General features: G+C 43.7%; 5 protein-coding genes, 1 long non-coding RNA gene and 1 pseudogene across 17 annotated transcripts; 5 read left to right on the top strand and 2 right to left on the bottom strand.

The window, feature by feature from the left end:
- The first annotated feature begins 22901 nt into the window (after positions 1-22901).
- Positions 22902-26238, top strand: LOC127301995 (uncharacterized). The gene is made up of 5 exons (XM_051332327.2): positions 22902-24425; positions 24600-24717; positions 24867-24972; positions 25058-25198; positions 25589-26238. The coding sequence occupies exons 1-5, from the start codon at positions 23024-23026 to the stop codon at positions 25835-25837; spliced, it is 2016 nt and encodes a 671-aa protein (XP_051188287.2). The 5' UTR covers positions 22902-23023; the 3' UTR covers positions 25838-26238.
- A 3825-nt stretch (positions 26239-30063) lies between these two features.
- On the bottom strand, positions 30064-36267 carry LOC127301986 (alpha-galactosidase). Its single transcript, XM_051332310.1, has 15 exons — positions 35985-36267; positions 34371-34429; positions 32623-32679; positions 32441-32475; positions 32092-32195; positions 31869-31944; positions 31721-31779; positions 31571-31636; positions 31402-31485; positions 31250-31314; positions 31081-31163; positions 30895-30989; positions 30767-30812; positions 30508-30648; positions 30064-30415 (listed from the first exon to the last, which is right to left on the bottom strand). The coding sequence occupies exons 1-15, from the start codon at positions 36167-36169 to the stop codon at positions 30332-30334; spliced, it is 1239 nt and encodes a 412-aa protein (XP_051188270.1). The 5' UTR covers positions 36170-36267; the 3' UTR covers positions 30064-30331.
- Positions 36268-45682: 9415 nt separating this feature from the next.
- LOC127301976 (alpha-galactosidase) lies at positions 45683-51983 on the bottom strand. Its single transcript, XM_071818494.1, has 15 exons — positions 51659-51983; positions 50143-50201; positions 48482-48538; positions 48334-48368; positions 47964-48067; positions 47744-47819; positions 47588-47646; positions 47432-47497; positions 47263-47346; positions 47121-47185; positions 46941-47023; positions 46759-46849; positions 46624-46673; positions 46094-46234; positions 45683-46002 (listed from the first exon to the last, which is right to left on the bottom strand). The coding sequence occupies exons 1-15, from the start codon at positions 51850-51852 to the stop codon at positions 45898-45900; spliced, it is 1269 nt and encodes a 422-aa protein (XP_071674595.1). The 5' UTR covers positions 51853-51983; the 3' UTR covers positions 45683-45897.
- A 26481-nt stretch (positions 51984-78464) lies between these two features.
- LOC139830447 (uncharacterized) lies at positions 78465-249682 on the top strand. Its single transcript, XM_071818493.1, has 2 exons — positions 78465-78882; positions 249518-249682. Exons 1-2 carry the CDS (start codon positions 78541-78543, stop codon positions 249644-249646), a joined length of 471 nt encoding a protein of 156 aa, XP_071674594.1. The 5' UTR covers positions 78465-78540; the 3' UTR covers positions 249647-249682.
- Positions 249683-250922: 1240 nt separating this feature from the next.
- Positions 250923-254868, top strand: LOC127301927 (uncharacterized; annotated as a pseudogene).
- Positions 254869-256650: 1782 nt separating this feature from the next.
- LOC127301941 (uncharacterized) lies at positions 256651-263249 on the top strand. 12 transcript variants are annotated; one of them, XR_007852536.2, is made up of 10 exons: positions 256651-257535; positions 257857-257917; positions 258143-258408; positions 258867-258939; positions 259140-259380; positions 259717-259933; positions 260029-260131; positions 260254-260378; positions 260567-260729; positions 261725-263249. It is a non-coding gene; the product is annotated as an uncharacterized lncRNA (long non-coding RNA). The 12 variants fall into 12 exon arrangements; XR_007852545.2 differs by having other exon boundaries at positions 256651-257917; positions 258143-258198; positions 258305-258408; XR_007852544.2 differs by having other exon boundaries at positions 256651-257917; positions 258143-258198; positions 258282-258408.
- A 1978-nt stretch (positions 263250-265227) lies between these two features.
- Positions 265228-269922, top strand: LOC127301935 (uncharacterized). Its single transcript, XM_051332236.2, has 5 exons — positions 265228-266054; positions 267177-267353; positions 268923-269024; positions 269147-269392; positions 269544-269922. The coding sequence occupies exons 1-5, from the start codon at positions 265977-265979 to the stop codon at positions 269772-269774; spliced, it is 834 nt and encodes a 277-aa protein (XP_051188196.1). The 5' UTR covers positions 265228-265976; the 3' UTR covers positions 269775-269922.
- The last annotated feature ends 18436 nt before the right edge of the window (positions 269923-288358 follow it).

The following is a 288358-nucleotide window of genomic DNA, read 5'->3' as shown; positions in this document are numbered from 1 at the left end:
TATCATGGATGTATTTATTTTTTGAGATGCTCATTTTGGATATCAACACTGTCTGTTTTTGTAAGTGAATCGTCAGGTGTTTTTATATATTTAGCAAGATCAGTTCAAACTATCTTACCTGACCAGGACATAAAGCTATATTAATCCCTCGACACTCGAATTTTCTGAACTAGCGGCGGCGGATTGATGCCACTACGAGTGGCAAACGGCGCTTGTTCGTGACATAGATTTGTCTCTCTGGAGCCATGGGTGACAGATCACGCAGAGAGACAGAAACAGGAAAAAAGAACATAAAACTAAAAATGCAGACAGGCCATTAAGCTGCAGGAAATGGAGCATTTCAGAGGAGTGTTGGCTTGATTTTTTTTTTTTTTTTGCGGGGAGTGTTGGCTTGATTTAATGGCATGTAACTGACAACACGGGGAACAATGATGTAACATGAATTGAATTGGACCCCAATTGACAAACAAAAATACTGTGGAATCAGTGTATTTGGTTTCATATGAAATGGAGCTCTAAAGACAAAACTCCATGGTATCTGCCAAAAGAAGCAGAGCACATATATCATCGTGAAGTCTGCAGCAATTAACCTGTCTGAACCAAAGTTCACATAGACTCGCTGATAACCAATGTGCAGCAACAGCATTGCATTTTCCACATGAATAGAGAAGACAAAACTGCTATGAGCTAGACACTACACTGAAAACACACACCAGAAGATTCAGAAGTGAGACCAATTACTACACAAGGTCAGTAAGCGATGGTTTCCAACCAATTCCATCATCAAGTGTAGTTTGCTAGGTCGAATCGGCTCGAGAATGGGGAACTGCCCAACTTCTTACTCTGCTTATGGACGGCCAGTGGTGCGCGCCTTGGATCCTCTCCGCTGGATTGATGGGCTCATGGACTGCCGAGATAGTCGGAGTCCTCAGAGTCAGCGGCGGGGTCCATGACCTCCGCCGACGCCACGGACTCATCGTCGCTGGGCAGTGGCTGCGCATCCGCCTCTGCGGGCTGGTCGACGTGATGACCTCCAGTGGCCTGTGCCGCCGCCGCCGCCGCAGCAAGCTGCTCCTCACTCCCGGACGGCGACGCGGGTGCGGAGGAGGTCACTTCTTCTTGCTCACTGGAAGACGAGCCGCCATCCGTGGACTCTGCTCTCGCCACTGTAGAGGGAAACGAATTGCAAGCAAATAAACGGTTTGCAAGCCAAGAAACGCACTGGGTGCCAAGAAACAATATGGAAAATGGAAGAAAATTTACCGCCACGGTTTGCAAGTGCCCTCCCCAACCGCAACAAGCCGATCGCAGCCTCGACCTGGGCCCTCGTGGCGTCTGCAAGAACCAAGAAACCAAATTCTTAGCACGCCAAAATCCAAGAAACCGCGGACATCAAGAAGAAGAACAGAGCCTGGTAACCCACCTCCTAGCTCCTCGTCGGTAAACATCCTCTCGTTGTTTTCAGCTTCGCTCCAAGGTGCAGGTGGCTGAGACGACCCGGGAGCGTCGCCGGAGGCCTCCAGCTCGTCATTGGGCAGTGGCTGCGGCGCCTCCGCCGCTTCGACGGGCTGATCGGACGGCGGTGGCGGTGGCTCCAGCTGTCCCGCCGCCGCAGCTAGCTCCTCCCCATTCCGCGACGGCGACGACGCTTCCTCGTCGACTGCTGCTTGATCAAACATATATGTCAGTCCAAGGAACGAACTGGAAGCCAAGAAACGAATTGGAAACAAAGAAACGAACTGGAAGCTAAGGAATTGGAATGGACATACAAACTTACCGCGAGCGGAGGAGTCGATCCGTCCTGAGCTGTCAGTCAGGTTGGCGTCCGTCCCTGCCATCGGCAGAGGCTGAGGCGTTGGCACCACCACCTCCACCCTCTTGCCCTCTCCGCCGCTCCCTAGGCCTGCAAGAAACCCAGAAACCAGAGTCAGACTAGTAACCAATTTGCTCGTAACATCATAATACAAGAAGCCAAGAAACCAAACTCGTAACATCAAAATCCAAGAAACCGCGGACACCAAGAAGAAGAAGAATATCGCGATTATTGCTGCAGAAATTTTCTTGGGAACGAACCTCCACCGTGGGAGACGTCATCGCCGTCGGTTGAGGCGGCCCTCATCCGTGCAGGTGGCTGCGACGTCCCGGGAATGAAGGAGTCGATCCGTCCTGAGCTGTCTGTTAGGTTGGCGTCCATCCCTGCCATCGGCAGAGGCTGAGGCAGTGGATCCACCTCCACCCTCCTGCGTTCTCCGCCGCTCCCGGGGTCTGCAAGAAACCAAGAAACCATGCCAGTAACATCAAAATCGAAATGCAAGGAGCCAAGAAATCAAACTCGTGACACCAAAATCCAAGAAACCACGGAGGGGCGGACACCAAGAAGACGAATAGCACACCTCCTCCGTGGGAGACGTCCTCGTCTTCGGTTGAGGCGGTCCGTATCCTTGCTGGTAGCGGCGACGTCCCGGGAGCGTCGCCGGAGGCCTTCCGCTTCTCTCCCATGTCGCTCGCCCCGGAAAGCACTGCACACCCAAGTAGTCGATTGAACGCCTCCGCAAGAACCGAACAGAGAGGTGGGGAGGATCGAGCTCGTGAAAGGAAGCTACGGGAGGGGGTGAAATTTCAGGGGAGGGAAGATGATCGCGCGGAGGAAGATGAGATAATATAGGCGGACCCTGACTGGGCTAGAGCCGCGAGTATATAAGAGAGTTTACGCCTCTGAGGGCCCATCAAAAAATTCGCCTATTCGATTTCCAATAAGCCCAACGTGAGGCCCATAAACCCATCGTCTGCTAGCACTCCACTCTTCACATTGTCTCAAAACAAAAAAAGAACTCCACTCTTCACATCGATGGATCTATAGATTTGCGATGCTAAAAAAATATTCAAATAGATTTAGATCTGCTCCAAAAAATCTACAGATTTACCAACTCCAGCGCACACTTTGTTGACAAAAAAAAAACAAGCGCACACGTGCCAGTATGAAATATTTCATTGTCTTGTAATGTGATTGCCACTTCCACCTAGTCCCCCAAATATATGATGAATTCAGTCTGACTAGCATGTCAAGACGGCAGCCCAGGATTAGCGCAATATTCGTGGTTTGCCAATGTTCGTCTCGTGATGCAATGGCTACAAGGTGTTTTTGATGTGCGACAATGTGGTCGAGCAGGAAGGTCGGAACATGCGACGATGCGGCTAGCCTACAAGCGGGAAAGGTTTGAGCAACGGATTTGAATATGAGTGTTTGGCGTGATGGTGGCCTAGCGTCATGTTTGATTCTTCAGATTTTTGACTCGGTGTTACTCACGAACATGATGGCTTTGTTCAGGTTTTCGAACTGGTATTTTATTATAAACTAGATCAACTTTGTAATGACCCAATTTGTTCCTAAGTAGTGTCAACAACGAGACCAGGTTGATGCGTCTAGAAGATGTGATCGCCGCCTCGAAAAGAAACAACCCAAACCATCTGCCTTGGCGGGCATAGTGACGCTGCACCAAGCAGAAGAACGGTGAGACAAGTCAAAGAGAGCCCCCACTGGACGAAATGAGATGCTACGAGTAGTGGGGTAACAAGGGACTCACCTGTAAGTGTGAGGTGACTGTTATATGGGAAGGCGTGTGCGATATGTGAGCTCTCTGGGATCAAATTATCGAAGGCCAACCCTGGTCGAGGTGTCTTGTGCTTCTCTCTGTCTCTCAAACTCTAAAATTCGGATCATCTCTCCGTAGTTGGATCTTAGTAGTGAAATTAAAGAGTAAATCCATAATCCATGTGTAAGGGTATTTTACTCTTAACCATTATTTTGATTAACAATGACACCAGAGCTATTGTGCGGACTAATGGTTTCTCTAAGTATATACACAGGTTTAGTCCGCATGTGGGATTGCAAGGTGGTGTGTGACCCCCCCCATTTGTTGTTCACAAGAAACAACAATGTTTTGGCTCTTTTCTCTCTTGCTTTATTCTTGATTCATAGGAAACACCGCACTCTTAAGAGGGGTGGTCTCGATGAGCTCTTTGTGGATGTTGCCTCTGCTATACATACACATCCTACCACCATATTGATCAATCACACTTTTCGGAGAAGGTTAGTTTTTGGAGATATCGCCATTTGAAAATAGACTGGCGAGTTCCGGCGCAGGTTCCAGCGGAACTGGCTCCACCGCCGGAAATTTCCGGACTGCCTGTTTCTTTACGATTTTCCCGGAAAGCAGTACTGGAAGCATTTCCGGCTATTCTGGGACTATTCCGGCGGGCCAGTCCGGAACCGACGCACGGTCTGGCTGACCGGTTTGGTCGCCGGAAATTCCGGCAGGAGAACCGGCAGTGTCGGTTCTGCTGTCGGTCTGGCTCGCAGGACTTTTTCCAAACGGCTCTTTTTCTCCTTGGACAATAAATACCTCTTCACCTACCTCAGAACAGCTAGGCACTACATTATACTCTGTTCTTGAGCTTTCTCTCTCTCATACTCAATTGTTGCAAACACCAAAAGCTCCAGATCTCCCTCCTTCTCTATCCAAACTCAAATCCCTCTGGGGAAAAGCTAGAGGAGGTCTTGATTTACAGTCTCACCGAGCTAAATCTTGTTCCCCCTTGTATTCTTCAAGATACCTGCTCTCTAGGGTTTCTTGGAAACCCTAGGTGGGCAGAATCGTCCGGAAGCATCCAGGCTGTGGATTTGCTCCTGACAAAGATTGTGAAGGTTTGGATGCTGCCTCAAAGTCTACCACAAGTGAAAGGGCTATTCCTTCGTGGGATAAGCTCGGAGAAGAAGGTGAGCCTTCGTGGCGCTTGGGAAATCATTCGTGGGACCCCACACCTCTCCAAACGTGACGTACCTTCTTGCAAAGAAAGAAAACACAGGAATACATCTTCGTCTCCTCATGCTTTCGGTTATCTCTAACCGAACTCTTTACTTGTGTTATTTATCCTGCGAGAACCTTCGTGCTTGAGCTACTTGCATTATCATCTAGGTTGTCTCACCTAGTTTGTATTAGGCTCACATTTCCGCAAATCCTAATACTGCAAAGAAAGAATTAAAATTTGTAGAAACCTATTCACCCTCCTCTAAGTTTACCATCTCTGAACTTTCAATTCGTATCAGAGTCTGGACACTTTTTAAGGGCCTTGCAATAAGCTGGATATTATATGTGTTTTTGCTACCACAGTTAGCCTGCACAATTTTCAGTCTGAGGTGATAAATTGATGTCCATCTACAATCTAATTAGTATCTTTGTTTCACAGGACCTAACAAACCGACTGATTGTTACTATTAAACATAAAATGATTATTTATTACTAGGAAGCAGTGGCGCGGCGTGGTGATAATGCAAGTAGCTCATCGAGCCTAATGCTAATTAAAAAAATTATGGTAGAGAAAGCGGAGGAAGATACTTTTTTTAGAAATAATGGAGGAAGATACTTACCATTAGGCTCGATTTGTCAGCCCTTGGTGTGGTGCATGTAGCCCATATATCAGCAGGGCCAATTGTTGATCAGCACGAATTTGTCAGCTAAATGGGCAGCGCTGGTGAATTAGGTCCATATGTGACCGGTCAATTCCAATGGCTTTATCCTGCACCATATTTTCTTTTGTAATAGTCATTATTTTCCTGTTGGTCAAGTGTTCTAAAAAAATATCTCAAAAAAGTGTTCTAAAATAGTAGGAAGAAAAGAGAGTCCAGGAGAGCGACCCCGGAATGGCGGAATGGAAGCACAAAACAGATGGAGATCTTCAGTGTGGGAGCTGTAAGAGGAGAGACTGTGGCAGTGGGGAGACAGTGGCAAGATTAGATTGGAGTGGAACATGAAGCAGTGGCAGATCTTGCTTGCGGGAGATGGGAGAGGAGCAGAGACTGGGGTAGCGAGGAGAGACTGGGTAGACTGCTGTCCTCCTCAATGGAATCCCTGGCAGATGGATTCAGTGCCGCCGCGGGCTTCGGCAAGGTGATCCCCTCTCTCCTTTCCTTTTCAACATCGTTGTGGATGTCCTGCAGCAAATGATCCTTCAGGCCTCTCGCGAAGGCCTCCTCCTCCACCCTCTTGTTGATGACCTAACATGTCCTGTCCTCCAGTACGCTGATGATACCCTCATCATTATTCGTGCCATCCCCAAGCATGTTGTCAACCTCAAAAAATTTCTCGATGATTTTTCCGCTGCCACTGGGGTGACCATAAACTACCATAAGAGTACTTTCATACCCATTAAAACCTCGTCGGCTGTGGCCCTCTCCATGGCCAACTCGTTTGGGTGTGAAGTCTCCTCCTTCCCGCAAACTTACCTTGGTCTTCCTCTCTCTACCCACAAACTCGGGGTGGCGCGGGAGGAGCCTCCCTATTGGGGGCCGCCTGATTCTGGTTAACTCTGTCCTCACTGCCATGCTTTCACATGCCATGGGGGGCGGTATGCTTCCTGCTAGAGTTGTTGAAGCTATTGATAAAAGACGTCGCGCTTTCCTTTGGACGGGAGAGGAATCCTGCAATGGTGGCAGCTGCAAAGTTGCCTGGGACGACGTTTGCTGCCCAAAAAACATGGGCGGCCTGGGAATCATCTCTATTCGAGCTCAAAACTCGGCCTTGCTTACCAAATTCCTCACTAAACTTCACTCTGACTCCTCTGCGCCTTGGGTCTCTTGGTTTCGCCGAAGATATGGCTAGCAAAGCTCCAGAGACTTGGGAGACACCCATCACCTTGACACCCCTATTTGGAAGGATATCGCTCTCAATTTGGATGCTTTCATCTCCGTTTCCAGAGTCGCTGTGGGAAATGGGGCCGCCACGGCTTCTTGGCTTGACCTTTGAATCGGTGACTCCCCCCTTCGAGATCGCTTTCCGAACCTCTTCTCACACTCTACCAGGCCCAATTTAGCTGTTGCCGCTGCCATGTCGTCTGACTTCAGCAACACCTTTGGACCGCGCCTATCGCTGACCGCCGAGGCCGACTTGCGTGACCTTGCGAACGTGCTCTGCTCTATGGTTCTGAGCCACAACACTCCGGACACTCGTGTTTGCCGCCTCACTAACGCTAAACTGTCAAACAAAAGCTTCTACTCCAATTCTTTCAGGCATCTGCAGATTGATGATGTTGGCTGCAAGGTTTGGAAGAGCGCTGCCCCCCTCAAGTGCAAGATCTTCTGTTGGTTAGCCAGGAAGAAACGCCTCCCCACCAATGAGCGGCGGTTTCGACACACCTCTGCACCAGCGCCGCCTATCTTTCATGCTCGCAGGACGAAGACGTCGCCCATCTCCTGTTTCAGTGCCCCCAGGCCCTTGATGTATGGAAGTTCTTCTACCCTGAATTCGACGAACAGGGACTCTCAAGCCTCACCGACTTCTAGACCTTACATTGTCAAAGCTACGTGACGACTACGATCACCACCGCCATCGCCTGGAGCATCTGGAAGAGAAGAAACGCCCGCGTCTTCCACGGGGTTGTCGAAGACCTCGCCTTAGTTTTGCAACGTTGTATTGAGGACATTAGGCTTTGGGCTCACCGATGCACCTCCCCCCTTCCTCCTCCTTCCTGAAAAATTGGTGTAATAACTATGATCCTCCCTGAGTCCCCCCCCCTTCCTTTCTCTCTCGCTTTCCTCCAAAACCCTTGTATATGGTCCCCAGGTTCTTTTTCCTTAAATAAAGTTGTTCAGGCTGGCGTAAGCCCGCTGTAGCCAGGGTCAAAAAAAAAAGGAGAGACTGGGGTAAGAGCAAATTGGAGCCGCGCAATTGGGAAGTGTAGGATAACGTTGCATAGAAAACAAAAAAAATTCCTACCGCGAACACGCAATCCAAGCCAAGATGCAATCTAGAAGACGGTAGCAACGAGGGGGTATCGAGTCGAACCCTTGAAGAGATTCCAAAGCCTACAAGAGGAGGCTCTTGTTGCTGCAGTAGACGTTCACTTGCCGCTTGCAAAAGCGCGTAGAAGATCTTGATCACGATCGGTTCCGGCGCCACGAACGGGCAGCACCTCCGTACTCGGTCACACGTTCGGTTGTTGATGAAGACGACGTCCACCTCCCCGTTCCAGCGGGCAGCGGAAGTAGTAGCTCCTCTTGAATCCGACAGCACGACGGCGTGGTGTCGGTGGTGGTGGAGAAGTCCGGCGGAGCTTCGCTAAAGCTACGCGGGAGTTATGGAGGAGAGGGGGGCGGCTAGGGTTTGGGAGGGGGTGGCCGGCCTCAAGGGGGTGCGGCCAACTTGTGGCTTTGTGGTTGCCGGCCCCCTCCCCTATGCCCCTCATTATATAGGTGGATCCCCAAGTGTTGGTGTTCAAGTCTTCGAATAAGACCCGAAACAAAAACCTTCCATATGGAGGGGAAACCTAGCCAAGCTAGGACTCCCACTAGAGGTGGGAGTTCCACCTCCCATATGGGGGGGGTGGCCGGCCCCCTAAGGGGGAGTCCACTTGGGACTCCTCCCCACCTAGGGTTGGCCGGCCATGGAGGTGGAGTCCCATGTGGACTCCACCTTCCTTGGTGGATTCTTCCGGACTTTTCTAGAACCTTCTAGAACCTTCCATAGAACCTTCCGTGACATTTTAATTCACATAAAATGACATCCTATATATGAATCTTATTCTTCGGACCATTCCGGAACTCCTCGTGATGTCCGGGATCTCATCCGGGACTCCGAACAAATATTCGAACTCCATTCCTTATTCAAGTACTACCATTTCAACATCCAACTTTAAGTGTGTCACCCTACGGTTCGTGAACTATGTGGACATGGTTGAGTACTCACTCCGACCAATAACCAATAGCGGGATCTGGAGATCCATAATGGCTCCCACATATTCAACGATGACTTTAGTGATCGAATGAACCATTCACATACAATACCAATTCCCTTTGTCACGCGATATTTTACTTGTCCGAGGTTTGATCTTCGGTATCACTCTATACCTTGTTCAACCTCGTCTCCTGACAAGTACTCTTTACTCGTACCGTGGTATGTGGTCTCTTATGAACTCATTCATATGCTTGCAAGACATTAGACGACATTCCACCGAGAGGGCCCAGAGTATATCTATCCGTCATCGGGATGGACAAATCCCACTGTTGATCCATATGCCTCAACTCATACTTTCCGGATACTTAATCCCACCTTTATAGCCACCCATTTACGCAGTGGTGTTTGGTGTAATCAAAGTACCTTTCCGGTACAAGTGATTTACATGATCTCATGGTCATAAGGACTAGGTAACTATGTATCGAAAGCTTATAGCAAATAACTTAATGACGAGATCTTATGCTACGCTTAATTGGGTGTGTCCATTACATCATTCATACAATGACATAACCTTGTTATTAATAACATCCAATGTTCATGATTATGAAACTAATCATCCATTAATCAACAAGCTAGTTAAGAGGCATACTAGGGACTTCTTTGTTTGTCTACATATCACACATGTACTAATGTTTCGGTTAATACAATTATAGCATGATATATAAACATTTATCATAAACATAAAGATATAAATAATAATCACTTTATTATTGCCTCTAGGGCATATCTCCTTCAGTCTCCCACTTGCACTAGAGTCAATAATCTAGTTTACATTTGTAAAGATATAACACCTTGGCCTTCTGGTGCTTTATCATGTATTGCTCACGGGAGAGGTTTTAGTCAACGGATCTGACATGCTCAGAAAGTTATGTATTTTGTAATTCATTTGCGTCTCAACGCATCACTCATTTCCAAATGAGTTGGCATTAAATATGTTTGGTCTTCTGGTGGAACCTTAATTCCGCGGTCTGAAATATGTCACTAATATTGTCACACACAATATAGTTTCAAAGTTCTGACTCTGTCGGAAATACACCAAGTTCTTAAAGAACCTCTTGACTTAACATACTTTGTCATTGTCAAAACAATGACATATTCTGCCTTCTTTTGTAGAATCCGTCATAATATTTAGAACTCTTCTAAATCTAGCATAGACAACTTCTAGCTCATTGTGCTACCTTTTAAAACAACACTTAGTCTAATTTGAGATTGAAATTTTATTTTTATATGTGACAAAACAAATATCGGTGTAATCACCTTACAATGATTTGTTTGTCATTTCTCCATATAAAACTATATATATATACTTGGTTCTTCTTAAGTACTCAAGAATATTCTTACTGTTTTTCAGTGATCATCACATGAATCATGCTCATAACACTCTTAGAGCATAGGATATCTGATTGTGTACATATTATTCGTGATCTATAATCACTCATGTGTTTTTACTCATTGAGTATCAGATACACTCAAGTCTTGTTAAAACTTCACATGACAAGAACATTTTCTTAATATTTCTATATTGAACTATTTCAATATCCATTCTATGTACTTTGACTTAAACTTATTTTGTGTTTCAATCTATCTTCATAGATCTTGACACTAGATATGTTTCAGTCCATATCCTTTCATTGAAATTAATTTCTCAATGAAACCTTTTAATCAAGTATATAATTACATCATTTATAACCAACTATATGTCACCTACATAAAGTATTATAAATATGTCTTAGCGCTCCCACTTAATTTCTTGCAAATGCAAGCCTCTTCATCGTCTCTGATGAAATCAAAAAACTCTTTGACTATTTCATCTGGTGAAGATTCTAACTCCGTGATACTTACTTCATCCAATTGAAGTTCGTATACTTATCTAGTATTCCACGGACCAGCAAAACTCTTGGTTGTATCTTGTATACACCTTTAATACACACTTCTGATAAGTAATGTATTTTGCCATCCTACTAACATATCTCATAAAAGAAATATGTAGTGGTTACTAGAATAATCCACATAGACTATAAGCATTGCTACGGAAGATCTAATCTTGTTGTAGTCAACTATTTGAACTTTGTCGTAAACAACTTTTCGACAAGTCAAGCTTCTTCAAGGATATTTCATCCAAGTCCATCAATTTTATAGATCCATTTACTTTCAAAAGTATTCATCTATCTTGGATTTCATGGCGTATAGCCATTTTAACGAGTCGTGGCCCATCATAGCTTCTTTGTTTGTAGTTGGTTTATCATTGTTCATAATCAATCCTTTGTCCACAAATCATTTATTTGATCACAAAGTAAACCATACCTACAAGGTTCAATATGTACTTCGATCTCCATGGCTAAAACACTTTGTAGTCATGGGAGCCATGATCGTCGTGGTCGCCTCCGGAACCAATTTCCGATGCTGCGCTACACTGATCATTATGCTCAGGTTCATAAACCTCATCAAATTATATTGTCCTCCCACTCAAATACTTCACTAGAAACAATTTCTTGGAAGTAAGAAACATTGACAAACACTTTTGTCTTTGTCTACATAGTGGGAAGAATTCCCAATCAATTCTCTCGGGATAACCAACAAAGACATTCATCCGATTTTGGTTGTAAACTTATTTACTTATGCTATGCATACCAAAATTTTAAGAAAAGACTATTAGGATTCATACCCATACCATAACTCGTATGGTGTCATTTCAACGGATCATGATGATGCTCTATTAAGTGTAAAAGCGGTAGTCACTAAAGCATAATCCACAAAAATATAATGGCGTCATAATATTTTATCTCATCATTAATCCAACAAGGTTTGGATACATCTCTGATACTTTATCATCACTATGATACTCCAAGAAACGTGAGTTGTAGAACAATTTCATAACTCTCTTAGATGTTCGCTAAAACTCGTAATTCAAATATTTCCACCATGATCCTATCATAGATATTTAACTTTTCTATTACGATGATTTCTACTTCATGCTGAAATTTATTTGAATCCATTCAAATGTTTCAAACTTCTTCCTTATTGAATATATCCACATATATATACTCAATTCATTGTTGGAAGTTTTCATGAAGTAGAAGAATCTCCCGCACACAACTATGCCCAGTGAACCATATACATCATCATGTATTTTTCACTAAGTTAGTTGCCCATTCAACTCTTGGCCTATGAACGGTATTTTAATCATTCTCTTTAGAAAAGATTTGCAAGCACCAAATGATTCAAAAATCAAATGACTCCGTAAATCCATTTGCATGGAGTTCCTTCATGTGTTCCTTTCTAACATGACCTAAATGGCGGTTCCACAAATAAGTGGAATTCAAATCATTTGCCTTATGGCATTTTAGCGTCATGTTATGTATGTGTGTCTCACCATTAAGATTTATAATAACTTATCCATCGTACATGGAGTAATGTCATAATTTAAACAACTCATTGTTTTTATTTGACCAGAGCAAAATAACAATTTATTAAGCTCTTTATTATAAATTCTAAGGGCTAGATAGAATGCCAATGACGAACATAATAACACTTTATTTTTGTTCCTGACGTGCATTCCTATTCATATTCCTTGTCAGTCACTTAGGCCATTGTATTCTTGTATTGCGTTGTTTTGTATGACACTTCATACCAACCAATATGGTACAAATACCCAAGAATTTCATTGTGAGACCTAACTAGGAATACAACCATAACATGTATATCATTTATATACACCTGAGCTAGACATTCTAGTCTTTTCTTTCTTTCGCCAATAATCTTTTGTAGTTTCTCTTTTAGCTTTCCTCATTATTCAGAAAAACACATCAACATCATTAACTTCTAGGTTTGTTGGTCAAATACCAATAACCTTGAGGTTCTTACTTTGAAGTTGATCATCATATGACAAGTGTTCCAGATTTCACTATTAGTAACTTTGTAATATGATGAACAGTTTCACTCATAATTTTATCCATCATATCATGACGACTTTCCGAGACCATGTCTCGTACATGCTAGGCTCGTAAAGTTTTAACCTTGGTATTTGCATGTGCAAATCTAGCTTGCACCCGTTTTATGCACACGTAGAATCTATCACACCCGATCATCACGTGATGCTTCAAACGACGAGTCTTAGTAACGGTGCATATTTAAGGATGGTCACTTCATGGATATGCGAATATCGTTAGTGCCCCAATAGTTGGAGGATTGTGACGCCTTGCGTCTTCAACCTTCGTACATTCCCATAAAACTTATGAGTTTATGTAGTCTCACCAAACTTTATTCTATCATCTTGCAATAAGGTCTTAGATATCACATATATCTCATACCTTGATTATTTCTGAAAACTAAATTTTCAGCTCCTTACTTTTCAAACAGATTTGAACTTCAAGTTTCACGGAGACAAGATAACTTTAGGTACTAATTGAAACCATAGCTCTTTGAATCAACAATGTGAGGTTTACTAAAAGTTTGCAATAGGACTTAATCAATTCTTGATTCTTTAACAATACGGTACCAATCCGTAAAGTTTCTTGTTAGATTTTAACAGTATTTCTATCTCAATTACAAGACTAGCGCATGGTAGAAAACGGATGCCAATACTACAAAATTAATTCAAAATACTACTCAGACTATGTTTATGATAATTAGTTCATGTTTTAATCTAATTACTAATGAACTCCCACTTAATACAACATCCCTCATAGTTGTTAAGTGGTACACGATCCAAATTCACTACACCAAAAACCGATCATCACGTGAGATGATGTAGCTTCAATGGTGAACATCAACATGTTGATCATATCATCCATATGACTCGTGTTCAACCTTTCGGTTTCCGTTGTCCCGAGGCCATGTCTGTACATGCTAGGCTCGTCAAGCAAACCCAAGTATTCCGCGTGTGCAACATGGCTTACACCCGTTGTATGTGAATCGTTGAATCTATCACATCCGATCATCACGAGATGCTTCGAAACGACGAACTGTTACAACGGTGCATACGAGGGAAGAACACTTTATTATCTTGATATTAATGTGAGGGATCATCTTATAATGCTACCGTCGCGATCTAAGCAAAATAAGATGCATAAAAGGATTAACATCACATGCAGTTCATATGTGATATGATATGGCCCTTTTGTCTTTGCGCCTTTGATCTTCATCTCCAAAGCACGGACATGATCTCCATCATCTTCGGGCATGATCTCCATCATCGTCGGCGTAGCGTCAAGGTCAATGGCGCCGTCTTCATGATTGTTCTCCATGTAGCAACTATTACAACTACTTTGAAATACTACTCAACATGAAAATTAAAGACAACCATAAGGCTCCTGCCGATTGCCACAATACAATAATGATCATCTCATACATATTCATCATCATATTATGGCCATATCACATCACCAAACCCTGCAAAAACAAGTTAGACGCCTCTAATTTGGTTTGCATATTTTACATGGTTTAGGGTTTTAGAGTAAGATCTAATCTACCTACGAACATGAACCACAACGGTGATACTACTGTTGTCAATAGAAGAGTAAGTTGAATCTTCACTATAGTAGGAGAGACAGACACCCGCAAAGCCTCTTATGCAATACAAGTTGCATGTCGAACGAGGAACAAGTCTCATGAACGCGGTCATGTAAAGTTAGTCCGAGCCGCTTCATCCTACTATGCCATAAAGATGCAAAGTACTCAAACTAAAGATAACAAGAGCATCAACGCCCACAAAAACATTGTGTTCTACTCGTGCAACCATCTATGCATAGACACGGCTCTGATACCACTGTAGGATAACGTTGCATAGAAAACAAAAAAAATTTCCTACCGCGAACACGCAATCCAAGCCAAGATGCAATCTAGAAGACGGTAGCAACGAGGGGGTATCGAGTCTCACCCTTGAAGAGATTCCAAAGCCTACAAGAGGAGGCTCTTGTTGCTGCGGTAGACGTTCACTTGCCGCTTGCAAAAGCGCGTAGAAGATCTTGATCACGATCGGTTCCGGCGCCACGAACGGGCAGCACCTCCGTACTCGGTCACACGTTCGGTTGTTGATGAAGACGACGTCCACCTCCCCGTTCCAGCGGGCAGCGGAAGTAGTAGCTCCTCTTGAATCCGACAGCACGACGGCGTGGTGTCAGTGGTGGTGGAGAAGTCCGGCGGAGCTTCGCTAAAGCTACGCGGGAGTTATGGAGGAGAGGGGGGCGGCTAGGGTTTGGGAGGGGGTGGCCGGCCTCAAGGGGGTGCGGCCAACTTGTGGCTTTGTGGTTGCCGGCCCCCTCCCCTATGCCCCTCATTATATAGGTGGATCCCCAAGTGTTGGTGTTCAAGTCTTCGAATAAGACCCGAAACAAAAACCTTCCATATGGAGGGGAAACCTAGCCAAGCTAGGACTCCCACTAGAGGTGGGAGTTCCACCTCCCATATGGGGGGGGTGGCCGGCCCCCTAAGGGGGAGTCCACTTGGGACTCCTCCCCACCTAGGGTTGGTCGGGCCATGGAGGTGGAGTCCCATGTGGACTCCACCTTCCTTGGTGGATTCTTCCGGACTTTTCTAGAACCTTCTAGAACCTTCCATAGAACCTTCCGTGACATTTTAATTCACATAAAATGACATCCTATATATGAATCTTATTCTTCGGACCATTCCGGAACTCCTCGTGATGTCCGGATCTCATCCGGACTCCGAACAAATATTCGAACTCCATTCCTTATTCAAGTACTACCATTTCAACATCCAACTTTAAGTGTGTCACCCTACGGTTCGTGAACTATGTGGACATGGTTGAGTACTCACTCCGACCAATAACCAATAGCGGGATCTGGAGATCCATAATGGCTTCCACATATTCAACGATGACTTTAGTGATCGAATGAACCATTCACATACAATACCAATTCCCTTTGTCACGCGATATTTTACTTGTCCGAGGTTTGATCTTCGGTATCACTCTATACCTTGTTCAACCTCGTCTCCTGACAAGTACTCTTTACTCGTACCGTGGTATGTGGTCTCTTATGAACTCATTCATATGCTTGCAAGACATTAGACGACATTCCACCGAGAGGGCCCAGAGTATATCTATCCGTCATCGGGATGGACAAATCCCACTGTTGATCCATATGCCTCAACTCATACTTTCCGGATACTTAATCCCACCTTTATAGCCACCCATTTACGCAGTGGTGTTTGGTGTAATCAAAGTACCTTTCCGGTACAAGTGATTTACATGATCTCATGGTCATAAGGACTAGGTAACTATGTATCGAAAGCTTATAGCAAATAACTTAATGACGAGATCTTATGCTACGCTTAATTGGGTGTGTCCATTACATCATTCATACAATGACATAACCTTGTTATTAATAACATCCAATGTTCATGATTATGAAACTAATCATCCATTAATCAACAAGCTAGTTAAGAGGCATACTAGGGACTTCTTTGTTTGTCTACATATCACACATGTACTAATGTTTCGGTTAATACAATTATAGCATGATATATAAACATTTATCATAAACATAAAGATATAAATAATAATCACTTTATTATTGCCTCTAGGGCATATCTCCTTCAGGAAGTGGATCGGATGCAAGGGCAATTGGAGGTTGACATCATGCTTCTCTCCATCGACGGTGCTATTGCCTTTATGCTTCTCGTTCGATGTTAGAGCTCATTCTGCTTCAGCAACACGGGGTATGGAGGAGATCAGGCACAAGAGGCCGGAGGTGTGCTAGAAAGGAGCGGCAGGAAAAAGTAGGCAGCAGTAGAGGGAGATAAAATGAAGGGGATCTAAAGATCTCGCATCGCTGATATTGTCGTTAAGCTTGACCAATTGGTAGGAGTACTGGAGCAAGTGCGGATCGAGTTGACAGGTATGTCATCCTTCTCTATGTGGTTGTTGTGATTAGTTCTTGTTGTAATTTATAACCATAGTTACACAATATCAAAAGTATTTTGTTTCTGGCTACTGCTGCTAGCAATTGAACCCTTATGCATCTATTAAAAGTGCAATATCGCATTATGAAAACTGAAGAGCAAAATTTACAGGAAAAGAGGAGTTATAATACCCTGAAACATACTTTCAGGTTGCTTAATGTAGTGAAGTTTTACTCTGGTAATCGGATGGATAAATGAAGACCGAGGAGTCATAGGTTGAAGAAATTTTACAGGCACAGTAGAACACTATAAAGTAGGAATTCTCGATAAAAAGCAATACAAAAAGAGGGAGTAACATTAACAGTCTATGATATATTCATTGATTGCAACTATACACAATAATACAGAGCGCATAGAACATAATTAAAGAAGATAGTTTTGAACCCGCTAGCTGAAAAAGTACAGAGAATAGAGTACTTCTACATGGTTTCTCTATCTAAACCAAGCCATCTAGGTGTGTGCTTGGACAATCTCTTATAGATTGTTTGGGTACTCAAAATCTGTAGCCATCAGTTTCAAAGTTTTCAAGCTGAGCTGTTGAAGATGGTACTGATCCTGCAATCAATTTGAGTATTTAATTTTTATTCTATGCATACCAATGGAAATCTCCAAAGTAAGTAGTGTATAAAAGCTTACCATAGCAGGTGTTTGAACAGGAAGTGCTCCATCTAGGATGACATCAGCATATGTGAATACATTGAGAAAGGAGTAATCTTGATCAAAGTATAACAGAATGCAATCGTCAAGAAGCAAAATGGGCACATCCAAAGCAAGATAACATGACCGTAACACCATGCAAAGCAATCGGACAAACCATGGGAACAACAACTGCGAACTCCCTTCACCCAAAGGAGATGCAAAATCAGAGCTCTGCATAGCAAGTAACTCGAAAAAATATCAACAATAGGAGGACCACCAACACCATGAGATCCAAAGAGAAACTTCTCCTCCGTCCAACCCACGACAACCACCACCTGCCAATCCATGAAGCAAAGTTCAGTAGCAAAGTTCTTGCAAAGATAATTAGAGGAAAATGTTATGCGAAAGGTTGATGAAAAAATGTATTCATGCAATAGTTTCAGTCAATCCGTATTCGTAAGAGGAATACACTGTCTAGAGCAACCAGCTTCTGTTATAGGATTATATTAAGCACCAATACAGACCCACTGTCACTTTTGCTAATGTACAGACAGAAAAAAGAGAGGAGCTGCTACAGATCTTGGCAATGAGGTGTAACCGACAAAGCAGTAGTTTCTTTGCTGAAATGGTACTCACCAATTTACTTTTCTATATTTACTAAATCCTAGACATATTAGATTTCTAAAGATGCATCATGTAAAAAACTTCCGTCCATTATAAATGTGTGAATGAATCTTTAGGAAGTTCTATATGGTATAAACTAAGTAATCAAACAAAGTGGTTAACCATGTCGATTTCCCCATCCTAGTTTAAACTCATAATTTAGCTAATGATCCCCTTCTATATAAAGAAAAAGAGTGGAGCTGCTACAGATATTGGCAATGTTGTGCAACCGAGAAAGCAGTAGTTTCTTTGCTGAAACGATACTTACCATTTTACCTGGACATATTAGATTTCTATAGCTGCACATGTAACAAAACTTCCACCCCTGATAAATATGTGACAGAAGCGTCATGAAGTCATATATGGTGTAAATTAAGTATTCAAACCATGCCGATTTTCTAGACGTGTGTGCATGTTTTGCCCATTTTACAGAAACTATTGCAGACTGATGTGCATGTTCTGCTCACTTTACAGAAAGAAGAGATGATACATGATTGATCAAGAGAACAGTCAAGAAGGAGAAAGCAACAATACCATGAGATGAATGAACAACCAGTTGCTTTCCCAACCAAATCTCATGCCTCAAAACATCCATCTCAGGCAAAACAACAGAAGCTGGAAGAAATCTCCAATCCACAGACGGAGAAGGACCACCAACCGTTGACAATGGAACAGTCAACCGTTGACAATGGAACGGTAGCAGCAGATGGTAGCACCCAGAAATTGAACAGTAGAGACGGCAGAAGAAATTTATCGGCCACGACCTAGATCATGGCGATGACCCGGAGGCCTACCCGGTCGCAGACGTACACATGCGGAAGAACCAACGCGGTGAGAAATCCGCAAAGGTACAACATCTTGAAGACCACGCCGCTGTCGCAGAACTGGAGAAGTGGTAAGAGGCCTACCTAGCCGACGGCCATCAGCGGCACACATAGTCATAGAAAACCTGCAAGAAGAGAGAACAGACACCACAAACCATGTGAAGTTAGAATCACACAATAAAAGAGAAAATCAGAAATAGAAGAAAGCCAAAACCCTAAACACCAAGCACATCAGGAGACCAATGAAAGAGAACGAAGATCATCGCAATGGGCAAACCTCGATCTGATGGCACAGACTGCTGCAGAGAAGCCGAAGCCCTTGAGTTCTCCGTAACCAAGACATGAAGAAAAGAAGGAAGGCAAGTGGAAAGGAAAGACTGGTCAATGACACATTAACCTGGGGAAAGTACAGGAGGGTGCCACGATAGTGAAGAGGGAAATAACGTGGCAAGCCACCGACTAAGATCTCCATCGCATTAACCCATTGCACAATTACCGGAAGGGTCTCAACAGTAAGAGCATGTACAATGGTGATATCTTAGCAGTGCCACGTAGGATAAATGCTGAGGTGGAGGAGAGAGAAAGTTGAAAAAAGGGTTTGCCTTCTCTTAGTTAAGAGATGATCTCTTAGCACAATCTCTCACCACAAATTTAGGATATCTGATTACTAGAGATAGGACTAAAAAATAACCCATTGTACATCATGTTTTGTTGTTATATCTAAATTACGTGGCGCCGCTATGATAAGACAGTCTTATCAACCACTGTACATGCCCTAAAAGGAAAGAGCACGTTCTAGCCGGTAGCCGGTAACCCCTGTCCGGAGAAAAAGGCAAAATGAAACTCACCAGCCACCAGATTTGACGACAGGGCAAAATAAAAGGCCACGTGCTGCCCTGTGTATGGAGAGAAGTAAATTCGCGCATGAACAGTACGAAAATCAATCTAGAGTGCGGCAAGTTGATTATCTTTTATATAGGGTATAATTCCTACTATTGATAGACTTCCAAAGTTTTGATACTTTTAATTGGATGAATAGCAATCGAAGCATTCATTCACAATCTGACCAACGATTTATGGTTGATCTACAATCTCTACTAGTAGCTTTGTTTCTCAAAACTTAAGGGACTGATAATTACTATTGGACATAATGTTTTAAATGATTTCCTATTATTGGTAAGCTCCCAAAGTTCTGATTCGTTTCTTTATATTGGTGGAAACGAAGTGTTTCTGAGCGATTGTATAGACGTGCACTTGCTCATGCATGTGTACTTAGTTATACATTTCTAATATTTCTTGCAAATAATATGAGTCTTCAACTTTCCATCTCCAATATTATACAAAGCAATACTATGGAGTCTACTAACACAACGGTTTAATATAAATATACTGATATGTAAAAAGTGAAAATGCTTACATGAAATCCGAATTTGAGATGCCCAGTTGCAATAATAGTTGATCATAGAAAGAATGAGTAATAAGATACTAAAGATTAGAAACTATAAAGAATATAAATTGAAGCCGAAGATGCTCCAGTAGATCTCAATTGCCAACAAAGGAAAGAAAGATTACTTAGAAACATATTTCATAAAATTGTACTAAATTGATAAGTTAAGACCATTACCTTTAGAATGGTTTGCAGCGTTCTTCCATGGCCTTAAAGCCCTCAATTACTACGTCATTAGTAACCTTTCTCATTTCGTCCTCCTTCACATAACAAATGAGTTTTCACAATTTTCATTGGTGAAAAAATCTCTCAGTTGTTGCAGTGGCAACCTGAATTCCCATCCCGTCAACTTAGAATCTTGGATCAAGTGATATATTTGCATGGATGGTAGAAAGATTAGTGGAGGCAGGGAAGGAGACAAGGGGGACGAGGGGGGCTGCGCCCCCAATGCTCGTGATTTTCCTTTGAACACAAGCCATGAAAGCTCCTTATTTCTGTGATTTTAGCTAGTTCTACCCCCGTCATACTAAAATTGCCCCCCTTATACTTTATTCCTGGCTCCTTCCCTGAATGGAGGGGCGGGGACAACTAACGTTCGAGAGATTGGTCAGCTGAGGGATGGGGCAGCGTTGATACATACCTCGTAGTAGTTCCTGTGAGCTCAATAGGCCAAGAAAATGCGAGAAATTGGTGTTGGTTGAAGCATGTACATGACGAGATAGATGAGCAACTAAAATATGATGTTTAAAAAGATTTCGTACTTTTTCATAGAATTTGAAGTAGGGAGTGTTTGTTTAGTAATTCATAATCTGCAATGGTGTTACTCTAATGTTCTAGCTTATTAGTTTTCTTTCACCAATTTTTGTCAGAGATTTCGAAATGGAAAGTAGCAATATATTTGACATAAAATGACGTGGACCGTTTTATTTGAAAAAAGTGTGGAAATATATGTATTTGATACGAACTGATCATCAACATGCACGTTTCTCCGTGATCTTGCAATTTAGCAAAAAAAATTAACTCTTTTATTATACTTTGAGACTTGAATTTACAAATGCATTCACGGCCGCCTCTCTAAAGGTATTATCTAGTTAATATAACTGAAGCACCAATTCTGAAAAAACTACTAGCAACATAATCACAAAAATTGGATGGTGAGCCCCTCTCTCTGGTGTAGCTGCGCCGAGCGGAGCCCAACTAGTACCACCGACTTTCCTTCATCAAGCTTAAGAGAGAGGTCCTGGCCCGAGCAGGGAGCTCATTTCCCGTTCCATTCTCTCTCCTAGCCCTCTCTTGAGAGTCATCCCCCCACCTTCCGACCCCTCTTCTCTCCTTCTATTCACCCTCTTCGGCGGCTTTGCCAGCCAGTGTAGAGGGGGGAGGGGGTGCGGCTCCTTATCCATAGTAGTTTTAGGTCTTGTAGTTTTCCCCCTAGTGGAGACTAGCAGTATGCTGAAGGATTTGTGGTCGTCGGAGCAACCGAGTTGCTTCTAGTGGTCGGCGGCGGTGCTTTCATCGTCCATGGTGCTCATGTGGTTGTAGCTGAAGGTGGAGGATCGATTCCCTCTAGGTCTACCCGGTAAATAAGCTTGAGATGGCCTTTGATATGTGGTTTTCTAGTGCTCTAGTTCACCCCTTCCTAGATCTCCAAGGTGGGGGAGAAGATGGGGTGTCCATGGCGGTGTTGTTTAATAGATTGAGAGCCCTCAAAGCTGCATCGATGGATATCTACTGGAGCCTATCATCAGCAGCTCATCACGGTTAGCCTTGGGCCTCCTAGCTGCCAACTTTCATGGCCGTAGGGCGGCCGCTCTGAGCTCTGGTATTGGGAGTATGCTGTTGTTATCTCACATACTTCCTCCTGGTCGGCGAGCCAAAGTAGAGGATCTTTCAAAGTTTCTTTGCAGTGCCCTACGCCTGTCTCATCCCAAGTGTTGTTGTCCCCCGCGACGATGACGGTGGTCATCTTTTCTTCAAGTTTAGTGCAGAAGGACTCGATGGTGTTATCCATAATCTTATTAGGGACTTTTATTTAAAAGTTGAGGACTATGTTGTACTTTCTCTTTTCAATGAGGTCCTCCTTGCAAAATATAACCCACAGCTCCAAGTTAATGCACTTTCTGGCCCTTCATGTCGTGCCCTTCTTAAAAAAAAAAAGAGGTTGTCATATTCCTAAATAAAAGAGAGAGTGGTGAAAGAGGGAGGAGATTGAAAAGTCACTTTGAAGGACGGGCTCTGTGTAGCCTTTTTTTTTTTTTTTTTTGCTTTTTTTGAAATTAACATTTTGAAGTTTTAGTACTCCCTCCACTTCATATTAATTGACTCTAATATGGATGTATCTAGACACATTTTAGTTCTAGATACATCCATATTAAAGTTATTTTAGTAGAAAAAAATCCAAAAAATCCTAGAGATTAGCAATGATCAAATTCTGTTGTCTTGCAAAATCTAAATATGAAATAGTTTGTATTCCAAGAAAATATCTAAACAAAATGATGTACGTGCAAGATTTTTCTCTAAATTTTCTTAAACTTCAAAAGGCCGATTTTTTTTTTTAAAAAAAAGGGTCCATAGAGCCCGTGCTCTTAAACGACGCGTTCCAGAGGCGATTGCTTACCGAATCCTTTCCTCGACCCCTTCCACCCCTCGATTGACTAACAAATCCGATCCTTGTTGTCAAACTCCCGATTCTTTCCTCAACAACAGATTCATCACGACCTAATCCCCAACTCCTATCGATGGGCGGCGCCGCCGACAACGCCCGCAATCGAGGCCGGCTGGCCTCGATTCTGCTCGCCCGGAAAGCACGCTTCACCGACGCCACCAACGGCACCACGGCCACTGCCAAATCCAAAGATGGCTACACCATGGCGCTCTCCTTCTGGGTGGCCGACCCGCCGCAGCTCTCCCTCTTCTCCGTCCACTGCTCCAATCCCCCTGGTTCGCGATACGCCATCGACCCCAGTTTCGTACATCCGCCACGCGTGGTCGGCGCGGACGGCCCTTTCGTCCTCCTCCGCGCCGGCTTCTACGCCGCCGCCGGCACCCGCGAGTATTTCCTCTACAAGGCCGCCACCGGTGACGCCTCCCCGTCGCTCGACCGGATTCCTTCTCCCGGCGAGTCGCGTTATGATCGTGGCGATGATCTGCGCGGGGTCAGGGAGTTTGGCATCCTCGGCCACGGGGGCGGCGGGCACTATCTCGTGGCCGCTCTCCGTGACGCACCGTCGTCCTCGTCCGACGACTACCAGCTTCGAATCTACTCGTCCGAGAGAAAATCATGGAGCACCAGGACGCTGCAGAATCCATGCCCTGGGGTCGACAGGGTTGTACCCGACAAGGTGATCACGCTTGGACAAGGTGGCTTGCTAGGCTGGGTCGACCTGTCGCACGGCATCCTGGCGTGCGACTTGCTTCGTCTTCAAGATCCCGATCCCGATCCCACTGCTGCTGCTGCTGGTGGTGGTGTAAGCTTCTTCATCCCGTTGCCTCAGCCGTTGCCTGGAAACAGGTACAAACAGAAACATCCCATCCCCCCCGCCAAAAAGATGAAGATGCACCCTCTAGCGGAGGAACCAACCCCCTCAGCAAGCTGGTTTCGGGACATCACATGCGTCAACGGCGTGCTCACCTTCATCGAGATGGAGAATCCTGCTCCTCCTGAAAACGAGGATAACACCGTCTCCGATTCAGACTTGATCACGTGGCTTAAGCGCAAGGCCGTGGATAGCAACTCCAAGCTGCAGCTGTCCTCCTTTAGGGATGACTGGAGGGCTGTGACGTGGACTCGCAAAGTTTCGCCGCCATCGTCGTCACCGGCGGCTAACTGTTGGCGCCAGACACGCGTTGCTCATGTTGCTGACGTAAAGGGGAGTGAACAGCTGGTGACATTCAGGGACCTCTACTCAGCGTTCCCCGTCCTGAGCCCTGCTGACGATGGTAACGATATCCTCTATCTCAAATCTCACGCGGAACCTGCTCATCAGGATGGATGGGTGGCTGCTCTTGACTTAGAAAACAAGGCACTCAACGCAATTGCACAGTATTATCTTCCGGATTTTTGGTACTTCAACCATAAGTTTGACCCTCACCATCCTTTCCGTGCATGTACATTGCCTAGACATATGGATATTACTCCAGGTGCATGCTCTTGACAATCCTTATGTTCTTGTTAGTTATCTTCTTGTGACTGCTCTCTTTGTTTGTGCGCTTGGAGCCATTTGGTGGTGCCTGCATATTTGTTTGTGTGCTTATTTGCCAGTTCCCTTAGAAAAACAGGATTGGTGTTGCTTATGGATTTAGCCGTTTCTGTAGGCATTCAAGTCTCAGCGTTTCGCAATACCACAAAGGCCAGCAGCTCCGCAGATCAGCCAAGCGACACCTCGGATAGTGGTTCGAAAGAACCAAGCTCTCCACGGAGCCAATTCCAAAGGCAAGTTTCTTTTTCTCCATGGAAACTCTCTTCTGCTATATGATCCGATTTAAGATCAATTCATTCTAATATTTGATATATCTACTAATTAGTTTTACCTGATGTTGCCATGTTGAGATCTTTTGTTTAATTGACTTTCTGCTGTTTAGGGTATTTGAACTGGCTGAGAAATTAAGGCGTGAAAAAAATCCACCTGAGAGTATTATACAGAATGATCATATTTCTTCCCAGGTCCATCCTGTTGCAAACAATCTGGTATGATGAATTCCATAAACCCTGTTTTCTATCCATTTTCTCATCATCGTTGAGCAAGATTAATTAGAATGTACCATTCCGCCAGCCACCGCAGAAATTCTTCAACAAGCCAGATGGCCCTGGGTATGCATCGTTGGCCCTTGTACATGGTTGTCACAACTACCAGCCACTGTGGCCACCATCAAAACAACAATCGACATCTAGCAGTCCATTTGGACCTCATGAGGTAAAAACATTGGTGTTGTTCTGCTATATCCTCTGTTGAACTGTAGCCCTTGAACGGACCATCTCCGCTTCTGGCAAGATACATGTCCTTAGTAGTAATTCTCTCACGTGTGATGTCCTGACCGATGGACTCAAGTTGTAATGTTTTTTGCATCCTTGTATTGTGTATTTTGAAAGTAAGAGTAAAAAATAAAAACTATGGGCACCAAGTTCAAAAATATGTGTACAAGCAACTAAACTGTGACAGTAATAAATTCATTATTTGAGGTCATTGTAAGTAACTAAGACGAAATTATCTATTTGTGCCATGCTCTGATGTGCTACTTTTTAAGTGTTGCCTAGGTGTCAGTTTTCCCGTCATCTTATTATAAGCTGTTGCCTATGATTTCAGGCACCTTCATCACGCATCAACAGTTTCAATGGAGGCAGCTACCATGGGTATTATTCACAACAACTTTCTGCCCCTAACTCATTTGCCTATGGCGCATACACAGGCTATGGCAACATCCAACAGCAGTGGCAACAGCTTACCCCTACTCTGGAGCAGCCTATTGGTGCATCTTGGCAACATCCACCTCCTCCGGTGCAGCGTCAGCCAACACCTCATGAGGTAAAAACCTGTGGTATGCTCCTCTTTTAGACAGTAGTCATGGAAATTAAGATTACTTGTTCAAGACAGTTGTTGTTGGTAGTAGTTACATATGCAAAAGCCTTTTGTGTTCCAAAATGAAATGTAGGCAGGTGTCAAGACTATATGTAAGGTAATATCCTCTACTCCCCCCGTTCCAAATTATGTTGTATACAATTTTTAGTTGAATTCATTTTTTTAAAGTTAGACCAAATATATATGAGAAAGTATCAACATCTACAATATCAAACTTACACAATAAGAGCGTGAATAGGGAATAAAATATTTAAAGATTTGGAAAAAGTGTGGTAGAGCTGGTGCGCTCCACGCACCCACCCTTTTTTGGACTTTTTATTTTTCATATCTTTCAAATTATATAATATTTTGATTAGATTTTTTTGCAAGTCACTCAAAAATAAAATAGTTTGGAATTTTTTGTGCAAGTTCGAATTTTAAATTATTTAACATTCAAAATAAATTCCTGATATATTTATATTTATATACATAATGACATAAAAAAATCCAAAATATTTTTTTCCATATTCTAGTTGTTATATTTAAGTGATCTGAAAAATTTCAAGTTCAAAATTTTTGTGGTGTGAGAGATATATATAAATGGGAAGTTGTTTCACTTGTTTGCGAGGGGGGAAAATAGCTAGCACGTACGGATCTTAATGCAGTATAGATGGCCTAGATACAGGTGCGCACCAAGCACCTGCTCTAAAAGTCCACTCTCTTAAAGATTTTGTTCTAGTTCGTGTTACACACTGGGATTTTAAAGCTAAAAAACCGTGACATGTACCAGAACAGAGGAGTAAAGTTCTAGTGACCGATGTTTTGGTAGTTAGAGGAAATTTCTTATTGCAAAATGTGATTCCCTAATTTGTCCGTTTATTTTTTTTTCTTCCCTATTTAACGCTAGCTCTAAATTTCTTTCATAACGTGTTAAATAGGGCCTGAAAATACACTTTTACCCCTGGTACATTTTGTGACCACATATTTTTACAGGACGAAACCACATATATTTGGTCATGGTTAAATGACCGAAGGAGACCCCCTACATTAGTTTCAAGCAACAAATTTTAGTTCAAAAGTTTCGGATTATAATTCAAAAAACCTAAAAAATTTGGGCAGATACCTTGTAATTTGATGCCATATCTCAGACAGTTCATACATATCTATGCAAAATGCATCACACAACATCTACAAGTGGCATAAACATCTAGGTTCACAGATACATCACATCCAAGTTCACATTCACTTGGAGATTGGATGTGTTTGCATCAATCACGAAAATGGCTACCATGGTAGATATGTTCTCATCAATCACGAAAATGGCTACCGTGGTGGTTGTGTTTCGTCAACCATCAAACACCGTTAACTAACCGGTCATGCCGTCATCTGTTCTTCCACGGTTGTAAATTTGCCGTAGATAAGAGGCCCACCTTTTTTGAGATGCCCACCTTTTTTGAGATGCCCACCTAAGGCCTACTAAAGTTTAAGTGGCCCGGCCAACCTTACTTGGCCAATATAAAGTTGGCATGTTATTGTTTGGCCTGCAGAAGGCCTAGTGTTCTTGTAGATAGCCAATCACCGTATAATCCATGTATTTAGGTCCATGTACGATCTGTTACCATTTCGGTCCATTATTATTTAGGTCATTTTTTATGCATGTTGTTTTTGTCTGACAGTCTACGTGCTTAGGCCCATCAGTGGTATAGTAGCGGTCAGGCAAATTAGAAGCCCACTACTCTGCTCCGTAAATAACCCAGCACTGTTTCTGCTATAAGTTGGCCCACTACAGATCGGTCCCAGCAGCAGCCTGTTAAAGCTTGCGGACATTACCAACCTGAGGCAGCTAAGACCTGTTAAGAAGCCTAATACTGTTCCGTGGCCTCGAGGAACCATTTCTGAAGCTTCTCTGTTGGCTTGTTCTTAAGCCATTGGGATGCGCATGCCGGAAGGACAGCCAGAGCCGGCATTGCCATTATCGCTTATGAAGCTCTACACCATTGCCCAGTTGTACAACAGCACGTTCAATCTTCTTCAATGAAGATTAATTATGGTAGTATGAGCAAATTGTGAATTCTTTGCCATACAAAAGATGTGAGGATACATGCAGTTATGCACATAGGTGGATAGGCCCCATAAGGTAATGCATGTGTAGCGTGGATTATGGGAATGCTCTGTCAAGGACTGCAGATAGCTAGATCAATAAACCTGGATATTCTGCATATTTCTGAAATTTCAGTAAGAAATTCATGTATAAGGTATGCAGTAGTTCTGACTTGGGGCAGTGATTAATTCTTCACGTGCATGAATGTGGAGAGATGGCACTGGGGGATTCCAGCTGCAAGGTTAGTGGCCTGATCCTTGATTAGTCCTGTTAGATTTTATATGGTTCTGAAGTAATAGCCTGAATTTAGACTTGTTTCTATTTACGTGTTGTGCCATATAACTTTCTTTCTACCTGGCAATTTTATACCCCTAGCTACATTTTAATCTTTGACAACTCACCAGAATGCACTTATCTATGTGATCTTGAATTATGTTTCCTTCTGCTATTTGTTTCTTTGCATGAAAATATGCTCGAAGTGTAAATGATTAATTTTTTGAATCATTTTTCGTGCGGCCTGACAGAATCCCACATCATCTGCCACCACATTCAGAGGTGGAGTAGAAGCGCTTGCTCGTAGCGAAGCGAGGGCTCCAAGTCCATGGCAATGTTGTTGCGCTCGCAGCTTGAGATGTACTTGCTCCAAATGATCATCATCGATTGGAAGGGTGAGTAGACGGTGCTCAATGACATAAATCTGCACTGATCTTTACAATGATGTCTCAATTTCAATTAAATTTTGCTGTATGTTATCCATGACGTAACTTGAGACTGGAAGCTCCAAAAAAAATTTACAGCACAAGGGGGATGGTCGCTAGTGGTATGCCACGCCAACATTATTTAATGTGGTCTATATGGTCGTCTCCCTAGCTTATATGAGTATAAACACCAAGCACAAACATGTCTGTTGCTTCGCTGTCCGTTTATGACATTTCAGAAGTTGTAGACTCAAGGAAACATATCTCCATTGTGAGTAGTGCTCTATTCTGCAGCTCTGAATTTTCTGATATGGTGAGAGCTGACGTTGTGATTCTTTGATATATTCAAGAAACAATTGGCATCTACAAGATAAAACTGAAGGGAGATAGTAGCTTGATGCAGTTGAAGCTTTGCCAAGCTGTTTCGTGCCATTCATTTTTTTTCTTCCTGTGCACTGTAAACAAAAATAAAATAGTGTGATGAATGTTGTTCAGTTGCTTCAGATGGTATTTAATATTTTGCAGAAGGGACAAAGGTGTACATAGTTAACAATATTGGTTATTTTGCAAATAGCAGATGTGAGGCAGAAGTAGTATTCCTACTCACACGCACTCCTTTAAACCTCCAATTTCCTCTTTGTGATTCAACATACTAGAAATGCCCTCGGAGCAAATCAGAAACAAATATGCGGATAGTGGATCCCCATGTCTTAGTTAAATATTACTTTGTAACTTAGTGAGGAAACGAACTCCATGATGAGATCTATCCAACCTTCCTAGGAATCCATTTTAGCCATCATCTTCCTGAGAAATTCGTCATAAGCTTTGTCCATATCCAGCTTAACTGCACATAATCCAGATCCACCTTTTGTTTTCTTTGTTCAACCAACCTCGCCTTGCTCAGACACCGATCAGTCAGCAAATTTTGGAAACCGAGTTTCCACGAAAACGAAGAACCGTACCAATCGGTTCAGCCTAACTGAATGACCGGGCTTGTTCGGCTAACGCCGGGGTAGTCGCCACCGTGCTAACATGGGCCATCGGGTGTAACATGAGCAGGCAAGGAGATGGCTGTCGCACAGTGCCTGGGTGAAGTTGGCTCCAGCCGGCGTGCTACCCACACTCTTTGCCTCTGGTTTAATTTCTCAGCAGCCTGATTCATGTTCTCTTCTGCACCCAACCTGTCGGATGCCAGTATGAACTTACCAACTAGATTTCTTCAGAGCTCTGTGCTGGCATTCAGTAGTACAGGTTTGGTTGGTTTGCTTAGGTTGAGCCCAACAATTTCAGGGAGAAACCCCAATGTACTTTCAGGGCCCAAATGTCTGACGAAGTACTGCTCAATGTTCTTATTCGTAACTTTTTTTGGCAAATTAAAAAAACAGCTCGTGAAAACATTTTATTTATATCATGGGACGGAGGGGTAGAAGAGAGCGGTATGAGATTCTTTTTTATTGCTGCAACTTTCGCTACAACTTGCAAACTTGTTCAGAAACAAATGCGCCGACATTTCGCAGCACATCGTATACACCTACAGTTTATTTCCAGCGGTACACAAATAACCAAATTGCATCTCTCAAATTTCATTTCAGCTCTACCGATCCTTCACTGCAAACCCTTTTCCTGAATCTTGGCCTGTAGATGACCGACTGTAACCCCCATTACGGACTTCGTCTATGCTTTCATCTACAATTACTTGGGTGTGAGGATGTACATCTTGCAGTCATGAGGCGCCACCGAGGCGGATATTTGCCCCTGAGCGGAGGATGACGAGTGCTGCACGGCAAGACAGAAATTGTTGTTATGAACTCTGGAACCTGCAGTGCATTGTTAAGAAAATCAAAGAGCTCTGAAGAAAGCGAGCTTACCGCCCATAGATCACGGGCAGTGACGGCGGCGGATGCAGGGAGCCCAACGCTTGACCAGTATGCAGTGATGGTTGCCTGGTACCCCTGCCTGTTCCATAGAACCACGGCTTTCCTGTTGCCACTGAGCGGACCGGCCCATACCTACAAACAATTACGCAATTACAGACTCCGAATCATGCTATTTTTTTTTTGTCTTGCTGTGATATGGCTCAAACTTCGTCGTGGAAGCCAGGACTAAGGGGTTTGAATTGAGGCATACCTCCAAACCATTACTAGATTGCACCTTCTTTCCCTGGACGCCTAGGCTGTCTGTTATGAAAATTGTTGTTTGAGTACACTGAAATCCCATATGAAGAAGGTATCTTTGGCAAGTAAGTAAGATAATACTTGCCTTGGTTGACGGCGATGACCTCCGAGTTGCTGATTATGTTCTTTGTCGCCTGGCTCATGGAGCGCACATCGCACCCTATCAGAAGTGGAGCCTACACAATTCGAACCAGCATTGCAGTTAGAAATGTCGAAAATTTCAGAACTGAAGCAACAGTGTTAAATGCATGTGGGAAAAATAAATACCTTGGCAAGTGCCCAGATGCTGAAGTGCGAGCGGTACTCAGCTTCAGTCATCCCACCATTCCCAACTTCAAGCATGTCAGGATCTGAGATTGGAGCAGAACATCAGTTTGAATATAACAAATGGCTTGTCAATCTCCAATACTGGCACAGACTTGTCTGAAACTCCTACCGTTCCATCCACCAGGTCCGGCGTAGGAGGCCCATTTATCATTCTGGTCCGCACGGGATGTCATGCTGAAGTAACAATGTAACTTACGATCAATCCTGCTAATTCCAGTAGCTACTTGACCAAAATTCTAGAGTTGATGAAATGAGCAGCACCTGTTCCAGTTGTCGGCGATGTCACCAGTTGTCCTCCAGCTATTACCCATGCCACCTGCCCATGTAGCAGGGTTGTTGTCTCCCCTAAACAGCGAACCGCAGTAGTGTGAATCAGCAATGAATGATGTTGCTACTGCCCATCCTAATATCTTATGAAGAGCAAACTCACCATTCACAGAGTGAGAAGAAGATGTTCTTCCCGTATTTCTTGATGGCGTTGCTCATCTTAGTATATCTGCATGAGCCATGACAATTTACTTCGCAATCTAACACATAAGACTCAATGCACTGGTACTGTTTGCAGTATTGTTCTCTTTACCTTTCCACCACATTCCTGCCACCATTATTGCAGTTGTCGTACTTCAGATAATCAACTCCCTGTATTTGAGAAAGCAAGAAGTACAAGAACATCAGGATTTATTGTGTCAGTTTGGCATATGGCATTCGGTTAGTTTTAAGGTGCATACCCAAGATGAGAAAGTTTTCACATCTTGCTCTTCATGATCTAGTGATCCTGGCATTCTGAGACTGCACGTTTGTGTCCTGCCATGCATGGTCCCGGTTAGTTTCAGGCACATTGCCAGTTTGTCATTATACAGATTCGAGTTCTCTTGGGCTAATGCAGAGTAGTTGCTACAGTATGCTAACAGATTAATGTGTTTGCTATGATAGATTGGATGGCTAGCATACCCAGCATCACTGTAAACACCAAGCTTCAGCCCTTTTGCGTGCACATAATCTGCAAGCGCCTTGATGCCAGAGGGGAATGTTTGCCTATGTGGAACCATGTTACCCTGACAGCGATAACATTATAAATGTTACTCACATGCATAATTCTCCGCTTTGAAGACGTCTTCAAACATAGTATACACACGTACATGATTTGTTTTGAAAAATAGCAATTAACAATAATCTCTTGATGTTCAAAACTAGATTAGAGGAATTTCTTGAATCTATAAAAATACACTTTCACAGTTGCACTGTACTGAAAATGATACAAGTGGTTAGCAATGCTTTTATGCCAAGTTTATCTCCATACCTGGTAATCCCTGTTTTGTTCTGCCCAGCAATCGTCTGAAACAAAAGACGGGAAACATATTTGAGTAAGATTAAGACACTGTAGAAAATATTGCAGTAATTACGTCCAACTTGTCATGTAAAGCATGGTTAAGAGAGGGTATTCTTGAAGAAAATAAACATGGTTCAGAGATCACCCCATACCTATGTTGACATATTTATAGCCCAACTTCGCCAGACCAGTGTTGATCAGTGCATCAGCTGAAGGAAAGGAAACCGGTTAATCTATAAGAAAAGAGCTTTGTGTATGACAATTATTTCAATTGTGTAATTTGACACCATGAAATTCATTGCATTACTGTTGTAGTAACACAACGAGATCATCACAATGACCCAACTAGTGACTCGGTGGTTCTAGTAGTGACCAACCATAGCTGCGTGTCAATGGGGTCAGTACAATAGGAGCAGGTGCATGCCTCCTCTTATTAGAACTGGGTAGTTAGGCTGCAACAGTTCCAAGTCCGAGCCAACTTGTTAGTTCAGAAGTCCCTATCCTGACATATCTATCTATGAGCAACGTCATAGATTCTGGAGAGACCATTGCGGTCTGTGAGACTGTGACACAATGGTCAATTGATTTATTTATTTAATCCATTGGACCACATATGTTTTTAGACTGGTGAGAGAATTAATATATCCAGGCATCCAGAGCCATAAAAAACCTGATCAAGATATGTTCAGAGCTCTGCGCTACACAGGCTGTCAACATAAGCGATTAAATTCATCCCAATCCTCATCTGACAAAACATGTAATATTTTAGAAAAAACAATGGGGTCCTTTTCGCAATTGATCGGTTGGCCTAAACTATGGTTATGGGTCCTCATCACCCCTCAACCCTCATGAACATGAGAATCGAAGTTATTCTGCACACGAGCCCGTTCACATTCAGGATGGCAAACCATCTTCATATCTTATCGGCTACCTACAGGATGGCATGTGGACGTGCTCCTCTCAATGGATATAGCTAAAGCGTAACATGCTTGGGATATTTCCGTTCTTGAGTAGATTGGACCGGTTAAGCTGCTACTGTTACAAAAGCTACTACGTACCAACACATGGTTCCACTTGCTTGTTTTCTTTATGCAGATTTCCGGGACAAATGACGGAAAAAAGGCATCTCCGAATCACTCAAAGGCTGAAAAGGCGTCTCCGGATGTATGGACGAATGATTCCCAGATCAGATCCGTCTGCTCGAGGAATAAAGATTAGGCATTTGATCTAAAATATAGAAGATCGGGCAGGGATTCTGGAGGAGAGAATATGGCAAATGTGCACGGGTTGTCGTAGTGTTTGTATTGTTCGTGGCTTCGTGCAACTTGCTGCTTGCAAGCTGTAAGCAACGACCAACAGCAACTCGCCGCTCGGCAGCGAGTGAACTGGAGTGGTAGCTAGCTAGCTTGTGCCGGCCGACAAGTGTGAGGCGAGGTCTATATATCTGGCTCTTGGGGGCAACGCCCAGCGCCGACGCCCTCGAGTCTGCACAAAAATCTCTTGGATGGCTCGCCGCACCGACGACCCACCGCACAAACGTCCGGCGTGCCCGTGGCTGGTTCGCTCGGACAAAAAGAATCTAAACATGTTTCTCGGCTGGCTGGTAGCGAAGCTAATTGATTAGGGCTGTGTGACTTGTGTCTATGGCCTTTTCGATGAATCTTATCTTGTTTTCTTAGGCCAACACAGGGTTAAGTCGCTCCAAGGTCAGCATCACCGACCGATGCCTCCTCGAATGTTTGCTAACCTACTGTTACAGGGTTCGGATCGAGTTCCGGGCATGTTAGCAGTGACAAGGACGTGATGAAGGGCACAACGGCTTCGCAAGCGATTGGGCCGCATGTGCATTGAAGAACTGAAAGTGGGACATGAGATGGGGATTGGAGCAAGTGTAGCGTACCTGTCTCCCTGATGATCTCCTCGTTGATCTGGCAGGCGAAATGGTTCCAGCTGTTCCACCTAACACACATTTCGTCAACAGGGTCAGATTAGATTACCAGATAAAATTGAGACCCATGACGACGCTTGTCGGAAGAAAAATCGTGACCTGTGACTGTGTGTTCATCAAAAAGAATGGTTGCCACCCAGGATGAATTATCGTCGACACAATGAAATTAAAATGTTTGCTTCTTCTAGTCTAGTATGGAGTACGTGCTACCCCTTTAGCGCGAGTCAGTTCCAAATTAATTATCGCAGATTTGTCTAGATTCACATGTATCTACGCACTAAAAGCGTCTGAATAATGTGTATCTATACAAATCTGCAACATTTAATTTCGGATGGAGGAAATAGTACTCGTTACAACGTGCCAGCATGTTCATCATCCACTGAAAAACACACGGCACCACCGACACACGGAATTCCCCCATCGATCCATGGTAATCAAAGAAGAGGCAAGTCGCCTCATATACCTACGCCATGATGAAAAATGATCGATGAAACGGAAGCACGTTTAGGTTGCACTCTATCTACAGTCAAATAGTATACGAAGCGGAATGACCTATGTCAAGGGACAGACACAAAGACCAAAAGAGTAAAGGGAAAGCGCATAGCTAGGCCGTCGCATCTTTTCCCTCTTCTATGGGCATGCTTTATTCTTCTGTTGATCCTCTTTTTTCCTTTTTGTTTAGAGAAAAACATAAGTTCCATGCTGATTTTTTATATCACTGAATTGACATGTATAGACGGTTAGACACTATCAAAAGGTGATAATAGGATGTACTACCTCCGTCCCATAATAAGTGATGCGGATTTGTTTATATTTATATGTATCTACGCACTAAATCATGTCCAGATATGTGTATCTGCATAAATATGTGACACTGTTATGTATCTACGCAATAAAGTACATCTAGATATATATGTATATAGATAAATGTACGATACTTATTATGAAATAAATGGAGTATGAAAAATACTCTAGAGCATGCTCAAGTATACAACTATGCCAATATGGAGGCTAGGGAAAAGAATCCGTTAGGTGCTGCGTGGATGATGGGGGCAGAAAAGAAAACACCAACCACATGCGTGCACGCGTGGTTGCCCAAGCATTTATCCCATCTTATCGAGCCCAAAGGAAAAGAAAATCTAGTAGGGAGACGAAAAATGAATAAAGGAAACGGAAATATTGCGTGGAGGAAGACAAGGAAGGAAAGGGGAGTTTGACGAAAGCGTCCAGGCCATGATGAAAGCAGAGCGACCCAGTCGGTGCTTTGCTGCAAAAGATTTGGCCATGCACCTTTCTCGCTTACGATGCAAGCCAGCGACATGCAGGCATCATACAGTACTAGAGTCGAGTGTCACTTTCCTCGCGCGAAAGCTACTACTCCTACCATCATCCACGGCGACGGCAGAATCTCGAAACCGTATTTCTGGAGCGCGTTAATTAAAACAAAAAAGTTTCTTGGTTCGTGCAGATTATTGGGCCGCAGCGTGGGGCGGAGGATACGAACGCACGGCCGCACAGGGTAAGAAAACGAAGAAGAAACGGTCAATGGCGGCGTAACGTACGTACCCCATCTGCGGCGTCCTGCCGAGCCCGTTCTCCGCCGCCCTCCGCCGCGCAACCGACGACGCGTTCCCCCCGTACGCCGCCAGGGGTGGGCCCGTCACCGTCCCGGGCGGGACGGGCACCCTTGCTCCGGCCACCGCCGTCGCCGCCACGGCGAGCAGCGCGAGCAGCAGCGAGGCGCGCGCCATGGCTCTCCGCTTCCGCCGCCGACTGGAGTCTGGAGCAGAGGAGGAGGTGGGGTGGGGGCCGGTGATGGCAGGAGGAGCGCCGGTGAGTGAGTGACTGCTGGGACGCGCTTGACCGGCGCCTTTATATAGGCCCGCGCCGGCCCCACCGGTTCCGAAATGATTTAATGCGGATTTATTCCCTCCCTTTTATTTCGAACTTCAGATTTATTTTCTGCTTATCGTTGTTTGATTAAAGAGATTATGGCAGTGTTGGCTGCATTTTCTTTGGAACCACGTACGTCGTGCTCACCCCTGTTGCCCTGTTGGCAAGTGCCTTGACGACCTATTGACTTGTGTCGTGGTGTTTATCCTCAGGATAGGTATTTCCGGAGTAGCAGTATATATCATTTAAAGATCACAATGAAAATAAATGATATGGTGTCATTCCTAATAATTAATTAAAACTATTTAAATTTCAGTAGAAAATTGCCTTGAGTAGGGAAGATAAATGGTACGGTAGGGAAAATAGTTTTCTCATATCTTTTAAGAGAGCGTCTCTTAGCTATAATAGCCAATCCTCTCTTCTCTTTATTCATTATCTCTTCTATATCCAAAGCAGGAACCAACGCACCAACTGTAAAGAAAGGCCAGCGTCACCTAATTATGCATCCCCTCATAAATAATATGTGCACTTTCGAGTTTTCTCTTAAGTCCTAGCTTTTTAAGTTTGACTCGCTTTATAGGAAGAACAAACAATACTTACAAAACCGAATTAGTAAAGTAGATGCATCTTGGAATGTAGTGTCGTAGTATTTCATCACATAAGTACTGCTAACGGTTTTCTATAAAGCTGGTAAAAAACTTATTAAAGTTTAACTTAGGACAAAACCTAAAAGTAGATTTAGTTATGGATACATATAGTACGTGCTTAATTTTGTACTCGCATGGCGGTACTCTCTCTCTGTTCGAAAATATGTTCCATATAATTTGTTTGACTAAATTTATGTGAATAGTACCGGGGTCTACAATATCAAACCAACATTACGAGAGCCACCATGACATATATTTTCATGATACATGCATTTGATATTGCAAGGTATACATGTTTTTTCTCTATAAATAGTCAAACTCTATAAAATTTGAATTTGACTGAAAGTTATATCCAAAAAAAAATCGAAGGAGCGAGTATTTGGTGGGCCCCTCTGGATAGGCTGGGTAGTATGTTAGTGAGATAGAGTGGGATGCCGTGCGAAGGAGGGAGTATTTGGTGGAACACGAGAGATATTCATCTCCATGGATGCACTAGTAGAAAATGGCCCATTGATGGTATTGCGAAATTGTCACTAAATCATCTAACAATTATCATCTAACATTGTACACTACTACAAAAATCATATAACATTTTACACTACTACAAAAATCATCTAACATTTTCACTAACAATAAGTCTTATAATTATCTATCTATCAATTTCACTAGCAATCATCTAATACTTAACTATTTAACAATTCACTACAAAGCATGTAGTGATTACAACCTAATTCATATATCAATATAACATAATTAAAAATTAATCATCTACAAAATCTACAATATATCATAATCCATCTATACAATCTAACATAATTACAAATTAATCACCTACAAAATCCACCATATTTCATCTCTAAATCTACCATAATTAAAATAAATCATCTACAAAATCTACCATAACTCATCTATAAATATATAAATATACATATACCGTAATCCGTCTATAAAATATACCATGATATCAAGATACCCATGTAATGATATGTCCTTGTGTTGCCTTGCCTATTAGCTTTTGTTGCCTAATTGATGTTGTTGCCAAATGATATGTCCTTGTTGCCTCTAATATAGAGCATGATCAAGTGATGATTATTTTTGTGGGTTTGAGATTTGATTTGAATTCACTTTCCAGGTTGCTGAAAAACAAAAACTCCCTAATTTTTAATTTCTTCCAGGAATTCTTCCTGGAATATTTCCTTTGAATTATATATCAAAATGGATTCACCAAAGCGTGTGTGCATGTAAAATAAAAGAAGAAGGTAATGTTGACCAAAAGAATAAGATGGAAATGGTGTTGATGGTGTGTTGAGCAAGAGATTATAGTGTAGATGGTGTGGATAGGCTAGTCAGGTTTTTAGCTTAGGGTTTTATTTTTATTTTTCATGTAGTTTGTATTAGGGTTTTCCAAGAATAGACATTAGTGGTTTATTCCAGTATGTAATTAACTTTCTAATTGTTAGAGAATGATAAAGACATTGAGTTTGTATTGTTGCGATTTGTATTATTCAGATATGAATTTTTGAATCCGGTACTTATTATTTATATTCAAATATGAATTTGAATATATGATGATATATATGATTTGAATTTTGTATCGATGTTATTCTAGATAGTTGGTGGGAATATTTGAATTCAAAGACTTTGGTTTTTTATTCAAATTATTTGAATTCAAGTTTTCCTTGGTTAAAATGTTTTCAATTGGTTTAAAGTTATTATCACACAGTGCTAAACAATAATTGCAAATAAGATTACGTTTTCAAGTTTTAGATTTGCCCCAAATTTTGAATTACTGAAAAGGTCATATCAAACTTTTAAGGAAAATGCTTGGGATGCGGCGACCGATTGCGTCGCGCGGATCGGTCGTCCGGTCTCGCTCCCGCATCGCTTAATGGGCCTGCTTTTTTCGGCCCAACAATTGTTTCGCTGCAAGACACATGGAGTGAGATGATGAACTATTTGTTGTAAACAACCTGTAATTTTTGTAGGATTTGTTGTTAACAATTGTTGTAAAGAGACAACATTTTTTATTTTTTTGTTGATGCTAATAACAAAGTGATTTTTTATTTTTTTTAACCATTTGTGACTTTGGATAAAATAGTAGGTGATTATTGTTGTAATTCAATCTGTAGCAAATTAAATGTCGCTTGACCACTTTGCATCATTTTGCAAACATATTGATTTTTTATTGTAATCGTTTGTGACTTTTTGTAAAAAAAGTTGGTGACTTTTGTTATAATTCAATATGTAACAAATTAATGTTTTCTTCTATTTTTTGCAAACATATGGATTTTTATTGTAATAGTGTCCGGTTTTTTGTTAATAATAATGGCTACTTTTGTTGTAAATTGATCTCCAACAAAACAATTTTTTGGTTTAACCACTTTTTATTGTGACATTAATTTTAAAAAATGTTGCGACTTTTTGTTGTAATAGTATTTTTTTTTTGTACGCGGAGAGATGACTTTTGTTGTAATACTCTTCACATTAGGAGGTACTGTAGGTTGGTTTCCAGAAAAAGGAGGGTGGCAAATGTAAAACTGCATTTAAACTATAATCTGAGAAATATAGTACTGCGGGTTGATTCTCCAGAAACCGGAGGCTATAATGTAAACTTCCTAATGCGATTGATTATGCCCATCGGATCGCCATCGGACGGTGCGGAGGACGACCGATTTTTGGCCCCATATCCGCCGCCCGACGCGTAGCTTTCGCCAATTTTAATGTCAACTCCCAATGCTCGACTTAGGTCAACTTCAACACTGAAGTTCAACTTTGATCACTTTGGTTTACAAATGATAAAGTCTCAAAATTTCCCCGTATTTTAGATATGAATGCGATGCAAATGCACATTTTCGATATATATCCTTTCGAGGTAATATTCTTCGGGGTTTTACAGATATGCACTTTGGTTTTTAGTGTATTTGGTGGAGAGAGAAAGAGATGTGTGAACGTGGGAGATGGAGTTTTCCTTTTCATTTTTGAGTCTGAATTTTCAAAACAAAATATTTTGAGAACTGTTTGCTCAAATTACCAACCGTTTTCACATTTGTACTCCATGCATCGAGATCTTTAAAACTATATCTCATGTTGATAGATTTCGATAATTTTATTTGATATTTACAAAACTACTACGTTTATAATTGGGTTTTAGTGCAACATATATTCGGGTTTCCATTGAATTAATTTGTACTTTTGGTATTAGTGTAATTTGTACTCTATTATTCATTGTACTCTCTTCAGTGTATTTCTACCTCGTGTTTTGTATAAATGTACTCGGTCTTATGTGTACATGTACTTTATATTGTGTTAACTTATACTCGGTCTTTTTGTACTTGTAATTTGTCAATTGTGTACTCGTACTTTCTATTATGCTAACTTGTACTCAGTCTTCTATGTACTTGTATTATGTTTCTTGTTTACTTTGTTTTCGGTGTACTAATCATCAAGTACTTTTGGACTTCGTAGATTAGGTAGCTGCATGTCACGAAGGATGAATCGATCACATCCGTACTCACGAGCGGAATGTGTGGGCGGTCGTACTCGCGTAGACATACATAGGAGTACGCAACCTTTTTTTAACTATCGTGCCACGTGTTGTCTTGTTGCTAGACTAGTTTCCCTTCGAGAAGGTCAACCTCTAGGGAGTCATACACGCGTAAAACCAAACAAGCAGAAAATTATTGGGAGCTTGTAACATCCTAGGTTTTAGGTCCAACAATTGGTAGATTTGGAAGGGTTTTGCATCTGCATCTAAAAACGTGGAAAAAAATTTGCACTTCACAAAACTAAAACCTAGACGAACCGATGTCTCTCTCTCTCGCTATGAATAGGATAGGATAGATTTCGACATGATCTCTTTGACATTAGGGTTTTGAGGAGGGATTTGAGTTGTTTTCATATACAAGTTATTGGAATTCAAATTTTAATTTCAAATAAGGAAATAATTTGAAATTAAACAATCATCTTGAAACTAAAATTCAAACCATAGATAAATTAAATATAACATTTTCAAAATTAGAGAAATTGCTTTATTGATAAACACATAATAAATTTTATTACAATATTCAATTCGATATTACAATAGTAAATTAAATAAATAAAGAAAATACAAGTTATAAAAATAGAAAATAGAAAAAATCAAAAAATCTAGCTATTGTTTCTTCTCATCTTCTTCTTGATGTTCTATTTATTTGCACTTGGACAGCCTTTAACATAAAGCAAAAACAAGCCAAGAAGTGTAAATGCCAAAGTGGCACTTAAAATCAAGTGCAAAGTAAGGATAAAGATCATATTGCCGAAGCTATCCTCGGTAGCTAAGCTGCGTGGGAAAGCACATAGGCTGCTCACACCAAAGGCAGAAGGGGAGTCATAGGGCACATGTCGACCACGCACATCAGTTTAACTGCTATAAATAGAAATCGACAGTCAACCAAGTTATCCATCGACTAACACCATCAAAAAATAGCATCCGAAGTTTTTTAAACATAGAACATTAGTTCTTCTAGGAACTACTAGTTCATATAGCTCATCCCATAAACTACCATACCAAGTAAAGAGCTAAGATGATCACATAAAAGCAGCAAGAATCGAAAACTAGGAGGATCAAGAAAGTGAAGAACCATCAAGCTTATCAACAACAATCAAGCTAGGAAATGGAAAGAGCTATACCATAATCATGAAGTAGATCTATTTCCAAGAGCATCACATAACTTGGAACACGTAGTTCATCAAACGGAAGCTGTAGTGGTGATTTTAACATCAATTGGCTACATAAAAGTTGAGCTGGCAACTATAATATCAGATAGTTAATAAATACCAAGCCTCTAGTTAGTGTTGTTGTGCAACCTTAGCAAAGGAATTAGCACATCAAGGAGTCAAGCCTTGCTAGCATCAGATTAACCAAAGCTATAAAATCCACCTAACTTAATCTAGCACATAAACACCATCAGTTATGATTTAGTAAAATAGGAACTTCATTACTGAATCCATTTCAATTATTTACATGATTTACCCAACAATATATATAGCAACAGTGGCAATCAAAAAATGGTCACCTACTACAAGGCCAAGCCATATTTAAATGCATGCATTTCTTCAAATGAAGAGCAATATACATCAGTATGAAATACCACTAACATTCACTTAATTCATATGTACATAGAGCCAACCAATAACAAATCTTCAAGCCAAAGTATTGTTTGAGAAATTTATTTTTTCTTCAAAATTTGAATGTTTTGTAAATCTGAACAAATTCAAAATTTGAACAATTTTCTCAATACACCCATTTTTAAAAAATAACATGCATTTCTTCAAGTGAACAACAATAGACAACAATATGAAATAATACTACTCCCTCCGTTCCTAGATATAGGGTGTATAGTTTTTGGCACGAAAATTAAAAAACACACATTGAGGGTAAGTTACACAAGTTTTGGGCTAGATTACCCTTAAATTATTGCTTTAAAAAAATAGGAGTTTGCATGAGCTAAGAAAATGCAATCAAATCCGTAAAATTTGTCAAAATGAGTGGTTCTACGCAATACACCTTATATTTTGAAGCTTTTTTCGAAAATTATACGCCTTATATTAAGGAACGGAGTGAGTAACATTCACTCAATTCATATGTACACGAGAAGCAACCAATAAGAAAATCTTCAAGCTAAAATATTTTTTGAGAAATTTCTTTTTTCAAAATTTGAACATTTTGTTTATTGACAAATTCAAATTTGAACAATTGTTAAAATACACACATTTTTAAAATGTGCACATTTTCAAAAATAAACATTTTTATGAAATTTAAACAAATTTGAAGTCTAACCAAATTTCAATTTGAAGAATTTCGAAATTATAAAAAATTCAATTTTTTTGGAAATTGGAATATTTTTAAATTATGAACACTTTTCCAACTTAGAAAAAATTATAATTAAATTATAAAATTAAATTAAAAAACTTGAAACCAAAAAGTAGTTAGAAAATTATCAAAATCAAACAATCCAAAAAAAACCCTAATAGAAAAGCAGCCAGAGAAACGAATTCACGATTATGGACTAGGCCCATACTAGCGCTAGTGTTTGGCCCGGTGTAACCACCGACCTGGTTGGTGTATAGGGTTTGCCTGGGCAGAGGCGAACCCTATATAGCGCCCACTGCGTATATCAATGTTGCACACCCATTTTTGTGAACATGTTTTCTCTTATTTTTCCCTGATTTTATTGGATGTTTTTTGTTTTCTCAGTTTTTCTGGTTCCAAATTTTGTTAGATTTAAAGTTTTTTATAGATATTTTTTCAAATCCTAAAATAAATCTAATTCAAAATTTGTTCAATAACGAAAAATTTGTATAGATTTTGGTTTCTTGTTCAAATTCGAAAATTGTTTCAATTTGAAATTTTTCATATTTGAAGTTTTCGGAAAACCATGATAACCAAACCCAGAAAAAAAAAAGGAACGAAAAATGGCAAAAAAGTACTGTGCCAGCAAATAGCAACGAAAAAAAGGAAGCAAATTTGGTGCTCATGAGCACTAGTGCTCTCAGTTTTTAAAATATTTAAAAATTAAATTTCTGTATTTCAAAAAATCATCACATTTATTCCATGAATACATACACATATTATGAATAATCATGCAAAGTTTCGGTAGAAATTACATTGTATTTTGAGCTACATGAAAATAACAAATTTGTGGCTACGTATACACGTATATGTTTGTCAGAAATTTGTCTTTTTTGTATAGCTAAAAATATAACATATTTTTCTTCAAAATTTCTACCGTACCTTCAGAATGTTTATATATATATGGGTATTTAATTTCATATTTTTTCAAATCCAAAAAAAATTGATTTTTAAAAATCAGGAGCACTGGTGCTCATGTGTCAAATACACTTTTCGCGAAAAAAACTAAAACCGGAGCCTAGGCAGGCCTACCCGGAAACGCTGCAGGGCGAGCGGCGGAGATCCGAGATGCCTGCCCAGAGGGCGAGCGGCGGAGACGCCGGTTTCGTGGCAGCCATCTCTGCATCTCACCGGCAGAGATTCCACGGCCGTCGCCGGGGCGGCCGGGTAAGCTTGCTCGGCGCCAGTGCCCGCTCCCGCCGGCGTACTGCACGCACCGCCCTCGCTAGCCTTTCGGTATGTAGCCTTCGTGTCCTTTCCGCGTATGCCATTATGCCGCACTGCGCTCCTTGCCTGGTTTAGGCCCTGTTTGTTTGGCCTGCAGCTTTTGAAAAGCAGCTGTAGCTGTTGAGCTGTGGAAAAGCAGCTGTAGGAAGCAGCTGTGAGAAGCTGAGATTTGATGTTTGGTAGGAGTACTGTGGATGGCTGCTGTTGCTGGTAAGAAGGATGAAATGTCTGAAATGCACCTGAATGCTGAAGTTGTATAAATACTAATTTGACACGAATTAGCTAATTCTAACTATTTTTTCATATTAAATATAAAACATCTCATATATTTAAAGATAATAAGAGAGTATCTTTGGTTAGGCTAGGCATTTGGCATTATCTTAAATACATTTCTTAGGCTAAAATAATTTTAAATACGTTTTTAACCAGAATATATTATCTTAAATTACATGTTTCTTGGGCTAAAATAATTTTAGAGGGAATACACAGATCTATACACACATATCTCAAATTTTGGAATCACACACAGATCTATACACACATATCTCAAATTTTGGAATCATCCATGTACAGAAAAAAAGGAGAAATGGTGGGACTGCCGGAGAAGAACTCGGGGATGATGGCCGATCTCGGGGATGGTGGCTCGGGGCGGCGTCCAGAGAACTGCGGTCAGGGAGCAACTGGCGCTGGCGGTCCTGATGGCCCGGTGGTGCACGCGGAACTCCTGGAGGTCGTCGAACCGGCTGGGGAGCGGGACCGGCGATGGGCGGAGCTCCAGCGGACTCGTCCTCTGCAGAGAGAAGAGTGTGGTGGCCGACGGGGACGAGCTCCGCCCGCCGTGGTGAGCGGCGGAGGAGAGACGGTGAGGCCGCACCGGCTCGAACACTTCCTGTTGCCGGCGTGCGCCCAGTCGATTCGCCGCGAGCTCGACAAGGTCGGGAACGGAGAGGAGGAGGAGCCCTTGTACGTCGGCGGCGGGATCTGTGTCGATGAGGCTGGGGAACGGCGGCGGCGGCCAGGGCGCTGCAACCCTAACCCTAGCCGGCCAAGGATAGGAGATGGGGATGAGGGGGGAAATGGGGTCGGGAAGGAGGAGGTGTCGGGCTGATTGGGGATTGCAAGGGCAGATGGAAATATATATATGAATGGCATTGTTTTCGTGATTATTGCGAAGTGTAGGGGGTATGTTGGTCCAGTGTATGTCGGGAAGCAGGACAAAGCTCGGGAAGCACCTCGCCCGGTGCTTTCGCTGCTTTTCAGCCTTGCAGTGCATTTGGCGAGAAGCGATTCTCCACCACGCTTTCCTATTTCTCGCTGTTTGTTTGGGCTTCCGCTTTTGCAGCCTAAAAGCAGAAGCAGAAGCCCAAACAAACGGAGCCTTAATCTCTCAGCGGCTTGATTGATGCTCGCTTCTGCATCCAACCTGCCGTCTGCCTGTATTTTCTCACGAACCAACTAGATTTTACCGCTAGATTCAGAACACAACTTGCCATTTGGCACTAGAGATTTCAATTGTTTGTTTAGGTTGAGCCCAATAATTTCAGGGAGAAGCCCCAATGTACAAAGATTAATCTCAGTGAAAAAACCAAGTGCAGAAGATAGTGGTATGACCGTATGAGATCCATTTTTATTGCTGCAACTTTTGGTTACAACCTGCAAACTCAAGAAACACACGCGCCGACGTTTCACGGCACGTTACATACACTTACATCTTATTTCTTCTACCGGTATATAAATAACCAAGCTGCATCTCTCAAATTTCATTTTAGCTCTATCGATCCTTCAGTGCAAACCCTTTTTCTGAATCTTGACCGTTAGACAATTACTTTGGTGTCAGGATGTACATCTTGCAGTCATGAGGCGCCACCGAGGCGGATATTTGCCCCTCCGATGAACCGGGTGCTTGCCCAGCGGAGGATGACGAGTGCTGTACAAGAACACAAAATTTGTTGTCTGAACCCGGGAATATGCAGTGGATTGTTAGAATAAGCACCGAGCTCTGAAGAAAGTGAGCTTACCGCCCATAGATCACGAACAGTGACGGTGGCGGATGCAGGAAGCCCAACGCTTGACCAGTATGCAGTGATGGTTGCCTGGTACCCCTGCCTGTTCCATAGAACCACAGCCTTCCTGTTGCCGCTGAGCGGACCAGCCCATACCTACAAATAATCACGGAAATTTCACTTTCAGAATCTTGCTAAAGCTTTGTATTGCTGTGCTATAGCTCAAACTTCGTCGTGGTCAGGGCCGGCTCTAGGATTTGGAGGGCTCCAGGGCGAACTTTATAAATGAGCCCTATTTAGGCTGCGTGCATGCTAGATGGGCCTAATTTTTTTTCTTCTACCTTTTCCTATATGCACTGTGCTAGAAATAATGGGCCCCCGTTTTGGTTGGGCCCCGGGCGGTCGCACTTCTTGCCCTGGGCCAGAGCCGGCCCTGGTCGTGGTACTTAGAGGTTTGAATTGGTTGTGTGCATCGACTAATGTAGAGGTCGGGGTTATACTCTCCATTTTCAAAAAAAAACTAGGAGGTTTGAATTGAGCAATACCTCCAAACCATTATCAGACTGCACCTTCTTTCCCTGGACGCCTAGGCTATCTGTTATGACAGTTGTAGTTTGAGTACACTGAAAATCCCATATTAAGAAGGTATCATGGGCAAGTAAGTGGAAGAGAATACTTGCCTTGGTTGACGGCGATGACCTCAGAGTTACTGATTATGTTTTTTGTCGCCTGGTTCATCGAGCGCACATCGCACCCGATCAGAAGTGGGGCCTACACAACTCGAACCAGTATTGCAGTGAGAAAATGCCGGAAAATTGAGAACTGAAGCGACAATGTTAAATGCATATGGGAAAATAAGTACCTTGGCAAGTGCCCAGATGCTGAAGTGCGAGCGGTACTCAGCTTCAGTCATCCCACCATTCCCAACCTCAAGCATGTCAGGATCTGAGATTGGAGCAGGACATCGTCAATTGATCAGTTCAATTCTGATAAATGTTTAGGCAATTGCCAATACTGGTACAGACTCGTCTGAAACTGTTACCGTTCCATCCACCAGGTCCAGCGTAGGCGGCCCACTTGTCATTCTGGTCCGCGCGGGATGTCATGCTGGAGTAACAAGGTAACTTATGATCAATCCTGCTAATTCTAGTACTCCAATGAACAGTTGATGCAATGAGCAGCACCTGACCCAGTTGTCGGCGATGTCGTCAGTTGTCCTCCAGCTATTACCCATGCTACCTGCCCATGTAGCAGGGTTTTCTTTCCCCCTAAACAGCAACCGCACAATAGAATGAAACAGTAATGTTTGATGTTGCTACTGTCCATCCTAAATGTTATGAAGAGCAAACTCACCATTCACAGAGCGAGAAGAAGATATTCTTTCCGTATTTCTTCATGGCATTGCTCATTTTAGTGTATCTGCATGAGCCATGGCAATTTACTTCGCAATGTAAAACATCAGACCCAATGTACTGGTCTTGCCGCAATCTGTGATATTGTTCTCCTTACCTGTCCATGACACTCCTGCCAGCAGGGTTGCAGTTGTCGTACTTCAGATAATCTACTCCCTGCGGTTGAGAAGGCAAGAATTAATACAGCATCAAGATTTATGGTGTCAGTGGGTGCCTGGCATAGCCATAGGGTAAGTAACTATTAGACACATACCCAAGACGTGAAGGTTTTCACATCTTGCTCTTCGTGATCAAGTGATCCTGGCATTCTGTTACTGCACGTTTGTGTCCTGCCATACACGGTCCCGGTTAGTTTCAGTTTCATTGCCGGTTTTCATTATACAAATTCCAGTTTTCTAGGCCTATGTTTTAGTTGCCTAGAGTGTGAGAACCGATTAGTCTTTTTGCTATGATGAATTGGATAGCTAGCATACCCAGCATCACTGTAAATACCAAGCTTCAACCCTTTTGCGTGCACATAATCTGCAAGCGCTTTGATGCCAGAGGGAAATGTTTGCTTATTCGGAACCATGTTACCCTGAGAGGTAGTGATACAACATTGTCAATACTGACATCAATAACATTAAATGATATTCATATGCATAATTCTCCGCTGCTAAAACGTCTTGAAACATAGTATGCACAAGCACATGATTTATTTTGCACAATAGCAGTTAACAATTATCCCTGGATGTCCATGGCTAGATTAGATGAATTTCTTGAATCCTATAAAAGTATACTTTCACCGTTGTGAAAATGGTATAAGTGGTTAGCTATGCTTTTCTGTCAATTTTATCTCTATACCTGGTAGTCCCTGTTCAGTTCTGCCCAGCAATCATCTGAAACAAGAGGCGGGAAACATATTTGAGTAAAATTAACATAATGTCAAAAAATATTGCAGTAATTATGCCTGACATGGCATGTGAGACATGGTTCAGAGAGCAGCCCATACCTATGTTAACATACTGATAGCCCAATTTCGCCAGACCAGTGTTGACCAGTGCATCAGCTGAAGAAAAGAAAAGCCAGTAAGCTATAAGAAAAGAGCCTAGCATATAACGGTAGTGCAATTTGACACCATGAAATCCATCGCACTATTGTTGTAATAGGACCAACAACCTAACTAGTGACTCGGTGGTCCGAGCACTAACTAAACCATAGTGATGTGTCAATGGGGTCAGCACAATAGGAGCAGGTGAATGGAGAATGCCTCCTCTTATTAGAACTGGGTAGTTAGGCTGCAATAGTTGGAAGTCTGACCCAACTTGTTAGCTCAAAAGTCCCTACCCTGTTATGCCCATCTATGACCAATTGAATTTATTTATCCATGGGACCGCAGATATTTGAGACTGATGAGATGATTATTATATCCAGGCATCCAGCCATGAAAACCTGATCTATATTTGCTCAGATATCTGACCTCCACATTCTGTGAAGTGTAAGATCCTTAGTGAAGTGTGAACCTAAACGATTCATTCATCCTAATCCTCATCTGACAAAATAGTTCCTTAGATAAAAATAATCAACTGGGTCCCTTTCGCTAATGATCGGTTGGCCTTAGATGTGGTTATGGGGTGTTCATCACCCCTCATAAACATGACAATCAATGTTAATTCCCATCAGAATTCTGCACGGGTAACGGGTCTATTCATATTTAGGATGATAAATCCTGTCCATATCTTGTCGCTACAGAATTATGTAGCACATGTGGCATGTGAGGTTGTTGGCGAAGAAACGCCTTTGTTTTAATGTAAGTTTAAAAGGCGGAAAAGAAGCAACTCTGAATCATCCAAAGGGAGAAAAAAGGTCCCCCGATTGATGGATGGTGGCATGATTCCTAGATCCGATCGAGCTGATGCTGCTTAAGGAATAAAGCTTGGACGGAGATTTTGGAAGAGAGAATATGGCAATGTGCTGCTCGACCAACTTGCTGCTTACAAAGCTGGAACAAACAACCAACAACTCGCCGCTCGGCAGCCAGTGAACTGGAGTGGTAGCTAGCTACGGAACAGCTTGTGCCAGCCGACAAGTGTGAGGCGAGGTCTTTGTCTCTTGGTGGTAACGCCCATGGCCGACACCTCCGACTCTATGCAAAAATCTCCGGTGTGTCCAGGCACCGATGACACGCCCCACAATAACCCGGTAGGTTGCATGCGGCGCCCGCGTTTCGTCCCGCAAAACAACTACGTAGTATTAGAGCAAAAGGAGATAGTCCTATTTCTAAATTAAAACTGAATTAAAACACGGTTAGACCAAACATCCAACCCGCCGCTTGCCACCTACTAGTGGCTTGAGGAGTCTTTGCCATGAATCATATCTTGTTTTTTTATGGAAAACACAAATAAATAGGTCCTTGGTCACCATCACGGATGCCTCAAATGGATGCTACCCTTCTGTTATAGGGTTCCGAGTTCCGAAAATGTTAGCAGTGATATACTATGAGATGTCGAAAAGCACAGCGGCTTAACAAGCGATTGGACATTCCAATGTGCATTGGACCGACTGAAAGTGGGATGGCACCATGGACGCAAAATTGCAGATAAAAAGAACCGCGAGAAAGCCAGTTCGGACAAAGAGATACACATAGTGGGAGTAGGAGCAAGTATTGCGTACCAGTCTCTCTGATGATATTTTCGTTGACGCCGCAGTAGAAGTGGTTCCAGCTGTTCCACCTAGCACACATTTTGAAACCAGGATTAGATTAAAATAAGGTAAAATTTCAAGAGAAAATCGTGACCCGTGACGAGGTTCGTCAAAAGAAAAATCTTGAAAAGTGACCAGGTTAGTCCAAGGAATAATTCCAACACATGCACACGAAGTATCATATTCATGAAACATCTTACACCATGAAAATATCATAATATGGAAACCTATATTTCTAATTAAAATGTTCAAATCAAAGTCAAAGAGCACAAGAAAGTATAATTAAAATTTTATTATGCCAATGGATTCGTCAGTCTTGTTCTTCCTGGGTAGAATTTCGAAAAGGAGATCCAGGTAGATTGGAAAATTCCTATGTTTTCTGTCCTTTGGAATTAAGGCCAAATTATTTTTTCTGAGTTTTTTCTTAACTTAATTTATTTGAACCTAACGGATGAATGGTGTGTCACCGTAGAAAATTTGCCTGGCATGTTATTCTCCATTTTCCACTTGAACCAAAGAAAAGAAGTGAGGAAAATGGCAGCAAATTATATAGAAATAAAAAAAGTTGCATGACACGTACATCATGATGAATTGATCGATGAAATGTCAGAACCGTACGGGCACGCAATCGAAAAAGATGTATGGTTGAGGTTGCATTTCACAGTTAAATACGGGGAAAGTGGAAAGGGATAGGGAAAGGGAAAGAGCATGGCTACGCGTCAAATCTTTTCTGTGTTCTTTGGGCTCGGTTCATGAACCCGCAGTTCTCTTTTCCCTTTACCTAAAACTATAATTAACACAAAGAAAGTCCCTGGCGCCCTAGGAAAGCTAGTAAGATACTTCTTCGGTCTCAAAATAAGCAAATCTACCCACTAAAATATGTCTAGAAATATCTATATCTAGACTAAATTTGATCAAAGTTCGAGTATGAAAGGAGGGAGTACCATATGTGAATATGGATGCTAGAAAAATAGCTCTTTACAGCTTGTTGCCGAGACTCTCACCACACGTGCGTGCCCAAGGCATTTATCTCACCTTACCGAGCCCAAATCTATCGATCTATGTCGACCTAGGAAGAAGAGGTGAAGAAAATGGGAACATGGTGTGCAGGAAGGGAAGGGACGAAAGGGACTTGAACCAAAGCGTCCAAAGCCAAGCGATGATGGAAGGAGCTGGTTGTGGAGTGGACTCAATCACTCGGTGGCATGGCCGCTGCAAAAGGCTTTTCGCTTCCGCTGCAGCCTGCAAGCCACACACATGCAGGCACACTAGTCTGTTTCCTCGCGCGAAAAGCTAGCTGCATGCCATCATCCGATGAGTTTTGAAAATTGAAACCGTATTATTTTTCAGGGCGTTTAAAGTACTTTGCTGGTTCGTGCAGATTGAGCCGTAGCTAGCTACCGTCGTCCGAATGCGCCGGGCGAGAGACGGAGAAGGGAAGATCGATGGCAGTGTAGCTAAGGCCTAAGATACGTAGTCTACGTACCCCATCTGCGGCGTCCTGCCGAGGCCGTTCTCGAACGCCCTCCGCCGCCGCGCCCGCAGGTAGACCGACGTCGCGTTCCCGTCCAGGGCCAGGCCTCTCCCGGTCCCAGACCCAGGCACCCGGGCTCCGGCCACCGCCGTCGCCGCCACGGCGAGCAGCAGGAGCAGCAGCGACGAGCTCGAGGCGCGCGCCATTGCCTTTCTCTTCTTCCTCCGCCGAGCAGGAGCAGAGGAGGTGGGGTGGGTGGGGCGGCGGCGGTAATGGCAGGCAGGAGGGCGCCGGTGAGGTGAGTGACTGCTCAGACGCGCTTGACAGGGGACCTTTTTATATAGGGCGCGCGCGCGCGCGGGCGGGGCATTCTCCGCTGATCTTGTTTGATCAAATCTTTGCTGTGTTGTGTTGGATCCCCCGACCACGTTCTGTTCACTCCTGTGCCTTGACTTGTGTCGCGGTGTTTAGCTATAGCCAATGAGCTGGCGCAACACTAGTAGCACGTACTACTTGTTTAATCTAGTGCTCGCGTGATGGCGTTTGGTGTCAGCGAGACAGAGCGGGATGCCGTGCGACTGGTGGAACTCCGGATGCCTTCGTCTCCATGGTTGTGGTCAAGACTACGAAGCAAAGCATCTACTGTTAATTTTACTACGCAAAAAAATAGATATGGACTACTTAAAATATACATATGGATAAACATTAATTTAGTAGAGACGTGCACATAAGCACAATATGGCACACATATACTCGCACATTCGCAGAGCTTCAATAGGCGAAGACACCATGCATGTCATCACTTGAGTCTCACTCTCGATGGTATAATGTCGTCTCATGCTCACACAAATAATCCGCTTTTGCATCCATGTTTGGTTGGGGGATACAACCATCTATCTTTCTAGCTACTAATCACCCACCCAATGGTTGGTTAATTAGCCCAAACATAAACTCTTTTTTGCTTTTAACAAAATTAATAGTCCCTCGGACTCATAATTATTGTGGTGCTCTTAGTTTAAAGTTGAACTAAAATCACAACACTTGCTATGAATTGGAGGGGGTAATATTGATGTTTTTTCTTTGAAACAAGACAAAAGATTAGACCCAAAAATACAACACCTACTTTCGCGGCATGATGTTACTAAGCGCTTTTGCCCCGGCGAGGCTCCATAAAGCCACCTCTTCTTTGATCTTCGCTAAAAGCATGTTGGTGGTTGAAGATTGGTTTCTAACAACCCAATCGTTCCTTTCCTTCGAAATTTCCCACGAAATGAGCATCGCAAGGGAAGCCACATCCTTCCTTAATTGCCCTCTTCTTTTGGATGACATCTACTCACCACTCCTTGACAGTTAGAATCCTGGTCCATTGGCTCGGTTGAATGTCAATGAACCCACACCATTCTTTTAAGCTTGTCCAAATTAGGGGAGGTAACGACATTGAAAGAGAATGTGAGCAGCCGATTCTTGAACTTGGTTACACAACTCACAAAGGCAACAATTTGGCAATCCCTTCTTATGGACCATATATGTGGTCCAAACTCATATTTGGAGCACTAGCCATGATAAGTTCTTGCATTAGGGAGGTGCCCAAGGTTTCCAAACCATTGAGGGAATCAGAGAGGTGGTGTGACCCATAAAAAATGCATCTTCTAGGCCGAATAAGCCGAATAGATTCCACTTTTTCTTTTTCCAAACTTCCATGCAATCGTATGCGGTGTGTCATGATAAATGTGGACACCTTGGAGTATCTCACAAAGCTTGTAGAATTGTGTAATTTTCTCCACCGAGAGGCCATTTTGGGTGTTGATGTGAGACACCAAAAGTTCATTGTCCAAAGCTTTCTTCACTGTGCACTTCTTTTCTGAAGCAATCTCATATATTTTGAGGGCAATATCTTTGGGCAACATTCCATTTAGCCAAGCGGAGCCCAAAAAAATTATCATTCTCTCCATTTCCAACGGTGAACACTGTGGACGTTGTGAAGATGTCATGATCTTTCAAAGTGCAAGGGTTACCAAGCCTCACCAATGGCTTGGCATCCTCCGCCCATGCATTCCATAGCCATCTCAATCTAAAATCGAACACAAATTTGGTGAGGTTGAGGATTCCAAGACCTCCACAATCCTTTAGCTTGCATACTTGCCCCCAATTAACTTTACACTTTCCTCCAGAGACCTTATCGCAAGCCACCCATAGAAAGGTCCTTCTAATGCTATCAATTTCAAGAGCACCTCAATAGGCACATCAAGCATGGTGATTTCATAGATAACAATGTTAGTAGAACCGTTTTGACAAGCATCATGCGGCCGATCATTGTGCATGCTTGCCAATCCAAGGGACAACCTTACCGGCCACTCTATCAACAAGTTGTTGAAAGTTTATACCTTTTAAGTGGGTGACAGACAATGGGAGGCCAAGATATTTCATTGGAAGGAGGTTCTTTTGGCCCGAACGGCTTGTAGATGTTCATCAAGATCAATGTCATCATAACGTATAGGTGCAACTTTCCTCTTTGAACAATTGATGACAAGGTCGATGGTGATTTCAAAAATTAGTCAAAGTGGTTGCAGGAAAGTTGATATCATCCTCAATGGGGGCCACAAAATTGCCGCGTCATCGGCATAGAGAGAGGTGTGGATTGTTGGAGTTCTTCCACCAATTGGATGAAGGCGGCCTTGCTTGGTAGTCCTTTGGGACAATGTAGTGGAGCCGGTCAATGGCCAAAAAAAAGAGGGGTGAGAGATCTCCTAGTCTAAGGCCCCCTTACATGCTTTATTGGGTCTCCGACGACCCCATGGAGGAGGAACCTAGAAGATGACGTGGAGAGAAGCGCCAAAATCCATTCTCTAAATCTTGGTGGTAAACCAAATTTTTGAAGAAAATATATCAAATAATCCCACCTCACGAGTTCAAAAGATTTCTTTATGTCAGGTTTGAAGAGGAGAGCCACCTTTTTTATTTGTGGAGTTTCCTTGCCAAATTCCTCACATAGTGGAAATTATCACGAATGCTTCTCTTATTTCTGAAATAATTTTCACTTTGGACACGATGGTGGACATGTGAGAGGATAGATGAGAAGCCATCATCTTGAGATTAACTCATCAATGGCATGTATGAGGCTAGTGGGCACACACTTAGAGATGTCCTCGACGCCATCTTCCTTCAGAATGAGAGCTATATTCATGGAGTTAAGAAAAAGCAAAAGAGGGTAGAAAATTGGTTGACCATGGCCATGATGTCATATTTTACAATGCTCCAACAATCCTTGAAGAAGGCACCCGTAAAGTCGCCCGAATCCGAAGCTTTACCACTAGGGGTACCATTGACCGCAGTCTTTATCTCTTCCTCCGTGAAAGCTACATCAAGACCATTACAGACATCTTGTGGCGTGTGGATCACGTTCCAATCGAAGTAGATAGATCAGGGCGAACCTTTTTTATGATATTCTTGATGTGTCGTTGAATGATTTCTTTCTTATGGTCGTGGTCCATGACCCATCCATTATTGTGTTTGAGGCGATGGATAAGGTTCTTTCATATTCTTGCATTGACGCGGAGGTGGAGATATCTAGTGTTTGCATCTCCCTCTTTAAGTTTTGTGTCCCTCGAACTTTACCTCTTTCTTGTTTTGTCAAGCTCTGCCAAGCCAGTGAATCTTCTCTTTAATCTCTCTCTCTCTCTTTAATATATATATATATATCTCTCTCTCTCTCGCACTAAGGGCTTTAGATTCTTGTGCAATGTCAAGCCTAAGGATGACCTCAAAATCCATGTGAAGCTCAACTTTGGCCTTAGAGAAGAGGGAATTGCTCTACTTGAAAAAACTCAACATGTTCGTAGTTTTCATTCCAAGAATTGGCGACCACTTCCATGAATCTGGGCATCTTGCCAAGAAATTCAAACCGGAATGACATCGCCGGGCAATGAGGCATGTATACTTGCGTAGATAATGCAGCCATCTCCTATTTCTTCCGCGTCATCTATATATATATATATAAGATTAAAATTTTGTAACGTTTAAAATGAAGTAAAATAGTTTCACACTAGAAGATGGTATCTAAGATATATCCTAGCTAATTAAAGCGCACAACGATTTTTTTCTTTATCCTGAACATTCTTTGAAGTCAAGAAAAAAACTATATAGCTCCATCGAAAGAAGGTTAACGATTGAACTATTGTGCACAGCCTAAAAATGATATATTGGAATCAATGCATGATGGTGCATCTATCACACGTAACAAATGTTTGAAGGTTGCTAATTATTTGTGCATAGAAGAAGAACATCAATTAGTTACACTAAAGATAGGAGAAGACAATCGATACTCGTAATATATCCTTTTCAATTTGAAACGAAAAAGATAAACAAAAAAATATGTTATGTCTTGTGTGCACGGAGACACTGGTTTATCTCAACTTGTGCGCACGTTTTGGGACCGGCCTAGTCCTCTTGAGTCCCTCCTTACTGGTTGATGCAATCCATGTATGTTTAATTTGGTTACACGCTGTTGTTGACAACCATGATAGGCATTTCATGAACACGAAGTTTCACTTGGAGTTTGATCTAAGGACAATTCAAGTCTATAAGGCTTGGATAGCAAAGTTTTGCGCATAAGATGTGAGTGACCAAAGGGATGAGAGACATCTAAACAGATCAACCCACCAGCCGAAGCTCGTTTCCATGCCGCGAGGAAAAGCAAGAACCACTCGTATTTTACCTTATTCCTTCTATAATTTCCTCTTGTTCTCTAGAAAAAATGACATGATTCCATTTTCGGTTATTTTCATGGCTCCCTCCCTGGTACCCTCTTCAAATATCTTTAGAGAATATTGATCAAACATATTTCGTAGTATAAATGAATTTGTGTACTGGAATAGGTAAAGAAATCCCGCTAGCAGTCCCTTGATAGTTGGTTAAATTCATTAGTGTTTTTATACTTGAAAGTTAATAAAATTAAGAGAGACCCGATTTAGCCATGCACGACTTTATTCAAAGTGGCATCATTGTTAGTTTGAACGAAAGTAGTTAAATAAAATGTTCAGTAAATGTCGAAAGCCAGGTAAGTACTTATCCAACATACAACACAATTCTTCTAGCCAATGCCTTGACGCATAGATGGTTGGCCGATGTTGCTCATATCTGCTAGTCTTTTGCAAATGAAAAATTCAGCCACTGTGTTTTTTCAGATAATGATAGGATACGATGTATGTGGTGGGTGCATGGGTGGGCTAGTGGCCAGGCAGAGAAATATCCCATACCACAAAGCTGGATTTTTTTTAACCTAAAAGCGGCGGGATAAATCCGTCGTTGTCTCCGTTCCAACGCCTCACAAATCACAATTAATTCAGAGATTTGCCAGTGTTTCGGCGGTAGAGCGTTCAGACAGCGTCATTGAGCTCAGTGGACAGCAGTAGTTAGTGGAGGATGTTACCATGCCATCATATCGCTTCGCTGCAATCCTCCATCAACAGCTCGAGCAGCCATGCCAAATCGGAGCCCTGCATATGATAGTGGTGCCTAGCAGCTGTAGTGGAGGTTCCAAACGATGAAATTGGAGGGAAAAAGTGAAGGAGCAAGCAGATGATAGCAAGTAGGAAGTTGGCCAACGACGTCGGGGGACCCTAGCATGCATGCATCAGCTGCGAGAGGTCAACGTCGGAGTTGACCTCTGCGTGCTCGATCGGCGTCGTGGATGTCCCATCTATCAGCCGCCATTTTTATTGTTTGATTTGAAGCTGATCGATCGATTATTGTGAATCAGATCTTATCGTGTCCGAGCACTAAATTGCGCCGTACGCGAGATGGTGATAGTCAACTGAATTAGCGATCTTTATCGTGTTTCTGTTTATGCACTTAATTTAAGTTTGTCGTGTCTATATTCGCCCCTGCAGCCTGCACAGGGTCGCAGAGAGTATCCATCCATAAAGAAACGAGACCCATGAAAACTAGTACCTAGGACATATTATTATAGAATAGAAGAAGCTAAATGAACTGTAAAACCTGCGTCGGGTGAGATTCGAATCTGGACTGCGGGTAGCTACCAACTCTACCATCTACCCGTCCGGTCATTCTCCAGGACATGCATCCAAATTTGCTAGGATCCGAGTAGAAATTGGAGGGCGATGGTCCACAATCAGTTTGTTTCGATCTTAGCCACGACCGCGACGGTTAGCATCGACCCATCACGTACGGATTCACTGTCGTAATCTACATTCTTGTTTTATTTTCGAACGGGCGGGCAGTGTCGTCGACGGCGCGCGAGCATAGGCAAAATCCTCGTCTGGCCAAAAATGGGCGCGTCAGCTTCTCGCCGGGTCGCTCTCGAGAGAGCCGAAACAGGACGAGTTTTTGCACTGGTAGCGGACCGCTGACAGCGGCTCGGCTGGGGAAGGAGACGAGTACGAGTTTAGCCTTGTCGACATCGACATGTCAGTCCTGAGTGACGCTCGAAAACTCGCTTGCACGGTACCGGCGATGCGACGCGACGCGCGCGGGTTCCAGACTCCAAAGTACTACTGCATTATCTTCTCTGATGAGTGGTGAGTGGTGACGGCACGGCAAGGTGGTGAGCGGCATCGTCAGAGCCATTCCTGCCGGCAGGTTCGCTCCTGAACAGGCAGGGTGTTCGAGTCTGCTTCGTGTTCACCTGCTCTCTTGTCAGAGGCCAACTACCCGCTGCAGCCTGACGTCCGACCATGCTGAACTGGGGACACGTACAGGAGAGGCGTGTCGCTAGACCAAGGAACGAGTTCGGACTCCGATCAGACCGACAATTCCATCCCTGCAACGAACAAGGCGCCGCTCCCGCTGGAGGAAACGAGCCGAGAATCGCTCCGATTCATCAGTCACTCGAGCTCGTGATTAGGGATTACCCAGTCCGTAATAAGCATGCATGCAGCCGGCGATCACGCTCTCGAGCCGTACGTCTCTGCGTAGTACTGTAGCAGATTGCTACTATACTGTATACTCCCCCAGTCCCCCTCCGGTCGAATCCAGCTTAATTAAATCCCCCCTTATCCATACATGCATCATCTCCTCCTGCCGTTGCCTACTTGCGCTGGAAAACATGTCGTGTACGTTCATCCACACACCGACCGCACGGCAACGTCGTACATCCATCCATCTATCCGCTACGTACCTAGTTGGCTACTAGTACATGCCACCAAGGCGTGAACGGATTGGATCGAATCAAAATTCGGAAAAATGGAATGCTGCAGATTGGAATGCAGATAGCTAGTATCGTATCGTGGTTTTCAATGGAAAACGGGGCAGGCTTGCGTTTTTTTTTTTTTGAAACGGAGGTAAAAGCTTTGCCTCATTCTATCAATTAAGGAGACATTTTACAAAGAAACAAGACGGATACTTTACAACACGACTACTCTCGCGGTATCAAAAGACTCACAAGCTTTGCCCCGCGGCAGGCAACCCATAGGTTTAGCTCATTTTTGATGTTACCAAAAACCACCAAAGGTGGCGCATGTTTGTGCGGAAGATCCTAGCATTCCGCTCGTTCCAAACTTCCCAAGAGGTGATAAAAACAACGGATGCAAACCCCTTCTGGTTCGGCGTGGACGCTCCGGTCATGAGGCTCCACCATTCTTGAAGAGACATGCATGCCATGCGTGGAGGTCAATGAAATATAAACCGAGCCATGCCTTGAGAAGGCCCCAAAGTCTTTGGGTGAACCAACAATGGAGAAGGAGGTGGTCGATGGATTCCGCATTCCTCGAACAAAGAGGACAATTGGTATTGTTGGGCCACCCTCTCTTTTGCAAGGGATCCGCCGTCCATAGCCTATTTTGAAGTGCAAGCCAAGCAAAGAACTTGACTTTGGGCGGCGCCCAAGTCTTCCACACGGACCTCCTAAAGTTGGAACTGGTGGCACCAAAAAATTGTGCTTTATAGGCCGATGCCGCCGTGTATTGACCATCCTCCGTGAGCGTCCAAGAGATAGTGTCCTCCAAGTTCTCATCAAAATTGTAGTCATATAGTTTAATCCAAAGATCGACGAATTGCTCAAAGTGAGCAATGGTGAAATCTCCGTCAATGTGGATCATGGCAATCCAAGCATCATCTTTCATAGCCTTGTTGACCGTGCACTTCTTTCTCTTGGACTCCGCAAAGATGAGGGGGGCGATGTCTTTAGGCTTATTACCATGGAGCCACGGCGCTTCCCAAAATTTAGTTTTCAAACCGTTTCCAACCACAAATTTTGTGGAAGCATAGAAAAGGTCCATGTCCACCTCCGTGCGGGGGGGGGGGGGGGGGAGTTTCCCCACCTGAATATATTGAAAAAAAGGGGCAGACCCCAGGGGAAAGCCGTTACAGCAGAGAAGAGCTGGGACAAGGGAAGAAAAAGGAGAAAGGAAGAAAGGAAAAAAAACATGGGGAGCGCGTGCAGCTAGGGTTCAGGCCGCAGGGTGCGGTGCCAATCTCTAACAGCAGCACGCAAGTCTAGAGGGAACCTGCCAGACCAAAGCACGGCATCGTCGCGGCACAATTTCAGAAGCAGCCGGAGCGACGGAGCGGAAGCGCGGAAGACCGACACAGTGCGCTGCTTCCACAGATGCCAGCAGCACAGGACGAACGCCGGCGCCGTCGCGGGATGGATGGAGCTAGGCATCGAGAGGAGATGTATCCCCCAGACATGAGCGTCAGCAGGGATGACGACGCCGATCGCGGCCAACCCAAATCTTGTTGGATCCGTCCACTCTAGCCAAAAAAAAAAAAAGGATGTTAGAGATAGAAATTTGGCGCTATAGATGTTAGAGTATCCTTTTACCCTTTTTATCCAAAAAAATAAACTAATTTGATAATGTCATAGATAAAAATTAGTTTATTTTTTTTGGATTAATTAGGGTACAGCCGTATAGCGGTATAGGGTACTCTAACGATGAACCACTTGTTGCATCACTACTTGGCGCACATAATAGCTAACTAGCCCATGACCCCATGATTGATTGGATATCCAACAATCTTTGTAGCTTCATCTCCAAGGAATCATCTATCTTGTCTACGAACGTGTGTGCACACTGCATGCGCTGATCGATCTCCGCGACATCTTTCATCGATGACGTGGTCCAGTTGAACTGTTCCTGCATATTTCAACTTTAGGTACCAGCACTAGATAGTGCCGGACAGAAAGTTCAGACCAATTTTAGGTATCATTTGCCTTTTATCTTTGTGCCATTCAGCTTCGACCAGATGGCAATTGTTGGCGTGACAGAAAAGTGGCAATCATCTTAGCATACAGATCAGTTATCCACAGCATCACAGCAATGTGGAAGTGTCATTCAAATTGGAACTCCTTTTTTTGTTTAGATATATAGCAGATGCAGAGTACACGGGATTTCTGGATGAGTGCGTAGCTGACAAGTTAACGAAGCTACTGACCGCTTTTCATCTATATAGCTCTCTCTCTCCCAGGCGACGGGCCGGTGCGCATGCTGATTCTATGCCCAGACCCCGCGAGGCTCGCCTGCACTCTTCCCCACGTCTTCTTTGGGAAGGTTGGCCGGGCCTTGACGGTTGAGGTGGAGGGGGACGAGGCCCAGGCGGGGTCCCGGTCTCCTCCCCTCGACCCTTCCCAGTCCCACCACGACGATGACGCTGACGATGACGACGCTTCCTCCGATGGAGACTCTGAGGATGACTTGGGAGGCGACGGCGGGGTCCCCTCCCCACGTCAGCCTCCTAACGCTGACGTGGGGGCAGGGTCTCCGGCAGTCCTGGACGCCAGGCCGGGGGCGCAGACTGCACTGCTGGGGTCGGCGTTGGCTCACTGGAGCGCGCCGGCCAAACTGGGGACGTCCTTCCCGCGCGCCACCCCTGCTGACACGGTGGCGTCCGGCGGGCTGCACATCATGGAGTATGGCTCCAACTTCCCACTGGAGTCGTCGTCTGCGAGCGTGGGGTTGGAGGTGTGCCCCCCACAGTCGCCGAGGTCGTCGGGCCTGGTCTGCTACACGCGCTCCACGGGCTCTACTCCCACCTCGCCCATGGGCCCTGCGACCCCGGGCCCTACCGTCCTGGAGCCTGCCTCGGTCTTCCCCGACACTCCCGTGGCTGGAGCCAAGGCGAGGGCTCCGCGGCGTCAGCGCCAGTCCACCCAGCCGTCCCGTCACAGCGCTAGGCTCGCTCGTTCCCGCTCCGGGGCCGAGGCGATGGAGCCGACTGTTGCTGCGCAGGCGGAGAGGCGGGCGGCGGCCCGCAACCTCGACTCAGCAGTGGTACCCGTTGTGTAGACAGCGGGACAAGGAGCGCTTGGACGGCATGCTGGAGGATCTTCTTGCGGCTGCCCGCCGCATTTCTACACCGTCCAGCCTCTGAGTACACCTCTTGTGTGGGGTGTTGTATCGTCTTCCGTCGAGTGTTTGGGCGTGTTGTGCTTGGCCCAGCAGACTCGTGATGTGGGGTGTGTGCTATGTGTGTTGTATGTGAACTTTGTATGGATTTGGTTGCTTTATTTATAAAGCGGGGCGAAAGCCTGTTTCGAGGAATAACTAGTGGAAAACATGGTTTTCGTGCAAGCCTTTTATCGCGTGCCGTCTGGAGTCGCGACAAATGGCCTGGCCACGTCGTTCCGAAACATTTTGGAGCGCTCCGTGTCTTTTGTCGCGGGCCGTACCACGACCCGCAACAAAAGGGGTCTGAGGCTGGCCGTGGCCTGCTGGCACCCCTTTTGTCGCGGGTCATGGTACGACCCGCGACAAAAGGTCCAGGCCTATATATACACAAAGCCAGCCCCCCACCTTCCTACATTTTTTTTCTTCATGTGCACAAGAGGTGTTTGATGAAATGTTTGTGAGAATGCCACTTGATTTTATTTGATAAGATTTCTCCTCTTTTTGATCCTAAAAGGTTAGCAACTAATTTCTCGTATACATAGTCCGTACAATACTAATTTTAGCAAGGTGATTGCATCTGATACATAATTGTACTTATGATGCAGATGAGTCATTCATGGATGTACGGTAACCGATGTGCTCCCGCTTTCAGAGAGGGCGTGAAATCTTTCATGCTTGTGGCCGAGGCCAACAAGTCGAAGCAAGGTTTTATGTGTTGTCCATGTCTGAAATGTAAGAATGAGAAGGATTACTTTTGCTCAAGAGACATTAAGAGCCACCTTCTTCGGTTCGGATTCATGTCCAACTATAATGTTTGGACCAAGCACGAAGAAGGGGTTATGATGGAAGACGGCGATGAAGAAGAAGAAGATAATGATGACCAGTACCGATCTATGTTCTCTGAATACGATGATACCGCAATGGAAGACAATGAAAAAGAAGGAGGTGAAGAACGGGCACCAGATGATCCTGTTGATGATGATCTTCATCGGGCTATTTCTGATGCAAGGAGAGACTGTTGCACAGATAAGAAGAGGTTGCAGTTCGACAAGATATTATAGGACCACCACAAATTGTTGTACCCAGGTTGTGAAGATGGGCAGAGAAAGCTGGGTAGCGTATTGGAATTGCTGAAATAGAAGGCAGAGGCCGGTGTGACTGACTCGGGATTTGAAAAATTGCTGATAATATTAAAGAAGCTTCTTCCAAGAAATAACGAATTGCCCGCCAGTACGTATGAAGCAAAGAAACTTCTCTACCCTCTAGGATTAGATGTGCAGAAGATACATGCATGCATTAATGATTGTATCCTCTACCGCAGTGAGAAATATGAGAATTTGAATAAATGCCTGATATGCGGTGCATTGTATAAGATTAGAAGAGATGACCCTGGTGATGTTGAGGGCGAGCCACCCAGGAAGAGGGTTCCTGCGAAGGTGATGTGGTATGCTCCCATAATACCACGGTTGAAACATTTGTTCAGAAACAAAGAGCATGCCAAGTTGTTGCGATGGCAGATGGAAGAACGTAAGAAAGACGCGATGTTGAGGCACCCCGCTAATGGTCTGCAGTGGAGAAACATCGGGAGAGAGTTCTCGGATTTTGCAGGTGAGGCAAGGAACTTATGGTTTGGTCTAAGTACAGATGGCATGAATCCTTTTGGGGAGGAGAGCTGCAGTCACAGCACCTGGCCCGTGACTCTATGTATCTACAATCTTCCTCCTTGGTTGTGCATGAAGTGGAAGTTTATTATGATGACAGTGCTTTTCCAAGGCCCAAAGCAACCCGGCAAAGACATTGATGTGTACCTAAGGCCATTAGTTGATGAACTTTTGGAGTTGTAGGCCGAACCAGGTGCACGTGTGTGGGATGAGCACACCGAGCAAGAATTTGACCTACGAGCCTTGCTATTCGTGACCATCAATGATTGGCCTGCTCTTAGTAACATTTCAGGACAGACGAACAAGGGATACAATGCATGCACACACTGTTTAGATGAGACTGAAAGTAAATATTTGGGAAAGAGTAGGAAAACGGTGTACCCGTACAATCGCCGTTTTTTTCTGCGCAAGCATGCCTTAAGGAAAAAAGGCAAGCATTTAAATGGCGAGGCAGAACACCGTCCGAAGCTTGTCCCCCGTAGTGGTGCTGATGTATTTGACATGGTCAAGGATTTAAATGTTATCTTTGGAAAGGGTCCAGGCAGTCGACCTGTTCCGAAAGACGCTAACGGACACGCGCCCATGTGGAAGAAGAAATCTATTTTTTGGGAGCTAGAATATTGGAAAGTCCTGGAAGTCCGCTCTGCAATCGACGTGATGCACCTGACCAAGAATCTTTGTGTGAATATTCTAGGTTTTCTGGGCGTGTATGGGAAGACAAAAGATACAACATAAGCACGGGAGGACCAGGAACGTCATAAAGGACGAGACAGCAATCATCCAGGGCAGTTTGAAGGGCCTGCCAGCTACGCTCTTACCAAATAAGAGAAGGAGATCTTTTTTGAAGCCATATTCAGTATCAAGGTTCCGTCTGGTTTCTCGTCGAATATAAGGGAATAGTAAATATGAAGGAGAAAAAATCCAGAACCTAAAGTCCCATGACTGCCACGTGCTTATGACACAATTACTTCCAGTTGCATTGAGGGGACTTCTACCAGAAAATGTTCGACTAGCCACTATGAAGATATGTGCATTCCTGAACGCAATTTCTCAGAAGGTAATGGATCTAGAAACTTTTTCAGGGTTACAGGTTGATGTGGTCGAATGTCTTGTCAGCTTCGAGTTGTTGTTCCCACCATCCTTCTTCAATATTATGACGCACCTCCTCGTTCACCTAGTTGATGAGATTAGAATTCTCGGTGATGTATTTCTACACAATATGTTCCCCTTCGAGAGGTTCATGGGAGTCTTAAGAAATATGTTCATAACCGCGCTAGGTCAGAAGGAAGTATCTCAAAGGGCTACGGAACAGAGGAGGTCATTGAGTTTTGTGTTGACTTTCTTCCTGACCTTAAGCCGATTGGTGTTCCTAATCTCGGTATGATGGGAGGCTAACTGGAAAAGACACACTAGGAAGGAAAGCAACGGTGTGCAGGGACAAGATTTCTTTCAATCAAGCACACTATACAGTTCTATACAATTCCAGCTTGGTGGCTCCGTACATTGAGAAACACAAGAATGTTGTGCGAGAAATAAACCCGGGCCAGCCCGAGTCCTTGATTACACGTCAACACATGAATACCTTTGGCAGTTGGTTGCAAAGACATCTCATGAGTGACACCACTGTTGATGAGCAGCTGCACTTGTTGGCCAGGTTACCGTCTTCAAACATATGTACATTCCAAGGGTACGAGATAAATGGGAATACATTTTACACGATCGCCCAAGATAAAAAGAGCACCAACCAAAACAGTGGTGTCTGCTTCGATGCAAAAGACGAGAATGGGCAGACCACCACATATTATGGGTACATAGAGAAGATATGGAAACTTGACTATGGACCCACTTTTAAGGTCCCTTTGTTTCGGTGCAAATGGGTGAAGCTCAGCGGTGTACAGGTAGACGATAAGTACGGTATGACAACAGTGAATCTCAACAATCTTGCGTACATGGACGAGTCATTCGTCCTAACCAACGAGGTGGCTCAAGTTTTCATTCAGACCATACGTGGCAGGTACAATTTATCTCACCCTTTATAAATTAAAATGGCAGTTATTATTTCAGTGAACTGCAGTTTTGGATCACATCATCAATCAGAATTACAAAAAAATCTGAAAAAAGTAAAATACAAGACCTGAAGCTACAAAATGAAAGATTCGAACCTGGAACTGTTGGAGATATGCCCAAGAGGCAATAATAAAAGTGGTTATTATATATCTTTATGTTTATGATAAATGTTTATATACCATGCTATAATTGTATTAACCGAAACATTGATACATGTGTGTTATGTAAACAAACAAATGAGTCCCTAGTAAGCCTCTTAACTAGCTTGTTGATTAATAGATGATTAGTTTCATAATCATGAACATTGAATGTTATTAATGAAAAGGTTATATCATTATATGAATGATGTAATGGACACACCCAATTAAGCGTAGCATAAGATCACGTCATTAAGTTATTTGCTATAAGCTTTCGATACATAGTTACCTAGTCCTTATGACCATGAGATCATGTAAATCACTTATGCCGGAAAGGTACTTTGATTACATCAAACGCCACTGCGTAAATGGGTGGTTATAAAGGTGGGATTAAGTATCCGGAAAGTATGAGTTGAGGCATATGGATCAACAGTGGGATTTGTCCATCCCGATGACGGATAGATATACTCTGGGCCCTCTCGGTGGAATGTCGTCTAATGTCTTGCAAGCATATGAATAAAGTTCATAAGAGACTACATACCACGGTACGAGTAAAGAGTACTTGTCAGGAGACGAGGTTGAACAAGGTATAGAGTGATACCGATGATCAAACCTCGGACAAGTAGAATATCGCGTGACAAAGGGAATTGGTATCGTATGTGAATGGTTCATTCGATCACTAAAGTCATCGTTGAATATGTGGGAGCCTTTATGGATCTCCAGATCCCGCTATTGGTTATTGGTCGGAGTGAGTACTCAACCATGTCCGCATAGTTCACGAACCGTAGGGTGACACACTTAAAGTTGGATGTTGAAATGGTAGAACTTGAATATGGAATGGAGTTCGAATATTTGTTCGAAGTCCCGGATGAGATCCCGGACATCACGAGGAGTTCCGGAATGGTCCGGAGAATAAGATTCATATATAGGATGTCATTTTATGTGTTTGAAAATGATCCGGTGCATTTATGGAAGGTTCTAGAAGGTTCTAAAAAAATCCGGAAGAAAGTCACTTTGGAAGGCGGAGTCCCGAAGGGACTCCACCACCATGGCCGGCCAACCCTAGGGGGTGGAGTCCCAGGTGGACTCCACCTAAGGTGGCCGGCCACCTCCTCCCAAGGGAAGGTGGGAATCCCACCTCTAGTGGGAGTCCTAGCTTGGGTAGGTTTCATGTGATATGGAAGGTTTTTGTTTGGGGTCTTATTCGAAGACTTGTAGACCAACTCTTGGGTGTTCCACCTATATAATGAGGGCCAAGGGGAGGGGGCCGGCCACCACAAAGCCACAAGCTGGCCGCACCCCATAGAGGCCGGCCACCCCCTCTCCCCAAACCCTAGCCGCCCCACTCCTCCTTCTTCCCCGCACGCTTAGCGAAGCTCCGCCGGGATTCTCCACCGCCACCGACACCACGCCGTCGTGCTGTCGGATTCAAGAGGAGCTACTACTTCCGCTGCCCGCTGGAACGGGGAGGTGGACGTCGCCTTCATCAACAACCGAACGTGTGACCGAGTACGGAGGTGCTGCCCGTTCGTGGCGCCGTGATCAAGATCTTCTATGCGCTTTTGCAAGCGGCAAGTAAACGTCTACCGCAGCAACAAGAGCCTCATCTTGTAGGCTTTGGAATCTCTTCAAGGGTGAGACTCGACAATCCCCTCGTTGCTACCGTCTTCTAGATTGCATCTTGGCTTGGATTTCGTGTTTGCGGTAGGAAATTTTTTTGTTTTCTATGCTACGTTATCCTACAGGAACCTCGTGGCCAACCACATTCTTTACGTGGAACCAACTGGGAAGTATTTGTTTCGTTTTTTACTTTCCGTATTTTTGCTATATAAAGAGCAACTTCAATATTTTGGGGCCCCAAAAAATTTTGGGCCCTGTGCGGCCGCACGGGCCGCACTCCCATGGGCCCGGGCCTGACTATTGGTATGTCTAAGGAGGGGGCTGAGAATGTTGGGCAGCACTTACTAATGCTTGGTGCGCCACTTCTAAGTGGTGCCCAACATTCCAACACCTCCCTCCCCCAGAATCACCTTTTATTTTAAAAATAAAAGAAAATAAAATGTTAGAAATTTCAAAATATAAAATCCCGCGAGATTACCATGTGTTATGTCATAAAGTTTTAGGGAAAATTAACAAACAATAATTTCGATATCTTATGCAAAATGGTATCATGTTTCGGTAAAACGACTTTTCTGATTGTATACAACCTCCAATGAGAACGCTTTTTATATGAAAATATATCTACGCAAAATTTTACATCCAACCTCAACCACATAGGTTCGTTTAGTGAATTTTTAGATTCCCAAAAATCGATAAGGAGGTAGGAGTTTTTTCAGTTTAAGATTTCAGGCAAAAAAATTCAAAAAAAGTAGTATTGACGTACCAAGCCTTGTGGTGCGATAACAAAGGGTTAACCTTGTCAATGCCCGTAATGATGGACTTGGGTTTCTACGAAGGAGAATGCTGGCGAATCGCCAAACCGGTCAGCTAAACTAGGCTGCCAACGAAAAGTATGATCAAGTGCAAATCGTCGAGATTGTAGTACTCAAGATCTAGGGTTACAAGGTGTATCGTGTAGTTAAATTTGTCCCCCTCGGTGGCTCCTCCTAAGTCTTTATATACTAGGCTAGGTCTCAGAGTCCACCTTGAGGAGTAATTACATCGTATAAGTCGTTCACCCGATATAGGCATAACTTTTACTATTCTGATATGTACTAGGCTTCGACTCCATGTCGGTTTCTTGATGGGTCTTCGCCTATTCCTTCGTGCACTTTGCACCAGGAATGGTAATACTGAGTACCCGATATGGTATACCCATGTCATGCGCCACTGCTAGTATTCCCACCCACGAATTCAAAATGGTCGGCGCCCACTACCCTTATCCATTATCCACCACCAGGGGCGGAGCTAGAAAAAATTACCCTCATGCATAACTTAGGCACCGAGGTTTAAATCTGGGATCTGGTGCACCAATACTTCTAGAACCTAATGCACACCAGCTAAATGTTTTTGACCACATGCTTCAGGGGTAGAGCTGAGCAGCTCCGCCCCTGTCAACCACCCACCTGCCTCCTCCCTCCACCATCCTCTTCTTTTTCTCTTCTCCTCCTTCCTCTCTGGCCGTCTCTCCTCCTCCTCCTTTCTCCATCCGGCCTCTTCCTCCTAGGAATGGCAACGGGTGTGCACCCGCGCGGGGATTGCCTTTTCTTCCCCGTCCCCGCGTTTGTGAAATTCCCCCATCCCCATCCCCATTCCCCACCTTGGGGACTATTTTTCCCCGTCCCCATCACCCACCGGGTATAGCAGACCCACGGGTTCCCCACCCCTATCGCAAATAATAGATAAATCATGAAAATATCTCAGAAATTCAAGCTCAAAAATAACTTAATACGTGCAGACTGCAAAGTCACACAACCACACACTGACACACATAAGACATAACGAGTACTTATGTTTGACTCACATTAGTGACGTGCGTAAATACGTGTTAGCTGACATTAAGCAGGACAAGGTAAATTTGTGGGATATTACCGATACGTGCGTGGCTCCGCGGGGTTCGGGTATGGGGACTGCTAGAACGCCCCCCGCCCCGCTTTCACCATCGGGGAGCATGTCTTTCCGTTAATACCCCCATGGGGATAAGTTAGATACCACACCCGGCCCCTAATAGAGGAAAACCCCATCGGGTTTCGGGTAAACGGTCCCCGTTGCCATCCCTAGTTCCTCCTCCTTTCACCATCCAGCCACCACCTCCTACTTCCTCTTCTCCTTCTCTGGCCACCGACCTCCTCCTCCTCCTTCCTTCTCCCACTCTTCTCCTCCATCCTCTTGTCTCCTCTATGCTCTCCTCCAACCTCCAACATCTCCCATGATCCATCTAATTCGGAGAATAAAAACGAGAAAAAAAGGGCTAGGTAAATAGGACAAATAATTCAGGAAAAAATGAGAAAAAAAATCGTGCTAGATCCAGATCTAGATCTAAAAATAGAAGTGTCACATCGATTTTAGTACCACTGGCGCACCATGGGGGCATAACACTAGTAATTGAATTACCAGTGGCGCACCACCTGATGCGCCATTGCTAACCCTTAGCAGTGGCGTGATAGTAGTGGCGCACCACGGTGCCGCCACTGCTAAGGAAAATAGGTGCGCGACTGCTAAGGTTTTTTCTAGTAGTGCTAGGGTGACTTACTATCGCCGGGGCCGGAGCAGGGGCTCCCTCGCCCCCCTACCACCCTTTTTTCACATGACAGCTCTCGCCGGCACTGCCTGAGCGACGTATCTGTCCCAACCTCTACTAGGACCGCGCTCGACCTTCATCGATCTAGCGGGGAAAAGGTCCGACTTGCAGATCTCTCGTTGCTTCTTTGGTGACGTGGTTGTATCACGGCGGGTGCTCCCGAATGTCGATGTCATCCCCACCCGCGGAGTGGTTGGTGTTGGGTTGTTGTCTACGGGTCGAGCGAAAGCCATGGCCGATCTTTCTAGAGCTGATGACGACAGTGACGCTCTTGGGAACCGTTCTCCTCCTTGGAGGCGTCTTCGTTGAGCCCCGGCTCTGCCTTCATCATGGTCAGATGTCTCTAGGTGAAAACATTAGCCCTTGATGAGTCGAGCAACGTCGTTACTTTGGTGTCGCTCCCCTTCCTGGATGCATTGCTTGTAAGACCTCGTCATTCTCTTCCTTCTCGTTCCGTGGTCACATGTGGCTAGCATTTGAACGTGTGTAGTCAGTTCGTGGGGATTCCGGTGATGGTCCGTCGACGACACCCTCTGTTCTTCATTTGTTCGAGACGAAGATCTCAAGGCTTCAAATTTATCTTTGTGTGTGGTAGTGATGTCTACGTTCCCCCTCCTTTCCTGTAGACAGTGTTGGGCCTCCAAGAGCAGAGGTTTGTAGAACAGCAATAAGTTTTCCCTTAAGTGGATACCCAAGGTTTATCGAACTCAGGGAGGAAGAGGTCAAAGATATCCCTCTCATGCAACCCTGCAACCACAAAGCAAGAAGTCTCTTGTGTCCCCAACACACCTAATAGGTGCACTAGTTCGGCGAAGAGATAGTGAAATACAGGTGGTATGAATATGTATGAGCAGTAGCAACGGTGCCAGGAAATAGCTTGCTGGCGTGTAGTTGATGGTGGTAGTATTGCAGCAGTAGTAACACAGTAAAACAGTAAACAAGCAGTAGTAACGCAGCAGTAGTAAACAAGTAGCGATAGCAGTATTTAGGAACAAGGCCTAGGGATTACACTTTCACTAGTGGACACTCTCAACATTGATCACATAACAGAATAGATAAATGCATACTCTACACTCTTGTTGGATGATGAACACATTGCGTAGGATTACACGAACCCTCAATGCTGGAGTTAACAAGCTCCACAATAATGCTCATATTTTAGTAACCTTTAGTGTAAGATAGATCAAAAGACTAAACCAAGAACTAACATAGCATGCACACTGTCACCTTCATGCATATGTAGGAGGAATAGATCACATCAATATTATCATAGCAATAGTTAACTTCGCAATCTACAAGAGATCATGATCATAGCATAAACCAAGTACTAACACGGTGCACACACTGTCACCTTTACACACGTGCAGGAGGAATAGAACTACTTTAATAACTTTGCTAGAGTAGCACATAGATAGTAGTGATACAAAACTCATATGAATCTCAATCATGTAAAGCAGCTCATGAGATCATTGTATTGAAGTACATGGAGAGAGATTAACCACATAGCTACCGGTACAGCCCCGAGCCTCGATGGAGAACTACTCCCTCCTCATGGGAGTAGCAGCGGTGATGAAGATGGCGGTGGAGATGGCAGCGGTGTCGATGGAGAAGCCTTCCGGGGGCACTTCCCCGCTCCGGCAGCGTGCCGGAACAGAGACTCCTGTCCCCCAGATCTTGGCGTCGCGATGGCGGCGGCTCTGGAAGGTTTCTGTGGTTTTCGCCGAACGTATCAGGGTTTTCGATCCAGGGGCTTTATAAAGGCGAAGAGGCGGCGCAGGAGGGCTTCTGGGGGGCCCACACCATAGGGCGGCGCGGCCCCCCCTCTGGCCGCGCCAGGGTGTGGTGTGGGGCCCCAGGGCTCCCCTCTGGCGGCTCTCGGGTGTTCTGGATGGTTCCGAGAAAAATAGGAACCTGGGCGTTGATTTCGTCCGATTCCGAGAAGATTTCGTTACTAGGATTTCTGAAACCAAAAACAGCAGAAAACAGAACGGCACTTCGGCATCTTGTTAATAGGTTAGTTCCGTAAAATGCACGAATATGACATAAAGTGTGCATAAAACATGTAGATAACATCAATAATGTGGCATGGAACATAAGAAATTATCGATACGTCGGAGACGTATCAGCATCCCCAAGCTTAGTTCTGCTCGTCCCGAGCAGGTAAAACGATAACACAGATAATTTCTGGAGTGACATGCCATCATAAACTTGATCATACTATTTGTAAAGCATATGTAGTGAATGCAGCGATCAAAACAATGTATATGACATGAGTAAACAAGTGAATCATAAAGCAAAGACTTTTCATGAATAGCACTTCAAGACAAGCATCAATAAGTCTTGCATAAGAGTTAACTCATAAAGCAATAATTCAAAGTAAAGGCATTGAAGCAACACAAAGGAAGATTAAGTTTCAGCGGTTGCTTTCAACTTGTAACATGTATATCTCATGGATATTGTCAACATAGAGTAACATAATAAGTGCAATAAGCAAGTATGTAGGAATCAATGCACAGTTCACACAAATGTTTGCTTCTTGAGGTGGAGAAAGATAGGTGAACTGACTCAACAATAAAAGTAAAAGAATGGTCCTTCAAAGAGGAAAGCATCGATTGCTATATTTGTGCTAGAGCTTTTATTTTGAAAACATGAAACAATTTTGTCAACGGTAGTAATAAAGCATATGTATCATGTAAATTATATCTTACAAGTTGCAAGCCTCATGCATAGTATACTAATAGTGCCCGCACCTTGTCCTAATTAGCTTGGACTACCGGATCATCACAATGCACATGTTTTAACCAAGTGTCACAAAGGGGTACCTCTATGCCGCCTGTACAAAGGTCTAAGGAGAAAGCTCGCATTGGATTTCTCGCTATTGATTATTCTCAACTTAGACATCCATACCGGGACAACATAGACAACAGATAATGGACTCCTCTTTTATGCATAAGCATGTAACAACAATTAATAATTTTCTCATATGAGATTGAGGATATATGTCCAAAACTGAAACTTCCACCATGGATCATGGCTTTAGTTAGCGGCCCAATGTTCTTCTCTAACAATATGCATGCTTAACCATAGGGTGGTAGATCTCTCTTACTTCAGACAAGACGGACATGCATAGCAACTCACATGAAATTCAACAATGAATAGTTGATGGCGTCCCCAGTGAACATGGTTATCGCACAACAAGCAACTTAATAAGAGATAAAGTGCATAATTACATATTCAATACCACAATAGTTTTTAAGCTATTTGTCCCATGAGCTATATATTGCAAAGGTGAATGATGGAATTTTAAAGGTAGCACTCAAGCAATTTACTTTAGAATGGCGGAAAATACCATGTAGTAGGTAGGTATGGTGGACACAAATGGCATAGTGTTGTTTGGCTCAAGGATTTGGATGCATGAGAAGTATTCCCTCTCGATACAAGGTTTAGGCTAGCAAGGTTGTTTGAAGCAAACACAAGCATGAACTAGTACAGCAAAACTCACATAGAAGACATATTACAAGCATTATAAAACTATACATCGTCTTCCTTGTTGTTCAAACATCTTACTAGAAAATATCTAGACTCTAGAGAAACCACTCATGCAAACCAAATTTTAACAAGCTCTATGTATTTCTTCACTAATGGGTGCAAAGTATATGATGCAAGAGCTTAAACAAGAGCACAACAATTGCCAAGTATCAAGTTATTCAAGACATCATACCAATTACTACATGTAGCATTTTCCAATTCCAACCATATAATAATTAACGAAGAAGTTTCAACCTTCGCCATGAATATTATGAGCTAAGAACACATGTGTTCATACGAACCAGCGGAGCGTGTCTCTCCCCCACACAAGCATTTATTCAAACAAAAACAAAAACAAGAAACATACAGACGCTCCAAGTAAAGTGCATAAGATGTGACCGAATAAAAATATAGTTTCAAGAGAAGGAACCTGATAATTTGTCGATGAAGAAGGGGATGCCTTGGGCATCCCCAAGCTTAGACGCTTGAGTCTTCTTGAAATATGCAGGGATGAACCACCGGGGCATCCCCAAGCTTAGAGCTTTCACTCTTCTTGATCATAGTATATCATCCTCCTTTCTTGACCCTTGAAAACTTCCTCCACACCAAACTCGAAACAACTCATTAGAGGGTTAGTGCACAATAAAAATTTACATATTCGGAGGTGACACAATCATTCTTAACACTTCTGGACATTGCATAATGCTACTGGACATTAGTGGATCAAAGAAATTCATCCAACATAGCAAAAGAGGCAATGCGAAATAAAAGGCAGAATCTGTCAAAACAGAACAGTTCGTATTGACGAATTTTAAAATGGCACCAGACTTGCTCAAATGAAAATGCTCAAATTGAATGAAAGTTGCATACATATCTGAGGATCATGCACGTAAATTGGCTTAATTTTCTGAGCTACCTACAGGGAGGTGGACCCAGATTCGTGACAGCAAAGAAATCTGGAACTGCGCAGTAATCCAAATCTAGTACTTACTTTACTATCAAAGACTTTACTTGGCACAACAAAACACTAAACTAAGATAAGGAGAGGTTGCTACAGTAGTAAACAACTTCCAAGACACAAAATAAAAACAAAGTACTGTAGGTAAAATAACACATGGGTTATCTCCCAAGAAGTTCTTTCTTTATAGCCATTAAGATGGGCTCAGCAGTTTTAATGATGCACTCATAAGAAATAGTATTTGAAGCAAAAGAGAACATCAAGAGGCAAATTCAAAACACATTTAAGTCTAACATGCTTCCTATGCATAGGAATCTTGTAAATAAACAAGTTCATGAAGAGCAAAGTAACAAGCATAGGAAGATAAAACAAGTGTAGCTTCAAAAATTTCAGCACATAGAGAGGTGTTTTAGTAACATGAAAATTTCTACAACCATATTTTCCTCTCTCATAATAACTTTCAGTAGTGTCATGAGCAAACTCAACAATATAACTATCACATAAAGCATTCTTATCATGAGTCTCATGCATAAAATTATTACTCTCCACATAAGCATAATCAATTTTATTAGATGTAGTGGGAGCAAATTCAACAAAGTAGCTATCATTATTATTCTCATCAAGTGTTGGAAGCATTGTATAATCACAACAAAATTTACTCTCCATAGTAGGTGCACCAAAAGACCACTATCATTATAATCATCATAAATAGGAGGCAAAGTATCATCAAAGAAAATTTTCTCCTCAATGCTTGGGGGACTAAAAATATCATGCTCATCAAAGCCAGCTTCCCCAAGCTTAGAATTTTCCATATCATTAGCAACAATGGTGTTCAAAGCGTTCATACTAATATCATTGCTACTAGCATGCAAATAAGATTCCATGGGTTTTTTAATTTTCGCATTAAACCATTCATGTCTTGACTCAGGAAATAGAATAAAAAGCTCACAGATGTTGTCCATTATGCCTTACTAGTGTAAACAAGAAACAAAAAGTTGCAATTGCAGGATCTAAAGGAAATAGCTTTGAGTACTTACAACGGCGGAAAATAGCTTGGTAGCCGAGGTCCGGAGTGTGAGTACCTTTTACCTTTCCTCCCCGGCAACGGCGCCAGAAAAGTGCTTGATGTCTACGTTCCCCCTCCTTTCCTGTAGACAGTGTTGGGCCTCCAAGAGCAGAGGTTTGTAGAACAGCAACAAGTTTTCCCTTAAGTGGATACCCAAGGTTTATCGAACTCAGGGAGGAAGAGGTCAAAGATATCCCTCTCATGCAACCCTGCAACCACAAAGCAAGAAGTCTCTTGTGTCCCCAACACACCTAATAGGTGCACTAGTTCGGCGAAGAGATAGTGAAATACAGGTGGTATGAATATGTATGAGCAGTAGCAACGGTGCCAGGAAATAGCTTGCTGGCGTGTAGTTGATGGTGGTAGTATTGCAGCAGTAGTAACACAGTAAAACAGTAAACAAGCAGTAGTAACGCAGCAGTAGTAAACAAGTAGCGATAGCAGTATTTAGGAACAAGGCCTAGGGATTACACTTTCACTAGTGGACACTCTCAACATTGATCACATAACAGAATAGATAAATGCATACTCTACACTCTTGTTGGATGATGAACACATTGCGTAGGATTACACGAACCCTCAATGCCGGAGTTAACAAGCTCCACAATAATGCTCATATTTTAGTAACCTTTAGTGTAAGATAGATCAAAAGACTAAACCAAGAACTAACATAGCATGCACACTGTCACCTTCATGCATATGTAGGAGGAATAGATCACATCAATATTATCATAGCAATAGTTAACTTCGCAATCTACAAGAGATCATGATCATAGCATAAACCAAGTACTAACACGGTGCACACACTGTCACCTTTACACACGTGCAGGAGGAATAGAACTACTTTAATAACTTTGCTAGAGTAGCACATAGATAGTAGTGATACAAAACTCATATGAATCTCAATCATGTAAAGCAGCTCATGAGATCATTGTATTGAAGTACATGGAGAGAGATTAACCACATAGCTACCGGTACAGCCCCGAGCCTCGATGGAGAACTACTCCCTCCTCATGGGAGTAGCAGCGGTGATGAAGATGGCGGTGGAGATGGCAGCGGTGTCGATGGAGAAGCCTTCCGGGGGCACTTCCCCGCTCCGGCAGCGTGCCGGAACAGAGACTCCTGTCCCCCAGATCTTGGCGTCGCGATGGCGGCGGCTCTGGAAGGTTTCTGTGGTTTTCGCCGAACGTATCAGGGTTTTCGATCCAGGGGCTTTATATAGGCGAAGAGGCGGCGCAGGAGGGCTTCTGGGGGGCCCACACCATAGGGCGGCGCGGCCCCCCCTCTGGCCGCGCCAGGGTGTGGTGTGGGGCCCCCAGGGCTCCCCTCTGGCGGCTCTCGGGTGTTCTGGATGGTTCCGAGAAAAATAGGAACCTGGGCGTTGATTTCGTCCGATTCCGAGAATATTTCGTTACTAGGATTTCTGAAACCAAAAACAGCAGAAAACAGGAACTGGCACTTCAGCATCTTGTTAATAGGTTAGTTCCAGAAAATGCACGAATATGACATAAAGTGTGCATAAAACATGTAGATAACATCAATAATGTGGCATGGAACATAAGAAATTATCGATACGTCGGAGACGTATCAGGTAGTCGTTCTCATGTTGTTTTGGGTGTTTTTTTTCTCTACTATGTGCTTGTATTGTAAGCCGATAACCCCAGCGCCGTCCGCGTGTGTGTTTGGGTTATGTTGTAATTCTAGCTGGTTGAGAGCTTTGCTAATTAAAAATCAGGCTTTTAAGCCTACTATTTTGAAAGAGGAAAAGATCAGAAGAAACGTGAGATCCGGTTGCTATATGTTTTCTTTGGAGGGAATTAGAACCACCCACTAAATCGAGAGAAAAATCCTAATTTTCAGTCTGTGTTGGTGTAAGCTAAGTAAGCCCAATGATATCTTTGGTTTCAAATGTGGGTTGGGCCGTTGGGGCATGCCGGCAGCGACAAGTTTCAGCTGAATCGGCCTCATTGGCACGGCCGTTTGGGAGTTAGTAACTTACTAGGAGGCTGAATGGTTGCAGTTCGTTATTTTCAGGGCAATGTCAGCTGAACTGAATGATGTATGTGTATTACGGAGACTGTTCAACTGGTCTATTGCAAGCTGTTGAACTATTGAATAGTGTGTTGCTTAGTGTAAGAGCTGAGTTCAGAAACCTAGGAAGTAGTGTGATCTTTAAGTGTTCCACGAGCCGATCAAGTCAACTACCAAGTTCATATTGTAGACAGAGAAACCTTAGTTGCCCAGAAAGAAATAATAGTATGGTTTGTCAACATGAGATTGTATCCAAGTTAAATAGATGGGGTCCACTTGTTCTGTTGTCACCACCTGATTTGAGGAAGCAATGGAGCAACCAGAAAATCAAAGTTAGGGAGAGAAATAGTTAAAATGGCTGGGGTCTGCTCATCGTCATGGCACCACCTGATTTGAGCAATGGAGCAACCCCATCTCTCTATTCATAGGGAGCTTAGATTTTGGAAGGATGGTGTTTCTGTGTGTACTGTTGCCCCTGACCTTATCTTTTACTTTTATGAGTCCACTTGACACATCAGTCCAATGTATGAGTTTAGCACAGATCTCTGTTACATGGATGTAATGCTCTATGTTAGCTTATCGTGTTTGATTATCACTAAAATTTGAGGTAATCTACTGCAAATGGAAAAGGAAAATGCTTTTTTTGGTCTCGCCTTTGATTATCATTTGCTAACTAATTACTGAATATATTTTTGGTTACAAGGGACATAGTTCCTTAGTGCTGCAGTCGCAACTAAAAAAGAATTTAAAACAACTGCACTTCTTATGGACACCACATCCAAGCTACATTCAAGCCTGTTATTTTTTCGCAGGTGTCCTTGTTTGTTCTGCCAGACTATAGGCCTCTTGTTGCTGCATGTGCTATGAATGAGATTTTAGCATTGATTTCTTCTGAAGCTCCCTCCGTCCAGCCAGTTCTAATTGTTCCATTCATCACAAGGCCATCAAGCTACTACCATGGAATGGTCCGTTCAACAAAAACTGGACAGTTAACTACACTCCACGCTTCTGAAATAGGGGCATCAAATGAGTTTACTCACTTGTTGGTTGACGGAACTACTAAACCTCCTCCATCATTGCAAATACGTAGTGAGCCAATACTGTGTTTGCTGGAAATGGTGCGTGTGTTGAAGATACCCACAGTTCTTCTTGTCACATCAGGTGGGCAGCGCCAAAGCAAAAGCTCTTCAGACTCTGACCTTGAGGTACAGCTTTACTGTCCTTTTATCATCTGTAACTTTCTTCATTATCTTCTGTGGAAGTTTCAGAGAAAGTAATGGTACGCGATAATGATACAGAATAATGGAATGGGAAATTGTTATGGGGTAATTTTAGGGGCAAACTCTAAAAATTCATTACTAACTGTCAATTATGAAAAGCTCAAGATGTGGCCTGGTACCTCGAAGCTGCTATTAGTGCTGAAACTGACTGATTTATATAGGAGTTGTATATTTGGGAGTAGGAGAAATCCTGGTATCTTCTTGTCAAATAGAAAGCAAGAGTGTGCCCATGTTTGTGAAGGATTTTTCCTATGGTGGCTAATGGTTTGTTTATTGGTTTTATATGCGACACTATAATATACAAGAACTTGCACTCACTGATATTCCACAAATAACAATGCAGCACCACTCATAATGAACAGAAAATTATATACTCCCTCCGATACATATTACTTGCCACTAGTATGGATGTACCTAGAACTAAAATAAGCCTAGATACATCCATATTTGTGGCAACTAATATGGGTCGGAGGAAGTACCAAAAAAACACTTGTTTACATTGGAAGAACTCATCGTAGGTCAATTTTGTGTGGTATGTTACTAGGCATGTGCTCCGGTACAACCCCCCCCCCCCCCCCCCAAACTCCCTCAAACTCAGTTTGGGCTTAAGCGGGCTCAAACACAAGGACGGCTAAGATCGCTCGATACCCCTTCGTTATTAGTATAAAATACCGATACGTGGCACCGTACAAAATTCGTATAGCCCAATTCAATTAGTCAATTATACGAGATACAAGTACGGCACAGTTGTGGGCCCCCCGGCGAGTTTGGCGGATCATCATGGCCTGTGCACCATCGTGGTGGGCGCCGGCCGGCCATGGCAGATCGGAGACACCGGACAGTCCGGTCGGGACCTAGCCGGACAGTCCGGGTTCGGCGGACATCCAGTTCATAGGGAAACGGACTGTCCGGGGCGCGGTTTACGTGATCGACCGGTCAGACTGTCCGGCATATATGCCAGACAGACCGGTAATGTTGTTCCGGAGGAACATAAAATTTCCAGAGGCATTTGCCAATTCTATCGGCCTGTCTGGCCAGACGAGCCAGCCTGTCCGGCCAAGGAGTTTTTGTACGCATCTTTTGTCGGCCTGACCGGCGTCGAGAACCAGCCAGGCCGGAAAATAATTAACGAATATTCAAAGGCTTTTGGCACTGCATTCCGGTCTGTCCGGCCACAACCACCAGCATGTCCGGGGAGAAGACTTACAGGCAGCAGCTTCTGTCAGCCTGACCGGAATCTTTCGCCGGTTTGTCCGGCAATGAATTAACACCACCATTTCTCATAGGACAGATGTAAGTTCTCTTTCAAGCTTGGGTTTTCCTGGTATGCAATGTCCAATTCCTTCCCCTATCTCTCTTGAAGGTTCATTGCAAGTGAAGAAAAATGCAGATGACAAGTACCAAACTTTTATCCATTGCGCCAAATGTCGAAACGCTTTTTGTGAACTCACTTTATGAGGCTAGTGTTATCCCTTTTGTACCAGTTCAGTAATTTGTTGACCTAAGCTATTAATAAGGCCTAATCTTTGGGTATTATTTTTCAGAAAGTCAATACACAATTGGTTTTGGGTAAATTCCTGCACCTGAAGTATTTCGAGATAAAGCTTTTCATACCAAGTTATTATCATCCGCAAAGGTGTTAACGGATTGTTTGCAAAAGTTTGACAACAAATTCTGCGCAATAAAGATTATAGTGATGTCCACGGACAATAGTGAGACTATCCGGCACTTGATGATTGCATACATATTCCACAAAGTATGGTATTCCATATGACGCAAATAGGTGTTGTAAAGTATAGTTTCCAAGTCATTACACAACTAACTGAAAATAGAAAATAAAATGAACTAAGTCTTGAACACCGCCGGGAAACCTTCTACGGGACGAAAACCCGACCATATCCACTAGACCTTGGACCTAAGCATCATCTTCCTCTCCATTGGGGTTGAGTAGTTTATCTTTGACCCTATCCAGCTCGTTACTAGGTGAAAAAATTATTTCACCGACCATAACTTCTCTGGTAGAGTCAACGAGTGTCTGCAAAAATAAATTAAGAGAACATGTTATGACATGTGCTGCTAGTTCATCATGTAAGAAGAATTTTGATTTACCTACCTGTGTAATAGTGGTTCTAAATTCATCTCCATCCCACTCTTTCATACATTTTAGGACCCAAAGTCCACATGAGTTTCTGTCATAATACAAGACAAGCAAAAGACAGTAAGTAACATTGCATTGTATATTAATATAGATGAAAATTAGTTGCGCCATGTGACATAGGCATCCCAAATGGGCCTGCCGAAGATAGTACCCGGGGTTTACTGAAGGCCCACTACCCGAAGAATAAGAAAATTCGGGAGCCCAAGATATATTAAGAAAAGTTAAGAGTTGTAATAGGGAGTGTTATTTGTAATCTGGCGGGATGAGTTAGAAACCGTCCCGGACTCTGTAACTTGTACAACACGAATCCCTCGGCTCCGTCTCCTATATAAAGGGGGAGTCGAGGGACGAAGAGATCATCGAATCATTGTTTAAAAACCCTAGTTTTCATAATCGTCGAGTACTTTCCGGCTGAAACCTTCGAGATCTACTTGCCCTCTACTTCCAACTAAACCCTAGCCTACAATCCATAGGCATTGACAAGTTGATACCTTGTCAATTGGCGCCGACCGTGGGGACTAGAGGCGTAAGGATCTGATCTCGATGGCACGTTCAAGATCTTCGACATCATCAACTACAAGCAACGCAATGGATCGAGGTAAACAGATCGCTGCTGGTCCTGTCGATTTTGTTCCTCACCCACCCTCCCGTTTGGATGCATATGCGTATCTAGCGGAGCCTATGGAGATGACGTTCGGAAGGTTTCGCTTTCGCGTCGAGAAGGACGGATCGTATCGTGTCAAAATTCCGATTTCGTCGGGATCGTCGGCGGTCGATTCCGATTTTTCAAGCTATACATCGTCGACCGAATCAGGAGAAGAAGAAACTTCGTCGACACGCTACGTCAGCACCAGAGCAAGAGAAAAACTCGCCAAGATCTTCAACGACATGTCGTTTGAGTCATCTGCGGACTCATATATAAGCGATGGCTCAAGCGATGTCGACAGTTACGACTTCATCGACAAATCTATCACAGTGGGCAAGGTCTCCATCAATCTCAACGATGATGGCACCAAACCCAACATAGATCTGAATATAAAATATCATCAGATCTATGCCATTGAAGATCAAGAGGAAACATCTGAGGCTTTCGACGATCTGGGAAATCCATACGTCGATCCCTCCAATCTGCGACAAGGCCTGGGCAATAAATACGTTGGGCCGCAGCCGCGAGACAGAGTTCAACTTTCGCAAGCAGCATGGGATAGAGCCGCGAGAGCTATGAACGGTTCAGAACCAATGGCCACCACAGCCACACCAGAGGAGTTGCAAGCATATCAATATAGGCTCGCACGAGCTGCAAGAGAATTGGAAAAACAGACAGCTGAGTTAAACAGAAGAAAGGAGGCAGCTTCTGCATCTAGCAGGAGAAGGGCAGATTTAAGTCGACAATCTAGAACTTCGGGTGATAGCCACAGGGAGGCGCGGAACAGAGCAAGATCAAGGTTGCAACATATACCCGAAGCAGAAAGAGAGCACTTGGTCCAAAACCTCGACATGTCCTTTATGTCGATAGATATAAGAGGAAACATCATCCCTAAGACACCAGAAGCTGGGTATATGGCGACACATGCTTTTATCCTTGCATCTAAACCACCTCCAGGTGATCCAAGGGAAACACTATACAATATGGCGGTAGCAGGAGTTGGAGCTATGGGGACAGCGTTTGTATCAACGCCTCCCGAAGGAGCGGCAAGGCAAAATAGTCCACGACCCTGCAAGAAGCAACGGCGGCGGCAAAGACTCGAAGGACCAAGTGGAGCAAGAGACACGGCAGCACAAGCAAGGGTCGACAGAGCGCGGCAAAGCAGAAGGGAACATCGGCAATCCCCAGAGCTTAACGACGAAGATATGTGTGGCTTGCCGTGTTTCACGAGGAGAGTCCGAAAAACTCGAGTCCCTTCAGGATTCAAGTTACCCGACAACTTCAAGAAATTCGACGGCCTTCAAGATCCAGAGGATTGGCTAGTTGATTATCTTGAGACAGTGAAGCTCACAGGAGGAACCAGGGCAACAGCTATGCAAAGCATCCAGGTGCATTTGAGTGGAGCCGCACGATCTTGGATAAAGAAACTTACTCCAGGATCTATCGACAGCTGGGAAAGCTTCGAGGACGTGTTCGTCAAGAACTTCAGATCCACGTGCAAAAAACCTGCGTCGTTAGAGGAGCTGAGAGCATGTCGACAAAAGCCAGATGAGCCAATGAGAAAATATATCCAAAGATGGAACATCATCAAAAACTCGGCAGAAAATATATCTGACGAGAGAGCAATAGATGCGTTTGTCGCAGGAATCAGGCGTGGAGATTTTGTTGAGGACTTGGGAAGGACCAATCCAAAGACAGTATCCGCGTTAATGGAGATAGCAAACAGATGGGCAGATGGAGAAGATGCTGTCCACAACAAACGGCACAGGTCGCCAGAGGAGGACCGCGGTCGAAATTATCAACCAAGGCGACGATTTCCTCGGCAGTACCCGAACTATGACGCTCCAGGACAAATTTCGGCAGGGTTTCGGGCAAACACAGGAGGAAACAACAGAGATGATTATCAGAGAAGCAGTGAACAGCGAGGTGATAACAGGGATGATTCTCGCAACAACAGGCAAAATAGCGGGCCTAGGTTCCCAAGGCCTTTCGTGTCCCCTGAAGAGATGATGAATGGGCCGTGTCAGATGCACTTTTTCCTCGACAGCAACGGTAAAAGACAGTCAGGGCACCTGCAGAAAGACTGTCGTAATTTTCAGGCAATGCTAAGGTATGCAGAGCACGCTAACGCGCGGGCAACACAGAGAAATCCTCGGGAACCCAGGAGTGAGATTCACTTGCCACCTCCTCCCGCGATAACAGACGACAATCGACATCAGCTCAGAATAGCGGCAGCACCTCCACCACCACCTTATGTTGATCCTAACTCCAACGGAGCGGTGTCGATGATTCAGAAAGGAAGGCCATCCAATAGAGCTCAGAAAGTAATCTCACGACAAGTGTTTATGGCAGAGAAAATGCCTCCACCAACAGTCGAGTATCTTAATTGGTCAGGGCAAGATATTGGCTTCACCATAGCAGATCATCCGCAGCAAGTTCCTCGACCAGGGCAGTCAGCACTTATTCTGCCAGCAGTTATCGCGGGATTTGATGTCTCTCGAGTGTTCATAGATGGCGGCAGCAGCCTAAACCTTATGTATGCAGATACATTGAGGAAGATGAACATATCCTTAGCAAACTTGAAGCCAACAGACACAAGGTTCCACGGCATCACACCGGAAAAACCAAGTTATCCATTGGGGAAGATCAATCTCGATGTTCAGTTTGGAACCCGAGAGAATTATAGAATCGAGAGGCTGGAATTTGAAGTCGTGGATTTTCCGTCGCAATACCATGCTCTGTTGGGACGACCAGCATACGCTAGATTTATGGCGGTACCACATTATACATACCTGTTGTGGAGGTTACCTGGACCAAAGGGACCAATCACAGTCAAGGGAAGCTTCGCCTTAGCCGATAAGTGCGATAAGGATTTTCATCGGATATCAGAAACCTTCGGGATGCAAGCTGAGTACCTGGCGTCAAGGAGTATGACTGACTACGACGTGCTGCCAGACGTCGGAAGGCCAAACAAAGAATCAACTTTCAACACCGAGAAAAATTCTAAGGAGGTGCAGATTCACCCGACAGACCCAAAAAAGACGACATCCATCGCAAACGACATGGACGTCGCATAGGAAAGCGCGCTCGTCGAGTTCCTCCGTGAGAACTGGAAGATCTTCGCATGGTGTCCAGCTGACATGCCAGGAGTACCCAGGGAACTTGCCGAGCACCACCTAAACTTGGATCCATTAGCGAGACCAATCAAACAACCTTTGCGGCGTTTTTCGGAACCAAACCGCAAGGCCATGTTGTCAGAAATCGATCGACTAAGAGAAGCTGGTTTTATCAAAGAGATATTTACAGAAGCCACATGGGTAGCAAATCCTGTGTTGGTGCCGAAGAAAAACACTAAGGTCCTTCGCATGTGCGTCGACTTTACGTGTCTCAATAAACATTGTCCAAAGGATCACTTTCCCCTCCCGAGGATCGATCAAATTATCGACTCCACGGCGGGATGTGAACGTCTTTCCTTCCTGGACGCATATTCTGGCTATAACCAGATCAGATTGAAAGAAGAAGATGAAGTAAAGACAACGTTTATTACACCTTACGGCGTGTTTTGCTACAAAACAATGCCCTTTGGTCTAAAAAATGCGGGAGCAACATATCAGAGGATGATGCAGAAGTGTTTGGCGACACAGATTGGGAAAAACGTGCAAGTATACATCGACGATGTCGTCATAACATCAAAAAAGGGGGCAACGCTGATCGAGGATCTCAAGGAAACCTTTGACAACCTTGACAAGTTCTGCCTCAAACTGAACCCGACAAAGTGTTCTTTTGGCGTCCCAGCAGGAGAACTTCTGGGGTTTCTAGTTTCAGCAAGAGGGATTGAAGCAAATCCCGATAAGATACAAGCTATCATAACAATGAGGAAGCCAACAAAATTGAAAGAAATACAGCAGCTAACTGGGCGAGTCGCAGCTTTGAGCAGATTCGTCGCCAGGCTAGGAGAAAAAGCATTACCATTTTACGCTCTCATAAAGCAAGGAGATAAATTCCAGTGGAACGAAGAGGCCGACAGAGCTTTCGAGGATTTGAAGCGCACAATCTCGACACCACCAATTTTGGTGGCGCCGAAGGAAAAGGAACCTCTCCTGCTGTATATTGCAGCCACGCCCCAAGTGGTGAGCACGGTGCTAGTTGTCGAAAGAGAAGAAGAAGGAAAACTCCATGGAGTGCAAAGGCCAGTATATTTCATCAGCGAAGTTCTATCGCCTTCTAAACAGCGGTACCCGCAGTACCAAAAACTAGCATATGGAGTAATTGCAACGGCAAGGAAGTTGCGCCACTATTTTTCGGCACACTCGATAATAGTAGTCAACGAAGCACCTCTCTCAAATATACTGAACAATCCAGAAGCTACAGGGCGTGTCTCCCTTTGGGGAATAGAACTTTCCCCTCGGGACATCACGTATGAAAAAAGAAAGGCAATCAAGTCGCAAGTTCTGCCAGATTTCATTGCAGAGTGGATGGAGTTACAAAACACGGGACCCCCAGATTTGTCAAGAACCTGGACCATGAACTTCGATGGGTCCAAGAGAGTAGATGGAGCTGGCGCAGGAGTAGTACTTATATCACCTGAAGGCGACAAGTTGAAGTATGTCCTTCGGATGACGTTCCCTAACGCATCCAACAATGAAGCAGAATATGAAGCCCTCATACACGGGATGAAGATGGCGAAAGCTTGCGGTGCAACTCGACTAAAAATCTTTGGCGACTCACAATTGGTGGCTCAGCAAGTCATGAACCAATGTGATGCAGTCAATGATAGCATGATGGCATACAAGGAGGTGTACAATGAGCTCGAGAAGCTGTTTGATGGGTGCGAGGTAAATCACATCAGTAGATTGAGCAATGATGAAGCCGACGTTCTCGCAAACATCGGGTCGCAGTGCCTCCCAATCCCGCCAGGAGTATTTTGGGAAGAAATAGCGGAGAGATCCACGAAGCCAAAAAAGGTGCAGAAAAAAGCAAAAGAAGAGAAAACTTCGGCACCCCTCAAAGAAACCACGGAGGATGAAGAGGACCAAGAGCTTGTGATGATGGTACAAATTCCTTGGATGCAAGCATATATATCATACATCCTCAGGAAAGAAATACCCGATGATCCAGTTGAGGCAAGGCGAGTTATTCGACGATCTAAAGCTTTTACAGTGATCAAAGGGGAATTATACAAGCGAAGTATATCAGGCGTCCTGCAAAGGTGCGTCACACCCGAAGAAGGAAGAATAATTCTGAAGGATGTACACGAAGGAATATGTGGCCACCACGCAAGTAGTCGAGCTATTGCAGCCAAGGTTTTTCGGGCAGGATTCTACTGGTTGACAGCAATCGAGGATGCCAAGGAAATAGTAAGAACTTGCGACGCGTGTCAAAGATTCGCCGCCAAACCTCACTCTCCGGCGGCGGAATTAACACCAATACCATTGTCATGGCCCTTTGCCCAATGGGGACTCGATATGGTGGGCAAGCTGCACAAAGCTTCGCCAGGAGGATATGAGTACTTGCTGGTTGCCGTCGACAAATTCACCAAGTGGATAGAAGCAAAGCCGATAAATTCACCAGATGCAGCATCAGCAATAAAATTCGTGAAGGGCATTGTTTTTCGATTTGGAGTACCGCATAGCATCGTCACAGACAATGGCAGCAACTTTACGTCAAAGGAGTTCAAGGCGTACTGTGCAGAGGTAGGCATCAAATTGCACTTTGCGTCAGTCGCACATCCTCAAACCAATGGTCAAGTCGAGAAAGCCAATGGCATCATCTGCAATGGCATCAAGAAACGCCTATTAGGACCACTGGAAAAAGCTCGACATACCTGGCCAGAAGAACTACCAAGTGTGTTATGGAGCATCCGAACAACACCAAATACAGCGACACAGGAGACCCCGTTTTTCCTTGTCCATGGAGCAGAGGCGATCGCCAATAGAAATAGAGCACGACTCCCCTAGAGTCACAGAGTATAATGAAGAAGCTTCCAGGAAGGCATTGGAAGACGACGTCGACGCACTCGACGAAGCTCGAGACGAAGTATTATCAAGGGTAACCAAATATCAGCAGGACCTGAAAAATTACCACAGTCGACGTTTGAGACCAAGATCTTTTCAAGTCGGAGACTTAGTTCTATGACTAAATCAAGAGCGAACTGAAAAACTCGAGTCGCCATGGTTGGGACCTTACGTTGTCACAGAAGTCATCGACGGAGGCGCATACAGGATCAAGGACAAGAAGACGGGGGTTCCCGAGAAAAACCCCTGGAACGTAGCACAGCTCAGGCGGTTCTACGCCTAGAGTCGAAATATAGTCTTCTTCTGTAAAAATACAATGTACTGAAACGCCCGCGAGTTTTCAGACGCACTCTTTTCCTTTTCGGGGCACCGAGTGGGGCCGGAAAGGTTTTTAATGAGGCGGGCTCGCGGTGCTGCAATATAATAAAGATAGTGGAGATATATTTCTTATTCTTCGACACGCTCGGGGGCTCAATGCCTTCAAGTTTTCAAAATACATACAATATAGATATATTAGACTTACCAAAATATTTCGCCTTGGTACACTAAATACCTCGCCAAATATCGGAAGCTAATAAAATTATAAATATAGTGTACGCGCCAAAAACTTATTGCTTTGGTCCAAGAACCTCGCAACAAAAATATAGAACTTTGACACCACGACACTCGGGGGCTTTCCACCCATCAATGGAAAATCAGAGATATCTTATTATGACGGGAGGAAAAATCTTCGAGATGGAAAAAACAATACAACTCTAGCCAGAAGGTTCGGGGGCTCCAACAATACAGAGCAGTTTACAATATACAACAAATTTCTTCGGGAATCAAAAAAGATACAGACATAATGTTGTTCAATATAGTACAAATCAGTCAAAACCTAGAATACTATCTATGGACAAGCCTCTGGTTGTTTTATGCTCAGCATAGGACCCCTTGATGAAGAATTCTGAGTCCATCCGAAGGAGTTCATCTATCATCGACTCAGCCACAGGAGTTACCATCTCATTGATCGAGTCAATGTCATTTTTTCGCCGCGATTTCTTGGCCAGGCAATCAGCAACAATCTTCGTCAGGTCTAATTTTGGATGGCAAATATTTATCATAATCATGGCGAACCTTGCTCCAACAGTCAACTGAGCTCGCACAAAATTATGAATGCGGGGAGCATCTCTGAAAACCTCCAGCAATTCAGGAAGAGTCTTTGGATTTTCATTCCGAGGAAACAGGGTTTTGTAAACAAGGGTTAATGTTGTCGTGCAAAAATTGAGAAATTCGCGCACTTGGCAAGCACGATCTTGAAACCTGACAATTTGCTGGGTTCGTTCAGGGGAGGCCCAGAATAAACAGCCATGGTTAAGAGAAAGATTGACGAGGAGATTTGTTCTCTCGATTACTCTTCGATCTTCGGCGGCAGCATCAAGAACTGAGCCTATTAAAGCGACACGGCAAAAATTTTTTTTGAAGGGGGCACAGTAAAATAAAGAGGAGGCATTGCGAGGTTGGAAAACATACCTAACATATCTGTGCTAGCCTCCAACATTAGCTCGAGCATGCTATTTTCTCGGGTAGTGGCTCCCTTTGCTTCCAATACAGCAGTATCCTTGGCAGCCATAGCTTCTTTGGCTTGTTGGAGAGCAAGTTTTTCTTGTTCAGATGCTTTTCGAGACTGTTCCATCATTGCGAGAGTTTGCTTCTTCATGGATTGAAGTTGCTGTCGAAGTTCTTGCAAATCTTCTGACGAATGTTTGCTTGAAGAACCTTCGAGAGGGTTATCAGCGATTGGCATTTTCTTCGAGAAGGAAGAAGCGGGAGAAGCATCGGCAGAGCAAGGATTGGTCGAATAGTTGTCAAATATTAACTGGAAAAGAAAGCGCCAGGATCAATGATAGTGCCAGAGGGAATTTCATTAATTTCTAGAAATATTTACATAGGCATTACAAAAGAAGTTTCTCCTAAAGGACTACCAGGATAATTGTCGCCAGCCTAAATTGGCGACAAGGGCAAAAGAAACAGAGAACGAAAAAACAAAGAGGCATGCAACTAGACCTCCGGCCTTGATGAGCTAGGAGTTGAAGCTGGTTTGATCCCAAGATAGGCCAGGATTTTCTTCGTGTTGGGCTTGGCTGCCTTAATCAACGACCTCCATCTTGACTGCTCTATCTGATCGGTGTCGCCAACCTTCATCCAATCAACAGTTTGTTGGCTGTCAGCGACCAGGGCAACAGTACTCTCGACAGCAATCTTCATGTTTTCCTGGCGCATCTTCAGTCCAAGGTCCTCTGATGAATTCAAGCTCTTGGCAAGGGCAAGGAAAGTCGGGGGTTCCTCTTTCTTCGGGAAGAAGTAGGGGAACAACGTCGACAGTCCCGCATTAGCATTCGCCACGCCTTCACGAATTTCGGATCCATGAAGCTCCAGATAAGAAAGTGCGTCAAGGAGAGGATCATTGTCGGGATTTTCCAGGTCAAACTCTTGGTTTGTTTGGTCTGCCACAGGAAACAAAACGTTGGTCAAAAAAAAAACAGCGGGTCTCATAAAAATAGAAGGGATCAATAATATTACTTTGAGTGCGTCAACTTTGTGATTTCAGGCGCTTGAGGATCCCCTGCTCACGAGTAGCCTGTGCAGCTTTATGCTCGTTTAAAGCAGTTTCAGCATCCTCAAGTCTTTTCTGCAGTTCCTCGACACTAGCAGCTTTTGCTTTGGCTTCATCAGCCTCTGCTTTGGCTTCGCTAGCAACAAGTTCGGCTTTCTTGCGGGCCGCTTCACTTTGCTCTAGTTTCTGAGCAAGTGCGTCGGCACGCTTGTTGGCCTCTGCAAGTTTCTCTGTCGAAATAAAAAAGAAAAACAAGAAAGGTCAAAAAAGTTGCGACAAATGACAGGAGCAAGAAGTCAAAAACAACGACAGCAAAAAAGTTATTACCTTCAGCTCTGTTGGCATACTCACGGTACCCAATAAATTGGGATCCGATGCGGATAAGCTCTTTGATCATGGGCTGTCAAAGAAGAACAAAGAAAGAGAAATATCGATATGAAAAAAGAGTGAAGGCGTGAAAAAGCAAAATAAAGGAAATATAGATAGTGGCAAGAAAATGAAAAAACTTACATCATCCAAGAGCAGGGTAGAAGAGCTGCCCAATTGAGGGGTAGGCTCAATAATTGTTTCAACCCTTGTCCTTTTTGGTGAAGGAGCAAGGGGGCTTGATGGCGGAGTAGTGGTGACGACGTTTCGTTGAGGAGGCGAGGATTCTTCTCCTTCAACTAGCGTGTCCGAGGCAAGTAACGTATGTGACGTGCTCGTCCAAGGAGCCACGTCAACAGTTGGTACTTCTTCCTCGTCATCACTGTGATTAAAAATCGATAGCATAAAAAAGCAGGACAAAGATAAAAATTTCGAGTACAGAAATAAGGAGAAGTAAAAATGACTTACGAGCTGACGAGGGATTCAAGATAAGGATCATAAGCTGCCTTCTGATGAGAAGGGTCAACTTCTTCGGCTTTAGAAGTGCCGGAATCTTCGACATCATTCCTTTTCCTTTTGCCTTTCGGGGAGACAGCGGGAGGAGGAGATTGTGCCGACGCAGTACCTTCGGAAGAACCCGCAGATTTTCGAGAATCCACGGGTTCATTCACAAAAGATGGAGCTTCCTGATTGTCATCAGTGACAATGGCCCTTTCTTTGACTTCTCCACCTTCAGGGAGAGGAGGAAGCGAGACAAGGTCTGGATGATTCTGTGCAAAACAAAACAGGGAGCAATATCAGAAATAAAGTTACAAAAAAGATAGCAAAGCAACAACAAAGACAATTAGACAAAGAGTACCTCGGGAAGTGGATTGGCGGCGCTGAATGGCGTCACTCGACAAGAAGAAGGGACAGCATCTTTTTTGTTGAGAGATGAAATTTTTCGGACAAGTCTTTCTAAGTCCTTGACCTCCAAATTCACCGACAGTCGATCTACGTCCTTGTCGCCGGCATATTTCCAGAGAGGATGCTTGCGAGCCTGAAGCGGCTGCACCCTGGCCCTAAGAAAGTATGCCGTGATTTGGATACCCGATAACTCCTTGCCGCGAGTATTTTGTAACTCGTGGATACGAGCCATCAAGGTTTCTGTCGACGCCCTTTCTTCTTCGATGGCCTCCGCGTCCCATGAGCGGCGGCGAAAGATTTTTTCGGCGCCATCAAAAGGAGGGATGTTGTCTTCCGCACATCCGTGGTTCTCCTCCTGAATGTACAACCACTTCTTGCGCCATCCTTGAACTAAGTCAGGAAGCTTGACGTCGAAGTAGTCGACAGTGGGACGAACAGAAATTACAACGCCGCCTATATTATAGGCGACATTGGGCGAGCCATTGCGGCGGCAGAAGAAAATGCGCTTCCATAGCGCCCAGTTAGGCTGGACGCCAAGGAAGGCCTCGCACAAAGTAATGAAAATGGAGATGTGGAGGATTGAATTCGGCGTGAGGTGGTGGAGTTGCAAACCATAGACAAAAAGAAGTCCACGGAGAAAAGGATGAATGGGAGCGGAGAGACCGCGGATGAGGTGGTCGACAAAGCTTACCCGGTACCCCATTGGAGGGGTTGGGTAGCTCTCCTCGCTGGGGAAGCGCAATGCCTGGGGTTTCTTGGTAATCCCCAGTTTCTTCAGCAGGTTGACGTCTTGAGTGGAAATTTTGGATCTTTCCCACTCCGCCGTTCCGAGATCCACGGCGGCCATGGAGGATTCCGGCGTGCTGTGCCTTGTCAAGTGACGAGGTGGCATCAACAATGGCGCAGGATTCGCAGTTTGGAGGTGAGGAGCTCAGAAGGTTGTGGATTGCAAGGGGAGATTTGCAGATGAGAGAAGGAAGACGGCGTGGGCGGAAGTGTCCAAGGAGGAAGAAGATGAATTTATATAGGGGTGCGGTGAAACGACGAACCGTTGGTGACGAGGGAATACCTCGGCAATGCCTACGTATTGTAGACTAGGGTTTTCGGGAAGAGCGACGATGGAGATTCCGGGGACGAGATTAGGCACACGACGTACCCAGCTTCGGGTCCCCTCGGTGGAGGATCCCTACGTGCTGCTAGCAATCCAGTATATGAGTATAATATGTTTACATGGTGTCGCCATAGGCGGATCTATGTTGTCTAGATTCTGTCTATCTGTTGTCCTCCTTATTTCGGGTGCCCTGGCTAGCTTTATATATGCAACCAGCCTAGGGTTTTACAAGAGTCCTAGTCGACTACTTCTTCGGGTTGCCTTGTTGGGCCTTCTCTCCATATTGGGTCTTCTCCATATTGGGCCGAGCCAGGTATACTAATAATGGGTATCCGAAGGGTATGCCCATGTCAGTAGCCCCCGAGTTTATAGGGAAGTCGAAGACTTGCGTAGAAACTCCAAGCATAACCATCTCTGAAGTCGAAGAAATACAAGGCGAGGTCCATGTCGTAGATCATGTGTAGCGTAGATGATGTCGACGATTCTTGAAATTATCGGGTGCGCGGCAGCGCTCCCGATGGGAGTAGCCCCCGAGTCTATGGGCAAGTGCTTGCACTTGGGCATAGACTCAAGTTGTACTACTCGATGAAGAACTTAACTATATTTCTGGAAGACTTGATGAAATCCATGTGCTCCCGATGGGAGTAGGCTCCACTCGAGTCATAGAATCGAGTTGAGTCTACAAACCTTGATCATTGTAGATGCTGTCGAAGTTACTTTTCTATCGGGTGCGCGACCAGCGCTCCCGATGGGAGTAGCCCCCGAGGCTACAGCCAAGTGTTTGCACTTGGGTGTAGGCTCAAATTGCTTTTAATCGACTCCACAATTTTTCTCTTTCTTGTATCTTATCGAGAGGGTAAACAATGCTCTCGATAAGAGTAGCCCCCGAGCCTATGAACAGGTGCTTGCACCTAGCATAGGCTCAAGTTGTACTACTCAATAAAGAACTTGGCGCAGCCCCTCTTTTTATCGACTCCAAGCCGTTGCTATTTTTATTTGACATCCATATCTATATTGTACAGGGATAATGGTAGTTGGGGCTAGTTCATCTGACGGATCAGGTACTAGTTAACTGCTCTAGTGGCAATCCGCAAAAACCTACTTCAAGATCACGTCCCCGGACATGATCTCGGGATACTGGTGTTAACTCGACAGGTGCCGCTTAAGGTCTTACCATTCTGTCGAGTCCCAGTCATGTTTTATCGGGTACCTAACGCGTCCGTTAGGATTTTTCTTCGTATCTGTTGATACGGAAAAAAGTAGCAGAGCGCAGTCTTCGGCGATGCCACGCCCAGCAGAACGGATCTGGGGTCTTACCTTCGCAAATTTGCGGCATTCAGAAATTGATCGCAACTTTGGCGTTCTGAGAATATATTGTCGAGTGCCTTGTTTGGCTGATGCAATGACCCATTTCGCGGGTTCTTCTATATTTTTCTCGGGTGTGATGAGACAGCCGAATATATTGGTTATTCTATATTGTCGGGTACATCACCGATGCTCTTGCTCGGAAGAATATGACGAGTCAATGGACCCGAAGATTTGCCTGTCCTCTTTTCTCTCTCTTTTTTTTTTTTTTTTTTTTTTTTTCTCCTCCTTTTTTTTTTTTTTTTTTTTGGTTTCTCCTTGATGATAATTTCGTCGAGTTCCTCCCTCAGGAAAATTTCTTCGGGTCCTCCTTGAGGACAATTCTTCGGGTCCTGCTTGAAGATAATTTTTCGGGACCTCCTTGAAGATAATTCTTCGTGACCTTGTTGAAGATAATTCTTCGGGACCTCCTTAAGGACAATTTCGTCGGGTTCTCTTTGAGTAAAATTTCGTCGGGTTCTCTTTTGAAGAAAATTCCATCGGGTGCTATTTTGATTTCGTCGGGTTCTGTCCTTTCTTGAAGACAATTTTGTCGAGTTCTCACTGTAGACAATTTCGTCGGGTTCTCTTTTATATACTTTGAAATTTGCTTTCTCCTGCACAAATGAACAAACTTTTTCTATCTTTTCCTTGACTCTCTTTTTCACATGCGGTGTCAGATGCTCAGATTCAATGATATGTAAAGTGAATATACGCCGCGCAGCCCCCGAGCATCAGGTGCGGCAAAAGTAAATGATAATCAACTTTGTGTAAGATAAAGGAACACTTAGCTTTATTGGGTACGATGGAGTCGACGCGCGATGAAATCTTCGACTGCATAGAGGAAGTCGAACCGAAGTAGAAACCACCAAATAGCGATAATAGATGCCGCCAAATTGTTGATGAAGAAATAGCCGAGCCTCCGAGCGCTGCTGGGGTGACGTTATGATTGTTACTTAGATGTTGTGTCGCAGTTGCGACCCGAGGCGAAGTCATGGTCGAGCCCCCGAGTGTTTAGCCATGATGTCGAAAGAATTTGACGGAGTTGCGACGTCATATATGGTGACGCCATTTAAGATGAAGCCATAGACAATAATATATGAAGATGAATCCCAGATGAAATATTTGAGATGAATCCATATTGAAGATTACGCCATTAAATATAGAGCATATATTGAAGATAAATCCATCTATATCACAGAGGATGAACCCATTGACCCGAAGAATCCAGTAATACCCATAGAAGATGAATTCGCTGATTATCATAGAAGATGAATCCATTGATCCGAAGAATCTAGTAATAACCATACAAGATGAATCCATTGACCCGAAGAAAATAGTTCCAGTAATAATCGTAGAAGATGACTCTCTTGACCCGGAAACGCATTGGATAGTATAATATTAGAAGAAACCAATGATAACTTTATAAGAGGAATCCGAAGTAGCCAAATCCAGTAAGCTGAAGAAAATAAATCCATTGAGCCGAAGAAGATAAATTCGCTAAGCCGAAGAAAAATAAATCCAATGAGCCGAGAAAGATGTATCCAGAGCCGAAGAAGATATATCCACTGAACCGAAGAATGATATATTCCACTGAGCCGAAGAATGATATATTCCGGAGAAGATAATTCCACTAAGCCGAAGAAAAGAAATTCACCAAGTACCCGAATATATTTGCGGTAAAGAAGTAATGGCACAGCCCCCAGGTATTTTGGGTGTAGCGAAAGTAAATAATAATTGACTCTTGAAAAAGGAACACTTAGCTTCGTTGATCAGGTGCGACGGAGTCGTTTGCTGAAGCAGGTCGTGCAACGAACAAAGTCGATGTAGGCACGCGACGTCTGGCTGACATTGTTGATGTAGTCGCGCGGATCCTAACCGACTTGGTCGATTTAGATGACGATGTCGAAATAATTGCGCAACAAAAAGACAGTCGATGTAGTCGCGCGGCGCCTGGCCGAAAGTATTCGATGAAGATGACACAGTCGAGGTGGCGGATCCATGACGGTGAACAGCCGAGTATGTCGAGTCCATGCTGTCGGGTCCGCGTAGCCGAGATAACTGGAGCTTGTTCCGATCTGAGCAATTTATATTGGGATTTCGTCGGCACATCTAGACTGCACCGTTTCATGCCATGAGTTCCATCTTGTTGACCGAGCATCTAGCTATATCTTTGCCTAAGTATAATGCAGACAAGTCAAAAGATCTACGCAGTAGTACTAGTCTAAATACATGTGAGAATACTTAGCTCTATTTTTCTTCACGAAGTGGTTGTTTGATGGTATTGATGCGGGTGCGCCAAACAAACTTCTCTCCTTTTCTTCTTATGTGGAGTGCTGTTTTGGCCACAGGTTGTCTTCACGTTTGATTGCCTTGTCCTTGAAGAACACGGACGGAACCAGCAGAGTTCCGATCAAGTTGCTGATTGCACCGTGGTGGTAGCTCGTTTTTTTTTTTTTTTTTTTTTTTCGTCTTCAATCTTGATGTCGATGAAGAACTTGATGATCCCGCCCGAATAACAAAATCCAAACGTCGCCAGTTCCCACAGACGGCGCCAATTGACGAGGGAATACCTCGGCAATGCCTACGTATTGTAGACTAGGGTTTTCGGGAAGAGCGACGATGGAGATTCCGGGGACGAGATTAGGCACACGACGTACCCAGCTTCGGGTCCCCTCGGTGGAGGATCCCTACGTGCTGCTAGCAATCCAGTATATGAGTATAATATGTTTACATGGTGTCGCCATAGGCGGATCTATGTTGTCTAGATTCTGTCTATCTGTTGTCCTCCTTATTTCGGGTGCCCTGGCTAGCTTTATATATGCAACCAGCCTAGGGTTTTACAAGAGTCCTAGTCGACTACTTCTTCGGGTTGCCTTGTTGGGCCTTCTCTCCATATTGGGTCTTCTCCATATTGGGCCGAGCCAGGTATACTAATAATGGGTATCCGAAGGGTATGCCCATGTCAGTTGGATAAGGAAATTGTGTGACAGATGATAGCCACGTGGCATCAAGGGTAAATAAGTAATTCAACGTCGCGGAAGTTACGGTGTGCATGCCAGAAAAAGCGGAGGACGTGTGTCCCCCACTTGCACGACGTGTCAAGATAGTGGATTAATTGGGCCCGCATGGCGGCGAGAAAAGGCTTGTCGCAAATTTTTGACAGGCAATCGTGGCTATCGTCAGCAACAACATCATCTTGACAGAAGGAAAAATTCGACTCAACAGTTTCATAAAAGGTGACACAAAAAAATAATGATTGAGCCTTTGATCAAATACAAGTTTCTGATCAAATGCTCGGGGGCTACTTTGGAAAAAAGAAAAAGATCTAGAAAGATAAAATAGAAGTGGCATGAGCCTATGACCAAATACAAATATTTGTTCATAGCCTCGGGGGCTACTCCCATCGGGAGTGCTGTTCGCGCACCCGAGAAATTGAAAAACTCCGGGAGATAAAAGGAGAATATATCGGCATGAGGCGTGGAGCCTACAACCAAGAACAAGTCCTTGGCTGTAGCCTCGGGGGCTACTCCCATCGGGAACGCTGTTCGCGTGCCCGATGAAATTATAAAAGAAATAAAGAAAGAGAAAAAAGAAAGATGGAAGAGCAAAAGAGTATATTTCGAGTTATAACTAACTCTACATATACTCCCATTGGGAGAGCAGTATAAGTCATCTTTGACTCGATAAAATGTGCCATTCCAACAGCCAGAAAAGCACTCGACAATATATTCTCAGAACGCCAAAGTTGCGATCAATTTCTGAATGCCGCAAATTTGCGAAGGTAAGACCCCAGAATCCGTTCTGCTGGGCGTGGCATCGCCGAAGACTGCGCTCTGCTACTTTTATCCGTATCAACAGATACGAAGAAAAATCCTAACGGACGCGTTAGGTACCCGATAAATTTTACTGGGACTCGACAGAATGGTAAGACCTTAAGCGGCGCCTGTCGAAGTTTACACCAGTATCCCGAGGTCATGTCCAGGGACGTGATCTTGAAGTAGGTTTTTGCGGATTGCCACGAGAGCAGTTAACTAGTACCTGATCCGTCAGATGAACTAGCCCCAACTACCATTATCCCTGTACAATATAGAATTTTATGTGAAGAAATATAGAAAAGATAAAGCTGTCGAATAAAAATAAACAGTGGAGATTTTCCCTGACTCTACGATTCAAGCAAAATCTCGGGGGCTACTGACATAGGCATCCCAAATGGGCCTGCCGAAGATAGTACCCGGGGTTTACTGAAGGCCCACTACCCGAAGAATAAGAAAATTCGGGAGCCCAAGATATATTAAGGAAAGTTAAGAGTTGTAATAGGGAGTGTTATTTGTAATCTGGCGGGATGAGTTAGAAACCGTCCCGGACTCTGTAACTTGTACAACACGAATACCTCGGCTCCGCCTCCTATATAAAGGGGGAGTCGAGGGACGAAGAGATCATCGAATCATTGTTTACAAACCCTAGTTTTCATAATCGTCGAGTACTTTCCGGCTGAAACCTTCGAGATCTACTTGCCCTCTACTTCCAACTAAACCCTAGCCTACAATCCATAGGCATTGACAAGTTGATACCTTGTCACCATGTACTCACCCATCCTTACTAGGATGTGAAACAATATTAGAAGCATCTTCACAGAAAATGATGTGACCGTCTTCTACATTTTCAGTCACAAGATCTTTAACTATTGCAATAGCAGGTTCAACATTTATTTGCACCTCATGTTCTATAGGTTTCTTTGCACTTTTATTAACCACACTAGTTATAACAGAATACTCCTTCATTTTAGCAGGGAAAGGAGTTTTTTCAATACAAGCTTCAGGAAGAATATGATCAACAGTTTTAATTTCAACACATTTACCTATAGGTGAATCAGTTTTATCTTTATAAGGTTCATGATACTTATTAAAGTTCTTCCTAGGCAATTCAAAATGAGAGGCAAAGGTTTTATAAAAAATTGCAACAACTTGAGAGTCAAGACCATAAGTAGCACTCATATTACGAAATTTATCAGTATCCATAAAAGTTTCAATGCATTCGTAATCATAATTTATACCTGACTCTCTGCCTTTGTCGTTCTCCCATCCTTCAGTATTCTCTTGGATCCGATCAAGAAGGTCCCATTTAAACTCTTCTTTGTTGCACGTGAATGATCCAGAACAAGCAGTATCCAGCAAGGTTTTATCTTGAAAAGAAAGTCTTGCATAGAAATTATCACTGATGATATTACCAGGAAGCTCATGAATGGGGAATTTGAGCATTAAAGACTTCAACCTCCCCCATGCTTGGGCAATACTCTCTCCATCAAGAGGCCAGAAATTATATATGCGGTTTCGGTCTTTGTGAATTTCACTTGGAGGATAAAATTTAGAATAAAATAGAGGCACAATATCCTTCCAATCAAGAGAATTCCCATTCTTCAGCAATTTATACCAATGCGCTGCTTTACCAGAAAGCGATATAGAGAATAGTTTCTTCCTAACTTCATCCATAGTAATACCTGCACACTTGAATAACCCGCATAATTCATGTAAAAACAGTAAATGATCTCCAGGATGGACAGTTCCATCCCCATCATAGCGGTTATCCACAACACGTTTAATAATTTTCATAGGTATTTTATATGGAACCTCTTTCTCACCTGGCGCCTCATCCACTACCGTTGCAGTAGTAGTAGATTTTCCAAATAGGAATTCAAGAGAAGATCTCTCCATAAATAAAGTACGAGTAAGTAAAATGCGAGAGAAATACTTGCAGCGAGTGGCCCAATCCTTTTTAGCACAAAGGACAAGCCGGTTTGTTTACTTATGATGACCAAACGTTCTTGAGGACACACGGGAATTTAGTCTAGTGCTTTCGCTTCATATAGTTGATTAATCTTCATTGTTTTGATAAGTGTTGTGTGGGTGAACCTATGCCAATGCACCGCCCTTCCTAGGACTAATACATACTTGTGATTAAACCCCTTGCAAGCATCCGCAAATACAAGAAAGTAATTAAGATAAATCTAACCACAACCTTAAACTCTGAGATTCTGCTATCCCTCATGCATCGATATACCAACGGGGGTTCAGGTTGCTGTCACTCCGGCAACCCCACAATTGGCAAACGAATACAAGATGCATTCCCCTAGGCCCATAAAGGTGAAGTATCATGTAGTCGACGTTCACATGACACCACTAGAAGAATAACACCACAACTTAAATATCAAACAATTAAATATTACTCAACATAGTTCACTACTAACATTTAGACTTCACCCATGTCCTCAAGAACTAAACGAACTACTCACAAGACATCATATGGAACATGATCAGAGGTGATATGATGATGAATAACAATCTGAACATAAACCTTGGTTCAATGGTTTCACTCAATAGCATCAATAACAAGGAGTAATCAATACCGGGAGAGTTTCCCCTATGAAATAATCAAGATTCAACCCTAGATGTTACAGCGGAGACGAGGTGCAGTGGTGGAGAAGATGGTGTCGGTGGTGGAGATGATGGTGATGATGATCCCAATGAAGTCCAGCTCGATGGCGGTGACGATGGCGACGATTTCCCCCTCCGGGAGGGAATTTCCCCGGCAGATTTCAGCCTGCCGGAGAGCTCTTTTCTCTCTAGTGTTTTCCGCCCCGCAGAGGCGGCTGTGTCTATTATCGATGCCTCCCTACACCTTAGGGTTTTCGGGAGATGAAGTACGCGAAGGAGAGATGGCCGAGGGGGGTCGTGGGCCCCCTCCCCACATGGCGGCGCGGCCAGGGTGGAGCCCACGCCGGCCTATGGGGGGCCCATGGCGGCCCTCCTCGGCCTCCCCTTTTGGCTGTGTCCGTCTTCTGGAATAATAAGAGCTTCGGTATATTTTCCGTCAATTATTGATCTTCAGAAATACTGTATCCTGACGGTGCTTTTTCTAGCAGAATCCTGACTCCGGTGAGTAATTCTCCAATAATCATGAAACATGCAAAATAGGTGAAATAACATAAGTATCATCTCTAAATATGAAATATATCAAGGAATAACAGTAAATTATGATACAAAATAGTGATGCAAAATGGACGTATCAACTCCCCCCAAGCTTAGACCTCGCTTGTCCCCAAGCGAAACTGAACTCGGTAAACAAGACCACATGTTTAGGGAGTGAAGAGTCGATAAATAAAATGCGGACAAGAAGCATCACATTTATTAATTCACAAAAGACATTCTAGTAAACAACTTCCTCATATAACTCAACTTGAAACAAGTAAAGGGAAATCACAAATAAAGGTACATAGGAAATCATAATTGGTGATGGCAAACTTCATTCTTGGTCAAAGATCAATTAACAGACTGTACTTATTTTTCGAGCATAGATAGCCTTCAAAGTCATATTTATTCAGATAAAATTTGTACTAAACAAGGAAGAATAAAAGACATGATTACATAGATCACAATATAAATGGTTGGATCACAACAATTTAATTGCTTGCTTGAGATAGAGGGAAATAGGTTTACTGACTCAACATAAAGGTAAAAGATAGGCCCTTCGCAGAGGGAAGCAGGGATTAAATCATGTGCTAGAGCTTTTCAAGTTTTGAAATCATATAGAGAGCATAAAAGTAAAGTTTTGAGAGGTGTTTGTTGTTGTCAACGAATGGTAGTGGGTACTCTAACCCCCTTGCCAAACAGACTTTCAAAGAGCGGCTCCCATGAAGGATGTTATCTCTACCAGCAAGGTAGATCATCCCTCTTCTCTTTTGTTTACACATGTACTTTAGTTTTATTTATGGATGACACTCCTCCCAACCTTTGCTTTCACAAGCCATGGCTAACCGAAACCTCGGGTGCCTTCCAATATTTCACATACCATGGAGGAGTGTCTATTGCAAAATTAAGTTGCTTACTGATAGATCAGGGCAAAACATGTGAAGAGAATTATTAATGAAAGTTATTTATTGGGGCTGGGAACCCCGTTGCCAGCTCTTTTTGCAAAATTATTGGATAAGCGGATGTATATGCCACTAGTCCATTGGTGAAAGTCTTCCCAACAAGATTGAAAGATAAAACACCACATACTTCCTCATGAGCTATAAAACTTTGACACAAATAAGAGATAGTAACTTTTTGAATTGCTTAAAGGTAGCACATGAAGTATTTACTTGGAGTGGCACAAAATACCACATAATAGGTAGTTATGGTGGACACAAATGGCATGGGTTTGGTTTAAGGTTTTGGATGCACGAGAAGCATTCCCTCTCAGTACAGGTCTTTGGCTAGCAAGGTTGATTAGCAAGCATAAGAGTTGAGGAAAACAAATAGGTATACATGTGATAGAAACAATCATGCATCTTCCTTGTAAGCACAAACAATTTTAGCTTCAGAATACTAAGCTCATTAGCTAACAAGAAAGAAAGATAATGAAATAATATATCTACATGTATTTCCCTCTTTTCTACTTAAGTCCCCAAGTAATGTTGTTATTGACCAATGCTAAGTTTGCCAAAACCAAATAGATTTACTTGATGCTCCCAAAGTGATACCAATACTAACAACAAGATCAATCATATAACAGAAATTGCAAACTAAAATAAGGTGTGCAAAAAATAAATGATAAAACTTCTCATTAATATTCCATAACGATAACTCACACCAAGGGATACATAGATAACCAACTAAAAGAGAGATACTTCCACACTGCAAACCATCTTATATGATAACTTCCCTACTCATGATATGACACTACTTGATAGTAAAAAGGTAAAAGATAGTGATGATGTGATACCGCGGCACTCCCCCAAGCTTGGAAGAAACCAAGGGGATGCCAATACCAATGATGAATTACTCCTTCGGTGGTGATGGTGGAACGACCCTGATGGGAGTGAGGAACCGCTCTAGCGTTCTGCGAAGTCGGTTGTTCTCCTCCTGAAGTATCTCCACTTCCCTTCTCAGAACACGGTATTGATCACAAAACTCATCGGTAACCCGTAATGCTTCCTCCACAGCAGGGAAAGAGTTGAGGCTAGGAGCAGGTGGTAAAGGTCCCTGCAAGTTCTGAGAAAAAGAACGTCCAGTGTTAACCGATCCCACCAAGATTGGCTTACTCCTCACAGTTTGTCGCTCTCTTTTTATTGATGACATCTCCTTCACTTCCTCCTTGACTTCTTTCAACTCGAGATCTTGAATATCTTCCTTAGAAAGCCCTTTGCCCTTGTTGTTGGAGACCATGGTGCTTCTAGATCAAAAACAGATCTGGCAGAAAACAGCTCGAAACAAAACACGACAAGAAGACGATATACGGACCTCTAGGGATCCGGGGGATTATATAGCAAAAAATTTCACGACAAAAGGAAAGTACCAGGTCGAAAACGAGTGGAAAGGGGACTCCGAGGAGCCGTCCCCATAGGGCGGCGCGGCCAGGGTGGGGCCCGCGCCCCCACGTGGGGACGTGCCCTCGTGCACCTCCTCCACTTCGATTCGATCTCGTAATTTTTTATATTTTCTAAAAACAGCAAAAATATTGTTCGGAAAGTTAAACGTGGACTTTTTACTACCAGAACTGTTACCTATTCAAAGTTGAACTCTGCAGAACTATCAATTTGATCTTTGATGAAAGTTTCTGGAGTCACCACTCGAATAACATCAACATCTTCATTATAAGAATCTCCAGAAATATAATGCTTGAGTCTTTGTCCATTCACCACTTGTGTGGCATCACCTTTCAGAGAACCAATTTTTATTGCCCCTGAACGATACACCTCCACAATGACATATGGTCCTTCCCATTTTGAGAGTAATTTCCCTGCAAAAAATCTGAGACGAGACCGATACAATAGGACTTTATCTCCAACATTAAATTCTCTTTTAATAATTCTTCTATCATGCCATTTCTTAACTTTCTCCTTAAAAAAATTAGCATTTTCATAAGCTTCACTTCTCCACTCATCTAGAGAACTAAATTGTAGCAACCTTTTCTTACCGGCAAGTTTAAAATCTTTATTAAGTTCTCTTACAGCCCAATAAGCTTTGTGCTCTAGTTCTAAAGGTAAATGACAAGCCTTTCCATAAACCATTTTATAAGGAGACATACCCATAGGATTTTTATAAGCAGTTCTATAAGCCCACAATGCTTCCTTTTGTTGGAGATATGCCCAAGAGGCAATAATAAAATGGTTATTATAATATATCTTTGTGTTTATGATAATGTTTGCATACCATGCTATAATTGTATCAATCGAAACATTGGTACATGTGTGTTATGTAAACAACAAGGAGTCCCTAGTAAGCCTCTTGTATAACTAGCTTGTTGATTAATGGATGATCATGGTTTCGTGATCATGAACATTGGGTGTCATTAATAAAAAGGTTATGTCATTAGGTGAATGATATAATGGACATACACCCAAATGAGCATAGCATAAGATCAAGTCATTAAGTTCAATTTGCTATAAGCTTTCGGTACATAGTTGCCTAAGTCCTTCGACCATGAGATCATGTAAATCACTTACACCGGAAGGGTACTTTGATTACATCAAATGCCATTGCGTAAATGGGTGGTTATAAAGATGGGATTAAGTATTCGGAAAATGTGAGTTGAAGCATATGGATCAATAGTGGGATTTGTCCATCCTGATGACGGATAGTTATACTCCGGGCCCTCTCGATGGAATGTAGTCTGATTAGCTTGCAAGCATATGATTGGATCATAAGAGATGACATACCGTGGTACGAGTAAAGAGTACTTGTCGGTAACGAGGTTGAACAAGGTATGGAGATACCGATGATCGAACCTCGGACAAGTAAAATATCGCGTGACAAAGGGAATCGGCATCGTATGTAATTGGTTCAATTGATCACTAAGTCATCGGTCAATATGTGGGAGCCATTATGGATCTCCAGATCCCGCTATTGGTTATTGCTCGGAGAGGAGTCTCGACCATGTCTGCATTGTTCACGAACCGTAGGGTGACGCGCTTAAGGTTCGATGTCGCATAGGTAGATTCGGAATATGAGATGGAGACCGAATGTTGTTCGGAGTCTCGGATGGGATCCAAGACATCACGAGGAGGACCGGAATTGTTCTGGAAGAATTCTGCTGTTTTGTATTTCAAGAAAAGTTGTTCTGGAAACATTCTCGGAATTGGACGAAATAAAAACAGAAGGTCTTATTTTTCTGTCACGTAGACGGAGTCCAAAGGGGAGAAGGAGAAAGGCCAGGGGTGGGCCACACAACACCTCGGCGCGCCCCCCCCAGGCCACGCCAGGGTATTGTGTGGGCCCACCAGGCACCGACACTAGATGGGTTTTGTGAAACCCTAACCCTAGTTCCCGACTATATATAGAGGGATAGTTTGGCCGGCCAAAGCTGCTCCGTACGCAACCCTAATTTGCCACCTCTCCTCCCTCCTAGTTTCTCCTGCTCCAGCTTGGGCGAAGCCCTGCAGGAATTCTTCTCCACCACCACCACCACGCCGTCGTGCTGCTGGGATTCCGTGGAGATCTACCACACCTCCGCTGCCCGCTGGAACGGGGAGAGGAAGGAGCTTCATCGACACCGTACGCGCGACCGAGTACGGAAGTGCTGCCGGATTGCAGCACTGGAGATGATCGTCTACACCAACAACGAGATCTAATCTCATAGGCTTTGGAAATCTTCGAGGGTTAGTCTCATATCAATCTCGTTGCTTCGATCTTGTAGATTAGATCTTGGATTTATTCGTCTTGCGGTAGGAAATTTTTTGTTTTCTATGCTACGAACCCCATCAGTGGTATCAGAGCCATGTCTATGCATAGATCTGTTGCACGACTAGAACACAATGGTTTTGTGGGCGTTGATGCTTTTGTTGCTTTAGTTTGTGTACTTTGCATCTTGCGGGATGGTGGGATGAAGCGGCCCGGGCTAACTTTACATGACCGCGTCTCATGAGACTTGCTCTACGCTTGACATGCAACTTGTATTGCATAAGTGGCTTTGCGGGTGTCTGTCTCTCCCACCATAGTGAAGATCCAATTTACTCTTTCTATTGACAACACTAGTATCACCGTTGTGGTTCATGTTCGTAGGTAGATTGGATCTTACTCGAAAACCCTAAACCACGTAAAATATGCAAACCAAATTAGAGGCGTCTAACTTGTTTTTGCAGGGTTTGGTGATGTGATATGGCCATGATGTGATGATTATTATATTTGATGTATGAGATGTTCATTATTGTATTATGGCAACCGGCAGGAGCCTAATGGTTGTCTTTAAATCTGTTAAGACCCGTGTGTCTATTCATCATGTAATAGCTTTATTTCAAGTAGTTGTTATAGTAGCTATAAGTGATGGACAACCATGAAGCGGTGCCATGGACCTTGGTGCAATGCTGGTGATGATGGAGATCATGCTCGTGTGTTTGGAGATGGAGATCAAAAGCACAAGAAGAAAGGCCATATCATATCACATATTATGAATTGCATGTGATGTTAATCCTTTATGCATCTTATCTTGCTTAGATCGCGACGGTAGCATTATGAGATGATCCCTCACATTAATATCAAGATAATAAAGTGTTCTCCCCTCGTATGCACCGTTGCTACAGTTCGTCGTTTTGAAGCATCTCGTGATGATCGGATGTGATAGATTCTACGTTCACATACAACGGGTGTAAGCCATGTTTGCACACGCGGAATACTTGGGTTTGCTTGGCGAGCATAGCATGTACAGACATGGCCTCGGGACACAGGAAACCGAAAGGTTGAACACGAGTCATATGGATGATATGATCAACATGTTGATGTTCACCATTGAAGCTACATCATCTCACGTGATGATCGGTTTTGGTGTAGTGGATTTGGATCGTGTACCACTTAACAACCATGAGGGATGTTGTATTAAGTGGGAGTTCATCAGTAATTAGATTAAAATATGAACTAATTATCATGAACATAGTCTGAATAGTATTTTGAATTAAAGTTTGTAGTATTGGCATCCGTTTTCTACCATACGCTAGTCTTGTAATTGAGATAGAAATACTGTTAAGTCTGACAAGTAACTTTACGGACTGGTACCGTATTGTTAAAGAATCAAGATATGATTAAGTCCTAATGCAAACTTTTAGTAAACCTCACATTGATGATTCAAAGAGCAATGGTTTCAATTAGTATAAAATCATCTTGTCTCCGTGAAACTTGAAGTTCAAATCCGTTTGAAAAGTAAGGAGCTGAAAATTTTGTTTTCAGAAATAAGCTAGGTATGTAATATATGTGATATCTAAGACCTTATTGCAAGATGATAGAATATAATCTAGTGAGACTACATAAACTCATAAGTTTTATGGGAATGTACGAAGGTTGAAGACGCTAGGCGTCCCGATCCTCCAACTAAGTTGGGCACTAACGATATTCGCATATCCATGAAGTAATCGTCCTTAGTATGTGATGGCGTGTAACTCACACGTTCGTTGGGAACCCCAAGAGGAAGGTAGTAAGTTTTCCCTCAGAAAGAAACCAAGGTTTATCGAACCAGGAGGAGCCAAGAAGCACGTTGAAGGTTGATGGCGGCGGGATGTAGTGCGGTGCAACACCAGGGATTCCGGCGCCAACGTGGAACCTGCACAACACAACCAAAGTACTTTGCCCCAACGAAACAGTGAGGTTGTCAATCTCACCGGCTTGCTGTAACAAAGGATTAACCGTATTGTGTGGAAGATGATTGTTTGCAGAAAACAGTAGAACAAGTATTGCAGTAGATTGTATTTCAGTAAAGAGAATTGGACCGGGGTCCACAGTTCACTAGAGGTGTCTCTCCCATAAGATAAACAGCATGTTGGGTGAACAAATTACAGTTGGGCAATTGACAAATAAAGAGAGCATGACCATGCACATACATATCATGATGAGTATAGTGAGATTTAATTGGGCATTACGACAAAGTACATAGACCGCCATCCTGTTGACGTCAGAAACCCACCGACGGGCAGCGACGGGTCAACACCGTAGAGCCGGGAAGAGCCTAGAGCTGCGGCTGGCTGAGACCCCTCCGAGCGACGGCCCGCAAAGCACTTCTGGTCACACGTCCGATGCTGGGTGCAAGGGCGTGCCACCTGACCTATACCTGGCCAGGAAGGTGATGGAGATGCCTCGCTTAGTTTCCTGCATGGCATACACGTAAACATTAAATACGAGCCTCGATCGGCTCTCAGGTTATCCTGTGAATCGGCTCAAGGAGCCGATCCACCCATGATTCGTACGGGGTGCACGAATATATGGTGGTCCTGCTTGATCAAGATAAAGCTAATGAGATCTACGACGATTTAGGGTTTTCACCGCATAATCGGATCATCCTACTCCAGGTTGGGCCTCGCGGCCACGCACGGTGCTCGTAAGCCGATCCTAAACAAGGCCTAAAAACCAACACGAAGTTGATCCCCGGAACATCCTGTTTAGGACTTGCGAACGCCACCCTACGTGCCGCTGGATCCTCCCCCCCTTTGTAAGGCCTAACTATTGCAGATATTAAACTAATCCTTGTAGAACAAGGAGCAATCGTAACGGATCAGATCTACTAAATAATGATCAAGCGGGGTGCCGCCCCCACACCTGAGATAGGTGTGAGGGCGGCTAGACATGCAAGGGTTGCACTACGTAAGCATGTTATACGAAGCACTATGCTAACCCTAACACATCTATGATAACTACGTTGCTCGCCATCAACAAGGCTTCGATGAGCAACGCATGAACAACGTGGAGCTTGTGCTGCCTAGATCGCAAGATGCGATCTAGGCAGCATGTCGCTTACCGGATAGAAACCCTCGAGACGAAGGAGTTGGCGATGCGCCGAGATTGGTTTGTTTGGGTGAACGTTGTGTTGTTGTTTATTTCATAAACCCTAGATACATATTTATAGTCCAGGGGACTTTCTAATTTAGGCGTACACCTAACCGTGCACGGGTAAAACTCTATTTTCTAATCTAAGATGCGATCTACTACAATTAAAGATACACGGGCAATCTAGCCCAAATTCTCCGCACAAGGCCGCTTTAGAGATATTCCACGTGTAATCTTCCAAGCCCATCTCTCTTACGGCCCACCTCCTGGTTTGGCCAAAATCTGGTGATAACACATGCCCCCCTGGTTTTGGAAATAACATTTCCAAAATCATTATGTTTTCCTTCGTCGGGTCATGTCATGGCAGAGCAGAGTCGTTGCAGCATCCGTCATCATTATGCCCTGTCTTCTCAGCTTCTCTGCAAAATTCGATAGCTCTGACATCATCCCCTCGGAAACTGTAGGGCAGTAATTCCCACCAGGCTTCTCATTACTTAACCGTGCCGACTGATTAGTTCTCTTTATCCCCTTCCTCTGTTCCAGCCATCGGCACCCCAAAAACCCTTCTGCGCACCATGTCTTCTTCTTCCTCCACCTCGTCGGGACTTTCCTTCGAGTCCTCTTCCTCCCACGAGCCGACGCCAGCACCGAGCCCACAAGAGGCCCATGCGGCCAACACCCGCCGCGCCATAGAGGCCAGGGAGGAGCCAGACCATGACTTCTCCATCTGGTCCGAGGACGACAAGTCCTCGACGGATGGGGAGAGCGACCTCTACTTCCTCGCAGACGGGGAATCGGAGGAGGAGAGCGATGACGATCGCTTCTCCTGGGATGACTTCACCTCCTCCGAGGGGGTGGAGGAGGAAGAAGAGGAGGAGGAGGACGACGACGACAGCCCCTCCGACGAGCCGCCGGCCAAGCGCCACTGCCCCTGGCCAGGGAATCTCAGTGATTACGACAGCGATGATGACGACGACGACGAGGAGGATGAGGACAACGAAGGTCCTGCCGGCGGCCGCTACAGCAGCGACGACGAGCCCGCCGGGAGCAGCGCTGAAGAAGATGACGACGAGGGCAGTGACGGCCCGTAGACAAGACCTCTAGTATAGGATCAGCAGCAGTAGACGGGGCAATGTATCCCCTTAGTACTCCCTTTTGAGAGCAATCAGCTCTTCTATGTAAGAAATCTGGTTTATGAATGAAGAAATTCCCCAATTTGATCTTGCCAATTCCTTTTATGCCAATTTAGCCGATTTCCCTTTATACTGATCCCGCCGATCGTCACTTAGCCAATGCCTAATGAGCCGATGACAACGCACCGGTCTCTCAATGACCCATTCTTCATCCCTTTGACGTTGGAGCGATCGTGAATTTGATCAATGCCCGACAGCTGATGTTAACATATCAATCCTTCACGATCTATCTTTTGCCTTTTCCAACTGACGACTTTGAGCTCTGGCGGACAACTAGGCAGATCACCGCTCTTACGCGAGCCCCCAGAACCACTGCTGAAGTCGGTACCTCTGGGTTTTCAGATATTCAGTGATACTCTTTGAACCTGCCCAATCCCCTTTTAAAAAGGTTATGATGGAGGGCCACCCGATGAAATCCCAATCGGCTTCTTAAGAACAGAAAATTCTACGCAATCAGTTGCCCCCCGAGCCTCTGTCAAGGCGAGCATATCAGTGGACTAACCAAACGTGTCGCCATCAGTTCCCAAGTCATGCAGAGCCAGCCGATTTCAACAAAATCGGCTCTCCAGAGCAGAGAACCTTTCGGGTGGGCTGCCCCCCGAGCTTCTTCAGTCCACTTCTCGCGCCTTGCAAGTCAGATCAGCTCCTTTCCTGCACTGAACGTCGATGTCGACGTGAACTTTGAGTATATAACCAGCAGGTCTTGGTCTTGTGTGACTGTACTAGAGTCGATGGCTGCGCATCGGCTTCGCTTCTTGCGAATTTTTTTTTATTTGGCCGATTTTTCTTAATCGGCCCCCACTGTTTCACTGCACGCATGTTTACACATATTTACCTGCACATGTTCTTCATCTGACTGTATGCCCCCCGAGCCGAATCTGCCAAATGACTACAGATATCGGCTTCTATGGTTAGTCAGGGCACTGCACTTGCACGTCGGCTCCGTAAGGATTCATGCTGACTTTCATCTGCCGACGTGGCCGCTGCCCAGTGGATCATCGCTGAACACAAGCAAAACATGTGCTGAATATGTGGTGAACATAATTTTGGCCGATTGCTGGAATCGGCCTCCATATCCATTAGAGTGCTGACTGAAGGTTCTGTGATATTCCTTCATAATTCATGGGGCCGATCACAAGGATCAGCCTCGCCTTGTTTGCTCATTGGTGTGTTCTTGTTACTCGGTCAGGCTGGATAAAACCAACCCAACCTCTGACTTGATTCGCCTGCTGTCGTCTACCTTGAGTGCATCGTAGACTCGTGGAGCACTAAGCTCCGTCGGAAGGACGAGCACCATGTTCGTGCCAGCCGATGTTTCATCATCGGCTTTCTTTTGCTTGGGACGCCACTCCATTCTCCGTGGACGACCCTCTTCATCCAGGGTTCGCTGAACCTTTGCAGCCAGATCAGGCCGTGCCTTCCTTAGCGTATGCAGGTATAACCTTTCGGCTTCCTCCAGGCCGCGCAATCGCTGAACCCTGCGCTTTTGTGAACGGCTGAGTCCGTCAGGGCACCACCTTGGACGGTGATACCTGCCTTCTTCTTCTTCTTGTCCCTCGTCTTCGGAATCCTCGAGATCTGTCCACCGAGGGGACTCAGCACGTTTGCTCTGTGGCGGGAGAGGCCCTAAGCGCTCGAACACAGACACGTTGGCCGCCTCCTTCTTCTTCTTGTTGCATTCTGGGCAATTGCCGATTGTGGGCAATCGGCTCATTCCTGAATCCCAGCAGTGTCTGAAGAAGGGGCAGTCCCAGTGCCTGGCGTTGTCATCTTGCTCCCTTGATCCTTCCGTGGTGCGGCGCTCGTGCTCCTCCTCATCGCGATCGTGCCGACGATGTCTTCTGGCTTCTCTAGCCAGACGATCTCCTTCATCATCATAACTGGACCGTCGGCGTTGGTCATACTGACTCACATATTTGTTGAGGAGGTGGTCAGAGAGGGGTCGCTGATATCTTATGTTCTTCACTTCTCCCTCTGTGACGTAGCGCTTGCCATCATGACGGAGCCGATCGCGTGGAGCGGCCTCCTCTGTGTCCTTGCTACGAGAGCAGCTGCCCTCGTCTCCATCTTTGCCAGAGTGGTTCCCAGGTCCTACCATGTTGATGCTGAACGAGGATCCTGGCTGGCAACCTTCAGGGTAGGTGAACTCTACCATGTTAACGGCGGGGAAGGGCTGGGTGTCGACCTTCATGGCGTACTGGTTGAAAATTAGACGCCCCTTCTCTATCGCCGCTTGGATGTGCTGACGCCATACCCTGCAGTCGTTGGTGGCATGGGAGAGCGAGTTGTGCCATTTGCAGTATGGCTTTCCGTTCAGCTCTTGCACCGTGGGGAATTTGAGACCTTCAGGAATCGTCAACTGTTTCTCCTTGAGCAGGAGGTCGAAGATTTGTTCAGTCTTGGTCACGTCAAAATCAAATCCCCTGGGTGGGCCTGGTGGCTTTACCCATTTGCGGGGGCACCGGGTTCCTCCCGAGTCCATTCAGCCACTGCTACCTCTTGGTCTCCCGCAGAACTTCGTCTTCCTCTCGCATCGACCAGGACCTACGCACGCTTGAACTTGTCTTGGTACGAGGTCCGGGTGGCGCTGTTCATATGCCGATAGTTTCGAACCATGTGCGCCAATGAGGGATAATCTGCTTGGGAGGCCATGTCCTTGAGCTGTGTTGCAAGGCCTGCTACGCCAACTCGATCGCTTCTTTGTCAGTTTTACGAACCGAATAACATCGGTTCCTAAGATTCCTGAAGCGGCTGGATGTATTCTGTCACGATTTCTCCGCGCTTCGACGTAGTTGTGCTAGATCGGCAATGCCAGACTCGGAAGCCTCTGAATGGTACTGCATATGGAACTGTTCTTCCAACTGCTTCCAAGTCTGGATGGAGTTTGATGGCAAAGAGGTATACCATCCAAAAGCCGATCCCGTGAGGGACTGTGAGAAGAGCCTCACGCGTAGCTGATCCGACACTGAAGCCGGTCCTAGTTGTGCCAAATATCGGCCGACGTGCTCGATGGAGCTGGAGCCATCTGATCCACTGAATTTGGAGAAATCAGGGAGCCGATACTTAGGTGGCAGCGGGATCATCTCGTACTCGTCGGGGTACGGCTTGGAATAGCCGATTGCCCTCCTTTTCGGCACCATGCCGAACTGGTCTCTCAGTATAGTACTGATCTGATCCGCTGTGCTGGCTGTAGGAGTTGAACTCTGAAGATTCGCCGGGGTGGCGTACTTAGCCAGCCATGTTTGCTTTTCCAGCTCTGAGCCAACTGCAGGAGCTGAGCTCTGGAGGTTCGTCGGGGTGGCGTACTTAGCTAGCCACGTCTGCTTCTCAAGCTCTGTTGCTGACGTTCCTCCTGTTTTCCCAGAAGTCCCTGATGTTGTGGCCTGGTTTGTGAGTGCCCAGTTGCCACAATCCGGCACATACGTGCACGCGTACCCGTGAGGGATCTCCTTAGGCGCCTCGGTCAAGAACTGGTAGTCACTAGGGTCACCACCGATCTTGTAGACGACGAATGCCGGTGTAGCCGGCACTTCTGGTGCTGCCAACGCATATGGCAGCGGTGGACGGGACTGGAGTGGCAACTCTCCTTGATGTGTCCCGAGAGCTGGTCCTGACGGCGAGTACTGGTGCCTCATGATCTCCTGGATCACGCGAAGAGCGACACGCTCCAACGTGTTGACCAGGTTCTCAGAGTGGCGGTGTAGCGAATGAGCCACCAAGTAGTTGATCTCCTGCCGCAGGCCCCTAGTGCGTTCCTCCGACGGGGCAGAGAGGTCTATCCCATCGAGTGCACCTTCTGGTGAGAATCCCTTCCATCTGATGCCATGGGAACGGGTTCTCTGAAAAGAGCCGATGAGGTCGGCTTCGAGGGTGGCCTTGATCTCGTCATATCTCTTCTTGAGTTCGTCAGGCAGCTCCTCGTAGGTGACTGGCGTGCCGTCCGCCATCTCGGATGTAGATGGCGATGTGGTTGATGTAGACGATAGTCCCACCGGGCGTGCCAGAATGTGTTGACGTCAGAAACCCACCGACGGGCAGCGACGGGTCAACACCGTAGAGCCGGGAAGAGCCTAGAGCTGCGGCTGGCTGAGACCCCTCCGAGCGACGGCCCGCAAAGCACTTCTGGTCACACGTCCGATGCTGGGTGCAAGGGCGTGCCACCTGACCTATACCTGGCCAGGAAGGTGATGGAGATGCCTCGCTTAGTTTCCTGCATGGCATACACGTAAACATTAAATACGAGCCTCGATCGGCTCTCAGGTTATCCTGTGAATCGGCTCAAGGAGCCGATCCACCCATGATTCGTACGGGGTGCACGAATATATGGTGGTCCTGCTTGATCAAGATAAAGCTAATGAGATCTACGACGATTTAGGGTTTTCACCGCATAATCGGATCATCCTACTCCAGGTTGGGCCTCGCGGCCACGCACGGTGCTCGTAAGCCGATCCTAAACAAGGCCTAAAAACCAACACGAAGTTGATCCCCGGAACATCCTGTTTAGGACTTGCGAACGCCACCCTACGTGCCGCTGGATCCTCCCCCCCTTTGTAAGGCCTAACTATTGCAGATATTAAACTAATCCTTGTAGAACAAGGAGCAATCGTAACGGATCAGATCTACTAAATAATGATCAAGCGGGGTGCCGCCCCCACACCTGAGATAGGTGTGAGGGCGGCTAGACATGCAAGGGTTGCACTACGTAAGCATGTTATACGAAGCACTATGCTAACCCTAACACATCTATGATAACTACGTTGCTCGCCATCAACAAGGATTCAGTACGAGCAACGCATGAACAACGTGGAGCTTGTGCTGCCTAGATCGCAAGATGCGATCTAGGCAGCATGTCGCTTACCGGATAGAAACCCTCGAGACGAAGGAGTTGGCGATGCGCCGAGATTGGTTTGTTTGGGTGAACGTTGTGTTGTTGTTTATTTCATAAACCCTAGATACATATTTATAGTCCAGGGGACTTTCTAATTTAGGCGTACACCTAACCGTGCACGGGTAAAACTCTATTTTCTAATCTAAGATGCGATCTACTACAATTAAAGATACACGGGCAATCTAGCCCAAATTCTCCGCACAAGGCCGCTTTAGAGATATTCCACGTGTAATCTTCCAAGCCCATCTCTCTTACGGCCCACCTCCTGGTTTGGCCAAAATCTGGTGATAACACATCCAGCATGCATCTATGCCTAAAAAGTCCACCTTCAGGTTATCATCCGAACCCCCTCCAGTTTTAAGTTGCTAACAACAGACAATTGCATTAAGTATTGCGCGTAATGTAACTAGTGACTACATCCTTGAACATAGCACCAATGTTTTATCCCTAGTGGCAACAGCACATCCATAACCTTAGAGGTTCTTGTCACCCCTCCAGATTCACGGAGACATGAACCCACTATCGAGCATAAATACTCCCTCTTGGAGTTACTAGCATCAACTTGGCCAGAGCATCTACTAATAACGGAGAGCATGCAAGATCATAAACAACACATAGACATAGCTTTGATAATCAACATAACAAGTATTCTCTATTCATCGGATCCCAACAAACGCAACATATAGAATTACAGATAGATGATCTTGATCATGTTAGGCAGCTCACAAGATCCGACAATGATAGCACAATGGGGAGAAGACAACCATCTAGCTACTGCTATGGACCCATAGTCCAGGGGTAGACTACTCACACATCACACCGGAGGCGACCATGGCGGCGTAGAGTCCTCCAGGAGATGATTGCCCTCTCCCGGCAGTGCGGAGGCGATCTCCTGGATCCCCGAGATGGGATCGGCGTTGGCGGCGTCTGCGGAAGGTTTTCCGTATCGTGGCTCTCGTGCTGGGGGTTTGGTCACGGAGGCTTTACGGCGGCGGACGGGCAAGTCCGGCGGGGGCACCGGGGCCCCAGATGACAGGGCGGCGCGGCCAAGGGGGGGGGCCGCGCCGCCCTAGGGTTTGGGCACCCTGTGGCCCCACTTCGTTTCGTCTTCGGACTTTTGGAAGCTTCGTGGAAAAATAGGCCCCTAGGCGTTGATTTCGTCCAATTCCGAGAATATTTCCTTACTAGGATTTCTGAAACCAAAAACAGCAGAAAACAGCAACTGGCACTTCGGCATCTTGTTAATAGGTTAGTTCCAGAAAATGCACGAATATGACATAAAGTGTGCATAAAACATGTAGATAACATCAATAATGTGGCATGGAACATAAGAAATTATCGATACGTCGGAGACGTATCAGCATCCCCAAGCTTAGTTCTGCTCGTCCTGAGCAGGTAAAACGATAACAAAGATAATTTCTGGAGTGACATGCCATCATAATCTTGATCATACTATTTGTAAAGCATATGTAGTGAATGCAGCGATCAAAACAATGTATATGACATGAGTAAACAAGTGAATCATAAAGCAAAGACTTTTCATGAATAGCACTTCAAGACAAGCATCAATAAGTCTTGCATAAGAGTTAACTCATAAAGCAATAATTCAAAGTAAAGGCATTGAAGCAACACAAAAGAAGATTAAGTTTCAGCGGTTGCTTTCAACTTGTAACATGTATATCTCATGGATATTGTCAACATAGAGTAATATAATAAGTGCAATAAGCAAGTATGTAGAAATCAATGCACAGTTCACACAAGTGTTTGCTTCTTGAGGTGGAGAGAAATAGGTGAACTGACTCAACATTGAAAGTAAAAGAATGGTCCTCCATAGAGGAAAAGCATCGATTGCTATATTTGTGCTAGAGCTTTGATTTTGAAAACATGAAACAATTTTGTCAACGGTAGTAATAAAGCATATGCATCATGTAAATTATATCTTATAAGTTGCAAGCCTCATGCATAGTGTACTAATAGTGCCCGCACCTTATCCTAATTAGCTTGGACTACCGGATCATCACAATGCACATGTTTTGACCAAGTGTCACAAAGGGGTACCTCTATGCCGCCTGTACAAAGGTCTAAGGAGAAAGCTCGCATTGGATTTCTCGCTATTGATTATTCTTCAACTTAGACATCCATACCGGGACAACATAGACAACAGATAATGGAATCCTCTTTTATGCATAAGCATGTAACAACAATTAATAATTTTCTCATTTGAGATTGAGGATATATGTCCAAAACTGAAACTTCCACCATGGATCATGGCTTTAGTTAGCGGCCCAATGTTCTTCTCTAACAATATGCATGCTTAACCATAAGGTGGTAGATCGCTCTTACTTCAGACAAGACGAACATGCATAGCAACTCACATGAAATTCAACAATGAATAGTTGATGGCGTCCCCAGTGAACATGGTTATCGCACAACAAGCAACTTAATAAGAGATAAAGTGCATAATTACATATTCAATACCACAATAGTTTTTAAGCTATTTGTCCCATGAGCTATATATTGCAAAGGTGAATGATGGAATTTTAAAGGTAGCACTCAAGCAATTTACTTTGGAATGGCGGAAAATACCATGTAGTAGGTAGGTATGGTGGACACAAATGGCATAGTGGTTGGCTCAAGTATTTTGGATGCATGAGAAGTATTCCCTCTCGATACAAGGTTTAGGCTAGCAAGGCTTATTTGAAACAAACACAAGGATGAACCGGTGCAGCAAAACTCACATAAAAGACATATTGAAAACATTATAAGACTCTACACCGTCTTCCTTGTTGTTCAAACTCAATACTAGAAATTATCTAGACCTTAGAGAAACCAAATATGCAAACCAAATTTTAGCATGCTCTATGTATTTCTTCATTAATGGGTGCAAAGTATATGATGCAAGAGCTTAAACATGAGCACAACAATTGCCAAGTATCACATTACCCAAGACATTAATAGCAATTACTACATGTATCATTTTCCAATTCCAACCATATAACAATTTAACGAAGGAGAAACTTCGCCATGAATACTATGAGTAGAAACCAAGGACATACTTGTCCATATGCTACAGCGGAGCATGTCTCTCTCCCATAAAGTGAATGCTAGGATCCATTTTATTCAAACAAAACAAAAACAAAAACAAACCGACGCTCCAAGAAAAAGCACATAAGATGTGATGGAATAAAAATATAGTTTCAGGGGAGGAACCTGATAATGTTGTCGATGAAGAAGGGGATGCCTTGGGCATCCCCAAGCTTAGACGCTTGAGTCTTCTTAATATATGCAGGGGTGAACCACCGGGGCATCCCCAAGCTTAGAGCTTTCACTCTCCTTGATCATGTTGCATCATACTCCTCTCTTGATCCTTGAAAACTTCCTCCACACCAAACTTAGAACAACTCATTAGAGGGTTAGTGCACAATAAAAATTAACATATTCAGAGGTGACACAATCATTCTTAACACTTCTGGACATTGCATAAAGCTACTGGACATTAGTGGATCAAAGAAATTCATCGAACATTGCAAAAGAGGCAATGCGAAATAAAAGGCAGAATCTGTCAAAACAGAACAGTTCGTATTTACGAATTTTAAAATGGCACCAGACTTGCTCAAATGAAAATGCTCAAATTTAATGAAAGTTGCGTACATATCTGAGGATCATGCACGTAAATTGGCTTAATTTTCTGAGCTACCTACAGGGAGGTGGACCCAGATTCGTGACAGCAAAGAAATCTGGAACTGCGCAGTAATCCAAATCTAGTACTTACTTTTCTATCAACGGCTTTACTTGGCATAACAAAACACTAAACTAAGATAAGGAGAGGTTGCTACAGTAGTAAACAACTTCCAAGACACAAAATAAAAACAAAGTACTGTAGGTAAAAACATGGGTTGTCTCCCATAAGCGCTTTTCTTTAACGCCTTTCAGCTAGGCGCAGAAAGTGTGTATCAAGTATTATCGAAGGGTGGTGCATTCTCAGCGGGGTGTGGAGTTTTCTCAACCAGGCATAGTATATTAGATACATAAGTTTTAGCATCTCCCTTTTCATTAGTCTTAGGCGTGCTACTCTCATCAAACAAATTTTCAGGAACAAGCCAAGCATAGTTATTTTCTAGTGCATCATTCATAGCTAGGAGTTTACATGGTATTGGTGCTTTGATCTCCTCTCCATCATCAATATTATTAGTGTATCTTATTCTATCCATGTCCATCTTTTCAAGGAGACTAACAAAATTAGTATGAGAACCAAGCATATTAAATTTAGCAAAGACCTTTCTAGCTTCTCTTGCTAGACCACCAAATTCTCTAAGAAGGGTTTCTAAAACAAAATCTTTCTTTTCCCCTTCTTCCATATCACCAAGTGTGAGAAACATGTGTTGGATTATAGGATTAAGATTAACAAATTTAGTCTCCAACAGGCGAACTAAATGCGCGGCAGCAATTTCATAAGTAGGCGCAAGGTCTACCAAGTGTCTATCTTCAAAATTTTCAATGGTACTAACATGATTGAAAAATTATTCTATATTATTTCTCCCAACTATAGACCCACGTCCTACCGGTATGTCTTTTGTGGTAAAATTAAAAGGAAACATGATGAAATAAGAAAAGTAAATGCAAGTAAACTAATTTTTTTGTGTTTTTGATATAGCAAACAAGATAGCAAATAAAGTAAAACTAGCAACTAATTTTTTTGTATTTTGATTTAGTGCAGCAAACAAAGTAGTAAATAAAACTAAGCAAGACAAAAACAAAGTAAAGAGATTGAGAAGTGGAGACTCCCCTTGCAGCGTGTCTTGATCTCCCCGGCAACGGCGCCAGAAATCTATGCTTGATGGCGTGTAACTCACACGTTCGTTGGGAACCCCAAGAGGAAGGTATGATGCGCACAGCAGCAAGTTTTCCCTCAGAAAGAAACCAAGGTTTATCGAACCAGGAGGAGCCAAGAAGCACGTTGAAGGTTGATGGCGGCGGGATGTAGTGCGGCGCAACACCAGGGATTCCGGCGCCAACGTGGAACCTGCACAACACAACCAAAGTACTTTGCCCCAACGAAACAGTGAGGTTGTCAATCTCACCGGCTTGCTGTAACAAAGGATTAACCGTATTGTGTGGAAGATGATTGTTTGCAGAAAACAGTAGAACAAGTATTGCAGTAGATTGTATTTCAGTAAAGAGAATTGGACCGGGGTCCACAGTTCACTAGAGGTGTCTCTCCCATAAGATAAACAACATGTTGGGTGAACAAATTACAGTTGGGCAATTGACAAATAAAGAGAGCATGACCATGCACATACATATCATGATGAGTATAGTGAGATTTAATTGGGCATTACGACAAAGTACATAGACCGCCATCCAGCATGCATCTATGCCTAAAAAGTCCACCTTCAGGTTATCATCCGAACCCCCTCCAGTATTAAGTTGCTAACAACAGACAATTGCATTAAGTATTGCGCGTAATGTAACTAGTGACTACATCCTTGAACATAGCACCAATGTTTTATCCCTAGTGGCAACAGCACATCCATAACCTTAGAGGTTCTTGTCACCCCTCCAGATTCACGGAGACATGAACCCACTATCGAGCATAAATACTCCCTCTTGGAGTTACTAGCATCAACTTGGCCAGAGCATCTACTAATAACGGAGAGCATGCAAGATCATAAACAACACATAGACATAGCTTTGATAATCAACATAACAAGTATTCTCTATTCATCGGATCCCAACAAACGCAACATATAGAATTACAGTTAGATGATCTTGATCATGTTAGGCAGCTCACAAGATCCGACAATGATAGCACGATGGGGAGAAGACAACCATCTAGCTACTGCTATGGACCCATAGTCCAGGGGTAGACTACTCACACATCACACCGGAGGCGACCATGGCGGCGTAGAGTCCTCCGGGAGATGATTCCCCTCTCCGGCAGGGTGCCGGAGGCGATCTCCTGGATCCCCCGAGATGGGATCGGCGTTGGCGGCGTCTCTGGAAGGTTTTCCGTATCGTGGCTCTCGGTACTGGGGGTTTCGTCACGGAGGCTTTAAGTAGGCGGAAGGGCAAGTCAGGAGGGGGCATAGGGGCCCCAGATGACAGGGCGGCGCGGCCAAGGGGGGGGGGCCGCGCCGCCCTAGGGTTTGGGCACCCTGTGGCCCCACTTCGTTTCGTCTTCGGACTTCTGGAAGCTTCGTGGAAAAATAGGCCCCTGGGCGTTGATTTCGTCCAATTCCGAGAATATTTCCTTACTAGGATTTCTGAAACCAAAAATAGCAGAAAACAGCAACTGGCATTTCGGCATCTTGTTAATAGGTTAGTTCCAGAAAATGCACGAATATGACATAAAGTGTGCATAAAACATGTAGATAACATCAATAATGTGGCATGGAACATAAGAAATTATCGATACGTCGGAGACGTATCAGTATGCACCGTTGCTAAGACTCGTCGTTTCGAAGCATCACGTGATGATCGGGTGTGATAGATTCTACGTGTGCATACAACGGGTGCAAGCCAGATTTGCACATGCGAATACTGAGGTTAAACTTTACGAGCCTAGCATGTACAGACATGGTCTCGGAAAGTCGTCATGATATGATGGATAAAATTATGAGTGAAATTGTTCATCATATTACAAAGTTACTAATAGTGAAGTCTGGAACACTTGTCATTTGATGATCAACTTCAAAGTAAGAACCTCAAGGTTATTGGTATTTGACCAATGGACCTAGAAGTTATTGAAGGTGAAGTGTTTTCTGAGAATGGGGAAAGCTAAAAGAGAAACCACAAAAGATATTTTGGCAAAAAGAAAGAAAGAGACTAGAAAGTCTAGCTCAGATGTATATAGATGATATACATGTTATGGATGTATTCCTTGTTTGGTCACATAATAGAATTCTTGGGTATTTGTACCAGATTGGTTGGTATGAGATGTCATACAATACAACGCAATACAAGAATACGATGGCCTAAGTGACTGATAAGGAATATGGTAATAATGCACGTCTGGAACATAATAAAGTGTTATTATGTTTGTCGTTGGCATTCTACCTAGCCCTTAGAATTTATAATAAAGAACTTAATAAATTGTTATTTTGCTCTGGTCAAATGAAAACAATGAGTTGTTCAAATTATGACATTGCTCCATGTACGATGGATAAGTTATTATAAATCTTAATGGTGAAACACACATACATAACACTGACGCTAAAATGCCATAAGGCAAATGATTTGAATTCCACTCATTAGTGGAACCGCCGTTTAGGTCGTGTTAGAAAGGAACGCATGAAGGAACTCCATTTGAATGGAATTTTGGAGTCATATGATTTTTTGAATCATTTGGCGCTTGCAAATCTCTTCTAAAAGGAAATGACTTAAATACCGTTCATAGGCCAAGAGTTGAACGGGCAACTAACTTAGTGGAAAAGTACATGATGATGTATGTGGTTCACTGGGCATAGTTGTGTGCGGGAGATTCTTTTACTTCATGAAAACTTCCAACAATGAATTGAGTATATATATGTGGATATATTCGATAAGGAAGAAGTTTGAAACTTTTGAATGGATTCAGATAAATTTCAGCATGAAGTGGAAATCATCGTAATAGAAAAGTCAATATCTATGATTAGATCATGGTGGAAATATTTGAATTACGAGTTTTAGCGAACATCTAAGAGAGTTATGAAATTGTTCTACAACTCACGTTTCTTGGAGTATCATAGAGATGATGAAGTATCCAAGATACGTATCCAAACCTTGTTGGATCAAAGATGAGATAATATATTGATGCCATTCAATTTTTAAGGATTATGCTTTAGAGACTACCGCTCTTACACTGAATAGAGCATCATCATGATCCGTTGAAATGACACCATACAAGTTATGGCATGGGTATAAACCCTAATAGTCCTTTCTTAAAATTTTGGTATAAGTAAATGAGTTTACAACCAAAACCGGATAAATGTCTTTGCTGGTTATCCCAAGAGAATGGACTGGAAATTCTTCCCACCATGAAGTAAAAGACAAAAGTGTTTGTTAATATTACTTGTTTATTTCCAAGAAATTGTTTTCTAGCGAAGTATTTGAGTGGGAGGACAATAGAACTTGATAAGGTTTATGAACCTGAGCATAATGATCAGAGTAGCGCAGCATCGGAAATGGTTCCGGAAGCGGCTACGACAATCATGGCTCCCATGACTACAAAGTGTTTTAGCCATGGAGATCGAAGTACATATTGAACCTTGTAGGTATGGTTTACTTTGTGATCAAATAAATGATTTGTGGACAAAGGATTGATTTTGAACAATGATAAACCAACTGCAAACAAAGAAGTTATGATGGGCCCTGACTCCGTTAAAATGGTTATGCGCCATAAAATCCAAGATAGATAAATACTTTGTGAAAGTAAATGGATCTATAAAATAGATGGACTTGGATGTAATATCATTGAAGAAGCTTGACTTGTCAAAAAGTTGTTTACGACAAAGTTCAAAGAGTTGACTGCGAAAAGATTGGATCTTCCGTAGCAATGCTTATAGTCTATGTGGATTATTCTAGTAATCGCTACATATTTCTTTTATGAGATATGCTAGTAGGATGGCAAAGTACATTACTTAACAGAAGTGTGTATTAAAGGTGTATACAAGATACAAACCAAGAGTTTTGCTGGTCCGTGGAATACTAGATAGGTATACGAACTTCAATTGGATGAAGTGAGTATCACGGAGTTGGAATCTTCACCGGATGAAGTAGTCAAAGAGTTTTTGATTTCATCAGAAACGATGAAGATGCTTGCATTTGCAAGAAATTAAGTGGGAGCGCTAAGACATATTTATAATACTTTATGTAGATGACATATCGTTGATTATAAATAATGTAATTATATAATTGATTAAAAAGGTTTCATTGAGAATTAACTTCAATGAAAGGATATGGACTGAAATATATTTAGTGTCAAGATCTATGAAGATAGATTGAAACACATAATAAGTTTAAGTCAAAGTACATAGAATGGATATTGAAGTAGTTCAATATAGAAATATTAAGAAAAATGTTCTTGTCATGTGAAGGTTTAACAACACTTGAGTGTATCTGACACTCAATGAGTAAAAACACATGAGTGACTTTAGATCACGAATAATATGTACAAAGTCAGATGTCCTGTGCTCTAAAAGGTTAAGAGCATATACCAGAATGATTCATGTGATGATCATTGGACAACAGTAAGAATATCCCTGAGTACTTTAGAAGAACCAAGGATATATATATATTTTATATGGGTAATGACAAACAAATCGTTGTAAAGTGTTGCACCGATATTGGTTTGGTCACATATAAAAGTAAAATTTCAAATCTCAATTAGGCTAAGTGTTATTTAAAAGGGTAGCACAATGAGCTAGAGTATGTCTATGCTAGATTTAGATGAGTTCTAAATATTGTGACGGATTCTACAAACGAAGGCAGAGTATGTCATTGTTTTGACAGTGACTGAGGATGTTTAAGTCGAGGAGTTCTTTGAGAACTTGGTGTAGTTCCGATAGTGTCAGAACTTTGAAGCTATATTGTATGTGACAATGTTAGTGACATATTTCAGACCGCGGAATTAAGGTTCCACCAGAAGACTGAACATATATTATTAATGCCGACTCATTTGGAAAATGAGTGATGCGTTGAGACGCAAATGAATTGCAAAATACATACGTTTCTGAACGAGTCGGATCCGTTGAATAAAACCTCTCCCGTGAGCAAAGCATGATAAGCACCATAAGGCCAAGGTGGTATATCTTTACAAATGTAAACTAGATTATTGACTCTAGTGCAAGTGGGAGACTGTTGGAGATATGCCCAAGAGGCAATAATAAAATGGTTATTATAATATATCTTTGTGTTTATGATAACGTTTGCATACCATGCTATAATTGTATCAACCGAAACATTGGTACATGTGTGTTATGTAAACAACAAGGAGTCCCTAGTAAGCCTCTTGTATAACTAGCTTGTTGATTAATGGATGATCATGGTTTCGTGATCATGAACATTGGATGTCATTAATAACAAGGTTATGTCATTAGGTGAATGATATAATGGACATACACCCAAATGAGCGTAGCATAAGATCAAGTCATTAAGTTCAATTTGCTATAAGCTTTCGGTACATAGTTGCCTAAGTCCTTCGACCATGAGATCATGTAAATCACTTACACCGGAAGGGTACTTTGATTACATCAAATGCCATTGCGTAAATGGGTGGTTATAAAGATGGGATTAAGTATTTGGAAAGTGTGAGTTGAAGCATATGGATCAATAGTGGGATTTGTCCATCCCGGTGACGGATAGATATACTCTGGGCCCTCTCGATGGAATGTCATCTGATTAGCTTGCAAGCATATGATTGGATCATAAGAGATGACATACCGTGGTACGAGTAAAGAGTACTTGTCGGTAACGAGGTTGAACAAGGTATGGAGATACCGATGATCGAACCTCGGACAAGTAAAATATCGCATGACAAAGGGAATCGGCATCGTATGTAATTGGTTCAATCGATCACTAAGTCATCGGTCAATATGTGGGAGCCATTATGGATCTCCAGATCCCGCTATTGGTTATTGCTCGGAGAGGAGTCTCGACCATGTCTGCATTGTTCACGAACCGTAGGGTGACGCGCTTAAGGTTCGATGTCGCATAGGTAGATTCGGAATATGAGATGGAGGCCGAATGTTGTTCGGAGTCACGGATGGGATCCAAGACATCACGAGGAGGACCGGAATTGTTCTGGAAGAATTCTGCTGTTTTGTATTTCAAGAAAAGTTGTTCTGGAAACATTCTCGGAATTGGACGAAATAAAAACAGAAGTTCTTATTTTTCTGTCACGTAGACGGAGTCCAAAGGGGAGAAGGAGAAAGGCCAGGGGTGGGCCACACAACACCTCGGCGCGGGCCCCCCAGGCCGCGCCAGGGTATTGTGTGGGCCCACCAGGCGCCGACACTAGATGGGTTTTGTGAAATCCTAACCCTAGTTCCCGACTATATATAGAGGGATAGTTTGGCCGGCCAAAGCTGCTCCGTACGCAACCCTAATTTGCCACCTCTCCTCCCTCCCAGTTTCTCCTGCTCCGGCTTGGGCGAAGCCCTGCAGGAATTCTTCTCCACCACCACCACCACGCCGTCGTGTTGCTGGGATTCCATGGAGATCTACCACACCTCCGCTGCCCGCTGGAACGGGGAGAGGAAGGAGCTTCATCGACACCGTACGCGCGACCGAGTATGGAAGTGCTGCCGGATTGCAGCACTGGAGATGATCGTCTACACCAACAACGAGATCTAATCTCGTAGGCTTTGGAAATCTTCGAGGGTTAGTCTCATATCAATCTCGTTGCTTCGATCTTGTAGATTAGATCTTGGGTGTTCCATAGATTAGATCTTGGATTTATTCGTCTTGCGGTAGGAATTTTTTTGTTTTCTATGCTACGAACCCCATCACCTTTATCTTACTAGACCAATTTTTCCTAGACTTATTAACAGTCTTTTGCAAGATAGATTTAATTTCTCTATTTGATAATTCTAATTGCCCACTAGTTTGAGGATGATAAGCGGAAGCAATCCTATGATTAATACCATATTTAGCAAGAGTTTTTCTAAAACCACCATGAATAAAATGAGAACCTCCATCAGTCATAACATATCTAGGTACTCCAAACCTAGGAAAAATAACATCTAAAAGCATTTTTAAAGAAGTCTCACCATCAGCACTTTTTGTGGGTATAGCTTCCACCCATTTAGTAACATAATCAACAGCAACAAGTATATGAGTATTACCTTCTGAAGAAGGGAAATGACCCATGAAGTCAAATCCCCAACAATCAAATGGTTCAATAACAAGAGTATAATTCATAGGAATTTCATTGCGCCTAGAGATATTACCAACCCTTTGACATTCATCACAAGATATAATAAACTTCCTTGCATCTTTAAAGAGAGTTGGCCAATAAAAACCTGACTGTAGAACCTTTTGTGCGGTTCTATCTACGGCGTGATGTCCTCCATAAACACTACCATGACACTTACTCAATATCTCTTGTTGTTCATATTCGGGGACACATCTTCGCATAATGCCATCCACTCCTTCTTTATATAAGTGTGGGTCATCCCAAAAATAATGCCTCAAGTCATAAAAGAATTTCCTCCTTTGCTGAGCTGAAAAGGTTGGAGGTAAATACTTGGAAACAATAAAGTTAGCATAATCAGCATACCAAGGACTATCTCGCGAGCTCACCTTTATTACAGCCAATTGTTCATTTGGAAAACTATCATTAATAGGGACAGGATCATAAGCAATATTTTCCAATCTAGATAAATTATCAGCAACAGGATTATCAGCACCTTTCCTATCTACAATATGTAAATCAAATTCTTGCAAAAGAAGCACCCATCTGATAAGCCTTGGCTTAGCATCTTTCTTTTCCATAAGGTACCTAATTGCAGCATGATCAGTATGAATTGTGACTTTTGAATCGACAATATAAGGTCTAAACTTGTCACAAGCAAAAACTACAGCTAATAATTCTTTTTCAGTTGTAGCACAATTTCTTTGAGTAGCATCAAGAGTCTTACTAGCATAATGAATAACATTCAATTTTTTATCTACTCGTTGTCCAAGAAGAGCACCAACAGCAAAATCACTAGCGTCACACATAATTTCAAAAGGTAAATTCCAATCAGGAGGTTCAACTACTGGAGCGGTTGTTAAGGCTTTTTTAGAGTTTCAAAAGCTTCCTTACAATCATCATCAAAAACAAAAGGTACATCTTTTTGAAGAAGATTAGTAAGAGGCTTTGAAATTTTAGAGAAATCTTTAATAAATCTCCTATAAAAACCAGCATGACCAAGAACACTACGAATACCTTTAACATCCCTAGGATAGGGCATCTTCTCAATTGCTTCAACTTTAGTTCTATCAACTTCAATACCTCTCTCAGAAATTTTATGTCCCAATACAATTCCTTCATTAACCATAAAGTGGCATTTCTCCCAATTAAGGACAAGGTTAGTTTCTTCACATCTCTGCAAAACTTTATCAAGGTTTCGCAAACAATTATCAAAAGAATTCCCATAGACAGAAAAATCATCCATGAATACCTCCACAATCTTTTCACAAAAGCCATGAAAAATAGCAGACATGCATCTTTGAAAAGTAGCAGGAGCATTACATAAACCAAAAGGCATACGCCTATAAGCATCAGGTCCATAGGGACAAGTGAAAGTGGTTTTCTCTTGATCTTTAGTTCTAACAGCAATTTGTGAAAACCCAGAATAACCATCAAGAAAGCAGAAATGAGTATTTTTAGATAACCTTTCTAGCATTTGATCAATAAAAGGTAAAGGGTAATGATCCTTCTTAGTAACTTTATTAACTTTTCGATAATCAATGCACATTCTATACCCTATGCTAGCGTGTAGTTGACGTGGGAGTTTAGAAATCTTTGCGGTGTAACTTTTCTTCAGTTCCCCGGCAACGGCGCTAGAAATTTAGCTTGATACGCGTACAGCACGCGTCCATTGGGAACCCCAAGTGGAAGGTGTGATGCATACAGCAGCAAGTTTCCCTCAGTAAGAAACCAAGGTTTATCGAACCAGTAGGAGCCAAGAAGCACGTTGAAGGTTGATGGCGGCGGGATGTAGTGCGGCGCAACACCAGGGATTCCGGCGCCAACGTGGAACCTGCACAACACAACCAAAGTACTTTGCCCCAACGAAACAGCGAGGTTGTCAATCTCACCGGCTTGCTGTAACAAAGGATTAGATGTATAGTGTGGATGATGATTGTTTGCAGAAAATAGTAAAACAAGTATTGCAGTAGATTGTATTCGATGTAAAGAATGGACCGGGGTCCACAGTTCACTAGAGGTGTCTCTCCCATAAAATAAATAGCATGTTGGGTGAACAAATTACAGTCGGGCAATTGACAAATAGAGAGGGCATGACCATGCACATACATGATATGATGAGTATTGTGAGATTTAATTGGGCATTACGACAAAGTACATAGACCGCTATCCAGCATGCATCTATGCCTAAAAAGTCCACCTTCAGGTTATCATCCGAACCCCTTCCAGTATTAAGTTGTAAACAACAGACAATTGCATTAAGTATGGTGCGTAATGTAATCAATAACTACATCCTCGGACATAGCATCAATGTTTTATCCCTAGTGGCAACAGCACATCCACAACCTTAGAACTTTCTCACACCGTCCTGCATTTAATGGAGGCATGAACCCACTATCGAGCATAAATACTCCCTCTTGGATTTAAGAGCAAAAACTTGGCCAGAGCCTCTACTAATAACGGAGAGCATGCAAGATCATAAACAACACATAGGTAATAGATTGATAATCAACATAACATAGTATTCTCTATCCATCGGATCCCGACAAACACAACATATAGAATTACAGATAGATGATCTTGATCATGTTAGGCAGCTCACAAGATCCGACAATGAAGCACATGAGGAGAAGACAACCATCTAGCTACTGCTATGGACCCATAGTCCAGGGGTGAACTACTCACTCATCACTCCAGAGGCGACCATGGCGGTGAAGAGTCCTCCGGGAGATGATTCCCCTCTCCGGCAGGGTGCCGGAGGCGATCTCCAGAATCCCCCGAGATGGGATTGGCGGCGGCGGCGGCGTCTCAGTAAGGTTTTCCGTATCGTGGCTCTCGCATCGGGGGTTTCGCGACGAAGGCTTTAAGTAGGCGGAAGGGCAACGCTGGGGGCCACACGAGGGCCCCACACGCCGGGGCCGCGCGGCCAAGGGCCAGGCCGCGCCGCGTTGTTGTGTCGGCGCCTCGTGGCCCCACTTCCTTTCCCCCTCGGTCTTCTGGAAGCTTCGTGCAAAAATAGGACCCTGGGCGTTGATTTCGTCCAATTCCGAGAATATTTCCTTACTAGGATTTCTGAAACCAAAAACAGCAGAAAACAGCAACTGGCTCTTCGGCATCTCGTTAATAGGTTAGTGCCGGAAAATGCATAAATACGACATATAATGTGTATAAAACATGTAGATATCATCAATAATGTGGCATGGAACATAAGAAATTATCGATACGTCGGAGACGTATCAGCATCCCCAAGCTTAGTTCCTGCTCGTCCCGAGCAGGTAAACGATAACAAAGATAATTTCTGGAGTGACATGCCATCATAACCTTGATCATACTATTGTAAGCATATGTAATGAATGCAGCGATCAAAACAATGGTAATGACATGAGTAAACAAATGAATCATAAAGCAAAGACTTTTCATGAATAGTACTTCAAGACAAGCATCAATAAGTCTTGCATAAGAGTTAACTCATAAAGCAATAAATCAAAGTAAAGGTATTGAAGCAACACAAAGGAAGATTAAGTTTCAGCGGTTGCTTTCAACTTATAACATGTATATCTCATGGATAATTGTCAACATAGAGTAATATAACAAGTGCAATATGCAAGTATGTAGGAATCAATGCACAGTTCACACAAGTGTTTGCTTCTTGAGGTGGAGAGAAATAGGTGAACTGACTCAACATAAAAGTAAAAGAATGGTCCTTCAAAGAGGAAAGCATCGATTGCTATATTTGTGCTAGAGCTTTGGTTTTGAAAACATGAAACAATTTTGTCAACGGTAGTAATAAAGCGTATGTATCATGTAAATTATATCTTACAAGTTGCAAGCCTCATGCATAGTATACTAATAGTGCCCGCACCTTGTCCTAATTAGCTTGGATCACCAGGATTATCATCGCAATACACATGTTTTAACCAAGTGTCACAAAGGGGTACCTCTATGCCGCCTGTACAAAGGTCTAAGGAGAAAGCTCGCATTTGGATTTCTCGCTTTTGATTATTCTCAACTTAGACATCCATACCGGGACAACATAGACAACAGATAATGGACTCCTCTTTTATGCATAAGCATGTAGCAACAATTAATGTTCTCATATGAGATTGAGGATATTTGTCCAAAACTGAAACTTCCACCATGATTCATGGCTTTAGTTAGCGGCCCAATGTTCTTCTCTAACAATATGCATGCTCTAACCATTAAATGAGTGGTAAATCTCCCTTACTTCAGACAAGACGGACATGCATAGCAACTCACATGATATTCAACAAAGAGTTGATGGCGTCCCCAGGAACATGGTTATCGCACAACAAGCAACTTGATAAGAGATAAAGTGCATAAGTACATATTCAATACCACAATAGTTTTTAAGGCTATTTTGTCCCATGAGCTATATATTGCAAAGGCGAATGATGGAAATTTTAAAGATAGCACTCAAGCAATTTACTTTGGAATGGCGGAGAAATACCATGTAGTAGGTAGGTATGGTGGACACAAATGGCATAGTGGTTGGCTCAAGGATTTTGGATGCATGAGAAGTATTCCCTCTCGATACAAGGTTTAGGCTAGCAAGGTTATTTGAAACAAACACAAGGATGAACCGGTGCAGCAAAACTCACATAAAAGACATATTGTAAACATTATAAGACTCTACACCGTCTTCCTTGTTGTTCAAAACTCAATACTAGAAATTATCTAGACTTTAGAGAGACCAAATATGCAAACCAAATTTTTAGCAAGCTCTATGTGTTTCTTCATTAATAGGTGCAAAGTATATGATGCAAGAGCTTAAACATGAGCACAACAATTGCCAAGTATCAAATTATTCAAGACATTTTAGAATTACTACATGTAGCATTTCCCGATTCCAACCATATAACAATTTAACGAAGAAGATTCAACCTTCGCCATGAATACTATGAGTAAAGCCTAAGGACATATTTGTCCATATGCAACAGCGGAGCGTGTCTCTCTCCCACACAATGAATGCTAGGATCCATTTATTCAAACAAAAACAAAAACAAAAACAAACCGACGCTCCAAGCAAAGTACATAAGATGTGATGGAATAAAAATATAGTTTCAGGGGAGGAACCTGATAATGTTGTCGATGAAGAAAGGGATGCCTTGGGCATCCCCAAGCTTAGACGCTTGAGTCTTCTTAAAATATGCAGGGGTGAACCACCGGGGCATCCCCAAGCTTAGAGCTTTCACTCTCCTTGATCATATTGCATCATTTCCCTCTCTTGATCCTTGAAAACTTCCTCCACACCAAACTCGAAACAACTCATTAGAGGGTTAGTGCATAATAAAAATTTATATGTTCAGAGGTGACATAATCATTCTTAACACTTCTGGACATTGCATAAAGCTACTGGACATTAATGGATCAAAGAAATTCATCCAACATAGCAAAAGAGGCAATGCGAAATAAAAGGCAGAATCTGTCAAAACAGAACAGTTCGTAAAGACGAATTTTAAAATGGCACCAGACTTGCTCAAATGAAAATGCCCAAATTGAATGAAAGTTGCGTACATATCTGAGGATCACGCACGTAAATTGGCATATTTTTCTGAGCTACCTACAGAGAGCCAGGTCGAAATTCGTGACAGCAAAGAAATCTGTTACTGCGCAGTAATCCAAATCTAGTATGAACCTTACTATCAAAGACTTTACTTGGCACAACAATGCACAAAACTAAGATAAGGAGAGGTTGCTACAGTAGTAAACAACTTCCAAGACTCAAATATAAAATAAAGTACTGTAGTAAAAACATGGGTTGTCTCCCATAAGCGCTTTTCTTTAACGCCTTTCAGCTAGGCGCAGAAAGTGTATATCAAGTGTTATCGAGAGATGCAGTATCGACAGCGGGGTTTGGAGTTTTCTCAACTTTAGGCCTATAATAATTCTTTGGTTTAGGCACCTTAGAGACATACATGAATTTTTGCTCTTTACCCACATAAGCTTTCTCCTTATATTTAAGAGAAGAAAAAGTTGAACCCAAATTTCCCATAGCTTTTTCAAGTTCGCCAATCCTATTAATTTGATTATCATGGACAACACAAGTTCCTATGACACTAATTCTTTCATAAATTCCTCCTAAGGATTTATCAAGTTCATCAGTTTTATCAAGTAACATTTCCAATTTAGTTTAAACACTTGGAGAGTTTTTCTCTATGGTTTCCAATTTTTTCATAACATCCTCAAGAGAGATTTCAATTTTAGTTTCATTAACATGTGGTATTCCAACTAGACTCTCAATGATGCAACTAGCTTCTAAAGCAGGAGTACCTAGGAAATTACCCCCCGAAAGAGTATCAAGAACATACCTATTCCAACTAGATATACCAACATAAAAGTTCCTAAGTAGGATAATAGTGGAGTGTTTCTTAGTGCACCTATGATGAGCATCACTAATTCTATACCAAGCATCTTTAAAACTTTCTCCACCTTGTTGTTTAAACGAACGAACTTCAACTTCAGGATTACTCATTTTAGCAGTAGTAAATAAAGCAAACTAAATAAAATAAATGCAAGTAACTAATTTTTTTGTGTTTTGATATGGAGTGCAAGACAGTAAATAAAGTAAAGCTAGAAACTAATTTTTTTGTGTTTTGATATAAGTGCAGCAAACAAAGTAGTAAATAAATAAATCAAGACAAAAACAAAGTAAAGAGATTGGATTGTGGAGACTCCCCTTGCAGCGTGTCTTGATCTCCCCGGCAACGGCGCCAGAAATTTACTTGCTGGCGTGTAGTTGACGTGGGAGTTTAGAAATCTTTGCGGTGTAACTTTTCTTCAGTTCCCCGGCAACGGCACTAGAAATTTAGCTTGATACGCGTACAGCACGCGTCCGTTGGGAACCCCAAGTGGAAGGTGTGATGCGTACAGCAGCAAGTTTCCCTCAGTAAGAAACCAAGGTTTATCGAACCAGTAGGAGCCAAGAAGCACGTTGAAGGTTGATGGCGGCGGGATGTAGTGCGGCGCAACACCAGGGATTCCGGCACCAACGTGGAACCTGCACAACACAACCAAAGTACTTTGCCCCAACGAAACAGCGAGGTTGTCAATCTCACCGGCTTGCTGTAACAAAGGATTAGATGTATAGTGTGGATGATGATTGTTTGTAGAAAATAGTAAAACAAGTATTGCAGTAGATTGTATTCGATGTAAAGAATGGACCGGGGTCCACAGTTCACTAGAGGTGTCTCTCCCATAAGATAAATAGCATGTTGGGTGAACAAATTACAGTCGGGCAATTGACAAATAGAGAGGGCATGACCATGCACATACATGATATGATGAGTATTGTGAGATTTAATTGGGCATTACGACAAAGTACATAGACCGCTATCCAGCATGCATCTATGCCTAAAAAGTCCACCTTCAGGTTATCATCCGAACCCCTTCCAGTATTAAGTTGTAAACAACAGACAATTGCATTAAGTATGGTGCGTAATGTAATCAATAACTACATCCTCGGACATAGCATCAATGTTTTATCCCTAGTGGCAATAGCACATCCACAACCTTAGAACTTTCTGTCACTGTCCCAGATTTAATGGAGGCATGAACCCACTATCGAGCATAAATACTCCCTCTTGGAATTAAGAGCAAAAACTTGGCCAGAGCCTCTACTAATAACGGAGAGCATGCAAGATCATAAACAACACATAGGTAATAGATTGATAATCAACATAACATAGTATTCTCTATCCATCGGATCCCGATAAACACAACATATAGAATTACAGATAGATGATCTTGATCATGTTAGGCAGCTCACAAGATCCGACAATGAAGCACATGAGGAGAAGACAACCATCTAGCTACTGCTATGGACCCATAGTCCAGGGGTGAACTACTCACTCATCACTCCAGAGGCGACCATGGCGGTGAAGAGTCCTCCGGGAGATGATTCCCCTCTCCGGCAGGGTGCCGGAGGCGATCTCCAGAATCCCCCGAGATGGGATTGGCGGCGGCGGCGGCGTCTCAGTAAGGTTTTCCGTATCGTGGCTCTCGGTACTGGGGGTTTCGCGACGAAGGCTTTAAGTAGGCGGAAGGGCAACGCGGGGGGCCACACGAGGGCCCCACACGCCAGGGCCGCGCGGCCAAGGGCCAGGCCGTGCCGCCCTGTTGTGTCGGCGCCTCGTGGCCCCACTTCCTTTCCCCCTCGGTCTTCTGGAAGCTTCGTGCAAAAATAGGACCCTGGGCGTTGATTTCGTCCAATTCCGAGAATATTTCCTTACTAGGATTTCTGAAACCAAAAACAGCAGAAAACAGCAACTGGCTCTTCGGCATCTCGTTAATAGGTTAGTGCCGGAAAATGCATAAATACGACATATAATGTGTATAAAACATGTAGATATCATCAATAATGTGGCATGGAACATAAGAAATTATCGATACGTCGGAGACGTATCACCCTACAACTACTCTTTGAGGGATAAGCTCATCATTATCATTAGGTACAACAGTTATTCCTCCTTTCTTAGGAACACAATGCACGGGACTAACCCATCTACTATCAGCAATAGGATATATAATACCAGCTTCAAGAAGTTTTAATACCTCATTCCTTACCACATCCTTCATCTTAGGAATTAAACGACGCTGATGTTCGACAACAGGCTTTGCATCATCTTCCATGTTGATGGCATGTTGGCAAATAGCGGGAGAAATCCCCTTCAAGTCATCAAGAGTGTAGCCAATAGCTCCTCGGTGTTTCTTCAATATTTCCAATAATCTTTCTTCCTCAAAATCTGAAAGCTTAGCACTAATAATAACAGGATATGTTTTCTTATCATCAATATAAGCATACTTAAGATTGTCAGGCAACGGTTTCAAATCAAAAACATGATCTTCCTTTGGTGGTGGTGTTGTACCTAGATCTTCAACCAGTAAGTCATGTTTAAGAATAGGTTGACGAAGGAAAATTTCATCAAGCTCATTCCTTTCTTCCCTAAAGACTTCACTCTCATGATCCTCCAAATATTGCTGCAAAGTATTACTAGGAGCAAGAATAGATGCAAGCTGTTCAACTCTAAAATCATTATTAGGCAATTCAGCTTTATAAGGAACTTTGGCAAATTTAGAGAAATTAAACTCATAAGATTCACCAGCAAATTCAGTCACAATTTTCTCTTTCTTGCAATCTATAATAGCTCCACACGTATTTAGAAAAGGTCTACCAAAAATGATAGGACAAGTCTTACTAGCAGCAGAACCAAGTACCAAAAAGTCAGCAGGATATTTAATCTTACCACATAGAACTTCCACATCTCGAACAATACCAATAGGAGAGATAGTTTCTCTATTAGCTAGCCGAATAACCACATCAATATCTTCAAGTTCACAAGAACCAATTTCATGCATGATTTCCTTGTAAAGCTCATAAGGAATGGCACTAATACTTGCACCAATATCGCATAAACCATAATAACAATGATCACCAATTCTAACAGAGAGCATAGGAACACTAGCTTTCCTAGACTTACTAGGATGTGAAACAATATTAGAAGGATCTTCACAGAAAATGTTGTGACCGTCTTCTACATTTTCAGTCACAAGATCTTTAACTATTGCAATAGCAGGTTCAACATTTATTTGCTCCTCAGGTTCTATAGGTTTCTTTGCACTTTTATTAACCACACTAGTTATAACAGAAGACTCCTTCATTTTAGCAGGGAAAGGAGTTTTTTCAATATAAACTTCAGGAAGAATATGATCAACAGTTTTAATTTCAACACATTTACCTATAGGTGAATCAGTTTTATCTTTATAAGGTTCATGATACTTATTAAAGTTCTTCCTAGGCAATTCAAAATGAGAGGCAAAGGCTTTATAAAAATTTGCAACAACTTGAGAGTCAAGACCATAAGTAGCACTCATATTACGAAATTTATCAGTATCCATAAAAGTTTCAATGCATTCGTAATCATAATTTATACCTGACTCTCTGCCTTTGTCGTTCTCCCATCCTTCAGTATTCTCTTGGATCCGATCAAGAAGGTCCCATTTAAACTCTTCTTTGTTGCGCGTGAATGATCCAGAACAAGCAGTATCCAGCAAGGTTTTATCTTAAAAAGAAAGTCTTGCATAGAAATTATCAATGATGATATTACCAGGAAGCTCATGAATGGGGCATTTGAGCATTAAAGACTTCAACCTCCCCCATACTTGGGCAATACTCTCTCCATCATGAGGCCAGAAATTATATATGCGGTTTCGGTCTTTGTGAATTTCACTTGGAGGATAAAATTTAGAATAAAATAGAGGCACAATATCCTTCCAATCAAGAGAATTCCCATTCTTCAGCAATTTATACCAATGCGCTGCTTTACCAGACAGCGATATAGAGAATAGTTTCTTCCTAACTTCATCCATAGTAATACCTGCACACTTGAATAACCCGCATAATTCATGTAAAAACAGTAAATGATCTCCAGGATGGACAGTTCCATCCCCTTCATAGCGGTTATCCACAACACGTTCAATAATTTTCATAGGTATTTTATATGGAACCTCTTTCTCACCTGGCGCCTCATCCACTACCGTTGCAGTAGTAGTAGATTTTCCAAATAGGAATCCAAGAGAAGATCTCTCCATAATGAATTATAGCAGCAGGCAGAAATAAAAACAGCACGTACAGTAAAAGTTTTCCTTACCAATTCCACTTACCAATAGCGCTTCACTCCCCGGCAACGGCGCCAGAAAATAGTCTTGATGACCCACAAGTATAGGGGGTGTATCGTAGTACTTTCGATAAATAAGAGTGTCGAACCCAACGTGGAGCAGAAGGTGTTGACAAGCAGTTTCGATGAAGGATTCACTGTAAATGCTCACAGACAAGTTTTCAGGGGGTTTTGATATAGCAGATAAATAAAGTACAAGTAAGTAAAATGCGAGAGTAATAATTGCAGCGAGTGGCCCAATCCTTTTTAGCACAAAGTACAAGCCGGTTTGTTTACTTATGATGACCAAACGTTCTTGAGGACACACGGGAATTTAGTCTAGTGCTTTCGCTCCATATAGTTGATTAATCTTCATTGTTTTGATAAGTGTTGTGTGGGTGAACCTATGCTAATGCACCGCCCTTCCTAGGACTAATACATACTTGTGATTAAACCCCTTGCAAGCATCCGCAAATACAAGAAAGTAATTAAGATAAATCTAACCACAGCCTTAAACTCTGAGATTCTGCTATCCCTCATGCATCGATATACCAACGGGGGTTCAGGTTGCTGTCACTCCGGCAACCCCACAATTGGCAAACGAATACAAGATGCATTCCCCTAGGCCCATAGAGGTGAAGTATCATGTAGTCGACGTTCACATGACACCACTAGAAGAATAACACCACAACTTAAATATCAAACCATTAAATATTACTCAACATAGTTCACTACTAACATTTAGACTTCACCCATGTCCTCAAGAACTAAACGAACTACTCACAAGACATCATATGGAACATGATCAGAGGTGATATGATGATGAATAACAATCTGAACATAAACCTTGGTTCAATGGTTTCACTCAATAGCATCAATAAAAGGGAGTAATCAATACCGGGAGAGTTTCCCCTATGAAATAATCAAGATTCAACCCTAGATGTTACATCGGAGATGAGGTGCAGCAGTGGAGAAGATGGTGTCGGCGGTGGAGATGATGGTGATGATGATCCCAATGAAGTCCAGCTCGATGGCGGTGATGATGGCGACGATTTCCCCCTCCGGGAGGGAATTTCCCCGGCAGATTTCAGCCTGCCGGAGAGCTCTTTTCTCTCTGGTGTTTTCCGCCCCGCAGAGGCGGCTGTGTCTATTCTCGATGCCTCCCTACACCTTAGGGTTTTCGGGAGATGAAGTACGCGAAGGAGAAATGGCCGAGGGGGTCGTGGGCCCCCTCCCCACATGGCGGCGCGGCCAGGGTGGAGCCCGCGCCGACCTATGGGGGGTGCCCATGGCGGCCCTCCTCGGCCTCCCCTTTTGGCTGTGTCCGTCTTCTGGAATAATAAGAAATAGTTGTGACCAAAAAACTGCAGTTAAATATTACCTGACTAAGAAATATTACGGTTTACCTGTAATGCCGCCATGTTTCCTTTTGGCCACTGCCTCATTACTCATACACCTTTACACTGCCTTATGCCCTCCAAGGTGCACTCCAGAGTGAATGGGTTCCAGTTTATCTTCCTAGCTCGATCGAGGTCTTCTACCAATGCATACATCGGCTTCGAAATTACCGTATTAGAGTACGGTGCAATTACTGTGGCGAGAAGCACCATCATGGCCTTGCGTACAAAATCGTCATCCGAGGCACCACCAAGCTCAACATCCAATATTAAATCATCAATTAAGAGATTCTCTGTTGATGGATCGAGCCACTCAGGTTCAAACCTTTGTCTTCTAAACCAAATAATGCGTAGATTTCTTTGCCTCCTAGGGAAATATGGTCCTTTCCCTCATTTAACCCAAATGTACTTGTTTCAAGATCAAAAGCTTGCACTAGAAACTTTAGCACAGACTGCCGCATCTTTATCCTTGGCATTTCGAGCATACAATGTACACCGGAGCCAAAAAATGCACCTCGTTGTTCGTTTGACATGTTCTCAACAAAGCTGCACCATTTTTCAACCGAGCAAGGAACTTCGTCAACTTCTTCCATCCTGTAGATAACATACATGATTATTTAGCAATTAGAAATTAGCAATTGTGTTTAAGGTGTCGATTTAACGAAAAGTTTTGTACTTTTTGGTAGTGATACTACGGGTGTAACAGGAAAAAAATTTATGGGACTAGAACAAGCTGATGCGAGAGCTGTGTATAATTAAATATAAGCATCCCTACTGATTCATGAATTTTAAGTACTGAAAACATGGAAATATAAGTAATACTGTCTCAATAGAATAATATCTTAGACTTATTAACTAAGGCAGGACTGGTAATACAACGCCATTACCGGACATGCCAGCCACAGCCCCGGACAGGCCGAAACAGCAACGGACAGGCTGGCTTAGAAAGTCCGGACTATCCGGCGTGCGCGCCGGACATGCCGGAGAGCTTGACGGACTGGCCGGCGTGTAGGGGAACGGACTGCCCTGTCGGGAGCTGATACGTCTCCAACGTATCTATAATTTCTGATGTTCCATGCTAGTTTTATGACAATACCTACATGTTTTGCTTACACTTTATAATGTTTTTATGCATTTTCCGGGACTAACCTATTAACAAGATGCCAAAGTGCCAGTTCCTGTTTTCTGTTGTTTTTGGTTCCAGAAAGGCTGTTCAGGCAATATTCTCGGAATTCGACGAAACAAAGACCAAATATCTTATTTTCCCCGGAAGGTTCCAGAGCACCGAAGGAGAGTCGGAGGCGGGCAGCAGGGGGCCCACACCATATGGCGGCGCGGGTGGCCCCCTGGCCGCGCCAGCCTATGGGGAGGGGGCCCCGTGGCCCCTCCGACTCCGCCTCTTCGCCTATAAAGTCCCTCGCGACCTAAAACCTCGATACCAATTGACGAAACTCTAGAAAGACTCCAGGGGCGCCGCCGCCATCGCGAAACTCCGTTTCGGGGGACAGAATCTCTGTTCCGGCACGCCGCCGGGACAGGGAAGTGCCCCCGGAAGTCATCTCCATCGATGCCACCGCCTCCATCATGCTCCGTGAGTAGTTCCCCCATGGACTACGGGTTCTAGCTGTAGCTAGTTGGTACTCTCTCTCCCATGTACTTCAATACAATGATCGCATGAGCTACCTTACATGATTGAGATCCATCTGATGTAATCAGTGTTGTGTTTGTTGGGATCCGATGGATTGTTACATTATGATTAGTCTATCTATATAAGTTTGTGAAGTTATTGTTGCTGCAATCTTGTTGTGTTTAATGCTTGTCACTAGTGCACGAGTGGCATGATCTTAGATTTAAGATCTATAATTATTGCTTAGATTGTATCTACAAGTTGTTTGCACATGTCTATGTCCAGAACCCGAGGCCCCGTGAGTGACAAAGAATCGGGATAACTGGAGGGGAAGGCGTAGGTATGAGGATCACATGTTTTCACCAAGTGTTAATGCTTTGCTCCGGTGCTCTATTAAAAGGAGTACCTTAATTGCCAGTAGATTCCCTTGAGGCCCGGCTGCCACCGGCTGGTAGGACAAAAGATGTTATGCAAGTTTCTCATTGCGAGCACGTATGACTATATATGGAAAACATGCCTACATGATTAATAATCTTGATGTTCTGTCTTAATGATATTTCAATCCTATCAATTGCCCAACTGTAATTTGTTCACCCAACACTTGTTACTTGTTATTGGAGAGTTACCACTAGTGTAGATAGCTGGGAACCCCGGTCCATCTCTTATCATCATATACTCGTTCTATATGACATTGGAAGTAGTATCAACTATTTTCTGGTGCCATTGCCTCTGTTATTCTTATCGCGTATTCTGTTATCAGCATTATTGCTCTCATATTACTGCTGCTTTCACATCACCCCTGTTACTAGTGCTTTTCCAGGTGCAGCTGAATTGACAACTCAGTTGTTAAGGTTTATAAGTATTCTTTACCTCCCCTTGTGTCGAATCAATAAATTTGGGTTTTACTTCCCTCGAAGACTGTTGCGATCCCCTATACTTGTGGGTTATCAAGACTATTTTCTGGCGCCGTTGCCGGGGAGGCATAGCTCTACTCATAAGTTCACCTGGGGAGTACACTCTACCTCTCTCTCTGTTTTTATTTTGTTTTGTTTTGTTTACTTTTGTCTAGTTTATTTGTGCTTAGTTTATTTCTGTCTAGTATTATTTTGCTTAGTTTACTTTTGTCTAGTTTCTTTTTGTTTTGTTTTATTTTTCTTATATACCCAAAAATCCATAAAAATTTGAAAAACCGAAAAATTAAAAATTGTTGTTATGGGAGAACCCACAACCTATTTGGAGCTTATTGAAATATATATGAATTATAGAGAATCAAGATCGGGTAAAGTCATGAGTGCTGTGATAGAAAAATTGAATACAATTGCTAAAATCTTGCTTAAACGCCATGATATAAACTGTTGCTCTAAACAGGATACTAAACATCTGAAATTCCAATGTGGCTTTAGTGAAGAAGTTTTAATTAAGAACTATAATTGGAATAGCTATATTCATTTTGGGTTCGAAGAGGTAGAACAATTTGTCTTATTTATGGGAGCTTCTGAGATCGAATCCTTCATGTCTAAAAATTATGAAACTTGTGTTGTTTGTAAGGACCTTAAAGATTATGTCTCTTCTATCCTTAATTTTTGCTTAGAAAGTTACAGTGATAATCCTTATATCATTGATTATAAAGAGAGACTCATTAATGCACAAGAATGCACTCACAATTTGCAGGAACCTGTGAAAGAAGAAATTGATGAACCTGAAAGCTCATTGGATGAAAAAGAAGAGGAAATTGATGTACCTGAAAGCTCATTGGATGAAAAAGAGGAGGAGAGTGATGAACAAAAGGAGGAAGAATGGATTAGCTACCCATGCCAACCTTCTAATGAGAGTAACTCTTTATCTCTTACACTATTTGATTGTCCTCCATGCTTACCAAAGGAGGATGAATGTTATGTTCCTGTGGATTCTCTTGAAATATTCCCTATGAGTAAAACTTGTGAAAATAATTATGCTACTGTTATCTATGATAATCCATGCTATTTTGATAAATCTTATGATAATGCTTTGTTTGTGCCTGATGTCGAAATGCATGGTACTAAAGAGTTTTGCTTAGCAAAAGTTTATGATAAAGCTCTAGATGATGGTCCCATGTTACTTGATAATATTAATTATACTACTAATGAAAATGGGATTGGAGAAGTCTTGACTTTATCTAGGAGTCCCATATCTTTTGAGAATGATCAATCATCTTGTTATATTATTGATAAAAGTGGGTTTGAAAGTTTTAATCCCATTATTTTTGAGCTTGATAAAAATTATGTGTTTGTAAATCATGAAAAGCATGCTTTATGTGATAGTTATATTGTTGAGTTTGTTCATGAAGCTACTGAAAATTATTATTAGAGAGGAAAATATGGTTGTAGAAATTTGCATGGTACTAAAATACCTCTCTATATGCTGAAACTTTTGAAGTTGCTCGTGTTTTATCTTCTTATGCTTGTCACTTTGTTCTTCATGAATTTATTTTTGTACAAGATTCATATGCATAGAAAGTGGGTTAGACTTAAATGTGTTTTGAACTTGCTTTTTGATGCTCTCTTTTGCTTCAACTCTCATCCTTATGTGAGCATCATTAAAATTGCTGAGTCCATCTTAATGGTTATAAAGAAAGCACTTCTTGGGAGATAACCCATGTCTTTATTTTGCTACTGTTTTGTTGTGTCTTGGAAGTTGTTACTACTGTAGCAACCTCTCCTTATCTTTACTTTATTGCATTGTTGTGCCAAGTAAAGTCTCTAATAGGAAGTTGATACTAGATTTGGATTTCTGCGCAGAAACAGATTTCTATCTATCACGAATTTGAGTAGGTCTCTCTGTAGGAAACTCAGAAAAATCTGCCAATTTACATGCGTGATCCTCAGATATGTACGCAACTTTCATTAGTTTTGAGTTTTCTGATTTGAGCAACGGAAGTACCTCTTAAAAAATCGTCTTTACTGGCTGTTCTGTTTTGACAGATTCTGTCTCTGTTTTTTGCATTGTCTCTTGTGGACTTTAAGTAAGACTTTCTAGACGTGGAGGGCTGTAGCTAATGTTTTATTGAGTTCTTGCAATGTTTCACTACAGGACTAAAGTGGATTAAAGTTTTTTGTGTACTAACCCCTCTAATGAAGTTTATGAGAAGTTTGGTGTGGCAGAAGTTTTCAAGGGTCAAGAGAGGAGGATGATATATGATCAAGAAGAGTGAAAAGTCTAAGCTTGGGGATGCCCCCGTGGTTCATCCCTGCATATTTCAAGAAGACTCAAGCGTCTAAGCTTGGGGATGCCCAAGGCATCCCCTTCTTCATCAACAACTTATCAGGTCACTTCTAGTGAAACTATATTTTTATTCAGTCACATTATATGTGCTTTACTTGGAGCGTCTGTTTGTTTTTATTTTTGTTTGTGTTTGAATAAATTAGGATCCTAGCAATCCTTGTATGGGAGATAGACACGCTCCACTTTTTCATATGAACACTGGTATTCTTTGTTTTATTTTTAATGTTCATGGCGGAGTTGAAAACCGTTGCACTTATCGATATTTGGTTGGAAACAGAAAATGCCTCATATTGTCTTGAATAATTTGATACTTGGCAATTGTTTTGAGCTCTCAAGTAGATCATGTTTAAGCTCTTGCATCATGTAGTTTAAACCTATTAGTGGAGAACTACCGTAGAGCTTGTTGAAATTTGGTTTGCATGATTGGTCTCTCTAAGTTCTAGATATTTTCTGGTAAAATGTTTGAGCAACAAGGAAGACAGTGTAGAGTCTTATAATGCTTGCAATATGTTCTTATGTAAGTTTTGCTGTACCGGTTCATACTTGTGTTTGCTTCAAAAACCCTTTCTAGCCAAAGCCTTGTACTGAGAGGGAATGCTTCTCGTGCATCCAAAACCTTGAGCCAAAACCTATGCCATTTGTGTCCACCATATCTACCTACTATGTGGTATTTTCTGCCATTCCAAGTAAGTACTTCATGTGCTACCTTTAAACAATTCAAAAGCTATTATCTCTTATTTGTGTCAATGTTTTATAGCTCATGAGGAAGTATGTGGTGTTTTATCTTTCGATCTTGTCATTTACTTCGGACAGACTTTCACCAATGGACTAGTGGCACATCCGCTTATCCAATAATTTTGCAAAAAGAGCTGGTAATGGGGTTCCCAGCCCCAATTAATTAACTTTCATTAATAATTCTCTTCACATGCTTTGCCCTGATCTATCAGTAAGCGACTTAATTTTGCAAATAGACACTCCTCCATGGTATGTGAATGTTGGAAGGCACCCGAGGATTCGGTTAGCCATGGCTTGTGTAAGCAAAAGGTTGGGAGGAGTGTCATCCATAAATAAAACTAAAGTACATGTGTAAACAAAAGAGAAGAGGGATGATCTACCTTGCTGGTAGAGATAACGTCCATCATGGGAGCCGCTCTTGAAAGTCTGGTTGATAAGGTAGTTAGAGTACCCACTACCATTCGTTGACAACAACAAACACCTCTCAAAAGTTTACTTTTATGCTCTCTATATGATTTCAAAACTTGAAAAGCTCTAGCACATGATTTAATCACTGCTTCCCTCTGCGAAGGGCCTTTCTTTTACTTTATGTTGAGTCAGTTTACCTACTTCTTTCCATCTTAGAAGCAAACACTTGTGTCAACTGTGCATTGATTCTTACATACTTGCTTATTGCACTCATTATACTACTTTGTGTTGACAATTATCCATGAGATATGCATGTTGAAAGTTGAAAGCAATTGCTGAAACTTAAATCTTCCTCTGTGTTGCTTCAAAACCTCTTATTAAGAATTTATTGCTTTATGAGTTAACTCTTATGCAAGACTTTTTGATGCTTGTCTTGAAAATACTATTCATGAAAAGTTTTGCTATATGTTATTTATTTGTTAGCTAACTATAGATCGTTGCCTTGAGTCACTTCGTTCATCTCATATGCTTTACAATAGTATGATCAAGATTATGTTGGTAGCATGTCACTACAGAAATTATTCTTTTTATCGTTTACCTACTCGAGGGCGAGTAGGAACTAAGCTTGGGGATGCTTGATACGTCTCCAACGTATCTATAATTTCTGATGTTCCATGCTAGTTTTATGACAATACCTACATGTTTTGCTTACACTTTATAATGTTTTTATGCATTTTCCGGGACTAACCTATTAACAAGATGCCAAAGTGCTAGTTCCTGTTTTCTGTTGTTTTTGGTTCCAGAAAGGCTGTTCGGGCAATATTCTCGGAATTCGACGAAACAAAGACCAAATATCTTATTTTCCCCGGAAGGTTCCAGAGCACCAAAGGAGAGTCGGAGGCGGGCAGCAGGGGGCCCACACCATATGGCGGCGCGGGTGGCCCCCTGGCCGCGCCAGCCTATGGGGAGGGGGCCCCGTGGCCCCTCCGACTCCGCCTCTTCGCCTATAAAGTCCCTCGCGACCTAAAACCTCGATACCAATTGACGAAACTCCAGAAAGACTCCAGGGGCGCCGCCGCCATCGCGAAACTCCGTTTCGGGGGACAGAATCTCTGTTCCGGCACGCCGCCGGGACGGGGAAGTGCCCCCGGAAGTCATCTCCATCGACGCCACCGCCTCCATCATGCTCCGTGAGTAGTTCCCCCATGGACTACAGGTTCTAGTTGTAGCTAGTTGGTACTCTCTCTCCCATGTACTTCAATACAATGATCTCATGAGCTGCCTTACATGATTGAGATCCATCTGATGTAATCGGTGTTGTGTTTGTTGGGATTCGATGGATTGTTACATTATGATTAGTCTATCTATATAAGTTTGTGAAGTTATTGTTGCTGCAATCTTGTTGTGTTTAATGCTTGTCACTAGTGCACGAGTGGCATGATCTTAGATTTAAGCTCTATAATTATTGCTTAGATTGTATCTACAAGTTGTTTGCACATGTCTATGTCCGGAACCCGAGGCCCCAGAGTGACAGCAACTGGGATAACTGGAGGGGAAGGCGTAGGTATGAGGATCACATGTTTTCACCAAGTGTTAATGCTTTGCTCCGGTGCTCTATTAAAAGGAGTACCTTAATTGCCAGTAGATTCCCTTGAGGCCCGGCTGCCACCGGCTGGTAGGACAAAAGATGTTATGCAAGTTTTTCATTGCGAGCACGTATGACTATATATGGAAAACATGCCTACATGATTAATAATCTTGATGTTCTGTCTTAATGCTATTTCAATCCTATCAATTGCCCAACTGTAATTTGTTCACCCAACACTTGTTACTTGGTATTGGAGAATTACCACTAGTGTAGATAGCTGGGAACCCCGGTCCATCTCTTATCATCATATACTCGTTCTATATGACATTGGAAGTAGTATCAACTATTTTCTGGTGCCATTGCCTCTGTGTTATTGTTACTGCTGCTGTGTTACTGTTACTATTGCTCTCATATTACTGCTGCTTTCACATCACCCCTGTTACTAGTGCTTTTCCAGGTGCAGCTGAATTGACAACTCAGTTGTTAAGGTTTATAAGTATTCTTTACCTCCCCTTGTGTCGAATCAATAAATTTGGGTTTTACTTCCCTCGAAGACTGTTGCGATCCCCTATACTTGTGGGTTATCAGGAGCTCAACGGACTGGCCGTCGTGGTGAGCAACGGTCAGGCTGGTCGTGCAGACCCGGACTGTCCGGTAGATCCGTATGACATTGATGAACCCTAGTCTGAACCCTAATATCCTATTTTCGCCATTGTTTACAGATTACTATGATCTACATACGCAAAGGATTGAAGAACTTCTACTATTGCAGAACCCTACCATTAATCTACCTGCCACATTGATGAACCTTAGGGTTGCTGTCGTGGTATCGTCACGGCATATGCCATAGGGTGGCTAATCGAAGTGGTTCCTAGTGGTCTCACGGCGGTATCCGGATGCGGGTATGGGCACGAGCGACACGGCGACGTACCCAGGTTCGAGGCCCTCCTGTGGAGGTAACACCTCTACTCCTGCTATGAGTGTATAAGATGATCACACAGTACAATGGTGCTCCTTGAGCTGTATACGGCCGCTCGGGGAGGCTAAGGTAGACGAAGGTCTCTCTCCCTGAGTAGCGCTAAGACTAGAGTGAAGTGAGAATGATTGATCGTCCCCCGCACGAGGGGGGTAGCCCAGCTTATATAGGCGCTGGCATTTTACATAGAAGTCCCTATAGCCTAGTGGCCGACTTGGCTGGCTCCGGCTTCCGCTCCTTCCCGAGGCGTTGACGTCATGGAGCCGTTGAGGCGTCATGGCCTGTCCCATCCGCCTACCGGAGTCAGCGGTATGGCGAGGAGGTGTCTCTATCGCCATCATGTCTTGTAGCCGGTACGGACCGACGTACGCCATGATGGCCTGTCCGCCGCGTGGCACTATTTCTCCACAGTGCCCCGTGCTTTACGGGAGATGAGGTCAGCGTGGACCTTTGAACCCGGACCACCTACCCAGTTCCTTCTCATGCAAGACTCGTCAGCCTCGAGTCGGTCTAGGGTATAAACCCCAGTCGGATATGGCTTGTAGAAGCCGGCCCGGCCACAGCGTTGAAGGCCGTAGCCAGGCCGACTAGGACTTAGAGCCAGCCGGCTTCCGGGTCAGCCGGCTGCTCCTCAGCCGGCCTTTGCCGCCAGCCGGCCAACCTCAGCCGGCTGCTCCGCGTCCATTGCCCTACCCGGGGTCTTCCCCCCGACATTAGCCCCCGAAGCTGGCAAGGTCCTGCGTTAAGAGGGACCTAGGCAGGTTTTCCTGGCTTTAGATATCTCTCGAATGTGTTTCAGCGGCACTCAAAGGGGCCGACTGAGAATTTTCATTCAGCCGGCTGCACCCTTATCCGGCTTGCTTTGTCCGGCTGCCTCTAGCCGGACGCTATTTTTGCTTCTACAACTTTTGCTTTTTCACAACTGTTGACGATGTCTCCGCCTTGCTGAGAGAGTTTGGGGCCGGATGGAATTTAATGTCCGGCTCCGGCTTGGGCGCGCCGGAGTCTCCGCCGCCTCGGGCCCTGCGCACGACTTGACCGGTCTGACGGCTGGCTCCTGCTGCCGTTTCGTCTGGTCACATCAATGTCTCCTCCGGATCCGGTGCGGTAGTGGGGGACATGGTGTGGCCGTTTTCGGTAACCGCTGTGGTCGTGGGCGGAGTTACGGCGCAATAAATCCGGGGACGTGGCCCACGTTCGCCACTTGGAGGCCAACCGCCCGTGGCAGGAGGCTATAAATGCCGCGGGGGAGGCACCGAGGCGGCTACTTGCCCCTTTCTCCCTCCTCGCGCTCCTGCTCCGCTCCTTCTCTTCGTTCGAGCTCTTCACTGCTCCGACACGGTTCCTCCACCGTTTCCCTGGCGAACTCCGGCGGGCAGCTGCCCCGATGTTCTTCCGCCGGGCCGCCGCCGCCAATCCGGTGCCACGGGGCCGCGCGTGTCAACGGTACGCTCGTCTCCACCGCGCTCTCCCCCGGCGAGGAGCGGTTCTTCCTCGCCGTTTCGTCTCTCTTGGTCTTCTTCTTCCTCCTCCTCGTCAATGGCCCAACCAAGCGGTTCTTGGAGGGGTTCGTACATGCGCGAGGACGACATCGCGCGTCTTGTGCGCCTCCGCCGGATTCCCGCGGAGGTGATCACGAGGGTGCCCGGCGAGGAGATCGAGCCTAGGCCGGAACCCGGCGAACGTGTGGTCTTCGGAGCACACTTCGATCGAGGATTGGGCCTGCCGGCTTCGCATTTCTTTCGCCGGTTTCTCGACTTCTTCGGCTTGCAGCCTCACCACCTGCCGGCCAACGCCTGCATCCTCCTCAGCTGCTACGTGGCCTTCATGGAAGGCTACGCCGGCTTGTGGCCGGATGTAGAGTTTTGGAGCCGGCTCTTCTACATCAAGGCGCAGACGACCGAAGGCCACCTGAGGACCTGTGGCGCCGCCTCGATATACTCCCACACGGGCACGCCATTTCCGAGGATCCCGACGGTGGATTCGGTGAAGAACTGGCAGATGTCTTTCTTCTACGTGCGGAACGACAACCCGGCCTTCGACCGGCTCAACTTGCCGGAGTACAACCCGGCGCCGCCAGTCGGCCGGCTCAACTGGGGCCACAACGCCAGGACAACGGACCCGGACGCAGAGGTAAATCTTCTGTGGGATTTTCTGGGGGCCAGCGTCGCAGAGGGCCGGCTGAGCGCCGAGGACCTCCTCTGCACCTACACCATGCGCCGGGTGCTGCCGCTTCAGATGCGTGTCCACAAAATCGGGCACATGTCTGGCCGGCTTGATCCAACCCGGACGTCCAAGCTCGAGCTCACCAAGGCCCAGGTCGCCCGCCGGGTGAACAACGTCACCAAGGCCAACATGCCGGAGAACTGGGATTGGGGGCTGCCGCCTTTCGACCGGGCATCGCCGCCTGAGCTGGTAGGTTTGTGTTTTGGCCGACTTCCGGCTTGCGGCTGCGTGGCCGACTTGATATTTACTGTGTTTTGTTTTGTTTTCAGCTTTTCGACCGCCAAGGCATCGAGGACGGCGATCTGGCGGAGAAGGTCTGGACGCCGGATCATGTTGATCCGGCTGACCAAGCCGGTGACCAAGCCGGCGACGACGATCTGCCGGAGGTGCCGGATGATGTCTACTTCCCCCTCCTTTTCCTGTAGACAGTGTTGGGCCTCCAAGAGCAGAGGTTTGTAGAACAGCAGCAAGTTTTCCCTTAAGTGGATCACCCAAGGTTTATCGAACTCAGGGAGGAAGAGGTCAAAGATATCCCTCTCATGCAACCCTGCAACCACAAAGCAAGAAGTCTCTTGTGTCCCCAATACACCAAATAGGTGCACTAGTTCGGCGAAGAGATAGTGAAATACAGGTGGTATGAATATATATGAGCAGTAGCAACGGCGCCAGAAAATAGCTTGCTGGCGTGTAGTTGATGGTGGTAGTATTGCAGCAGTAGTAACACAAGAAACAAGAAACAAGCAGCGATAGCAGTATTTAGGAACAAGGCCTAGGGATTACACTTTCACTAGTGGACACTCTCAACATTGATCACATAACAGAATAGATAAATGCATACTCTACACTCTTGTTGGATGATGAACACATTGCGTAGGATTACACGAACCCTCAATGCTGGAGTTAACAAGCTCCACAATTCCATGTTCATATTTAAGTAAGCTTAGAGTGTAAGATAGATCAAAAGACTAAACCAAGTACTAACATAGCATGCACACTGTCACCTTCATGCATATGTAGGAGGAATAGATCACATCAATACTATCATAGCAATAGTTAACTTCGCAATCTACAAGAGATCATGATCATAGCATAAACCAAGTACTAACACGGATGCACACACTGTCACCATTACACCGTGCAGGAGGAATAAAACTACTTTAATAACATTGCTAGAGTAGCACATAGATAAATTGTGATACAAAACACATTGCAATCATAAAGAGATATAAATAAGCACTTCACTATGCTCTTCATAACAGTGAATAAGTATTCTGTGAAATATAGCCTAAGAGACCCACACGGTGCACACACTGTCACCTTTACACACGTGGGACAAGGAGTCTCCGGAGATCACATAAGTAAAATTCACTTGACTAGCATAATGACATCTAGATTACAAGCATCATCATATGAATCTCAATCATGTAAGGCAGCTCATGAGATTATTGTATTGAAGTACATAGGAGAGAGATGAACCACATAGCTACCGGTACAGCCCCGAGCCTCGATGGAGAACTACTCCCTCCTCATGGGAGCAGCAGCGGTGATGAAGATGGCGGTGGAGATGGCAGCGGTGTCGATGGAGAAGCCTTCCGGGGGCACTTCCCCGTTCTGGCGGCGTGCCGGAACAGAGACTCCTGTCCCCCAGATCTTGGCCTCACGATGGCGGCGGCTCTGGAAGGTTTCTGTGGGTTTCGTCGAACGTATCAGGGTTTTCGCGACGGAGGCTTTAAATAGGCGAAGAGGCAGCGCATGAGGGTCGAAGGGGTGACGACACCATAGGGCGGCGCGGCCAGGGCCTGGGCCGCGCCGGCCTATGGTCTGGGGGCCCAGTGCCCCCCTCTGGTCCTTCCCGGGTGTTCTGGATGCTTCCGGTGAAAATAGGAACCTGGGCGTTGATTTCGTCCGATTCCGAGAATATTTCGTTACTAGGATTTCTGACCCCTAAATCAGCAGAAAACAGGACCTGGACGTTCGGCATCTTGTTAATAGGTTAGTTCCAGAAAATGCACGAATATGACATAAAGTGTGCATAAAACATGTAGATAACATCAATAATGTGGCATGGAACATAAGAAATTATCGATACGTCGGAGACGTATCAGCATCCCCAAGCTTAGTTCTGCTCGTCCCGAGCAGGTAAAACGATAACAAAGATAATTTCTGGAGTGACATGCCATCATAAACTTGATCATACTATTTGTAAAGCATATGTAGTGAATGCAGCGATCAAAACAATGTATATGACATGAGTAAACAAGTGAATCATATAGCAAAGACTTTTCATGAATAGCACTTCAAGACAAGCATCAATAAGTCTTGCATAAGAGTTAACTCATAAAGCAATAATTCAAAGTAAAGGTATTGAAGCAACACAAAGGAAGATGAAGTTTCAGCGGTTGCTTTCAACTTATAACATGTATATCTCATGGATAATTGTCAACATAGAGTAATATAACAAGTGCAATATGCAAGTATGTAGGAATCAATGCACAGTTCACACAAGTGTTTGCTTCTTGAGGTGGAGAGAAATAGGTGAACTGACTCAACAATAAAAGTAAAAGAATGGTCCTTCAAAGAGGAAAGCATCGATTGCTATATTTGTGCTAGAGCTTTTATTTTGAAAACATAAAGAGAGCATAAAAATAAAGTTTTGAGAGGTGTATGTTGTTGTCAACGAATGGTAGCGGGTACTCTAACCCCCTTGCCAGACAAACCTTCAAAGAGCGGCTCCCATTTTATTTTATTTTTGGGTGGCACTCCTTCCAACCTTTCTTTCACAAACCATGGCTAACCGAATCCTCGGGTGCCTGCCAACAATCTCATACCATGAAGGAGTGCCTTTTTATTTTAGTTTTATTATGATGACACTCCTCCCCACCTTTGCTTTCTCAAGCCATGGCTAACCGAATCCTTCGGGTGCCGTCCAACAATCACATACCATGGAGGAGTGTCTATTTTTGTTAATTAATTTGGGACTGGGAATCCCATTGCCAGCTCTTTTTGCAAAATTATTGGATAAGCGGATGAGGCCACTAGTCCATTGGTGAAAGTTGCCCAACAAGATTGAAAGATAAACACCACATACTTCCTCATGAGCTATAAAACATTGACACAAATCAGAGGTAATAAATTTTGAATTGTTTAAAGGTAGCACTCAAGCAATATACTTTGGAATGGCGGAAAATACCATGTAGTAGGTAGGTATGGTGGACACAAATGGCATAGTGGTTGGCTCAAGTATTTTGGATGCATGAGAAGTATTCCCTCTCGATACAAGGTTTAGGCTAGCAAGGCTTATTTGAAACAAACACAAGGATGAACCGGTGCAGCAAAACTCACATAAAAGACATATTGTAAACATTATAAGACTCTACACCGTCTTCCTTGTTGTTCAAACTCAATACTAGAAATTATCTAGACCTTAGAGAGACCAATTATGCAACCCAAATTTTAGCATGCTCTATGTATTTCTTCATTAATGGGTGCAAAGCATATGATGCAAGAGCTTAAACATGAGCACAAAAATTGCCAAGTATCACATTACCCAAGACATTTATAGCAATTACTACATGTATCATTTTCCAATTCCAACCATATAACAATTTAACGAAGAAGAAACTTCGCCATGAATACTATGAGTAGAAGCTAAGGACATACTTGTCCATATGATACAGCGGAGCGTGTCTCTCTCCCATAAAGTGAATGCTAGGATCCATTTTATTCAAACAAAACAAAAACAAGAACAAATCGACGCTCCAAGAAAAGCTCATAAGATGTGACCGAATAAAAATATAGTTTCAAGAGAAGGAACCTGATAATTTGTCGATGAAGAAGGGGATGCCTTGGGCATCCCCAAGCTTAGACGCTTGAGTCTTCTTGATATATGCAGGGGTGAACCACCGGGGCATCCCCAAGCTTAGAGCTTTCACTCTTCTTGATCACATTGTATCATCCTCCTCTCTTGACCCTTGAAAACTTCCTTCACACCAAACTTCTCATAAACTTCATTAGAGGGGTTAGTACATAATCAAAAATTCACATGTTCAGAGGTGACACAATCATTCTTAACACTTCTGGACATTGCTCAAAGCTACTGGAAGGTAATGGAACAAAGAAATCCACCCAACACAGCGAAAGAAGCAATGCGAAATAAAAGGCAGAATCTGTCAAAACAGAACAGTTCGTAAAGACGAATTTTTAATAAATACTTCCGTTGCTCAGATCAGAAAACTCAAAACTAATGAAAGTTGCGTACATATCTGAGGAACACGCACGTAAATTAGCATATTTTTATGATTTTTCTACAGAGAAAACAGCCCAGATTCGTGACAGATAGAAATCTGTTTCTGCGCAGAAATCCAAATCTAGTATCAACCTTCGATTAGAGGCTTCACTTGGCACAACAAAACACAAAACTAAGATAAGGAGAGGTTGCTACAGTAGTAAAGAACTTCCAAGACACAAATATAAAACAAAGTACTGTAGCAAAATAACACATGGGTTATCTCCCAAGAAGTTCTTTCTTTATAGCCATTAAGATGGGCTTAGCAGTTTTAATGATGCACTCGCAAGAAATAGTATTTGAAGCAAAAGAGAGCATCAAGAGGCAAATTCAAAACACATTTAAGTCTAACATGCTTCCTATGCATAGGAATCTTGTAAATAAACAAGTTCAAGAAGCATAATGCAACAAGCATAGAGAGATAAAACAAGTGTAGCTTGAAAAATTTCAGCACATAGAGAGGTGTTTTAGTAACATGAAAATTTCTACAACCATATTTTCCTCTCTCATAATAACTTTCAGTAGCAACATGAGCAAACTCAACAATATAACCATCACATAAAGCATTCTTATCCTCATGCATAAAATTATTGCTACTCCCAACATAAGCATAGTCAATTTTATTAGTTGTAGTGGGTGCAAATTCAACAAAGTAGCTATCATTATTATTCTCATCAAGTGTAGGAGGCATAGTATAATCACAACAAAATTTACTCTCCATAGTAGGTGGCACCAAAAGACCATTATCATTATAATCATCATAAATAGGAGGCAAAGTATCATCAAAGAAAATTTTCTCCTCAATGCTTGGGGGACTAAAAAGATCATGAAAACCAGCTTCCCCAAGCTTAGAACTTTCTATATCATTATCAACAATGGTGTTCAAAGCGTTCATACTAATATTACTACCAGCATGCAAATAAGATTCCATAGGTTTTTTAATTTTCGCATCAAACAATCCATGTTTTAAATCAGGAAATAGAATAAGAAGATCATTCTTGTCCATTATGCCAAACTAGTGCAAACAAGAAACAAAAAGATGCAATTGCAGGATCTAAAGGAAATAGCTTTGAGTACTTACAACAGCGGGAAATAGCTTAGTAGCCGAGATCCGGAGTGTGAGTACCTTTTACCTTTCCTCCCCGGCAACTGCGCCAGAAAATAGCTTGATGTCTACTTCCCCCTCCTTTTCCTGTAGACAGTGTTGGGCCTCCAAGAGCAGAGGTTTGTAGAACAGCAGCAAGTTTTCCCTTAAGTGGATCACCCAAGGTTTATCGAACTCAGGGAGGAAGAGGTCAAAGATATCCCTCTCATGCAACCCTGCAACCACAAAGCAAGAAGTCTCTTGTGTCCCCAACACACCAAATAGGTGCACTAGTTCGGCGAAGAGATAGTGAAATACAGGTGGTATGAATATATATGAGCAGTAGCAACGGCGCCAGAAAATAGCTTGCTGGCGTGTAGTTGATGGTGGTAGTATTGCAGCAGTAGTAACATAGTAAAACAGTAAACAAGCAGCGATAGCAGTATTTAGGAACAAGGCCTAGGGATTACACTTTCACTAGTGGACACTCTCAACATTGATCACATAACAGAATAGATAAATGCATACTCTACACTCTTGTTGGATGATGAACACATTGCGTAGGATTACACGAACCCTCAATGCCGGAGTTAACAAGCTCCACAATTCCATGTTCATATTTAAGTAACCTTAGAGTGTAAGATAGATCAAAAGACTAAACCAAGTACTAACATAGCATGCACACTGTCACCTTCATGCATATGTAGGAGGAATAGATCACATCAATACTATCATAGCAATAGTTAACTTCGCAATCTACAAGAGATCATGATCATAGCATAAACCAAGTACTAACACGGATGCACACACTGTCACCATTACACCGTGCAGGAGGAATAAAACTACTTTAATAACATTGCTAGAGTAGCACATAGATAAATTGTGATACAAAACACATTGCAATCATAAAGAGATATAAATAAGCACTTCACTATGCTCTTCATAACAGTGAATAAGTATTCTGTGAAATATAGCCTAAGAGACCCACACGGTGCACACACTGTCACCTTTACACACGTGGGACAAGGAGTCTCCGGAGATCACATAAGTAAAATTCACTTGACTAGCATAATGACATCTAGATTACAAGCATCATCATATGAATCTCAATCATGTAAGGCAGCTCATGAGATTATTGTATTGAAGTACATAGGAGAGAGATGAACCACATAGCTACCGGTACAGCCCCGAGCCTCGATGGAGAACTACTCCCTCCTCATGGGAGCAGTAGCGGTGATGAAGATGGCGGTGGAGATGGCAGCGGTGTCGATGGAGAAGCCTTCCGGGGGCACTTCCCCGTTCCGGTGGCGTGCCGGAACAGAGACTCATGTCCCCCAGATCTTGGCCTCGCGATGGCGGCGTCTCTGGAAGGTTTCTGTGGGTTTCGTCGAACGTATCAGGGTTTTCGCGACGGAGGCTTTAAATAGGCGAAGAGGCGGCGCAGGAGCGTCGAAGGGGTGACGACACCATAGGGCGGCGCGGCCAGGGCCTGGGCCGCGCCGGCCTATGGTCTGGGGGCCCAGTGCCCCCCCCTCTGGTCCTTCCCGGGTGTTCTGGATGCTTCCGGTGAAAATAGGAACTTGGGCGTTGATTTCGTCCGATTCCGAGAATATTTCGTTACTAGGATTTCTGAAACCAAAAACAGCAGAAAATAGGAACTGGCACTTCGGCATCTTGTTAATAGGTTAGTTCCAGAAAATGCACGAATATGACATAAAGTGTGCATAAAACATGTAGATAACATCAATAATGTGGCATGGAACATAAGAAATTATCGATACGTCGGAGACGTATCACCGGACCAAGGCGGCCAGGGGGAGCACAACCCGTCGCCCTCGCTGGAGCATGAGCAGGACCAGGAGGAGCCGGCGGAGTCCGATACGGGGCCGATCCCTGCGGTGCCCCTACGCGTGAGGCTTCCTGCCGCCTCAGCGACTTCTGCGCCCAAGGGGAAGAAGCGAGCCGGCGACGGGTCCACGGCCAAGCTGGAGGCTAAGGCCAAGAAGCAGCGCCGGCTGGGGCCCAAGAAGGTTCCAGAGGCAGCCGGGTGAGTCCTTTTTCTCCATTGTTTGATTCCTTTTCTTTCCTTTCTTTTTATTTATCTTCTCTTGTTTGTTCGGCTAGGGCTGCCATCAAGTTCGCCCAGGGCGGCGGCTCTCGGCCGGCTCCCCGCGTTGAGCCAACGCTCTCGCGGAAAAGGAGGGAGTCAACCCCGCAGTCTTCGACGCTTCCGCGCGCGCCGCCTGTCATCGTCGTGCCACCCGCGGCTACGCCGCCTTCCGCGGGGGCGTCTTCTTCAGCTGTACCTCCTTCTGCGGCGCCTGGCCGCGGCGCCCAGGGTGAGTCGGTCCGCCGGCCTACTCTGGATGAGTTGTTTCCGCGCCGCGCCCCACTGTTGGGGCCTGCGGCCGGGGCCGGCAAGGGTGCACCGCCAGCGACCGGAGCTGGAGCCGGCGGAGCTGCGCCGCCCGAGACTGGAGCTGGAGCGAGCGGGGCTGCGTCGCCTGAAGCTGGAGCCGGCGGGGCTGCGCCACCTGAGGGAACGCATCCGACGCCGGAGAAGGCGGCCCCCACCGGACCAACTGCTTCGACTGCGCCACCTCCGACTTCGGAGCCGTCGAGGGAGGAGCCGGCCGGGAAGGAGCCGGTAAGGGAGGAGCCAACGCGCTCGAGGGACGCCGGCTCCCGGGCGTTGGTGAGGAGGGAGGGCCTGTCGGACCCATCTGAAGGCCTCCATGTGGCCAAGGGGGCCCGGCTGCTGCACGTGCCATCCGCCTCCGACTCCAGCCTTGGCTCGGCTGGCACCATGGAGAAGGCGTGGCATCAGGCGGATGCCTGCGAGGTGACCAGCCGGGAGGGGCGTCCGGGCGTGGCGCCCATGAAGATGTTCTTCTCCGGCTACCGTGCCAGCCTTAAGGCCAAGGCCGCCGAGACCATTGCCCAGCTGGCAACGCTGGAGGATGCTGACAAGGTAGGTGTCTTATCTCATTTTTTGCAATTTTGTTGTTATCCTGGTAGCCCTCCGAGGCATGGGCCGGCTGCTTGGAGCCGGTCCGGGTTTCGTCTAGACATCTGATTGTTTCTTTTAGGTGGTTGCGGAGCAGCGCACCGTCTTGTACAACCAAGTCGTGACCAGCTATCACAAGGCCAAAATTGAGCGGGCCGGCTTGGCTCGCGAGCCGGAGGTTGCCAAGGGTAAGGTTTTCTTCCTTTTGACTTGGCTTCTTTTTCTTTGATTTCGCTTGGCTGACGACTTTTCTTGTCGACTTGCAGCTGAGGCTGCCCGGGTCCCACAGCTGGAGTCGGATCTTCGGGCCGCCCGCGCCCAATGCGCCGAGAGCGAGGAGGCGGGCCGGGCTGCTGCCGCCAAGCTGAAGGTGGCTGATGGGGAGCTGGCGCGGCTGCGCCGACTTGAGGATAACCACCTCAAGGAGCTGGCCGCCCTCAAAAAGGATGGGGAGGAGAAGCTGGAGGGCCTGAGCAAGCGGCTGGAGGAGGTGGAACGGCAGCGGCTTGCGCTTCGCCAAGAGGTGACCGCTAAGTCTGATGAGCTGTCGGCCACCGCCAAGCGGTGGGTAGATGAAATTAGCGCGCTCGACCGCGGCTTGGCGGGTGAGTTTTATTTCTCTTTCCTTCCCCTTTGCCGGCTTTCGGCTGTCGGCTGCCGGCTTAGGTTGGCAGCCGGCGGCAGAAACTGATTTTTTCGATATCTCCATCTTCAGGCTAGGGGCAGTCGGTGCTTGCCGGCTGCCGCCAGTCTATTAAACTTCGACAATCTCCATCTTCAGGCTGGGGGCAGTCGGTTCTTGCCGGCTGCCGCCGGTCTTTTAAACTTCGACAATCTCCATCTTCAGGCTGGGGGCAGTCGGTTCTTTGCCGGCTGCCGCCAGTCTTACTTTGAAAATTTGCATTTTTCTGCCTTTGACAGGCTTCTGACGTGCTTCTTCTTTGCAGCGGCCTTCCCTGAGGCGCAGGATGCGGCACTAGCAGCCGTTGGCAAGGCGCGGGAGGAGCGCCGGCAGGCCACTGGGGAGCAGAGCTCTGCCTGCTTCACCATGGAGGATTATATGGCGTCCATGGCTGCCCGCGTGGAGCCAATCACCAAGCTTGGCTGGGAGGTCCGGAAGGCGGCGGAGGAACTGATCCGGCTGCTGTGGCCGACGGAGACGTTGCCGCAGGACCTCGCCAACCTCATTAAGTGGCTGGAGACGGCGCCTGACCGCTTCCTTGACTGGAAGGAGTTGGCTGCGCGTGCCGGAGCCGATATGGCCCTCTCCTTCGTGCTCTCCTGGTATGACGAGGTCAACCTTGATCAGCTGGAGTGCCGGCGGGCTGATGTGGAGGAAGGCCTTTCGGCGGAGAACAAGACCGCCCGGCTTGCCCGCGCCTGCGCCATCGCCGACTTCGTGGACAAGCGCATCTTCATCGAGGATCCGAACCCGCCGTCTGACGACGAGGAGGAGGAGGCGGAAGATGATGCGGACACGCCTGAGGCGGACCCGGCAGCCGGCAACGCTGATGCTCCCCCGGCTGGTCCTGATCCAGCCGGTGCTTAAATTTATCTGTTAAGATGTGGCTTTTGACAAGACAATTCGTTAAATCCCCGGGATGCCGGGTGCATATGTAAGACAATGTTATTATCCTTTTATTAGGGCACACTTTAATGTGTTTGTTAATCATTTGTGTGCCGGCTTGCTTTCTTTCAACTTGTTCGCTTTTTCCCATCCGCCCCACTCTTTGGCTTTGCCCTTGCCGATCGTACGTCCGACTTGCGGTCTGTCGCCGGATCAAGAGCGGGCCGCTGGGTGAGGCCGACAGTATTTCAGTCGAACGAGTCGAATTCGGCAGTCCGGCACTTTTATGACGAGTTGTGCAATAATCGATTCGCTTTCACTCTTTCCCTTAACCGTCTTTCGCGTGCCGGCTCCCTAGGCACTTACTCCCGCCAGCCGGACAGCCGGGTTGCGGTCTGTAGCTGGTCGGAAGCCGGCTGTCGGAAACCGGATCACGTTACTAAGCCGGCCGCGTGAGAGGGTGTTAGCCAATCGGCGAAAACAATAGAGTACGCGAAAAACTTGTCGAAATCGGCGCTCTTGGCGCTTGCTTTTTCATAGCTTACAAAAGGGAGTACAAGGGATACATACATTCCTGCCCTCAAGTGTAAAATGGTCGAAGCATCCTGACATTCCAGGGACGTTTAGTCTCCTCGTCAGTTTTGTTCGCCTTGTTTTTCTTAGCCTCTTGGGCGTCTATGAGATAGTAGGAATCATTGCCTACTGCCTTGCTCACGATGAAGGGACCCTCCCATGGGGATGACAGTTTATGCTGTCCGGCTGTCCGTTGGATCAGCCGGAGCACTAGGTCTCCTTCTCGGAATGCTAAGGACTGGACCTTCCGGCTGTGATAGCGACGGAGGCTTTGCTGGTATACGGTAGACCTGGATTCGGCCATCAGCCGGACCTCTTCAACCAGGTCGACTCCATCTTCACGAGCTTCTTTGGCTTCAGCTTCTGTGTATAGCTTGATCCTTGGCGTGTCGTGCTCGATGTCAGTCGGCAGGACGGCTTCGGCCCCGTATACGAGGAAGAAGGGTGTGAAGCCGACTGAGCGGTTTGGCGTCGTGCGCAGGCTCCATAGTACGCTGGGCAGCTCTTCAATCCAACAGCCGGCTGAACGCTCAAGTGGCTCCACCAGCCGAGGCTGGATGCCGGCTAGGATCAAGCCGTTTGCCTTCTCCACTTGGCCGTTAGACTCCGGGTGTGCCACGGATGACAGGTCCATTCGGATCCCCATCTCCCCGCAGTAGCGTTTGAAGATGCCTTCGGCGAAGTTGCTGCCGTTGTCGGTGATGATGCTGTGGGGGTAGCCATATCTCACGATTATCTCCTTGAGGAATGTGACGGCTGTGGAGCCGTCCAGCTTCTTGATTGGCTTGGCCTCGATCCACTTAGTGAATTTATCAATCATCACCAAGAGATAAGTCATGCCGCCTCGGGCTGTCTTGAATGGGCCCACCATATCCAAGCCCCATACGGCGAACGGCCAGGTAATGGGGATGGTCTTCAGGGCGGAAGCCGGCGTGTGCTTTTGCTTGGCAAAGCGTTGGCAGCCGTTGCACTTCTTCACCAGTTCTTCCGCGTCTCTGAGCGCAGTCGGCCAGTAAAAACCGTGTCGGAAGGCTTTGGCCACTATGGCTCTGGAGGAGGCGTGATGGCTGCACTCTCCCTGGTGGATTTCCCGTAGGAGTTCAATCCCTTCAGCCGGCTCGACGCACCGCTGGAGCACCCCACTTACGCTGTGTTTGTACAGCTCGTGGTTGATGATTGTATAGGCCTTGGCCCTTCTCTCAATCTGCCTGGCTTGGACCCTGTCATTGGGCAGCACACCATTGGTGAGGTAGGAGAGGAATTCTTGTGCCCATGATGGTACGCATTTTATTTCAAACACGCTGACCATCAAGGCCTCCATCTTCGGAGCTTCCGGATTCGACTGCATGGTCGCCGGGTTCGGCTGTGGAGCCGGCGGGTTCGGCTGAGAAGCCCCCGAGTTTGGCTGAGAAGCCCCCGGGTTGGACTGAGAAGCCCCCGGGTTCGGCTGTGGAGCCGGCGGGTTTGGCTGATGAGCCCCCGACTTGGGCGATGAAGCCCCCGGGTTCGGCTGAGAAGCCCCCGGGTCAGCCGGCACGAATATGGAATCCGAGTCTGGTGACGGTATGATGGACGGCTTCCGCAGATGCGCCAAGGCAACCCCCGGCAGAATTGCATGCCGGGTTGAGCCTATCTTGGACAGCGCATCAGCCGCCTCGTTGTTTGCCCGCGGCACATGATGGAACTCGCAGCCATCGAAGAAGCCTGACAGTTGCTGGACGTGGAAGCGGTACGAGGCCATGTTGGCGTCCTTCGCATCCCAGTCGCCAGATGCTTTTTGTATGACCAAGTCGGAGTCGCCGAAGCAAAGAATGCGACGCACGCCTATCTCCTTGGCCAGCTTCAGCCCATGGATGAGCGCCTCGTACTCCGCCACATTGTTGGATGCGGCGAAGTGGATCTGCAGGACGTAGTCCAGCCGATCTCCTTTGGGAGAGGTGACGACGATGTTGGCTCCCAAGCCGTTTCGCATCTTCGAGCCGTCGAAGTGCAGCTTCCAGTGTGTGGAATCAGGTACAGGTGGCAAGTATTGCATCTCGGCCCAGTCGACGAAGAAGTCCGCGAGGATCTGCGACTTGATGGCTGTGCGCGGCTCTTAGATGATGGTGTGGGCGGCTAGCTCCAGGGCCCACTTGGCAACCCGGCCATTGGCGTCCTTGCTACCGATGATTTCCGCCAGGGGCGCTGTGGCCACCACCTTGATGGGGTGCTCCTGGAAGTAGTGCTTGAGCTTCTTGGCCGCCATGTACACGCCGTAGGTGACCTTCTGCTAGTGGGGGTAGTTTTGCTTTGACTGGGACAACACTTCGCTGAGATAGTAGACTGGGCGCTGGACCGACTGCTCCTTGCCGGCTTCCTTGCCGGCCTCCTTGCGCTCCACCACCAGGACGACGCTAACCACACGATTGGTGGCAGCAATGTATAACAGCATCGGCTCCATTGAGGCCGGCGATGCGAGGATGGGCGCGGTCGAGAGCACGTGCTTCAAGTCACGGAAGGCTTCATCCGCCTGTGGTGACCAGACGAATTTGTCCGATTTCTTCAGCAGCTGGTACAGGGGCAGTGCCTTCTCCCCAAGCCGGCTGACGAAGCGGCTCAAGGAGGCCAGGCATCCGGTGAACTTCTGGACGTCCTTGAGGCACTGCGGCAGCTCCATCTTCTCAATGGCACTAATCTTCTCCGGGTTGGCTTCGATTCCTCGCTGAGAAACGAGGTAGCCCAGGAGTTGGCCGGCTGGCACGCCGAACGTGCACTTGGCCGGGTTGAGCTTCATCCGGAATCTTCGCAGATTGGTGAAGGTTTCTCTCAGGTGATCAAGGAGGGTGGGCATCTCCTTGGTTTTTACAACGACATCATCCACATATGCGTGAACATTTCTGCCGATTTGATCCTGCAAACACTTTTGCATGCACCTTTGGTAGGTGGCGCCTGCATTTTTCAAGCCGAATGGCATAGTCGTGTAGCAGTAAGCCCCATACGAGGTAATGAACGAAGTCTTTATTTGATCAGCCGGATTCAAAGGAATCTGGTGGTAGCCTGAATAGGCATCTAAGAAAGACAATAGTTCACAGCCGGTAGTCGAGTCTATAACTTGATCTATGCGCGGCAGGGGGAAGGGGTCCTTCGGGCACGCCTTGTTGAGGCTGGTGTAGTCGATACACATGCGCCAGGAGCCGTTCTTCTTCAAAACCAGGACCGGGTTCGCCAACCAGTCCGGGTGCAGCACTTCCATGATGAAGCCGGCTGCTAGGAGCCGGGCGATTTCTTCACCGATGGCCTTCCTTCGTTCTTCGGCGAAGCGCCTGAGGGGCTGCTTCACCGGCTTGGCTTCAGGCCTGACGTGGAGGTGGTGCTCAGCCAACTCCCTCGGCACACCCGGCATGTCCCTTGGAGACCATGCGAAGATGTCCCGATTCTCACGGAGGAAGCTGGTGAGCTCGCCTTCCTATTTGCTGCTCAAGCCGGCACCGATGGTGACGTACTTGTCCGGCTGCGCCGGGTCGAGCAGGATCTTCTTGGTGTTGTCGGCCGGCTGGAAGTGAGTCGTCCCAGCCGGGTTGCCTACTGCCGGCATGTCTGCCTGCGCAGCCTTAGCCAGGGCGACGGCGTCGTGGATGAGCTGCTTCTCGGTGGCGATGTCCAGCGTCTGGGCCATCTTGGAGCTCTGCGTGGCGCAGTCCATGGAGCGGCGATAGTCGCCGGCTACGGTGATGACCCCCTTAGGGCCAGGTAGCTTCATCTTCAGGTACCCACAGTGGGGCATCGCCATGAACTTGGTCAGGGCCAGCCTGCCCAGGAGCGCGTGGTAGGGACTTACGAGGTCCACCACCTCGAACTCGATCCTTTCGGTGCGGAAGTGGTCCGGCTTCCCGAACATCACCTCCAGCGTGATTCGGCAGATCGGCTGGCAGCAGTGGCCTGGCACGATGCCGTGGAAGACGGTGGGGGTGGGGCGCAACTCGGCCTCCTGGATGCCCAGCTTGCGGGCGGTGTCGCGGTAGAGGATGTTGATGCTGCTGCCCCCATCGATGAGGACGCGCGAGAAGCGCACGCTGCGCCGGGTTGTGCCGATGGTGGGGTCGAGGACCATGGCGTAGCTGCCCGGCTTTGGCAAGACAGCCGGTGTGTCGCGGCGATCAAATGTGATGGCCTGCTCTGACCAGTTTAGGTACTGGGGGACCGGCGGTATGACCGCGTTGACCTCGAGGGAACGGCTCTGCTGGATCATCTTGTCCTCGGGCTCGGAGGTGAAGATGATGTAGATAGCATCCTCGGCCAAGTAGCGGCCATGGTGCACGTGGTTAGCCTCGTGGTGCTCGAGGTTGGCATTTTCTGCGCCGGCTTGGCCACCCGGCTCGCCGGCTGGTGGAGGCGGGGGTGGAGGCGGGAGAGGTTCATCGCTTGTCAGCCGCTTCATGAAGTGGCAGTCGCGGGTGGTGTGGTTGGAGGGGTTCTTGCCGCTGTGGTACTTGCATGGCAAGTCGAGCATTTGCTCGAAGGTGTACTTCGGCTTCCAAGGCCGGTCTTGCTTCTGGCGCCGGCTTCCGCCAGCCGCTGCATGGTCCGACACGGCTGCCACCTGGGTGGAACCGTACCGGCGGTCCGGCTGGTCGCTGTGCCGCTTGCCGCGGTAGTTGTCCCGCCGGCTGCCATGCGAGCCGCCTTCGGCCGGCTTGTTGTTGTCCCGCCTGGCGGGGGCCGGCGAAATTTCAGCCGGAGCCTTGCCGGCTTCCTCAGCCAGCGCGCATTTGTCGGCGATGGCCATCAAGGCGGCCATCGACTTAGGGTCGCTGCGGCGTAGCTTGTGCCACAGCATGGTGTTGGGCCGATAGCCTCCCATGAAGAAGCTGATGGCCTGGATCTCGTGCACGCCCTCGCAGGAGTTGCGTGTCTCGCACCAGCGTGTTAGGTACGCGCGATCCGTCTCGTCCGGGCCCTGCTTGCACATTTCCAGCTGTTGGGGCCGACCCGGCCGGCGGTAAGTGCCGGTGAAGTTGCTAATGAAGGCAGCTTCAAAGTCCAGCCAGCCGTTTATGCTGCCGGCTGGCAGGTTGTTGAGCCATGTGCGAGCGGAGCCGAGCAGCATGAGGGGGGAGTAGTGCACAGCCCAGCGCTTGTTGCCTTTGGCAATGCCGACTGCGGTGGAGTAGTCCAGCAGCCAGTCCTCCGGCTTGGCAGTGCCGTCGTACTTGGGGGTGTCGCGCGGGAGCTGGAAGCCGTCGACCATGGGCTCATTGATGATGCGCGGCCCGAAGCACTTTGGGTCGGCTGGCCCTTCTTCTTCCGCGATGCGGGATTCGACCAGCCGGTCGAGGCGTTCTCGGGCGTCGGTTGGCTCGATGCGCGGGCCCAGCCGGGATCGTGCCGGCTGGCGTGCGCCGCTTGCTTCTGGAGCCGGCCGGTGCTGGCGGCGGGGCTCGGAGTCTTGCTCATGGTTCCGGCTTGGCGGAGGCCGGCTGCGGCTGCTGCCGCTCGGCTGGTGGCTCGGCCGGCTCGAGCTTGTGTGCGTGGCCCGGGAGTCGCGGTGCCGGCTTGGTGCTGGGGAGGCGGACTGGGCCGTGTCCCTGGCGCCTTCCCTGTCGTTGCCTGTAGCGCCACGAGCGTGAGAAGCTCTGGGGGCATTGACATACCTGGGGTCGGCCGCCTGCTTGGTGGCTGCGTTGAGCACCTCAGTCACCCGCTTGGTCTGGCGGCGTAACTCTTCGCCTTCGAGGCGGTTCAGCTCTTCTGCGGCGGCTTGTGCCGCGCGCATGTTCTTGTCGGGGGTGTTGTAGACGGGTTGCTCCGCGGATGGAGCCGGCGAGGGAGCGCCGTCGCGGGCGATCTCGGCGCCAAGGTCACGGCCCCTGCGGCGGATCTGGCCGGCTCAGCTGGGACCGTCGCCGCCTGGAGTGAGGCCGTGGGCGCGGTTGTACTCGCGCTGGGTGATCTCCATCTGGCGCTTAGCAGCGGCCAGTTCTTCGGTTTGCTTGAGGAGGAGCTGGCGGTGCGCCTCCAAATCCGCCTCGATGGTGGTGGGGTCGCCGCCAGGCGTGAGCGGGGTGCTCAGCTTCGCCCGGACTTCCTCCAGCCGGGACGGTGGTGGCGGCGCCTTTGCGCCCGAGCCGGACGCGCCGGCCGCGAGGTGACGCTCCAGCTCTGGGCCACGGATGCGCGTGGACTTGGTGGGCTGCTCGTCGCCGGTTGCCATGACCTCGTGCATGATGCAGGGGCTGGCGGTGGTGAGGCTGGCGCCGACTCCAGGAGGAGGGCTTGCGCAGCGCAGGATCTGGCGCGGGTAGCGCGGTGGTGCGACGGTGGCGACGTAGACGTCGAAGCCGCCGAAGCTGATGATGTTGCCGTCGGCAGGGAATGACCGGTCGGCGAAGCAACCAGCGTTGTCGCTGATGCAGTCGAGGGAGCCGAATCTCCAGATCAAGCCTGAAGCGACCCGCTCGCCGGTGGTGATGGTGAGGCCCGTCCGGATGAAGACACCGGCCGCGGACGCTGAAGGCCCCACGGTGGGCGCCAAATGTCGTGGTATCATCACGGCATATGCCATAGGGTGGCTAATCGAAGTGGTTCCTAGTGGTCTCACGGCGGTATCCGGATGCGGGTATGGGCACGAGCGACACGGCGACGTACCCAGGTTCGAGGCCCTCCTTTGGAGATAACACCTCTACTCCTGCTATGAGTGTATAAGATGATCACACAGTACAATGGTGCTCCTTGAGCTGTATCCGGCCGCTCGGGGAGGCTAAGGTAGACGAAGGTCTCTCTCCCTGAGTAGCGCTAAGACTAGAGTGAAGTGAGAATGATTGATCGTCCCCCGCACGAGGGGGGTAGCCCAACTTATATGGGCGCTGGCATTTTACATAGAAGTCCCTATAGCCTAGTGGCCGACTTGGCCGGCTCCGGCTTCCGCTCCTTCCCGAGGCGTTGATGTCATGGAGCCGTTGAGGCGTCATGGCCTGTCCCATCCGCCTGCCGGAGTCAGCGGTATGGCGAGAAGGTGTCTCTATCGCCATCATGTCCTGTAGCCGGTACGGACCGACGTACGCCATGATGGCCTGTCCGCCGCGTGGCACTATTGCTCCACAGTGCCCCGCGCTTTACGGGAGATGAGGTCAGCATGGACCTTTGAACCCGGACCACCTACCCAGTTCCTTCTCATGCAAGACTCGCCAGCCTCGAGTCGGTCTAGGGTATAAACCCCAGTCGGATATGGCTTGTAGAAGCCGGCCCGGCCACAGCGTTGAAGGCCGTAGCCAGGCCGACTAGGACTTAGAGCCAGCCGGCTTCCGGGTCAGCCGGCTACGGCTCCAGCTGGCTGCTCCTCAGCCGGCCTTTGCCGCCAGCCGGCCAACCTCAGCCGGCTGCTCCGCGTCCATTGCCCTACCCGGGGTCTTCCCCCCGACAGTTGATGTGTAATACCTTGTAGGATGCTTCCAAGTTGTAGATGGTGCAGAACTTGGACGCGACGTGAGTGGTTTCGATGGCACTCTGATACGTCCATTTTGCATCAGTATTTTATATCATAATTTACTGTTATTCATTGATATATTTCATATTTGGAGATGATACTTATGTTATTTCATCTATTTTGCATGTTTCATGATTATTGGAGGATCGCGCACCGGAGTCAGGATTCGGCTAGAAAAAGCGCCGTCAGAATGCAATATTTCGGAAGATCAGCAATTGACGGGAATTATACTGAAAATCCTATTTTTCCAGAAGACGGAGGTAGCCAAAAGGTGGAGCTGAGGAGGGCCGCCATGGGCCCCCCTCATAGGCCGGCGCGGGCCCTGCCCTGGCCGCACCGCCTTGTGGGGAGGGGCCCCACGACCCCCTCTGGCCTCCTTTCCTTCGCGTACTTCTTCGTCCCGAAAACCTAAGCTCTGGGGGATAGTCGCGAAGAGTCACATCCGCCTCTGCGGGGCGGAAAACACCAGAGAGAAAAGAGCTCTCCGGCAGGCTGAAATCTGCCAGGGAAATTCCCTCCCGGAGGGGGAAATCGACGCCATCGTCACCGTCATCGAGCTGGACATCATTGGGATCATCATCACCATCATCCCCATCATCATCACCGCCATCTGCACCGCTGCACCTTCTCACCGCTGTGACAATTAGGGTTGGATCTTGATTGTTTGATAGGGGAAACTCTCCCGGTATTGATTCCTACTTGTTATTGATGCTATTGAGTGAAACCATTGAACCAAGGTTTATGTTCAGATTGTTATTCATCATCATATCACCTCTGATCATGTTCCATATGATGTCTCGTGAGTAGTTCGTTTAGTTCTTGAGGACATGGGTGAAGTCTAAATGTTAGTAGTGAATTATGTTGGGTAATATTCAATGTTATGATATTTAAGTTGTGGTGTTATTCTTCTAGTGGTGTCATGTGAACATCGACTACATGATACTTCACCTTTATGGGCCTAGGGGAATACATCTTGTATTCGTTTGCTAATTGCGGGGTTGCCGGAGTGACAGCAACCTGAACCCCCATTGGTATATCGATGCAGGAGGGATAGCAGGATCTCAGAGTTTAAAGCTGTGGTTAGATTTATCTTAATTACTTTCTTGTATTTGCGGATGCTTGCAAGGGGTATAATCACAAGTATGTATTAGTCCTAGGAAGGGCGGTGCATTAGCATAGGTTCACCCACACAACACTTATCAAAACAATGAAGATTAATCAGCTATATGAAGCGAAAGCACTAGACTAAACTCTCGTGTGTCCTCAAGAACGTTTGGTCATTATAAGTAAACAAACCGGCTTGTCCTTTGTGCCAAAAAGGATTGGGCCACTCGCTGCAAGTATTTCTCTCGCATTTTACTTACTCGTACTTTATTTATCTGCTATATCAAAAACCCCTGAATACTTGTCTGTGAGCATTTACAGTGAATCCTTCATCGAAACTGCTTGTCAACACCTTCTGCTCCTCGTTGGGTTCGACACTCTTATTTATCGAAAGTACTACGATACACCCCCTATACTTGTGGGTCATCACACTCGTTGGAGTGGCTCACCACGGCGGGTCATGCACCTCGCTTCGAAGCAAGGCGGCGACCGGAAGACTTTTTGCCGATGGCGGCGGTGTCGCGGTGACGAGTAGTGGATTTGTTGCATCGTGGAGGTGGGGCGTATATATATAGGGCGAGCATGACTCGGATGGAGCGGTTTTGTCCCACGTAAATCGGGGTAGTTGCAACAGATGCTTACGCCGGATAGTCCGGCCAAATAACATACCTTGTCCGGCGATGAAGGCCCTGCCAATTCGCGATTGGGCCGGCCCTGAGTGCAAAAAAAAATACGCCCGACAGTCCGGCGTATAGACAGCCAGACTGTCCGGATAAGTTTAAATTACCATATTATTTTTCATTCATATTTGTAACATATTTTATACATTTTTTTTGTTGAATCATGTGAAATATATCTATTTTAACTCGGAGAAACAAGATTGGACCATTTCGAGAAAGTCAAAAAAAATCAACTTCTCAGAAATCGGTCTCATAGGTAGGCCTAATAGAGCCATTTCTAAAAAGATGATTTTTTTGACTTTTTTTAAATCAGCCAAAAAATAATAAACAAGTCAATATACCATAAAGTTGACAAAATTCAGTGCTGATCGCGTGAAGGATGTGGTCCAAACTAGGGTTTTCATGCAATACCGTTTTAACCCCAAAAACCCTAGTTTCGGCTCCTACGCACCATGGGGTGACCTTGGAAAGCACACAAAAATGGGAAGACCCTAGTAAACATGTGTGCGACATGCCACCATGCAAGTGTGTCATATATGGCTCCAATCCAAGTTCACCGCCTCCGCTCGAAACAAGGGTTTTAGGGTCAACATGTGTCCAACATGGCCTAAAATAGATCTAACCACCATGGATGGGGTAAATATTTGGCACACTTGTGCATGGTGGGGTGGCCCCACCCTTTATAACCAGGGTTTTCTAGGTTGGTTGTCTGTTTCATGGTGATCCCATGGTGGGGAGACGCCGAAACAAGGGTTTTAGGGTCAACATGGGTCTAACATGGCCTGAAGTAGATGTAACCACCTCAGATGGGGCAAATATTTGGCACACTTGTGCATGGTGGGGTAGCCCACCCTTTCTAATCAGGGTTTTCTAGGTTGGTTGTCTGTTTCATGGTGATACCATGGTGGGGAGGTTCAGAAACAAGGGTTTTAGGGTCAACATGGGTCTAACATGGCCTAAAGTAGATGTAACCACCTTGGATGGGGCAAATATTTGGCACACTTTTGCATGGTGGGATGGCCGACCACCCTTCCTAACTAGGGTTTTCTAGGTTGGTTGTCTGTTTCATGGTGATCCCATGGTGGGGAGACGCCGAAACAAGGGTTTTAGGGTCAACATGGGTCTAACATGGCCTAAAGTAGATATAACCACATTGGATGGGGCAAATATTTGGCACACTTGTGCATGGTGGGGTGGCCCACCCTTTCTAACCAGGGTTTTCTAGGTTGCTTGTCTGTTTCATGGTGATACCATGGTGGGGAGGTTCAGAAACAAGGGTTTTAGGGTCAACATGGGTCTAACATGGCCTGAAGTAGATGTAACCACCTTGGATGGGGCAAATATTTGGCACACTTGTGCATGGTGGGGTGGCCTACCCTTTCTAATCAGGGTTTTCTAGGTTGGTTGTTTGTTTCATGGTGATCCCATGGTGGGGAGACGCCGAAACAAGGGTTTTCGGGTCAACATGGGTCTAACATGGCCTAAAGTAGATGTAACCACATTGGATGGGGCAAATATTTGGCACACTTGTGCATGGTGGGGTGGCCTACCCTTTCTAATCAGGGTTTTCTAGGTTGGTTGTTTGTTTCATGGTGATCCCTTGGTGGGGAGGTTCCGAAACAAGGGTTTTAGGGTCAACATGGATCTAACATGGCCTAAAGTAGATGTAACCACCTTGGATGGGGCAAATATTTGGCACACTTGTGCATGGTGGGGTGGCCCACCCTTTCTAACTAGGGGTTTCTAGGTTGGTTGTCTGTTTCATGGTGATCCCATGGTGGGGAGACGCCGAAACAAGGGTTTAGGGTCAACATGGGTCTAACATGGCCGAAAGTAGATGTAAGCACACTGGATGGGGCAAATATTTGGCACACTTGTGCATGGTGGGGTGGCCTACCCTTTCTAATCAGGGTTTTCTAGGTTAGTTGTCTGTTTCATGGTGATACCATGGTGGGGAGGTTCAGAAACAAGGGTTTTAGGGTCAACATGGGTCTAACATGGCCTAAAGTAGATGTAACCACCTTGGATGGGGCAAATATTTGGCACTTGTGCATGGTGGGGTGCCCTACCCTTTCTAATCATGGTTTTCTAGGTTGGTTGTCTGTTTCATGGTGATAGCGTGGTGGGGAAGTTCAGAAACAAGGGTGTTTTAGGGTCAACATGGGTCCTAACATGGCCTAAAATAGATGTAACCACCTTGGATGGGGCAATTATTTGGCACACTTGTGCATGGTGGGGTGGCCTACTGATGCGTGTAGTTGACATGTCCGTTGGAAACCCCAAGAGGAAGGTGTGATGCGCACAGTAGCAAGTTTCCCTTAGTAAGAAACCAAGGTTTAATCGAACCAGTAGGAGTCAAGAAGCACGTTGAAGGTTGATGGTGGCGGAATGTAGTGCGGCGCAACACCAGTGATTCCGGCGCCAACGTGGAACCTGCACAACACAATCACAGAACTTTGCCCCAACGTAATAGCGAGGTTGTCAATCTCACCGGCTTGCTGTAAACAAAGGATTAGATGTATAGTGTGGATGATGATGTTTGTTTGCGAAGAACAGTAAAGAACAATTGCAGTAGATTGTATTTCAGATGTAAAGAATAGGACCGGGGTCCACAGTTCACTAGTGGTGTCTCTCCCGTAAGATAGCAGATGTTGGGTGAACAAATTACAGTTGGGCAATTGACAAATAAAGAAGGCATAACAATGCACATACATATATCATGATGAGTACTATGAGATTTAATCAGGGCATTACGACAAAGTACATAGACCGCTATCCAGCATGCATCTATGCCTAAAAAGTCCACCTTCAGGTTATCATCCGAACCCCCTCCAGTATTAAGTTGTAAACAACAGACAATTGCATTAAGTATGGTGCGTAATGTAATCAACACAAATATCCTTAGACAAAGCATCGATGTTTTATCCCTAGTGGCAACAGCACATCCACAACCTTAGAACTTTCTGTCACTGTCCCAGATTTAATGGAGGCATGAACCCACTATCGAGCATAAATACTCCCTCTTGGAGTCACAAGTATCAACTTGTCCAGAGACTCTACTAGCAACGAAGAGCATGCAAGCACATAAATAACATATATGATAGATTGATAATCAACTTGACATAGTATTCAATATTCATCGGATCCCAACAAACACAACATGTAGGATTACAAATAGATGATCTTGATCATGATAGGCAGCTCACAAGATCTAACATGATAGCACAATGAGGAGAAGACGACCATCTAGCTACTGCTATGGACCCATAGTCCAGGGGTGAACTACTCACACATCGATCCGGAGGCGATCATGGCGATGAAGAGACCTCCGGGAGATGATTCCTCTCCGGCAGGGTGCCGGAGGCGATCTCCTGAATCCCCCGAGATGGGATTGGCGGCGGCGGCGTCTCTGGAAGGTTTTCCGTATCGTGGCTCTCGGTACTGGGGGTTTCGCGACGGAGGCTTTAAGTAGGCGGAAGGGCGGAGTCGGAGGAGTCACGGGGGGCCCACACGCTAGGGCCGCGCGGGCCCCCTCTAGGCCGCGCCGCCCTAGTGTGGTGGCGCCCCGTGGCCCCACTTCGTCTCCCCTCCAGTCTTCTGGAAGCTTCGTGGAAAAATAGGCCCCTGGGCGTTGATTTCGTCCAATTCCGAGAATATTTCCTTACTAGGATTTCTGAAACCAAAAATAGCAGAAAACAGCAACTGGCTCTTCGGCATCTCGTCAATAGGTTAGTGCCAGAAAATGCATAATAATGACATATAATGTGTATAAAACATGTGAGTATCATCATAAAAGTAGCATGGAACATAAGAAATTATAGATACGTTTGGGACGTATCAAGCATCCCCAAGCTTAGTTCCTACTCGCCCTCGAGTAGGTAAACGATAACAAAGATAATTTCTGAAGTGACATGTTATCATAATCTTGATCAATACTATTGTAAAGCACATGAGATGAATGCAGCGATTTGAAGCAATGATGAAGATAATGAGTAAACAAATGAATCATATAGCAAAGACTTTTCATTGATTACTATATTTGTGCTAGAGCTTTCATTTTGAAAACAAGAAACAATTTTGTCAACGGTAGTAATAAAGCATATGAGTTATGTATAAGACATCTTATAAGTTGCAAGCCTCATGCATAGTATACTAATAGTGCTCGCACCTTGTCCTAATTAGCTTGGGTTAACACGGATTATCATTGCATAGCATATGTTTCAACCAAGTGTCACAAAGGGGTACCTCTATGCCGCCTGTACAAAGGTCTAAGGAGAAAGCTCGCATTGGATTTCTCGCTTTTGATTATTCTCAACTTAGACATCCATACCGGGACAACATAGACAACAGATAATGGACTCCTCTTTAATGCATAAGCATTCAACAACAGTTAATATTCTCATAAGAGATTGAGGATTAGCTGTCCACACTGAAACTTCCACCATGAATCATGGCTTTAGTTAGCAGCCCAATGTTCTTCTCTAACAGTATGCATACTCAAACCATTTGATTGTGAGAACCGCCCTTACTTCAGACAATACGAACATGCATAGCAACTCACATGATATTCAACAAAGGTAAAAGAGTTGATGGCGTCCCCAGAAAACATGGTTACCGCTCGACAAGCAACTTATTAAGAAATAAGACACATAAGTACATATTCTTCACCACGATAGTTTTTAAGCTATTTTGTCCCATGAGCTATATATTGTAAAGGTAAAGAATAGAAATTTTAAAGGTAGCACTCAAGTAATGTACTTTGGAATGGCGGAGAAATACCATGTGGTAGGTAGGTATGGTGGACACAAATGGCATGGTTATTGGCTCAAGGATTTGGATGCATGAGAAGAATTCCTCTCAATACAAGGCTAGGCTAGCAAGGTTATTTGAAGCAAACTCAAGTATAAAAGGTGCAGCAAAGCTTACATATGAACATATTGTAGCTATTATAAGACTTTATATTGTCTCCTTGTTGTTCAAACACCTCAACCAGAAAATATCTAGACTCTAGAGATCAATCATGCAAACCAAATTTTAGCAAGCTCTATGTAATTATTCATTAATGAGTACAAGGTACATGATGCAAGAGCTTAAACATGATCTATATGAGCACAACAATTGCCAAATATCACATTATTCAAGACATTAAACCATTTACCACATGCGGCATTTTCCATTTCCAACCATATAACAATGAATGAAATAGTCCAACTTTCGCAATGAACATTAAAGATAAAGCTAAGAACATATGTGTTCATACGAAACAGTGGAGCGTGTCTCTCTCCCAAACAAAGAATGCTAGGATCCGATCTTATTCAAACAAAACGAAAATAAAAACAAAAAAAACAGACGCTCCAAGTAAAGCACATAAGATGTGATAGAATAAAAATATAGTTTCACTAGAGAAACCTGATAAGTTGTCGATGAAGAAGGGATGTCTTGGGCATCCCCAAGCTTAGACGCTTGAGTCTTCTTAAAATATACAGGGATGAACCACGGGGGCATCCCCAAGCTTTGACTTTTCACTCTTCTTGATCATATTGTATCATCCTCCTCTCTTGACCCTTGAAAACTTCCTCCAAACCAAACTCGAAACAAACTCATTAGAGGGTCAGTGCATAATTCATATATTCAGAGGTGACATAATCATTCTTAACACTTTTCGATTTTTCTACAGGGAATTCTGCCTAGATTCGTGACAGCAAGAAATCTGTTTCTGCGCAGTAATCCAAATCTAGTATTGGCTTTACTATCAAAGACTTTACTTGGCACAACAATGCAATAAAATAAAGATAAGGAGAGGTTGCTACAGTAGTAAACAACTTCCAAGACTCAAATATAAAATAAAGTGCAGAAGTAAAATAATGGGTTGTCTCCCATAAGCGCTTTTCTTTAACGCCTTTCAGCTAGGTGCAGAAAGTGTGTATCAAGTATTATCGAGAGATGAAGCATCAACAACATAACTTTTTCTAATAATAGAATCATAAGGTAACTTCATTCTCTTTCTAGGGAAGTGTTCCATACCTTTCTTGAGAGGAAATTGATATTTAATATTACCTTCCTTCATGTCAATGGTGGCACCAATAGTTCGAAGAAAAGGTCTTCCCAATATAATGGGACAAGATGCATTGCATTCAATATCCAAGACAACAAAATCAACGGGGACAAGGTTATTGTTAACCATAATACGAACATTATCAATCCTCCCCAAAGGTTTCTTTATAGCATTATCAACAAGATTAACATCCAAATAACAATTTTTCAATGGTGGCAAGTCAAGCATATCATAAATTTTCTTAGGCATAACAGAAATACTTGCACCAAGATCACATAAAGCATTAAAATCAAAATCATTGACCCTCATCTTAATGATAGGCTCCCAACCATCTTCTAACTTTCTAGGAATAGAGGTTTCAAGTTTTAGTTTCTCTTCTCTAGCTTTTATGAGAGCATTTGTAATGTGTTTTGTAAAGGCCAAGTTTATAGCACTAGCATTGGGACTTTTAGCAAGCTTTTGTAAGAACTTTATAACTTCAGAGATGTGGCAATCATCAAAGTCTAAACCATTATGATCTACAGCAATGGAATCATTGTCCCCAATATTTTGAAAAATTTCAGCAGTTTTATCAATTTCAGTAGTTTTAGCAGTTTCAGGTAATTTTGCATGCTTTGCACTAGGAGTAGTAACATTGCCAACACCAATTATTTTACCATTGATAGTAGGAGGTGTAGCAACATGTGAATCATTAACATTACTAGTGGTGGTAATAGTCCAAACTTTAGCTACATTATTCTCTTTAGCTAGTTTTTCATTTTCTTCTCTTTCCCACCTAGCATGCAATTCAGCCATCAATCTTATATTCTCATTAATTCTAACTTGGATGGCATTTGTTGTAGTAACAATCTTATTTTCAATATCCTTATTAGGCATAACTTCCAATTTTAAAAGATCAACATCAGAGGCAAGTCTATCAACCTTAGTAGCAAGAATATCAATTTTATCAAGCTTTTCCTCAACAGATTTGTTAAAAGCAGTTTGTGTACTAATAAATTCTTTAAGCATGGATTCAAGACCAGAGGGTACATTCCTATTATTGTTGTAAGAATTCCCATAAGAATTACCATAACCATTACCATTATTAGAAGGATATGGCCTATAGTTGCTACCAGAATTATTCCTATAAGCATTGTTGTTGAAATTATTATTTTTAATGAAGTTCACATCAACATTCTCTTCTTGAGCAACCAATGAAGCTAAAGGAACATTATTAGGAGCAACATTAGATCTACCATTCACAAGCATAGACATAATCACATCAATCTTATCACTCAAGGAAGAGGTTTCTTCAACAGAATTTACCTTCTTACCTTGTGGAGCTCTTTCCGTGTGCCATTCAGAGTAATTTGTCATCATATCATCAAGAAGCTTTGTTGCCGCCCCCAAAGTGATGGACATAAAGGTACCTCCAGCAGCTGAATCCAATAGGTTCCGCGAAGAAAAATTCAATCCTGCATAAAAGGTTTGGATGATCATCCAAGTAGTCAGTCCATGGGTTGGGCAATTCTTTACCAAAGATTTCATTCTCTCCCATGCTTGAGCAACATTTTCATTATCTAATTGCTTGAAATTCATTATGCTACTTCTCAAAGATATAATTTTAGCGGGAGGATAATATCTACCAATAAAAGCATCCTTACATTTAGTCCAAGAATCAATACTATTTCTAGGCAGAGATAGCAACCAATCTTTAGCTCTTCCTCTTAAGGAGAAAGGAAACAATTTCAATTTTATAATGTCACCATCTACATCCTTATACTTTTGCATTTCACATAGTTCAACAAAATTATTAAGATGGGCAGCAGCATCATCAGAACTAACACCAGAAAATTGCTCTCTCATAACAAGATTCAGTAAAGTAGGTTTAATTTCAAAGAATTCTGCTGTAGTAGCAGGTGGAGCAATAGGTGTGCATAGGAAATCATTATTATTTGTGCTTGTGAAGTCACACAACTTAGTGTTTTCAGGAGTATTCATTTTAGCAACAGTAAATAAAGCAAACTAGATAAAGTAAATGCAAGTAACTAATTTTTTTGTGTTTTTGATATGGAGAACATGACAGTAAATAAAGTAAAGCTAGCAACTAATTTTTTGTGTGTTTTGTTTAAGTGCAGAAAACAAAGTAGTAAATAAAATAAAGCAAGACAAAAACAAAGTAAAGAGATTGGAAGTGGAGACTCCCCTTGCAGCGTGTCTTGATCTCCCCGGCAACGGCGCCAGAAATTTGCTTGATGCGTGTAGTGGACACGTCCGTTGGGAACCCCAAGAGGAAGGTGTGATGCGCACAGTAGCAAGTTTCCCTCAGTAAGAAACCAAGGTTTAATCGAACCAGTAGGAGTCAAGAAGCACGTTGAAGGTTGATGGTGGCGGAATGTAGTGCGGCGCAACACCAGGGATTCCGGCGCCAACGTGGAACCTGCACAACACAATCACAGAACTTTGCCCCAACGTAACAGCGAGGTTGTCAATCTCACCGGCTAGCTGTAAACAAAGGATTAGATGTATAGTGTGGATGATGATGTTTGTTTGCGAAGAACAGTAAAGAACAATTGCAGTAGATTGTATTTCAGATGTAAAGAATAGGACCGGGGTCCACAGTTCACTAGTGGTGTCTCTCCCGTAAGATAGCAGATGTTGGGTGAACAAATTACAGTTGGGAAATTGACAAATAAAGAAGGCATAACAATGCACATACATATATCATGATGAGTACTATGATATTTAATCAGGGCATTACGACAAAGTACATAGACCGCTATCCAGCATGCATCTATGCCTAAAAAGTCCACCTTCAGGTTATCATCCGAACCCCCTCCAGTATTAAGTTGTAAACAACAGACAATTGCATTAAGTATGGTGCGTAATGTAATCAACACAAATATCCTTAGACAAAGCATCGATGTTTTATCCCTAGTGGCAACAACACATCCACAACCTTAGAACTTTCTGTCACTGTCCCAGATTTAATGGAGGCATGAACCCACTATCGAGCATAAATACTCCCTCTTGGAGTCACAAGTATCAACTTGGCCAGAGCCTCTACTAGCAACGGAGAGCATGCAAGAACATAAATAACATATATGATAGATTGATAATCAACTTGACATATTATTCAATATTCATCGGATCCCAACAAACACAACATGTAGGATTACAAATAGATGATCTTGATCATGATAGGCAGCTCACAAGACCTAACATGATAGCACAATGAGGAGAAGACGACCATCTAGCTACTACTATCGACCCATAGTCTAGGGGTGAACTACTCACACATCGATCCGGAGGTGATCATGGCGATGAAGAGACCTCCGGGAGATGATTCCCCTCTCCGGCAGGGTGCCGGAGGCGATCTCCTGAATCCCCCGAGATGGGATTGGCGGCGGCGGCGTCTCTGGAAGGTTTTACGTATCGTGGCTCTCGGTACTGGGGGTTTCGCGACGGAGGCTTTAAGTAGGCGGAAGGGCGGAGTCGGAGGACTCACGGGGGCCCACACGCTAGGGCTGCGCGGGCCCCCTCTAGGCCGCGCCGCCCTAGTGTGGCGGCGCCCCGTGGCCCCACTTCGTCTCCCCTCCGGTCTTCTGGAAGCTTCGTGGAAAAATAGGCCCCTGGGCGTTGATTTCATCCAATTCCGAGAATATTTCCTTACTAGGATTTCTAAAACCAAAAACAGCAGAAAACAGCAACTGGCTCTTCGGCATCTCGTCAATAGGTTAGTGCCGGAAAATGCATAATAATGACATATAATGTGTATAAAACATGTGAGTATCATCATAAAAGTAGCATGGAACATAAGAAATTATAGATACGTTTGGGACGTATCACCTACCCTTTCTAATCAGGGTTTTCTAGGTTGGTTGTCTTTTTCATGGTAATCCCATGGTGGGGAGGTTCTGAAACAAGGGTTTTAGGGTCAACATGGGTCTAACATGGCCTAAAGTAGATGTAACCACCTTGGATGGGGCAAATATTTGGCACACTTGTGCATGGTGGGGTGGCCTACCCTTTCTAATCAGGGTTTTCTAGGTTGGTTGTTTGTTTCATGGTGATCCCATGGTGGGGAGACGCCGAAACAAGGGTTTTCGGGTCAACATGGGTCTAACATGGCATAAAGTAGATGTAACCACCTTGGATGGGGCAAATATTTGGCACACTTGTGCATGGTGGGGTGGCCCACCCTTTCTAACCAGGGTTTTCTAGGTTGGTTGTCTGATTCATGGTGATCCCATGGTGGGGAGACGCCGAAACAAGGGTTTTAGGGTCAACATGGGTCTAACATGGCCTAAATTAGATGTAACCACATTGGATGGGGCAAATATTTGGCACACTTGTGTATGGTGGGGTGGCCCACCCTTTCTAACCAGGGTTTTCTAGGTTGGTTGTTGATACGTCTCCGACGTATCGATAATTTCTTATGTTCCATGCCACATTATTGATGATACTCACATGTTTTATACACATTATATGTCATTATTATGCATTTTCCGGAACTAACCTATTGACGAGATGCCGAAGGGCCAGTTGCTGTTTTCTGCTGTTTTTGGTTTCAGAAATCCTAGTAAGGAAATATTCTCGGAATTGGACGAAATCAACGCCCAGGGGCCTATTTTTACACGAAGCTTCCAGAAGACCGGAGGACTTACGAAGTGGGGCCACGAGGTGGCCAGACACCAGGGCGGCGCGGCCTGGGCCTTGGCCGCGCCGGCCTGTCGTGTGGGGCCCTCGTGTGGCCCCCTGACCTGCCCTTCCGCCTACTTAAAGCCTCCGTCGCGAAAACCCTATCACGTTCGACGAAAAAGCCACGGTACGAGAAACCTTCCAGAGCCGCCGCCATCGCGAAGCCAAGATCTGGGGGACAGGACTCTCTGTTCCGGCACGCCGCCGGGACGGGGAAGTGCCTCCGGAAGGCTCCTCCATCGACACCACCGCCATCTTCATCAACGCTGCTGTCTCCCATGAGGAGGGAGTAGTTCTCCATCGAGGCTCGGGGCTGTACCGGTAGCTATGTGGTTCATCTCTCTCCTATGTACTTCAATACAATAATCTCATGAGCTGCCTTACATGATTGAGATTCATATGATGATGCTTGTAATCTAGATGTCGTTATGCTAGTCAAGTGAATTTTACTTATGTGATCTCCGGAGACTCCTTGTCCCACGTGTGTAAAGGTGACAGTGTGTGCACCGTGTGGGTCTCTTAGGCTATATTTCACAGAATACTTATTCACTGTTATGAATGGCATAGTGAAGTGCTTATTTATATCTCTTTATGATTGCAATGTGTTTTGTATCACAATTTATCTATGTGCTACTCTAGTGATGTTATTAAAGTACTCTATTCCTCCTGCACGGTGTAATGGTGACAGTGTGTGCATCCGTGTTAGTACTTGGTTTATGCTATGATTGTGATCTCTTGTAGATTACAAAGTTAACTATTGCTATGATGGTATTGATGTGTGATACGTCTCCGACGTATCGATAATTTCTTATGTTCCATGCCACATTATTGATGTTATCTACATGTTTTATGCACACTTTATGTCATATTCGTGCATTTTCTGGAACTAACCTATTAACAAGATGCCGAAGTGCCAGTTGCTGTTTTCTGCTGTTTTTGGTTTCAGAAATCCTAGTAAGGAAATATTCTCGGAATTGGACGAAATCAAAGCCCAGGGGCCTATTTTCTCACGAAGCTTCCAGAAGTCCGAAGGAGAGACGTAGAGGGGCCACGGAGGGGCCACACTATAGGGCGGCGTGGCCCCCCCCCCTTGGCCGCGCCGGCCTGTAGTGTGGGGCCCCCGTGCCGCCTCTTGACCTGCCCTTCCGCCTATAAAAAGTCTCCGTGACGAAACCCCCAGTACCGAGAGCCACGATACGGAAAACCTTCCAGAGACGCCGCCGCCGATCCCATCTCGGGGGATCCAGGAGATCGTCTCCGGCACCCTGCCGGAGAGGGGAATCATCTCCCGGAGGACTCTACGCCGCCATGGTCGCCTCCGGTGTGATGTGTGAGTAGTCTACCCCTGGACTATGGGTCCATAGCAGTAGCTAGATGGTTGTCTTCTCCCCATTGTGCTATCATTGTCGGATCTTGTGAGCTGCCTAACATGATCAAGATCATCTATCTGTAATTCTACATGTTGCGTTTGTTGGGATCCGATGAATAGAGAATACTTGTTATGTTGATTATCAAAGTTATACTTATGTGTTGTTTATGATCTTGCATGCTTTCCGTTACTAGTAGATGCTCTGGCCAAGTAGATGCTTGTAACTCCAAGAGGGAGTACTTATGCTCGATAGTGGGTTCATGCCTGCATTGACACCTGGGACAGTGATAGAAAGTTCTAAGGTTGTGTTGTGCTGTTGCCACTAGGGATAAAACATTAGTGCTATGTTCAAGGATGTAGTCACTAGTTACATTACGCACCATACTTAATGCAATTGTCTGTTGTTTGCAACTTAATACCGGAGGGGTTCGGATGATAACCTCGAAGGTGGACTTTTTAGGCATAGATGCAGTTGGATGGCGGTCTATGTACTTTGTCGTAATGCCCAATTAAATCTCACTATACTCATCATGATATGTATGTGCATGGTCATGCTCTCTTTATTTGTCAATTGCCCAACCGTAATTTGTTCACCCAACATGCTGTTCGTCTTATGGGAGAGACACCTCTAGTGAACTGTGGACCCCGGTCCAATTCTCTTTACTGAAATACAATCTACTGCAATACTTGTTCTACTGTTTTCTGCAAACAATCATCTTCCACACAATACGGTTAATCCTTTGTTACAGCAAGCCGGTGAGATTGACAACCTCACTGTTTCGTTGGGGCAAAGTACTTTGGTTGTGTTGTGCAGGTTCCACGTTGGCGCCGAATCCCTGGTGTTGCGCCGCACTACATCTCGCCGCCATCAACCTTCAACGTGCTTCTTGGCTCCTCCTGGTTCGATAAACCTTGGTTTCTTTCTGAGGGAAAACTTGCTGCTGTGCGCATCATACCTTCCTCTTGGGGTTGCCCAACGAACGTGTGAAATACACGCCATCAAGCTCTTTTTCTCGCGCCGTTGCCGGGAGATCAAGACACGCTGCAAGGAGTCTCCACTTCTCAATCTCTTTACTTTGTTTTTGTCTTGCTTAGTTTTATTTACTACTTTGTTTGCTGCACTAAATCAAAATACAAAAAAATTAGTTGCTAGTTTTACTTTATTTGCTATCTTGTTTGCTATATCAAAAATACAAAAAATTAGTTTACTTGCATTTACTTTATCTAGTTTGCTTTATTTACTGTTGCTAAAATGGCCAACGCTGAAAATACTAAGTTGTGTGACTTCACAACCACAAATAATAATGATTTCTTATGCACACCTATTGCTCCACCTGCTACTACAGCAGAATTCTTTGAAATTAAACCTGCTTTATCAATCTTGTTATGCGAGAGCAATTTTCTGGTGTTAGTTCTGATGATGCTGCTGCCCATCTTAATAATTTTGTTGAACTATGTGAAATGCAAAAATATAAAGATGTAGATGGTGATATTATTAAACTAAAATTGTTCCCTTTCTCATTAAGAGGAAGAGCTAAAGATTGGTTGCTATCTCTGCCTAAGAATAGTATTGATTCATGGACTAAATGCAAGGATGCTTTTATTGGTAGATATTATCCCCCTGCTAAAATTATATCTTTGAGGAGTAGCATAATGAATTTTAAACAATTAGATACTGAACATGTTGCTCAAGCTTGGGAAAGAATGAAATCTTTGGTTAAAAATTGCCCAACCCATGGACTGACTACTTGGATGATCATCCAAACCTTCTATGCAGGACTAAATTTTTCTTCACGGAATTTATTGGATTCAGCTGCTGGAGGTACCTTTATGTCCATCACTCTTGGTGAAGCAACAAAGCTTCTTGATAATATGATGATCAACTACTCTGAATGGCACACGGAAAGAGCTCCACAAGGTAAGAAGGTAAATTCTGTCGAAGAAACCTCTTCCTTGAGTGATAAGATTGATGCTATTATGTCTATGCTTGTGAATGATAGGACTAATATTGATCCTAATAATGTTCCATTAGCTTCATTGGTTGCACAAGAAGAACATGTTGATGTAAACTTCATTAAAAATAATAATTTCAACAACAATGCTTACCGGAACAATTCTAGTAACAACTATAGGCCATATCCTTATAATAATGGCAACGGCTATGGTAATTCTTATGGGAATTCTTACAACAATAATAGGAGTTCACCCCTGGACTTGAAGCCATGCTTAAAGAATTTATTAGTACACAAACTGCTTTTAACAAATCATGAAGAAAAGCTTGGGAAAATTGATATACTTGCTTCTAAAGTCGATAGTCTTGTCTTGATGTTGATCTTTTGAAATCAAAAGTTTTGCCTAATGAGAATCATCATAATAAAATTACTACTACAGCAAATGCCATTCAAGTTAGAATTAATGAGAATATAAGATTAATGGCTGAACTGCGTGCTAGGTGGGATAGAGAAGAAAATGAAAAACTAGCTAAAGAAAAGAATATAGCTAAAGTTTGGACTATTACCACCACTAGTAATGCTAATGCTACACATGTTGCTGCACCTCCCACTAATACTAATAAAAGAATTGGTGTTAGCAATGTTTCCACTTCTAATGCAAAGCGCGAAAACCGCCTGAAATCGCTAAATCTGAAACTGCTGTGATAAAGCTGCTGAAATTTTTTCCAACATTGGGGATGATGATCCCATTGCTTTAGATTATAATGATTTGAATTTTGATGATTGCCACATCTCTGAAGTTATAAAGTTCTTGCAAAAACTTGCTAAAAGTCCTAATGCTAGTGCTATAAATTTGGCTTTCACGCATCATATTACAAATGCTCTCATAAAAGCTAGAGAAGAGAAACTAGAGCGTGAAGCCTCTATTCCTAAAAAGCTAGAGGATGGTTGGGAGCCCATCATTAAGATGAAGATTAAAGATTATGATTGTAATGCTTTATGTGATCTTGGTGCAAGTATTTCTGTTATGCCTAAGAAAATTTATAATATGCTTGACTTGCCACCTGAAAAATTGTTATTTGGATGTTAATCTTGCTGATCATTCTACAAAGAAACCTTTGGGGAAAGTTGATAATGTTCGCATTACCGTTAACAATAACCTTGTTCCCGTTGATTTTGTTGTCTTGGATATTGAATGCAATGCATCTTGTCCCATTATATTGGGAAGACCTTTTCTTCGAACTGTTGGTGCTATTATTGATATGAAGGAAGGTAATATAAAATATCAATTTCCTCTCAAGAAAGGTATGGAACACTTCCCTAGAAAGAGAATGAAGGTACCTTTTGATTCTATTATGAGAACAAATTATGATGTTGACACTTCGTCTCTTGATAATACTTGATACACACTTTCTGCGCCTAGCTGAAAGGCGTTAAAGAAAAGCGCTTATGGGAGACAACCCATGTTTTTACCTACAGTACTTTGTTTTTATTTTGTGTCTTGGAAGTTGTTTACTACTGTAGCAACCTCTCCTTATCTTAGTTTTGTGTTTTGTTGTGCCTAGTTAAGCCGTTGATAGAAAAGTAAGTACTAGATTTGGATTACTGCACAGTTCCAGATTTCTTTGCTGTCACGAATCTGGGTCCACCTCCCTGTAGGTAGCTCAGAAAATTAAGCCAATTTACGTGCATGATCCTCAGATATGTACGCAACTTTCATTAAATTTGAGCATTTTCATTTGAGCAAGTCTGGTGCCATTTTAAAATTCGTCAATACGAACTGTTCTGTTTTGACAGATTCTGCCTTTTATTTCGCATTGCCTCTTTCGCTATGTTGGATGAATTTCTTTGATCCATTAATGTCCAGTAACATTATGCAATGTCCAGAAGTGTTAAGAATGATTGTGTCACCTCTGAATATATCAATTTATATTGTGCACTAACCCTCTAATGAGTTGTTTCGAGTTTGGTGTGGAGGAAGTTTTCAAGGGTCAAGAGAGGAGTATGATGCAACATGATCAAGGAGAGTGAAAGCTCTAAGCTTGGGGATGCCCCGGTGGTTCACCCCTGCATATATCAAGAAGACTCAAGCGTCTAAGCTTGGGGATGCCCAAGGCATCCCCTTCTTCATCGACAACATTATCAGGTTCCTCCCCTGAAACTATATTTTTATTCCATCACATCTTATGTGCTTTTTCTTGGAGCGTCGGTTTGTTTTTGTTTTTTGTTTTGTTTGAATAAAATGGATCCTAGCATTCACTTTATGGGAGAGAGACACGCTCCGCTGTAGCATATGGACAAGTATGTCCTTGGTTTCTACTCATAGTATTCATGGCGAAGTTTCTCCTTCGTTAAATTGTTATATGGTTGGAATTGGAAAATGATACATGTAGTAATTGCTATAAATGTCTTGGGTAATGTGATACTTGGCAATTGTTGTGCTCATGTTTAAGCTCTTGCATCATATGCTTTGCACCCATTAATGAAGAAATACATAGAGCATGCTAAAATTTGGTTTGCATATTTGGTTTCTCTAAGGTCTAGATAATTTCTAGTATTGAGTTTGAACAACAAGGAGGACGGTGTAGAGTCTTATAATGTTTTCAATATGTCTTTTATGTGAGTTTTGCTGCACCGGTTCATCCTTGTGTTTGTTTCAAATAAGCCTTGCTAGCCTAAACCTTGTATCGAGAGGGAATACTTCTCATGCATCCAAAATACTTGAGCCAACCACTATGCCATTTGTGTCCACCATACCTACCTATACTACATGGTATTTTCCGCCATTCCAAAGTAAATTGCTTGAGTGCTACCTTTAAAATTCCATCATTCACCTCTGCAATATATAGCTCATGGGACAAATAGCTTAAAAACTATTGTGGTATTGAATATGTAATTATGCACTTTATCTCTTATTAAGTTGCTTGTTGTGCGATAACCATGTTCACTGGGGACGCCATCAACTTTTCATTGTTGAATTTCATGTGAGTTGCTATGCATGTTCGTCTTGTCTGAAGCAAGAGAGATCTACCACCATATGGTCAAGCATGCATATGTTAGAGAAGAACATTGGGCCGCTAACTAAAGCCATGTTCCATGGTGGAAGTTTCAGTTTTGGACAACAATCCTCAAATCTCAAATGAGAAAATTATTAATTGTTGGTATATGCTTATGCATAAAAGAGGAGTCCATTATCTGTTGTCTATGTTGTCCCGGTATGGATGTCTAAGTTGAAGAATAATCAATAGCGAGAAATCCAATGCGAGCTTTCTCCTTAGACCTTTGTACAGGCGGCATAGAGGTACCCCTTTGTGACACTTGGTAAAAACAATGCATTGTGATGATCCGGTAGTCCAAGCTAATTAGGACAAGGTGCGGGCACTATTAGTACGCTATGCATGAGGCTTGCAACTTATAAGATATAATTTACATGATGCATATGCTTTATTACTACCGTTGACAAAATTGTTTCATGTTTTCAAAATCAAAGCTCTAGCACAAATATAGCAATCGATGCTTTTCCTCTATGGAGGACTATTCTTTTACTTTCAATGTTGAGTCAGTTCACCTATCTCTCTCCACCTCAAGAAGCAAACACTTGTGTGAACTGTGCATTGATTCCTACATATTTGCTTATTGCACTTATTATATTACTCTATGTTGACAATATCCATGAGATATACATGTTACAAGTTGAAAGCAACCGCTGAAACTTAATCTTCTTTTGTGTTGCTTCAATGCCTTTACTTTGAATTATTGCTTTATGAGTTAACTCTTATGCAAGACTTATTGATGCTTGTCTTGAAGTGCTATTCATGAAAAGTCTTTGCTATATGATTCACTTGTTTACTCATGTCATATACATTGTTTCGATCGCTGCATTCACTACATATGCTTTACAAATAGTGTCACTCCAGAAATTATCTGTGTTATCGTTTTACCTGCTCGGGACGAGCAGAACTAAGCTTGGGGATGCTGATACGTCTCCGACGTATCGATAATTTCTTATGTTCCATGCCACATTATTGATGTTATCTACATGTTTTATGCACACTTTATGTCATATTCGTGCATTTTCTGGAACTAACCTATTAACAAGATGCCGAAGTGCCGCTTGCTGTTTCTACTGTTTTTGGTTTCAGAAATCCTAGTAAGGAAATATTCTCGGAATTGGACGAAATCAAAGCCCAGGGGCCTATTTTCTCACGAAGCTTCCAGAAGTCCGAAGGAGAGACGAAGAGGGGCCACGGAGGGGCCACACTATAGGGCGGCGCGGCCCCCCCCCTTGGCCGCGCCGGCCTGTAGTGTGGGGCCCCCGTGCCGCCTCTTGACCTGCCCTTCCGCCTATAAAAAGTCTCCGTGACGAAACCCCCAGTACCGAGAGCCACGATACGGAAAACCTTCCAGAGACGCCGCCGCCGCCGATCCCATCTCGGGGGATCCAGGAGATCGCCTCCGGCACCCTGCCGGAGAGGGGAATCATCTCCCGGAGGACTCTACGCCGCCATGGTCGCCTCCGGTGTGATGTGTGAGTAGTCTACCCCTGGACTATGGGTCCATAGCAGTACCTAGATGGTTGTCTTCTCCCCATTGTGCTATCATTGTCGGATCTTGTGAGCTGCCTAACATGATCAAGATCATCTATCTGTAATTCTATATGTTGCGTTTGTTGGGATCCGATGAATAGAGAATACTTGTTATGTTGATTATCAAAGTTATACTTATGTGTTGTTTATGATCTTGCATGCTTTCCGTTACTAGTAGATGCTCTGGCCAAGTAGATGCTTGTAACTCCAAGAGGGAGTACTTATGCTCGATAGTGGGTTCATGCCTGCATTGACACCTGGGACAGTGACAGAAAGTTCTAAGGTTGTGTTGTGCTGTTGCCACTAGGGATAAAACATTAGTGCTATGTTCAAGGATGTAGTCACTAGTTACATTACACACCATACTTAATGCAATTGTCTGTTGTTTGCAACTTAATACTGGAGGGGGTTCGGATGATAACCTGAAGGTGGACTTTTTAGGCATAGATGCAGTTGGATGGCGGTCTATGTACTTTGTCGTAATGCCCAATTAAATCTCACTATACTCATCATGATATGTATGTGCATGGTCATGCTCTCTTTATTTGTCAATTGCCCAACTGTAATTTGTTCACCCAACATGCTGTTCGTCTTATGGGAGAGACACCTCTAGTGAACTGTGGACCCCGGTCCAATTCTCTTTACTGAAATACAATCTACTGCAATACTTGTTCTACTGTTTTCTGCAAACAATCATCTTCCACACAATACGGTTAATCCTTTGTTACAGCAAGCCGGTGAGATTGACAACCTCACTGTTTCGTTGGGGCAAAGTACTTTGGTTGTGTTGTGCAGGTTCCACGTTGGCGCCGGAATCCCTGGTGTTGCGCCGCACTACATCTCACCGCCATCAACCTTCAACGTGCTTCTTGGCTCCTCCTGGTTCGATAAACCTTGGTTTCTTTCTGAGGGAAAACTTGCTGCTGTGCGCATCATACCTTCCTCTTGGGGTTGCCCAACGAACGTGTGAAATACACGCCATCAATGTGATCTATTCCTCCTACATAGCGTGAAGGTGACAATGTGCATGCTATGTTAGTACTTGGTTTAGTCGTGTTGATCTTTCATGCACTCTAAGGTTATTTAAATATGAACATTGAATTGTGGAGCTTGTTAACTCCGGCATTGAGGGTTCGTGTAATCCTACGCAATGGTGTTCATCATCCAACAAGAGTGTAGAGTATGCATTTATCTATTCTGTTATGTGATCAAAGTTGAGAGTGTCCACTAGTGAAAGTGTAATCCCTAGGCCTTGTTCCTAAATACTGCTATCGCTGCTTGTTTATCGTTTCTTTACCGTATCTGTATCACCGCTATATCACCATCCATCACTACATGCCAGCAAGCACTTTTCTGGCATCGTTACTACTGCTTGTTTACTGTCCTAGGCAAAGCACTTTTCTGGTGCCGTTGCTACTTATTCATACCACCTGTATTTCACTATCTCTTCGCCGAACTAGTGCACCTATTAGGTGTGTTGGGGACACAAGAGACTTCTTGCTTTGTGGTTGCAGGGTTGCATGAGAGGGATATCTTTGACCTCTTCCTCCCTGAGATCGATAAACCTTGGGTGATCCACTTAAGGGAAAACTTGCTGCTGTTCTACAAACCTCTGCTCTTGGAGGCCCAACACTGTCTACAGGAAAAGGAGGGGGGCGTAGACATCAAGCTATTTTCTGGCGCCGTTGCCGGGGAGGAAAGGTAAAAGGCACTCATACTTCGGTTCCAGGTTAAGTACTTTTCTGGCGCCATTGTGTGTGTGCTCGAAGCTATTTCCTTTAGATCCTGCAATTGCATCTTTTTGTTTCTTGTTTACACTAGTTTGGCATAATGGACAACAATGAGCTTCTTATTCTATTTCCTGATTTAAGACATGGATGGTTTGATGCGAAAATTAAAAAACCTATGGAACATATTAGTATGAACGCTTTGAACACCATTGTTGCAAATGATATGGAAAATTCTAAGCTTGGGGAAGCTGGTTTTGATGAGCATGATCTTTTTAGTCCCCCAAGCATTGAGGAGAAAATTTACTTTGATGATACTTTGCCTCCTATTTATGATGATTATAATGATAGTAGTCTTATGGTACCACCTGCTATGGAGGATAAATTTGATTATGATTACAATATGCCTCCTATATTTGATAATGAAAATAACAATGATAGCTACTTTGTTGAATTTGCTCCCACTATTACTAATAAAATTGATTATGCTTATGTGGAGAGTAATAATTTTATGCATGAGACTCATGATAAGAATGCTTTATGTGATAGTTATATTGTTGAGTTTGCTCATGTTGCTACTGAAAGTTATTATGAGAGAGGAAAATATGGTTGTAGAAATTTTCATGTTACTAAAACACCTCTCTATGTGCTGAAATTTTTGAAGCTACACTTGTTTTATCTTCCTATGCTTGCTACTTTGCTCTTCATGAACTTGTTTATTTACAAGATTCCTATGCATAGGAAGCATGTTAGACTTAAATGTGTTTTGAATTTGCCTCTTGATGCTCTCTTTTGCTTCAAATATTATTTCTTGCGAGTGCATCATTAAAACTGCTGAGCTCATCTTAATGGCTATAAAGAAAGAACTTCTTGGGAGATAACCCATGTGTTATTTTGCTACAGTACTTTGTTTTTATTTTGTGTCTTGGAAGTTGTTTACTACTGTAGCAACCTCTCCTTATCTTAGTTTTGTGTTTTGTTGTGCCAAGTAAAGTCGTTGATAGTAAGGTTCATACTAGATTTGGATTACTGCACAGAAACAGATTTCTTTGCTGTCACGAATCTGGGCAAAATTCTCTGTAGGTAACTCAGAAAATTATGCCAATTTACGTGAGTGATCCTCAGATATGTACGCAACTTTCATTAAATTTGAGCATTTTCATTTGAGCAAGTCTGGTGCCTCAATAAAATTCGTCTTTACGGACTGTTCTGTTTTGACAGATTCTGCCTTTTATTTCGCATTGCTCCTTTTGCTATGTGGGATGGATTTCTTTGTTCCATTAACTTCCAGTAGCTTTGAGCAATGTCCAGAAGTGTTAAGAATGATTGTGTCACCTCTGAACATGTGGATTTTTGATTATGCACTAACCCTCTAATGAGTTTGTTTCGAGTTTGGTGTGGAGGAAGTTTTCAAGGGTCAAGAGAGGAGGATGATATACTATGATCAAGAAGAGTGAAAAGTCTAAGCTTGGGGATGCCTCGTGGTTCATCCCTGCATATTTCAAGAAGACTCAAGCATCTAAGCTTGGGGATGCCCAAGGCATCCCCTTCTTCATCGACAAATTTATCAGGTTCCTCCCTTGAAACTATATTTTTATTCGGTCACATCTTATGTACTTTACTTGGAGCGTCTGTGTGCTTTTATTTTTGTTTTGTTATTTTCATTCTCTGAATAAATACATGCTTGTGTGGGAGAGAGACACGCTCCGCTGGTTCATATGAACACATGTGTTCTTAGCTTTTAATGTTCATGGCGAAGGTTGAAACTGCTTCGTTAATTGTTATATGGTTGGAAACGGGAAATGCTACATGTAGTAATTGATAAAATGTCTTGGATAATTTGATACTTGGCAATTGTTGTGCTCATGTTTAAGCTCTTGCATCATTTACTTTGCACCTATTAATGAAGAAATACTTAGAGCTTGCTAAAATTTGGTTTGCATAATTGGTCTCTCTAAGGTCTAGATAATTTCTAGTAAAGAGTTTGAACAACAAGGAAGACGGTGTAGAGTCTTATAATGTTTACAATATGTCTTTTATGTGAGTTTTGCTGCACCGGTTCATCCTTGTGTTTGTTTCAAATAAACCTTGCTAGCCTAAACCTTGTATCGAGAGGGAATACTTCTCATGCATCCAAAATCCTTGAGCCAACCACTATGCCATTTGTGTCCACCATACCTACCTACTACATGGTATTTCTCCGCCATTCCAAAGTAAATTGCTTGAGTGCTACCTTTAAATAATTCAAAATTTATCACCTCTGATTTGTGTCAATGTTTTATAGCTCATGAGGAAGTATGTGGTGTTTATCTTTCGATCTTGTCATTTACTTCGGACAGACTTTCACCAATGGACTAGTGGCTCATCCGCTTATCCAATAATTTTGCAAAAAGAGCTGGCAATGGGGTGCCCAGCCCCAATTAATTAACTTGCATTAATAATTCTCTTCACATGTTTTGCTCTGATCTATCAGTAAGCAACTTAATTTTGCAAATAGACACTCCTCCATGGTATGTGAATGTTGGAAGGCACCCGAGGATTCGGTTAGCCATGGCTTGTGTAAGCAAAAGGTTGGGAGGAGTGTCATCCATAAATAAAGAAAAACTAAACTAAAGTACATGTGTAAACAAAAGAGAAGAGGGATGATCTACCTTGCTGGTAGAGATAACGTCCTTCATGGGAGCCGCTCTTGAAAGTCTGGTTGATAAGGTAGTTAGAGTGCCCACTACCATTCGTTGACAACAACAAACACCTCTCAAAATTTTACTTTTATGCTCTCTTTATGTTTTCAAAACCAAAGCTCTAGCACAAATATAGCAATCAATGCTTCCCTCTACGAAGGGCCATTCTTTTACTTTTATGTTGAGTCAGTTCACCTATCTCTCTCCACCTCAAGAAGCAAACACTTGTGTGAACTATGCATTGATTCCTACATACTTGCATATTGCACTTGTTATATTACTTTGCATTGACAACTATCCATGAGATATACATGTTATAAGTTGAAAGCAACCGCTGAAACTTAACCTTCCTTTGTGTTGCTTCAATACCTTTACTTTGATTTATTTCTTTATGAGTTAACTCTTATGCAAGACTTATTGATGCTTGTCTTGAAAGTACTATTCATGAAAAGTCTTTGCTTTATGATTCTGTTGTTTACTCATGTCATTACTTTTGTTTTGATCGCTGCATTCATTACATATGCTTACAATAGTATGATCAAGGTTATGATGGCATGTCACTCCAGAAATTATCTTTGTTATCGTTTACCTGCTCGGGACGAGCAGGAACTAAGCTTGGGGATGCTGATACGTCTCCGACGTATCGATAATTTCTTATGTTCCATGCCACATTATTGATGATACTCACATGTTTTATACACATTATATGTCATTATTATGCATTTTCCGGAACTAACCTATTGACGAGATGCCGAAGGGCCAGTTGCTGTTTTCTGCTGTTTTTGGTTTCAGAAATCCTAGTAAGGAAATATTCTCGGAATTGGACGAAATCAACGCCCAGGGGCCTATTTTTACACGAAGCTTCCAGAAGACCGGAGGACTTACGAAGTGGGGCCACGAGGTGGCCAGACACCAGGGCGGCGCGGCCTGGGCCTTGGCCACGCCGGCCTATCGTGTGGAGCCCTCGTGTGGCCCCCTGACCTGCCCTTCCGCCTACTTAAAGCCTCCGTCGCGAAAACCCTATCACGTTCGACGAAAAAGCCACGGTACGAGAAACCTTCCAGAGCCGCCGCCATCGCGAAGCCAAGATCTGGGGGACAGGACTCTCTGTTCCGGCACGCCGCCGGGACGGGGAAGTGCCCCCGGAAGGCTCCTCCATCGACACCACCGCCATCTTCATCAACGCTGCTGTCTCCCATGAGGAGGGAGTAGTTCTCCATCGAGGCTCGGGGCTGTACCGGTAGCTATGTGGTTCATCTCTCTCCTATGTACTTCAATACAATAATCTCATGAGCTGCCTTACATGATTGAGATTCATATGATGATGCTTGTAATCTAGATGTCGTTATGCTAGTCAAGTGAATTTTACTTATGTGATCTCCGGAGACTCCTTGTCCCACGTGTGTAAAGGTGACAGTGTGTGCACCGCGTGGGTCTCTTAGGCTATATTTCACAGAATACTTATTCACTGTTATGAATGGCATAGTGAAGTGCTTATTTATATCTCTTTATGATTGCAATGTGTTTTGTATCACAATTTATCTATGTGCTACTCTAGTGATGTTATTAAAGTACTCTATTCCTCCTGCACGGTGTAATGGTGACAGTGTGTGCATCCGTGTTAGTACTTGGTTTATGCTATGATTGTGATCTCTTGTAGATTACAAAGTTAACTATTGCTATGATGGTATTGATGTGATCTATTCCTCCTACATAGCGTGAAGGTGACAATGTGCATGCTATGTTAGTACTTGGTTTAGTCGTGTTGATCTTTCATGCACTCTAAGGTTATTTAAATATGAACATTGAATTGTGGAGCTTGTTAACTCCGGCATTGAGGGTTCGTGTAATCCTACGCAATGGTGTTCATCATCCAACAAGAGTGTAGAGTATGCATTTATCTATTCTGTTATGTGATCAAAGTTGAGAGTGTCCACTAGTGAAAGTGTAATCCCTAGGCCTTGTTCCTAAATACTGCTATCGCTGCTTGTTTACTGTTTTACTGTATCTGTACTGCCTGCTATATCACCATCCATCACTACACGCCAGCAAGCACTTTTCTGGCATCGTTACTACTGCTTGTTTACTGTCCTAGGCAAAGCACTTTTCTGGTGCCGTTGCTACTTATTCATACCACCTGTATTTCACTATCTCTTCGCCGAACTAGTGCACCTATTAGGTGTGTTGGGGACACAAGAGACTTCTTGCTTTGTGGTTGCAGGGTTGCATGAGAGGGATATCTTTGACCTCTTCCTCCCTGAGATCGATAAACCTTGTGTGATCCACTTAAGGGAAAACTTGCTGCTGTTCTACAAACCTCTGCTCTTGGAGGCCCAACACTGTCTACAGGAAAAGGAGGGGGGCGTAGACATCAGTTGTCTGTTTCATAGTGATCCCATGGTGGGGAGACGCCGAAACAAGGGTTTTAGGGTCAACATGGGTCTAACATGGCCTGACGTAGATGTAACCACCTTGGATGGGGCAAATATTTGGCACACTTGTGCATGGTGGGGTGGCCTACCCTTTCTAATCAGGGTTTTCTAGGTTGGTTGTCTGTTTCATGGTGATCCCATGGTGGGGAGGTTCCGAAACAAGGATTTTATAGTCAACATGGGTCTAAAATCGCCTAAAGTAGATGTAACCACCTTGGATGGGGCAAATATTTGCCACACTTGTGCATGGTGGGGTGGACTACCCTTTCTAATCAGGATTTTCTAGGTTGGCTGTCTGTTTCATGGTGATCCCATGGTGGGGAGGTTCCGAAACAAGGGTTTTAGGGTCAACATGGGTCTAACATGGCCTAAACTAGATGTAACCACCTTGGATGGGGCAAATATTTGGCACACTTGTGCATGGTGGGGTGGCCCACCCTTTCTAACCAGGGTTTTCTACGTTGGTTGTCTGTTTCATGGTGATCCCATGGTGGGGATGTTCCGAAACAAGGTTTTAGGGTCAACATGGGTCTAACATGGCCTAAAGTAGATGTAACCACCTTGGATGGGGCAAATATTTGGCACACTTGTGCATGGTGGGGTGGCCTACTGATACGTCTCCAACGTATCGATAATTTCTTATGTTCCATGCCACATTATTGATGGTATCTACATGTTTTATGCACACTTTCTGTCATATTCGTGCATTTTCTGGAACTAACCTATTAACAAGATGCCGAAGTGCCGATTCTTTGTTTTCGCTGTTTTTGGTTTCAGAAATCCTAGTAACGAAATATTCTCGGAATTGGACGAAATCAACGCCCAGGGTCCTATTTTGCCACGAAGCTTCCAGAAGTCCGAAGAGGAGACGAAGAGGGGCCACGAGGGGGCCACACCCTAGGGCGGCGCGGCCCCCCCTTGGCCGCGCGGCCCTATGGTGTGGGGCCCTCGTGCCGCCTCTTGACCTGCCCTTCCGCCTACAAATAGCCTCCGTTGCGAAACCCCGCAAGAGAGCCACGATACGGAAAACCTTCCAGAGACGCCGCCGCCGCCGATCCCATCTCGGGGGATCCAGGAGATCGCCTCCGGCACCCTGCCGGAGAGGGGAATCATCTCCCGGAGGACTCTACGCCGCCATGGTCGCCTCCGGTGTGATGTGTGAGTAGTCTACCCCTGGACTATGGGTCCATAGCAGTAGCTAGATGGTTGTCTTCTCCCCATTGTGCTATCATTGTCGGATCTTGTGAGCTGCCTAACATGATCAAGATCATCTATCTGTAATCCTATATGTTGCGTTTGTTGGGATCCGATGAATAGAGAATACTTGTTATGTTGATTATCAAAGTTATATCTATGTGTTGTTTATGATCTTGCATGCCCTCCGTTACTAGTAGATGCTCTGGCCAAGTAGATGCTTGTAACTCCAAGAGGGAGTATTTATGCTCGATAGTGGGTTCATGCCTGCATTGACACCTGGGACAGTGACAGAAAGTTCTAAGGTTGTGTTGTGCTGTTGCCACTAGGGATAAAACATTGATGCTATGTCTAAGGATGTAGTTGTTGATTACATTACGCACCATACTTAATGCAATTGTCTGTTGCTTTGCAACTTAATACTGGAGGGGGTTCGGATGATAACCTGAAGGTGGACTTTTTAGGCATAGATGCAGTTGGATGGCGGTCTATGTACTTTGTCGTAATGCCCAATTAAATCTCACTATACTCATCATGATATGTATGTGCATGGTCATGCCCTCTTTATTTGTCAATTGCCCAACTGTAATTTGTTCACCCAACATGTTGTTTATCTTATGGGAGAGACACCTCTAGTGAACTGTGGACCCCGGTCCAATTCTCTTTACTGAAATACAATCTACTGCAATACTTGTTCTACTGTTTTCTGCAAACAATCATCTTCCACACAATACGGTTAATCCTTTGTTACAGCAAGCCGGTGAGATTGACAACCTCACTGTTTCGTTGGGGCAAAGTACTTTGGTTGTGTTGTGCAGGTTCCACGTTGGCGCCGGAATCTCTGGTGTTGCGCCGCACTACATCCCGCCGCCATCAACCTTCAACGTGCTTCTTGACTCCTACTGGTTCGATTAAACCTTGGTTTCTTACTGAGGGAAACTTGCCGCTGTACGCATCACACCTTCCTCTTGGGGTTCCCAACGGACGCGTGTCGAACGAAAAGACAATACGTTAACAACGCGTATCAAGCAGCTTTTTCTGGCGCCGTTGCCGGGGAGATCAAGACACGCTGCAAGGGGAGTCTCCACTTCTCAATCTCTTTACTTTGTTTTTGTCTTGCTTAGTTTTATTTACTACTTTGTTTGCTGCACTAAATCAAAATACAAAAAAATTAGTTGCTAGTTTTACTTTATTTGCTATCTTGTTTGCTATATCAAAAACACAAAAAAATTAGTTACTTGCATTTACTTTATCTAGTTTGCTTTATTTACTGTCTTGCACTCTACATTAAAAATATAAAAAAATAGTTACTTTTGTTACCATGTCTAGCTCTGAACCTGTTACTTCTTCGCCTGAAGAATTAGTCTTCACTTTTAAACAAGGGGATGAGGAGAATTTTAAGGATGCTTGGTCTAGAATTTTTACTTCTTATCGTAAAACTGAACCTCAAATGACTCTAAGTTTGCTCCTTAGTAATTTTTATTTTGGTCTTATGGTTCGCTATAGATATGCTTTGGATACTTTAGTGGGAGGAGATTTCCTTCATTGCAATGGGGATCAAGCTTTTAATGCCATAAAGAAGTTGGTTGCATCACATGATTCAGCTAATAATTTTGATTCAGCCCTCACTAGCATATATAGTAGATTAAACAATCTCGAGATAAGTACATCTCGCTTGGATGATAACTATTGCCATGTTCGTAATCGTCTTGAACAAGTTTTAGTGAACTCTAAACTTTCATTGTGGGATCCTACTGTTAAAATTGTTATCGGTGATCGAACTCTTCATGCCTACTGTGATCTTATGTCCGAATTTTGCCTTATGCCTGAGAGCATTTATAAATCTTTGAAACTTTGGGGAGTCGAGGAAGGAGGAGAAGAAATAACTTTCATTGATAACTCTGTTATAATTCCTAAGGGAATAGCTGCAGGTGTGCATACAACCATTCTTGGAAGAACAATATCCATTGATTATCTTGTTATTGAATGTGTAGGGACAGGACAAATCACACTCGGAAGATCCCTGCTGAAACTATTGGGAGCAGTCATTGATGTGGGAGAAGGCACTCTGAAATTCACCTCTATACCGGGGGGAAATCATATATTTCCTAAACCAAAGGGAAAGAAAAACAATAAGAAAGGTAAGGGTAAAGCCCAAGGTAAGGTTGACACACCATCTCTTGATAATACTTGATATACACTTTCTGCGCCTAGCTGAAAGGCGTTAAAGAAAAGCGCTTATGGGAGACAACCCATGTTTTACCTATAGTACTTTGTTTTTATTTTGTGTCTTGGAAGTTGTTTACTACTGTAGCAACCTCTCCTTATCTTAGTTTTGTGTTTTGTTGTGCCAAGTAAAGTCGTTGATAGAAAAGTTCATACTAGATTTGGATTACTGCGCAGAAACAGATTTCTTTGCTGTCACGAATCTGGGCTGTTTTCCCCTGTAGGTAACTCAGAAAATTATGCCAATTTACGTGAGTGATCCTCAGATATGTACGCAACTTTCATTCAATTTGGGCATTTTCATTTGAGCAAGTCTGGTGCCATTTTAAAATTCGTCAATACGAACTGTTCTGTTTTGACAGATTCTGCCTTTTATTTCGCATTGCCTCTTTTGCTATGTTGGATGAATTTCTTTGATCCATTAATGTCCAGTAGCTTTATGCAATGTCCAGAAGTGTTAAGAATGATTGTGTCACCTCTGAACATGTTAATTTTTATTGTGCACTAACCCTCTAATGAGTTGTTTCGAGTTTGGTGTGGAGGAAGTTTTCAAGGATCAAGAGAGGAGTATGATGCAACATGATCAAGGAGAGTGAAAGCTCTAAGCTTGGGGATGCCCCGGTGGTTCACCCCTGCATATATCAAGAAGACTCAAGCGTCTAAGCTTGGGATGCCCAAGGCATCCCCTTCTTCATCGACAACATTATCAGGTTCCTCCCCTGAAACTATATTTTTATTCCATCACATCTTATGTGCTTTGCTTGGAGCGTCGGTTTGTTTTTGTTTTTTGTTTTGTTTGAATAAAATGGATCCTAGCATTCACTTTATGGGAGAGAGACACGCTCCGCTGTAGCATATGGACAAGTATGTCCTTAGTTTCTACTCATGGTATTCATGGCGAAGTTTCTTCTTCGTTAAATTGTTATATGGTTGGAATTGGAAAATGATACATGTAGTAATTGCTATTAATGTCTTGGGTAATGTGATACTTGGCAATTGTTGTGCTCATGATTAAGCTCTTGCATCATATGCTTTGCACCCATTAATGAAGAAATACATAGAGCATGCTAAAATTTGGTTTGCATATTTGGTTTCTCTAAGGTCTAGATAATTTCTAGTATTGAGTTTGAACAACAAGGAAGACGGTGTAGAGTCTTATAATGTTTTCAATATGTCTTTTATGTGAGTTTTGCTACACCGGTTCATCCTTGTGTTTGTTTCAAATAAGCCTTGCTAGCCTAAACCTTGTATCGAGAGGGAATACTTCTCATGCATCCAAAATACTTGAGCCAACCACTATGCCATTTGTGTCCACCATACCTACCTACTACATGGTATTTTCCGCCATTCCAAAGTAAATTGCTTGAGTGCTACCTTTAAAATTCCATCATTCACCTTTGCGATATATAGCTCATGGGACAAATAGCTTAAAAACTATTGTGGTATTGAATATGTAATTATGCACTTTATCTCTTATTAAGTTGCTTGTTGTGCGATAACCATGTTCACTGGGGACGCCATCAACTACTCTTTGTTGAATTTCATGTGAGTTGCTATGCATGTTCGTCTTGTCTGAAGTAAGAGCGATCTACCACCTTATGGTTAAGCATGCATATTGTTAGAGAAGAACATTGGGCCGCTAACTAAAGCCATGATCCATGGTGGAAGTTTCAGTTTTGGACATATATCCTCAATCTCAAATGAGAAAATTATTAATTGTTGTTACATGCTTATGCATAAAAGAGGAGTCCATTATCTGTTGTCTATGTTGTCCCGATATGGATGTCTAAGTTGAAGAATAATCAATAGCGAGAAATCCAATGCGAGCTTTCTCCTTAGACCTTTGTACAAAGTGCATAGAGGTACCCCTTTGTGACACTTGGTTAAAACATGTGCATTGTGATGATCCGGTAGTCCAAGCTAATTAGGACAAGGTGCGGGCACTATTAGTATACTATGCATGAGGCTTGCAACTTGTAAGATATAATTTACATGATACATATGCTTTATTACTACCGTTGACAAAATTGTTTCATGTTTTCAAAATCAAAGCTCTAGCACAAATATAGCAATCGATGCTTTTCCTCTATGGAGGACCATTCTTTTACTTTCAATGTTGAGTCAGTTCACCTATTTCTCTCCACCTCAAGAAGCAAACACTTGTGTGAACTGTGCATTGATTCCTACATACTTGCTTATTGCACTTATTATATTACTCTATGTTGACAATATCCATGAGATATACATGTTACAAGTTGAAAGCAACCGCTAAAACTTAATCTTCCTTTGTGTTGCTTCAATGCTTTTACTATGAATTATTGCTTTATGAGTTAACTCTTATGCAAGACTTATTGATGCTTGTCTTGAAGTGCTATTCATGAAAAGTCTTTGCTTTATGATTCACTTGTTTACTCATGTCATATACATTGTTTTGATCGCTGCATTCACTACATATGCTTTACAAATAGTATGATCAAGATTATGATGGCATGTCACTCCAGAAATTATCTGTGTTATCGTTTTACCTGCTCGGGACGAGCAGAACTAAGCTTGGGGATGCTGATACGTCTCCAACGTATCGATAATTTCTTATGTTCCATGCCACATTATTGATGTTATCTACATGTTTTATGCACACTTTATGTCATATTCGTGCATTTTCTAGAACTAACCTATTAACAAGATGCCGAAGTGCCGCTTGTTTTCTGCTGTTTTTGGTTTCAGAAATCCTAGTAACGAAATATTCTCGGAATTGGACGAAATCAACGCCCAGGGTCCTATTTTGCCACGAAGCTTCCAGAAGTCCGAAGAGGAGACGAAGAGGGGCCACGAGGGGGCCACACCCTAGGGCGGCGCGGCCCCCCCTTGGCCGCGCGGCCCTGTGGTGTGGGGCCCTCGTGCCGCCTCTTGACCTGCCCTTCCGCCTACAAATAGCCTCCGTTGCGAAACCCCCAGTACCGAGAGCCACGATACGGAAAACCTTCCAGAGACGCCGCCGCCGCCGATCCCATCTCGGGGGATCCAGGAGATCGCCTCCGGCACCCTACCGGAGAGGGGAATCATCTCCCGGAGGACTCTACGCCGCCATGGTCGCCTCCGGTGTGATGTGTGAGTAGTCTACCCCTGGACTATGGGTCCATAGCAGTAGCTAGATGGTTGTCTTCTCCCCATTGTGCTATCATTGTCGGATCTTGTGAGCTGCCTAACATGATCAAGATCATCTATCTGTAATCCTATATGTTGCGTTTGTTGGGATCCGATGAATAGAGAATACTTGTTATGTTGATTATCAAAGTTATATCTATGTGTTGTTTATGATCTTGCATGCTCTCCGTTACTAGTAGATGCTCTGGCCAAGTAGATGCTTGTAACTCCCAGAGGGAGTATTTATGCTCGATAGTGGGTTCATGCCTGCATTGACACCTGGGACAAAGGAGAAAGTTCTAAGGTTGGGTTGTGCTGTTGCCACTAGGGATAAAACATTGATGCTATGTCTAAGGATGTAGTTGTTGATTACATTACGCACCATACTTAATGCAATTGTCTGTTGCTTTGCAACTTAATACTGGAGGGGGTTCGGATGATAACCTGAAGGTGGACTTTTTAGGCATAGATGCAGTTGGATGGCGGTCTATGTACTTTTTCGTAATGCCCAATTAAATCTCACTATACTCATCATGATATGTATGTGCATGGTCATGCCCTCTTTATTTGTCAATTGCCCAACTGTAATTTGTTCACCCAACATGTTGTTTATCTTATGGGAGAGACACCTCTAGTGAACTGTGGACCCCGGTCCAATTCTCTTTACTGAAATACAATCTACTGCAATACTTGTTCTACTGTTTTCTGCAAACAATCATCTTCCACACAATACGGTTAATCCTTTGTTACAGCAAGCCGGTGAGATTGACAACCTCACTGTTTCGTTGGGGCAAAGTACTTTGGTTGTGTTGTGCAGGTTCCACGTTGGCGCCGGAATCTCTGGTGTTGCGCCGCACTACATCCCGCCGCCATCAACCTTCAACGTGCTTCTTGACTCCTACTGGTTCGATTAAACCTTGGTTTCTTACTGAGGGAAACTTGCCGCTGTACGCATCACACCTTCCTCTTGGGGTTCCCAACGGACGCGTGTCGAACGAAAAGACAATACGTTAACAACGCGTATCACCTACCCTTTCTAATCAGGGTTTTCTAGGTTGGTTGTTTGTTTCATGGTGATCCCATGGTGGGGAGACGCCGAAACAAGGGTTTTCGGGTCAACATGGATTGCCCATGCGTACTGGCCTAGTCATGGAGAAAAGAAGGCCAAAACACCCCAAAAACTACAAGTTGCAAGCCTACAAGAAAATGTCGAGGAAGGATTACATTCTTGCAAGGAAAGCTGATCTTTTTGCGCAAAGAAAGAATGCTACTGATCCAAGGTTTTGGTCCCGTGTGCACCAAGATATCTATGAAAGCATAATTCTAAAGCATGCTATCCTTCCTCAGAAATCAGTCAACATGGAGTTCATTGATAGCAACAGTGCAAGCTTCCTAGGGTGTGTCGAGATAATTGATGCTATGGGGCTGCGTGGCATTTTGACTCTTTCTCGAGACTGGAGTGAAGAAGCTGTAATGCAATTCTATGCCACGTGTCGGTTTGTTCCGGATGATGACAGGTCACTTGTATGGAGTACCGAAGGGACGCAGTTGAGAGTCACCTTCGAAGAGTTTGCTCGCCTACTCAATATTCATACGGATGCAGATCTCTATAAGATCCATGCCAGATCGGACACATGTGACTCAATGACCGGTGTTGCTCTTGCCCCTCTTCGTCGTGCGAATGCTGTTGTTACCGTAGACAACGCACAAAGCACATCTCTACTTGTGCCACCGTATCCTTTCATGCACAAGGTCATCAACATGGCGCTAGTTCCTAAGATTGGTGATAGGGAGAAGGTGAGGAACTTTGCCATAGACCTATTGGTTCAGATGCACACTAATGGTACCGAGAGGTTTGATTTGGCGGATTTTCTTTACGAACAAATCCGCCTTGCCTCTTATTTGCAAGATAGGACCTTCCCATATGCACCACACATCCAAGTGCTCATTGATGCAAAGTTTCAGCAGAAGATCTTCAAGGATTGCAAGCACAAAATGTGGACTCCTCAAACAGATGGCACTGGTGAGACCGCCGCTCGACCCTCCAAGAAAAAGCAAGCTGGTCCTTCTCGTGATTGTTGTACCATGTCTTCCAAGTTTGAGAAATTCATGGCAAAGACTAAAAAATTGCTCTTTGGGATTTGCAAATCCAATGCCGACGAAATAGCCAAACTTAAATCAGTTGATCGTGTGAAAATCAACAAGTACAAAGCTCAAGTTCGTGAACTTGGTGGACAGGCTAGTGATGATGAAGTGGTTGAATCATCAAGCACCGCTTCTCCCAAGTATACATTTCCCACCAAACGCTATGCGGAGTACTTTGACAATGATTCAAGCGAGGGAGATGGAGATGAGCCCGAGGGAAATGAAGGCGAGGCCGCGTCATAGTTGAAGCAAGTAGAATGATAGTTTCGGTATGTAATGACAAAGTTGCATGTCTCGCTCAATCTTTGATTATTATTGGCATGTGAAACTTGTGTATCCATTACCTATGTGTAAGACTATGTGTGTTGGATTTCATGTGTAAGACTATGTGTGTTGGATTCCATGTGTAAGACTATGTGTGTTGGATTCCATGTGTAAGATTTTATATGTTGCATTCCGTTAGCTACTGTGTTGTAATGGAATGCTTGTGATACTTCCTGTATTTTCATATGTGAATTTCGTTGACAATAAGTTTGCTTGTTTACACTAACTCTATCATGTGTAAATCTTCAGCCGGACAGGCCGGGAAGTCTGGCCGGACAGTCCGGCAAAGAAATATGCTTGTTGTTTACACAAGCCGGACAGGCCGGCCACATGGGACGGACAGGCCGGCAAATCACCACCTGGACAAGCCGGCCAAACAAGCTCGCTATATGGCCAGTTCGGTGACATGTCCGGGCAGTTCCTGTACCCCCTGGAACTTAAAACAATATCCCCCGGTCAGGCCGGCCGATTCTCCCGGCATGTCCGGCGCCCTGGCCGGACATACAGTAGGATATGCCGGTCTGGCCGGTCACTTGTCCGGGCAGTTCCTGTAGCCCCTGGAACTTAACACCACCCTACCCGGCCAGGCCGGTGACATGTCTGGGCAGTTCCTGTAGCAATTTTGTTGTCCCGGGCCGGACTGGCCAGCACAGATGTACGGACTGTCCGTAGTGGTCTTTTCTTTGACGTTTTTTAGTTGTGTAAACACATTGAAAGTAAAATTTATATAATAAATCACAATGAATGGAAGTACATGAAAATGAAAAATGGTATAGAATCACAAATGGTTTCCGTCAATTACAATTAAGGCGAAGTAAATACATAATCTTCAAGGTAAAGCGATAATTTTGTAATTTCGTTAGTGAAGATGCACTTCTACTTGTTTTCTTTTTCCATATACCTGCACAAAACGAAATTATTTAGTACTCGTTTAACATAGATTTAATTAATCGGCCTAGCTAAGAAAAATATGTAAGCAGACTTACTCTGGATGTTTTTTGCACAACTTTTTGTTCCGTTTGTTATGACCGATGACACCACAGGCGGTGCACCCCTGATTCCGGGTCTTACGCTCGTCGAACACTAGTGGTCTACCATTTTTCGTCACGGGGTGATTTACCTCTTGTGCAGCTTTTGTGTTTTGCTTAGGTGCTCCTCTCGTGGCAACCTTATCGGGATCACCAACCGGAACTGCATTGCCTTGAAAATCATATGCGTCTTCTTCAGCGAAGGCTGTGTGACCATCATGTCCATTCTTTTTCGCATATTTTCTTGCTACTAAGCCCTTCATATATGCCATGAACTCATTATACATTGCTGGATCATCTACTGCCGCATCCATAGCTTCCGCCGCTACTGTTTCCATGTCGTTGTATCTTTTTCGCTTCGCTGGCCCTGAGTAACCGTACGCGAAAAGATCGCTTCTCCTCCGTGCTGGCAATCCATTTCTTGCCATTTTGGAGAATCACCGAAGAACACAACAGTCCGGTATTTCGGACAATTTCAGGTGCTTCAATACATATAGGATATGCTTGCATGGAAGTCCCTTACGATTCATTCTTCGGCAGCTGCACTATATTAACTCTTTCGGCTGATTAGGGCTATACTCCACGATAAACGAGTATTTGCCGCTATTCCTCCATTTGAGCATAAACTGTTTAGAGCCCCCTGTTCCCATGTATTCCTCAAAAATCTCGAGGTCACCAAGCTTCTTCACATCCTGCTGCAAGATGTAGAAGTTGGCTGGACTGAAGGCATGGGAAAGAGCAACTTCTATCTCTTTGGATTCAGTAACTGCCACCGGTAAACTCTGGGAACAGATGCAGTCATCTTCGGCCTCGCTCTCACGGATGCGAACAATGGCATTCTCGTAATGCATTATCAAGTCAACTAGGGTCATACCATAATCCAGGTGAAGGTGAAGGCATGAGTTCAAACTCTCACTTCTCTGATTGCTTTTCATACCAAGGAAATATCCACCGGTCAGATACGCGGCAGCCCAAATTCTCTTTTTATTGTACATCCTTTTGAGCCATTCTCGGGTACTATCTGTCTCCCACTTGCGACGAAACGCGCTCCATCTTTCCTCAAAAATGGCTTCTGAAGTGGCGTTGTATAAGAATGGCCGAAATTCCTTTAGCGACTTATGACCAAGGTGTCTCTTCATGTTTTTCTCTATGTGCCAAGTACATAGACGGTGCCACACGTCTGGAAGGACATTCTGAATAGCTAATATCATCGCGGCGACTGATACGTCTCAAACGTATCTATAATTTCTTATGTGCCATGCTACTTTTATGACAATACTCACATGTTTTATACATAATTTACATCATTATTATGCATTTTCCGGCACTAACCTATTAACGAGATGCCGAAGCGCCAGTTGCTGTTTTCTGCTGTTTTTGGTTTCAGAAATCCTACAAAGGAAATATTCTCGGAATTGGACGAAATCAACGCCCAGGGTCTTATTTTTCCACGGAGCTTCCAAAAGACCGAAGAGCATATGAGGTGGGGCGACGAGGCGCCCAGACCATAGGGCCGCGCGGCCAGGGTGGGGCCCGCGCTGCCCTATGGTGTGGGGCCCTCGTGCCTCCACCGACCCTGCCCTTCCGCCTACTTAAACTCTCCGTCGCGAAAACCCTGTTACCGAGAGCCACGATACGGAAATACTTCCAGAGATGCCGCCGCCGCCACTCCCATCTCGGGGGATTCAGGAGATCGCCTCCGGCACCCTACCGGAGAGGGGAATCATCACCGGAGGGCTCTACATCACCATGCCCGCCTCCGGATTGATGTGTGAGTAGTTCATCCTTGGACTATGGGTCCATAGCAGTAGCTAGATGGTTGTCTTCTCCTCATTGTGCTATCATGTTAGATCTTGTGAGCTGCCTATCATGATCAAGATCATCTATTTGTAATGCTACATGTTGTGTTTGTTGGGATCCGATGAATATTGAATACTATGTCAAGTTGATTATCAATCTATCATATATGTGTTGTTTATGTTCTTGCATGCTCTCCGTTGCTAGTAGAGGCTCTGGCCAAGTTGATACTTGTGACTCCAAGAGGGAGTATTTATGCTCGATAGTGGGTTCATGCCTCCATTGAATCTAGGACAAAGGATGAGAAAGTTCTAAGGTTGTGGATGTGCTGTTGCCACTAGGGATAAAACATCAATGCTTTGTCTAAGGATATTTGTGTTGATTACATTACGCACCATACTTAATGCAATTGTCTGTTGTTTGCAACTTAATACTGGAAGGGGTGCGGATGCTAACCCGAAGGTGGACTTTTTAGGCATAGATGCATGCTAGATAGCGGTCTATGTACTTTGTCGTAATGACCTGATTAAATCTCATAGTAATCATCATGATATGTATGCATCTCTATTTGTCAATTGCCCAACTGTAATTTGTTCACCCAACATGGTATTTATCTTATGGGAGAGACACCACTAGTGAACTGTGGACCCCGGTCCATTCTTTTACTTCTGAATACAATCTACTGCAATCATTGTTCTCTACTGTTCTTCGCAAACAAACATCATCTTCCACACTATACATTTAATCCTTTGTTTACAGCAAGCCGGTGAGATTGACAACCTCACTGTTACGTTGGGGCAAAGTATCTTGATTGTGTTGTGCAGGTTCCACCTTGGCGCCGGAATCCCTGGTGTTGCGCCGCACTACACTCCGTCACCAATGACCTTCACGTGGCCCTTGACTCCTACTGGTTCGATAAACCTTGGTTTCTTACTGAGGGAAAACTTGCTGCTCTACGCATCACACCTTCCTCTTGGGGTTCCCAACGGACGTGTGCTTCACGCGTTATCAAGCTCTTTTTCTGGCGCCGTTGCCGGGGAGATCAAGACACGCTGCAAGGGGAGTCTCTCACATCCAATCTCTTTACTTTGTTACTGTCTTGCTTTACTTTATTTTATTTTCTGTTTTGTTTGCTTTCCTTATATCAAAAACACAAAAAAAATTAGTTGCTTTACTTTATTTCATTTGTCTTGTTTGGGTTCTCTATATTAAAAACACAAAAAAAATTAGTTACTTGTTTTACTTTACTTAATTTAGTTTGCTTTACTTGTTTTTATTGCTGCTAAAATGGGTACTCCTGAGAATACTAAGTTGTGTGACTTCACTAGCACAAATAATAATGATTTCCTCTGCACACCTATTGCTCCACCTACTACTACAGCAGAATTCTATGAAAGTAAACCTGCTTTACTAAATCTTGTTATGAGAGAGCAATTTTCTGGTGTTAGTTCTGATGATGCTGCTGCCCATCTTAATAATTTTGTTGAACTTTGTGAAATGCAAAAGTATAAGGATATAGATGGTGACATTATAAAACTGAAATTGTTTCCTTTCTCCTTAAGAGGAAGAGCTAAAGATTGGTTGCTATCTTTGCCTAAGAATAGTATTGATTCATGGACTAAATGTAAAGATGCTTTCATTGGTAGATATTATCCTCCTGCTAAAATTATATCTTTGAGAAGTAGCATAATGAATTTTAAGCAATTGGATAATGAACATGTTGCTCAAGCATGGGAAAGAATGAAATCTTTGGTAAAGAATTGCCCAACCCATGGACTAACTACTTGGATGATCATCCAAACCTTCTATGCAGGATTAAATTTTTCTTCGCGGAACCTATTGGATTCAGCTGCTGGAGGTACTTTTATGTCCATTACTTTGGGGGCGGCAACAAAGCTTCTTGGTAATATGATGATTAATTACTCTGAATGGCACACGGAAAGGACTCCACAAGGTAAGAAGGTAAATTCTGTTGAAGAAACCTCCTCCTTGAGTAATAAGATTGATGCTATTATGTCCATGCTTGTGAATGGTAGATCTAATGTTGATCCAAATAATGTTCCTTTAGCTTCATTGGTTGCCCAAGAAGAACATGTTGATGTGAACTTCATTAAAAATAATAATTTCAACAACAATGCTTATAGGAATAATTCTGGTAACAACTATAGGCCATATCCTTCTAATAATAGTAATGGTTATGGTAATCCTTATGGTAATTCTTATGGTAGATCTGTTTTGCCTAATGAGGAAAAGATGCTAGAAATTGAAAGAGCTACTAAGAGCTTTATGCAATCACAATATGAGCAAAGTCAATTGTTTACTAAAACTATGAATGAACAATCTGCCTTGTTGAAAAATATAGGGAATCAACTTGAAAATTTGGATATGAAGATTTCTGGTTTGCAAACTAAGCTTTCAAATGCTGAAAACCGAATCTCATACATGTCTGAGTCATAATCTTCTTTAATAAATAAAATGGCTGCTAAACCCGAGGATAATGATAACAAAATTGTTACTACAGCAAATGCTATCCAAGTTAGAATTAATGAAAATATTAGATTGATGGCTGAATTGCATGCTAGGTGGGAAAGAGAAGGAAAAGAAAAACTAGCTAAAGAGAACAATGTAGCTAAAGTTTGGACTATTACCACCACTAGTAATGATGATGATTCACATGTTGCTAAACCTCCTACTATCAATGGTAAATTAATTGGTGTTGGCAATGTTTCTACTCCTAGTGCAAAGCATGCAAAACTGCCTGAAACTGCTAAAACTGCTGAAACTGTTTGTGATAAAACTGCTGAAATTTTTCAAAATATTGGGGACAATGATCCCATTGCTGTAGATCATAATGGTTTAGATTTTGATGATTGTCATATCTCTGAAGTTATTAAGTTCTTACAAAAACTTGCTAGAAGTCCTAATGCTAGTGCTATAAATTTGGCCTTTACAAAACATATTACAAATGCTCTCATTAAAGCTAGAGAAGAGAAACTAAAACTTGAAACTTCTATTCCTAGGAAGTTGGAAGATGGTTGGGAGCCCATCATTAAGATAAAGGTCAATGATTTTGATTGTAATGCTTTATGTGATCTTGGTGCAAGTATTTCTGTTATGCCTAAGAAAATCTATAATATGCTTGACTTGCCACCATTGAAAAATTGGTATTTGGATGTTAATCTTGCTGATAGTTCTATAAAGAAACCTTTTGGGAGGATTGATAATGTTCGCATTACGGTTAACAATAACCTTGTCCCTGTTGATTTTGTTTTCTTGGATATTGAATGCAATGCATCTTGTCCCATTATTTTGGGAAGACCTTTTCTTCGAACTGTTGGTGCTATTATTGATATGAAGGAAGGGAATATTAAGTATCAATTTCCTCTTAAGAAAGGTATGGAACACTTCCCTAGAAAGAGAATGAAGTTACCTTTTGATTCTATTATTAGAACAAATTATAATGTTAATGCTTCATCTCTGGATAATACTTGATTCACACTTTCTGCGCCTAGCTGAAAGGCATTAAAGAAAAGCACTTCTTGGGAGATAACCCATGTATGTTTTTATTACTGTTTTGTTGAGTCTTGGAAGTTGTTACTACTGTAGCAACCTCTCCTTATCTTTATTTTATTGCATTGTTGTGCCAAGTAAAGTCTTTGATAGTAGGGTTGATACTAGATTTGGATTACTGCGCAAAAACAGATTTCTTACTGTCACGAAATTGAGCAGCCCCGTCTGTAGGTAACTCGGAAAAATCTGTCAATTTACATGCGTGATCCTCAGATATGTATGCAACTTTCATTCAATTTGAGATTTTTCATCTGAGCAAGTTAAGTGCCCCAGAAAAATTCGTCTTTACGGACTGTTCTGTTTTGACAGATTCTGCCTTTTATTTCGCATTGCCTATTTTGCTATGTTTGATGGATTTATTTGTTCCATTAACTTTCAGTAGCTTTGTGCAATGTCCAGAAGTGTTAAGAATGATTATGTCACCTCTGAACATGTGAATTTTTGATTATGCACTAACCCTCTAATGAGTTTGTTTTGAGTTTGGTGTGGAGGAAGTTTTCAAGGATCAAGAGAGGAGGATGATACAATATGATAAAGAAGAGTGAAAAGTCTAAGCTTGGGGATGCCCCCGTGGTTCATCCCTGCATATTTCAAGAAGACTCAAGCATCTAAGCTTGGGGATGCCCAAGGCATCCCTTTCTTCATCGACAACTTATCAGGTCACCTCTAGTGAAACTATATTTTTATTCAGTCACATCTTATGTGCTTTACTTGGAGCGTCTGTTTGTTTTTGTTTTTGTTTTTGTTTTTGTTTGAATAAACTCGGATCCTAGCATTCTTTGTGTGGGAGAAAGACATGCTCCGCTCGTTCATATGAACACTGGTGTTCTTAGCATTACTTTTAATGTTCATGGCGAAGGTTGAAACTGCTTCGTTCATTGTTATATGGTTGGAAACAGAAAATGCTTCATGTGGTAAATGGTATATTGTCTTGAATAATTTGATACTTGGCAATTGTTGTGCTCAAATAGATCATGCTTAAGCTCTTGCATCATGTACTTTGCACTTATTAATGAAGAACTACCGTAGAGCTTGTTGAAATTTGGTTTGCATGATTGGTCTCTCTAAGTTCTAGATATTTTCTGGTGAAGTGTTTGAACAACAAGGAAGATAGTGTAGAGTCTTATAATGCTTGCAATATGTTCTTATGTAAGTTCTGCTGTACCGGTTCATACTTGTGTTTGCTTCAAACAACCTTGCTAGCCAAAGCCTTGTACTGAGAGGAATTACTTCTCGTGCATCCAAATCCTTGAGCCAAAACCCATGCCATTTGTGTCCACCATACCTACCTACCATGTGGTATTTCTCTGCCATTCCAAAGTAAATTACTTGAGTGCTACCTTTAAAATTTCATTCCTTGTCTTTGCAATACATAGCTCATGGGAAAATAGCCTTAAAAACTATTGTGGTATTGAATATGTTGCTATGTATCTTATTTCTTATAAGTTGCTTGTTGAGCGGTAACCATGTTTCTGGGGACACCATCAACTATTACACCTTTGTTGAATATCATGTGAGTTACTATGCATGTTCGTCTTGTCTGAAGTAAGGGTGATTTATCATGATCAAATGGTTAGAGTATGCATATTGTTAGAGAAGAACATTGGGCCGCTAACTAAAGCCATGAATCATGGTGGAAGTTTCAGTTTGGACACCAATCCTCAATCTCTTATGAGAATATTATCTGTTGTTGAATGCTTATGCATTAAAGAGGAGTCCATTATCTATTTTCTATGTTGTCCCGGTATGGATGTCTAAGTTGAGAATAATCAAAAGCGAGAAATCCAATACGAACTTTCTCCTTAGACCTTTGTACAGGCGGTATAGAGGTACCCCTTTGTGACACTTGGTTGAAACATATGTTATGCAATGATAATCCATGTAAATCCAAGCTAATTAGGACAAGGTGCGAGCACTATTGGTATTCTATGCATGAGGCTTGCAACTTATAAGATGTCTTATGCATAACACATATGAATTATTACTACCGTTGACAAAATTGTTTCTATATTTTCAAAATAAAAGCTCTAGCACAAAAATAGTAATCCATGCTTCCCTCTGCGAAGGGCCATTCTTTTACTTTATGTTGAGTCAGTTTACCTACTTCTTTCTATCTTAGAAGCAAACACTTGTGTCAACTGTGTGCATTGATTCCTACATACTTGCTTATTTGCATTCATCATATTACTTTGTGTTGACAATTATCCATGAGATATACATATTGAAGTTGAAAGCAACCGCTGAAACTTATATCTTCCTTTGTGTTGCTTCAAAACTTTCTACTAAGAATTTATTGATTTAATGAGTTAACTCCTATGCAAGTCTTATTGATGCTTGTCTTGAAAGTACTATTCATGAAAAGTCTTTGCTGTATGATTCAGTTGTTTAATCATTGTCTTTACCATTGCTTCGAATCACTTCATTCACTTCATATGCTTTACAATAGTATTGATCAAGATTATGATAGCATGTCACTTCTGAAATTATCCTTGTTATCGTTTACCTACTCGAGGGCGAGTAGGAACTAAGCTTGGGGATGCTTGATACGTCTCAAACGTATCTATAATTTCTTATGTTCCATGCTACTTTTATGACAATACTCACATGTTTAATACATACTTTACTATTGGAGATATGCCCAAGAGGCAATAATAAAAGTGGTTATTATATATCTTTATGTTTATGATAAATGTTTATATACCATGCTATAATTGTATTAACCAAAACATTGATACATGTGTGTTATGTAAACAAACAAATGAGTCCCTAGTAAGCCTCTTAACTAGCTTGTTGATTAATAGATGATTAGTTTCATAATCATGAACATTGGATGTTATTAATGACAAGGTTATATCATTATATGAATGATGTAATGGACACACCCAATTAAGCGTAGCATAAGATCACGTCATTAAGTTATTTGCTATAAGCTTTCGATACATAGTTACCTAGTTCTTATGACCATGAGATCATGTAAATCACTTATGCCGGAAAGGTACTTTGATTACATCAAACGCCACTACGTAAATGGGTGGTTATAAAGGTGGGATTAAGTATCCGGAAAGTATGAGTTGAGGCATATGGATCAACAGTGGGATTTGTCCATCCCGATGACGGATAGATATACTCTGGGCCCTCTCGGTGGAATGTCGTCTAATGTCTTGCAAGCATATGAATAAAGTTCATAAGAGACTACATACCACGGTACGAGTAAAGAGTACTTGTCAGGAGACGAGGTTGAACAAGGTATAGAGTGATACCGATGATCAAACCTCGGACAAGTAGAATATCGCGTGACAAAGGGAATTGGTATCGTATGTGAATGGTTCATTCGATCACTAAAGTCATCGTTGAATATGTGGGAGCCTTTATGGATCTCCAGATCCCGCTATTGGTTATTGGTCGGAGTGAGTACTCAACCATGTCCGCATAGTTCACGAACCGTAGGGTGACTGATACGTCCAATTTGCATCACTATTTTATATCATAATTTGCTGTTATTCATTGATATATTTCATATTGGGACACAATACTTATGTTATTTCATCTATTTTGCATGTTTCATCATTATTGGAGGATCGAACACTGGAGCCAGGATTCTGCTGGAAAAAGCACCGTCAGAACGCAATATTTCGGAAGATCAACTCTGGAAGGAAATTATACCAAAAATCCTATTTTTCAAGATGACGAAGGAAGCCAGAAGGAGGAGCCAGGAGCAGCCAGGGTGGGCCCACACCCTAGGGCGGCGCGGCCCAGGCCCCTGGCCGTGCCGGCCTATGGTCCTGGGCCCACGACCCTTTTCGCCTCCTTTTCTTCGCCAAACCCTTCGTCCCGAAGACCTAAGCCACAGAGGGTACCTCGCGAAGAGTTACAGCCGCCTCTGCGGGGCGGAGAACACCAGAGAGAAAAGAGCTCTCCGGCGGGCAGGAATCCGCCGGGGAAATTCCCTCCGGGAGGGGGAAATCGACGCCATCGTCACCGTCATCGAGCTGGACATCATCTCCATCACCATCATCATCATCTCCACCATCATCACCGCCGTCTCCACCGCTGGACACCGTCACCGCCGTAGCAATTTGGGTTTGATCTTGATTGTTTGATAGGGGAAACTCTCCCGGTATCGATTCCTACTTGTTGTTGATGCTATTGAGTGAAACCATTGAACCAAGTTTATGTTCAGATTGTTATTCATCATCATATCACCTCTGATCATGTTCCGTATGATGTCTTGTGAGTAGTTCGTTTAGTTCTTGAGGACATGGGTGAAGTCTAAATGTTAGTAGTGAACTATGGTTGAGTAATATTCAATGGTGTGATATTTAAGTTGTGGTGTTATTCTTCTAGTGGTGTCATGTGAACGTCGACTACATGACACTTCACCATTTATGGGCCTAGGGGAATGCATCTTGTATTCGTTTGCCAATTGCGGGGTTGCCGGAGTGACAGTAAACCTAAACCCCCGTTGGTATATCGATGCAGGAGGGATCGCAGGATCTCAGAGTTTAAGGCTGTGGTTAGATTTAATTCTTAATTACTTTCTTGTAGTTGCGGATGCTTGCAAGGGGTATAATCACAAGTATGTATTAGTCCTAGGAAGGGCGGTACATTAGCATAGGTTCACCCACACAACACTTATCATAACAATGAAGATTATTTAGCCGTATGTAGCGAAAGCACTAGACTAAAATCCCGTGTGTCCTCGAGAACGTTTGGTCATTATAAGTAAACAAACCGGCTTGTCCTTTGTGCTAAAAAGGATTGGGCCACTCGCTGCAATTATTACTCTCGCACTTTACATACTCGTACTTTATTCAATCGTTACATCAAACCCCCGAATACTTGTCTCGTGAGCATTTACAAAGTGAATCCTTCATCGAAACTGCTTGTCAACACCTTCGCTCCTCATTGGGATCGACATTCTTACTTATCGAAGATACTACGATACACCCCCTATACTTGTGGGTCATCAAGACTATTTTCTAAGCGCCGTTGCCGGGGAGTGAAGCGCTATTGGTAAGTGGAATTGGTAAGGAAAACCTTCTTTGTTGTGCTGATTTTATTTCTGCCTGCTGCTATAAGTCATTATGGAGAGATCTTCTCTTCAATTTCTATTTGGGAAATCTACTACTACTGCAACGGTAGTGGATGAGGCGCCAGGTGAGGAAGTAATACCGTATAAAATACCTATGAAAATTATTGAACGTGTTATGGATAACCGCTATGAAGGGGATGGAACTGTCCATCCCGGTGATCATTTACTGTTTTTGCATGAATTATGCGGGTTATTCAAATGTGCAGGTATTGCTATGGATGAAGTGAGGAAGAAACTATTCTCTTTGTCGCTGTCCCGGTAAAGCGGCGCATTGGTATAAATTATCGGATAATGGGGATTCTCTTGAATGGAATGATATTGTGCCCCGGTTTTATTCTAAGTTCTATCCTCCAAGTGAAATTCATAAGGATCGGAATCGCATATATAATTTTTGGCCTCATGATGGAGAGAGTATTGCCCAAGCTTGGGGGAGATTGAAGTCTTTAATGCTCAAATGCCCCATTCATGAGCTTCCTGGTAATGTTATTATTGATAATTTCTATGCAAGACTTTCTTTTCAAGACAAGACCTTGCTGGATACTTCTTGTTCTGGATCATTTACACGCAACAAAGAAGAGTTTAAAAGGGACCTTCTTGATCGGATCCAAGAAAATACGAAGGTTGGGAGAACGACAAGGATAGAGAATCGTATAATTTATGATTATAAATGCATTGAAGCTTTTATGGATACTGATAAATTTCGTAATATGAGTGCTATATATGGTCTTGATTCTCAAGTTGTTGTAAATCTTTATAAAGCTTTTGCCTCTCATTATGAATTGCCAAAGAAGAATTTTGATAAGTATCATGAACCGTATAAAGATAAAATTAATTCATCTATTAATAAATGCGTTGTAGTTGAAACCGCTGATCATGTTATTCCTGAAGTTTATATTGAAAAAACTCCTTTCCCTGCTAAAATGAAGGAGTACTCTGTTATAAATAGTGCGGTTCATAAAAGTGAAAAGAAACCTGTAGAACCTGAAGAACAAATAAAAGTTGAACCTGCTGTTGCAATAGTTAAAGATCTTGTGACCGAAAGTGTGGAGGATGGTCATATTATTTTCTCGTGAAGATGCTTCTAATATTGTTTCACATCCTAATAAACCCAAACAAGCTAGTGTTCCTATGATATCTGTTAAAATTGGTGATCATTGTTATTATGGATTATGTGATATTGGTGCAAGTGTTAGTGCTATTCCGTATGAGCTTTACACGGAGATTATGCACGAAATTGATTCTTGTGAACTTGAAGATATTGATGTGGTTATTCAGCTGGCTAATAGAGAAACTATTTCTCCAATTGGTATTGTTCGAGATGTGGAAGTTTTATGCGGTAAGATTAAATATCCTGCTGACTTTTTGGTACTTGGTTCTGCTGCTAGTGATTATTGTCCTATTATTTTTGGTAGACCTTTTCTAAATACTTGTGGAGCTATTATAGATTGCAAGAAAGAGAAAATTTTGACTAAATTTGCTGGTGAATCTTATGAGTTTAACTTCTCTAAATTTACTAAAACTCCTTATAAAGCTGATTTGCCTAGTAATGATTTTAAAATGGAGCAATGTGCATCTATTGTTCTTGTTCCTAATAATCCTTTGCAGCAACATTTGGAGGATAGCGAGAGCGAAATTTTTAGGAAAGAAAGAGATGAGCTTGAGGAAATTTTTCTTCGCCAACCTATTCTCAAGCATGATTTACCGGTGGAAGATTTGGGTACAACACCGCCACCAAAGGAAGATCCTGTTTTTGATTTAAAGACTTTACCCGATAATCTTAAATATGCTCATATTGATGATAAGAAAATATATCCTGTTATTATTAGTTCTAAGCTTTCAGAGATTGAGGAAGAAAGGTTATTGGAAATATTGAAGAAGCATCGAGGCGCTATTGGCTACACTCTTGATGATTTGAAGGGGATTTCTCCGTCTATATGCCAACATGCTATTAATATGGAAGATGATGCAAAGCCTGTTGTTGAACCTCAGCGTCGTCTAATTCCGAAGATGAAGGAAGTGGTAAGGAATGAGGTATTACGACTTCTTGAAGCTGGTATTATATATCCTATTGCTGATAGTAGATGGGTTAGTCCTGTGCATTGCGTTCCCAAGAAAGGAGGTATGACTGTTGTGCCTAATGATAATGATGAGCTCATTCCTCAAAGAGTAGTTGTAGGGTATAGAATGTGCATTGATTTTCGAAAAGTTAATAAAGTTACTAAGAAAGATCATTACCCTTTACCATTTATTGATCAAATGCTAGAAAGATTGTCTAAAAATACTCATTTTTGCTTTCTTGATGGTTATTCTGGGTTTTCACAAATTGTCTTGTTAAAGCTAAAGATCAAGAGAAAACCACCTTTACTTGTCCTTATGGAACTTATGCTTATAGACGCATGCCTTTTGGTTTATGTAATGCTCCTGCTACTTTTCAAAGATGCATGTCTGCTATTTTTCATGGTTTTTGTGAAAGTATTGTAGAGGTATTCATGGATGATTTTTCCGTCTATGGGAATTCTTTTGATAGTTGCTTGCGAAACCTTGATAAAGTTTTGCAGAGATGTGAAGAAACTAACCTTGTTCTTAATTGGGAGAAATGCCACTTTATGGTTAATGAAGGAATTGTATTGGGACATAAAATTTCTGAGAGAGGTATTGAAGTTGATAGAGCTAAAGTTGAGGCAATTGAGAAGATGCCCTATCCGAGGGATGTTAAAGGTATTCGTAGTGTTCTTGGTCATCTTTGGGTTTTATAGGAGATTTATTAAAGATTTCTCCAAGATTTCAAAGCCTCTTACTAATCTTCTTCAAAAAGATGTACCATTTGTTTTTGATGACGATTGTAAGGAAGCTTTTGAAACTCTTAAGAAAGCCTTAACAACTGCTCCTATAGTTGAACCTCCTGATTGGAACTTACCATTTGAAATTATGTGTGATGCTAGTGATTTTGCTGTAGGCGCTGTTCTTGGACAAATGAGTAGATAAAAAACTGAATGTTATTCATTATGCTAGTAAAACTCTTGATGCTGCTCAAAGAAATTATGCTACAACTAAAAAAGAATTATTAGCTGTAGTCTTTGCTTGTGATAAATTTAGATCTTATATTGTTGATTCAAAAGTTACTATTCATACTGATCATGCTGCAATTAGATACCTAATGACAAAGAAAGATGCTAAGCCGAGGCTTATTAGATGGGTACTTCTTTTGCAAGAATTTGATTTACATATTGTAGATAGGAAAGGTGCTGATAATCCTGTTGCTGATAATTTGTCTAGATTGGAAAATATTGCTTATGATCCTGTTCCTGTTAATGATAGTTTTCCAAATGAACAATTGGCTGTAATAAAGGTGAGCTCGCGAGACAAGTCCTTGGTATGCTGATTATGCTAACTTTATTGTTTCCAAGTACTTGCCTCCAACCTTTTCAGCTCAGAAAGGAGGAAATTCTTTTATGACTTGAGGCATTATTTCAGGATGACCCACACTTATATAAAGAAGGAGTGGATGGTATTATGCGAAGATGTGTTCCTGAGTATGAACAACAAGAAATATTGAGTAAATGTCATGGTAGTGCTTATGGAGGACATCACGCCGGAGAAAGAACCGCGCAAAAGGTTTTACAATCAGGTTTTTATTGGCCAACTCTCTTCAAGGATGCGAGAAAGTTTATTTTATCTTGTGATGAATGCCAAAGGGTTGGTAATATCTCCGCACGCAATGAAATGCCTATGAATTATACTCTTGTTATTGAACCGTTTGATTGTTGGGGATTTGACTTCATGGGACCTTTTCCGTCTTCGGAAGGTAACACTCATATACTTGTTGCTGTTGATTATGTTACTAAATGGGTGGAAGCTATACCTACAAAAAGTGCTGATGGTGAGACCTCTTTAAGAATGCTCTTAGATATTATTTTTCCTAGATTTGGAGTACCTAGATATATTATGACTGATGGAGGTTCTCATTTTATTCATGGAGGTTTTAGAAAAACTCTTGCTAAGTATGGTATTAATCATAGAATTGCTTCTGCTTATCATCCTCAAACTAGTGGTCAAGTAGAATTGTCAAATAGAGAGATTAAATCTATTTTGGGAAAGACCGTTAATAAAACTAGAAAGAATTGGGCTAGTAAATTGAAGGATGCACTTTGGGCTTATAGAACTGCTTATAAAAATCCCATGGGAATGTCACCTTATAAAATGGTTTATGGGAAAGCTTGTCATTTACCTTTAGAACTAGAGCACAAAGCTTATTGGGCTGTTAGAGAATTAAATAAAGATCCTAAACTTGCCGGTGATAAGAGGTTGCTGCAATTGAGTTCTCTAGATGAATGGAGAAGTGAAGCTTATGAAAATGCTAAACTCTTTAAAGAGAAAGTTAAAAAATGGCATGATAGGAGGATTATCAAAAGAGAATTTAATATTGGGGATAAAGTCCTATTGTATCGGTCTCGTCTTAGATTCTTTGCAGGGAAATTACTCTCGAAATGGGAAGGACCATATGTTGTCGAGGAGGTGTATCGTTCAGGAGCAATCAAAATTAGCTCTCTCCAAGGCAATGCTACGCAAGTGGTGAATGGACAAAGACTCAAGCATTATATCTCGGGTGATTCCTATAATGTTGATGTTGATATTATTCAAGTGGAAACACCGGAAGCTTTCATCAAAGGACAAATTGACAGTCCGCCAGAACTCGACTTCGAATAGGTAACAGTACTGGTAATGAAAAGTACGCAATTTACTTTCCGAACTATATTTTTGCTGTTTTTGGAAAATATGAGAAATTACGAGTTCGAAACGGAGTGGAAAGGACGCACGAGGGGGTGCCACCATAGGGCGGCGCGGCCTGACCTGGGCCCGCGCCGGCCTATGGTTTGGCCGCCTCGTCGCCCCTTTCCGACTCTGGTTCGATCTGGTACTTTCCGTTTGTCGTGAAAATTTTTGCTATATAATCCCCCGGACCCCTGGAGGTCCGTATATCGTTTTCTCGACGTGTTTTGTTTCGAGCTATTTCTGCCAGGATCTGTTTTTGGTTTAGAAGCACCATGGTCTCCAAGAACAAGGGCAAGGAGTTTCCGGATGAAGATGATCGAGATCTCGGGTGGAAAGAGGAAGACAAGGACGTCAAGGAAGAAGATGAAGAAGAGGTGGAGGAAGACTCGCGCGCACGCCCGCGTGCTACCATCGCAAGCATCAAGGTGGTGGACAACCCTTTTTGTGCAAACAAGAGCGCAAGAATTCGCACTGGAGGAGCAGTCCCACGTCATTACCTAGCTCCGAAAACATCTCCATCAGGCACTCATCACCCCTTCCACAATCTAATTTTCAATAATCAAATTGAAGGGACTCCCAAGGCAGCATTGCCTAGCCAATGGGATATAGATCGCTCTAACACTGCAGGAGAGAAGGAGCCTGAGGCTGAAGAGTGGGGAAATAACTCCAAGAGCTGGGACTCGCCATCAGACAGACTCTTTAACCGCGTCGAGCACAATTCAGAGATGATTCGCAATCTCATATACAGGATTGACGAGCTTCAGGAGCTTATTGAGAAGCTTGTCAGGAATTCATCACCATCATCGCCAAAGGAGTAATTCATCATCGGTATTGGCATCCCCTTGGTTTGTTCCAAGCTTGGGGGAGTGCCGCGGTATCACATTATCACTACCTTTTACTTTTATTGTCAAGTAGTGTCATATCATGAGTAGGGAAGTTATCATATAAGATGGGTTGCGTTTGGAAGTATCTCTCCTTTAGTTGGTTATCTATGTATCCCTTGGTGTGAGTTATCGTTATGGAATATTAGTGAGAAGTCTTATCATTTACATATTGCACATCTTATTCTAGTTTGCAATCTCTATCATATGATTTACCTTGTTGTTAGTATTGGTATCACTTTGGGAGCATTGAATAAATCTATTTGGTTTTGGCAAACTTAGCATTGGTCAATAGCAACAACACTTTGAGGTTTAAATAGAAAAGAGAAATACATGTAGATGTTTCATTGTCTTTCTTGTTAGCTCATAGCTTATTATTCTGAAGTTAAAATTGTTTGTACTTACAAGGAAGATGCATGATTGTTTCTATCAGATGTATATTTGTTTGTTTCCCTCGACTCTTATGCTTGCTAATTAACCTTGCTAGCCAAAGACCTGTACTGAGAGGGAATACTTCTCGTGCATCCAAACCTTAACTCAAACCTATGTCATTTGTGTCCACCATACCTACCTACTACATGGTATTTTCTGCCATTCCAAGTAAATACTTCATGTGCTACCTTTAAACAATTCAAAACTTAGTATCTCTTATTTGTGTCAATGTTTCATAGCTCATGAGGAAGTATGTGGTGTTTTATCTTTCAATCTTGTTGGGCAACTTCCACCAATGGACTAGTGGCTTCACCCGCTTATCCAATAATTTTGCAAAAAGAGCTGGCAATGGGATTCCCAGTCCCAAATTGATTAAACTAAATAGACACTCCTCCATGGTATGTGATTGATGGACGGCACCCGAAGGATTCGGTTAGCCATGGCTTGTGTAAGCAAAGGTTGGGGGAGTGTCATCATCATAATAAAGCTAAAATAAAAAGGCACTCCTTCATGGTATGAGATTGTTGGCAGGCACCCGAGGATTCGGTTAGCCATGGTTTGTGAAAGAAAGGTTGGAAGGAGTGCCACACAAAATGAAAATAATATGGGAACCGCTCTTAGGAGGTTGTCTGGCAAGGGGGTTAGAGTACCCGCTACTAGTCGTTGACAACAACAAACACCTCTCAAAATGTTACTTTTATTCTCTTTATATGATTGCAAAAATTGAAAAAGCTCTAGCACATGATTTAATCCTCGCTTCCCTCTCGCGAATGGCCTGTCTTTTACTTTATGCTGAGTCAAGAAACCTATTTCCCTCCATCTCAAGCAAGCATTTGAGTAGTTGTGATCAAACCATTATATTGTGATTTGCTACATCATGTCTTTTATTCTTCTTTGTTTAGTACAAGTTTTATCTGAATGAATATAGCTTTGCAAGTTATCAATGATCATGAGAAAACCATTATGATTGAGTATGCAAGTTGTGCCTTATAAACTTTAACATGGGAGCGCTGCTCAATGAGATATAATCTGTTAATTGTTCTCTGACCAAGAACGAAGTTTGCCATCACCAATTATGATTTCTTATGCACCTTTACTTGTGATTACCTTATACTTGTTTCAATATGAGTTATAAGAGATCGTTTACTATAATGTCCTGTGTGAATGAATATGATGCTTCTTGTCCGTATTTTATTCATCGACTCTTCACTCCATAAACATGTGGTCATGTCTATCGAGCTCAGTTTCGCTTGGGGACAAGCGAAGTCTAAGCTTGGGGGGAGTTGATACGTCCAATTTGCATCACTATTTTATATCATAATTTGCTGTTATTCATTGATATATTTCATATTGGGACACAATACTTATGTTATTTCATCTATTTTGCATGTTTCATCATTATTGGAGGATCGAACACCGGAGCAAGGATTCTGATGGAAAAAGCACAGTCAGAACGCAATATTTCGGAACATCAACTCTGTAAGGAAATTATACCAAAAATCCTATATTTCAAGATGACGAAGGAAGCCGAAGGAGGAGCCAGAGCAGCCAGGGTGGGCCCACACCCTAGGGCGGCGCGGCCCAGCCCTAGCCGCGCCGGCCTATGGTCCTGGGGCCCACGACCCTTTTCGCCTCCTTTTCTTCGCCAAACCCTTCGTCCCGAAGACCTAAGCCACAGAGGGTACCTCGCGAAGAGTTACAGCCGCCTCGCGGGGCGGAGAACACCGAGAGAAAAGAGCTCTCCGGCGGGCAGGAATCCACTGGGAAATTCCCTCCGGGAGGGGGAAATCGACGCCATCGTCACCGTCATCGAGCTGGACATCATCTCCATCACCATCATCATCATCTCCACCATCATCACCGCCGTCTCCACCGCTGGACACCGTCACCGCCGTAGCAATTTGGGTTTGATCTTGATTGTTTGATAGGGGAAACTCTCCCGGTATCGATTCCTACTTGTTGTTGATGCTATTGAGTGAAACCATTGAACCAAGTTTATGTTCAGATTGTTATTCATCATCATATCACCTCTGATCATGTTCCGTATGATGTCTTGTGAGTAGTTCGTTTAGTTCTTGAGGACATGGGTGAAGTCTAAATGTTAGTAGTGAACTATGGTTGAGTAATATTCAATGGTGTGATATTTAAGTTGTGGTGTTATTCTTCTAGTGGTGTCATGTGAACGTCGACTACATGACACTTCACCATTTATGGGCCTAGGGGAATGCATCTTGTATTCGTTTGCCAATTGCGGGGTTGCCGGAGTGACAGAAACCTAAACCCCCGTTGGTATATCGATGCAGGAGGGATCGCAGGATCTCAGAGTTTAAGGCTGTGGTTAGATTTAATTCTTAATTACTTTCTTGTAGTTGCGGATGCTTGCAAGGGGTATAATCACAAGTATGTATTAGTCCTAGGAAGGGCGGTACATTAGCATAGGTTCACCCACACAACACTTATCATAACAATGAAGATTATTTAGCCGTATGTAGCGAAAGCACTAGACTAAAATCCCGTGTGTCCTCGAGAACGTTTGGTCATTATAAGTAAACAAACCGGCTTGTCCTTTGTGCTAAAAAGGATTGGGCCACTCGCTGCAATTATTACTCTCGCACTTTACATACTCGTACTTTATTCAACTGTTACATCAAACCCCCCTGAATACTTGTCTGTGAGCATTTACAGTGAATCCTTCATCGAAACTGCTTGTCAACACCTTCTGCTCCTCGTTGGGATCGACATTCTTACTTATCGAAGATACTACGATACACCCCCTATACTTGTGGGTCATCAGTGACACACTTAAAGTTGGATGTTGAAATGGTAGAACTTGAATATGGAATGGAGTTCGAATATTTGTTCGAAGTCCCGGATGAGATCCCGGACATCACGAGGAGTTCCGGAATGGTCCGGAGAATAAGATTCATATATAGGATGTCATTTTATGTGTTTGAAAATGATCCGGTGCATTTATGGAAGGTTCTAGAAGGTTCTAGAAAAATCCGGAAGAAAGTCACTTTGGAAGGCGGAGTCCCGAAGGGACTCCACCACCATAGCCGGCCAACCCTAGGGGGTGGAGTCCCAGGTGGACTCCACCTAAGGTGGCCGGCCACCCCCTCCCAAGGGAAGGTGGGAATCCCACCTCTAGTGGGAGTCCTAGCTTGGGTAGGTTTCATGTGATATGGAAGGTTTTGGTTTGGGGTCTTATTCGAAGACTTGTAGACCAACTCTTGGGTGTTCCACCTATATAATGAGGGCCAAGGGGAGGGGGCCGGCCACCACAAAGCCACAAGCTGGCCGCACCCCATAGAGGCCGGCCACCCCCTCTCCCCAAACCCTAGCCGCCCCACTCCTCCTTCTTCCCCGCACGCTTAGCGAAGCTCCGCCGGGATTCTCCACCGCCACCGACACCACGCCGTCGTGCTGTCGGATTCAAGAGGAGCTACTACTTCCGCTGCCCGCTGGAACGGGGAGGTGGACGTCGTCTTCATCAACAACCGAACATGTGACCGAGTATGGAGGTGCTGCCCGTTCGTGGCGCCGTGATCAAGATCTTCTACGCGCTTTTGCAAGCGGCAAGTGAACGTCTACCGCAGCAACAAGAGCCTCATCTTGTAGGCTTTGGAATCTCTTCAAGGGTGAGACTCGACAATCCCCTCGTTGCTACCGTCTTCTAGATTGCATCTTGGCTTGGATTTCGTGTTTGTGGTAGGAATTTTTTTGTTTTCTATGCTACGTTATCCTACAGTGGTATCAGAGCCGTGTCTATGCATAGATGGTTGCACGAGTAGAACACAATGGTTTTGTGGGCGTTGATGCTTTTGTTATCTTTAGTTTGAGTACTTTGCATCTTTGTGGCATAGTGGGATGAAGCGGCTCGGGCTAACTTTACATGACCGCGTTCATGAGATTTTCTCCACGCTCGACATGCAACTTGTATTGCATAAGTGGCTTTGCGGGTGTCTGTCTCTCCTACTATAGTGAAGATTCAATTTACTCTTCTATTGACAACATTAGTATCACCGTTGTGGTTCATGTTCATAGGTAGATTGGATCTTACTCGAAAACCCTAAACCACGTAAAATATGCAAACCAAATTAGAGAACGTCTAACTTGTTTTTGCAGGGTTTGGTGATGTGATATGGCCATAATGTGATGATGACTATGTATGAGATGATCATTATTGTATTGTGGCAACCGGCAGGAGCCTTATGGTTGTCTTTAAATTTCATGTTGAGTAGTATTTCAAAGTAGTTGTAATATTTGCTACATGGAGGACAATCATGAAGATGGCGCCATTGACCTTGGTGCTTCACCGACGATGATGGAGATCATGCCCGTTGATGATGGAGATCATGTCCGTGCTTTGGAGATGAAGATCAAAGGCGCAAAGACAAAAGGGCCATATCATATCACATATGAACTGCATGTGATGTTAATCCTTTTATGCATCTTATTTTGCTTAGATTGCGACGGTAGCATTATAAGATGATCCCTCTCACTAAAATATCAAGATAATAAAGTGTTCATCCTTAGTAGCACCGTTGCCAAGACTTGTCGTTTCGAAGCATCTCGTGATGATCGGGTGTGATAGATTCAACAAGTGCATACAACGGGTGCAAGACAGTTTTGCACATGCGGATACTAAGGTGGCCTTGACGAGCCTAGCATGCACAGACATGGTCTTGGAACACGTGATACCGAAAGGTAGAGCATGAATCATATGATTGATATGATGAACACTTTGAGTGTTCGCCATTGAAGTTACATCTTGTCTCGTGATGATCGGACTTGGTGTGGTGGATTTGGTTCGTGTGATCACTAAGACAATTCGAGGGATATTGTTTTGAGTGGGAGTTCACCTAGTTTTTTAATTATGTTGAATTAAAATTTGAACTCAATTTATCATAAACATTAGTCTAAACTATTGCAAATATGTTGTAGATATGGCGTCCTCAATCAATTTTAACCAGTTCCTAGAGAAAGAAAAGCTTAAGAGCAACGGTAGCAACTTCACCGACTGGTTCCGTCATGTGAGGATCTTCCTCAATGGCGGAAATCTGCAATATGTGCTTGATGCACCGCTAGGTGACCCTCCTGCAGAAACTGAAACCGATGAAGTAAAGAATGTTTACGCGACTCGGAAAACTCGGTACTCTCAAGTTCAGTGTGCCATCCTATGCAGTCTGGAAGCCGATCTTCAAAAACGTTTTGAGCACCACGATCCACATGAGTTAATCAATGAGTTGAAGACTATCTTTGAAACTCATGCGGCCGTGGAATGCTATGAAGCATCGAAACACTTCTTCAGATGCATGATGGAAGAAGGCAGCTCCGTTAGTGAGCACATGCTTGCCATGACCGGGCATGCGAAGAAACTCAGTGATTTGGGAATAGTGATTCCTAACCGACTGGGGATTAATCGTGTCCTTCAATCACTGCCACCTAGTTACAAGAACTTTGTGATGAACTACAATATGCAGAACATGAACAAAGAGTTACCTGAACTCTTCTCCATGCTAAAATCTGCTGAGATTGAGATCAAGAAAGAGCACCAAGTGTTGATGGTCAACAAGACCACCAGTTTCAAGAAACATGGCAAGTCTAAGGGAAAATTCAAGAAGGGTGGCAAGAAAGCTGCCACGCCTCCTGTGAAACCTAAGACTGGCCCTAAGCCTGATGCTGAGTGCTATTACTGCAAGGAGAAGGGACACTGGAAGCGTAATTGCTCCAAGTATTTGGCGGATCTGAAGAGCGGCCTTGTCAAGAAGAAGAAAGAAGGTATATCTGATATACATGTTATAGATGTTTATCTTACTGGTTCTCGCACTAGTACCTGGGTATTTGATACTGTTTCGGTTGCTCATATTTGTAACTCGAAACAGGAACTAAAGAATAAACGAAGACTACTAAAGGATGAAGTGACTATGCGCGTTGGAAATGGATCCAAAGTCGATGTGATCGCTGTCGGCACACTTCCTCTACATCTACCTTCGGGATTAGTTTTAAGCCTCAATAATTGTTATTTTGTACCCGCGTTGAGCATGAACATTATATCTGGATCTTGTTTAATGCAAGATGGTTATTCATTCAAGTCTGAGAATAATGGTTGTTCTATTTTTATGAATAATATCTTTTATGGTCGAGCACCTGAAAAGAATGGCTTATTTCTGTTAGATCTCGATAGTAGTGATACACATATACATAACATTGATGCTAAGCGAATTAAATTGAATGATAATTCTACTTATATGTGGCACTGTCGTCTTGGTCATATTGGAGTGAAACGCATGAAGAAACTCCATACCAATGGATTACTTGAATCACTTGACTTTGAGTCACTTGATAGATGCGAAGCATGTCTAATGGGAAAAATGACTAAGACTCCATTCTCTGGTATTATGGAGCGAGCTACTGAATTATTGGAAATCATACATACCGATGTGTGCGGACCAATGAGTGTAGCATCGCGCGGTGGTTATAGTTATGTTCTAACCTTCACAGATGATCTGAGTAGATATGGGTATATCTATTTCATGAAACATAAATCCGAAACTTTTGAGAAGTTTAAGGAATTCCAAAGTGAGGTAGAAAATCAACGTAACAAGAAGATTAAATTTCTACGATCTGATCGCGGAGGTGAATATCTGAGTTATGAGTTTGGCATGCATTTAAAGAAATGCGGAATACTTTCACAATTGACACCGCCGGGAACACCACAACGAAACGGTGTGTCCGAACGTCGTAATCGAACTCTCTTAGATATGGTTCGTTCTATGATGTCTCTTACTGATTTGCCGTTATCATTTTGGAGTTATGCATTAGAGACAGCCGCATTCACTTTAAATAGAGCACCATCAAAATCCGTTGAAACGACACCGTATGAATTATGGTTTAATAAGAAACCTAAGCTGTCGTTCCTAAAAGTTTGGGGTTGCGAAGCCTATGTAAAAAAGTTACAACCGGACAAGCTAGAACCCAAAGCGGAGAAATGCATCTTCATAGGATACCCTAAGGAAACTATAGGGTACACTTTCTATCACAGATCCGAAGGCAAGATCTTTGTTGCTAAGAACGGAACCTTTCTTGAGAAAGAATTTCTCACTAAAGAAGTGACTGGAAGAAAAGTAGAACTCGATGAGATTGAAGAATCTCTCGCTCGTTGATCGAGTAGCGCGATGCGGAAGATGTTCCTGTGCCGCCTACACCGGCAACAGAGGAAGCTAATGATAATGATCATGAAACTTCAAATGAGACAACTACTGAACCTCGCAGATCGACAAGGGAACGTGCCACTCCTGATTGGTATGATCCTTGTCTAAATGTCATGATTGTGGATAACAATGATGAAGACCCTGCAACGTATGAAGAAGCGATGATGAGCCCAGATTCCAACAAATGGCAAGAAGCCATGAAATCCGAAATGGGATCCATGTATGATAACAAAGTATGGACTTTGGTAGACTTACCTGATAGCCGAAAGGCTGTCGAGAATAAATGGATCTTCAAGAGAAAAACAGATGCTGATGGTAATATTACTGTCTATAAAGCTCGACTTGTCGCAAAGGGTTTCCGACAAATTCAAGGTGTTGACTACGATGAGACTTTCTCACCTGTAGCGAAGCTAAAATCTGTGAGGATTTTGTTAGCAATAGCTGCATTTTTCGATTATGAGATTTGGCAGATGGATGTCAAAACGGTGTTCCTTAATGGAGACATTGAGGAAGAGTTGTATATGGTACAACCCAAAGGTTTTGTTGATCCTAAAAATGCTGACAAAGCATGCAAACTTCAGCGTTCAATCTATGGACTGAAGCAAGCATCGAGAAGTTGGAACCGACGTTTTGATAAGGTGATAAAAGACTTCGGGTTTATACAGTGTCATGGAGAGGCCTGTATTTACAAGAAAGTGAGTGGGAGCTCTGTAGCATTCCTGATATTATATGTAGATGACATATTATTGATTGGGAATGATATAGAACTATTAAGCAGTGTAAAGGGTTATTTGAATAATAGTTTTTCAATGAAAGACCATGGTGAAGCATCATATATATTAGGCATCAAGATTTATAGAGATAGATCAAGACGTCTAATAGGGCTATCACAGAGTACATATCTGGACAAGATTCTAAAGAAGTTTAGAATGGATGAAAGTAAGAAAGGATTCTTACCTATGTTACCAGGCAAGGTCTTGAGTAAGACTCAAGGTCCGGCTACGGCAGAAGAAAGAGAAAGGATGAGTCAGATCCCCTATGCCTCGGCAGTAGGCTCTATCATGTATGCCATGCTATGTACAAGACCGGATATAGCACATGCTGTTAGTTTGACTAGCAGATATCAAAGTGATCCAGGAATGGAACACTGGACAGCGGTCAAGAATATCCTGAAGTACTTGAAAAGAACTAAGGATATGTTTCTTTGTTATGGAGGTGACCAAAAGCTCGTTGTAACAAGTTACACCGATGCAAGTTGGAACACTGATCCTGATGACTCTAAGTAACAGTCTGGGTACGTGTTTATATTGAATGGTGCTGCAGTAAGCTGGGCAAGTTCGAAGCAGTGCACGGTGGCGAAATCCTCAACAGAATCGGAGTACATAGCGGCTTCAGAGGCTTCATCAGAAGCGGTATGGATGAAGAGGTTCATTATAGAGCTCGGTGTGGTTCCTAGTGCATTGGACCCACTAGTCATCTACTGTGACAACATGGGTGCCATCGCCAATGCACAAGAACCAAGGTCATACAAGAGGCTGAAGCATATCAAGCCGCGTTATCATTCGGTTCGCGAGTACATCGAAGATGGAGAAGTAAAGATTTGCAAAGTACACACTGATCTGAATGTAGCAGATCCGTTGACTAAAGCTCTCCCTAGGGCAAAGCATGACCAACACCAGAATGCCATGGGTGTTAGGTACCTTACAATGTAATCTAGATTATTGACTCTAGTGCAAGTGGGAGACTGTTGGAGATATGCCCAAGAGGCAATAATAAAAGTGGTTATTATATATCTTTATGTTTATGATAAATGTTTATATACCATGCTATAATTGTATTAACCGAAACATTGATACATGTGTGTTATGTAAACAAACAAATGAGTCCCTAGTAAGCCTCTTAACTAGCTTGTTGATTAATAGATGATTAGTTTCATAATCATGAACATTGGATGTTATTAATGACAAGGTTATATCATTATATGAATGATGTAATGGACACACCCAATTAAGCGTAGCATAAGATCACGTCATTAAGTTATTTGCTATAAGCTTTCGATACATAGTTACCTAGTCCTTATGACCATGAGATCATGTAAATCACTTATGCCGGAAAGGTACTTTGATTACATCAAACGCCACTGCGTAAATGGGTGGTTATAAAGGTGGGATTAAGTATCCGGAAAGTATGAGTTGAGGCATATGGATCAACAGTGGGATTTGTCCATCCCGATGACGGATAGATATACTCTGGGCCCTCTCGGTGGAATGTCGTCTAATGTCTTGCAAGCATATGAATAAAGTTCATAAGAGACTACATACCACGGTACGAGTAAAGAGTACTTGTCAGGAGACGAGGTTGAACAAGGTATAGAGTGATACCGATGATCAAACCTCGGACAAGTAGAATATCGCGTGACAAAGGGAATTGGTATCGTATGTGAATGGTTCATTCGATCACTAAAGTCATTGTTGAATATGTGGGAGCCTTTATGGATCTCCAGATCCCGCTATTGGTTATTGGTCGGAGTGAGTACTCAACCATGTCCGCATAGTTCACGAACCGTAGGGTGACACACTTAAAGTTGGATGTTGAAATGGTAGAACTTGAATATGGAATGGAGTTCGAATATTTGTTCGAAGTCCCGGATGAGATCCCGGACATCACGAGGAGTTCCGGAATGGTCCGGAGAATAAGATTCATATATAGGATGTCATTTTATGTGTTTGAAAATGATCCGGTGCATTTATGGAAGGTTCTAGAAGGTTCTAGAAAAATCCGGAAGAAAGTCACTTTGGAAGGCGGAGTCCCGAAGGGACTCCACCACCATGGCCGGCCAACCCTAGGGGGTGGAGTCCCAGGTGGACTCCACCTAAGGTGGCCGGCCACCCCCTCCCAAGGGAAGGTGGGAATCCCACCTCTAGTGGGAGTCCTAGCTTGGGTAGGTTTCATGTGATATGGAAGGTTTTGGTTTGGGGTCTTATTCGAAGACTTGTAGACCAACTCTTGGGTGTTCCACCTATATAATGAGGGCCAAGGGGAGGGGGCCGGCCACCACAAAGCCACAAGCTGGCCGCACCCCATAGAGGCCGGCCACCCCCTCTCCCCAAACCCTAGCCGCCCCACTCCTCCTTCTTCCCCGCACGCTTAGCGAAGCTCCGCCGGGATTCTCCACCGCCACCGACACCACGCCGTCGTGCTGTCAGATTCAAGAGGAGCTACTACTTCCGCTGCCCGCTGGAATGGGGAGGTGGATGATACGCGTACAGCACGCGTCCGTTGGGAACCCCAAGAGGAAGGTGTGATGCGTACAGCGGCAAGTTTTCCCTCAGTATGAAACCAAGGTTTATCGAACCAGTAGGAGCCAAGAAGCATGTTGAAGGTTGATGGCGGCGAGATGTAGTGCGGCGCAACACCAGGGATTCCGGCGCCAACGTGGAACCTGCACAACACAACCAAAGTACTTTGCCCCAACGAAACAGTGAGGTTGTCAATCTCACCGGCTTGCTGTAACAAAGGATTAGATGTATAGTGTGGATGATGATTGTTTGCGTAAAACAAGAGAACAGATTGCAAGAGATTGTATTTCAGTATAGAGAATTGGACCGGGGTCCACAGTTCACTAGAGGTGTCTCTCCCATAAGATAAACAGCATGTTGGGTGAACAAATTACAGTTGGGCAATTGACAAATAAAGAGGGCATGACCATGCACATACATATTATGATGAGTATTGTGAGATTTAATTGGGCATTACGACAAAGTACATAGACCGCTATCCAGCATGCATCTATGCCTAAAAAGTCCACCTTCAGGTTATCATCCGAACCCCCTCCAGTATTAAGTTGCTAACAACAGACAATTGCATTAAGTATTGCGCGTAATGTAATCAGTGACTATATCCTCGAACATAGCACTAATGTTTTATCCCTAGTGGCAACAGCACATCCATAATCTTAGAGATTTCTGTCACTTCCCCAGATTCACGGAGACATGAACCCACTATCGAGCATAAATACTCCCTCTTGGAGTTACAAGCATCTACTTGGCCAGAGCATCTACTAGTAACGGAGAGCATGCAAGATCATAAACAACACATAGACATAACTTTGATAATCAACATAACAAGTATTCTCTATTCATCGGATCCCAACAAACGCAACATATAGAATTACAGATAGATGATCTTGATCATGTTAGGCAGCTCACAAGATCCGACAATTAAGCACAATGGGGAGAAGACAACCATCTAGCTACTGCTATGGACCCATAGTCCAGGGGTAGACTACTCACACATCACTCCGGAGGCGACCATGGCGGCGTAGAGTCCTCCGGGAGATGATTCCCCTCTCCGGCAGGGTGCCGGAGGCGATCTCCTGAATCCCCCGAGATGGGATTGGCGGCGGCGGCGTCTCTGGAAGGTTTTCCGTATCGTGGCTCTCGGTCCTGGGGGTTTCGCGACGGAGGCTTTAAGTAGGCGGAAGGGCAGGTCAGGAGGCGGCACGAGGGGCCCACACCACAGGGCCGCGCGGCCAAGGGGGGGCCGCGCCGCCCTAGGGTGTGGCCACCTCGTGGCCCCACTTCGTCTCCTCTTCGGTCTTCTGGAAGCTTCGTGGCAAAATAGGACCCTGGGCGTTGATTTCGTCCAATTGCGAGAATATTTCGTTACTAGGATTTCTCAAAACCAAAACAGCAGAAACAAAGAATCGGCACTTCAGCATCTTGTTAATAGGTTAGTTCCAGAAAATGCACGAATATGACATAAAGTGTGCATAAAACATGTAGATATCATCAATAATGTGGCATGGAACATAAGAAATTATCGATACGTCGGAGACGTATCAGCATCCCCAAGCTTAGTTCTGCTCGTCCCGAGCAGGTAAAACGATAACAAAGATAATTTCGGAGTGACATGCCATCATAACCTTGATCATACTATTTGTAAAGCATATGTAGTGAATGCAGCGATCAAAACAATGTATATGACATGAGTAAACAAGTGAATCATATAGCAAAGACTTTTCATGAATAGTACTTCAAGACAAGCATCAATAAGTCTTGCATAAGAGTTAACTCATAAAGCAATAATTCAAAGTAAAGGCATTGAAGCAACACAAAGGAAGATTAAGTTTCAGCGGTTGCTTTCAACTTGTAACATGTATATCTCATGGATATTGTCAACATAGAGTAATATAATAAGTGCAATATGCAAGTATGTAGGAATCAATGCACAGCTTCACACAAGTGTTTGCTTCTTGAGGTGGAGAGAAATAGGTGAACTGACTCAACAATAAAAGTAAAAGAATGGTCCTCCATAGAGGAAAAGCATCGATTGCTATATTTGTGCTAGAGCTTTGATTTTGAAAACATGAAACAATTTTGTCAACGGTAGTAATAAAGCATATGTAACATGTAAATTATATCTTACAAGTTGCAAGCCTCATGCATAGTATACTAATAGTGCCCGCACCTTGTCCTAATTAGCTTGGACTACCGGATCATCACAATGCACATGTTTTAACCAAGTGTCACAAAGGGGTACCTCTATGCCGCCTGTACAAAGGTCTAAGGAGAAAGCTCGCATTGGATTTCTCGCTATTGATTATTCTCAACTTAGACATCCATACCGGGACAACATAGACAACAGATAATGGACTCCTCTTTTATGCATAAGCATGTAACAACAATTAATAATTTTCTCATATGAGATTGAGGATATATGTCCAAAACTGAAACTTCCACCATGGATCATGGCTTTAGTTAGCGGCCCAATGTTCTTCTCTAACAATATGCATGCTTAACCATAAGGTGGTAGATCTCTCTTACTTCAGACAAGACGAACATGCATAGCAACTCACATGAAATTCAACAAAGAGTAGTTGATGGCGTCCCCAGTGAACATGGTTATCGCACAACAAGCAACTTAATAAGAGATAAAGTGCATAAGTACATATTCAATACCACAATAGTTTTTAAGCTATTTGTCCCATGAGCTATATATTGCAAAGGTGAATGATGGAATTTTAAAGGTAGCACTCAAGCAATTTACTTTGGAATGGCGGAAAATACCATGTAGTAGGTAGGTATGGTGGACACAAATGGCATAGTGGTTGGCTCAAGTATTTTGGATGCATGAGAGGTATTCCCTCTCGATACAAGGTTTAGGCTAGCAAGGCTTATTTGAAACAAACACAAGGATGAACCGGTGCAGCAAAACTCACATAAAAGACATATTGTAAACATTATAAGACTCTACACCGTCTTCCTTGTTGTTCAAACTCAATACTAGAAATTATCTAGACCTTAGAGAGACCAAATATGCAAACCAAATTTTAGCATGCTCTATGTATTTCTTCATTAATGGGTGCAAAGTATATGATGCAAGAGCTTAAACATGAGCACAACAATTGCCAAGTATCAGATTATCCAAGACATTATAGCAATTTACTACATGTATCATTTTCCAATTCCAACCATATAACAATTTAACGAAGAAGAAACTTCGCCATGAATACTATGAGTAGAAACTAAGGACATACTTGTCCATATGCTACAGCGGAGCGTGTCTCTCTCCCATAAAGTGAATGCTAGGATCCATTTTATTCAAACAAAACAAAAAACAAAAAACCGACGCTCCAAAGTAAAGAGATTGAGAAGTGGAGACTCCCCTTGCAGCGTGTCTTGATCTCCCCGGCAACGGCGCCAGAAATTTGCTTGATGCGTGTGGTTGGCACGTCCGTTGGGAAACCCAAGAGGAAGGTGTGATGCGCACAGCGGCAAGTTTCCCTCAGTAAGAAACCAAGGTTTAATCGGACCAGTAGGAGTCAAGAAGCACGTTGAAGGTTGATGGCGGCGAGATGTAGTGCGGCGCAACACCAGTGATTCCGGCGCCAACGTGGAACCTGCAAAACACAACCAAAGTACTTTGCCCCAACGAAACAGTGAGGTTGTCAATCTCACCGGCTTGCTGTAACAAAGAGTTAACCGTATTGTGTGGAAGATGATTGTTTGCAGAAAACAGTAGAACAAGTATTGCAGTAGATTGTATTTCAGTAAAGAGAATTGGACCGGGGTCCACAGTTCACTAGAGGTGTCTCTCCCATAAGACGAACAGCATGTTGGGTGAACAAATTACAGTTGGGCAATTGACAAATAAAGAGAGCATGACCATGCACATACATATCATGATGAGTATAGTGAGATTTAATTGGGCATTACGACAAAGTACATAGACCGTCATCCAACTGCATCTATGCCTAAAAAGTCCACCTTCAGGTTATCATCCGAACCCCCTCCAGTATTAAGTTGCAAACAACAGACAATTACATTAAGTATGGTGCGTAATGTAACTAGTGACTACATCCTTGAACATAGCACTAATGTTTTATCCCTAGTGGCAACAGCACAACACAACCTTAGAACTTTCTCACATCGTCCCGGTGTCAATGCAGGCATGAACCCACTATCGAGCATAAGTACTCCCTCTTGGAGTTAATAGCAAAAACTTGGCCAGAGTATCTACTAGTAACGGAGAGCATGCAAGATCATAAACAACACATAGATATAACTTTGATAATCAACATAACAAGTATTCTCTATTCATCGGATCCCAACAAACGCAACATATAGAATTACAGATAGATGATCTTGATCATGTTAGGCAGCTCACAAGATCCGACAATGATAGCACAATGGGGAGAAGACAACCATCTAGCTACTGCTATGGACCCATAGTCCAGGGGTAGACTACTCACACATCACACCGGAGGCGACCATGGCGGCGTAGAGTCCTCCGGGAGATGATTCCCCTCTCCGGCAGGGTGCCGGAGGCGATCTCCTGGATCCCCCGAGATGGGATCGGCGGCGGCGGCGTCTCTGGAAGGTTTTCCGTATCGTGGCTCTCGGTATTGGGGGTTTCGTCACGGAGACTTTTTATAGGCGGAAGGGCAGGTCAAGAGGCGGCACGGGGGCCCCACACCACAGGGCCGCGCGGCCAAGGGGGGGGCCGCGCCGCCCTAGGGTGTGGCCCCTCCGTGGCCCCTCTTCGTCTCTCCTTCGGACTGCGGGACGCTTCGTGAGAAAATAGGCCCCTGGGCTTGGATTTCGTCCAATTCCGAGAATATTTCCTTACTAGGATTTCTGAAACCAAAAACAGCAGACAAAGAATCGGCACTTCGGCATCTTGTTAATAGGTTAGTTCCAGAAAATGCACGAATATGACATAAAGTGTGCATAAAACATGTAGATAACATCAATAATGTGGCATGGAACATAAGAAATTATCGATACGTCGGAGACGTATCAGCATCCCCAAGCTTAGTTCTGCTCGTCCCGAGCAGGTAAAACGATAACACAGATAATTTCTGGAGTGACATGCCATCATAATCTTGATCATACTATTTGTAAAGCATATGTAGTGAATGCAACGATCAAAACAATGTATATGACATGAGTAAACAAGTGAATCATATAGCAAAGACTTTTCATGAATAGCACTTCAAGACAAGCATCAATAAGTCTTGCATAAGAGTTAACTCATAAAGCAATAATTCAAAGTAAAGGCATTGAAGCAACACAAAGAAGATTAAGTTTCAGCGGTTGCTTTCAACTTGTAACATGTATATCTCATGGATATTGTCAACATAGAGTAATATAATAAGTGCAATAAGCAAGTATGTAGGAATCAATGCACAGTTCACACAAGTGTTTGCTTCTTGAGGTGGAGAGAAATAGGTGAACTGACTCAACATTGAAAGTAAAAGAATAGTCCTCCATAGAGGAAAAGCATCGATTGCTATATTTGTGCTAGAGCTTTGATTTTGAAAACATGAAACAATTTTGTCAACGGTAGTAATAAAGCATATGCATCATGTAAATTATATCTTATAAGTTGCAAGCCTCATGCATAGTGTACTAATAGTGCCCGCACCTTGTCCTAATTAGCTTGGACTACCGGATCATCACAATGCATTGTTTTTACCAAGTGTCACAAAGGGGTACCTCTATGCCGCCTGTACAAAGGTCTAAGGAGAAAGCTCGCATTGGATTTCTCGCTATTGATTATTCTTCAACTTAGACATCCATACCGGGACAACATAGACAACAGATAATGGACTCCTCTTTTATGCATAAGCATATACCAACAATTAATAATTTTCTCATTTGAGATTTGAGGATTGTTGTCCAAAACTGAAACTTCCACCATGGAGCATGGCTTTAGTTAGCGGCCCAATGTTCTTCTCTAACATATGCATGCTTAACCATATGGTGGTAGATCTCTCTTACTTCAGACAAGACGGACATGCATAGCAACTCACATGAAATTCAACAATGAAAAGTTGATGGCGTCCCCAGTGAACATGGTTATCGCACAACAAGCAACTTAATAAGAGATAAAGTGCATAATTACATATTCAATACCACAATAGTTTTTAAGCTATTTGTCCCATGAGCTATATATTGCAAAAGTGAATGATGAAATTTTAAAGGTAGCACTCAAGCAATTTACTTTGGAATGGCGGAAAATACCATGTAGTAGGTAGGTATGGTGGACACAAATGGCATAGTGGTTGGCTCAAGTATTTTGGATGCATGAGAAGTATTCCCTCTCGATACAAGGTTTAGGCTAGCAAGGCTTATTTGAAACAAACACAAGGATGAACCGGTGCAGCAAAACTCACATAAAAGACATATTGAAAACATTATAAGACTCTACACCGTCTTCCTTGTTGTTCAAACTCAATACTAGAAATTATCTAGACCTTAGAGAAACCAAATATGCAAACCAAATTTTAGCATGCTCTATGTATTTCTTCATTAATGGGTGCAAAGCATATGATGCAAGAGCTTAATCATGAGCACAACAATTGCCAAGTATCACATTACCCAAGACATTTATAGCAATTACTACATGTATCATTTTCCAATTCCAACCATATAACAATTTAACGAAGGAGAAGCTTCGCCATGAATACTATAAGTAGAAACCAAGGACATACTTGTCCATATGCTACAGCGGAGCGTGTCTCTCTCCCATAAAGTGAATGCTAGGATCCATTTTATTCAAACAAAATAAAAAACAAAAACAAACCGACGCTCCAAGAAAAAGCACATAAGATGTGATGGAATAAAAATATAGTTTCAGGGGAGGAACCTGATAATGTTGTCGATGAAGAAGGGGATGCCTTGGGCATCCCCAAGCTTAGACGCTTGAGTCTTCTTGATATATGCAGGGGTGAACCACCGGGTGCATCCCCAAGCTTAGAGCTTTCACTCTCCTTGATCATGTTGCATCATACTCCTCTCTTGATCCTTGAAAACTTCCTCCACACCAAACTCGAAACAACTCATTAGAGGGTTAGTGCACAATATAAATTGACATATTCAGAGGTGACACAATCATTCTTAACACTTCTGGACATTGCATAATGCTACTGGACATTAATGGATCAAAGAAATTCATCCAACATAGCGAAAGAGGCAATGCGAAATAAAAGGCAGAATCTGTCAAAACAGAACAGTTCGTATTGACGAATTTTAAAATGGCACCAGACTTGCTCAAATGAAAATGCTCAAATTTAATGAAAGTTGCGTACATATCTGAGGATCATGCACGTAAATTGGCTTAATTTTCTGAGCTACCTACAGGGAGGTGGACTCAGATTCGTGACAGCAAAGAAATCTGGAACTGTGCAGTAATCCAAATCTAGTACTTACTTTTCTATCAACGGCTTAACTTGGCACAACAAAACACAAAACTAAGATAAGGAGAGGTTGCTACAGTAGTAAACAACTTCCAAGACACAAAATAAAAACAAAGTACTATAGGGGAAAACATGGGTTGTCTCCCATAAGCGCTTTTCTTTAACGCCTTTCAGCTAGGCGCAGAAAGTGTGTATCAAGTATTATCAAGAGACGAAGTGTCAACATTACCTTGGGCTTTACCCTTACCTTTCTTATTGTTTTTCTTTCCCTTTGGTTTAGGAAATGTATGAGTTTCCCCCGGTATAGAGGTGAATTTTAGAGTGCCTTCTCCAACATCAATGACTGCTCCCAATAGTTTCAGCAGGGATCTTCCGAGTGTGAGTTTTCCTGTTTCAACAACAAGATAATCAATGGATATTGTTCTTCCAAGAATGGTTGTATGCACACCTGCGGCTATTCCTTTAGGAATTATAGTAGAGTTATCAATGAGAGTTATTTCTTCTCCTCCTTCCTCGACTCCCCAAAGTTTCAAATATTTATAAATACTTTCAGGCATAAGGCAAAATTCATACATAATATCACAGTAGGCGTGGAGAGTTCGATCACCGATGACAATTTTAACAGCAGGATCCCACATTGAGAGTTTAGAGTTCACTAAGACTTGTTCAAGACGATTACGAACGTGGCAATAATTATCATTCAAGCGAGATGTACTTATCTCGAGATTATTTAATCTACTATAAATGCTAGTGAGGACTGAATCAAAGTTATTAGCTGAATCATGTGATGCAACCAACTTCTTTATGGCATTAAAAGCTTGATCCCCATTGCAATGAAGGAAATCTCCTCCCACTAAAGTATCCAAAGCATATCTATAGCGAACCATAAGACCAAAATAAAAATTACTGAGGAGCAAACTTAGAGTCATTTGAGGTTCAGTTTTACGATAAGAAGTAAAAATTCTAGACCAAGCATCCTTAAAACTCTCCTCATCCCCTTGTTTAAAAGTGAAGACTAATTCTTCAGCGAAGAAGTAACAGGTTCAGAGCTAGACATGGTAACAAAAGTAACTAATTTTTTTTGTATTTTAATATAGAGTGCAAGACAATAAAGCAAACTAGATAAAGTAAATGCAAGTAAACTAATTTTTTGTGTTTTTGATATAGTGAACAAGATAGCAAATAAAGTAAAACTAGCAACTAATTTTTTTGTATTTTGATTTAGTGCAGCAAACAAAGTAGTAAATAAAACTAAGCAAGACAAAAACAAAGTAAAGAGATTGAGAAGTGGAGACTCCCCTTGCAGCGTGTCTTGATCTCCCGGCAACGGCGCCGAGAAATTTGCTTGATGCGTGTGGTTGGCACGTCCGTTGGGAACCCCAAGAGGAAGGTGTGATGCGCACAGCGGCAAGTTTCCTCGAAGAAACCAAGGTTTAATCGGACCAGTAGGAGTCAAGAAGCACGTTGAAGGTTGATGGCGGCGAGATGTAGTGCGGCGCAACACCGATGATTCCGGCGCCAACGTGGAACCCGCAAAACACAACCAAAGTACTTTGCCCCAACGAAACAAAGTGAGGTTGTCAATCTCACCGGCTTGTCTGTAACAAAGAGTTAACCGTATTGTGTGGAAGATGATTGTTTGCAGAAAACAGTAGAACAAGTATTGCAGTAGATTGTATTTCAAGTAAAGAGAATTGGACCGGGGTCCCCAGTTCACTAGAGGTGTCTCTCCCATAAGACGAACGACATGTTGGGTGAACAAATTACAGTTGGGCAATTGACAAATAAAGAGAGCATGACCATGCACATACATATCATGATGAGTATAGTGAGATTTAATTGGGCATTACGACAAAGTACATAGACCGTCATCCAACCGCATCTATGCCTAAAAAGTCCACCTTCAAAGTTATCATCCGAACCCCCTCCAGTATTAAGTTGCAAACAACAGACAATTACATTAAGTATGGTGCGTAATGTAACTAGTGACTACATCCTTGAACATAGCACTAATGTTTTATCCCTAGTGGCAACAGCACAACACAACCTTAGAACTTTCTGTCACTGTCCCAGGTGTCAATGCAGGCATGAACCCACTATCGAGCATAAGTACTCCCTCTTGGAGTTAATAGCAAAAACTTGGCCAGAGTATCTACTAGTAACGGAGAGCATGCAAGATCATAAACAACACATAGATATAACTTTGATAATCAACATAACAAGTATTCTCTATTCATCGGATCCCAACAAACGCAACATATAGAATTACAGATAGATGATCTTGATCATGTTAGGCAGCTCACAAGATCCGACAATGATAGCACAATGGGGAGAAGACAACCATCTAGCTACTGCTATGGACCCATAGTCCAGGGGTAGACTACTCACACATCACACCGGAGGCGACCATGGCGGCGTAGAGTCCTCCGGGAGATGATTCCCCTCTCCGGCAGGGTGCCGGAGGCGATCTCCTGGATCCCCCGAGATGGGATCGGCGGCGGCGGCGTCTCTGGAAGGTTTTCCGTATCGTGGCTCTCGGTACTGGGGGTTTCGTCACGGAGACTTTTTATAGGCGGAAGGGCAGGTCAAGAGGCGGCACGGGGGCCCCACACCACAGGGCCGCGCGGCCAAGGGGGGGGCCGCGCCGCCCTAGGGTGTGGCCCCTCCGTGGCCCCTCTTCGTCTCTCCTTCGGACTTCTGGAAGCTTCGTGAGAAAATAGGCCCCTGGGCTTTGATTTCGTCCAATTCCGAGAATATTTCCTTACTAGGATTTCTGAAACCAAAAACAGCAGAAAACAGCAACTGGCACTTCGGCATCTTGTTAATAGGTTAGTTCCAGAAAATGCACGAATATGACATAAAGTGTGCATAAAACATGTAGATAACATCAATAATGTGGCATGGAACATAAGAAATTATCGATACGTCGGAGACGTATCAAGCGACAATAAAAATTAACATGTTCAGAGGTGACACAATCATTCTTAACACTTCTGGACATTGCATAAAGCTACTGGACATTAATGGATCAAATAAATTCATCCAACATAGCAAAAGAGGCAATGCGAAATAAAAGGCAGAATCTGTCAAAACAGAACAGTTCGTATTGACGAATTTTATCGAGGCACCAGACTTGCTCAAATGAAAATGCTCAAATTGAATGAAAGTTGCGTACATATCTTAGGATCACTCACGTAAATTGGCATAATTTTCTGAGTTACCTACAGAGAAAACAGCCCAGATTCGTGACAGCAAAGAAATCTGTTTCTGTGCAGTAATCCAAATCTAGTATGAACTTTTCTATCAACGACTTTACTTGGCAAAACAAAACACTAAACTAAGATAAGGAGAGGTTGCTACAGTAGTAAACAACTTCCAAGACACAAAATAAAAACAAAGTACTGTAGTAAAAACATGGGTTGTCTCCCATAAGCGCTTTTCTTTAACGCCTTTCAGCTAGGCGCAGAAAGTGTGTATCAAGTATTATCGAAGGGTGGTGCATATTCAGCGGGGTGTGGAGTTTTCTCAACCAGGCATAGTATATTAGATACATAAGTTTTAGCATCTCCCTTTTCATTAGTCTTAGGCTTGCTACTCTCATCAAACAAATTTTCAGGAACAAGCCAAGCATAGTTATTTTCTAGTGCATCATTCATCGCTAGGAGCTTACATGGTATTGGTGCTTTGATCTCCCCACCATCATTAATATTATTAGTGTACTTTATTCTATCCATATCCATCTTTTCAAGGAGACTAACAAAATTGGTATAAGAACCAAGCATATCATATTTAGCAAAGACCTTTCTAGCCTCTCTTGCTATACCACCAAATTCTCTAAGAAGGGTTTCTAAAACAAAATCTTTCTTTTTCCCTTCTTCCATATCACCAAGTGTGAGAAACATGTGTTGGATTATAGGATTGAGATTAACAAATTTAGTTTCCAACATGCGAACTAAAGCAGCAGCAGCAATTTCATAAGTAGGAGCAAGGTCTACCAAGTATCTATCCTCAAAATCGTCAATGGTACTAACATGGTTGAAAAATTCCTCTATATTATTTCTCCCAACTATAGACCCACGTCCTACCGGTATGTCTTTCGTGGTAAAATTAAAAGGAAACATGATGAATCAAGTAAAGTAAATGCAAGTAACTAATTTTTTTGTGTTTTTGATATAGCAAACAAGATAGCAAATAAAGTAAAACTAGCAACTAATTTTTTTGTATTTTGATTTAGTGCAGCAAACAAAGTAGTAAATAAAACTAAGCAAGACAAAAACAAAGTAAAGAGATTGGGAAGTGGAGACTCCCCTTGCAGCGTGTCTTGATCTCCCCGGCAACGGCGCCAGAAAAAGAGCTTGATACGCGTACAGCACGCGTCCGTTGGGAACCCCAAGAGGAAGGTGTGATGCGTACAGCGGCAAGTTTTCCTCGATGAAACCAAGGTTTATCGAACCAGTAGGAGCCAAGAAGCACGTTGAAGGTTGATGGCGGCGAGATGTAGTGCGGCGCAACACCAGGGATTCCGGCGCCAACGTGGAACCTGCACAACACAACCAAAGTACTTTGCCCCAACGAAACAGTGAGGTTGTCAATCTCACCGGCTTGCTGTAACAAAGGATTAGATGTATAGTGTGGATGATGATTGTTTGCGAAACAAGAGAACAGTATTGCAAGAGATTGTATTTCAAGATAGAGAATTGGACCGGGGTCCACAGTTCACTAGAGGTGTCTCTCCCATAAGATAAACAAGCATGTTGGGTGAACAAATTACAGCTTGGGCAATTGACAAATAAAGAGGGCATGACCATGCACATACATATTATGATGAGTATTGTGAGATTTAATTGGGCATTACGACAAAGTACATAGACCGCTATCCAGCATGCATCTATGCCTAAAAAGTCCACCTTCAGGTTATCATCCGAACCCCCTCCAGTATTAACTTGCTAACAACAGACAATTGCATTAAGTATTGCGCGTAATGTAATCAGTGACTATATCCTCGAACATAGCACTAATGTTTTATCCCTAGTGGCAACAGCACATCCATAATCTTAGAGATTTCTGTCACTTCCCAGATTCACGGAGACATGAACCCACTATCGAGCATAAATACTCCCTCTTGGAGTTACAAGCATCTACTTGGCCAGAGCATCTACTAGTAACGGAGAGCATGCAAGATCATAAACAACACATAGACATAACTTTGATAATCAACATAACAAGTATTCTCTATTCATCGGATCCCAACAAACGCAACATATAGAATTACAGATAGATGATCTTGATCATGTTAGGCAGCTCACAAGATCCGACAATTAAGCACAATGGGGAGAAGACAACCATCTAGCTACTGCTATGGACCCATAGTCCAGGGGTAGACTACTCACACATCACTCCGGAGGCGACCATGGCGGCGTAGAGTCCTCCGAGAGATGATTCCCCTCTCCGGCAGGGTGCCGGAGGCGATCTCCTGAATCCCCCGAGATGGGAGGCGGCGGCGGCGTCTCTGGAAGGTTTTCCGTATCGTGGCTCTCGGTACTGGGGGTTTCACGACGGAAGCTTTAAGTAGGCGGAAGGGCAGGTCAGGAGGCGGCACGAGGGGCCCACACCACAGGGCCGCGCGGCCAAGGGGGGGGCCGCGCCGCCCTAGGGTGTGGCCACATCGTGGCCCCACTTCGTCTCCTCTTCGGTCTTCTGGAAGCTTCGTGGCAAAATAGGACCCTGGGCGTTGATTTCGTCCAATTCCGAGAATATTTCGTTACTAGGATTTCTGAAACCAAAAACAGCAGAAACAAAGAATCGACACTTCGGCATCTTGTTAATAGGTTAGTTCCAGAAAATGCACGAATATGACATAAAGTGTGCATAAAACATGTAGATATCATCAATAATGTGGCATGGAACATAAGAAATTATCGATACGTCGGAGACGTATCAGTGGACGTCGTCTTCATCAACAACCGAACGTGTGACCGAGTACGGAGGTGCTGCCCGTTCGTGGCGCCGTGATCAAGATCTTCTACGCGCTTTTGCAAGCGGCAAGTGAACGTCTACCGCAGCAACAAGAGCCTCATCTTGTAGGCTTTGGAATCTCTTCAAGGGTGAGACTCGACAATCCCCTTGTTGCTACCGTCTTCTAGATTGCATCTTGGCTTGGATTTCGTGTTTGCGGTAGGAAATTTTTTGTTTTCTATGCTACGTTATCCTACATTTACATCATTATTATGCATTTTCCGGCACTAACCTATTAACGAGATGCCGAAGCACCAGTTGCTGTTTTCTGCTGTTTTTGGTTTCAGAAATCCTACAAAGGAAATATTCTCGGAATTGGACGAAACCAACGCCCAGGGTCTTATTTTTCCACGGAACTTCCAAAAGAACGAAGAGCATACGAGGTGGGGCGACGAGGCGCCCAGACCATAGGGCCGCGCGGCCAGGGTGGGGCCCACGCTGCCCTATGTTGTGGGGCCCTCGTGCCTCCATCGACCCTGCCCTTCCGCCTACTTAAACTCTCCATCGCGAAAACCCTATTACCGAGAGCCACGATACGGAAATACTTCCAGAGACGCCGCCGCCGCCACTCCCATCTCGGGGGATTCAGGAGATCGACTCCGGCACCCTGCCGGAGAGGGGAATCATCACCGGAGGGCTCTACATCACCATGCCCGCCTCCGGATTGATGTGTGAGTAGTTCATCCTTAGACTATGGGTCCATAGCAGTAGCTAGATGGTTGTCTTCTCCTCATTGTGCTATCATGTTAGATCTTGTGAGCTGCCTATCATGATCAAGATCATATATTTGTAATGCTACATGTTGTGTTTGTTTGGATCCGATGAATATTGAATACTATGTCAAGTTGATTATCAATCTATCATATATGTGTTGTTTATGTTCTTGCATGCTCTCCGTTGCTAGTAGAGGCCCTGGCCAAGTTGATACTTGTGACTCCAAGAGGGAGTATTTATGCTCGATAGTGGGTTCATGCCTCCATTGAATCTGGGACAGGGACAGAAAGTTCTAAGGTTGTGGATGTGCTGTTGCCACTAGGGATAAAACATCAATGCTTTGTCTAAGGATATTTGTGTTGATTACATTACGCACCATAGTTAATGCAATTGTCTGTTGTTTGCAACTTAATACTAGAAGGGGTGCCGATGCTAACGCGAAGGTGGACTTTTTAGGCATAGATGCATGCTGGATAGCGGTCTATGTACTTTGTCGTAATGCCCTGATTAAATCTCATAGTAATCATCATGATATGTATGCATCTCTATTTGTCAATTGCCCAACTGTAATTTGTTCACCCAACATGGTATTTATCTTATGGGAGAGACACCACTAGTGAACTGTGGACCCCGGTCCATTCTTTTACATCTGAATACAATCTACTGCAATCATTGTTCTCTACTGTTCTTCGCAAACAAACACCATCTTCCACACTATACATTTAATCCTTTGTTTACAGCAAGCCGGTGAGATTGACAACCTCACTGTTACGTTGGGGCAAAGTATCTTGATTGTGTTGTGCAGGTTCCACCTTGGCGCCGGAATCCCTGGTGTTGTGCCGCACTACACTCCGTCACCAACGACCTTCACGTGGCCCTTGACTCCTACTGGTTCGATAAACCTTGGTTTCTTACTGAGGGAAAACTTGTTGTTGTACGCATCACACCTTCCTCTTGGGGTTCCCAACGGACGTGTGCTTCACGCGTTATCAGCGTCCCCATCAGTAATAACACCTTTGGGCTTCTTCTGACACATTGCAGTCAAGAATGTCCGAAGCAGCCAAGCATATGTATCTTCTGTCTCGTCTGACATGAGAGCGCATGCAAACACCATAGTCTTACGATGATTGTTCAGGCCTACAAAAGGAATAAATGGCATAGCATACCGGTTCATCTTGTACGTGCTATCAAACACCACCACGTCGCCAAAATCCTGATAGTCCTGCCGTGACTGAGAATCACACCAGAACATGCTTTTCAGCCGTCCTTCATCATCTACTTGGTAATCAAAAAAGAATTCAGGATCACTCTTCTTCCTCGCGGCCATAATACCAAGTGTTGTGGCAGCATCACCCTTCGCAATAAGCTTCCTCTTCTCCCTGCAACATAGGTTGTACAGATCTCGCCTTACGAAGCCTACACCACCGTAGCCATGTCTTCTGAGAAAGTGTTTCATAATCATGTACTTTCTCATCCCACTTGCTCCCAAAGATAGTATCTCAGCTCTCTGGCACGGCTTAATCTTTCTGTGCGATCGAAGAAATGGTACTTCGTCCGGTCTAGCTGGTTTATGGCTGTGATTGCCGTAAAAACTTTTGCAACGAGTCTCGGGTCTTAGCCTACGACTGCGGCCTTCCTGCGTTAAGAGCTTTTCCTGACGTTTCCCTGCCCTGGATCAGACATACCGCCTTAACCGTATTTCTACCTTACCACGTTTCCCTCGCTTTGCCCTCTTCAAAATGTCCTTTCGGATGCTGAAGCCATGCTCTCTCGCATAGCTGTTGTACCAGACAAAAGCCGCCGGTTCGGAATCAAATGTCATGTCTAATATTTTACAGTGCTCTTCCACAGAGTGCATCTTATATTCATTACTCACAATATCTGGGTCTGCTTGACTGTGATGTTCACGCCCATTGTCAGCACCAGATATCACCTACACATGTAGGGAAAATAAGTCATAAAAGTTGTCGTTCCAACAGTAACATTGAAGGTTTGCCATACTAAAACTATATACTTACTTCGCTCTTATTTTCAGAGCTTGATTCCTCGTGATGCAGTCCTACCTCCACGCTATATTCATCAAACCCAACCTCCATGTCTGAATACTCATCCTCCTCGTGACCACTGTGTAGCACCTACACAGCAAAAAACAAAGAATGTAACATGTCATTTCATTGCTTCCATTCATTGGTAGCCATTAAAAAATAATTAACATACTTCACTCATGTTTTCTGAGGACGCCGATGATGGAAGGTTCTCCCCAAAAGGAGGTACATTTTCATAGATCCTGGATTTGGAACTATTCTCCGAAGTAGAATCATCATCGCCCGTATATCCGTCATCCCCGTCACTCCAAGTTGAGCTATAGTCCCTCATTTCTCCAAAAACTACACAAAACCCGCACGCAATAAAGAACTAATGCAAAATTCTAAACAATAACGCAATGCAAATCACTATTTCATATTTAGTACACTTAATTAAACGCACACGGATAGCGGACAGTCTGGCAGCGAGGAGCCGGCCTGTCCGCCACAGGCCGGACTGTCTGGTGCTCGTGTGCCGGCCTGTCTTCCGTGCGCCGGACACGCAAGATGAGCCGCCGGACATGTCCGGCGGCAGAGATTCAAACTTACCTCCACGTTGTGTCCAACAGAAGATCGCCTCGCCGGAGAGACGGAGCTCGAGGCGACGGAGTGCAGCAGAGGCATCTCGTCGAGCAGGCCCTGAAGATCGTGGAGATGAGAGTGCCGCGATCGTCGGGAAGATATGCCCTGGTGGAGGAGGTCTATGGTGACGGAGTGCGGCGCCGACGGCGGCTCGTCGAGCTCCGGGGAGATGCCGGTGAAGAGGAGATCGTGGAGAAGCGACGGAGGAGCCCTGTGGCGGAGGAGTGCGGCGGTGAGGAGGTGATCGTGGCGTCGGAGATCGTGCGACGGGACGGCGGCACCCGGCTCGTCGAGTTCCAACGTGGAGGAGAACGATCACGATCACGATCATGGGAGGAAGACGCATACGGTATACGGACGGTCATATACGAGTTCACATACGGGCGTCATACGAGCTTGGATATGGGTTTGGTGGGCTTTTGTGCCCAAACTAGTTTTGGAGGGGGGGGGGGGGGGGGGGGGGTTGTACTGAAGCACACGCCATGTTACTATGTTACAAGAGTTCGTTTGTACCCTGGTCCATTTTCTATACAAGTTGTGGCGTCAACACTGCTTTGCAAATTCTACTGCCTGTGTGCACATCTAATCTCTCTGCTAATGCTACTTCCAGGTGCTGCAGTGCGTGGGTGGTCACTTGGCCAGGCACATTAACTTGGAGTTCTCCAAAGAAACTGTCATGGAGATGGGGGTTGAGAAATCACAAAGCATTCAAGAACCATGGCGGGAACTGTATATGTGATAATTCTACAACCCTACCGGCTCTGTGCACTATGGGCCCATTTATTGGGATGTATTCTGTGCATGGTTCTGGAATGATGAATTTTTTTTTCCTTTTACGTCCAACATATATTCTCTATCAGCATGATCGGGTTTGCTAAGAACTGTCATGTCACATGTGCCCGTGCTTCGTGATGTCTCGGATCTTGTCTTGGGCGGCATACGATCTCTGCCGTAGTGCAACACTGTGACCTGGAAGGCGTGATAGTGATCTTGGAATATCAAAAAGTTCTAGGAGAAAAGGTGAAATCTGATTTTGAAAGAACTGTGGCGCCATACTAACCGTGACTTTGCGTAGAGCATACAAATTTAGCCAAATGCCAAAACTTACTAATCTTCCTCTGTTCACTTATTTAACAGGTTTGACAAACTAATCTTGTTTGCCAAAATATCTTCTATTACTAGTGAACAAAGGGAGTACTACTAAGTTTGATCAATTATATGGAAGAAAATATCAACATCTACAATGTTGTGCAAATACACTATAAAAATATGTTTTATGGTAGATCTATTGAGGTATTGATATTGATTTTGTATTGGAGTAGATCTTTAGAAGTTGTCTGAACTTAAAAATCATGGCTCGTTTGATTAAATTTATAGTACTACTTCTTCTGTCCATAAAATAATGTCTTAATTTAGTTAAAATTTAGATGTATCTAGATCAATTTAGTATATAGATATGTTTGAAATCTGAAAAAGTTAAAACATTCTTTTATGAAACTACTTTTTTTTAGAATGGAGCAAAAACATAGTTGAAGCTTCAAAATCTCTATCTACGAATAACTTTAAAATTTTGTCACCCCTTACCCTAATCTCCTCTGATCTTATATTGGCTAAAATTGTTTAAAAAAAAGGATGTGACTAGTTCCCAGGGTACTGAAAACTAATTCAGTTTTAATTAAAATAACGTCATTGAATTTCAGTTGTAACCCATGTTGCAACTCATCATTAGTATGGATCACGAAGCAAATCTAACGATTTGGATGGAGTATTTTTTTTATTGCAACCCCACTTACAACTGAATTTGCAACTTAGTAATTTGCAACTCAAATGCATAACGTTCAAGAAGTAATTTCCAGACTGAAAATTCGGGAAAAATAATTTGTGCGAAAAGTTAAACGTGTGTGAGGTCAGAGCTCGCTATACCCGCAAAAGCAGTTATCGCACTGCGAACGGCGACCCGCCTAGCCTATGGGCCCCCGCCAATGGCACGTTAGAAAACACGGTGTTAGAGATGAGATCCCAACAACAACAATGGCGACGCCGCCGCCGTGCCTAGTCGTGCTCTGCTGACTTCCGACATGCCACCGGCTTCCCCGCCGCCGCCCCCGTCTCGGACATCTCCCATGGCCTCCTCCCAACCTCTGCCGACCTCTCCCTCGGTGCTTCTGGCGCACCTCGCCGCCGCCCTCTCCACCCCGAACTGGTTCCTCCACCCCTCCCTGCCGCATCTCCCTGCTCTCCTCGCCCCGTCCCTCCCCCACATGCTCCACGTCCCACTCCCGGTCCGCCTCGCCGCCGCCGCCGTCCGCGCCCTCCCGCCACCTCCTCGCCCTTTCCCTCCCCATCCTCTTCCGCCTCCACTCGCTCTCCCCTCCGCCGCTCCGGCCCCTCTTCAGCCGCCCCTTCTCTCTCCTCACCCACCTCTCCCGCTTCGCCCTCAACCCGCTCATCCTCCGCCTCTTCGCGCACATGCACCTCCACTCCCCGCCGGCCCCCACGGGCGCCACCTACAACGCCCTCATCCGCTCCCTCTGCCGCAGGGCCGACCTCGCCCGCGCTCTCCGCTACCTCAGCCTCATGCTCCGCTCTGGCTGCCATCCCGACGCCTACACATTCAACTCCTTGATCCTGGGCTACTGTCGTGCTCACCGGCCTACCGCTGCTCGCGACCTGTTCCAAAAAATGCCCCTCAGAGGATTTCCACACGACGTGGTATCTTATGCTGCCATGATTGAGGGGCTATGCGATATGGGGAGGATTGATGATGCGTTGGAGTTGTTCGGGGAGATGGAGCAGCCAGATATTCATCATAGGCACGCAGTCTTGGTGAAGGGGTTGTGTGAAGCAGAGCGGGGGGAGGAGGGGCTCCGGATGCTGCAGAGGACCAAACAATTTGGGTGGCGGCCAGATACTCGCGCTTATGCAGCAGTGGTTGATTTGTTGTGCCGGGAGCAAAGGGTCGTGGAGGCTGAGGAAATGCTGGAGGAGATGTTGGTGCCATCCGTTGTTACGTGCACTGCGGTGGTCAATGCGTATTGTAACAAGGGGAGGATGAGTGATGCGGTGAGGGTGTTTGAGAAGATGAAGCTGGGGTGGTGGTGCAAGCCCAATGTGTGGACATACAATGAGCTGGTGTGGGGGTTCTGCAAGGACGGGAAGGTGCACAGTGCAATGGCTTTGTTGAACCGCATGAGAGCACATGGAGTAGAACCAGATATTGTGACATACAACTTGTTGATTCGGGCCCAGTGTGTCGATGGCCACATAGACAGCGCTTTCCGTCTACTTCGCTTGATGGAAGGAGATGGTTTAGCTGCTGATGAGTACACTTACAATGCTTTGGTGGATGCTCTCTGCAAGGATGGGAGAATCGATCAAGCTTGCTCCCTTTTTGACAGCCTTGAAGATAAAGGCATCAAACGTAATCTGGTGACATTTAATTCATTAATATACGGGTTATGCAAAGCTGATCAAGTTGATGCTGCATGGTCATTACTGGAAAAGATGGTCTCAGCAGGTTTCACGCCAGATACCTATACATACAGTCCATTCATAGAAAACCTGTGCAAGAGGAAGGGGTCAAAAGAAGGTCTGTCCTTTATAGATAAGATGCTAAAAGAGAGTGTGAAGCCCACGACGGTCAATTATACCATTGTAATTGACAAGCTATTCAAGGAGAGAAACTATGTATTGGCCAAGAAAATCTGGGGTCAAATGGTTTCACTAGGTTGTGATCCTGATACAGTTACTTATACTACATCTATGCGTGCTTACTGCAATAGGAAGACTAACTGAAGCAGGAAAGGTTTTGAGTGAGATGAACAAAAGTGCGGTCACTGTAGATACGATTGCTTATAACACTTTGATGGAGGGGCATGCAAGTATCGGGCAGACAGATTCTGCAGTCTCAATCTTGAAGCACATGGAAAATGTTGCTTCTGTGCCAAATCAGTTTACTTATACCATCTTGCTTAGACATCTCTTACAAAGGAGACTAGCAGAGGGTGTGGTTTTGAATGCAGCTAGTGTATGGAAGACCACAGAGCTTACTGACATCTTTGAATTGTTTGAGATAATGAAGAAGAATAATATTGTTCCTAGCACGAATACTTATTCTGCAATCCTGGAGAGGTTCTCTGAAGATGGAAGATCGAAAGAGGTGACATCATTGGTTTCTCGTATGAAAGATGATAATATATCTTTGAATGAGGACATCTACACTGCTGTCATAATTTGCTTATGCAAATCAAAACTGTATTCATATGCATGGGTGTTGCTTCGCTCCATGGTTGGCCATGGTTTTGCACCACAACTGATGTGCTATCAGCACCTGCTTTGTGGGCTTATTAGTGAAGGACAAGCTAATATGGCTAAAGTAATATTCGGAAACTCTAGGTGGGAGGACTACAATCCTGATGAAATTGTGTGGAAAGTAATCATTGATGGCCTGATCAGAAAGGGCCATCCAGCTTCATGCCATGACATGATATCCAGATTAGAGCAGATGAACTGCAGACCAAGTAATCGAACATATGCAATGTTGGCAGAGGAATTGTCTACCCGGGAATAATATGCTGCAACGTTCACAAGTTTAGCAACACAGCTGAGCAAAGTTTCCACCAGCTGTGCAAAATGTACCTTATCATAGGCGTGTGCCCTCACATGCTGGATCCTACTACAGACACCGGAGTTACAAGTTACATGGATCATTCAACACACACTGAGTCACTGAATCCATGTTTTATTGCTCTCTCAAAGGTACTGTACTCTCATATCATAGTGTACTCTGTATTTCCACGAAACTTTTGACAAAAATGTTAGATAGCAAATTAATCTCGTCCCACTCAATGATCACAAGTTCACAACAACTTACTTCTACATAAGACTTCAGTTTCTGACTACAGTTAAAAGAACTGTTGATACACCAGTGCAGGAGCTGCCATCCGTGGGCTCGCTGCACTGTGCATTTCCCTCCAATTTGGCCCCAATTTCACTTTTCCCGCCGCCAGCTCTCTTTCCCGCTCACCTGTTGATAGCGTCCCAACGCGAGCAGAGCGTCCAGAAGCGAGGAAGGCGACGACTTCGACGCCTAGGCGAGGGAATCTGGACGCCTTCGTCAGAAACCGAAGGTGAGCCCGACGCCCTGTCCTCCTCGACCGCTCGGACGCCTAAGCGTCGCCTAAGCGACGCCTTTAAAACCATGACCAAAGGTGCCTATCATTTTCATGAAGATTGGCAACAGAAATGCAGAACATATACAGGATGTGTCTCTTGCATGTGGTCGTGCCACCCACCACTAACTAGACACACTGCTCACCGCTACCCGCCGTACACATAGCCAAGTCCCAACAGCCTAACTCCTCTCGCAGTTGTTGCGCCAGTGCCGCTCTTGCTCTCCAATGTTCTTGTGTTGCGCTTTAGCCAGATGTTCCGCATCTGTCTTAATAACAGGGCAGTTGAAATTTACGCTGAGTTTGAAACTGAAGAGAAAAAAAAACAACTTTTATAACCAAAACCATAAATTTGACATCATGTTCTACTTTTTCAGAAGAATGAGCTATTTTTGGAGTTTCCAAGAATGCTTCTGAATGATCTGAGAGCGAACATGGGACTTCAGATTATGGATACATTTACATGAGACATTTTGAGTTTTCCTGGAGCCAAACAATCACCTACACCAGGTTCCAGTTTGTTCATGATTGTTTGATCCGAAGAAAGTAGCGCAGTCTTAGTTCAGTTCCAATATATGTTCATTTGAGCATTCCTTTTGTGTAAAGGGTTCATTGGTGACCCTTTGAGTTTATAGATGAAGCCTCTTCTGATGTTGGCAGTTGAGTAGAATAATTTATTTGGTGCCACAGCTATAAGTATATGGCAGGACTGAGAGAAAAGGTAATTGCACCCTTTGACTGAGGCAATCATTTTTTTGTAAACCATCAGCATCATACAAAGAACTGAGAAGAGAGGTCCGGGAACGTCTATTGCAGGCACAAGTGCATGCTAAATTATATTATAACAGCAATCATAGAGAAGTGGCGCTTGATGAGAGTTACTGGGTTTGGTTGAGACTGTTGCATCGTCCAACTGCTTTTGTACCAACTCATCGTACTGGAAAGTTAGATCCCAAGTTCTATGGACCTTACAAACTGGAGTTACTGGGGCAAAGATACATGATTTTTTCCATGTTGGTGTGTTAAAACCTTTTTGTGGGACACCGCCATATGCTACTCCTTCTCTGCCAACTTTACTTCATGGCCACAAATAAGAAGCATCTGTTCTCCTCATTCAAAATTTTCAATTCTACAATTCATTTGCACTTTTTGTCACCTGTGGCACAATCTATAGGTAATCTTCTCTTTCTTAATAGATGGCCCCATTTTACTGGTCTCACAGCGAGCCACGTCATCGTTTTTACCCCACGTACATACAACATTGTAACCCACCACGTCTCCGCCATTCCCTCCTTGACATGGGTCAGTGCACGAGTCTAATTCAGTTTTGTTCCGAGCTACCATGGCACCATCAGGTTCACATGCAGCCCATTAATACAGCAGCCCATTACTTCCCTCACAATATTTTCTGTTACTACTGACCAAGGCAACATAGCTTTCTTCTTCTCCATAAATTCTCTGTAACGGCGCAATCTCTTTCTCTTCCCCACTATCTCCACAAACCATTGCTATTCCACCATTCAAGACCTCTAATTTTCCTGGTGGTCTACTTAATCCGTCCACTCCACATCTCCAAATCTCCCACTCCGCCCTCTGCTTCCTCTTCCAAATTTCGATCCATCTCATTACCCCAATTTCATCGGCAGCATGCCCTCTCCCGACAGTTCAGCTGCTCTAGCAAAGAACGTATACGCAGATCTTCCTATCAACGAGGGTGGTTATTCTGACCTTGACCTACTTCGTCAGCTTTCGGTCCGGGTATGTGTACGTGGTATGCAGAATCCCAATGCTCAAGTCTTACAGAAGGGTGAAGATGTTCGGTACTGTTTCAAAGAGCACAAGAGTACCTACTTGCCCATTGTTTTCTATCGTTCTATCCTCATCCAGATATATGAATGCAGGTGATTCTTTTGAATGTTTTGGCGAGATTTTTTTCATCTTACACATCTATTCCAACCATGTACAGATTCTCATCCATGCTTCCTACACCATGCCCTGGCATGACCTCATGGTGCTTCTGCTTCTCTGTAGATTTGATTTTCACAATATGCAGGCTAACGCATGTTCGTGGTGAATTTGCGAGCAGATTTGCTGAGCCAAAGGAATAGGTGCACAACTTCACATCACGTGGGTCATATTGATATTACTACACTGCAAACCATTTTACAGTGGAATGGAATATTTTTGTGTGTTCTCTCGAATGATTGTCATGTAGAAAACTAAATATCCAAATCTTATATGCATCCGAGACTAGAACATGCCCTCATGTAATTGTTGTTATATTGTCTGTTTTTATTGATTTAGAAGTGCTTCGGTCCTAGATCTTTGATCAATTACGTACAGTTGGTTCGCATAATCGTTAAGATTCACTTTACTTATCAGCTTCCGTTGTCATCCCATGGTATGATTGCTGCACCCTCATGGAGCTCTCACAGCGCTTTGGATTTTGGACCGTCCGATCGAGCTGATGTGGAGCGATCTCAGCCGGCCGTTCCGTCCAGGGCGTGAGGCCCTCCCGTGAACCCGCATTTTATCCATGGGTCACTAAAAAGCCCGCTCGGCCCGATGTCGCGCTCCACCAATCCCTCGCTTCCGGTAGGAAACCTACCCAATCCCTGGCCGCCTCGCTCGTTCTCCTCCTCTCTCCTCGCGCCCGCATCCCCGCCGCCGCACACCTCTCTTCCCTCTCCTTCTCTCCCTGCACCGCCGGTTGAGAGCGGGAGCGACGCCGCCGCAGGTGGAGCACGTCGTGAGCGCCGAGGAGCGTCGTTGCCGGTGGAGCCGCCGCCGGTGGAGCGCGTCGCGAGCGCGCGGAGAGGCGCCCGGTGGAGCCGACGCAGTGGAGCGCGTCACAGCGCGGGGGAGCGGCGCCGCTGGTGGAGCATGGCGTGACCCGCTCGGCCACGACCCACCCGCGCCAGCCGGCTCCTGCTCTGGCTTCTTGGATGAGCCGCGGCGGGAGCTATTGTCGAGCAGGCACCACCGCAGGCGTTCGTCCTCACCTCGGCAAGGCTCGTCTTTGTCGGCCGCCGCCGTTTTGCAGCCAGCCCTATCTCCACCCAATCGATGCCCAGCCCCGAGCGTCTAATCCCCTCCCTTTCGTGTTCTCTCCAGGCGGATCCTGCTCGGCTGCCGCCGCCTCCTCCACCGCTCACCCCCAGCTGCTGATCTTCTCCATGGATCGAACAAGGAAAGGCTACAGGAAGCAGGGCGATTTGGCCGGAGGAGATGGAGCTCGACGTGTGGAAGCTAGCAGGAAAGACGGAGACTGATGCGGGGACCCAGCCTCCACCTCCGCCCTCCTCCCCCTCGCTGCCGATATTGTGCCTCCGCAGCAGCAGCTCGCGGGTGAGACGTAACTCAGCAGTGCTTGGCTTCGGTTTGGCTGGAAAGACGCCGGCCAACAGCAGAACGGCCGGCCCTCCTCCGCCTATTCATTTTTTTCAGAGACCTACAGGTTATTTCTCTCCTCTCCCCCCTCTCTCTTTCCTCGAGGTTGAGCTTAAAGTGGAGACGAAGCCCCTAGAACATCCCATCTTGGTTTGTCCAGATTTATTTTTACTTGCGCGTGCAAAGTGTTTGATGAAAAGCTTAGCTAAGAAATGTAGGTAATACCTTGGCTGCATCTAGCTGGTTGCAGTTTTGAAGTTAAGGTACCATGATGTTATAATGAGAGAGATTTATATGCGATTAAGTTGGGTACTTATATCGATTTCACTGACGATCAACGTATTGTTATGTCCTCTCTTTAATTCGAATTATTTTCTTCGATGTGCAGTTTCTGTTTTCTAGAGATTTCCCCCCATTCGACTATTGTGGAAACGTTTTGTCCACGCAAGGTATCCATCCTCTTTCTTGTATTCTCTAAATTGCTACAATGTTTTCAGAACTTACAGGCCATAACATGGTGGAGACTCATAACAGCAATGTTTGTTTACATATATTCAATAATAGTTCAAAGCTTGGATGCAGTTTTATGTATATTGTGATGGGAAGGTGCTTCAGCGGACTATTAGGTCCGTGTTGTTGTTGAACTCATCTCGAAATTGTTGGTCATTTGATAGATGTGCAGGTGTGGTGCATGTGATGGTCGGAAAGACCTATAGCCACAGACATGCATGTGAGTGCTCTTCATAATATGTAGCGTCTATCATAAATTTGTCATTATGTGTCATGCCTGGCTATGTTATTGGATAAATGAAGGCTCCCTCTGTTTTTGGGCGAAGTTTTGAAGGATTTGTCTAAAACTGTTGCTCTACTGTCGTTGTTTGTTACCTGCATCTATTCGCTTTGCTGAAGATTTATGCTTGGTGTAGCTTTCGGCTCACAGGTTAGTGTCTTCTTCATTTCTTTCTCTAATATTGTGTTCAAAGTGGCTTCATATATTTCTTGAGAGTGGTCATCCTGAAGTTGATCTACATTTCCCACAAGAAGTAGCTCTGTTATATACAAATAAATCTCCTGTGAGTTGATAGAAAATCTTTATATCTCATTGAGTTTTGTAAAAGCTCATAGTGAAATCTTGAATTCTGTGTTGTTTAAATATATCAGCTTGAGTTCATAAAGGTTGAGCCATAGATAGAGAAATTAATCCAACTATTGTGAGAGATGGTTTCCTAATAGCTTCTATTTGATTTACTTAAGGCCTGAACCACATATAAAGTTCAGAGAAAATTTAAAGATCAGTTGGAATGACCGAAAATGTTTAAAGTTCATTGATACATTTATTTTCTCTTCATAGTCCATTAATAAGCTAACGGCCTTCGCTTTATCTCGCTCCTGTTGCAGAAATTAATCGAGTATGAAGCAAATACAATGATATTTTTCTGTACAGACCCCTGATGTCTTCTTTCATGTCCCAGTGAGTTCATATTTTTGTATTGCTTATTGCCACGTATGAGACATATTAGGAGAGCTGCAGTGAATGACAAGTGACTTTATTATGCAGTTCGCTTTTGTTGTTATGCCTTACAGTTTTATTTTATTCCATTTATTCAGCCAAAAATTATGTTGGTCTTACCTCTTATCTAAAGAAATGCTTTCATGCATGTGCTGCTGCAGGACACTCCCAAGGATATTCAGGGTTCCTTATATAGAATGTTATTCAATCTTATGCTAAAAGCATGGTCTTTCAAAGGCTGAGTACCATCTTGAATTATAAGAAGATAGCAAAGTTCGTGTGAATTGCTATTTAATGCATCTACATGGTTCCTGTGAACATGTCGATGTCTGGAGCCCAGTCCAATGATTTATGAAATAGCAAAGAAATATGCTGATAAGCTCAAGGGCACAACATTATCTGGTACTTATGACATCCTTACTCTACTCTGTAGATGTTGCGTGAAATTTATGGGAGACAATTTATTCGGTGGAATCAGATTTAAATTTAAAATCCATCCTAGCATACTGACAAATGCATTATAGAAACATGCTTCTCTTTCTGGCCCAAGTTGTGCTCTTCATATATTTCCCTGGAAAACACTACTGCAAAGTGCAGCATTTTTCTAAAAAAAAATCTCGTGAAAACGCAAAAAACTGGCATTTGTTTTCTATCTGAAACACTATTTAGTCTTTGTTGATCCAATTTCATACTTCCAGAAATTGAATTGCCAGTTTTCTGTCTCATTTTTATATCTAGAGGGTAGTTCAAAGAAGAAACAATCTGGTGGTTTGCAATCAAAGACAACAGATGAACTCCCAGTTTCAAAGCTTTATATTTGGGTAGGGCTTATCAGAAAGGAGAGAAGCATCTATATGTTGATTCACTTTATGTACAAGAGATAGATGTTGGAGAAGCGGCACCAAGAACAGTGGTTAGCGCACTTATCAATTACATCCCTCTTTAAGAAATGCAGGTCTGTTTTTTCTCGGTATAATTTATAGTCACAAAATGGTATGTTGTGGTGGTTTTGCCTCCCTAATTTTTCAATTTTCTTGTATAAATGAGCAGAACCCGAAAGTGCGTGTGCTCTGCAAATCTTAAACTAGCGGCAATGTGCGGTGTAAAATCGCATGCTATGGTTTTGGCTGCGTCCAATGAGGACCATACAAAGGTAAGAAACCACATAGGTTTTCCATTCCTTTCGGCTCTCGTGTGCTTTCAAGTTGATATGGCATCACAAAAAATTACAACAGCAGCCACTCTTATTTGTGAAAACTGACATTTGATATTCAGGTTGAAATGCCTGGGTCTCCAAAATCTGCAGTCGTGGGGAGGTGACCTTTGCTGGGCACTCGGGAAGAGCGTCGGAAGATGATGAGGAAGCAATCCTAGACTAAAAACCATGCTGCACTAGACAGGTGATTGCCATGTTACAAACACAATCTATGTGTTTTGTTTATTCGAAGCACACTTGATATACAGCCTGTGATGTGTTCTTTTGCTCATCTTCATCAGCTGGTAATTCTACTATGTATCCGGTATCATCGGTTTCCGTAGATATTTAGTACAATGTAATACACATCGTTTACTGGTGCGATTTCCATAGGGGAAGGATTATTCCATGGCCATCCATTGGCAGTGGGAGGCAGCGCAAAGCGAGTTGGAGGGAACACCAAAGGAGGCATGCAAGAGGGCGACCATCACAGGAGCACATCATAGCTCAGACCATCATCACAAGAACTGGAGTTCGAAACCCTGAAGCAAACTAGGTAAATGTTCTCTGAATAGAAGTGTTAACATGGTTGTTTGTGTGATGTCTAATGTTTGTGAGAGAAAAGAGAAGACTTTCAATGGGAAGGAAATTATCTGCCCATGTCTATTTTCATTGGGTATCCAAGGATCGCGTCAGTATTTTCTCAGCTTTTTAAATTTGTTTATGCCCATACAACATACAAACAATCTTCAGTTCAGTGTTATCAGAAACAGGGAAGACTCAGTTGACGTTGTTGGGTGTCATGGATGTCTTGCATCTCAAATATATAGTTAAGAGAAAAATCACGAGTTTCTCAGATTTTGGGCCACCATGTACTTATCCGGGAAGGATTTTTAAAAGAAAATAAATGCTAGATTATATGCTCATAGGTAGATGACTGTACAGGAAGAAAAACTTGGCTAGTGCATTTGTACAGTGACATAAGTTGAATCATGAACACATGAAGTAAGATTCTGAACTTTTATTTATGCCAACTAGAAAATCCAATGCACAAGCTGTACAAATATAGATGTGAAACTCCCATAAATGCAGTGGTAGCATAAAATTACAGCTTCTGCTTGCAGCAATTCTGATTTATGACAGTTCATACAAAATAGCCCATTTGCACATGATATGAAAACCTTTATTTTGTCCAGGTGTTTTAAATAATTTTCACTATTATATGCAATAGCTGCCAATAAATTTTTTTCTACAAAGACCATCATTGTTGTTCTTATATATCATGTCCAATGTGTGCAAGGTATGTATTTTATGGTAACCTCCATTGATGTGTTTGTATACTGTGTACCAGATCAATCCTAAAAATATACTAATGTTAAAGGTTCTTATTGGACGTTGAACCTCTCTGTTTGATCTCATCTTTCACAAGCTTCTTAGATGGCATGTTCAGCCTGAAATAAAATTACCATAAATATTTAGGTGGTTTATGATTTGTATAGTTCCTAATGGTAAATAATCAACCTGATATATTTTTGTACTAAATCTTTTCAGTATCAAATTATCTGCCTATTACCTTCTTCTGATGAGGGGCTGTCGATGAAGTGGGATTGCTCTATGTTAAGTCCACTAGCTGAGCGGTGAGGTGGAGTTCAGCCATTGCTGAAAATTAGTAAAGAAATGGGACTATAATTTATCAAGGGTGGTCATTGCTCTATTTGGTCTGGGAGCTATAGGCTTTGTCTTTTCTCCTTTAATACTTATTAGTTATGATACATATTTATTTTGTTATTAGTTGTGATCAAATCATGTTAGTAAAATAATGTCCATTGCTTCATTACAATTCATTTTTACCACTCATTTGTAATTAAGCTTGATTATTTGTCACAAAATGACACCTATAATAGACACGCTATTTCACCATGAAAGTCCCATATAGTTGAGGTCTCACCACCTGAGCACATTTTTCATCGCACTCGGTTAATTGCTGTATCTTTCCGTGGTTCACTGGAAGGACATGCATTTTCCCTTCTAGAAGATTTTTGTTGCTTTTCTAAATTTAATTGACCATTCAGTTTGAGATATTAGGAGTTAAATTTTATTGTTGATATACAAAATAAATATTGACGCAACCTAATATATTTTCTCTTTGTGGAATGTTGTGTGGAAAAGTTGGATTTCCAGTAGTATTGTATTTGAGTAATCTTTGACATGGCATAATTTTTAGTAGCACACAAACCACACGAGAGGCACACATGCTCTAGCCATACCTGATCGGTAATAAAATTGTCGCACAAGATGAGGGAAACGAGTTTGTTGATACGATGTGCTCGACATTGCAATATGGAAATTCCTATTTTTTGTAAGCACATGCCCATTGATTTATCTTGAAGCACTGATCGTATTATTTCTATTTGTCCCATTCCCAAATTATCCAGTTAATCAGTTCACATGGATGCACAAAGCCAAGTTATATAAGCTGAACCTATTGTATATATGTTTTTCTAATCACCAGATCCAACCTTGGAATTTGCTTTGGCCATCAGGTCTTATTGAGTTATTAAGTTATACGAACTAAACAATTCTGAAGGTGTGGATTTATCTGAAGGTCTTCCTCTGCAGCTTAGTAAGGGGAGAAGCGGAGGTCTACACAGCAGCAAGATGAAGGTTATCTCCTTCAACATATTTTTACCAAAACTATCCATATGGACGTTTCAACTGTAGGTTATTTATTGTGGATGTCATGCAAGTCGTTCTCTCCTCTGTTTGCGTTAATTCGATGTCTGCTTGAATATAAGACATCAAAGAGCATCAGAACAACTTCTGATTAGTAGGCGGTGAATAAGATGGCTCAGAGGGTTATTAGTAGGCGGTGAATTCGATGTCTTATATTCTGTATGGTCAGAGGGTTATTAGGTTATTGGGGATGCCACTTTTATGTAACAAAATCCACTTCTGTGTAAGATGAATAGTTGGTTCTATATAAGTTCTTCTCAAATAATGATTTCGTATTGGTTCCTGCCTCCATTAGTCTGTAAGCTTAATAGAAAGTTTTGACATAATGTTTGTCAGTGCAAAAGACAGTGCAAAAGACGGGGCCAGAACATCATACTAAGAAAGCATAAGGTATAGATCTTATGCCTTTTACTATATGTTTGTGGCACGCTGGCACTGAGATGAGGCCACTGATCTCCTTAGCATTTTGCATCTGTTTGCAACTCCCGAACTATGCAATGGTTCCACCTGTGTATGTGTTTATGAGATTGCCGACCTATTTGGTATACTGTTTGCTATTTTGTTTGCAGTTCTGTGTGATTTATCCTAATTCCATCCTATCAATATAGTTTTGTGAAACATAGGAAGTGTATTACCATGTAGCCAGTTAGTTTTGATTGTCGTTATACCTAATATACATTGACGTGAGCTTCATGGAATCATGCAATTTTTATCACGGTTACATAGAACGTATATTGACATGAACTTCACGGGGTCGTGCGCCAAGGCGCACATCTAAATCTAGTAGTGGCAAATGGTTGTCTTTGGGACTGTCTAGCCTGTTTTTTGGCAATCTAAGTATTTATACCGTGTTACTGGCAATACAATCGTACGTATTATTATACTGGAATTTCAAAATTTATTTAATATTTAGTCAATTTGTATCACTAATTTATTTAATCATGGAAACTTATGGTCGTAGAGTTTGATAGTGGTGGTAAAAGTACGGCAGAGACTCATTTTGTATTCTTTTTTACGGGTTGGCATGGTTCATAGATAAATGTTGGCAGCACCACTTAATGTTGTGCAATTTTTGGCATCATATCAGGTCTCTAAATTGAATATCTAACTCCACTATTGATGAGATTTTACAGACTCGCATATATTGGATTTTAAAAACAAGGTTGTTAATGCAAGCTCAGTTGATATGTCCATATATATCTGATGAAGAAAAGTATGCACTGGATAAATATTATGGGGTCGTCATTTGATGCAGTAAATCAACTTCAATGTTGAAATGCTCGATCGCATGTATGAAAAGATTACATGCAGCTGTATTTCTATATTTCTATGGCACACATTTGCACTGCGCCAATGCCTCCAATATTGATGGAGTACATATTTATATTGTTTCATGTATAATTTGTTCTGCAGTTGGGTTAGTCTACAAATATATATTGACATTATATTTCCTATTTTTTTAGCAAGGCCAAAGGACTTGGCTCAAACATTTATATACGATATGGCACTGATATTTTATTCGAAACACTTCAACATCAGTGTAGTACTTTTTCTCACTCCTCTCATAAGTCATAAATCCCTTGCATCGGCAATGATCCAATTTGCACTCCCGCCATAGCTGTTGATTTGTTCCAATTCCTACTTTTAGTGCACACGCCTTATATTTCTTTCAGGTTTTTCATTGATGAATCTCATGAAATATTGTATATTTTGCTAACGATGACCAAGGTATATCATATTCATCCTTTTCTACCACCAATCCCGCCGCAACGCGCGGGGTATCATCTAGTTAGAGTAGTACCTGCCAACCGAAGTGTCCAATTATTTCATTGCCTGATAGATGTATTATATCCTTAAGAGTTGTGTGATAGGCATAATCCATAATACACTGTGTGAAGCTACTCCTTCCGTTCATAGGTTTAGTTAAAGTTAAACTTTGTCGAGTTCGATTAAATATTTAGAAAAATTTAACAACATGTACAATGTAAATCCTATGTGACTGAAATCACCATAAAGTGTATATTATATGTATATGATATTACGAATGTTAATATTTTTCTATATCCTGACTTTAACTAAACTTGGAGCGCGAAGTAAACAAAAACAGAGGGGGTACTTTCCTATATTTTCTTTTAAACCTAAGAATATTGAAAGGGATCTTATTTGCATAGGTGCAGTCATTATTAAACAATATAGAAAAAATGCACATTAGGAGTACTTTACGTTTAAACTGACATGACGATATGAGTAGAACGAACATGGAGATTTGGCATTGTTACAAAATTGGTGAACATACTAATAAGATAATAGGAATGTATGAATTTATTTTATATAAGTAAAAAATCATTATAAAATAGGTTCATTTTATTTACAGTGAACTGTGGAAAAATCTGAACTCATAACTAAAAATATCTTATATGGTTTATATCATGAGAATGAATATTTAGTGTGCCATACCTGAACTGGTAACCATATCGGAAGAAAAAACACATGTTTACTACATTCAAATTACATGACTGAATTTTAACCTTCAGTATTCATTGATTAGCTTCAGGTTAACATGGCTGAGATGCATCTAGGCTTCAGGTTAAAAAGATATTGGAAATCAAAATCTGATTCCATCCTGATTGTGCAAATCCATAAATACACCTAATTATGGTGTCGATTCAAGGGAATACACAGCCTGGTTGTGTAGTACTTATTGTGTATTACTTATTTATTTTGAAACGAGGTAGGCGAGTAGGAGTATAATACTATAACGTTTTGACCTTGATAGGAGATTGCCTCTTCCTGCTAACAATCCTTGTCAATCAAGAGAAATCTCCAGTGTGAGAGCCTGTTAACTAATAGCAGGCCCACCAGCCAAACGCACAAGGATACGTGCGTCGGCTGTGTCTGTCCATCATGCACCGCACTCTCACTACCTACCCTTGTCATCTTCGATCTCGCCCAACGATGTATATAACGAGGTGAGGGTCGCTGCCCAGTATACCCAACACTCTGTGGCAAACCTAGTTGCAGACTTGCAGTTTACCTGTGGTCGTCTGCAACCAGCCTGCATTCCGAAGCAATGAGTTTCCTGCTAAAGAAGACCAGCAGCGATGCAACACAGCCGAAGTCGCTATCTTCAGAAGAGCAGCAGGAAAAGGTAATGGTTGCATCAGTGTTCCCATTGATTGTTTAATTAAAATTTTCCATTCCTGACGTGAAAATGTCTATTTCCAAAAACCATATGGTGTAGGCTTTCATCCCGCTTTAGGAATAATAAAACCAACCACCCAACACAGCGTAGTAGTTTCAGCTGTTGGACAGTACAAATTCATGTCGATCTGTGTGGATGTTGGAGTGCTGTGTGATTCGATCCAAGGACACCAAGAATAACTTTGAAGTTCCTTCCTTTTCTTACAAGGATGTCCCGGTATATGCATCTTTTGATGCACAAATCATTGTGAAGTTTCAGCTAAGCATGCATCTATGTGCATACACTACACATTTTGACTTGGAACATGATTTTGTGGCAGTATGCACAAAATTATCAAAAAATCTATTTTATAATCAGTCAGGATCGTAAATCGGAATTGATGCTATTATGCCTACCTTAGACATACATGATCGCGATATCGCTGCACGTCTTTACATAATTGATAGCAAAATTTAAAGTGCCATCATGCAGTGGTGGATCTAGAGGGTATGCTCGGTATGCAGTGTCATACCCCGCGCTCCAGCCATGCAAGCGTATAATCCTTTGAATCAAGTTGCCGATAACCGAAGTTCAACTACTGCATGTTAGATTGTATTATACATAGTAGCTAGATGTACATGTCTCTGTAATCTGTATTGTACTCTTTTGTAGTCGATTAGTTTTGAAATATTTCATTGTAGATTTCTGTAACATCTTGTTTATATAGTTCTCTGTTTATTTTAGTATAATCTGAAGACTACCAAGCGGTCGAAATATTTGGAAATTTAGGGTCGCATACAACGGCGAAAATTTAGTCAATTTTACAAAGCCCTGTCAACGTTGTATGTCCAAAAATTTACCTTTTTGATGAAATGTAAATTCATTTTTATTTAATAATTTTACCTTGTTTCATATTCATTAAGTATTTCTTCACTATATTGTAAGACAAAATAGTTTCCAATAGGCATGCCAAAATTTTGGTATGGCATACCCTTTATTAAAATTCTAGGTCCGCCACTGACATCATGGTGTGCAAAATTAAAAATCAGAGACTTGTGCAGACAGCCTTTGATTTGCACTTATCTGCAGGTAAATGAGGTGCGTGGTCTCCTCGGAGCACTGACGGAGGAGATGCCGAGCTTCCTATCAGACACAACCATCTATCGCTTCCTCCTAGCGAAGAACTGGAGCACGGAACAAGCGGCCAAGGGTCTCAAGGAAACTGTCAAGTGGAGGCGCGAGTACAGGCCGGAAGCAATTTTCTGGGTCAGTAAGACTTAGTTGTAAGAGCAAGTCTAACAGGCCCTTATTTCTCTGCCCCGTATAACGCGAGTTTTTCGCCCCGTATCAGAAAAGTGCGTCTAGCTGAACCATTCCGTCTAGCAGACCCCGTATTTCACCCTGTATTTTTAAAAATTAAACCCCGGGAAAATTAAAACCATAGTTCATCTTCATTGATCATACGCTGGATCATGCATACATAGGGGATTCTACACTGCGATCCTATCTAGTCGTCGAGGATGATGAATGGCACGAATGGCCCCATGGCGGCAGCCTCCTGCGCCTCGAATTCCGCCACGGCGGCGATGGCCGCCTCCTCCTCCTTTGTCTCCGCCCGAGCCTTCTCGGCGGCCTCCGCCTCGTATGCGGCCAGCGCATTCCGGAATGCCGCATCCTCCTCCGCTTCCTCCTCGCCGGCACGCGGATCGCCTCCGCTTCCTCCGCCGCTGGTGATGCTGATGCGCGCCGCCCATGCCGCCTTCGCCGCGCGCTCACGCTCCCACTCGGCGCACCACTTGTCGAAGGCGACGCCGCTCATCGGCTTGAGCGGCGGGTCTTCTCGGTACCACCGCCCACCCGCGGCGTACTCCCGGAGCGAATCCGGCACGTAAAGCGCGCCGGCGTACCGGCACGCCGCACGGCGACTCCCCGCGTCGGAGCGCTTGCATTGGCGCCGCCACGCCTCCTCCACGGTGTTCGGCGAGCGGGATCGCTTCGATCCGCTTGCCGGCGAGGCGGTACTGCGGCCGCGTGCGTACATGCCGAACGGCGGTCGAAATGCGGAGCTGGGGTGGGCGGGATTTCTCGCCGGAGCTAACTACGGAGGCGGCGGCGCACGGCGGAGCTAGGGTTGCGAGTGAGGGGTAAGTAGGGGGCGGCGGGGCGGATTTCCTGGGCCCCGTATTCCGCCGAAACGGGCCGGCCCGAATACGGGGCCTGCTAGACGGCCCAAACCGCGCATGCCCCGTATCCCGCCGGAATTTTACGGGGTGGGCGGGTTATAAGGGGCCTGTTAGACATGCTCTAAACTAGCGGCCTTACTTAGGACATGGTGTTTTGGCTCATAGGTCTAAATGCACCTATTAAGAAAATTGCATTTTAAGTTTATTCCAAAATATTAAAAAATTATGAAGAAAAATCCCCGATGTACATTTGGACATTCTATGTTCACTCACAAAAGTTTGTGGAAAAAAAGACATTTTTTGTGACCTACGTAAAAAAGATAAAAGCATTTCACGTAAAAAGCTATTTTGAATCAACGAAAATTTTCCTTTTTACACATCCCATAAAAAATGTCATTTCATTATGAAACTTAGTGTGTAAACAATAGAATGTTAAGATGTACACCCAGAATTTTATTTTAGAATTTTTAGACATTTTAAAATATACTTTTTAGACAATGGGTGCATCTACACCTATGAGCCAAAGATGATTTCCCCCTTATTATGGGTTACTCTTCGCTAGATATCTACTAGTACATGTGCCATCTGTGTCCTATTACTCTGCTTCATGGACTGTGTAAAGAACGCTTCTCTGTTTGGACCAAAATGGCAGGAAGACATTGCAGAAAAGGAGGACGAGGCCAAGAGAATACATATAGCCAACTGCGTTGACAAGAATGGAAGAAGTGTCCTCATATTAAACATGTCAATCAAGGTAATTATGCTCTGAAATGATCACTGTATTAGCGAACATTTGTGAACGAGTAGTGTATATTTTCTAGTACATTGAGTTTAATTCCAGTTTACTAGCGTTCACTAACTTGTACAAACAAACAGTCTAAAGTTTCTTTGAAGGACCAGATAAAGCACATGGTATATATCCTAGAGCATCTGGCCATGAGCTCAGCACATGAAAAAGATGACTATGGTGTTTGGATAATTGACGTCCGAGGCTGGTCAATAGCGAGTACGCCATTCTCCACGACCCGTGAATGCCTGCACATTATCCAAACCTATTACCCAGGGTTGATAGCCGTCGCGATTATTTTCGACCCTCCAAGGATTTTTGAATCTTTTTGGAAGGTATATTAAGATTCCACGCCGTGTTCTTTCCTACATAGCCATGTTTGTTTGTACTGCACATATCCAAAGTTCGCGAGCGCCAGGAATTTGCTGCTTTTATCACTTAGATCTCAATCTGATCCATCAACTCTGCCGTTTATTTGCTTTGCAGATAACTAAGAGCCTCCTCGACGCAAACATGAGAGATAAAGTGAAGTTTTTGTACGCTAGCAAACCGGGCAGTATGAAAATGGAAGAGCTCTTTGACAAGGATACACTGGAGGCTTCTTCGTTTGGTGGAAGAAGCACCAGTGCTACGTTTGACATCAACAAGTACGCCGAGAGAATGAGAGGAGCCGACAAGATGAGAGGAGAATCCAGAAATGCAAATGGCTGCAACTGATCTCCCTGACCATAACTGAATTCAAGTTCTTCTGAGCCGCGCCTACATGCACATCCAGAAACTGAACATTTGTACTTTTGGTTGCTAAAATTTGAACTTATGTAGTGATTTTATTATTTTTCTCACACTTCACATGGACTGTGCACTTCTGGAAACTGAATATATATTCTTTCTGTTGTTAACATTTGTACTTTCCGGTCTCATAGGTGTGTACTTCCATGTTCTTATTTTCGTGCACTTCACGGGGACTTTACACTTTAAAAAATGAACCTTTGAACTTCTCTACATCACAGCGTGTACTTCTTTGACTCATGATTTTATTAGATTTTTCTATACTTCGCGGAGTCCGTGTTCTTCTTGGAATATAAGTTGTGCCCTTAATGTATTAACCATATGTACTTCTAGGCGTTAATGTGTGAATTTCTCGCTTGATGTTTTGGTTGTACCACTTCCTGAGGCCTACATACTTTCAGAAACTTAAGTTGTGTACTTCCTGGATAATTTATGTGCACTTCAAGAAAAATGACAGTATTATTTCTTCATCTTGGAAATATGCCCTAGAGGAAATCATGGATGATGTATTTCCTAATGTATTCATAAAGTAAAGTTGTTCTTATATGAACTCATCCATATATCATCGAATACGCGATTCAGTTGTGAAACTATATGCTTATGTTGTTCATACTAATTTGTCCTTAGTCATCGAGGTTGTGTTGGACACACAACTTAGACTAATGTGCAAGTCAGTTGATGACTCCGTTCCACTTGTCATGGGCATGGTGATGCTAATCCGACTTACAGGGACTCGGTTGAAGTGTTTAGTGAGTCGGACTGACCCACAGTGAGACGCAACGAGCAAAGTCGTCATTTGCATGTCCCTACCAATGTAATCCTTAGACCTAAGGTTATTGCATGATCTGAGTTGTGGACCGGCCGACTTAGTTTTGTCAAACGTTGTTATGCAATAAGGAAGTTATAAAGGCAGAGTTGGGGTCGACTGAGAAACAAGCTGCGTGACATGAAGAACCAAGATGGGATTTTGCCCCTCCACTTGGAGAGATATTCTATGGGCCCTCTCGAGTGATATGATTCAGGAAGCATGGCCATGCGCGACTTGGTTAAGTGTTAACCGAGGCGATCGACTAAGGGTTATTCGGGTGAACTACATATCACAGATTGAGAAGAGAGTTGATATATCAAAGGGATGATGACAACTCGCCTATAGCTTGACAAGGTATATCGTGAGACAAAAAGGACTAACACATAAGTCACATTGAAAGGTTAGTCGCCATGACTTTACGTCACTTGGGAGCTGGCAAGTTCTGCTAGGAGCCACTACCAGTTATCGACTTGAGACCAAGTGTTCATGGAAGCGAGTGAGACTCGGAGCCATGACAGGATACTTGGAGGGGTAACTCTAGTCGTGTCCAAGTGGTCGTGAACCTACAAGGTCACACACTTAAGAGCAAGGAGCCAGTTGGATGTGATCCGACTGAAATGGAGTCGGTTCGAGTTGGACTCAAACCGGACCAGGAGTGAGTCAGTGAGTTGGACTCACAGTGACCGGAGTAGGGCCCAAGTGAGTGGGATGCAAGGGGTTGTGAAGCTCATGACTCACTCCCTATATAAAGTGGGGCGGATGTTGCCCAAAGGGCAAGGTTAGAGCATTCCATGAGTTGGAAACCCTAGCCCCACCCAGTCCAGCCGACGTACTAGATCTAGCAGTTCACCGTCGGTGCTCCTCCTCGTACGTGTAGATACCGGCAGAGGCGTTGCACGTGTGATGCTTCAAGGCGAAGGAGTTCGCGGATCTGGGAGTTGTTCGTGGGATCGGCTCGGAACAGATCGAGGACTGCACTGCCCGATGCGCTTCATCAAGTTTCGCACCTGCGTATCTAGTGGTAATCCTCGTGACCTTCTTCTTGAGCTAGTTCCTGGGTGTACCGCATAGAGAAAAAAATTGTTTTCTGGTGCGTGGCCCAACAGTGGTATCAGAGCTCTAGCTTCTGGTGTTAGGCCCTGGATCTCGCATATGTGATATGCGTGTAGCTGCAGATTGGATATGTATGTTGTGAATCGGTGGTAGTGTAGGGATTCGTTGCATAGAAAACAAAAAATTTCCTACCGCGAGAACGCAATTCAACCCAAGATGCAATCTAGAAGACGGGAGCAACGAGGGGATGAACGAGACTCACCCTTGAAGATTTCCAAAGCCTACAAGATGAGGCTCTTGTTGCTGCGGTAGACGATCACTTGTCGCTTTCAAAAGCGCGTAGAAGATCTTGACGGTGCCACAATCGGGCAGCACCTCCGTACTCGGTCACACATTCGGTGTTGATGAAGACGACATCCTTCTCCCCGTTCCAGCGGGCAGCGGAAGTAGTAGCTCCTCCTTGAATCCGGCAGCACGACGGCGTGGTGGCGGTGGCGATGGAGATCTCCGGCGGAGCTTCGCTAAGCGTTGCGGGAGAGGTGGAGGAGTGGGGCGGCTAGGGTTTGGGGAGAGGGGCTGGCCGGCCTCCAAGGGGTGCGGCCAAGGTGGTGGTCTTGTGGTGGCCGGCCCCCTCCCCTTTGCCCCTCATTATATAGGTGGAACCCCCAAGTGTTGGACTACAAGTCTTCGAATAAGACCCCAACCCAAAACCTTCCATGTGTAGGGAAACCTACCCAAGGTGGGATTCCCACCTCAAGTGGGACTCCCACCCTTCCATGAGGGGGGGTGGCCGGCCCCCTTGGTGGAGTCCACTTGGGACTCCACCCCTGTAGGGTTGGCCGGCCATGGGTGGTGGAGTCCCTTCGGGACTCCGTCTTCCAAAGTGATTTCTTCCGGACTTTTCTAGAACCTTCTAGAACCTTCCATAAATGCACCGGATCATTTTCAAACTTATAAAATGACTTCCTATATATGAATCTTATTCTCCGGACCATTCCGGAACTCCTCGTGATGTCTGGGATCCCATCCGAGACTTCGAACAAAAACTTCGAATTCCATTCCATATTCAAGTTCTACTAATACGACATCAAACCTTAAGTGTGTCATCCTACGGTTCGCGAACTATGTGGACATGGTTGAGACTTCTCTCCGACCAATAACCAATAGCGGGATCTGGAGATCCATAATGGCTCCCACATATTCAACGATGACTTAGTGATCGAATGAACCATTCACATACGATACTGATTCCCTTTGTCACGCAATATTTTACTTATCCGAGGTTTGATCATCGGTATCTCTCTATACCTTGTTCAACCTCGTCTCCTGACAAGTACTCTTTACTTGTACCGTGGTATGTGGTCTCTTATGAACTATTCATATGCTTGCAAGCTATTTAGATGACATTCCACCGAGAGGGCCCAGAGTATATCTATCCGTCATCGGGATGGACAAATCCCACTGTTGATCCATATGCCTCAACTCATACTTTCCGGATACTTAATCCCACCTTTATAACCACCCATTTACGAAGTGGCGTTTGATGTAATCAAAGTACCTTTCTGGTATAAGTGATTTACATGATCTCATGGTCGAAAGGACTAGGTAACTATGTATCGAAAGCTTATAGCAAATAACTTAATGACGTGATCTTATGCTACGCTTAATTGGGTGTGTCCATTACATCATTCATATAATGATATAACCTTGTTATTAATAACATCCAATGTTCATGATTATGAAACTAATCATCTATTAATCAACAAGCTAGTTACGAGGCTTAATAGGGACTCATTGTTGTTTACATAACACACATGTATCAATGTTTCGGTTAATACAATTATAGCATGGTATATAAATATTTATCAGAAACACAAAGATATATAATAACCACTTTTATTATTGCCTCTTGGGCATATCTCCAACAGTCTCCCACTTGCACTAGAGTCAATAATCTAGATTACATTGTAAGGTACCTAACACCCATGGCATTCTGGTGTTGGTCATGCTTTGCCCTAGGGAGAGATTTAGTCAACGGATCTGCTACATTCAGATCAGTGTGTACTTTGCAAATCTTTACTTCTCCATCTTCGATGTACTCGTGAATCGAATGATAACGCAGCTTGATATGCTTCAGCCTCTTGTATGACCTTGGTTCTTGTGTATTGGCGATGGCACCCATGTTGTCACAGTAGATGACTAGTGGGTCCAATGCACTAGGAACCACACTGAGCTCTACAATGAACCTCTTCATCCATACCGCTTCTGATGAAGCCTCTGAAGCCGCTATGTACTCCGATTCTGTTGAATACTTCGCCACCGTGCACTGCTTCAAGCTTGCCCAGCTTACTGCAGCACCATTCAATATAAACACGTACCCAGACTGTGACTTAGAGTCATCAGGATCAGTGTTCCAACTTGCATCGGTGTAACTTGTTACAATGAGCTCTTGATCACCTCCATAACAAAGAAACATATCCTTAGTTCTTTTCAAGTACTTCAGGATATTCTTGACCGATGTCCAGTGTTCCATTCCTGGATCACTTTGATATCTGCTAGTCAAACTAACAGCATGTGCTATATCTGGTCTAGTACATAGCATGACATACATGATAGAGCCTACCGCTGAGGCATAGGGGATCTGACTCATCCTTTCTCTTTCTTCTGCCGTAGCCGGACCTTGAGTCTTACTCAAGACCTTGCCTGGTAACATAGGTAAGAATCCTTTCTTACTTTCGTCCATTCTAAACTTCTTTAGAATCTTGTCCAGGTATGTACTCTGTGATAGCCCTATTAGACGTCTTGATCTATCTCTATAAATCTTGATGCCTAATATATACAATGCTTCACCAAGGTCTTTTATTGAAAAACTATTATTCAAATATCCTTTTACACTGCTTAATAGTTCTATATCATTCCCAATCAATAATATGTCATCTATATATAATATCAGGAATGCTACAGAGCTCCCACTCACTTTCTTGTAAATACAGGCCTCTCCATGACACTGTATAAACCCGAAGTCTTTGATCACCTTATCAAAGCGTCGGTTCCAACTTCTTGATGCTTGCTTCAATCCATAAATTGAACGCTGAAGTTTGCACACTTTGTCAGCATTTTTAGAATTGACAAAACCTTTGGGTTGTACCATATACAACTCTTCCTCAATGTCTCCATTAAGGAACGCCGTTTTGACATCCATCTGCCAAATCTCATAATCGAAAAATGCAACTATTGCTAACAAAATCCTCACAGATTTTAGCTTCGCTACAGGTGAGAAAGTCTCATCGTAGTCAACACCTGGAATTTGTCGGAAACCCTTTGCGACAAGTCGAGCTTTATAGACAGTAATATTACCATCAGCATCTGTTTTTCTTTTGAAGATCCATTTATTCTCGACAGCCTTGCGGCTATCAGGTAAGTCTACCAAAGTCCATACTTTGTTATCATACATGGATCCCATTTCGGATTTCATGGCTTCTTGCCATTTGTTGGAATCTGGGCTCATCATCGCTTCTTCATACGTCGCAGGGTCTTCATCATTGTTGTCCACAATCATGTCATTTAGACAAGGATCATACCAATCAGGAGTGGCACGTTCCCTTGTCGATCTGCGAGGTTCAGTAGCTATCTCGTTCGAAGTTTCATGATCATTATCATTAGCTTCCTCTGTTGTCGGTGTAGGCGGCACAGGAACAACTTCCGGTACCGCGCTACTCTGATCAACGAGTGAAGATTCAGTAATCTCGTCGAGTTCTACTTTTCTTCCAGTCACTTCTTTAGTGAGAAAATCTTTCTCAAGAAAGGTTCCGTTCTTAGCAACAAAGATTTTGCCTTCGGATCTGTGATAGAAAGTGTACCCTATAGTTTCCTTAGGGTATCCTATGAAGACGCATTTCTCCGCTTTGGGTTCTAGCTTGTCCAGTTGTAACTTTTTTACATAGGCTTCGCAACCCCAAACTTTAAGGAACGACAGCTTAGGTTTCTTATTAAACCATAATTCATACAGTGTCGTTTTAACGGATTTAGATGGTGCCCTATTTAAAGTGAATGCAGCTGTCTCTAATGCATAACTCCAAAATGATAATGGCAAATCAGTAAGAGACATCATAGAATGAACCATATCTAAGAGAGTTCGATTATGACGTTTGGACACACCGTTTCGTTGTGGTGTTCCCGGCGGTGTCAATTGTGAAAGTATTCCGCATTTCTTTAAATGCATGCCAAACTCATAACTCAGATATTCACCTCCGCGATCAGATCGTAGAAATTTAATCTTCTTGTTACGTTGATTTTCTACTTCACTTTGGAATTCCTTAAACTTCTCGAAAGTTTCGGATTTATGTTTCATGAAATAGATATACACATATCTACTCAGATCATCTGTGAAGGTTAGAACATAACGATAACCACCGCGCGATGCTACACTCATTGGTCTGCACACATCGGTATGTATGATTTCCAATAAGTCAGTAGCTCGCTCCATAATACCAGAGAATGGAGTTTTAGTCATTTTTCCCATTAGACATGCTTCGCATTTATCAAGTGACTCAAAGTCAAGTGATTCAAGTAATCCATCGGTATGGAGTTTCTTCATGCGTTTCACTCCAATATGACCAAGACGACAGTGCCACATATAAGTAGAATTATCATTCAATCTAATTCGCTTAGCATCAATGTTATGAATATGTGTATCACTACTATCGAGATCTAACAGAAATAAACCATTCTTTTCAGGTGCTCGGCCATAAAAGATATTATTCATAAAAATATAACAACCATTATTCTCAGACTTGACTGAATAACCGTCTTGCATTAAACAAGATCCAGATATAATGTTCATGCTCAACGCGGGTACAAAATAACAATTATTGAGGTTTAAAACTAATCCCGAAGGTAGATGTAGAGGAAGTGTGCCGACAACGATCACATCGACTTTGGATCCATTTCCAACGCGCATCGTCACTTCATCCTTCAATAGTCTTCGTTTATTCTTTAGTTCCTGTTTCGAGTTACAAATATGAGCAACCGAACCAGTATCAAATACCCAGGTACTAGTACGAGAACCAGTAAGATAAACATCTATAACATGTATATCAGATATACCTTCTTTCTTCTTCTTGACAAGGCCGCTCTTCAGATCAGCCAAATACTTGGAGCAATTACGCTTCCAGTGTCCCTTCTCCTTGCAGTAATAGCACTCAGCATCAGGCTTAGGGCCATTCTTAGGTTTCATAGGAGGCGTGGCAGCTTTCTTGCCACCCTTCTTGAATTTACCTTTAGACTTGCCCTGTTTCTTGAAACTGGTGGTCTTGTTGACCATCAACACTTGGTGCTCATTCTTGATCTAAATCTCAGTAGCTTTTAGCATGGCGAAGAGTTCAGGTAACTCTTTGTTCATGTTCTGCATATTGTAGTTCATCACAAAGTTCTTGTAACTAGGTGGCAGTGATTGAAGGACACGATTAATCCCCAGTCTGTTAGGAATCACTATTCCCAAGTCACTGAGTTTCTTCGCATGCCCGGTCATGGCGAGCATGTGCTCACTAACGGAGCTGCCTTCTTCCATCATGCAGCTGAAGAAGTGTTTCGATGCTTCATAGCATTCCACGGCCGCATGAGTTTCAAAGATAGCTTTCAGCTTATTGACCAACTCATGAGGATCGTGGTGCTCAAAACGTTTTTGAAGATCGGCTTCCAGACTGCATAGGATGGCACACTGAACTTGAGAGTACCGAGTTTTTCGAGTCACGTAAACATTCTTTACTTCATCGGTTTCAGTTTCTGCAGGAGGGTCACCTAGCGGTGCATCAAGCACATATTGCAGGTTTCCACCAGCGAGGAAAATCCTCACATGACGGAACTAGTCGGTGAAGTTGCTACCGTTGCTCTTAAGCTTTTCTTTCTCTAGGAACTGGTTAAAATTGATTGGGGACGCCATATCTACAACATATATTTGCAATAGTTTAGACTAATGTTTATGACAAATTGAGTTCAAATTTTAATTCAACAAAATTAAAAACTAGGTGAACTCCCACTTAAAACAATATCCCTCGAATTGTCTTAGTGATCACACGAACCAAATCCACCACACCAAGTCCGATCATCACGAGACAAGATGTAACTTCAATGGCGAACACTCAAAGTGTTCATCATATCAATCATATGATTCATGCTCTACCTTTCGGTATCACTGTTCCGAGACCATGTCTGTACATGCTAGGCTCGTCAAGGCAACCTTAGTATCCACATGTGCAAAACTGGCTTGCACCCGTTGTATGCACTTGTTGATTCTATCACACCCGATCATCACGAGATGCTTCGAAACGACAAGTCTTGGCAACGGTGCTACTAAGGATGAACACTTTATTATCTTGATATTTTAGTGAGAGGGATCATCTTATAATGCTACCGTCACGATCTAAGCAAAATAAGATGCATAAAAGGATTAACATCACATGCAGTTCATATGTGATATGATATGGCCCCTTTGTCTTTGCACCTTTGATCTTCATCTCCAAAGCACGGACATGATCTCCATCATCAACGGGCATGATCTCCATCATCGTCGGCGTAGCGTCAAGGTCAATGGCGCCGTCTTCATGATTGTTCTCCCATGTAGCAACTATTACAACTTCTTTGAAATACTACTCAACATGAAATTTAAAGACAACCATAAGGCTCCTGTCGGTTGCCACAATATAATAATGATCATCTCATACATATTCATCATCACATTATGGCCGTATCACATCACCAAACCCTGCAAAAACAAGTTAGACGACTCTAATTTAGTTTGCATATTTTACGTGGTTTAGGGTTTTCGAGAGAGATCTAATCTACCTACGAACATGAACCACAACGGTGATACTAGTGTTGTCAATAGAAGAGTAAATTGAATCTTCACTATAGTAGGAGAGACAGACACCCACAAAGCCACTTATGCAATACAAGTTGCATGTCGAGCGTGGAGCAAATCTCATGAACGCGGTCATGTAAAGTTAGCCCGAGCCGCTTCATCCCACTATGCCACAAAGATGCAAAGTACTCAAACTAAAGATAACATAAGCATCAACGCCCACAAAACCATTGTGTTCTACTCGTGCAACCATCTATGCATAGACACGGCTCTGATACCACTGTAGGGATTCGTTGCATAGAAAACAAAAAAATTCCTACCGCGAGAACGCAATCCAACCCAAGATGCAATCTAGAAGACGGGAGCAACGAGGGGATGAACGAGACTCACCCTTGAGGATTTCCAAAGCCTACAAGATGAGGCTCTTGTTGCTGCGGTAGACGATCACTTGCCGCTTTCAAAAGCGCGTAGAAGATCTTGACGGTGCCACAATCGGGCAGCACCTCCGTACTCGGTCACACGTTCGGTGTTGATGAAGACGACGTCCTTCTCCCCGTTCCAGCGGGCAGCGGAAGTAGTAGCTCCTCCTTGAATCCAGCAGCACAACGGCGTGGTGGCGGTGGCGATGGAGATCTCCGGCGGAGCTTCGCTAAGCGTTGCGGGAGAGGTGGAGGAGTGGGGCGGCTAGGGTTTGGGGAGAGGGGATGGCCGGCCTCCAAGGGGTGCGGCCAAGGTGGTGGTCTTGTGGTGGCCGGCCCCCTCCCCTTTTCCCCTCATTATATAGGTGGAACCCCCAAGTGTTGGACTACAAGTCTTCGAATAAGACCCCAACCCAAAACCTTCCATGTGTAGGGAAACCTACCCAAGGTGGGATTCCCACCTCAAGTGGGACTCCCACCCTTCCATGAGGGGGGGTGGCCGGCCCCCTTGGTGGAGTCCACTTGGGACTCCACCCCTCTAGGGTTGGCCGGCCATGGGTGGTGGAGTCCCTTCGGGACTCCGCCTTCCAAAGTGATTTCTTCCGGACTTTTCTAGAACCTTCTAGAACCTTCCATAAACGCACCGGATCATTTTCAAACTTATAAAATAACTTCCTATATATGAATCTTATTCTCTGAACCATTCCGGAACTCCTTGTGATGTCTGGGATCCCATCCGAGACTTCGAACAAAAACTTCGAACTCCATTCCATATTCAAGTTCTACTAATACGACATCAAACCTTAAGTGTGTCACCCTACGGTTCACGAACTATGTGGACATGGTTGAGACTTCTCTCCGACCAATAACCAATAGCGGGATCTGGAGATCCATAATGGCTCCCACATATTCAACAATGACTTAGTGATCGAATGAACCATTCACATACGATACCGATTCCCTTTGTCACGCGATATTTTACTTGTCCGAGGTTTGATCATCAGTATCTCTCTATACCTTGTTCAACCTCGTCTCCTGACAAGTACTCTTTACTCGTACCGTGGTATGTGGTCTCTTATGAACTATTCATATGATTGCAAGCTATTTAGACGACATTCCACCGAGAGGGCCCAGAGTATATCTATCCGTCATCGGGATGGACAAATCCCACTGTTGATCCATATGCCTCAACTCATACTTTCCGGATACTTAATCCCACCTTTATAACCACCCATTTACGCAGTGGCGTTTGATGTAATCAAAGTACCTTTCCGGTATAAGTGATTTACATGATCTCATGGTCGAAAGGACTAGGTAACTATGTATCGAAAGGTTATAGCAAATAACTTAATGACGTGATCTTATGCTACGCTTAATTGGGTGTGTCCATTACATCATTCATATAATGATATAAGCTTGTTATTAATAACATCCAATGTTCATGATTATGAAACTAATCATCTATTAATCAACAAGCTAGTTAAGAGGCTTACTAGGGACTCATTGTTGTTTACATAGCACACATGTATCAATGTTTCGGTTAATACAATTATAGCATGGTATATAAATATTTATCATAAACACAAAGATATATAATAACCACTTTTATTATTGCCTCTCCAACAGGTAGATCTATGAGATAGATCGGTTTTGTGTGGTTTGATTGGATCAATCGTACAAGGGGTATGTGGATGATCTGGTTCGGATGATCAATGAGATTGGTCAGATCTGAGCTTAGATCGGAAATCCGTGAAAGTGTTTCAGGGGATTAATAAATCCATGACGGATTGCAGATTTGATTTGCGGTTTCCGAAATCGTCGGGCGCTGCCCCTTCGATCCCCTCCCACTATCCGGCTTCGCCCAGTCATGGAGCCTTAGATGTCGTTGTGAGGTTCACACCGCCCGATATAATGTGATTCTACGTATGCATAACTTGTTGTTGCAGGATATTGTGAATGGTGTGGCTTATGTGCATGTGATGTATGTAAACCATATGTGATCTGCGAATCACAGTATGTCATCTGTTTGGAGCCAAAGTGCTAACAATTTGATTGTATAACAACATGTGTGCCGACTTCTCTTTGTAATGTGATTACAAGATAGTGTAGCTTTTGGAGAAGCGGGATGACATGCAAGCTAGCAGACGGTGGCATGTAGTAAGATGGTGCATATCAAGAGTTGATTGCGGGCCAACTTACAGCTTCGTGGAGATGGAGATCACCATGAAGAGAGCCATACCATTTCACATGTTAATTCTATTATCCGTGTTTTTCTTATGTCTATGTTTTACCTCTATGCAATAGATGGTAGAAAGTAATCCCTCAAAGAAGGTCTAGTCGGTTGCCTCGCCAGTGTTGCACCATCACAAGTTGGGCATTCTTAGTAGTGGGCTCATAAAACTGAGGTGCTATCAATTATTCTTAACTAGGTGGGATTGTGTCGAACACTTTGAGCGAAAGCACTTGGTAAGATAGACGGGGATATCACAACGGTTGTGGGCCTCTGGGCAAAGGGTGTCGGGAGCGAGGGCATGAGATGCCACCCGACCAACAGGAGTCGTATGAGATGCGATTACAAGGAGTTCTCTACCTAGATCACTTGGCGGCTAGCGGTGATGCTAAAACTCACTAGTCGACTTGCTTATCTGGGATCCTGCATCACTTAGCAACCATCGAAGGGATGTTGGTTCTAGTGGGAGCATAAATATTAAAATGTTTAATATGCTTGCTCTTTTATGAATACATGTCTTTAATTATTTTTGTATACTTTTCTGTTGTAGATCAATGGCACCTAACAACACCATTCAAGTGACCAGTTTGCTTTGAGGTCTATCTTAGAGAAAGATAAACTTAATTGAACTAACTTCACAAACTGGCATCATAATCTGAGAATTGTTCTCAAACAAGACAATAAGGATCATGTTCTAGACAAACCTCTTCCAGATGAGCCGGGTGATGATGCAACAACCGCTGTGAATAATGCCTACCGTCGGGCTCTAGATGAGTCCATGAAAATTAGTTGTTTGATGCTTGCTCACATAGAACCGGACTTGCATCAGCAACTCGAGAATGTTGAGGCCTACATATGATCGAAAGCCTCAAAAGTATGTTCCAGACTCAGGCAAAGACCGAGAGGTATCAAGTCTCTCAAGCTTTGCTGGTCTACAAGCTCAAAGACGGCGATCCACTAAGTCTGCATGTAATCAAGATGGTTGGTTATGTGCAGTCTCTGGATAGGCTGGGTTCCCCTATTAGCGAAGAGTTCGCTAAAAATATAATTCTGAACATTCTTCCTAGTGCGTATGGACAGTTCATTTCAAACTATCACATGCATGGTATGGATAAGAAGCTCACTGAATTACATGGGATGCTCAAGAAAGAGGAGGCTGACATCAAGAAGGGTACTAATCAAGTGTTGATGGTCCAGAATAAGGCTAAGTTCAAGAAGAGTTCTTGGCCAAAGAACAAGGCAAAGTCTAAGGGAAGCAAGGCTGCGGACCAAGTCCAAAGCAAGGCTTCAGGGGATAAGAAAGGTTCTTCTGCCGGTTCCCCTTGCTTCTATTGCAAGGAGGAGGGCCACTGGAAGAGGAATTGCAGCAAGTATTTGACTGACAAGGTCTAGAGTGGAAGTGTGACTTCTAGCTCAGGCATGCTTGCATGCAATGTTATAGATCTTTATCTTGCGGATGCTCCTATCAGCTCATGGCTATATGATACCGGATCAACGATTCATATCCGCAACTTGTTGCAGGTGCTGGTAAGAAGTAGGAGCGTAGAAAGAGGCGAGGTTGACATTCGGGTCGGCAACATAGCAAGAGTTGGTGCGTTGGAACTCGGCACGATGCAACTTTATTTACCTTCAGGATTCCTAATGGAACTAAATAATTGTTATTATGTCCCAGTGCTAAGTCGAAACATTATATCCGCCTCATGTTTGATGAGTTAGGGGTATGAGTTAAATATTAAGGACAATGGTTGTTCTATATATTTGAACGGTATGTTTCATGGCTTTATACCCGTCCGACACAGGTTATATATTATGGATCTTGATTGTAGGTCGGTCTATAACGTAAATGTCAAAAGGTTAAAACCAAATGATTTGAATATGAATTGCTTCTGGCACTGTCGACTTGGTCATATAAGTTGGAAGCGCATGAAGAAGCTCCATGATGATGGTCTTCTAACTTTGTTCGACTTGGAGTAGTTCGAGACATGCGAGTCCTGCCTGCTCAACAAGATGACCAAGACACCTTTTGCAAAGAGTTGTGAGAGGGCGTCCGACTTACTTGAGCTCATACATAGTGATGTATGCAGCCCAATGAGCACGACAGCTAGAGGTGGTTATGAGTACTTCATTACCGTCACTGATGATTTAAGTAGATATTGATATGTCTACTTAATGAAACATAAGTTGGAAGCCTTTGAAAAGTTCAAAGAATTCCAGAATGAATTACAAAATTCATACGCACGCAGTCTTGGTGAAGGGGTTGTGTGAAGCAGGGAGGGGGATGAGGGGCTCCAGATGCTGCAGAGGACGAAACAATTTGGGTGGCGGCCAGATATTCGCGCTTATGCAGCAGTGGTTGACTTGTTGTGCCACGAGCAAAGGGTCGTGGAGGCTGAGGAAATGTTGGAGGAGATGTCTGGCAGAGGGTTGGTGCCATCCTTTGTTACATGCACTGCGGTGGTCAATGCGTATTGTAAGAAGGGGGATGAGTGGTGCGGTGAGGGTGTTTGAGAAGATGAAGCTGGGGTGGTGCAAGCCCAATGTGTGGACATAAAATGCGCTCGTGTGGGGGTCCTGCAAGGACGGGAAGGTGCACAGTGCAATGGCTTTGTTGAACCGGATGAGAGCACACGGAGTAGAACCAGATATTGTGACATACAACTTGTTGATTCGGGCCCAGTGAGTCGATGGGCACATTGAGAGCGCTTTCCATCTACTTCGCTTGATGGAAGGAGATGGTTTAGCTGCTTTTTTCGAAATGGGGATGACGCCCCGGCTTCTGCATCAAATGATTCAAATTCAGTATTGTGTTACAAAACAAAGCATCGCCAAAGATTGATACAATAATCAAACAGCGAAAAAAACATAAACTACTCTGAACACACTTCAAAGTAGTCTCCTAGTATGACACCATCCAGCCTGGGACCAAATATCCTGAGCGACCATCTGGAGCCGTGTGCATCCAGAAATCATAGCATCCCGCTATCCCTCCGGCGATAGGAGAGCCCAAAGGTGAATCCAATTAGACACCATATGGATAACCTGCAAGAAGTGAAAAGATTGTTTTTTGTTAAAGATAATATCATTTCTGACCCTCCATATAGACCAACACAAGGCAGACACCCCAATACGGATAAACGCCTTAGATTGCCTATCTACTCCATTCAACCAATTACCAAACATATTAGTAATATTGGTTGGAGAAGATCATATGTGAAATTTACTATGCGCCAAAGAATCGTAGCTAGAGGACACCTAATGAAAAGGTGTTGAATAGTTTCCTCATCTCCACAGAAAACACATTTCGTACACCCATTGCATTGTCTTTTAGCTAAATTTTCCTTAGTTAACAAAACTCTATTACTCAGAAACCACATGAAAATCTCTATCTTGAGAGGAATTTTAACCTTCCAGAGATACTTTCGCAAAAAAGGGATGTGGTCACTCATAAGATCCTCATACATAGACTTAACCGTAAACAAACCAATTGATGAGAGGTTCCAAACAAAATGATCTTTTTCGTCATTCAAATTTACCGTCATTATTTGCGACACAAATGTAACCATGAAGTCCATTTGTTACCATTCAAAACCCGCCGAAAACTAATATTCAGAGGGGTTTGGGCTAACACATGAGCTACTGTTACATTTTCGTGATGCACAATATTATATAAAGAAGGATATTGTTGCGCTAATGAAACTTTTCCTAGCCATATATCTTCCCAGAAGTGCGTGACTTTTCCATTACCCACTTTAAAGAAACCCCTAGAAATAAAATCATCTTTAATCCCCATCAATCCCTTCCAAAAGGGAGAGTCAGTAGGCTTACTTTGGATCTCAGATAGGGTCTTATGTCTTAGGTATTTAGCCTGTAGCAATTCTTGCCACATCCCATCATCATTAAGAAGTTTAAAAGCCATTTACTTAATAAACATCTATTCTTGATTTCGAGAACCTCAATACCTAATCCCTTGATCTTTAGGTCTACATACAATGTTCCATTTCGTGAGTCTATATTTCTTTTTTTTGTTCATCAGATTGCCAAGAAAAATCTTGATCTATAAAAATACAAACGTTTCCTTACCCCAATGGGTATCTGTAGGAAAGACAACATAAACATTGGTAAGCTAGTTAAGACTAAATTGATAAGGACTAACCTATCACCATAGGATAATAATTTCCCTTTCCAGCATCCCAACTTGCTCTCAAATCGGGTTTCCACCGGATACCAATCAGAATTCCTGAGCTTTCTATAATGAATTTGGAATACTCAAGTATCTAAAGGGGAGTGACCCAGCGTCACATCCAAAGATCTGTCTATATTGGTCCTCCTCATCCTTGGCCTTTCCAAAACAAAAAATCTCACTTTTATGAAAATTAATTTTCAGACCCGAAAGCTCTTCAAACAGGCATAAAATTAATTTCATATTGACCGCCTTTTGTAAATCATGTTCTAAAAACACGATCGTATCATCAGCGTATTGTAGTATCGAGATACCACCCTCAACAAGATGAGGAATAAGTCCTCCTACTTGACCATCTTCTTTAACGCGCTGAATTAGGATGGCAATCATGTCCACTACAATATTAAAAAGCATTGGTGATAGAGGATCCCCTTGGCGCAACCCTTTTTTGGTCTGAAAATAATGACCAATGTCATCATTAACCTTGACCCCCACACTTCCCCATTGAACAAACTGCTGAACAATTCTACTCCACTCCGGAGAAAACCCTTCATTCTCAACATTTGTTGTAAAAAACGCCATTTGACCTTATCGTAAGCCTTTTTGACATCAATTATAAATAAAACCCCATCCATTTTCTTATTGTGTAACTCATGAATTGTTTTATGAAGAATGACCACCCCTTCCAAAATATTTCTACCAAGTATAAAAGTAGATTCTGTTGGTTTAATGATTCTTGGGGCAATCCCCGTTATTCGATTAGTACCGGCCTTTGTAAAAAAATTAAAACATACATTTAGCAAACAAATAGGTCTATATTGTTGAATTTGTACCGCATCTTAATTTTTGGGAAGCAATGTGATCACGCCAAAATTAAGTTTATAGAGAGGCAAATCATCGCTACTAAACTGAGCAAAAAGCGCCATTAAATCCATCTTTGTTACTTCCCAAATTTTTTTTATAAAACTCCGCCGGAAAACCATCTCGGCCAAGAGCTTTATTTAGTTCCATCTGTGAGATTGCCTCAAACACCTCCTCTTCCGAAAAAGGAGCTGTCAAGATGTCATTTTCAGGTGATGAGATTTGCGGAATATCTTGTATCCTATCCTCCACTAAGGATAAATTACTTGGTGCCGGTGCCCCAAATAATTTTTTATAAAACTCCGTAATATAAACCTTTAGATTATCTTCTCCTACTATAGTTCCTTCTTGTTGTTCTAACTGGAAAAATTTCTTTTTCCTATGTTTACCATTTGCAATTAAGTGAAAATACTTCGTATTATTTCCTCCCTCTTGGATATGTTTAACTTTCGCTCGTTGAGCCCATTGAGACTCCTCATCCCTTCTCAATTTATTTAATCTCTCATTTGCTTTTTAAGCTCCTCCCTTTCATTCCAATTCAAAGAAGTTGTTTCCGCTTTCCACCCACCTCCGTGAGGATCAAGGGCTCCAGCAGCACGGTCTTGGACGGCCTCGCCAACGACCCGAGCCAAACAGATGCGGCTCCGTCAGCCATCGCCTCCGGAACCTGACACATCCAGGGCTTCTAGTCCTCCTCGAGCATGGGGCCAGCAAGCCCTTGCTGGGTGCGGGTCCTTGCGGTGGCGGTCCACCCCTCCGGAATCCGCGTCGGGACATGGTGGCGTGAGGCGCTCGAGCTCACCTGCCACGCCGCCGAGCTCTGTCTCAACGAGGCCGCCCCCACCTTCCCTCCTCCTCCGTGGAGGGACCAAGCCACCGCTGATTCTCCGGTCGTGGGGCGGCGCCCTTTCCCGGGGGAGCGGAAGAGGATGCTGGAGCGCCGGTAGCCAAACATGTGGGAGCAGAAGAGGAGGCTGCAGCACCGACGGCCAGACCTGCGGGCGGAAGAGGAGGCGGTGGCCATCTGTGGACTGAGCGGAAGACTTCGCTTCATCCTTTTCTCTTTTGATGATGTGGACCCTGTAGCCTGAACCGACCGAATGGATACTTGAGGCTCCTCCGATCTTGATCCAACGACTACAAATACGTAAAACCTGTGGAGCAACCACAAGCCCTCAAAACACTGGGAGCTTAGAGCTCTTAGAAGATACGCCCTGCTAGTAGCGACGGTAGATTTAGACCATATAGTTTTTATGAACAAGGCAAAAGACTTAAAAAGAAGAGTTTAGAAGTCTTGTAAGCCGAAATGCCTAGGACATCTCCTAGAACTTGTAAGGAGGAACTACTCTCTAGGAATTACCTTCCTCCAGAATTTAGCCCGCCCATACTTCAAGTCCGTGCCTCCTTTTTTATATTTGCGGTGATAGTAGAGATGGTAGTCACGTGATATCGGAAGATCCACGCATTTCGATCCTTCCAAATTTCGCATGACACAAGCATAACCACCGAGGTCAGAGCTTCACTCTCTCTAAGGCTAATCTTATCCACCAATCTTTGACGCTTACAATGATTTCTTATAATTGCATCTCGTAGGCAGATGAGGCGGAGTAATTACCATCATTGATGAATTTCCAAAGGATTGTGCCGAGGGTACTGGGTGTGAGGTTGACACTTCAGATCATCTCCCAAAGTGTGACCAATTGATGAATACTATCAATATCAAAACTATTTTGCATGTCAAGTTGGTCAGTACAAAAGTTGTCACGAAAAGAACATTTTTTTTTTCCTTTTCCTTCATTTGGAAAGGTTTAGGGTATTGTCCTTTGGTCCTCTACCCAATAACCAAGGCAGTGTCCAAAATTGTGCATCTTGTCTCCATCGCCTAGTGTGACCACCGTGGCCGCGGAGAATAACTCTTTATCACTCTCATGGCAAGTATTTCCAAAACCAATCCACTCTATTGTGTCATCAATCCAATGAGGCCCGAGCCATCTATGCCTCAAAGCCTAGGCACATTTCACATGATACATGATACCAAGGCGAAAAAGCTTCATAGCAAACGGTCTCCCAATTAACCATGCATTTGCCACCGGTAATTTTAT

Source organism: Lolium perenne, chromosome 1, assembly GCF_019359855.2.
Source record: "Lolium perenne isolate Kyuss_39 chromosome 1, Kyuss_2.0, whole genome shotgun sequence".
Lineage (NCBI taxonomy): Eukaryota > Viridiplantae > Streptophyta > Magnoliopsida > Poales > Poaceae > Lolium > Lolium perenne.
This window is presented reverse-complemented; position numbering and strand designations above follow the sequence as displayed.

What these genes read in the sequence shown, in the direction of transcription:
- LOC127301995 (XM_051332327.2), top strand. Translation starts at nt 23,024, where the DNA reads ATGGGCGGCGCCGCCGACAACGCCCGCAATCGAGGCCGGCTGGCCTCG. An exon ending in CCACGGAGCCAATTCCAAAG is followed by an intron (nt 24,718 to 24,866) that starts GCAAGTTTCTTT and finishes TCTGCTGTTTAG; the next exon opens with GGTATTTGAACTGGCTGAGA. An exon ending in GTCCATTTGGACCTCATGAG is followed by an intron (nt 25,199 to 25,588) that starts GTAAAAACATTG and finishes CTATGATTTCAG; the next exon opens with GCACCTTCATCACGCATCAA.
- LOC127301986 (XM_051332310.1), bottom strand. Translation starts at nt 36,169, where the DNA reads ATGGCGCGCGCCTCGCTGCTGCTCGCGCTGCTCGCCGTGGCGGCGACG. An exon ending in ATCGCCGTCAACCAAGGCAA is followed by an intron (nt 30,813 to 30,894) that starts GTATTATCTTAC and finishes CATAACAGACAG; the next exon opens with CCTAGGCGTCCAGGGAAAGA. An exon ending in AATCTAGTAATGGTTTGGAG is followed by an intron (nt 30,649 to 30,766) that starts GTATGCCTCAAT and finishes AATTGTTTGTAG; the next exon opens with GTATGGGCCGGTCCGCTCAG.
- LOC127301976 (XM_071818494.1), bottom strand. Translation starts at nt 51,852, where the DNA reads ATGGCGCGCGCCTCGAGCTCGTCGCTGCTGCTCCTGCTGCTCGCCGTG. An exon ending in GGCAGGAGTGTCATGGACAG is followed by an intron (nt 47,498 to 47,587) that starts GTAAGGAGAACA and finishes TGGCTCATGCAG; the next exon opens with ATACACTAAAATGAGCAATG. An exon ending in GGTCATCGCCGTCAACCAAG is followed by an intron (nt 46,674 to 46,758) that starts GCAAGTATTCTC and finishes CTGTCATAACAG; the next exon opens with ATAGCCTAGGCGTCCAGGGA.
- LOC139830447 (XM_071818493.1), top strand. Translation starts at nt 78,541, where the DNA reads ATGAATGAGATTTTAGCATTGATTTCTTCTGAAGCTCCCTCCGTCCAG. An exon ending in CTTCAGACTCTGACCTTGAG is followed by an intron (nt 78,883 to 249,517) that starts GTACAGCTTTAC and finishes TGCTACTTCCAG; the next exon opens with GTGCTGCAGTGCGTGGGTGG.
- LOC127301935 (XM_051332236.2), top strand. Translation starts at nt 265,977, where the DNA reads ATGAGTTTCCTGCTAAAGAAGACCAGCAGCGATGCAACACAGCCGAAG. An exon ending in CAGAAGAGCAGCAGGAAAAG is followed by an intron (nt 266,055 to 267,176) that starts GTAATGGTTGCA and finishes ACTTATCTGCAG; the next exon opens with GTAAATGAGGTGCGTGGTCT. An exon ending in TATTAAACATGTCAATCAAG is followed by an intron (nt 269,025 to 269,146) that starts GTAATTATGCTC and finishes ACAAACAAACAG; the next exon opens with TCTAAAGTTTCTTTGAAGGA.